The following is a 268,047-nucleotide window of genomic DNA, read 5'->3' as shown; positions in this document are numbered from 1 at the left end:
TCTCTCTGGTATACACCTGGGCTGAAGAAGGCCTGCACCACTGGAAGGACTCTGAGTCAGAATGATCGGCTAAAGACAACCCGGAAACTAATCCCTTCACCAGAAAACCCGAGACTGAAGGCCGTGTGATAGAGCTGTTCTCCTGGCTTCCCTTCCCCTACGGCTCTGCACCCGGGTGCCCTCTCCCAAGAAGATCTCCTGCTTTGTCGGCACGTGTGTCTCCTGGGGCGGTTCATTTCTGAGTGGTAGACAAGAGCCCAGTCTCGGACCTTGGAATGCGTCCTCCTGCCTGCACCTAGGGTACCGATCTGTGCACGGGGATGTGCCTGACGTGTGAGCCTTCTTTTCCCTCCAAATCAATTTCTTGTAAGCTTGATGAATTTTTAGTTTTCTTTGAAATGGGAAGCCTCGTGCCTCAAGAATGCTCCACATGATGGGCTGCAGATGGCTACATCGCCACGTTCTCCGTTTCACATTCTTATTTCTGATCCAACCCAAGAGACTCCTTCTCCTCACATCCCCAAACACCCTGTCCGTGCCCCACTGCCCCGACCCGTGATGACCTCCATCTACAACTCGAGGAAAAAAAAAATCAAAATCTGACACCAGAGTAAAATAAAGATATAAGTACATGCGGTGCAGTGGATGGTCTGTTTCTTTGGCGGGACCTGCCTGATGTCCAGCCCAGGGTCTCTACCGTGGACCCTAGCCTGGGAGCGGGTCTCCAGCAGGAGAAAGCGCAGGGGTAGGGGTGGGACTCGACATGAGCCCTCTGTCGGGGGTGGAGGCCAGGCGGCTGGAGTGCACATCTGGTTCAGAGAAACGGGAAGGGGAGTGGAGGTCCACAGCCTCACATTGTGGACTTGACACCATACAGGTTTGTAGAAAGTCGTCCTCAGTAGCCGAATATTCAGTGAGGCTGCGGTGGCACTGCATGGTTTGAGGAGGCAATTTCTGAGACCAAATCACATCCTACTCAGGAAGTATACCAGTGGAGCCCAGAGGAGAAATGGGCGCCTAGAGGATAAAGTGAGGGGGAATGAAAGGGGCAGGGAAACCTTCCACAGGCTTCCTGATGTGAACGTTTTAGGCCCAGGGCCACAGGAGGCCCAGATCTGGACTTTCTGAATAAATTGTTCTGGCTTTCCCCAGCGGTCCAGTGCTTAGGAGTCCACCTGCCAATTTCGGGGACAAGAGCTCAGTCCCTCTTTCAGGAACACCCCACATGAACAGTTGGGGCAAATGATGCACAAGATAGGAAAGCAGATCAAAACCCAATCACCACCTCACGGCTGGAGAACAAAGCGGGACACTGGCTGTGATGCCTGCACACACTCCACCAAGTGGGGTGGGGAGGGGGCAGACCTCGATCTCACCCCTCCAGCCCAACCCCTGTCCCAGCCTGCACTCGCCCCACTTAAGGGACCACATTCCCCTGCATGCCCTGACACGTCCCCGACGCCCCTGGGGTGCAAACCTGGGGAATCTGACACTTCTTTGTCTCCCTTCCTGCTGCACCCAGAGCCTCAATAAAGCCTTCCTGAACATTCTGTCTGGCCTCTCCTCAAGCAATCGAACCGACCCTGGACCTGAAGGTTCACTGTCCCGAAAACAATCAAGATGATGTTGGTCAGACCACTGATGAGCGATCTGAAGGTGACTCTCAACCAGCTGCCTGGGCTGTTTCTGCCTAGAGCGGCCCCCTCACACTGCTGCCTGGAAAAGCTCTGGCCCCACTGGTTACCACTGATGGTTTGGGTGGGGGAGCGGTCAGTCAGCCTCTGGACAGGTGTCCACCATCCTCCCCTTGACCTACCGGCGTCTGAAACCAAGCAAACGTTCCTTTCCACCAATCTGGTCGCTCTACTCGCTTGAGTGTGGAGTAGCCGGACCCACCACACTTCTCTCAGCAGCCGTGTGAGGCTACACGATGACATCCACCTTCAAGGAGATGCAGTGGAAGCACCTTTTCTGTGCTAAGGACACAGACATCTCACAACTTCTAGTCCTTTCCTGGGGTTCTGATGCAACCCAGTACTATTTACACGTTTTCCTTCCAAGGTAAGAGTCAACAGACAGGCCCGCCAGTGCCCTCAGAGACTTCTACGATAAAGCAGCTTTGGGAAATGGATCTCCCCCCATCTGGAGTCTCTGCACGGCGTCTGATGGCCACAATGTGCCCAGGGATTCGGGTGCAATCACAGTAGCCCTAGCAAGCATCTTCAGCTCTATGGAGACACAAGCACCTCCATATTTGATTCTCATACACCTAGCCAAAATTTCCCCCCCGTCCAGGTCCCCGGCTATCAGAGACCACCTCCAGAGCTCCAAACACACCCGGGGTATTCAAAAACCGATATTGAGCAGGGGCCTTGGCCCCACCCCACTCGCCACTTCCTGCCACCTCTTCTGAAAACAACCGGCTCTCAGCTCTAACTTGGACACACGCCCTTCAAGAGGCAACAAGCTCTTTAAAACCTGCTGCTTCCCCTTGGGTCTCTGCACCCTGTGCGGTGCGTCTCCTCACTAGGAGAGCCCTGAGTAACTTTCAACTTCTGTCTGTAATGACACTGGCCTCTCTGCAGAGCCGCTGAGGCACCTGTATGAATTAAGACGAAGGCACAGCCTGACCGAAAGCAACGAGATACTCGTTATGTGTTGCGACTTAGCGAGAACGACTTCCTTCATGCAAGACCTACTCCTGCGACTTCTAAGCCACATTGTGTGGGCTTACCTCGAGGGCAAGATGATGCCCTTTCTGCCAAATGAATTACCGTACCAAAACGTGATAAAGGAATTTATTAAACTGACTTGTCTGCATGCGATTCCACCTGTTTTGAGCTTTCTAACAGGAAAGATTGCTGGTGCTACGAGAACCTGGTTTCTCGTTTCCATTGCAGCCAAGATGTCGTATTGCTTTCAGAAAGAACCTGATGAAGCCATAGGTAGAAATCCGGTTTAAACGACCTTTGAAGCGACTTGGAAACGTTCTGTTGAATGATCCTTGACGTCCTTGTCGCATCTCCAGGAAACCGATCAACTGAATTCTGAACGAGAATTGACACTACTTGAAAACGGCACGACTTCTACACCTTTTTTTTTTTTTTTTTTTTCTTATTCTATTCTACCCCTTCGCAACGCAGTTTAGGTTGACGAATTTAGTTACATGTTAGGAGGGACAGTCCCTATACAAAAGTACTCAACAGCAAGTAGATATTTGTACCTTAATTTTCCCGTTAATTCTTCTCCTGTATTTTCTTAGAAAACACTCCATTTGTCATTTTGAATTTGTCTGGCCACTGTGAGTGTTTTGGCTCCACATTTTGAGCACTTGCATTTTCTTGTTTGTGGAGAGCCCTGGAGCCTCTCCTCTCTCCTGGTTTTGCCTCTCAAGTTGTTGTTTCTTCGCAGCGCAGCAGGCGCAGCTTGCTCATATGCTTCCTGTGCCTCTTGTTTGTCGTTCTCTTCTTCTTTGGAACGTCTCACAGAGTATATTCAACTGCTACAGTGTCCTTCTGGCAGAAGCCGTTCACGGCTACAATGTCCTTCAGACAAAGCCTGGTCAGTGGGACCTTGGCAGTCTTCTGGCAAAGACTGCTCAGCTTGTTTTAACCAGGACTGGTCAGCTTTTCTCAGCTGCTTGCTGAGTCTTTCCTCTGCAGTTGAGGAGAGATGGTGCAGGTGATCAGGGTGTTAGGGGAAGTGCACCCTGATTCCACCCTGGCCAGGGACCTAGTAACCATTGTCATGAGTTGTTTTACGACAGGAGGTTCTGGCAGGAAACACGGGACTCATGAGCCTCCACCAACAGGAAGAGTTTGGGAAAGGTCCAAAGGAGACACCACATGTCCGACCACCTCCCAGAATCCTTCTCTCTGGCATCCATCTGGGCTGAAGAAGGCCTGCACCACCGGAAGGACTCTGAGTCAGAATGATCGGCTAAAGACAACCCAGAAACAAATGCCATCACCAGAAAACCCGGGACTGAACGCCGTGTGATAGAGCTGTTCTCCTGGCTTCCCTTCCCCTACGGCTCTGCACCCGGGTGCCCTCTCCCAAGAAGATCTCCTGCTTTGTCGGCACGTGTGTCTCCTGGGGCGGTTCATTTCTGAGTGGTAGACAAGAGCCCAGTCTCGGACCTTGGAAGGTGTCCTCCTGCCTGCACCTGGGTTACAGATCTGTGCACGGGGATTTGCCTGACGTGTGAGCCTTCTTTTCCCTCCAAATCAATATCTTGTACGTTTGATGAATCTTTAGTTTTCTTTGAAATGGGAAGCCTCGTGCCTCAAGAATGCTCCACATGATGGGCTGCAGATGGCTACATCGCCACGTTCTCCACTTCACATGCTTATTTCTGAATGGAACCCATGAGACTCCTTCTCCTCGCATCCCCTAACACCCTGTCCTTGCCCCAATCCCCCCAGCCATGGTGACCTCCATCTACAACGCGAAGAAGAGAAAAAAAAATTGAAATTTGTTACCAGAGTAAAATAAAGGTAGAAGTACATGCGGTGCACTGGATGGTCTGTTTCTTTGGCGGGACCTGCCTGATGTCCAGCCCAGGTTCTCTACCGTGGACCCTAGCCTGCGAGCGGGTCTCCAGCAGGAGAAAGTGCAGGAGTCGGTGTGGGAGTGACATGAGCCCTCTGTCGGGGATGGAGGCCAGGCGGCTGGAGTGCACATCTGGTTCAGAGAAACAGGAAGGGGAGTGGAGGTCCGCAGGCTCACATTGTGGACTTGAGACCAAACAGGCTTGGAAAAAGTCCTGCTCAGTAGCCGAATATTCAGAGAGGCTACGGTGGCACTGCATGGTTTGAGGAGGCAATTTCTGAGACCAAATCACATCCTACTCAGGAAGTATACCAGTGGAGGCGAGAGGAGAAATGGGCGCCTAGAGGATAAAGTGGGGGGGGGGGGGATGAAAGGGGCAGAGAAACCTTCCACAGGCTTCCTGATGTGAACGTTTTAGGCCCAGGGCCACAGGAGGCCCAGATCTGGCCTTTCTGAATATACTGTTCCGGCTTTCCCCAGCGGTCCAGTGCTTAGGAGTCCACCTGCCAATTTCAGGGACAAGAGCTCAGTCCCTCTTTCAGGAACACCCCACATGAACAGTTGGGGCACATGATGCACAAGATAGGAAAGCAGATGAAAAACCCAATCACCACCTCCCAGCTAGAGAACAAAAGTGGGACACTGGCTGTGATGCCTGCACACACCCCACCAAGGGGGTTGGGGAGGGGGCAGACCTCGATCTCACCCCTCCAGCCCAACCCCTGACCCAGCCTGCACTCGCCCCACTTAAGGGACCACATTCCCCCGAATGCCCTAACACCCTCCCCCCACCCCCCTGGGGTTCAAAGCTGGGGAACCTGTGACTTCTTTGGCTCCCTTTCTGCTGCATCCAGAGCCCCAATAAAGCCTTGCCTGAACTTCCTGTCTGGCCTCTCCTCAACCAATCGAACCGACCCTGGACCTGAAGGTTCACTGTCCCAAAAACAATCAAGATGATGTTGGTCAGACCACTGATGAGCGATCTGAAGGTGACTCTCAACCAGCTGCCTGGGCTGTGTCTGCCTAGACCGGCCCCCTCACACTGCTGTCTGGAAAAGCTCTGGCCCCACTGGTTGCCACTGAGGGTTTGGGTATGGGAGCGGTCAGTCAGCCTCTGGACAGGTGTCCACCATCCTCCCCCTGACCTGCCGGCGTCTGAAACCAAGCAAACGTTCCTTTTCACCAATCTGGCCGCTCTACTGGCTTGAGTGGGGAGCAGCCGAACCCACCACACTTCTCACAGAAGCCGTGTGAGGCTACACGATGACATCCGCCTTCAAGGAGATGCAGTGGAAGCACCTTTTCTGTGCTAAGGACACAGACATCTCACACCTTCTAGTCCTTTCCTGGGGTTCTGACGCAACCCAGTGCTCATGTACACGTTTTCCTTCTAAGGTAAGAGTCAACAGACAGGCCCGCCAGTGCCCTGGGAGATTCCTGCGCTAAAGCAGCTTTGGGAAATGGATCTCCCGCCATCTGGAGTCTCTGCACGGCTTCTGATGGCCACAACGTGCCCAGGTATTCGAGTGCAACGACACTAGCCCTAGCAAGCTTTCTCAGCTCTATGGAGACACAAGCACCTCCATATTTGATTCTCATACACCTAGCCAAAATTCCCCCCCACCCCCGTTCAGGTCCCCGGCTATCAGAGACCACCTCCAGAGCTCCAAACACACCCGGGGTATTCAAAAACCGATATTGAGCAGGGGGCATGGCCCCACCCCACTCGCCACTTCCTGCCACCTCTTCTGAAAACAACCAGCTCTCAGCTCTAACTTGGACACACGCCCTTCAAGAGGCAACAAGCTCTTTAAAACCTGCTGGTTCCCCTTGGGTCTCTGCACCCTGCGCGGTGCCTCTCCTCACTAGGAGAGCCCTGAGTGACTTTCAACTTCTGTCTGTAATGACACTGGCCTCTCTGCAGAGCCGCTGAGGCACCTGTATGAATTAAGACGCAGGCACAGCCTGACCGAAACCAACGAGATACTCGTTATGCGTTGCGACTTAGCGAGAACGACTTCCTTCATGCAACACCTACTCCTGCGACTTCTAAGCCACATTGTGTGGGCTTATCTCAAGGGCAAGATGATGCCCTTTCTGCCAAATGAATTACCGTACCAAAACGTGATAAAGGAATTTATTAAACTGATTTGTCTGCATGCGATTCCACCTGTTTTGAGCTTTCTAACAGGAAAGATTGCTGGTGCTACGAGAACCTGGTTTCTCGTTTCCATTGCAGCCAAGATGTCGTATTGCTTTCAGAAAGAACCTAATGAAGCCATAGGTAGAAATCCGGTTTAAACGACCTCTGAAGCGACTTGGAAAGGTTTTGTTGAATGATACATGACGTCCTTGTCGCATCTCCAGGAAACCGATCAACTGAATTCTGAACGAGAATTGACACTACTTGAAAACGGCACGACTTCTACACCATCTTTTTTTTTTTTTTCCGATTCTACCCCTTCGCAACCCAGTTTATGTTGACAAGTTTAGTTACGTGTTAGGAGGGACAGTCCCTATACAAAAGTACTCAACAGCAAGTAGATATCTGTACCCTAAATGTTCCCCGTTAATTCTTCTCCTGTATTTTCTTACAAAATACTCCATTTGTGATTTCGAATTTGTCTGGCCACTGTGAGTGTTTTGGCTCCACATTTTGAGCACTTGCATTTTCTTGTTTTGGAGAGCCCTGGAGCCTCCCCTCTCTCCTGGTTTTGCCTCTCAAGTTGTTGTTTCTTCCCAGCGCAGCAGGCGCAGCTTGCTCATATGCTTCCTGTGCCTCTTGTTTGTCGTTCTCTTCTTCTTTGGAACGTCTCACAGAGTATATTCAACTGCTACAGTGTCCTTCTGGCAGAAGCCGTTCACGGCTACAATGTCCTTCAGACAAAGCCTGGTCAGTGGGACCTTGGCGGTCTTCTGGCAAAGACTGCTCACCTTGTTCTAACCAGGACTGGTCAGCATTTCTCAGCTGCTTGCTGAGTCTTTCCTCTGCAGCTGAGGAGAGATGGTGCAGGTGATCAGGGTGTTAGGCGAAGTGCACTGATTCCACCCTGGCCAGGCACCTAGTAACCATTGCCATGAGTTGTTTTACGACACGAGGTTCTGGCAAGGAACACGGGACTCATGAGCCTCCACCAACAGGAAGAGTTTGGGAAAGGTCCAAAGGAGACACCACATGTCCAATCAGCTCCCAGAATCCTTCTCTCTGGCATCCATCTGGGCTGAAGAAGGCCTGCACCACCGGAAGGACTCTGAGTCCGAATGATCGGCTAAAGACAACCCAGAAACAAAGGCCATCACCAGAAAACCCGAGACTGAAGGCCGTGTGACAGAGCTGTTCTCCTGGCTTCCCTTCCCCTACGGCTCTGCACCCGGGTGCCCTCTCCCAAGAAGATCTCCAGCTTTGTCGGCACGTGTGTCTCCTGGGGCGGTTCATTTCTGAGTGGTAGACAAGAGCCCAGTTTCGGGCCTTGGAAGGTGTCCTCCTTCCTGCACCTAGGGTACCGATCTGTGCACGGGGATTTGCCTGACATGTGAGCCTTCCTTTCCCTCCAAAGCAGTATCTTATAAGTTTGCTGAATCTTTAGTTTTCTTTGAAATGGGAAGCCTCGTGCCTCACGAATGCTCCACGTGATGGGCTGCATATGGCTACATCGCTGCCTTCTCCGCTTCACATTCATATTTCTCAATCCAACCCATGAGACTCCTTCTCCTTGCATCTACAAACACCGTTTCCGTGTCCCACAGCCCCTACCCATGGGGACCGCCATCTACAACTTGAAGAAAAACAAAGATCGAAATCTGATACCAGAGTAACATAAAGATATAAGAACATGCGATGCAGTGGATGGTCTGTTTCTTTGGCGGGACCTGCCTGATGTCCAGCCCAGGGTCTCTATCATGGACCTTAGCCTGGGAGCGGGTCTCCAGCAGGAGAAAACGCAGGGGTAGGGGTGGGAGTCTACAGGAGCCCTCTGTCGGGGGTGGAGGCCAGGCAGCTGGAGTGTAAATCTGGTTCAGAGAAACGGGAAGGGGAGTGGAGGTCCGCAGGCTCACATTGTGGACTTGTGACCAGAGAGGTTTGGAGAAAATCCTGATCAGTAGCCGAATATTCCGAGAGGCTGCGGTGGCACTGCATGGTTTGTGAAGGCAATTTCTGAGACCAAATCACATCCTACTCAGGAAGTATACCAGTGGAGCCCAGAGGAGAAATGGGCGCCTAGAGGATAAAGTGGGGGGGGGGGGATGAAAGGGGCAGAGAAAGCTTCCATAGCCCTCCTAATGTGAACATTTTAGTCCCAGGGCGACAGGAGGCCCAGATCTGGCCTTTCTGAATATATTGTTACCGCTTTCCCCAGCGGTCCAGTGCTTAGGAGTCCACATGTCAATTTCGGGAAAAGAGCTCAGTCCCTCTTTCAGGAAGACCCCACATGAACAGTTGGGGCAAATGATGCACAAGATAGGAAAGCAGATCAAAACCCCAATCACCACCTCCCGGCTGGAGAACAAAAGCGGGACCCTGGCTCCGATGCCTGCACACACCCCACCAAGGGGGCTCGGGAGGGGGCAGACCTCGATCTCACCCCTCCAGCCCAACCCCTGACCCAGCCTGCACTCGCCCCACTTCAGGGATCACATTTCCCCGCATGCCCTGACACCCTCCCCCCACACCCCTGGGGTGCAAACCTGGGGAACCTGTCACTTTTTTGGCTCCCTTCGTGCTGCACGCAGAGCCCCAATAAAGCCTTCCTGAACTTCCTGTCTGGCCTCTCCTCAAGCAATCGAACCGACCCTGGACCTGAAGGTTCACTGTCCCAAAAACAATCAAGATGATGTTGGTCAGAGCACTGATGAGCAATCTGAAGGTGACTCTCAACCAGCTGCCTGGGCTGTTTCTGCCTAGAGCGGCCCCCTCACACTGCTGTCTGTAAAAGCTCTGGCCCCACTGGTTGTCACTGAGGGTTTGGGTGGGGGAGCGGTCAGTCAGCCTCTGGACAGGTGTCCACCATCCTCCCCCCGACCTGCCGGCGTCTGAAACAAAGCAAACGTTCCTTTCCACTAATCTGGCCGCACTACTGGCTTGAGTGTGGAGCAGCCGGACCCACCACTTTTCTCTCGGGAGCCGTGTGAGGCTGCAGGATGATATCCGCCTTCAAGGAGATGCAGTGGAAGCACCTTTTCTGTGCTAAGGACACAGACATCTCACAGCTTCTAGTCCTTTCCTGGGGTTCTGATGCAACCCAGTGCTCATTAACACGTGTTCCTTCCAAGGTAAGAGTCAACAGACAGTGCCCTCAGAGGTTCCTGCACTAAAGCAGCTTTGGGAAATGGATCTCCCGCCATCTGGAGTCTCTGCACGGCTTCTGATGGCCACAACGTTCCCAGGGATTCAGGGGCAAAGACACTAGCCCTACAAAGCTTTCTCAGCTCTATGGAGACACAAGCACCTCCATATTTGATTCTCATACATCTAGCCAAAATTTCTCCCCGTCCAGGTTCCCGGATATCAGAGACCACCTCCAGAGCTCCAAACACACCCGGGGTATTCAAAAACCGATATTGAGCAGGGGGTTTGGCCCCAGCCCACTCGCCACTTCCTGCTGCCTCTTCTGAAAACAACCAGCTCTCAGCTCTGCCTTAGACACGCCCCCTTCAAGAGGCAACATGCTCTTTAAAACCTGGCGCTTCCCCTTGGGTATCTGCACCCTGCGCGGTGCCTCTCCTCACTAGGAGAGCGCTGAGTGACTTTCAACTTCTGTCTGTAATGACATTGGCCTCTTGGCAGAGCCGCTGAGGAACCTCTATGAATTAAGACGCAGGCACAGCCTGACCGAAACCAACGAGATACTCGTTATGTGTTGCGACTTAGCGAGAACGACTTCCTTCATGCAACACCTACTCCTGCGACTTCTAAGCCACATTGTGTGGGCTTATCTCAAGGGCAAGATGATGCCCTTTCTGCCAAATGAATTACCGTACCAAAACGTGATAAAGGAGTTTATTAAACTGACTTGTCTGCATGCGATTCCACCTGTTTGAGCTTTCTAACAGGAAAGATTGCTGGTGCTACGAGAACCTGGTTTCTCGTTTCCATTGCAGCCAAGATGTCGTATTGCTTTCAGAAAGAACCTGATGAAGCAATAGGTAGAAATCCGGTTTAAACGACCTCTGAAGCGACTTGGAAAGGTTTTGTTGAATGATACATGACGGCCTTGTCGCATCTCCAGGAAACCGATCAACTGAATTCTGAACGAGAATTGAAATTAGTTGAAAACGGCACGACTTCTACACATTTTTTTCCACCTATTCTACCCCTTCGCAGCCGAGTTTCTGTTGACAAATTTAGTTACATGTTAGCAGGGACAGTCCCTATACAAAAGTACTCAACAGCAAGTAGATATCTGTACTCTAAATATTTCCCATTAATTCTTCTCCTGTATTTTCTTAGAAAATACTCCATTTGTGATTTCGAATTTGTTTGGCCACTGTGAGATTTGGCTCCACATTTTGAGCACTTGCATTTTCTTGCATTTGGAGAGCCTTGGAACATCTCCTCTCTCCTGTTTTTGCCTCTCAAGTTGTTTCTTCGCAGGGCAGCAGGCGCAGCTTGCTCATGTGCTTTCTGTGCCTCTTGTTTGTTGTTGTCTTCTTCGTTGGAACATCTCAGAGAGTATATTCAACTGCTACAGTGTCCTTCTGGCAGAAGCCGTTCAGGGCTACAATGTCCTTCAGACAAAGCCTGGTCAGTGGGACCTTGGCGGTCTTCTGGCAAAGACTGCTCACCTTGTTCTAACCAGGACTTGTCAGCTTTTCTCAGCTGCCGGCTGAGTCTTTCCTCTGCTGCTGAGGAGAGATGGTGCAGGTGATCAGGGTGTTAGGGGAAGCGCACTGATTCCACCCTGGCCAGGCACCTAGTAACCATTGCCACGAGTTGTTTTAAGACAGGAGGTTCTGGCAAGGAACACGGGGCTCATGAGCCTCCACCAACAGGAAGAGTTTGGGAAAGGTCCAAAGGAGACATCACATGTTCGACCACCTCCCAGAATCCTTCTCTCTGGCATCCATCTGGGCTGAAAAAGGCCTGCACCACCGGAAGGACTCTGAGTCCGAATGATCGGCTAAAGGCAACCCAGAAACAAATGCCATCACCAGAAAAGCCGATCCTGCAGGCCGTGTGACTGAGCTGTTCTCCTGGCTTCCCTTCCCCTACGGCTCTGCACCCGGGTGCCCTCTCCCAAGAAGATCTCCTGCTTTGTCGGCATGTGTGTCTCCTGGGGCGGTTCATTTCTGAGTGGTAGACAAGAGCCCAGTTTCGGGCCTTGGAAGGTGTCCTCCTTCCTGCACCTAGGGTACTGATCTGTGCACTGGGATTTGCCTGACATGTGATCCTTCTTTTCCCTCCAAAGCAATATCTTGTAAGTTTGCTGAATCTTTAGTTTTCTGGGAAATGGGAAGCCTCGTGCCTCACAAATGCTCCACGTGAATGTCTGCAGATGGCTACATCGCCACCTTCTCCGCTTCACATTCGTATTTCTGATGCAACCCGTGAGACTCCTTCTCCTCGCATCCCCAAACACCGTGTCCATGCCCCACTGCCCCGACCCGATGTGACTTTCATATACAACTCGAAGAATAACAAAGATCGAAATCTGATACCAGGGTAAAATAAAGATAGAAGAACATGCGGTGCAGTGGATGGTCTGTTTCTTTGGCGTGATCTGCCTGATGTCCAGCCCAGGGTCTCTATGGTGGACCCTAGCCTGGGAGTGTGTCTCCAGCAGGAGAAAGCGCAGGGGTAGGGGTGGGAGTCGACAGGAGCCCTCTGTCGGGGTTGGAGGCCAGGCGGCTGGAGTGTAAATTTGGTTCAGAGAAACGGGAAGGGGACTGGAGGTCCGCAGGCTCACATTGTGGACTTGAGACCAGACAGGTTTGGAGAAAATCCTGCTCAGTAGCCGAATATTCAGAGAGGCTGCGGTGGCACTGATGGTTTGCGAAGGCAATTTCTGAGACCAAATCACATCCTACTCAGGAAGTATACCAGTAAACCCCAGAGGAGACATGGGCGCCTAGAGGATAAAGTGGGGGGAATGAAAGGGGCAGAGAAACCTTCCATAGGCTTCCTGATGTGAACGTTTTAGGCCCAGGGCCACAGGAGGCCCAGATCTGGCCTTTCTGAATATATTGTTCCGGCTTTCCCCAGCGGTCCAGTGCTTAGGAGTCCACCTGCCAATTTCGGGGACAAGAGTTCAGTCCCTCTTTCAGGAAGACCCCACATGAACAGTTGGGGCAAATGATGCACAAGATAGGAAAGCAGATCAAAACACCAATCATCACCTCCCGGCTGGAGAACAAAAGTGGGACCCTGGCTGTGAGGCCTGCACACACCCCACAAATGGGTCTGGGGATGGGGCAGACCTCGATCTCACCCCTCCAGTCCAATCCCTGACCCAGCCTGCACTCGCCCCACTTAAGGGACCACATTTCCCCGCATGCCCTGACACCCTCCCCCACACCCCTGGGGTGCAAACCTGGGGAATCTCTCACTTCTTTGGCTCCCTTCCTGCTGCACCCAGAGCCCCAATAAAGCCTTGCCTGAACTTCCTGTCTGGCCTCTTCTCAAGCAATCGAACCGACCCTGGACCTGAAGGTTCACTGTCCCGAAAACAATCAACATGATGTTGGTCAGACCACTGATGAGGGATCTGAAGGTGACTCTCAACCAGCTGCCTGGGCTGTTTCTGCCTAGAACGGCCCCCTCACTGTCTGGAAAAGCCCTGGCCCCACTGGTTGCCACTGAGCTTTTGGGTGGGGGAGCGGTCAGTCAGCCTCTGGTCGGTTTCTACCATCCTCCCCCCGACCTGCCGGCGTCTGACTCTAAGCAAACGTTCCTTTCCTCTAATCTGGCCGCTCTACTGGCATGAGTGTGGAGCAGCCGGACCCACCACACTTCTCTCGGGAGCCGTGTGAGACTACACGATAATATCCGCCTTCAAGGAGATGCATTGGAAGCACCTTTTCTGTGCTAAGGACACAGACATCTCACACCTTCTAGTCCCTTCCTGGGGTTCTGACGCAACACAGTGCTCATTTACATGTTTTCCTTCAAGGTAAGATTGAACAAACAGGACCGTCAGTGCCCTCAAGACTCCTGCACTAAAGCAGCTTTGGGAAATGGATCTCCCGCCATCCGGAGTCTCTGCACGACTTCTGATGGCCACAACATGCCGAGTGATTCGGGTGCAACGACACTAGCCCTACAAAGCTTTCTCAGCTCTATGGAGACACAAGCACCTCCATATTTGATTCTCATACACCTAGCCAAAATTTCCCCCCATCCAGGTTCCCGGCTATCAGAGACCACCTCCAGATCTCCAAACACACCCGGGGTATTCCAATACCGATATTGAGCAGGGGCGTTGGCCCCACCCCACTCGCCACTTCCTGCTGCCTCTTCTGAAAACAACCAGCTCTCAGCTCTGCCTTAGACACGCCCCCTTCAAAGGCAACATGCTCTTAAAACCTGGCGCTTCCCCTTGGGTCTCTGCACCCTGCGCGGTGCCTCTCCTCACTAGGAGAGCCCTGAGTGACTTTCAACTTCTGTCTGTAATGACACTGGCCTCTTGGCAGAGCCGCTGAGGAACCTCTATGAATTAAGACGCAGGCACAGCCTGACTGAATGCAACGAGATACTCGTTATGTCTTGCGACTTAGCGAGAACGACTTCCTTCATGCAACACCTACTCCTACGACTTCTAAGCCACATTGTGTGGGCTTATCTCGAGGGCAAGATGATGCCCTTTCTGTCAAATGAATTACCGTACCAAAACATGATAAAGGAATTTATTAAACTGACTTGTCTGCATGCGATTCCACCTGTTTGAGCTTTCTAACAGGAAAGATTGCTGGTGCTACGAGAACCTGGTTTCTCGTTTCCATTGCAGCCAAGATGTCGTATTGCTTTCAGAAAGAACCTGATGAAGCCATAGGTAGAAATCCTGTTTAAACGACATTTGAAGCGACTTGGAAACGTTTTGTTGAATGATCCTTGACGTCCTTGTCGCATCTCCAGGAAATCGATCAACTGAATTCTGAACGAGAATTGAAACTATTTGAAAACGGCACGACTTCTACACCTTTTTTTTTTTTTTTCTATTCTACCCCTTCGCAACCGAGTTTCTGTTGACAAATTTAGTTACATGTTAGCAGGGACAGTACCTATACAAAAGTACTCAAAAGCAAGTACACATTTTTACCCTAAATTTTTCCCATTAATTCTTCTCCTGTATTTTCTTAGAAAATACTCCATTTGTGATTTCGAATTTGCCTGGCCACTGTGAGTGTTTTGGCTCCACATTTTGAGCACTTGCATTTCTTGTTTTTGGAGAGGGTTGGAGCCTCTACTCTCCTGTTTTTGCCTCTCAAATTGTTGTTTCTTCGCAGCGCAGCAGGCGCAGCTTGCTCATATGCATCCTGGGCCTCTTGTTTGTCGTTTTCTTCTTCTTTGGAACGTCTCACAGAGTATATTCAATTGCTAGAGTGTCCTTTTGGCAGAAGCCGTTTAGGGCTACGATGTCCTTCAGACAAAGCCTGGTCAGTGGGACCTTGGCGGTCTTCTCACAAAGACAGCTCAGCTTGTTCTAACCAGGACTTGTCAGCTTTTCTCAGCTGCTTGCTGAGTCTTTCCTCTGCAGCTGAGGAGAGATGGTGCAGGTGATCAGGGTGTTAGGGGAAGCGCACTGAGTCCACCCTGGCCAGGCACCTAGTAATATTGCCATGAGTTGTTTTAAGACAGGAGGTTCTGGCAAGGAACATGGGACTCATGAGCCTCTACCAACAGGAAGACTTTGGGAAAGGTCCAAAGGACACACCACATGTCTGACCAGCTCCCAGAGTCCTTCTCTCTGGTATCCATCTGGGCTGAAGAAGGCCTGGACCACCAGAAGGACTCTGAGTCAGAATGATCAGCTAAAGACAACCCGGAAACTAATGCCAAAACCAGAAAACCCGAGACTGCAGGCCGTGTGACAGAGTTGTTCTCCTGGCTTCCCTTCCCCTATGGCTCGGCACCCGGGTGTCCTCTCCCAAGAAGATCTCCTGCTTTGTCGGCACGTGTGTCTCCTGGGGCAGTTCATTTGTGAGTGGTAGACGAGAGTACAGTTTTGGCCCCTGGAAGGTGTCCTCCTTCCTGCACCTACGGTACCGATCCGTGCACTGGAATTTGCCTGACGTGTGAGCTTTCTTTTCCCTCCAAAGTAATATCTTGTAAGTTTGCTGAATCTTTAGTTTTCTTTGAAATGGGAAGCCTCGTACCTCACGAATGCTTCACGTGAAGGGCTGCAGATGCCTACATCGCCACCTTCTCCGCTTCACATTCTTATTTCTGAATCCAACCCATGAGACTCCTAGCATCCCCAAACACCATAACGGTGCCCCAATGCCCCGACCCGTGGTGACCTCCATCTACAACTCGAAGAAAAAAAAAACCGAAATCTGATACCAGAGTAAAATAAAGATATAAGAACATTTGGTGCAGTGGATGGTCTGTTTCTTTGGCGGGATCTGCCTGATGTCCAGCCCAGGGTCTCTACTGTGGACCCTAGCCTGGGAGCGGGTCTCCAGCAGGAGATAGTGCAGTGATGAGGGTGGGAGTCGACAGGAGCCCTCTTTCTGGGGTGGAGGCCAGGCGGCTGGAGTGAATATCTGGTTCAGAGAAACGGGACGGGGAGTGGAGGTCCGCAGGCTCACATTGTGGACTTGAGACCAGACAGGTTTGGAGAAAATCCTGCTCAGTAGCCGAATATTCAGAGAGGCTGCGGGGGCACTGCATGGTTTGCGAAGGCAATTTCTGAGACCAAATCACATCCTACTCAGGAAGTATACCAGTGGAGCCCAGAGGAGAAATGGGCGCCTAGAGGATAAAGTGGGGGGAATCAAAGGGGTAGAGAAACATTCCACTGGCTTCCTGATATGAATGTTTTAGTCCCAGGGCCACAGGAGGCCCAGATCTGGCCTTTCTGAATATATTGTTCCGGCTTTCCCCAGCGGTCCAGTGCTTAGGAGTCCACCTGCCAATTTCTGGGACAAGAGTTCAGTCCCTCTTTCAGGAAGACCCCACATGAACAGTTGGGGCAAATGATGCGCAAGATAGGAAAGCAGATCCAAAACCCAATCACCACCTCCCGGCTGGAGAACAAAAGCGGGACCCTGGCTGTGATGCCTGCACACACCCCACCAAGGGTGTGGGAGTGAGGTCAGACCTCGATCTCACCCCTCCAGCCCAACCCCTGACCCAGCCTGCACTCGACCCACTTAAGGGACCACATTCCCCCAAATGCCCTGACACCCTCCCCCACCCCCGTCGGGAGCAAACCTGGGGAACCTGACACTTCTTTGGCTCCCTTCCTGCTACACCCAGAGCCCCAATAAAGCCTCCCTGAACTTCCTGTCTGGCCTCTCCTCAAGCAATCGAACCGACCCTGGACCTGAAGTTTCACTGTCCCGAAGACAATCAAGATGATGTTGGTCAGACCAGTGATGAGCGATCTGAAGGTGACTCTCAACCAGCTGCCTGGGCTGTTTGTGCCTAGAGCGGCCCCCTCACACTGTTGTCTGGAAAAGCCCTGGCCCCACTGGTTGCCACTGTGGGTTTGGGTGTGGGAGCGGTCAGTCAGCCTCTGGACAGGTGTCCACCATCCTCCCCCCGACCTGCCGGTGTCTGAAACCAAGCAAACGCTCCTTTCCACCAATCTGGCCGCTCTACTGGTTTGAGTGTGGAGCAGCCAGACCCACCACACTTCTCTCGGCAGCCGTGTGAGGATACACGATGACATCCGCCTTCAAGGAGATGCAGTGGAAGCACCTTTTCTGTGCTAAGGACACAGACATCTCATACCTTCTAGTCCTTTCCTGGGGTTCTGACGCAACCCAGTACTCATTTACACGTTTTCTTCCAAGCTAAGCGTCAACAGACAGGCCCGCCAGTGCCCTCAGAGATTCCTGCACTAAAGCAACTTTGGGAAATAGATTTCCCGCCATCTGGAGTCTCTACATGGCTTCTGATGGCCACAAAGTGCCAGGTATTCGGGTGCAAGGACACTAGACCTAGCAAGCTTTCTCAGCTCTATGGAGACACAGGCACCTCCATATTTGATTCTCATACACCTAGCCAAAATTTCCCCCCGTCCAGGTTCCCGGCTATCAGAGACCAGCTCCAGAGCTCCAAACACACCCGGGGTATTCCAAAACTGATATTGAGCAGGGACCTTGGCCCCACCCCACTCGCCACTTCCTGCCACCTCTTCTGAAAACAACCAGCTCTCAGCTCTGCCTTAGACACACGCCCTTCAAGAGGCAACAAGCTCTTTAAAACCTGGCGCTTCCCCTTGGGTCTCTGCACCCTGTGCGGTGCCTCTCCTCACTAGGAGAGCCCTGAGTGACTTTCAGTTTCTGTCTGTAATGACACTGGCCTCTTGGCAGAGCCGCTGAGGCACCTCTATGAATTAAGACGCAGGCACAGCCTGACCGAAAGCAATGAGATACTCGTTGCGACTTAGCGAGAATGACTTCCTTCATGCAAGACCTACTCCTGCGACTTCTAAGCCACATTGTGTGGGCCTATCTCGAGGGCAAGGTGATGCCCTTTATGCCAAATGAATTACCGTACCAAAACGTGATAAAGGAATTTATTAAACTGACTTGTCTGTATGCGATTCCACCTGTTTTGAGATTTCTAACAGGAAAGATTGCTGGTGCTACGAGAACCTGGTTTCTCGTTTCCATTGCACCCAAGATGTTGTATTGCTTTCAGAAAGAACCTGATGAATCCATAGGTAGAAATCTGGTTTAAACGACCATTGAAGCGACTTGGAAACGTTTTGTTGAAGATCCTTGACGTCCTTGTCGCATCTCCAGGAAACCGATCAACTGAATTCTGAACGAGAATTGAAACTACTTGAAAACGGCACGACTTCTACATCTTTTTTTTTTGTATTCCATTCTACCCCTTTGCAACCCAGTTTATGTTGACAAATTTAGTTACATGTTAGGAGGGACAGTCCCTATACAAAAGTTCTCAACAGCAAGTAGATATTTGTACCTTAATTTTCCCGTTAATTCTTCTCCTGTATTTTCTTAGAAAATACTCCATTTGTGATTTCGAATTTGTCTGGCCACTGTGTTTTGGCTCCACATTTTGAGCACTTGCATTTTCATGTTTTTGGAGAGCTTTGGAGCCTCTCCTCTCTCCTGTTTTTGCCTCTCAAGTTGTTGTTTCTTCGCAGCGCAGCAGGCGCAGCTTGCTCATATGCTTCCTGTGCCTCTTGTTTGTCGTTCTCTTCTTCTTTGGAGCGTCTCACAGAGTATATTCAACTGCTACGGTGTCCTTCTGGCAGAAACCGTTCAGGGCTACGATGTCCTTCAGACAAAGCCTGGTCAGTGGGACCTTGCCGGTCTTCTGGCAAAGACTGCTCACCTTGTTCTAACCAGGACTGGTCAGCTTTTCTCAGCTGCTTGCTGAGTCTTTCCTCTGTAGCTGAGGAGAGATGGTGCAGGTGATCAGGGTGTGAGGGGAAGCGCACTGATTCCACCCTGGCCAGGCACCTAGTAACCATTGCCACGAGTTGTTTTCTGACAGGAGGTTCTGGCAAGGAACTCGGGACTCATGAGCCTCCACTAACAGGAAGAGTTTGGGAAAGGTCCAAAGGAGACACCACATGTCTGATCAGATCCCAGAATCCTTCTCTCTGGCATCCATCTGGGCTGAAAAAGGCCTACACCACCGGAAGGACTCTGAGTCAGAATGATCGGCTAAAGACAACCAGGAAACAAACGCCATCACCATAAAACCCGAGACTGCAGGCCGTGTGACAGAGCTGTTCTCCTGGCTTCCCTTCCCCTGCGGCTCTGCACCCTGGTGCCCTCTCTGAAGAAAATCTCCTGCTTTGTCAGCACGTGTGTCTCCTGGGGCACTTCATTTCTGAGTGTAGATGAGAACCCAGGTTCGGGCCTTGGAAGGTGTCCTCCTTTCTCCACCTAGGGTACCGATCTGTGCACTGGGATTTGCCTGACGTGTGAGCCTTCTTTTCCCTCGAAAGCAATATCTTGTTGTGAGGCTGCCAGGGCTGACACTCTGACAGGCGGCCCGGACCTATGTTTAGATTTCCCCTGAAATGGTAAGATTCCCTATCCCCATCAGGCCGCCTGGAGCCAGTCAATCAATATGCACTCAGTAAGAAAAAGGGAACCTATCAGGGGAAAGCTGAGAAGCCCGCGAATGCCCAAGTTTGAAAAAAGCCCGTGAAGGTTTGAGCCAGTAAGATTACTTTGCAAACATGTAACCAATCCGCTGAAGCCAGCTACCAACTGCTTATGCTCACCCTATAATTTTGTGTAACAGCTTGGGCTCAGCGCTTTCTGACCCTACACCACTGCGTTGGTTGCGGCAGTAAGCCCTGACTCGAGTCAGCAAAAAACTTCCCTTTTTTTATGAGTTGCATTGTCTTGGAAGCCTTCTCTCTTCCCACTCGGGGATGCGGACATCGGGCGTAACATTTGGGGGCTCGTCTGGGATCCCTTGACGGGGGAAAGAGAACATTTCCAGGACAGAGGGGAAGGATAAATAATAGCACCAGTGCTCAGGCAGGACAGGAAAGTCCAGTATATATCCGAGGCCCTGCTGAGAAGCAGGAAGGTATCTGGTGCATGAGAAAGCTTTCTATAAGGAGGGAACGGATTGGACGTTCCAGCCGGCGCAAGACCGAGGCCAGCGAGCGAGCTGGAAGGCAGCCAGCTCTGCGGGAGGAGAGTTCCTCTCCTGATCCCAAGTCTGGTGAGCAGTGGACGCCATTCGGTAAGGTAAACCTTGTACCGGGGGACAAGAAAATTCAGGGGGCCCGAAAACCCAGCGCTGTGTTGTCGGCTGACGTTTGTCTGTCCGTGTGTTTGTCTTCAGCTCTCCGTGTTTGTGTGTGTGCCGGCATTGTCTCTGGTCTCCCTTTTCTGGAAGGCCAGGGAAAAGTCCTGTAATGCCTGGGTGTCTGTAGGTGGCAGGAGACGTCTGTAAGTCCACTCCTTTTGCCCCCCTTTCCCGCCTCCTCCTCCTCCTCCTCCTTCTTTCAACCTGGCTTCCTTTCCTCCTTTTGAAATCTTTGAAGACATCTGAAGTTTTGTGTCTCTATAGAAGGTTTTCTGAGAGACTGTATTCTTGTATTTAAGGGAGTGTCTGATGAGGACTGCCAGGTTTATATGTGTGTGTTTTAACTCTGTTCTGTGTTGTGATTTGTGACGGCCATTTTGCTTTGTCTGGCCACCATTTAGACCTGCTGCCATTTTGTTAGAACTAGATTTTCTTTTCCTGTGCTGTGAGACCATGGCTCTCAGGAACACTTATCTAGACCATCTCTAACTCCTGAGACTGAGAGAAGAAGGAAAAAAGCCTTTTAAAATGTTATTTATTTCAACTTTTTTTATAAACTAGTAAATTTTATATTGTACTATCTAATTCATGACCAAACTTAGAAAATGAAGCTTGATCTTGCTTGTGTCTGTCTAAATATGTTTTGGTATGTCTTTGTCTCTGGAAAATATTGTTTTAGTTTAATTTGTAAATGAGCTCTATTTAATTGGCTTTAAAAAGGGGTAAGTGCTTACAAATCAAATAATTCTAAATTAAACAATAAATTCCAGGTTTAGATGAACTGGGAAATATTCAGTATTAAATACCTGATATTAAGGTTTGTTGACCTATCTAATATAGACATGTCTTAGAGTAATTAACATCAAGTGAAATATTTTCATTGTACCTAGGTTTAATATAAGTTAAATATTATACCTGTTACAGGTTTGCCAACAAGGAAATTACCTCGAGTAAAAAAAAAACTTCTAAAAAATGTAGATGAGGTATGAGTTCGTATAGAAACTCTATTAAAGATGATTGTTCTTTAAAAATATCTGTTTAAAATAGTCTCCCCAGATTGGTGTAACTTGAATTTCTAAGGGTTGTGCTAAATTAAGTATTGGAAGTCTATTCAATAATTAGGTCATTTCCAAATGAAATAAGATTTTGAAACATTTACTACTAAACACTGATTTCCTTTTACAGAAAAATGAAAGAGATTTGGGACTATAAATGAATAATGTTTGATGCCATCCTAAAATGTTTTTAAAAAGACAAGGGTTTTAGAAATTATCACTGGTATTTATGCTCACCAAGCTATAAAATGCTAATACAAAACTTAGCTCTTGGTTGCTAAAGGATCAAGAAGTGTACTTTCAGTAAAAAAAAGCCCATTATACAGAGTGAGGTGAGCCAGAAAGATAAAGAACATTACAGTATACTAACACATATATACGGAATTTAGAAAGATGGTAACGATGGCCCTATATGCAGGGCAGAAGAAGAGACGCAGAAGTACAGAACAGACTTTTGAACTCTGTGGGAGAAGGGGAGGGTGGGATGTTTTGAAAGAACAGCATGTATATTATCTGTGGTGAAACAGACCACCAGCCCAGGTGGGAGGCATGAGTCAAGTGCTAGGGCCTGTTGGGCTGGGAAGATCCAGAGGAATCGGGTGGAGAGGGAGATGGGATGGGAGACCGGGATGGGGAATTCGTGTAACTCTATGGCTGATTCACATCAATGTATGACAAAACCCACTGAAAAATCAGAAAAATTAAATAAATAAATAAATGTTTTGAAAACTAAAAATAAAAAAAAAATACTAAAAAGAGTTATGCATGATCAAGATTTTCTAAAATTAGATTACAATTAGTTAGATAAGTGGATTTTGTTAAAAATGACATGGTCATAAGAAAACTGGTTAGAGCCAATTAGGTCCAAGATGGCAGAACTCACTTTCACTAGACCTTGAGCCTTGGTATTTGCGCCCATTGTGACATATCAACAAGCTAAATGATACACCCATCAACATTGACTAAATCTGACCAAATATTCTAAAGCTTTTAATTGATCTTTTTGATAAAACTTCCTAAATCGAATTCTTTTGAAGTTCCTTTGACATCTAGCTAACATTGGGGTGTTTCAGAGGGCCCCTGAAACATCCCAAAGAGAGATATTAAACTATTTGGTTGGTTAAATTACATAAAAAAGATTATCAAATGAGTAATAAATCCACTCATGTTATAATGTATGAAAAATTACTAATACAGATATCCTAGAAATTATATGGAGTTCTTAACATTTTGATATGTCTTGGTATTCTAATGAAAAACCTGATGACTTCACAAAAGTTAACAAAGGACTGAATGAACCAGCAAATATGCTTTTAATTATTTATGGTTTCTATCTGAGAAATTACAGGTTTAAATCATGTGTTTTCTGGGAGTAGGGAAAACCTTCCTCTCAAACTAATTATAAAAATAATTTGGTAAAATTACACGTTATAAACAAAACAATTATATTTTCTCTCTATCTGACTCCTCCAGAAATTTGAAACACTTAAGTTTCCAGTAAGCTTATCAAATGAGCTAAAAAGGTTATCTCACTAACAGGTAAAAAATCTCAAGGAATTTTTGAGACCTTAAAAAGAAAAGAGTTCACCTAGATTTGTTAGGCAAAATCTGTGATAAGCCTTTGGTGTGAGTTTCCCAGCCCTGTTTTATAGTAAAAGTTCAGTCTGAGATCCAATAAGTGTTTCAGCAAAATAAAAATCTATGATCAATTATGGTAATATAAATCATCAGGCCAAAATTAGTGAAAACAGACCTATTTTGCAAGCAAAATAGCCTTAATTTGGTTGTATTTGATAAAAATGAGGGTAACTTCAGGGAGAAAAAGATATTTCAAAAAAATGTTAAATCCCAGTTTGTTAATGGAGGTCTGCATGTAGTAAGACTCATTTCTCAGATAATTCTTTGCTGTTATGTGATATTAATGTGAAAGTTTGTTTCTGAAGCTTGTCTCAGTAATCTATCTTTGGATGAAGATCAGGTGCCTCATGACCTGCAACCAGGACTGGAAAAACACATAATTTAAGAGACTGTCTCCAACCTGGATGGAAGGACTTTTTATCAGGTACTCTTAACTAGCTCATGCACAATGAAACTGAAGAGAAATTAACTCTTAGATTAATTCCCACTTCCAAAGGCCCCTACACTGGATTGGTCTATAGAGTAGACAGCTGACCTGATCTCACCTTAAAATGATGCTCAAACAGGAGAAACTACAGTACACCAGGATGAGAAGACAACAACATCAGAGGTAGACAGCTTGCCCAAGATGCTGGATCTGCTTCGCATGATCATTTATAATGTTTTCTTGACTTCTTAGACCTTTGCATATAAATCAAATGCTTTTCTATCATAGGCCTGATTCTATGCCAGTTTTAGAAATCAATCCAACTGTTGGGTTTGTGGCCAATTACCTGTATCTAGTTCTGGGTTACCTTGGTAAACTTCTCCACTACAAGACTCTAACTGGTTGACCCTGAGGAAATTTACTTAAAAAAAAATTATAGTCATATTCAGGTCACTGTGATACTACCAGATGAGATCCCCTCACTGGGCCAATTACTAATGCCTACTCTGACTCTGGCCATAAATTTGAGCCTTTTTCTATTCCTCAAGCTCAATCAGAGCAACAAAAAAAATTTCAACAAAGGAAAAAGAAATCTCCCACAATTATAAGATGGATTTATATAGATAACACCAGGCTATGGCAATTTAGGTTTAAAGTCTCCTCTGTGTTGAAAACAATTATATCATGCTAAGGATAATCAGTCTAGTAACACTAGAAAACTGGGCTATGTGTCTTATAGATGGTGGTGCCAATGTATAATTTCCCTGAAAGATAAAGATTTGTACAGAGCAGACTAAGTCAGACGACCTGGGATATACTGGGCTACATGTAATGGAAGCTCTTACGTCTTACTTGTGACTTTACTAGTACTGCTGGCTATGTTCTTTGTATTTCACCTGTTTTACAAAATTGCTATTTCTTACAGTGCCAAATGTGTGACTGAGGCCTCTGATAAAATAATATTTAGTTCCCTATGAGATCAATGATGATGGCAGTGTAATTCTAGATATGAGAAAAAGCAACAAGAGGGAATGTTTTCCTGGACCAAGAGGCTAGTAAGACAGGTGGTCCAGAGAATTTTGGATACTGTTTTATGGCCTAGTCCAGTAACAGCACATTGAGTGGCCTGTCAACAAAATCTCTGCCAAACCTGAGAATAGACATTCTCAGCACCATGGGACAAAATGGTCATGAAATGCCCCCCTCAAAATCATGGTCAAGTTTATGAGCAAAAAGGGGCTCTGCCAACTGAAGATTGACACTTGCCATCTACATCTACAGAGATTATATCATGGCCACTGCAACTGCTGACTTTCAACGGCCCTGAAAGGAGTTCAGGGTGAAGATCAGGAATGAGGCGCTCCATGCTTTGGGAAAAACTGGCGGAACAGGCCTTCAGGTAGTTAGAACTTTTCAGGAGATTTTATGAGTCCCAATTCTTGCATCTTCTCATACCTAGAGAAACACTGACATCATTAATGGTGCCATCTGCTTTGGCTATTAAGGAAAATTTTTACAATTAAAAGTCAAAATAGAGTACTCAGCTATGGTTCAGACATCCTGCGAAATAACCAGGTGTTACTATGGGTGTAATTTCAGATTAGACATTGTATTGCTAAACACTTGAGTTTTCTGAGTCGTGTAAGGCTTAGATGCCACCATTCTCAAAACAATGTCTGCTAAAAGCTAGTAACTTATACCTTACTTTTTATAAAACTAGGTAACTGGCCACCTGGCTAAAAGTCTCCCCGAAGTGCCAGTTCCAGACTGGGTTTCAGGCCTATTCTTCTAAAAAGAAAGAGATTTATTTTGTCTATTAAAATTCCAGTTATCCCTTCTCCAGCTACTACTAACTGGGTATGTTACAACAAAATGGCAGACCAAGGGATTGAGATTTTAATCATACAAGGCTCAGATCTAGGACCTGGAACTCAGGGAAGGTCAAAGAGGCTGAATAAAGCCTATATTTTACAGTACAGCAGATCTGTACTCCAGAGTCGCCACCCCACAGAGTCCTGCTCAGTTTTAATTTAGAAAACAGGGCAACTATGACTGTGATAACTTTCTGTCAAAATGGGGCATAGGACTGCCTCAGCTTGGAGAAGAGACACTGAATTGGAAGTATTCCTGAGTTCCAAGGGGGTGGATTCAAACAATTGCTAATCAGAGAAGGGAAGAAATACAAAAAACAGAGGGGAAACAATCAAATGGTGGTACAACCTGGAGGTGGGTCCTGGTTCCTACTCAAAGAAATATGCATAACAATGTCTTTTGAGTTCTTCTACAGAACTGGAGCCCCCACCCAGGTGGAAGATGGTAACTTCAGACTAGACACAAGATTCCCAGAACACAGCTCTGTTGCTTGACCACCAGCCAATCACCCCAGATGTTGCCTCCTGTTTCTGGGGACCAGTGATGACCATCCTGTTAGGTCTCCTGTTTGGCCCCTGTCTATTTTATCTCTGAGAGACACCAACAGCTTCAAACTAAGTTGCTGTTAATACAAGAGTAAAAGCTGGTTTCAGATATAAAACACCCCATCTTAGGTCAGGTATAGAGAGACTTCTGCTCTGCTAAGCAGGCCTACGCCCAGGCACAGCAGGAAGAAGTTACAGAAGAAAGAGACCTCCGCCCCAATTCCCAAAAAGCCTCTTGAGTATGAAGTCTCTCAACGGGGAGTTGTTAGAGAAAACACACTGCCTATCTGTCCACCTAATGTTACTCAGATCTCAATATTCGACTGTCCCCACAGGTAATATAGAAGACCCATGATTGGGCCTTCCATAGAAACATAGGGGGGAATGTGAGGCTGCCAGGGCTAACACCATGACAGGCGGCCCGGACCTAAGTTTAGATTTCCCCTGAAAAGGTAAGATTCCCTACCCCCATCAGGCCACCTGGAGCCAGCCAATCCATATGTGCCCAGTAAGAAAAAGGGAACCTATCAGGGGAAAGCTGAAAAGCCCGAGAATACCCAAGTATGAAAAAAGCCTGCGAAGGTTTGAGCCAATAAGATTACTTTGCAAACATGTAACATATCCGCTTAAGCCAGCGACCAACTGCTTATGCTCACCGTATATATTTGTGTAACAGCTTGGGCTCAGAGCTTTCTGACCCTGTACCACTTCGTTGGTTGCGGCAGTAAGCCCTGACTTGAGTCAGCAAAAAACTTCCCTTTTTCTGCGAGTTGCATTGTCTTGGAAGCCTTCTCCCTTCCCGCTCGGGGATTCGGACATCGGCGAAACATTGTAAGCTTGCTGAATCTTTAGTTTTCTTTGAAATGAGAAGCCTCGTGCCTCACGAATGCTCCACGTGAAGGGCTGCAGATGGCTACATCGCCACCTTCTCCGCTTCATATTCTTATTTCTGAATCCAACCCATGAGACTCCATCTCCTCGAATCCCCAAACACCGTGTCCATGCCCCACTCCCCCGACCCGTGGTGACCTCCATCTACAACTCGAAGAAAAAAAAAACCGAAATCTGATACCAGAGTAAAATAAAGATATAAGAACATGCGGTGCAGTGGATGGTCTGTTTCTTTGGCGGGATCTGCCTGATGTCCAGTCCAGGGTCTCTACCTTGGACCCTAGCCTGGGAGCGGGTCTCCAGCAGGAGAAAGCGCAGGGGTAGGGGTGGGAGTCGACAGGCGGCCTCTGTCGGGGGTGGATGCCAGGGGACTGGAGTGCACATCTGGTTCAGAGAAACGGGACGGGGAGCCTCCACTCCCCACTCCGCAGGCTCACATTGAGGACTTGAGACCAGACAGGTTTGGAGAAAATCCTGCTCAGTAGCTGTAGATTCAGAGAGGCTGCAGTGGCACTGCATGGTTTGAGAAGGCAATTTCTGAGACCAAATCACATCCTACTCAGGAAGTATTCCAGTGGAGCTCAGAGAAGTGATTTTGGAGCCATAAAAAATAAAGTCTGACACTGCTTTCACTGTTTCGCATCTATTTCCCATGAAGTGATGGGACCAGATGCCATGATATTAGTTTTCTGAATGCTGAGCTTTAAGCCTACTTTTTCACCCTTCTCTTTCACTTTCATCAAGAGGCTTTTAAGTTCCTCTTCACTTTCTGCCATAAGGGTAGTGTCATCTGCATACCTGATGCTATTGATATTTCTCCTGGCAATCTTGATTCCAGCTTGTGCTTTTTCCAGCCCAGCGTTTCTCATGATGTACTCTGCATATAAGTTAAATAAGTAGGGTGATAATATACAGCCTTGAGGTACTCCTTTTCCTGTTTGGAACCAGTCTGTTGTTCCATGTCCACTTCTAACTCTTGCTTCCTGACCTGCATATAGGTTTCCCCAGAGGTGGGTCAGGTGGTCTGGTATTCCCATCTCTTTCAGAATTTTCCACAGTTTATTGTGACCCATACAGTCAAAGGCTTTGGCATAGTCAATAGAGCAGATATAGATGTTTTTCTGGAACTCTCTTGCTTTTTCAATGATCCAGCAGATGTTGGCAATTTGGTCTCTGCTTTCTCTGCCTTTTCTAAAACCAGCTTGAACATCTGGAAGTTCATGGTTCACATATTGCTGAAGCTTGGCTTGGAGAATTTTGAGCATTCCTTTACTAGCTCATGTGAAATGAGTGCAATTGTGCGGTAGTTTGAGCATTCTTTGGGATTGCCTTTCTTTGGAACTGCAATGGAAACTGACTTTTTCCAGTCCTGTGGCCACTGCTGAGTTTTCCAAATTTGCTGGCATATTGAGTAGAGCACTTTCACAGCATCATCTTTCAGGATTGGAAAGAGCTCAACTGGAATTCCATCACCTCCACTAGCTTTGTTGGTAGTGATGCTTTCTAAGGCCCACCTGACTTCACATTCCAGGATGTCTGGCTCTAGGTGAGTGATCACACCATCGTGATTATCTGGGTCATGAAGATCTTTTTTGTACAGTACTTCTGTGTATTCTTGCCACCTCTTCTTAATAACTTTTGCTTCTGTTAGGTCCATACAATTTCTGTCCTTTATCGAACCCATCTCTGCATGAAACGTTCCCTTGGTATCTCTAATTTTCTTGAAGGATCTCTAGTCTTTCCCATTCTGTTGTTTTCCTCTATTTATTTGCATTGCTGTCTGAGGAAAGCTTTCTTATCTCTCCTTGCTATTCTTTGGAACTCTGCACTCAAATGGAAATATCTTTCCGTTTCTCCTTTGCTTTTTGCTTCTCTTCTCTTCACAGCAATTTGTAAGGAGTCCTCAGACAACCATTTTGCCTTTTTGCATTTCTTTCCCTTGGGGATGGTCTTGATCCCCGCCTCCTGTTCAATGTCATGAACCTCTGTCCATAGACAGAGTGCCTGATGAACTATGTGAATTCTTAGAGAAATGCAAATCAAAATTACAATGAAGTATCACCTCACACAGGTTAGAATGGACTTCAGCAAAAGGTCTAAAACCAACAAATGCTGGGGAGGTTGTGGAGAGAAGGGAACCTTCCTACAGTGATGCTGGCAATGTCGATGGTTAACAGCCAGTACACAGAACAGTGGGGAAGTTTCTCAAGTAAAAAGTGAATGAATTTAGGACACTCCCAGAGAGAAAAAGAAACTCCACATTGATTAAAGAGCTAAATAGATGGCCAGTAATCTAAATCTCTTGAGGAAAATACAGGTATAATATGCTTTGACATAAATCAGAACACTTTTTGGTCTACCTCTTAGAGTGATGCAAAACAAAACAAAACAAATGAAAGACCTCATTGACTTTTTTTTCCTTTTTTTTTTTTTTTTCATTTATTTTCATTAGTTGGAGGCCAATCACTTCACAATATTGCAGTGGCCCCTGTCATACACTGACATGAATCAGCCATGGATTTACATGTATTCCCCATCCCGATCCCCCCTCCCACCTCCCTCTCTACCCGATCCTTCTGGGTTTTCCCAGTGCACCAGGCCCGAGCACTTGTCTCATGCATCCAACCTGGGCTCGTGATCTGTTTCACCCTAGATAATATACATGTTTCGATGCTGATCTCTCGAAACATCCCACCCTCGCCTTCTCCCACAGAGTCCAAAAGTCTGTTCTGTACATCTATGTCTCTTTTTCTGTTTTGCATATAGGGTTATCACTGACTTTAAAAGCATTTGCTCAGCAAAAGGAATCATGAACAGAAAGAAAAAGAAAACCCTCAGCATGGTAAAAATTAAGTGACTATTGATTGTGGAATATTAAGTGCCCATGAACACAGTTTTTCCAGTTGTTGTGAATGCACTTGAATCATCCAGAAATCATCCTGCTCTCCAGGAAAACAAACTGTCTTCCACAAAACCAGTCCCAAAAATTTTGGGGACTGCTGCTCTATAGCATAACAATAAGAATATACCTGACAGAACTCACCACTACAGTAACAACTGGCTACATATTAAACTTGTTTTTTTATTTTTCAACAACAACAAGATCTTTCTTTTATAGAATTTCAACATAAATACAAATTAGAATACAAAATGTTTTTCAAGGTGAACTAATTAGGTTTTGGGGAAAAAAATCCAGAAAGAAAACAGCATTTTACTGTTATTTATTTCTAGACAAATTCAGGTTCTCTGGGTATTATTTTAGCCCTGTATTACGTGCTTTATCTCTATTTACTGATAATGAGAAGTTTGGAGGTTTTTTCCCCTAAAATTTAAAATAAAGAACATTTCCTATGAAGGAAAGATCTCAATTAACAAGCTAACTTGTTAACAGGTTAACTTTATACTTAACAAGCTAATTTTATTCTTCAAGGAACGATAATAAGAGAAGAAACTGGGCCTAAAGTTAGCAGAAAGAAAGGAATATTAAAAATGAAATAAAGAACAGAAAAAATAAAATAAAATAGATCAGTGAAACCAAGAGCTTTCTTCCTCTTTCAAAAAAATGTGTAAAAAACAAAAACAAAACAAACAAACAAAAAAAAAAACGTGTTTCATCACTTACCACTGGTAGGGACATGGGGGAGGGCAAGCTTCCGTCAGGCACCTAAGACTTTCAGCAGCTCACTTCCATCCTGGCTTCCGTTCCTCTCTAGATCCGGCTGAATTAATTTCCCTTGAAAAAGCAAGAAACACGGTTTGGCTTCATCACAGCGATTCACATTCTCCCTCCTCCTGGAACGCCCCTCCCAGCACTGCACTCTCCTCCCTCCTTCCCCACCTCCAGCCCAGCGGGCTTCACCTGCCCGGACACAGCTGCTGGTCATCCTCAATCAGCACGACCAAGCCGCTCTGTTCCTCTCAAAACAAAATTCACACTTTGTTGTGTTTGTTACCCCTTTGTCTCCTGTCTTCCTAACACACTAAGCCCTGTGAGGACGAGCTCTGCTCTCCTTACCACTCACGGATGCTCCGCCCTCAGCGTCTGCACACAGGGCACCTCCCCGCCTTCTCCTCCCTAGCATCTCCCACAATAGACAGAGGAAATATAGACATTTATTCGTTCTGAGCTCTCCTCTGAATTATAATTACCTGCAAATTCCCAGAGACTCCAGGAAGCTAGGTTTTATATGGTACCTTCAATAAATCCCATAAAACCCATAAAATGTTATCCCATAAAATGTTATAATAATCCCATAAAATAAATCCCATAAAATGTTAGCCAAAAAACACCTCACTTGAATTTTCGCTCAGTACAGCCCCAGTGGAAACCCCACTCTCTGCTGCCCAGTCATCCCTCCATCCAGCCGGAGCCGGGGTGTGGTCAGCGGGGCAGGGTCAGCACGTGTCCTGAACAATGTCAGTGCACAAACACAGCTCCGGGGTTCTCTCCTCTTGGAGACCCCCTCTGCTTTTCGCTCAGAGATGGAGCATAAAGAAGCACTCCCCTGACTGCTCTTTGCTCCAGAGTTCTGTGCAGCTAAGAGTTACGCAGGATGGACCAGGAGTTCCTGAGTCTATAGTCACAGGGACAGGGTCCTGAGACCCGCTCTGCCCACAGAGACTCCATCACCACACCAGCTGCAGCATCAGAGACACCGTCTGTGTCTGCAGGGAGCATCTGCTGCATCTCCAATGAGAACTGAATGTTTTCCTGGGCACAATCCTCCCCCTACTCAGATCAGAAGAGAAAGACAGAGAGAGAGAGAGAGACAGGGAGACAGAGAGAGACAGTGAGACAGAGACAGAGAGAGACAGAGAGAGATATAGTGAGAGTCACACAGAGAGACAGACAGAGACAGAGATACAGTGAGAGACACACAGAGAAAGACAGAGAGAGACAGAGACAGGCAGAGTGTGTGTGCGTGTGTATCTGACACAAAGTAGCCTGCCAGGCTCCTCCGTCCATGTGACCCCATGGACTTGGCCCATCAGGCTCCTCTGTCCATGGGATTTCCCAGGCAAGAAAACTGGAGTGGGCGGTCATTTCCTCCTCTAGGGGAGCTTCTTGATCCAGGAATCGAAACCACATCTTGAGTTTCCTTCCAGTGGCAGGTGGATTCTTTACCACTGCCCCACCTGGGATATCCCTGACTAAGGACGACTGCTGGCAATTATCCAGATGATTCCAATGGGGAGTGGAACAGCAGGCAGAAAAGGTTCTCAGCCTTCTCGGTGGTAACACATGGTTCAGAATCAACATTGAGATTAGGCATTAATGGGACACTCCGAGGTGCATCAAGAACTTCCTTTGTGGGACTTCCTTGGTGTCCAGTGGTTGAGGATCAGTCTTGCAATGCAGGGGACGTGGGTTCCATCCCTGGTCGAGGAACTAAGATCCCACAGGCTGGAGCAACTAAGCTTGTGAGCTGCAACTACTGGGCCTGCGAGCTTTAGAGCCTGTGTGCCACAACTAACACCCACCACAGCCAAGTGCATAAATAAATATTTAAGAAGAGGAACTTGTTGAGTCCTGCCCCAGGCCACATGTGTGAGGTCTTGCACCAAGGCCGCAGAAGCAGAGCGCAGAACCAAGGTCACCACCAAAGCAGACTGAGCCCCTCTGTAGCCTGGTCAAAAGCCCCTGACTTCACCAACAACCCTCCTGACTCCCAATTAAGCAAAGGTGCCCACTCCAGTAAACACCCTAGAGCATCCCAAACAGTCACCTAACGCCAACCTTCCAGCAGGAATTTTTATGTCTTGAGGATATACAAGTTGGCTGTTAACTCATGAACACTGTCAACTCTCCTGACTGTCAGGAGTTGACAGCCAGCTACGTTCGCAGTGCCCGCTCTATCTCTGCTCTTTGTTCTTAAGAAACTCACTCCCTTCTGAAGTGCTCTGTGTCTGGAAATGCTTTTCCAACCCGCGCTCAGACTGCTTGAACAGCCTAGACTTGGGAGCTTGGGAGTCAGGTTCCCCATATGAGCAGAGGGACCAGAGGGGCCAGCGCGGCCTTGAGAGGCGTAGGGGGCGCACAGGGCCCGGGAGCCAGTCGTCAAGGGATAGAATAGGGTCAGAACAGAGGGAAGGAGAAGCTCTGCGCCACAGCAGAACCCTCCCAGTGGAAGGCCCGTCCCCAGGAGGGAAGCCAGTGGATGGTGCGGACTCCAGCAAGCTCTGAGCTTCCCAAGGGAGGCTGGCGGTTCCAAAGGCTGGATGCGCCTGAGGCCTCTTTTTGCCCGAAAAGCAGAAACTACACAAGTAATCCCATCTCTGCAGAGTCACTCCTCACCCCGATTTCCCCTCCCATCCCCCAGGACAGCAACTTCCTCTTCATCCCCTGCCCGCTAAACTCGTCCCTCGTCTAGATCATTCCGGGCTCTGCACACTCCTAGGCCTGCCCCATCCTCCATTTCCTCCCCTTCCCACTCCTTGGATTCTGGATTCTTCTGCCCACTATACCCTCCGCTCCCTGGGGCCTGGATCCTTTTCGGCCTCCGTGTGGCCTCAGTTAGATTCACCCACTCCCACATTTCACAGTCTTGCAGACTCCATGGAGAGCGTTTGGCGCCCCCCCGTGGACACTCATTTTCCTGCAGGCTTCCGCAGACGCTGGCGGCCCCAACCAGACGCCCTCTGAGAGCAACCCTGCCTGCTCAGCCTGGTCCCAGCTGGAACCTGGAAACCTCCTGCCTTCTAGGCCCTACCCCAAGCCCTTCCCTCACCTCCCCAGGGTTGGAGTCCAGGAACCCTATTCTGGCCCCCACCCCCACTCCTCATGTCCTTCCTGTTTTGAATCGCCGGTGTCCTCAGCTCGAGACTTCTGTCTCCTCCGGGGTTCTGACATCCCCCACTCCTGCTCAAACTCTGCCTTTCTAGCCCCAAAGGATTCCAGTCTCCTTCTGCAGCTGCTTCCTGGACCCTTTCTCCACCCGCTCCTCTTCCCAACGGGGACTCCTGTGTGCCAGGAGACTTGCGCTGCGTGTCGTTGACTCCCTCAACAAACAGATGCAAAACACATAGAAACACAGACACACATACAAGTAGATATAGTCACACAAATACACACACACCCACACCCGTGTACACACACGTATGTAGGCACATACTTACATACATACTCACAAATGGACATACATGGATACATAGTCATACACAAACACACCCTCAACCCACAGATCTCCCACACCAAGGCCTTGATTCTGAGACTCTTAAGAGGTACTACATGGAGCTCTTCTCTGAAAATCCCACCCCTGGGCTGAGTCTGGATCCTTTCTCTAAGTGACAGTTTAACCCTGATGGTGCTTTGGCATCTTATAGTCACTCACCTCACCCCGGGTCAGAACCCTAAACTTTCTTATCATTCCTCACCGCCACCTCTGTTTCCAAAGGGTCTGATATAGTTTCCCAGAGCATCTGATCATTTTTTTAAAGTATTTTTTAAAAAGAAATTTTACGATCCAACATTTTGGCCGTCAACAAGTGAAAGGGAAAGTAACCTCATACATCAAGTGATGCCCTGTTACGTATCACCTGCTCATTGGGCAAAACACTTTCTCTGTGGAACTGGCACCTCCCTCGACATCTCACCTCCGGGTGTGGTCTGACAGGAACACTCAAAACTCAAGCTTTCTCCTTGTCTTTTTTTTTTTTTTTTTTTTAGTAGGAGGCTAATTACAATATTGTAGTGGGTTTTGCCATACATTGACATGAATCAGCCATGGATTTACATGTGTTCCCCATCCTGACCCACCCTCCCACCTCCCTCCCCATGCCATCCCTCCAGGTCATCCCAGTGCACCAACCCCGAGCACTTGTCTAATGCATCCAAGCTGGACTGGCGATCTGTTTCACACTTGATAATATACATGTTTTGATGCTGTTCTCTCAGATCATCCCACCTTCGCCTTCTCCCACTCCATGTCGTCACTTGTTTTGCTGATCATGGACAAGGTCTTGGAAGTTCCAGAGCAGGTGCTGGCTAAACTTCTCATACAGGAGGTAACAAAATTTATGAAAGATATTTTAACAACATGTGGAATGGAGCAAGAACTGCAAGCCTTAAATTGGTTGATCCCATACCCTATCAAAGGGATACTGATATTTTTACTACGCAAGATAGCTTCGGTGGCATACAAGTGGGTGGACATGAAATTTTTTAAAAATAAGAGCATATATATATTTTAAAAGATGGGTAACCAACCAACAGAAGTGATTGTGACTTGATTTCTATATATATATCCATTAGGGATCTATACTATCTTTGTGAACTATGTTTGGGTTTTTTTTTTTTTTTTTTTTTGGTAGGGGGGCTTTTCATTTTGTTCCCTCTCCTTGAGAAACACAGGCTTTTTTTGGTTACTGCTAGGCTGCTGCTGCTAAGTCGCTTCAGTCAGTCTGACTCTGTGAGACCTCATAGATGGAAGCCCACCAGGCTCCGCCGTCCCTGGAGAAGTGTGTTTCCTCTGCCCTCCCCCTCAAGGCTGAATGCAGAAGGCCCCATATAGCCAACAGATCTCTCCCTTGAGGAATGGTTTTTCCGTCATGTCCTGGACTGGATGCTCTTTCGCGGCAGGGTCACCCAGTCTGCTGGGGAAGGCGCCTGGCTGGCCAGGAAGTTGCCCACTCTATCTGGGGGTCTGGTCAATGGTGGGGGGGGGCTGCCAAGTGAACCATTAATGGGCATGTGCCCCGTGGGTGCCGACCTGGGAGTTTGGGGCGGGCAGATCCCGACCTGAGGGGAGGGCGAGGAGCCGTGGGGCCTTGAGAGGAGTCAGGGATGCGTGGGCTCTGGGCAAGGGAGAGAATTGGGCAAGAACAGAGGGAAGGAGAAGCTCCATGCCACCGCGGAGCCCTCAAAGTGTAAGGAGCGTTCTGGGAGGGGAAGTGTGGACGGTGTGCATCCCAGGAAGCTCTGTGCTTCCCAAGGGGGACCTGGAGGCTGGCGGTTCCAACAGCGGAAGATGTGACTGAGGCCTCTTGTTGCCTCGAGAAATGAAACTGCGCAAGCGGCCCCGCCCTCACCCCGCTTTCCCTTCCCTTCACGGAAGGCAGGAACCTGCTCTTCATGCCCTGCCCCCTAGAGTCGCTTCCAGGCTTTTCTAGATCCTTCTGGGCTCTGCCTACCACAGTCTTCGTCATTCTCACTCATCCTGTGCCCTCCCCTCGTGTTCTGGATGCTTCTGCCCGCGCTCCCCTCTCCCCTTGGCTCTGGCTCCTCTTCAGCCGCCACTGTGGTCTCAGTTTCACTTCCTCACACATCTCAGCACTTTGGAAACTCAGCGGAGGACATCTGAAGCCCAGAGATGGACATTCCCTTTCCGCCAGGGCTTCCCCAGATGCTGGACGCCCTGCCAAGCTCAGAGCAGCGTTGCCTTTCCCAGCCGGGTCCAGCGGAGCCTGGAAACCCTGCCCTCCTGCCCCATGCTCTAGCCCCACCGCAAGACTTCCTCCTTTGGCCTCCCTCACTTCCCCCCTTTCCCGGCACCACCAGACTCAACTTCCTTTTAAAAAAATCTAATGTAACGTTTATTTCATTGTTTATAATGATTGAAGTTGATGCAGATGGACAGGGAAGCCTGGCCTGCCGCAGTCCATGGGGTCGCAAAGAATCGGACACGACTGAGCAACTGAAGTGCACTGAATGATTAAAGCTTACTTTCCATTTACAGTTATTACAAAATAGTGGCTATATTTCCCGTATTGTATAGTTCATCCTCCTGCCTGTCTTACTCCGGTGGTTTGTTCCTCCCACTCCTTCTCCACTATGTTTAGCCACCTCCCCTACTGGAAACCCCTATTTAGTTCAGTATATCCGTGGGTCTGCTTCTTTTTTGTTACATATACTAGTTTGTGGTATTTTGTTAGATTCCTCATGTAAGTGATATCATATAGTATTTGCCGCTGTTTTCTCCTACTTAATAGATTATGTTTAGTCTTTGATATTATCTAACCAAAAGTATCTAAAATCACCAACTGAGAAATGAAAAAAGGGTACAAATGAACTTATCTACAAAACAAATAAAATTATAGATGTAGACAGCAATCTTATGGTTACCTGGGGTAAGGTGGGGAGGGATGAATTGGAAGCCTGAAGTTGTGTATAAAATAGACGAGGAATAATGGCCTTCTGTAGCGCGGGGAGCTCTACTCAGTACTCTGTGATGACCTATATGGAAGAAGAATCTAGAGAAGAGTGAATATATGTATAACTGACTCACTTTGATGTATACCTGAAGCTAACACAACATTGTAAATCAACTATACCCCTAGGGAAAACAAATTTTAAGTAATGAAAAGAACAAAACTCTCAATGGAAAAGAAAATGAAAGTCAATGCAAACTACATGTAGCAGATACATACCATTATTTGATATATATTATAATAATATGTATAATAAGAAATCCATATATAATATGGGGTTTCCCAGGTGACACGGTAGTAAAGAATCCGTCTGCCAATGCAGGAGATGCAAGGATGCAGACTGAATCTCTGGGTCACGAAGATCCCCTGGAGTAGGAAATGACAACCCACTCCAGTATTCTTGCCTGGAAACTTCCATGGACAGAGGAACTTAACTGGCTACATAGTCTATGAGGTCACAGTCAGACGCGACTGAGCGCGCGCGCATGCATGCACGCGCGCACACACACACACACACACACACACACACACATATATAACATATACGATTTATATCATATTATATAATATATAATATAATATATAGTAGATATACATTATGTTTGTATGCATAATATATATTTTCCATGGGTCTCTTATAGATAAATTAATGATGTATGGAACGAAACAAGCCCTGAAACCCTTGAACTGTTGGGTTGCCTAGTCCAAGGGATGCTGATATTTGTACTACACAAGGTAGCAACCAGTTAAACGTGAATTGTTCAGAAAACAATATCATATGCATTTTTAAAAGGATGTTTGGTCGCCAACCAGCAAAAGTCATTTTGGTTTAATTTCTTCTTATTTATCTGTTCGGAATCTATGTTATCTTTGCGAAATCTTAGAAGACGACATCGTATATTATTGTTTAAGAAGCCGCATCATTGAGGGAAGTTAACAGTAGAGATTTGGATATCCTTATTAATTAAAAATACCGACTCCTCTGTCTAAGAGAGAGGACTGATTTAAAACTGGAGAGACATCACTAACATGATAACAAGGATTGGGAGACTCAGATTACCAGCTTGGCTTCCTGTGTTGGCCACTAAACTGTGATTCCCTCCAACACTGGCAAGCATTTAGAAATCGAACTTTTGCTGTTATAAGCAACACGCGCACTCTGCCTTCCTGGCAGTGAATAGACGTTACCCTGGGGAAGTAAAGGATTACGAAACGGTCATGTGGTCGTCTGTCTGGTTCTGTGCTGACTGAGAATCCAGCCGGGTACAGAGCAGGGGAGGGGCCAGATGGTGAGCGGGCAGAACCCTATGAGGCTTTCCCAGAAAAGAACCCCAGCCAAGCCTTCCACCTGCCTTTTGTCTGTAGAAAAACTTTCATCAAAGAATAAATTTGGGGACTTCTTTGGGGGTCCAGTGGGTGAAGACTCTGAACTTCCACTGCAGGGAAGGCAGGTTTGATCTTTGGTTGGGGAACAAGAATCCTACTTGCTGTGTGATGTGGCCAGAAAATAAAAAGTAAAAAAATTTTTTAAAGAATGAATTTAATCAGAGAAGTGAGAAAATGCAGAAAGAAAAGGAAAACAGTCAAACAAGCCAAACTAATAATACTTCAGCCAGTAGACAAAGTCAAGGACCTTTATTTAGTTCTTCCTCAAGGTCTATAGATATTGTTCTGTGCCTTATATGTGAACTGTTTAGCGGATACTGAAACCCCTGCCAGGTGGAGGAAGTTAACTGTATGTTGCCCACAAGCACGCCAACCCCAGACCACTTGGACCAGAAGGTTGATGATGCTGCCTCTTCGTTACCTCAGCACCGACCACGGCTCCATAAACACTGTGAGACGCCTCAGTACCACCACTAGGCTGGGACACAGGCTTAAGGCATTGCCTGCTGTGGCCCTCTTCGCCTGGCCGAACAGTAAAGCTAATATCTTTTTATTTCACCCAACTCTTCCTTAAAGGTTTCATCCTGCACCACTATACAGAGGCTGAATTTTGGCAACAAATTGGGTGTTCGGTATAGGGTTGACTTAGGGGCAGCCCCACGGGGGTCCCCTGGCTTGATCAGACTCTCCGAGGTCATTCCTCCATGCCAGCCTCTTTTGAGAAGGCAGAGGGTTGGAAGATTCCTTCAGCAACCAGGTTGCCTGGGACCCTCATCAAGAAGGCTGAGCTCATCATACCAGGTACTCATCCAGGCAGTGGGGGCTCTGAGTCAGAAGTGGAGGGTGAGGGAGGACCATCCTAGAAGCTGGGGAGGCCACCTCTGCCTTAAAGAAGTTTCTTTCTTTCTCCAGCCTCTGCCAACCTGAATTTTTCTGCTCCGAAGTATTATTTGGAGGACGGAGAAAGCATCGGGGACATGGAGACACCATGGCCAGCATCTGGGTCAGTCCCCAGGTGAATATTCTGAGGCTCCTTTGAAACAGGAGAAAGAGCAGGGCACAGCCTTTGACATAGCCCAAGGGCACAACATAAACTAACTAAAATCAAATGGATCCACGATGGTCAACAAGTCAACTTGACTAGACCTTGATCCTTGGTATAAACTCATTGTAACACATCGGCAAGCTAAATGGCACACCCAAAGGTACCATGACAGTTCCGAGGTCAAACATCAAAGACCAAAAAGAGGGCCGTGGTCCAACTCCTGGAAATCCCCTCCCCTTCCTCAAAACTGTTGGAATAATCCTACCACTTATTAGTCCATGAAATTACCCAGCCCATAAAAACTAACCACACCACATTTCGCCCTCTGTAATGCCTCACACTCTCTCTGTGGAGAGTGTTTCTGTATGAATAAATCCACTTCTTACCTATCACTTTGTCTCTCACTGGATTCTTTCTGTGATGAGACATCAAGAACCTGAGCTTCCCTATGTCTTGAAACCAGGTCTATGATCTCAGCTGGAAGACCATGGGTTTTGGCTGGGTTTGAGGTTCGAGTTCCAACACATGGGTTCAAGTCCCAGCCTGTGGTAAGTGGCTTCCCCTTCAACTTGTGCATCTGAGGAAATTTTGATTCTAAGAGAGTCAATTCCTCGGCAGGTTGATAAGAAGTCTTGGGGTCCCCAAGGAGAGAGGGGTCTGGAATTCTCAAGGAGGAAGAAAGGACAAACTTTTTGTCCCTCTACATTCCTTAAGATTATATAATAATAATGTATCCTGTTTGAGGACAGTCTCTAGAAAAACCTTCTGGCTAATCCTGTTATCTTAACGTGTAAATTATGGGAGTAGATGTAGTGAGGTCTTTACAACCTCCCGACATTCTTTTGATTCACTTTATCAACTAATTAGAGAGTACATAATTCCATTGCTGACACTAGCAAGGGGGTACTCTTTCTGCCCCCTTCTGATGCCTATGTCAGAAGCTTTCTCTATCTCCTTTATACTTTAATAAAACTTTATTACACAAAAAACTCTGAGTGATCAAGCTTCGTCTCTGACCCCAGATTGAATTCTTGTCCTCTGGAGACCAAGAATCCCGGCATCTTTGTATGGTTCAGCAACACTTTCAATTCCATCTGGGGAACATTCAGCTTCCATCTGGATATTTCATTTTGGAAATTCCACTTGTAAGGGACCAGTTGGACAAAAACCACAGGCTAAGAAGGAATTGGAAGCAGCCACTCTGAGCTTTATGCTTTCTGTTTTTCTTCCCCTGCTATAGGCTTTCATCAGCTGGTGAGGTCTGGTTTGTATTTGGTTCACTCATGTCTGGTCAAAATTGGAAAATGCTTCTTTGATTCCATCAGACAGCCTCCTAAGAAAAATTTTGGCTGACTGGGTCGACTTGTAGTTATAAACCTGTAGGTAAGGGAAAGATATTTTAACATCATGTGGTCACAATATTCTTTAGACACTGGAGAAAATTGATTGGGATGAAACTCTTGAAATTCCAAAACTGGCTCATTTTGCATGTGCAGTTAGAGAAAGCTGGCTTGATAAAATATCTTCCCCACCACCCCCCCCCCCCCAAGAACACTGACCCTGGGAGAACAGAAACATTCTAATATTCTTAGGAGAAACTTGAAGTTAAGCTTTGTCATGTCTTTGAAGTGTTAGGGAAAACAGAGACTGAAACTGCCTACCCTGGTCTGGCACCATAGTAACTATTTGCATATGTATTTCAAAACAGGAAGTCCTGTAAGAAATGTAAAATTAACAAGCTACTACCAACTGGAAGAATTCAGGAAAGGTCAGAAGGAGAGACACTGGTTCACATGTCCTACCAGCCTCCCAGAATCCTCCTCACTGGACTCCATCTTGGCTGAGTGATGGACCAGGAAGGACCAGGAAGGACCCTAAGTCAGAATGATTGGCCAGAGACAACCCAGAAACTAATCCTATTACCATAAAACTTGAGAACTCGAACCATGTGGCAGAACAGTTCTCCTGGGTTCCCTTTCCCCACTGCTCTCCCCCGGGTGCCCCTTCCCAAGAAAGACTCTTGCTTTGTGAGTGTGTGTGTCCCCTCATACAACTCATTTCTGAGGGTTAGACAAGAGCCCACTCTCGGGCCCTGGAAGGGGTCCCTTTCCTGCATCAAATGTCAGCTCTGATGGGACCTCTTCTTCATTACAACTGACATCCTAACCACTTGGGGGTACTCAGCGACCAGCTCGGTCACCAACGAACCAGATCCAGTGGCTGTAACTGGAACCTTTTGTCCCTGATCTCCTGACGCAGACAACTGGCCAGAGTGCCCTGACCGGGTAAGGGAAAAGGTGACTTCTTTCCCCTTCCCTGTTTCTTTCCTCTTTTCAACCTCTCCTATCCTACCCTTTTTTTTCTTCTGTCCTGGTCCTGGATACAGGAGTCGGTTTGAAGGGCTTCAGCTTGATCTGAGTGTGGGAGCCTGATCACCTCCAGTGGGCAGAGAACTTGAATTCTGGTTCTGGTCTGGTATCTGGTCTCTGGTAGGACCGAGTTCCCGTCCCCCCTTCCTAGAAGCTGAGGGAAAAGTCCTGTAACACCTGGGCATTTGCAGGTGTCAAGAAACATCTGTAAGTTCACCCCTTTTGTCTCTCCTTCCCTTCTTCCAACTTGACCTCCTTTCCTCCCTTTGAACTCTTTGAAGGCCTGAGATATTTCCATTTACTCTGAAGCGCTCAGATCTGAAGTTCTGTGTCTCAGTAGGAGGTTTTCTGAGAGACTTCAGTCTTGTATCTAAGGGAGGGTCTGATTAGGATGGCTGGGCCTGTCTGTATTTTATACTTTGTGTTCTGCATTGTGATTTGTGATGCCCGTTCTGCCTTGTGAAGTGGGATAACATTGTGTGGTCACTGTATTGTTTAGAGTCCAGAGAAAGTTGATTTAGGCAAAACTCTTAAAAAACTCATTTCAAAACTGGTTCTTTTTGCATATACAGTTAGTAAAAGCAAGCTTAATCAAGCATCTTTTGAGAATTCTGACTCTGAGGGCACAAGTCCTACTTAGAGAACTTGATTTTCCCTCCCTGTGCCTTGAGACTAGGGCTCTCAGAAACACTTAGACCATCTCTAATTCATGAGACAGAGAAAAATAGGAAGAAGCCTTTAAAATTTTTACCTATTTCAACTGGTATTTGTAAACTAGTGAATTTTATGATACCTGATTTTCATGACTAAGTTTAGAAAATGAAGTTAGATCTCTCACTCTGTCTGTCTGGATATATGTATGTCTCAGTATGTGTCTTTTTCTTTGGATAATATTGCAGAGGTTAATTCGTAATTGAGCTCAATTTAATTGACTTAAAGAAAAGTAAGTGCTTACTAATCAATTCTAAATACAAGAGAAATTGAAGTGAAAGTGAAAATCACTCAGATGTGTTCAACTCTTGGTGACCCCATGGACCATACAGTCCATGGGGTTCTCCAGGCCAGAATACTGGAGTGGGTAGCCGGTTCTTCTCCAGGGGATCTTCCCAACCCAGGGATCGAACCCAGGTCTCCCACATTGCAGGCAGATTCTTTACCAGCTGAGCCACTAGGAAATTAAGCTAAATGAATTTCAAATTCATGTGAACTAGGAAATATTCTGTATTAAATTAATACATGGTATTAATGCTTATTTGTTAATCTAATTAGTATAGACATGTCTTCAGAGTCATTAATGTGAAGTATAATATTTCTGTTCTACTTAGGTTTACTAGAGGTCAAATAAGATCTTATTCTATCTGTTACAAAATTTTCAACAAGAAAAGTAACTCAATGTGGAAAAAACTTTTTAAGGAAAGTAGGCTATGTGTTTTCAGTAAAAGAAGGTGTGAGAAATGAAAAAGTACTGAAAAGAGTTATGCATGGTCAGGATTTTCTAAGATTGGAATGAATTTAGTGGGTAAATGGATTTTGTTAGAAATGGGCTAGAACAAGACTGGATTTGTTTTATCCTTCCAATTCTTGAAATGCTGCTTTGACAACAGACTGTGTTTCTTTGCCTTTAAATGATTTGCATTTGCTTTTGAGATCTCTTGTTACTTTGGTTGAGGAATAAATATTGTCTCACAGTGACTGAAGATCTTATTTGACCAATTTTTTAAAAACATTTTGACAAGCTCTCCAAATATCAAGCTTTAACTAAAGTTCTTTTGATTTCCAGCTAACCTTGAGATACTTGAGAGCTTCCCCGAGGTATCTTAAAGAAAAATATTTAGGAGTCAACCCTGAATATTCATTGGAAGGATTGGTTGCTGAAGCTGAAGCTCCAGGACTTTGGCCACCTGATTCGAAGAGCCGACTCATTGGAAAAGATCTTGATGCTGGGAAAGATTGAAGGCAAAAGGAGAAAGGGGTAGCAGAGGATGACATGGTTGAATCAGACTGATTCAATGGACATGAATTTGAACAGACTCTGGGAGAAATTGGAAGACAGTTGAGCCTGGTGTGCTACAGTCCATGGGGTTGCAGAGTCAGACACAACTTAGCGACTGAAAAACAACAAATTTGGTATGTTAAGTTAAATGTAATCATTTGTAATTCTGGTTACTGTAACCAAGTTTCTTTATTGATTACACTGTAATCAGATGTTTAACCATTCCTCTTGTCTTTCCTCCTAAGTATCTATAGATACTTTTGTACTCTGATGCTATCCCAAGAAGTGCTTCATCATCAAGAAGATTCATAGAAAGGCTGTGGAAGCAGTTACAGTAGTTCCACACGCTGGATGGTGACTGGGCAGGGATTCTGGTCCATGCAGATAAAAACAAGGAGCCTGTCCTGCCCCTGGGGCCCCTAGATCAGGCATCCAGAGATTTTCACTCCCTGACAGGCAGGGTCAATGCCCCTACTCAGCCTTGAAGCAGTTACAGAAGATGGACCATCGCCCCTCTGCTTCACATAAGAATATGGGAATAAAATCTCTGAGGGAGGAGACCCGGAGCGGCGCGGGCGCGGCCCTGGGCGCCGACCTGCGGAGCATGCGCAGAGGCGGCCGAGGCGCATGCTCCGTGGAGGTCCCGGCCCGGCGGCCCCCGCGTCTGCGCCAGCCCGGGGGCCCCACAGAGTCCCGGCGGGGCCGCGGGCATGGCGGCCAGCCTGTGGATGGGCGACGTGAGTGAGGGCGGCCTCCCGGGTCTGTGGTGCAGGAATCTTAGCGTCGCGAGGAAGAAAGGGGCCGAGGGGGGAGGGTCCTCGAATCCCTAAAAGCGTAGACGTGGATGGGGAGGGGAGTTCTTCTAGGCGACGCCGGCGCGAGTCCCAGTATTTAGGTGCCGAGGGGGGGGGGGGGGGGGGCCGAGACTGAAGGGAAGGGTCCTGCTCGGATCCTCAAAAAGTGGAAGTGCTTGGAGAAGGGCAGTTCTCTTAGGTGACGCCCAGGTGCGTCCCAGCGTGTAGGTGAAGGGGGCTGACTCGGAGGGGGAGGGGTCTTAGGGGCCCCGCCTGGGTTCACGGAAGCGAAAAGGAGGGTTGTGGGGGGGCGGATAGAATGGGAGGAATCCTAACGGTGGAAGAGCGCCCCTGGTTCTGGACTGGAGGGATGGATTCCATCCCAGTGCGGGGGCGGCTTCTACAAAGGAGCACATTTAAAGGGAAAGAAGGCGAGGGACCGGGAACGCAGGGGTTCAGATCATTCTGCGCATGGAAACCTCTTCCCCCCGACCCCCAACCCCACTCCCGCCCGCCAGCAGCGTGCAGCCCACCCCCAGCTGAGGGGGAAGGGCTCCGGAAAAAAAAAAAATCTCTGAGGGAGGAATGAAGTAGGAGGAAAGGGGGCAGAACACAACCTTTAAAAGAATGACATATAAAAATAAATAAATAAAAGAATGACATAGCCATAGGATATGATGAAACGTGGTTAAAACCAACTAAGGCCAAGATGGCAGAGTCGACTTCCACTAGACCCTGAGCCTCAGTATATACTCATTGTAACATACCAGCAAGCTAATTGACCATCCACCACTGTTGGCAAAGTGAATAACCATTGTTTCACACTGATCTATGATTCTGTCTGATTTAGTGTTTTAATCCCTTTTGATATTTTCAACAAAACTTCCTAAATCAAATTTTAATGATGTCTTCTTGACCCCCAGCTAACTCTGGGATGCTTCAAACGGTCCCTGAAACAGGACAAAGAGAGATATTAAGCTAATTAGGTTCATTTGGTAGGTTAAATTACATGGGAAGTATTATCAAATGAGTAATAAATCTTCTTAGGTTAGATTGTGTGATAATTGTTACTAGTAATAATATAGATATTCTAGTGATTATATGGAGTTCCTAAAAAATCTAGTCTATCCTAGTAAAATGTTATCAGCCATAATTCTAGTTATTATCTGAAAGTGTTGTATGTCACAGCAGTAACCAAGCTACTTTGTCAATTGCACTGTAATCAGATTTTAAACATGCTTCTTCTTTTGTCATTATAGACACAGTTTCACTACAATGCCTTTGCAACAACACTTCCTCTTCAAGAAGATATATAGAAAGAACTTTTGGATAAATACAAGTTTCTGATTTGCAGACCATAATGCTGAACTGAGTAAGAAACTGAAAAATTCTAATGAAAAACATGATGGCTTCATAGAAGGTTAACAAAAGGACTGAGTGAACTGGTTATATTCAAAGGACTGAGTGAGTATGGTTATAATTTTTGTGGTTTCTATGTGAAAATTTACTGGTTTATCATTTATAATGTTTTCTTAACTTCTTGGACTTTTATATTTGGATCAAATGCTTTTCTATCATATGCATGATCTTATGCTACTTTTAGAAATCAATCCCAATTGTTGAGTTTCTGACCAATTATTTGCATCTAATACTTTTGGGTTACTGTGGTAAATTTCTCCACTCCAAGGCTCTAATTGTTTGGCCCTGAGGAAATTTATTTTAAAAGAAAGATTGTAGTCATGCTCAGGTCACTATTGAAACTAGTAGGTGAAATCCCCTCACCTGGCCTATTAATAATGCCTGTCCTGGAGGACCTGGTGATAGTGGGCATGGACCACCTCTATGGGAAGGCCTTGTCGCTCATCTTCTTGGGATTCCTGCCCTGGAGGGACACCATGCTGTTGTGTGCTATGCTGGATGCCCACCCCAAGATGCAGTGCTGCAAGGAGACCCACATCATCTCCCATGTGCTGGCCATGTCGCAGGCCTGGCCCAAGTCCAGCCAGGAGAAGCTGCAGTTGGACGAGGCGGGCATGACTGATGAGGTGCTGGATGTGGCCATGCAGGCCTTCAACCTGGAGGTGATCGCCAAGCACTGCAAGCCAGTTGGCATCCTCTGCAACAAAGTCCACTCCACAGTCAAGTTTTCCATCTACCTGTTGCACCTCCTCCCTGCTGGTGGTGCAGGACAGTTGCGCCTCCACGTACTCCAGGGTCACCTGCAACGTCACCATTGCCAGCTTCAACCTCGGCAGCTACCACGACTACCTCACCAAGTGCAGCCAGGCCACGGAGGTGATGTGTGCCCTGTGCATGGAGGTGGGCAAGGACAGGTGCCTGCCTCTGTACTAACAGCAGGTGGTGCTGCACCCTGTGCTCCCTCTAGCTCATCCTTGACCTCCTTGCCACCACCTGGAGCAGTACTGTCCTGTGCGACAAGGACCTCATCAGCAAGCCCAGCGGCATTTCCCTGTCCAAGATCGAGTGATCCACAGCCCAGGTCATCAAGCCTGTGGATCTGGAATCTCTCTCCAAGTGGACAGGCCACATCCCTGGAGATGTGTCCCAGGACATGGTCCAGATCGCCCCCATGCTGGCTCGGCTCAGCTATGATGCCTACACAAACCCAACCCCGTCATCATCAACAATGCACACCAGGTCTTGAAAGGAGACTGTAATCAACCAGCCAATCTGAAAGGCTATTTTCAGATGAATGAGAATAGCACCTTGTTAGGGAAATTAAAATGGAGGTAGTCTTGTTCAGGTTTCAGAAGTAGGGGAGCAAGCCTCTGACCAATTTCTGGCCTTTGCCTGAACCCTGCCTGAACTACATGCCTGAACTACAAGCATACCAGTTGTTACCAATAAGTTAAGCAGCATGTTAGATAAGAAAGGGAGTGAGTCTTGGGAATTTCTTAAGCCCCTGGAGACCTGGCCAGTCCCCCGGGGTCTAAGGAATCTTGTGACTTACAAGGTGAAACAAAGAGCATTATAAAAGTTAAAGAAAAACCAGAGCTGCACTTTTGCATATAAACTGATGATAATATCAGTTTGTGGCCTGGGAATATAAGTGGGAGCCCCCAAAGCTGCAATTTGAAGTCTCATCCATTCAGGTGGATGCACCGCCTGGGACCTTTTTCCCAACTGGGACTCCAAACTGCTGTTATTTGGGACTTCCCAGCGCTGTTCAAGTCTAGATGTAGGTTTGGCCCAATTTAGTGGTGTATATGTGGTTACATTTCTCTATTATTTCTGTTTTTTTGTTTGTTTAATGACTGTATATTGAAATTGTCACATAACCCACTATTAAATATTGAAATCGTTCAGTGTGTGTGTGTAATGAGTGATTTCTCCTGTTAACAAATCCTTCAAATATAAAACGAAAGCAAAACTTTTGGCAAAACACACCTTATCTCTCCTAGGAAGATCATTATTTCCAAATCTCTGCAAATGGTTTTGTTGCCAGAAGAGAAGAAACTGCATTCGAGTGGAAATAGGGCGTCTAATCCAAGCATATTGCTTGCTATTCATCTCCAAAACAGGACTGCTAAGGGGGAATGTATTTGGATATGTTTGCAAAAGATGAATCCTTGAAAACTTACCTTGAAATACTCTCTCAGGACAATCCAAGGTAAAGAACCAAGAGTTTGGAAATAGTCTGGCTCTTGAAACATTTGTTGTTCAGTTGTGTCCAACTCTTTGTGACCTCATGGACTGTAGTACGCTAGGCTTCCTTGTCCTTCACTTATCTCCTGCAGTTGGCTCAAATTCATGTCCATTGAGTCAGTGATGACATCCAACCATCTCATCGTCAGTCATCACCTTCTCCTCCCACCTTCAATCTTTCCCAACATCAGGGTCCTTTCCAATGAGTCAGTTCTTCGAATCAGGTGGCCAAAGTATTGGAGCTTCAGCTTCAACATCATTCCTATGAATATTCAGGGTTGATTTTCTTTAGAATTGACTGGTTTGATCTCCTTGCTGACCAAGAGATTCTCAAGAGTCTTCTCCAACACCACAATTCAAAAGCATCAATTCTTCAGCACTCAGCTTCTGTTTTGTACAACTCACATCCGTACATCAGTTCAGTTCAGTCGCTCAGTCGTGTCCGACTCTTTGCAACCCCATGAACTGCAGCACACCAGGCCTCCCTGTCCATCACCAACTCCCGGAGTTTACTCAAATTCATGTCCATCGAGTCGGTGATGCCATCCAGCCATGTCATCCTCTGTCATCCCCTTCTCCTCCTGCCCCCAATCCCTCCCAGCATCAGGGTCTTTTCCAATAAGTCAACTCTTCACATGAGGTGGCCAAAGAATTGGAGTTTCAGCTTCAGCATCAGTCCTTCCAATGAATATTTGGGATTGATTTCCTTTAGGATGGACTGGTTGAATCTCCTTGCAGTCCAAGGGACTCTCAAGAGTCTTCTCCAATACCACAGTTCAAAAGCATCAATTCTTTGGCACTCAGCTTTCTTTATAGTCCAACTCTTACATCCATACATGACTACTGTAAAAACCATACCTTTGACTAGATGGACCTTTGTTGACAAAGTAACGTCTCTGCTTTTTGATATGCTGTCTAGGTTGGTCATAGCTTTTCTTCCAAGGGGCACACTTCTTTTAATCTCATGGCTGCAGTCACCATGTGCAGTGATTTTGGAGTCCTCAAAAATAAAGTCAGTCACTGTTTCCACTGTTTCCCCATCTATTTGCCATGAAGTGATGGGACCGGATGCCATGATCTTAGTTTTCTAAATGTTGAGTTTTTTTTTTTTTTTTTTTTTTTTTACTAGTTGGAGGCTAATTACTTTACAATATTGTTGTGGTTTTTGCCATACATTGACATGAATCAGCCTGAATGTTGAGTTTTAAGCCAACTTTTTCACTCTCCTCTTTCACTTTCATCAAGAGGCTCTTTAGTTCTTTTTTGCTTTTTGCCATAAAGGTGGTGTCACCTGCATATCTGAGGTTATTGATATTTCTCCCAGCAATCTTGATTCCAACTTGTGCTTCATCTAACCCAGTATTTCTCATGATGTATTCTGCATATAATTTAAATAAGCAGGATAAAAATATTCAGCCTTGACAGACTCCTTTCACTATTGGAACCAGTCTGTTGTTCCATGTCCAGTTCTAACTGTTGCTTCCTAACCTGCATATAGATTTTTCAAGAGGCAGATCAGGTGGTCTGTTATTCCCATCTCTTTAAGAATTTTCCACAGTTTGTTGTGATCCACAGTCAAAGGCTTTGGCATAGTCAATAAAACAGAAGTAGATGCTTTTCTGGAACTCTCTAGTTTTTTCGATGATCCAACAGATGTTGGCAATTTGATCTCTGGTTCCTCTGCCTTTTTTTAAATACAGCTTGAACATCTGGAAGTTCACGGTTCATGTACTGTTGAAGCCTGGCTTGGAGAATTTTGAACATTATTTTGCTAGTGTGAGATGAGTGCAATTGTGCAGTGTGTGAGGGTTGCACCCTTATTGCAGTTTGAATTACTTTCATGGGGCATTTCTTCTGAGTTTCCTTTGGCCAAGCATTTTGACTTTCCTGGTTCACAGTCTGTATTTGGTATATCTCAGGATCCTCCCATATGTGCACATGCGTCTCTTAGCCATGATGGATTCTACTGAAGGGACCTGTGGGTAACCTGGCCTTAGTTAACAATACTCCTGTTTGACCTCCAAGGAGCCTTTTAGTACATGTGAGGTCAGGGAGGTCTCCTAACTTTGAGAATGAGAAATATGTGGTCTGGGAAGGGCCCAGCCTCCTCCATTAATTGTCCTGCTATTCTCATCTTGGAGCTTTGGTTCATAGGGAGTGAATCTCCAGTCACTTTACCCTGGGGTGGGGGGGAGTGGAGAGGAGGCATCTACCTTCTGCCTCAGTTCTACTCAGTTTCAGGAATTTCTATGGTTCCAGTGGTCAGGACACAGCCTTACACTGCTGAGTGTGAGGCAAGAGTAGGCCTTCCTACTTGGTAAGATTATCAGGCCACCTGGATACAACCAATTAGCTTTTGCTTAACACTGACCGCTGTTTGCCAATTAGGACCAATTAGCTTTCACTTAATACTGACCGCTGTTTGCCAATTAGGAAATTAGGAATGGGGCGGAAACCCCCAGGAAAGTCCCGCAAGGGTGAAAGTATTGACCAATGAAATTGCTTTGCAAACGTGTAACCAATCTGCTTCTCACCCTATAAATTTGTGTAACAGCTTGGGCTCAGGGCTCTCTGACCCGCACCACTGCGTTGGTTGCAGCAGATAGTCCTGGCTCGAGTCAGTAATAAACTTCCCTTTCTGCGAGTTGCATTGTCTTGGAGGCCTTCTCTATTCCCGCTCGGGGATTCGGACATCAGGCATAACATTTGGGGGCTCATCCGGGATCCCTTGACCGGGGGAGGAGAACACTTCCAGGACAGAGGGGAAGGATAGATAATAGCACTGGTGCTCAGGAAAACTCAGGGGGCCCAAAAACCCAGCGCTGTGTTGTCAGCTGTCCACGTGTTTGTCTTTGGTTCTCCGTGTTTGTGTGTGTGCCGGCATTGTCTCAGGCAGGACAGGAAAAGTCCAGTGTAAATCTGGGGCCCTGCTGTGAAGCAGGAAGGTATCTGGTGCAGGAAGTCCAGTGTAAATCCAGGGCCATGCTGTGAAGCAGGAAGTTGTCTGGCGCAGGAAGTCCAGTGTAAATCCGGGGCCCTGCTGTGAAGCAGGAAGGTGTCTGGCGCAGGAAGTCCAGTGTAAATCTGGGGCCCTGCTGTGAAGCAGGAAGGTGTCTGGCGCAGGAAGTCCAGTGTAAATCCGGGGCCCTGCTGTGAAGCAGGAAGGTGTCTGGCGCAGGAAGTCCAGTGTAAATCCGGGGCCCTGCTGTGAAGCAGGAAGGTGTCTGGCGCAGGAAGTCCAGTGTAAATCCGGGGCCCTGCTGTGAAGCAGGAAGGTGTCTGGCGCAGGAAGTCCAGTGTAAATCCGGGGCCCTGCTGTGAAGCAGGAAGGTGTCTGGCGCAGGAAGTTTAGTGTAAATCCAGGGCCCTGCTGTGAAGCAGGAAGGTATCTGGCACAGGAGAAAGCTTTCTATCTGGTGAGAAAACTCAGAGGGCCCAAAAACTCAGCGCTGTGTTGTCGGCTGACGTTTGTCTGTCCGTGTGTTTGTCTTCGGCTCTCCGTGTTTGTCCGTGTTTGTGTGTGTGCCGGCATTGTCTCTGGTCTCGTTCTGCCTTCAACTCCTACTCTTTTCAGGAGTTTCAGTGAACAGGTGAACGGTTGTGGGGGCAATTGATGAGTCCTGGCCAGGGCTACACTCTGGCGGACTCTGAAGGCCCTACCCGACCAGGTGAAACTCTCCTTTCACTACGATTGTCAGCAGCTGTTGCAGGTGCTCTTCACCACAGAAGAACGGGAGCAAATTCTGGCAGAAGTGCGGAAACGGGTCCCAGGGGTCGATGGGAGGCCAACCGCCCAGCCTCATCTCGTGGACGAGGGGTTTCCTCTGTTGCAGCCTAACTGGGATTTTGAGCAAGCGGAAGGTAGGGAGCATCTCCGAGTGTACCGCCAGACTCTGATGGCTGGCCTGCGGGCCACAGCAAGAAAGCTGGCAAATTTGACAAAGGTAAATTTAGTAAAGCAAGAGCCCACTGAGAGCCCGGCAGCCTTCCTAGAGAGGCTGATGGAAGCTTTCAGGCAATACGAATTCGATGGGAGGAAAGGGAGTTAGCTGAGAAGATCAGGAAGAACGAGGGAAAACCGGAAGAACCAGAGGGAGCTAGCCCAGATTCTTTTTGTGGGGATAAAAGCCAGAACAGAATTGAGGGAACCTTGAGACCCCTGGATAGGAGAAAAACAGAAACCAAAAAGGCAGGACCTAAAGAAAGATCAGTGCACCTACTGCAGAGAACAGGGGCACTGGAAAAACGAGTGCCCTAAGAGGGACCTGAGGAGAGGTACGACCCAGAGAGAGAAACTCTCCCCTGGAACTCGAGTTCTATATGCGGGGGAAGACAGTGACTAGGGGAGTCAAGACTCGGCACCCCTCCCCAAGTCCTGGGTACTGGACTTGGACTGAAGTTTCCAGACACTCAGACGGGCCCTACTAGAAGCCCCAGCCCTTGCCCTGCCTAACCCAAATAAGCCATTCCAGCTGTTTGTAGCTCCATGATTGCAGAGAGATACTGACTGAGTGAGCTAGTATGGTTCACCAATGGGAGCAGCTATGTAAAAGATGGGCAAAGGAAAGCTGGAGCCGCCACGGTAGAAGAGTACAGTTGTGAATATGGCTCCGTGAAGTTTTATGCACTGTGTGGCTTTGGTGCGGTCTTAAGTTGTGGTCCGTATGCAGGTGGACCCACAGAAGTACACTCAAAGAGGATGGATTCCATGGTTTGGCCAAAGGATGGGCCCCGATCCTCATTGGCTACTCCCTGCAGGGGCTCTGCAAGTTTGGCTTTTATGCAGTACACCATGATGAAGTTTGCGTGCTTTGAACGTACTGTTGCCGATTCCGTGGTGTCTGTGTTGAATAAAGAGAAGGGTAGCAGTGCCTCCCAGGTCCTCAAGAGACTTGGATTTAGTGGTGTATGGAAGGGGCTCTTTGCCCGTATCATCATGATTCTGTGAAGGTCTACTTCAGGCTCCCTCACCCTCCTCCCCCTGAGATGCCAGAGTCTCTGAAGAAGAAGCTTGGGTACACTCAGTAGATAAATGAAAGCAAATATGGACTGAATCTGCGTGTTGATCAGTGTTTGAGGAAAATGTAACTGGACGAGAGATAATCCAGGCTTGCAAAGCGTGCCAGCTGATGAGGACAGGGAACAAGCAGCACATGGGAATGAGGTACCGAGGGGAAGAGCCAGGGCAACACTGGGAGATAGATTTCACTGAGGTAAGGCCAGGCAAGTACGGGTATCGCTATATGTTGGTTCTGGTAGATACCTTCTCGGGGTGAGTGGAAGCCTTCCCTGCTAAGAGAGAGCTTAGAGGGCTAAGTTGGCAATAGAGACTGGCGGGGACTGGGTGACCCTCCTTCCCTTCGCACTCTTTCAGGCACGTAACACCCCTTATAAGAGATTCTGTATGGAAGACCCCTTCCTGTGTGTATTAGAACCTAGATGGAAAGGCCCTTATGTTGTTCTCCTTACCACTCCTACTGCTGTCAAGGTCGACGGGATTGGACCCTGGGTTCACTGCAATCACGTGCAGCAAGCCACACCGGAAGAACAAGAGCAGAATGGAAGGCGAGTCCTCACCCGTCAAATCCTTTGACTCGTCCGCTGGGAGGTTTCCTAATTCTCCTGCTGATTATTGCAGGAACTGAAGCTGTGTAACCTCTTGTGATGGGCCCCGGGAACGGGATGTAGGAAACAGAGATTTGGTAGCCCTGAGTGTGGCACAATCCACAGGGCCAAGTACCTCAGATATGGGGGCAATTTAACCAAGCTTCACTATCTCTGCAAGGCCAAGGGCTTTCCTCCCTAGGAGCCACTGTAGATGCAATCAGTCACTTAGAGGAGTCTTTGACTTCCTTGTCTGAGGTGGTAGAATCTATGGCAAAAGTGAGAGAGGGACTGGCACAACGAAAGAGAGAACGGGAAGCCCAGCAGAGATGGTTTGAGTCTTGGTTTCAACACTCCCCCTGGCTGACTACCTTAATTTCCACCCTCCTGGGTCCACTTATAGTGTCAGTGGCCCAAGATAGAAAAGAGGAAGATTCCTCTACTTGAACAACAGACAGGGGGGAATGTGAGGCGAGAGTAGGCCTTCCTACTTGGTAAGATTATCAGGCCACCTGGATACAACCAATTAGCTTTCACTTAACACTGACTGCTGTTTGCCAATTAGGACCAATTAGCTTTCACTTAATACTGACCGTGTTTCCCAATTAGGAAATTAGGAATGGGGCGGAAACCCCCAGGAAAGTCCCACACGGGCGAAAGTATTGACCAATGAAATTGCTTTGCAAACGTGTAACCAATCTGCTTCTCACCCTATAAATTTGTGTAACAGCTTGGGCTCAGGGCTCTCTGACTGCACCACTGCGTTGGTTGCAGCAGAGAGTCCTGGCTCGAGTCAGTAATAAACTTCCCTTTCTGCGAGTTGCATTGTCTTGGAGGCCTTCTCTATTCCCGCTCGGGGATTCGGACATCGGGCATAACACTGAGGACCAGGTTCAATCCCTGGTTACAGAACTAAGATCCTGCAAGCTGCACAGCTCATCCAAAATAGACAGAAAAATAAATGTATTTTTTGAAAAAAGACAACAGCTTCCTCACAAGACTGTTCCTAGCCTCCTTTGGCCACCAAATCTCAAAATCCCCAAATAGAAATTATTAGTGTGGCAAAAGGGAGAAAAGGGAATAAACCTCTAAGGACCCATAGAATGTGGCTAATATGTATAGTGAAGTGAATTTGCTCAGTCGTGTCCGACTCTCTGCAACCCCATGAACTGGGGCCTATCAGGCTTTGCCGTCAATGGGATTTTTCAGGCAAGAGTACTGGAGTGGGTTGCCATTTCCTTCTCCAGGGGATCTTCCTGACCCAGGGATCGAACCCAGGTCTTCCGCATTATAGGCATGCTTTACCCTCTGAGCCACCAGGGAAGCCCAATAACCAGGACCAAAAGCAGTGTACTTCTGAATCAGGATCTAAGGAGTCATGTGATAATGGACCACAAATCTGAATACGGAGATTGTGTCAGCATGGCAGCGGACTTCCCAAGTGGTTCAGTGGTAAAGAATTTGCGTGCCAATGCAGGAGATGCAGGAGACATGGGTTCGATTCCTACATCAAGAAGATCATCTGGAGGAGGAAATGACAACCCACTTCAGTATTCTTGCCTGGGAAATTCCATGGACAGAGGAGCCTGGTGGACTACAGTCCATGGGGTCTCAAAGAGTTGAACACAACTGAGTGACTGAGCATGCATGAAGGTCAACATGGGGACTACAAATAACAGTGCAGTATAAAAAAAAAAAAAACTTGTCAAGTCATTGCCCCTGGTCCTGTAATTTCCCAAGTTATAGGACTATCTTTGGTATTCAGGAGTTCCTGGACCCCTTCAGAGTTCATGCCAACACTATGGCTCAGCATGGGGGCCCAGTCATCCCAGTGACCAATCTTGCAATTAGGAGATGAAGCTTTGGGCCAGCCTATCATCTAGGGATGGAAGTAGGGGTAGACATTGAGTTCAATATCATGGCCCGTGATTCAGTCACACCTGCTGATGTGATAAAACCCGAATGAACAGTCTGAACACCAATGACCCAGTGAGCTTGCTTCAGCATGCCTGAGGGTGATATGTCCTGACTCCATGGGGAGAGGACATGGGGGAGCTTGCATGTGGAACCTACCCTGTCTTTGACCTAGAGCTCTCCCTTTTGCTGCTTCCAAATTGTGGCTCTTGCTATAATAACACTAATCATAAGCAGAATATTTTCCTGAGTTCATGAGTTATTCTAGCAAAATACCCAATCTGAGGAAGTCATGAGATTCTGAATTTGCAGCACCTGGGTCAGAAATGTGAGTGGAGGACTTCCCTGGTGGTCCAGTTGTTATAGCCACGCTTTCCGGGAAACAAACTCACTCAGAAGGATAATGCAGATAGTGGAGTGCAGTTAATTACACCGGCGGGCCCAAGGCAGAGTCTCCTCTTAGCCAAGGACCCCGACCAGCATTTGTGAAAATCTTTTATACCCCATGTGTATGAGGTGTACGTGTCCAAACCCACTACCCCAATTCCCTTGAGACTTACATAAACAAAGGAAGGGTAAATACATCTACAATAACCCCATCATTCACGTGTTATGTGTTCAAACAGTCAATAATCAATAAGCCCACAGTTACATTCCAAATAGTTAATAACCGATAAGCCTGTGCTTACATTCTGATAGATAGTGTCCGGAGGCAGGGGTGATTAGTGCCTGTTTTCTCTTAGGTGATGAGTAACCTGGATGTGATCTTCAAGGTTGCCCTGTCCGGAGGGGGTCTTATCCTTCCATTGTCGTTCTCACAGGCACTAAGCAGAGAGTTCAGAGTCCACTGGAGAGGTGGCCGAGCACGATCAGCACAGACAGGCCTGAGATGGAGTCCAGGCCCTATGAATTCCTTCTTCACAGTGATTAGGAATCTTTAAACGCATGGAACACTGGTTTGATCCCTGGTCTGAGAAGATCCCACATTCTTAGGAACAACTAAGCCCATGAGCCACAACTACTGAAACTCATCATCTAGAGCTCTTGCTCTGCAACAATGAGAAGCCAGAGCACTGCAATGAAGAGTAGCCCCCACTTTCTGCAATTAGAATGCCCACACACAGCAACAAAGACCCAGCATAGCCAAAAATAAATTTTAAAATAAAAAAATTTTTTAAAACAAACTAACAGGGACTTCCCTGGTGGGCCAGTGGTTAACAGTCAGAGCTCCCAATGCAGGTGGCCCAGGTTCAATCCTGCGTCAGGGAACTAGATCCCAAATCCCACAACTAAGACCCAAGGCAGCCAAATAAATGAAATTTTAAAACAAACAAATAAGAAGACAATGAAGCATGAGAGTTTCATGGCCTCAGGCACTATCCGTATCTCTGATCTCTCAGGTCTCCAGTACTACAGGCATGCTGGACCACCCTCCGGAAGGAGGGTACATTATTGTATCTTCTACCTCTTTGAAAGATGCTTTATGGAGCCTCTGGCAGGACCTAATTAAGAAAGCAGAAGTGCAGAGTCCTAGGAGCAAGGTCATGCCTCTAGAGCAATAGAAAAACAGCTCCTGGTTTTTCTATTTTTAAACAGGGGAGCCTGGCATGCTGCAGTTCATGGGGTAGCAGAGTTGGACACCACTGAGCGACCGAACAATTTTTCCATGGGCCAGAGTTTGGGGGGATGGTTTCTGAATGATTCAAACACATTACATTTATTGTGCACTTTATTTCTAATCTAATGCTGCTACTGATCTGTAGGAGATATCAGTCTACTCGACCCAGAGTTTGGGGACCCCTGGGTTAGAGGATGATGCAAACCAGGGACATCTGTGACTTGCTTTCAGAATATCTCAAACACTCGGGTTTTCATTGATTATTTTTTGGCACAGTCAAGCTTGCCATTGGAGGATTCTCTGAATTTCCAAACAAAGCCCAATGCTGCATAAACCCTGCAGCATCTCAAAATAAAGCAATATTATAACCCAAAGAAAACAGGGATTTCAGGGGCAACTGAGCTAGCGTGCATTCAGCCACATCCTTCATAGCCCCCAGGAGATGCACATATGTGACCTCCTGCTGGCCTGGCCTGTTCTGTGACCCCTCAGCTCCCTCTGAACACAAGTTCAGGCTCTCAGATGCCACTCACTGACCACAGCCAGACAGCCTTCACAGGAGTCAAATTATCAGAAGGAAATTGCTCTGGATAAGAGCCAAAGGAGAAGGAAAACAATGTTATGTCCCAAGCTGGTGGGTTTAATGCCTTCCGTGCTTTAGTTGCCCGAGACATGTGGAATCTTCTCTAACCAGGGGTAAAACCTGTGTCCCCTGCATCAGCAGGCAGATTGTTATCCACTGTACCACCAGGGAAGTTCAATACAACCTTCATTATGTTGAAAAATTTTATCAAAAGCTTTTTCTGCATCTCTTGAGATGATCATATGGCTTTTATTCTTATTGACTGATTTGCAGATATTAAAAAATCATTGCATCTCTGGGATAAATCTCACTTGACCATGATGTAAGATACTTTGAATGTATCATTGGATTCTGTTCGCTACTATTTTGTTGCGGAAGTTTGCATCTGTGTGCATCAGTGGTATTGACCTGTAATTATCTTTTTTGTGTGTGATGTCTCTTTCTGGTTGTGGTATCAGTATGATGCTGGCTTCATGGAAGTTGTTCAGAAGCATGCCTCCCACTGCAATTTTTGGGAATAGTTTTAGAAGGGTAGGTGTTAGCTCTTCTTTAAATGTAGACTTTTGTTTGTTGGAAGTTTTTAAGATACTGATTTGGGGAATTCCCTGACAGTCCAGTGGTTAGGACTCTGCACTTGCCCTGCCAAGAGCCCAGGTTCAATCCCTGCTGAGGAAATTAAGATCCTGCAAGTCATGCAGTGCAGCAAAAAATAATAATAAATAAATAACTGATTCAATTTCAGTACAGTAAGTTCCCTACATGCAAACAAGTCCCATTCCAAGAGCATATTCATATGTCTAATTTGTTCATAAGTCCAACAAATTTAGCCCAGGTACCCAACTAACACAATTGGCTAGATAGCACTGGGCTGTAATAGGTCTATAATACTTTCCACACAACTAACAAATAGAAAACAAACACAAAAAATGAAGAAAACATTTCTAATCTTACAGTATAGAGCCTTGAAAAGTGCAGTAGTACAGTGTAACAGTGGGCATACAGGGTCTGGCATCAAGTGAAAAAGCAAGGAGAGTTACTATCTTTCTAGTTGGGAGTGAGGATATTCCCAGAGAAGTGAGATGTTGGCAGATGTGAGAGTCTGGGCTCCCCCATTCTGGCCCTGACCCCTCTGTCTGTGCCTTCCCCCATTCCAGCCCTGCTCGTCTTGGCTATTTCTTTTTTCTTTTTTTTTTTTATTTTTTGGCTATTTCTATGTGTTAAGGGGTGCCCCCCTTGCTGGGCTTGGAAGGGTAAATTTGGCGCTTACTTGGTCATTGCTGGATGTAGCTCAGTAAGTGTGGCATTGAGGACCATACCGGAGGAGGGGGTGCTGCCCACACCCACCCAAACTCCCTGAGTGTTTGATGAAGGTGACTCCCCCATAGATGTCACCTCTATGGCCCAGGACATGGCCCAGAGCAACTCCCACCCAGACATCAACTCCCACCCAGACATCAGGGGCTACCGGACATGCTGTTCTTTTTTTTTTTTTAAATATTGATTTTTTAATTTGGTTGTGTTGGGTCTTCATTGCATCACTCAGGATCTTTCATTGCTGCGTGCAGACTCTTTAGTTGTGGCACGCAGGCCCCGTAGTTGCAGCGCCTGGGTTTAGGTGCTCCTTGGCATATGGGATCTTACTTCCCCGACCAAGGATCGAACTTGAGTCCCCTGCATTGCAAGGCGGATTCTTAACCACTGGACCACCAGGGAAGTCCCCTTGCTGTTCTTGAATAGTAAACTTTCCTTCCCAAATCGCCCCCATCGGAGAACTGTCTCCCTGGGCATCTCTTCTAAGAATGTAGACAGGCAGGAGTTAACAGAAGCAGCCCTGCTTCTCTTGGGCTGCTATCTGCAGATACCTGCTCATCTCCTGCAGGTGGCGCTGTGACGCATTTGCATCGCGTCAGGGAACACGGATGACCCCTCGCGGCTCATCTGATCACACCCACATTCCATTTTCAAATATCTGAAATAGTGCGGCGCAAGAGAAATAGAGTGGGAGTCACTTATGTAATTTTAAGTTTTCTAGCAGCCATATTTTTAAATGTAAATAAGAAATGAGTGAATTAGCACAAGAAAAGATGCTCAACATCACTAATCATTAGGGACTGCAGCACGTCAGCCTCCTCTGTCCATGGGGATCCTGCAGGCAAGAATCCTGGAGTGGGTTGCCATGCCCTACCTCCAGGGGCTCTTCCTGGGATCGAACCTAGGTCTCCGGCATTGCTGGCAGATTCTTAACTGACTGAGCCACCAGGAGAGCCGCCCAATCACTAGGGAAATGCAAAGTAAAACCACAACGAGGTACCACCTCATACCCATTAGGATGGCTATCATGAAAAAAAGAAAAGAAAAAAAGAAAATAACAGGTGTTGGCAAAGGACTTCTCTGATGGTCCAGTGGTTAAGACTCCGAACTTCCAACGCAGGGGGCATAGGTTTTGATCCCTGGTTGGAAAGTAAGGTACCACAAGCCTCGGGGCACTGCCAAAAAATAAAAATAATAAAATAACAATAAGAATAATAAAATATTTTTTTAAAAAACCTTTCTACGGAGGTGGAGAGTTGGAGCCACTGTGCACTGGTCATGGGGATGGGGATCGTGGTTGTGGTCGTGGGGATGGCAAATGGTAGAGCCAATAGCACAGCACTTCTCAAACAATTAAACAGAATCACCCACAGTCCAGCAACCTCACTTCTGAGTATACACCCAAATTTTTTAAAAAAAGACTTCCCTCATGGTCCAGTGACTAAGGTTCTGTGCTCCCAATGCAGTGGGCCCAGGTTTGATCCCTGGTCAGGGAACTAAACCTCACAGGCCACAACTAAGACTTGGAACAGCCAAAAATATATATATATTTTAAAAAAGAAAGAAAGCAGAGACTTGGACACTTATTTGTACACCCTTGTTCACAGCAATGCTGTTCACCATAGCCAAAAGCTAGAAATGACTCAAGTCCCCATTGACAAATAAACAAAATGTGGTTGTTCATAAAATGAAATATTATTCAGCCTCAAAGAGAAAGGAAATTCTGATACATGTTGCAACATGGATGAACAAACCAGTCAGGAAAAGACAAATACTGTGTGATCCCATTTACATGAGGTTCATAGAGTAAGCAAATTCATAATGACAAGGCAGAAGGGTGGTTGCCAGGGGCTGGGAGCGGGCAGATGAGGAGTTGTTGTTTAACAGGTACCTTTTCAGTTTTGCAAGATGAAAACACATTCACACCACAACATGAATGTATTTCACACTACTGAACTGTAAATTTTAAAATATGGTTACAAGGAGGGCTTCCCTGGTGGCTCAGGGGTTAAGAATCCACCTGCCAATGCTGGAGACACAGGTTCGGATCCCTGGTCTGGGAAGATCCCACCTGCCTTGGAGCAGCAAAGCCCGTGCACCACAGCTATTCAGCCTGTGCTCTAGAGCCTAGGAGCCGCAACTACTGAAGCCCGTGTACCCTAGAGCCGGTGCTCTGCATCAAGAAAAGCCACCGCCATAAGTCTATACACCGCAACTAGAGAGTAGCCCTGCTCTCTGCAACTAGAGAAAAGCCCGTGCAGCAACAAAGACCCAGCACAGCCAAAAATAATAAACAAATTAAATTTAATTTAAAAATACACACACAGGGCTTCCCTGGTGGCTCAGTGGTAAAGAATCTGCTGACAAGGCAGGAGACACGGGTTTGATCCCTGATCTGGGAGGATCCCACACGCTTGCAGATCACTCAGCCTGTTCACCACAACTATTCAGCCTGTGCTCTAGAGCCCAGAACTGCCAACTCCTGAGCCCACATGCTGAAACTACTGAAGCATGCTTGAGAGTCCGTGCTCCAAAAGAAGAGAAACTTGTACACGGCAGCTAGACAGTAGCCCCTGCTCGCTGCAACTAGAGAAAAGCCCACGCAGTAAGGAAGACCCAGCACAGCCAAAAATAAATAAATAAATAAATATTATTTAAAGAAATACAAACACAAAAACAACAGATAGGAGAAAGGCACTCTGACCTCCCCTTTGGTGGTGGTTTAGTCACTAAGTTGTGTCCGACCCTTTAAAAATGGTTAAGAGGGTAACTTTTATGTTCTGTGTTTTACCACAGTAAAAGAAATTTACAAATAAACAGGTGAAATTAGCTTTAGTCATATTTTTATTTATCCCAGCATACCTCAAATATTATCATTTCAAAATATAATCAATTTTTACTATTATTGAAATACTGAATATTCTTTTTATCAAACCCAGCTTGGAAATTCAGCACTTACAGCAGACCTCAGAGCTAGCCACTTTCCAAGTGCTTAACAGCCATCTGTACATCATATTTGCAAAGACACCAACAGTTTCTCTGCAAACCTCCAACAGCATCTAGAAACACACCCACCATTCAGGGACCCACCCCTCAATCTCCTCTCAGACACTTTCAGAGAAAGCACTTGCTCAAGGAGCAAATGACAGTACCAAATTGGATATCTGCAGGTCAGTTTGACCTGCAAATCCCTCCCTTCCCCTGCCTTCTTACATAAATTTGCGTATCATTCATGTGTCCACTGGAAGCACACTGGCAGGACCTCAGATAGTCATCTCAAAGTCAGGGGGGCGGTGGTGGCCGGGGACTGGACTGGAGGCCCCCTCCAGTTTCCCTTTCAGCTCTCTGTCCTCCTCCTCCTCTTCCTCGGTGTTCTCCTCTGCCTCCTCTTCCAGGAAGGCCACCAGTTCCTCCCGCAGTGCCCCCATCTCCAGTCCCAGGCTGCACAGCTGGCCCAGCAGCTGGACATCCACTCGGCGGAGGTTCCCCTGGGGTGGGAAGCGGCAGTCATGGGCGTGCCACTCCAGACGGCAAAGAGTTAGTGTGCCTCTGCCTAGAAACCTGAGTGGGAGCAGCTCCCAGTTCAAGTACCAACACAGATTCTTGGCCTTACCAAACTTTAGTCAGGATCCTGAACATTTTCCGGGGTCCATCAGTACTTCCTTGTATCAGTAAAATCCAGTTTTAGCAAGAATCCCCCTCTTTGTATGTTTTGGGCTTCCCTGGTGGCTCAGATGGTAAAGAATCTGCTTGCAATGCAGGAGACCCTGGTTCAATTTCTGGGTCGGGAAGATTCCCTGGAGAAGGGAAAGGCAACCCACTCCAGTACTCTTGCCTGGAGAATTCCATAGACAGAGGAGCCTGGCGGGCTACAGTTCATGGGGTCGTAAAGAGTTGGACTCGACTAAGAGACTAACAACACCCTCTTCCATATCTGATCAGATTCCTCGTCCTCCCTCCTCCCCCATCCCCCAGGTGATGGCTGATCACCCTGGCCTGCCTTCAGCAAGAATCCTGCTAGATCAGTTTAGCCAGACTCCCCCCTCACCCCTGAGGTTGCCTCTTGGGAATTTTCCTTTTTTCCCCTCTTTTGGCTCTGCCACTTGGCATGTGGGACCTTAGTTATCCCAGCAGGGATCGAACTCAAATCCCCTGCATTGGAACCTCTCTGAGGCTTCACTACTAGACCTCCAGGGACACCCCAGCCTCTTAGGAATGTTCTATCCCCTGACTCTGCTCCTTGGCTGTCAATTCCCAATTGCCCATGCTATATTCAAGGTTCAGCCCAATCTCTCTCCTCTACTACAAAATCCCATCACAGCGGGTCTTTATACCTACAGCCTTGCCATCTTTAACAGGTGTCATCTTTTTCTTTAACAGTCCTGGCCCACAGCATACGGGTGGGACCCTCACTGTGTCCCTGGACTCTGTCAGCCTGCTTCTGTCCTGTCTCCCACGGTCATGGTCTCTGCATTTCACTGTCCCTCGCTTTCTCCGCCTCTCTTGTTCTCTCTCTGTGTCCTGATCTTAGTCTCCATCTCTCTTATTAGGTCTCCCTCTCTTGTTATCTGTCTCTACTTGGCTGTCTCCCTCTGTCTTTCTAGATCCTGTCTTTCTGTCTGTCTCTATTTCTCTGCCCCTGCCTTTGACTTTCTCCATCTCTGCCTTTCAGATTTAACATGAGCCTGTCTTTGGCTCTCAGTCTCTGCTTTCCATCTCTTGTTTCTCTGTCTCTGGATCTCTCTGTCTCTATTACTGTCTGTCACTCTTAGTGTCTTTCTGTGTCTCTATCCGTCTCCGTCTCACTCTGTGTGTATCTGTGTCTGCCTCTATTTCTCTATTCCTGTCTCTCACTTTCTGTCTTTCAGTCTCTGGCACCTTTTACTTTCATTCATCCCCATTCATTTCTCCACTCCCCACTCCCCCATCTCTGATTCCTCTGAACCCCTCACTCACCAGCTCCTCCCAGATCCACAGCAGACTCTCCCTGGCACCTCCAGCGCCAGCCCCTGGCGACGCGAGGGTCTGACCCACCTTCTCCGCTGGGGGGACTCCCCTCAGGGCCCGCGGGGGTGGGCCCAGCCCTGGGGGCACCAGTCCAGCCTGCCTCAGCTTCTTCCAGAGCTCCATAGCCTCTGAACTGCGGCAGCCAGGAACAGGAAGTAGCAAGGTCCAGAGTGACCTAGCCCCTGGGGAGTTGGGGGCGGAGGGAGGGGAGTAAAGGGCAGTGGAGGGTGGGGGAGCACCCCCTGGCATCACAAAGTCCCTTCTCCACGGAGGATCAGCAGCTTCGTGTGTGTGGGAGGATGTGTGTGTGTGTGCGCGCGCGATATGTATGTGTTTAAATTGAAGTGTAACATCAGGTCAGTTCACAGGGATCCAACCTCAGCCCCTCTGGCCGGAGGTCAAACTCCACCCCTCCCTGCCGCTTCTCAGATTGACCCCTCACGGGTGAGTGGCTGCCCCGCCTCTTCTTGCCCCGCCCCTTCTGGGTCCCTCCCACTGCTCCTCCCCAACTCCCCCTGCAGCCCTTTCCTCCACTTACTCCTATCTTCGCCTGGTTTGATCCTTGCCCGTCTTCTCCACTCTGGCCCTTGCAGGGCTTCCCAGCGCCTGTGCCTGAGGAACCAGAAGTGACTTCCAGGAGAACGATCCCTCAGCCAGAGTGCCTTGGTGCCCAGGCTGCTGGCCCAGGCTGAGCAGCAGTTCTGTCAACCCTGGACTTGTCCACAGACATTATCACTAGCAATTCAGGCCCCGCCATGAACTGCAGCACACCAGGCTCCTCTGTCCTCTGTCCACACCAAACTACCTCCGGGAGTTTGCTGAAATTCATGTCCATTGAGTTGGTGATCGATCCCTGGGGTGGGGAGATACCCCGGAGAAGGGAATGGCAACCCTACTCTTGGCACTCCACTATTCTTGCCTGGAGAATTCCATGGACAGAGAAGCCTGGTGGGCTAAAGTCCATGGGAGGTCACAAGGAGTTGGACATGACTGAGTAACTAACATTTACTAATGCCAGTTACAGAACCTAGGCAGTGACTTACTGTACAAAATCATTCAACTTTTCTGTATATTTTCAAATTGTCCTATTAAAATGTTAGGAAGCTATGATGTTATTGGTCTCTGTCTCTTAGTGGAGACAGTTGATTCCTTTGGGAAAGTTCATTGGTTGAGATTTTCAACCAATGGAAGTTGAGTCAGTGCTCATGACTGATGGGAGATGGTAACAGAGCTAGATGAAGACTTTCCCTCAAAAGATGTAGTTCTACTGCTGTAAGCAATGGAAATCTAACTCAAATTCATTTAGGCAGAAATGGGAATCTATTTTTAGGAGCTCTGGGGCAGGCCAAGAGCAGACAGACATGCTGGATTCAGGCTTTAAATGATGTCTTTGTTGTTGTTCAGCTGCTCCGTCATGTCCAACTCTTTGTGATCCCATGGATTGCAGCACGCCAGGCTTCCCTCTCCTTCACCATCTCCCAGAGTTTGCTCAACTCATGTCCATTGAGTCAGTGATGCCATCCAACCATGTCATCCTCTGTCATCCCCTTCTCCTCCTGCCTTCAATCTTTCCCAGCATCAGGGTCTTTTCCAATGAGTCGGCTCTTCGCATCAGGTGACCAAAGTATTGGAGCTTCAGCTTCAGCATCAGTCCTTCCAATGAATATTCAGGTTTGATTTCCTTTAGGATTGACTGGTTTGATCTCCTTGCTGTTCAAAGGACTCTCAAGTCTTCTCCAGCATCGCAGTTTGAAGGTATCAGTTCTTCAGCTCTCAGCCTTTTTTGTTGTGATGATGTCTTTAGCAGCAGCAGTAGTTTAGTCACTAGGTCGTGTCTGACTCTTGCAACCCCATGGACAGTAGCCTGCCAGGTTCCTCTGTCCTTGGGATTCTCCAGGCAAGAATACTGGAGTGGGACTCTGGTTTTCTCAATCTCTCTGCTCTCTTTGTCTCTTCTGTTGTCTGGTATCATCCATATGGTGGTAGGAGAGTTGCTGGAAGTCTCGTCTGTGGTAGATTGTATTATTTTCAAAATATTTTCTTCCCTCCCACTGGTCCTTTCCTTAGGAGAGGATTTTACTTCCCTCTTCCCCACTGATGAGCTTGGTTGTGCAACTTGTTTTGGCCATGACTCCTGTTGGCCTTCTTTTGTACCCATAGGTTTTACCGAGTTCCAGGGACTGCTCTCTCCCTTTGACCCTTCAAGGATAAGAGTGTAACAGAGCCTCTCTGTGGCTAGTTTACAGGTGCTTCACCATCCCTCATTGGATACCCCTCACTTTGTAAAGAGTGCTATTATTAAATGCTCAATTATCTTACTTGTGTGTGAATTACTTTTCTGCTGGGATCCTGACTGACACAGAATTCTATTGGATAGATCTACCACAGTTTTTTTTTGTTGTTGTTGTTGTTGTTGTTTTGAGGGGCTTCCCTGGTAGCTCAGCAGTAAAGAATCTGCCTGGCAATGCAGGAGATGTAGGTTCAATCTCTGGGTGGGGAGGATCCCTTGGAGCAGGAAATGGCAACCAGATTCGGTATTCTTGCCTGGAAAATCCCTTGGACAGAGGAGCCTGGTGGGCTACATACAGTCCATGGAGTTGCAAAAGAACTGGACATGACTTATCGACTAAACAGCGAAACAACAACCACCACAATTTATCAGTTGTATCTCATCCTCTACCACCTCCTCATTCTTTTGCCTTCCATCTTTCCCAGCACCAGGGTCTTTTCCAATGAGTTGGCTCTTCATATCAGGTGGCCAAAGTATTGGAACTTTAGCATCAGTCCTTTCAATGAATATTCAGGGTTGATTTCCTTTAGGATTGACTGGTTTGATCTCCTTGCTGCCGAAGGGACTCTCAAGAGCCTTCTCCAGCACCACAATTCAAAAGCATCAGTTCTTAGGTGCTCAGCTTTCTTTATGGTCCAACTCTCATATTCATACATGACTACCGGAAAAACAATAGCTTTGACTAGACAGACTTTTGTTGGCAAAGTGATGTCTCTACTTTTTAATATGCTGTCTAAGTTTGTCATGGCTTTTCTACCCAAGAGCTAGCATCTTTTAATTTCATGGCTGCAATCACCGTCCATAGTTAGCATCTAATATCTGTTAGGACTTCCCTGGCAGTCCAGTGGTTAAGAATCCGCCTGCCAATGTAGGGGACACAAGTTTGATCCCTGGTCTCGGATGATCCCACATGCCTTGGAGCAACTAACTTCCTGTGCCACAACTACTGAGCGTGCACACTCTAGAGCCTGTGCTCCACAACACGAGAATACACCCTAACAGGCCCGCGCACCACAACAGAGTAGCTCCTCACTTGTCACAACTAGAAAAAGCAAAGCCTGTGTGCAGCAACAAAGACCCACCACAGCTATAAATAAATGAATAAATATAATCTTAAAAAAGAAAATATAAATCAGACCAAGGCATGCCTGTACAAATGGAATAAAGCACAGTTTCTTGCCCTCTTCTCTGACCCAGTCTCCCACACCTCTGTGCAAGCTGGTCCCAGCTCTGAGCCTTTGGACTGACTGTTACCTCTGCCTGAAACACTTTCCCCCCAGGCCCTTGAATGGCTGTTTCCTTCTCATCCCTCACCTCCACTTAAAAGTCACCACTTCACAGAGGTCTTTACTGATGGCCCTGTGCCTCAGTCACTCCCTATTATATGGCTTGTTTTTATTTGCCTCTTATCAAACACTGTCTGAAATTATCTTGCTTATTCATTTGTTTCTTAACCATCCTCTCACTGACTGGAATGTTGGCTCCATTCCAGTAAGAGCCTTGGTTCCATGGTAATCTCACAACTCAGAACAGTGCCTGCCACATGGTAGGGACTCAGTAAATATTTGTAGAATGAATGAATGAGTAATTCTATCCACAAGACTTCATAATGAATTTTCCCTTGAGATGTAGCCTTGAACTCTAAACTGAAATTGCCAACACATCACACTACTAGTCTTGAAATTCTGACTCTGTCCCTTACCTTGAAATCTAAGATCACCATCTATTCGACCTTTCCCTTCCCTGACCCTGCTTTAAAGAAAGATGCGGGCTTCCCTTGTGGCCAAGTGGATAAGAATCCACCTTGCAATGCAGGACACACCGGTTCAATCCCTGATCCAGGGCGACCCCACGTGCCTAGGAGCAACTAAGCCCATGCACTGCAACTACTGAAGCCTGCTTGCCCTAGAGCCCATGATCACAACAAGAAGCCAAAGTGGGACCCAGAATGAGAAATGAGAAGCCCAAGGATGGAAAGCAGATCAGCCCATGCTCTCCACAACTAGAGAAAGCCCACTCTCAGCAACGAAGACCCGGTACAGTCAAAAATAAATAAATATTTTTAAAAATAATAATTAAAAAATAAAGATATGGAGTTTTTCAGTGCATCTTTTTCTGTTCTAAGGAAGCATTAACAGTTAGTTAGATCTAGAGAAACGGGAAAGCTCACAGGGACTATGAGTGCAGTCAGAAAGAAGGAAGGTACTCCAACAGCCCTCTCTTAAGGGAAAGACTGTCAGGTCCCATTTTAAGGCCCATTGGAAAGAGAGGTCCAACAGACTGCTGAAGCCAAGAAGAGTAATAAGTGTGTGCTCCTTTAAGTGTTATTTTAAAAAGTGGGGAAAAGACCTAATGTCTCCAAAGAAGACATACAGATGGCTAACAAACACATGAAAAGATGCTAAACATCACTCATTATTAGAGAAATGCAAATCAAAACCACAACGAGATATCACCTCACACGAGTCAGAATGGCCATTATCAAAAAGTCTATAAACAATAAATGCTGGAGAGGGTGTGGAGAAAAGGGAATGCTCTTGCACTGCTGGTGGGAATGTAAGTTGATACAGCCACTGTGGAAGACAGTATGGTGATTCCTTTAAAAACTAGAAATAAAACCACCATGTGACCCAGCAATCTCACTCCGAGGCAAATACCCTGAGGAAACCAGTGTTGAAAAAAAAACATGTATCCCATTGTTCATTGCAGCTCTATTTACAATAGCTAGAACATGGAAGCAACCTAGATGCCCATCGACAGATGAATGGATAAAGAAGTTGTGGTACATATACACAATGGAATATTACTCGGCCATAAAAAGAACAAATTTGAGTCAGTTCTGATGAGGTGGATGAACCTAGAACCTATTATACTGAGTGAAGTGAGTCAGAAAGTGAAAGATAAATATCATAATCTAATGCACATATATGGAATCTAGAAGAACGGTTCTGAAGAACTTATTTACAGGGCAAAAATGGAGAAACAGACATAGAAAATAGACTTATGGAAATGGGGAGAGGGGAGGAGAGGGTGAGATGTATGTAAAGAGTAACATGTAGATTTATATTACCATGTGTAAAATAGACAGCCAACGGAGAATTTGCTATATGACGCAGGAAACTCAAACAGGGTCTCTGTATCAACCCAGAGGGATGGGATGGGGAGGGAGATTTGAGGGAGGTTCAAAAGGGAGGGGATACATATATTCCTATGGCTGATTCATGTTAAGGTTTGACAGAAAACAACAAAATTCTGTAAAGCAACTAACCTTCAATAAAAAAGTAAATTTAAAAAAATGTTATTTGCTCAGTCATGTTCAACTCTTAGGGACTCCGTGGACGGTAGAAGACAATAGCCCTCTAGGCTCCTCTGTTATGGAATTCTCCAGGCAAGAATACTGGAATGGGTTGTCATCCCCTTCTTCAGGGGATCTCCCTGACCCAGGAATCAACCCCGAGTTTCCTGCATTGCAGGCGGATTCTTAATCGTCTGAGCCACCACGGAAGCCCTTTAAGAGGAGGGCTGGAAAGCGGAGGGGGCGTGGTCACAAGAGACCTGGTGGGTTGGATAAGACGAGCCCCTTCCGGTTACATAGTCCTAGCAAGATGGCGGCGCCCAGGGCGGTAGGTGACCGAAGCTTTTAGAGCCTTCTAAGTTAGTGTCCGCTCTGCTGTCTCTGCCTTCAGGACCTCTCTCGGCGCCCAGCGGACAAGGAGCGGGAAGGAGCAGGGGGCCTCTCCCGCTAAGCCTCGCTCTGGGCGCCGAGACGTGTGGTCGTCGGGGGCCGGAGGATCGGTGCGGGTCACCGGCAGCGAAGGAGAGAAACCAATGGGGAAGCAGGGCGTGCCGACTGAGAAAGTGCGCCAGACCAATCAGAGGGAGGGATCCGACGGGCTCTGGGAGTCTAGGGGCAGACGACAGTGGGACTTGCAAAGGATGAGGGTTTGGAAGAAATTGGCAGAAAAACTGAGGTTTGAGGTCCAAGAGTAGGAGACCAAAGGTGAGGGAAACTCATGGAATAGTTAGGAATTTTGATGGAAAACCCAAGAGGTGAATTTGGGAATTCCAAGGGAAAAGATCTAGGGGAAATTAAGGGGAGAATTTGCAATATTGTGGAATGAATTTAGGAAGAATTCGGCAAAGTCAAGGAATGGACCTAGGAAAATTAAAGTAAGGTTGGGAGCTTAAAAGGAATTTTAAGGGAAAATAAGGATGTGGGCAAAACTATTGGGAGAATTTGGTTAAAGCAAAAAGAGAAACTGAGGCACTTTAAGAGAAAACTTTGGTGGGGTGGAACTTGAAGACATTTGGGAGCTTCAAGAGGTAAATTAAGGATGGTTTGGAGAGAAATTAAGATTATATTTGGGAGCTGGTAGCTCAGTGGTAAAGCACCCTAGACCCCATTTCTCAGCAACAGGAGAAGCCACAGCATCAGAAGCCTGCACACTGGAATGGAAGAGTAGCCCCCCATCACTGCAAATAGAGAAAGTCTGCGCAGCAATAAAGACTCAGTGTAGCCCCCCAAAAAAGTTACATTTGGGGGAAAGGAATGCCTTATTTAGGAAAACTGCTGGGAAGTGGATAAAATTCAGGGGAGAATTTGTAGTACATTAAGAGTTCAGATAATAGAGGTTTGGTGAGAGACTAAGAGCTTGGAGGAAGTTAGGGGGAGAATTTAGGAAAACAAGAAGACCCTTAGGCCAAATCAAAGATAAGTTTTTTTTGGCAGCGCTAGGTCTTGGTCGCTGTGTGCAAGCTTTCTCCAGCTGTGACAGGCAGGGGCTACTTTAGCGGTGGTGCCCGGGCTTCTCACTGAGGTGGCTTATCTTTCTGTGGAGAACAGGCTCTAGGTCAAGTGGGCTCAGTAGTTGTGGCACGTGGGCTTAGTTGCTCCACAGCATGTGGGAATCTTCCCAGACCAGGGATCGAACTCACATCCCCTGCATTGGCAGGGAGATTCTTAATCATTGGACCACTAGGGGAGTCCCAAAGAGAATTTAAGATTGATTAAAGGAAAGAACTTGGGGAAAGCCTGGGGAAATTTTGCAGATTCCAAAGAACTGGAAGTTCTTAGAAGAGAAATGAGCAGGGAAATGTTGAAGAGGGAAGATTTGGGAGCAAAACCAAGGGAATCTGGCTGTGGGTCTCGAAGGAGGCTCTGTGCTCAAGCTCCTCCTCCCCTCTTCTCCCCAGTCCCTGAGCCTAGTGACCCCGGTATGGAACAGAGGTACCAGCGGCATCCGTGGCCTGAGCAAGGCAGTGGACCCGGAGGGCAGTCAGAGGAAGGGGAGGACACTGCTCCAGTTCCTGACTGACCGCTTCTATGATGTGGAGGCTGTGAGGGAGTACCTTCTCCGGAAACAGGTGTTGAAGGTGCAAAAGAAAAATCGGTGAGAACCCCTGGCCTGCCCAGCCCTGCTATCCAGGCCTCCCTGGTCTGCCCACCCTGCCCTTGCCACTCCAGGAAGCCCTAGGGCTTCCAATGTGAGCCTTGCCCAGGTGCCTCTTCATTTCCAGCCCACATGCTTATGAAACCCTCCAACTCATAGAGGCAATCCATTGCCTACTATATCCTCTTGGAAGTCTAGCTGGCACGTCAGACCTCACATGGATAACAGCAAACTTTGGTTTCCCCCTAAAACAGCCTCCTCATCCCCAGGCCTTCCCCATCCCGGTCAGTGGCACCATTGCCCATCCATTGTTCAGACCACATTCTGAGGAGTTATCCCTGATTCCTGTCTTTGCTTCCCTTCCCTCCACATCCAGTCCATCAATGTCACCTTCTGCCTGTAGCCTGGTCGGAGCCCTTTTATTTTATGCTTGGATGACTGCAGTTGTCTCCTATCTGGTCACCTTTTGCCCCGTTATAGCCTACACAGCAGCCAGAGGACTCTTAAGAAAGGAAGATGGATAACATTACCATTTTGCTTAAAACCCTCTTATGGTTTCCGACTGCAACTAGAATAAAAGCCAAGTTCCAAGGCCGAAAATCTGGCCCCTTACTGAGCTTTGAGACCTCTACTTGGGACACCCACTCACCTCTGCCAGCCTGGCATCCTTATTGCCGTTTGTTCATCTTAATTCGAGCCTCTGAGCCTTTGCAACTGGCTTTTCCCTTGGCCTGGCAGACTCTGACCCTGACCTCTGCAATCCCTCTCTCATTCAACTCTCAAGTTTCACCTCCTCCAACACGAAAACCAAATCACTCACCTCCATCCCCCATCCCGACCCGAGCCGCTCCTAGTCTGTTCCCTCAGTATTAACTTCATCACGGAATTGATACTCGGCGATTTGTTCTTAACTTGCTGGTTATCTGTTTCCCCTGTGAAATAACTCTGCAGGAGCAGGACAATGATCCGCCTTGATCACCACTGTCCCCCAGTGCCCAGCACTTCAGAGGCCCTCAGTAAATATCTGCCATCTGGTTCAGTCTGCCTGCCCATCTCAATCCCGTGCTGTGGACTGAGACCCTCTCAGCAGCACCGGGGCCTGGCAAGGGGTGTGGTGCTTCAAGGCTCACCCTCGGCTACTCTTCTCCCGGCAGGTCTGTCACCTACATCAAGGAGCGATACGGCCCCTACGTCGCAGGGGCCTATTTCGTCTTGAAGCTGGGAGGCTCAGTCAAGTATGATGGCAAAGGTGTCAGAATGGGGGTGGGGTGGAGTGGGGAGGCGGGAGAGCTACTTTCTAAACCTGGGGCTCCTCCGTCGGACAGACTCATGTCAGTCTGACTGGCTTCCGTGCACATCCTGGTCTCTGGCCCCTCCTGGCCGTGTGGCTGGGGACTTGTTCCTGAGCTTCAGTTTTGTCATCAGTAACACGGATGGTGGTCATGTCTAACCTACAAGGTGTGCTGTAAAGATTCAGGGACACTTTGCAGTCTGGACACTTGTCATGGGTCACAGGCCAACAGCATGCGTGCTCGGTCAGCACTAGTGTGTCTTTTCTTTCTTCCTTCCCCCTCCTCCTCCTCTTGTTTTTCCCCTTTATTTTCCTTCTGTTTTTAAAACACAGTTCACATAGGCTTCATCTAGCCTTCCTCTTGGTTCCAATTAAGATTTCACTTGTTTTGAGCACTTCATCCAGCACCCTCCTTAGAAATAGTGTACCTGTCTGTAAATATCTCAACATTCACCCATCTCTAAGGATTCTTGTCTCATAGCTCTTTTTTCTCATGTTAATATCCATAATCTCTTCGACCCTCAGCTTCCAGGTATGTAAAATTGGCCAAACACTCCATCCTTGATGAGGTTGTCAGGGGGCCCAATGAGACCAGACATGTAAAGCCCTTAGCGCGGGGCCTGGTGTATAGTGAGCGCACCAGTTTCTCTGATATGGTGCTAGGAGTGTTATGAGGAGGTTGGAAGGTTGCGGGACCCTGCTGACACGCCCTCTCTTCAGGTTTCGGGACAGGGAGTGGATGCGGGCGGATGAGCGTGGCCTCTCCTCCCTTGAGTTCCGGAAGCTCCAGGAGGTGCCCCTGGAGGCGGTGGATGCCAGTGGCTGTGCCATCAACTACCAAGGCCTGGACAACCTCTGTGAGTGGGGTGGGGCGGGAGGAGGTGGAGACAGGCCAGGCGCTGCCCGTTTGTGGTGGGCTCCAGACGGGCCCTGAGTGCCATCCGCCCTCTGCTCCCTGCAGTGGCCCTGAAGGAGCTCCAGTCCCTGTCACTGCGACACTGTCCCCACCTGGATGACTGGTGTCTCAGCCGCCTCTACCAGCTGGCCGACTCGCTGCAGGAGCTCTCGCTGGCCGGCTGCCCCCGCATCTCTGAACGGGGCCTCGCCTGCCTCCACCACCTCCAGTGAGAGGCTGGGCCCCAGACCAGGGGAGGGCAGTCCCCCCATCCCTGCCTCCTGGACAGATCTAGAGCTGGTGGTGGGTCAGCATAGATGAGCTGCACAGTGAACATCTGGGAGGGTGGGAGGACTTAGTCTTCCTGTCTTTTTGTATTAAGGAAATTACAAGATATTTACACTGATGTGGGACAGCAGGAGCCAGAGGTGTGCAGATCCACACAGTGGATCTCATGTATTTGAGCAAAGATTTTATTAAAAAGTTTGGGGTCAGTGTGGGGGCAGGTACACCCCCCACACTCACACACACAGACGCCATCCTTATATGTGACCCCCCTGCATCTTGCCTCCTCTCAGGAACCTCTGCAGGCTGGATATCTCCGACCTTCCTGCCGTGTCCAACCCGGGCCTCACTCAGATCCTGGTGGAGGAGATGCTGCCCCACTGTGAGGTTCTGGGGGCTGACTGGGCACAGGGCCTCAAGGTGGGGCCAGAGGAGCAGTCCCAGGATGCAGCCGGCAGCCCCATCCCCGCCTAGCCTTCGGCCCCTCCCCATCGAGCTGGGTCTTGGCCAGGCTCTGCTGAGAGCCCAACAGCTCATCCTTCTGGCTTTGTTGGGCTCATTCAACCCCGGGGGTCGGGCTGGGGTGAGGGGAGGAGAGCCTGAGGTTGGGAGATTTGTTCTCCGCCAGGGTGCTCTGGCTGGCTGCAGCCAGCCTGAAGCTCACAGCTCCTGTCAGCTTGTCAGGTAGCCCTCTCCACATGCTTCTCTCCTTCCCAGTTTCAGGAGCCCCCTTCTCCAGCCTGGGGGAGGTAAGGGCCTCTGGCTGCAAGTAGCCCCAGGGAGCTGCACTCTTCCTTGTGGTTGCCCCACACCGTGCCCACTTCTCTGGCACTTCTCTTGACTTGTCAGAAGAGTCTCATCGGATTATCCCACTTGCATATGCTCCTGTTTCCTGTCAGGGGGGCACTGCTGGCATTCTGCAGGGCTGGTTCTTCCCTATGTGGGATGACTCGGCTCACCGCGGGCTGCAGCATCCCTCGTCCATACCCACTGCATGCGGGGAGTTCCACAGTGTTCCGCTTACTGAGTTATTGACGCTCAGCTCCAAATTCAACTTTGTTTGCTCTGTGAAAATTGATCTGGGCCTTAGAAGTATTCTCCAGTATAACTGGCCTGATAAGGTTTGCCAGTAGAGGGCGTCCGAGAGATGTGCCTCTAGGGAGGGAAGGCTTTTGCTTTCTGGCTTTGCTCAGGGGTGCTTGCTCAGCTGCCCTGCAGCGCATGGTGGTGCAGGGCTCCCCGCATCTGCTGAGGTGAATCAGGTGGTCAGCAGCTTCCCCTGGCGCCCTCCACCCCCCACTCTGCCGAGGACAGCCTCCACTGAGGTGTCTGAATGTCTCTCCACCACACCCCTGAAGGTGGATTTCCAGTAACTACCAGGGCCCCTTACCAGTGAATCCCCTCCTTACTTCACTTTGCTGTTAAAGTTATTGATTCTCTATATTAAACTTTCCCTGTTCAAATTACTGTGTGGCTTTTCTCTCTAGACTGGATCCAGACTGATAAGAGCCTTGGCATCTGGAGTGTTCCCAGAGATAAATTCACAAAGACAGGATTTGGGGGGTTGGTTGGTTCCGGCCTTTGGCTTAATTGCACTACTGAGCTCCTTGGCAGTGGGAAATGAGACATTAGAAATCCATGGCCTAAATGTCATCAACAGAATGAATGGATAATGATGCCTTTGGTTGAGTCCACTGCTGAGCTCCTTGGCAGTAGGAAATGAAACATTAGAAACCCTCGGCCTAGATGCCATCAACAAGATGAATGGATAACAAAGATGTAGGGGGTATATGTGATACATGGTGGAATACTACTCAGCCATGAAAAAGAAGTAGTGCCATTTTGCAACAGCATGGATGGACTGGGAGATTATCATATTAAGTGAAGTAAGTCTGAGAGAGAAAAATATGATATCACTTATATGTAGAATTTTTTAAAAATGATACAAATGAACTTACAAACCAAAAACTCATAGACTTAAGAGAAAAACCAATGGCTACTGAGGGGAAGGAGAGGAGATAGCCTGGGAGTTTGGGATTGACATGCACATGCTGCTATATTTAAAATAGGGAGTTCCCTGGTGGTCCAGTGCTTAGGACTGTGCTTCCACTGCTGACGGCATGAAAGTTTGCTGCTGTAAGCTGTGTGTTTCACTGGGCTTCGTGACCTCTGGAGGAGAGGATTTCAATCTGGGGTCAGAGATGAGGCTTGACTACTTGGGGAACTTTTTGTGTAACAAAGTTTTATTAGAGTATAGAGATAGAGAAAGCTTCTGACATGGACATCATAAGGGGACAGAAAGAGTGCCCCCTTGCTAGTTTTTAGCAAGGTGTTTTACATCTGTTAGAAAGCTATTAATCAGATATGAGAGACAGCTCAAGGCCGAGGGAGTTTCACCAGACTCCCACAATAGACAGGATGGCATCCCCCAGCCATAAAACAATTGATAGGAATACTGGCTTGTTGAGCCATTATCAGCCCAAGGTTTGAGAAAAGAAAAAAAGTCTTGGGTGGAACCATTTTGAAGAAAGGCAAATTCTAAAGCAAGTACGTAGTTTAAAAAACATTTCCACAAGAAAGACATTGGTTAGCTCAAGGCAGGACGTCTGCCACTTGCAGTTTATTTCCTCCTGCTGCTTGGGAACCTCTGGCCTTCTTGCCTGTTACCCTCTCAGGCATAGGTTCAATCCCTGGCTGGGGAACTAAGAGGGGCCAAACAAAAAATAGGCTAAATAACCAACAAAGACCTTATGTATAACAGCAAACTCTGCTCATGGTCTGTAATTATCTAAATGGGAAAAGAATTTGAAAAATAAGATAACATGTACATGAATCACTTTACTATACACCTGAAGCTAATACTGTTAATCAACTATTGTTTAGTCACTTAGTCATATCCAACTCTGTGAACCCAAGGACTGTCACTCACCAGGCTCCTCTGTCCATGGGATTCTCCAGGCAAGAATACTGGAGTGGGTTGCCATTTCCTCCTCCAGGGAATCTTCCCAACCCAGGGATCCAATGTACCATCTCCTGCCCTGGCAGGCAGGTTTTTTTTTGTTTTTTTTTTTTTAACCACTGAGCTACCTGGGAATACTCCAGTATAAAATAAAAAGTAAAAAAATAAAAATCCAAGGCATGTAGCAGCATCACAAAAATGTTATCGCCTGGGGTTGTGATGAGGTGCCAGTGAGGTGCCATGTGCCCTGGGGGGCCCTGTGGCTGCTGGGCATGACACTGGCAGTAATGACAGCTCTAAAGATAGGGTTGGGCAGATTCCCTCAAGTGCCCAGCTCAGTCACCCCCTCGGAATTGGCAAGCTCCCATGACAGCATTTCCCCCCCACCAAAGTTATTGCTTATAGATACTGCTGAAAATACAACACAGTGTTTAGGTCTGTGGGTTGCAGAGTTAGGACACTTGAACCCCCCAGTCTGGACAAGTTTCTTATCTGGTGGAAGTGAGGGCACTGACTGGTACACAGTGGGATCCAGAAAACTGGATTCAGATCATCTGGTTGGACCCAGAGGAAACAGACGACCTTGAACCCCCGAGTTCCTGGAAGCCTTCCCTAACAATGTGGGGAGACCACCTGCGATCCTACACTTGAAAACCCAGCCATGACCTCCCCTGGGGCAAATGCCTTGAAAGGGAGATCAGCTTTTCTTGACACTTACGAGCGCCCCCTGCTGTCACTAGACCTGCAAGTGCCACAGGTCAAGCCTCAGCACGCTCCAGGGGAGCAGGTGCTCACTGCGCCCCAGAAGGGAACAGCTCTTACACGGAAGGGCAAGACCTGCAGACAGATGTACAGTCAACACTCAAGAAGCCGCACGGGAGTGGATTCTCGGATGTTAGGCCAGGGAAAGCGGACCTCACACCGCACGGAGCGAAGCTCACTGATAGAACGGCACTTACTGGAGACTCTGGATATAATGAGTTAGCTAGTGCAGCTGGTGTTGGCCTGACAGTTTTCTTGGTTGGCTGACTGGAACTTGGGACTCAACAGTGACCTACGGTGACTAAGGTGAGAAACCTGAACTGCTCAGGCATAAACTGGAGAGGGAGATCCAAAGACCTGGGGAGGCAGAAGTGCAGGCCGAGGTCCACATTCTACCAGAAGGCACCTACCTCTTTAGTCACTCGACATCTGATCTCACCTGTTCCAGTCACTGGATGGTTTCTCTCCTCACTGGAATGTCTGCAGATTAAGGCATACAGCAACCCAAACTCTCTGCCCTGCCCCTGGTCTGTGCTATGGGAGTAGCTAGATGAGCCAAGAGTCAGGGGGTTAGACAGCCCCCCTGCCCAGCCTGGGGGTAAAAAGGCTTGCAGACCCCTTCCAGGGGCTCTCAGAGCCCTGCCCCAGCCCACTCTGGCTTTTACTCCATCAATAGTCCCCACCTTCTCCACACTCTCTTCCTCCATCTGGTCTCACGGGCTCCATTACTCAAACTGCTGTTGCTGACAGATAGGGCTCCTGCAGCGATTTGGACAGTTCCCAAGTGGGGGGTCAGGCCAAGCTCACCTGCGGGGGAGGGGGTTTCCCTCACTCTCACCCCAGGCTCCAGGAGGTCTTAGATGAGCCAGCCCCACCAGCCTGCCTCCCCAGACAGCTGTAGCAGCCCCAACAGCAGAGGCCCCTGGAGGGTAGGGCCATAAACACAGGCAGACACCCTCTGGTCCCGAGGGGGCCGGATGTGAGTGTTCCTGGAGTCACCGTGCAGCTGTAGGCAGGGCCGGCCCAGGGCTGGAGAGAGGGACCAGGAGGGACGGACTGCAGCCCTGTCGGGCATCCAAGGGAATGGAGGGGGTGCGGGGGTCAGCCCAGCTCCAGGGCTCCCTGTGCCCCCACCCGTCACCCTTCACTGCCCCTGGCTTGGCTCCCCCTCCGCCCACTCCCTCCCCAGCTCCCCCCCCAGCTCCCTCTCGGCCTCTCCCTGGCTCTGGCTGTTCGCCCACTCCTGGCTCTCTGCTTCCACCCCGAGTCCCTCCACCTGCCCCTCCACATTCTCTCCCACCCCTTCCCCCCAGGGCTCCCCTTATCTTCTGCGGTTCCACCTCTAGCCTCTCCTCTTGGCCTCCCTGAGCCTCTCTCTCCTCCCGCCCTGCCCCTGTGGTCTCTCCGGCTCTCTGCTTCCTGGCTAATGTCTTCTCCTCACTAGTCCCCTTCCCCCCTCCACCCTGACTCCTGGCAACACCCTCCGCTCTGGCAAGGCCCCCTGCCCTCTCAGCACATTCACCACCCGCCTCCACCCCTGGCCAGGCCCAACCCCTGGCCTCAGGCTTGGCCACTTTAGGGCTCTGCCTCTCCCTGGGTCACTCTGACACTTCCCAGTCCCGGCTCAGTGGCCCTCAGCCTCACCTTCCCTGGGACTCTCTCTGAGGCCCCTGTCCTCCCCTCCCGGGCCTGCCGGCTCCCCTGCACCTTTCCCGCGGTCTCACCAGAAAACCAGCCCTGACACGCCCCAGCCCCATCCCTCAGGCCTGCCTCTCGCCCTCCCCCGCCCCCCTTCTCCCTCAGCCCCGCCCCAGCCCCTCCCGGCCCCTGGGGCCCTCCCCGCCCGAGGACCGGCTGGGCTGGGCTGGGCTGGAGAACAACACCGGCACCTCCGGACCGAGGGCAGAGGGAGGCGGCGGAGAGAGCCGGACCCAGGCCCAGGGCACTGGAGTTGACCGGAGCTGGCCCCAGAGGTGAGGAGGGAGCAGTGCCTGGGGTGGGGGCTGTGGGGCGAGGACGTGATCCCTGTGATCCGACTCCTGGTGAGGAGGGGAAGGGTGGGGCAGGAACGCGGAGCCCCTGGTCTCTAGGAGGGTGGGGATGGGGACGGGGAAGACAGAAGGGGTCTGAGTGGCTGAGTGGAAAGAGCCAGGAGCTGGAATGGCAGTGGGGCAGGGGTTCGCCGGTCCAGGAAGACGGGCTTCGGGTGGTCGGTGGAGGGCCGGGTCAGGTTCTGGACCGCAGAAGCCTCACCGGAGCGGCCCGGCCCCAAAGGCCCCTGTGTCTCTTCAGCCACTCCCACAGCCGCCCCTCCCCGGGCCAGGTCATGCGCTGCCACAAGTGCCTTCTCTGCCTGTCAGCCCTGCTCACACTCCTGGGCCTCAAAGTGTACATCGAGTGGATGTCCGAGCCCCAGCTGGGCAAGGCCTACCCAGGACCCCGCAGCAGCCCGCCAGGCTCCACACCAGCCAGCACCGAACCCACCCTGCCAGCCAACCTCTCAGCCCGTCTGGGCCAGACTGGCCCGCTGCCCTCGGCTTACTGGAACCAGCAGCAGTGGCGTCTGGGGACCCTGCCTGGAGTGAACAGCACAGAGGCTGGGGACTGTGGCGCTTGGGGGGCTGCCGCTGCGGCCGAGATCCCTGACTTTGCTTCCTACCCCGAGGACCTCCGCCGCTTCCTGCTGTGGGCCGCCTGCCGGAGCTTCCCACAGTGGCTGCCCGCAGGCGGCGGAGGCCAGGTGACCGGCTGCGGGGATCCCAGTGACGTCCCCTTCCTGCTGTTGGCTGTCAAGTCAGAACCAGGGCGCTTTGCGGAACGACAGGCCGTGAGGCAGACGTGGGGCGGGTCGGCCCCCGGGGTCCGGCTGCTCTTCCTCCTGGGGTCCCCAGTGGGCCAGGCGGGGCCGGACCTCAGCACCCTGGTGTCCTGGGAAAGCTGCCGCTACAGTGACCTGCTGCTCTGGGACTTCCTCGACGTCCCCTTCAACCAGACGCTCAAGGACTTGATGCTGCTGGCCTGGCTTGGCCGCCACTGCCCCGGCGTGAGTTTTGTCCTGCAGGCCCAGGACGACGCCTTCGTGCACACCCCTGCTCTGCTGGACCACCTGCGGGGCCTGTCGCCTGCCCGGGCCCGGGGCCTCTACCTGGGTGAGGTCTTTACCCAGGCCAAGCCCCTCCGGAAGCCCGGAGGACCCTTCTACGTGCCCGGGTCCTTCTTCGAGGGCAGCTACCCGGCCTATGCCAGTGGGGGCGGCTACGTGATCTCGGGGCGCTTGGCACCCTGGCTGCTGCAGGCGGCGGCCCGCGTGGCCCCCTTCCCCTTTGGCGACGTCTACACTGGCCTGTGCTTCCAAGCCCTGGGCCTGGCCCCCAGGACTCACAAAGGCTTCCTCACGTCCTGGCCGGCAGACCGCACTGCTGACCCCTGTGCCTTCCGAGACCTGCTGCTTGTGCGACCCCTCAGCCCTCAGGACAGCATCCGGCTCTGGAAACAGCTGCAGGACCCTGGGCTCCGTTGCTGAGCCCCGGAGGTGAAGGAGCGGGCAGGGCAGCCCCTGAGGGGTGAGGAAGGCGGTCCTGGAATGGAGGCTGCCCCTCCTGGGCCTCGTCTTTGTTTTTGAAACAAAATACGCGCGCTCCGCATTCTAAGACCTAGAGTCATCTCTCTTGTCTATCGGAACCTGGGGTAGTGTACAGAGCAAGGCTCGGCTGCCCCCACCCTGGGCGAGGTCCGCTCTAATGGCCGAGCCGTCATGCTGGACGCCAGCTCTGACCCGTTCTTCGGGAGACCTGAGGTCATCTCTGGAGGACCCCACACCCATGCCATTCACTGAAGCTGACCCTCCAGCTTATGAAAGTCTCTGGAGGAAGACAACAGCTCAACAGCCGTGGCTTTACTCATCTCCAGTGGAGGAGCTAGGGGAGTCCCAAGCCAGCCATGCTGGCCTCGCTCCACTGTCCCCACTCCAGGAAACAGAAACCAGAGGTGGCAGGGAGCCAAACACAGAGACAGTTTATTCACTACATGCTGACCTCTCATCCTGAGTCAAGCTCCACAGGCTAACCGGCCACGTCCAGCCCCAGAGGTGCCCTCGCCCAGCCCCTGGGAGAAGCCCATGTAACTCAGGGCGGAGAGGGGGCTGACCAAGGACACCCCCAGTGTAACAGCCTAGCGGAGCAGGAGACACCTCAAATACTGCCTGGCTCCTGAGTGTGCTAGAGGCAGCTGCTGAGGAAGCTGGCACCCTGCCAGTCCCGTCTGCCCCTCAAACTGGGGCTGGCTCTTGTGGTATTTGAGGCACTACCCTAAGGTCTGTGGGGCCTCATTTGGCGCGAGTGGCCTCACTTCTCAAAGTGGTCCAGCGGGTAGTGTTCGCCATAGGTCTGGAGATGACGTGCCAGAGACTCCTGCTGTTTGCGGAGCTGGGCAGGCATCTCCTGATACACATCCGAGAAGATCAAGTTGGGGTTGGGCTTCAGCTTCCGCTCAGCCTGCTCAAAGGCCTCCATTACCTGGGAGACAAGGGACGGTGGGCAGGCAGTCGATCCCTCACCCAGGAACCTACCTCTTCCTGTTGGACACCCCTGAGCCTCAAGTTCCCACGCAGATGATGGAAATAATCATCGTAACAGTGGTGACAGCTAACATCACCAACCCCAGCTGCTCCATCCTTAGTGTAACCCGGCGCTGTACTAAGAGTACAGAATCATTTCAGCCTCTTAGCGGCCTTAAGAAGCAGGTAACTTGGGTGAGGAAAGCAAGGCAAAGAAAAAAACGTGTCCATGATGACATGGTCGGGGCAGAGTCAGGAAGCACGTGCTGGCCAACACCAGGGTATGCCCTGCCCACTGGGCTGCAATGTCCCTGGCATTTGATGACCAGGGCTGAGGAGGGCAGTGCACGGACTCTGGTGGACACCTAAACTGCATGTGGAGTAAGTGCAAGGCCTCAGACAAGCTTCTGAGGCAGGTACCCAGTATCCCTCTTCAGAGGTGAAAGAGCTGGGGACAGACATCTGCTGGAACATAGCCAAGGTGCCCGTGCCTGGGCATCGTGACATCAGGGCGATCCCCAAGACTCCGTTCAATGGCACCCCCCCCTCCACCCCCACAGCTGGGCTTCCCAGGTGGTTCAATAGAAAAGAATCCTCCTGCCAGTACAGGAGATGTGGGTTCGATCCCTGGGTTGGGAAGATCCCCTGGAGAAGGAAATCGCAATATCCCCTGGAGAGGGAATACCCCAGTATTCCTGCAAGGGAAATCCCATGGACGGAGGAGCCTGGTGGGCTACAGTCCATAGGGTCACAAAAGAGTTGGCTGCGAATGAGCAACTAAATGACAACGAACAACCCCCCCAGCCTCTCCGTTCGTGCAGCGTTCCTTATGAAGCATCAGACAGAAGCATGGCCCCTGGGGTGGTTTCCAACTGGGGAAGGGAAGCCCTGCCTTACCTTCTTGCGGGACTGCTTCCTCCAGGCCTTCTCCTGCTCGTCGTCCCACCAGCCGCGGCTCTGCAGGTAATGCCGCAGCCGGGAGATGGGGTGGTCCTGCTTGTCCCAGTAGTTGACCTCGTCCACCGAGCGGTACGCCGAGCTGTCATCACTGGTGCTGTGGTGCCCAATCCTACAGGGGGAGGGGAGGCCCAGGTCAGGCTGCGGCCCACAGGCGAGGGTCAGGAGGGCAGGGCTAAACTAGGAACAAAGGAGTGGGAATGGAATAAAGGCCAGAAGATGCCAGACAGTTCGGGCAATGGGGTCGTGCAGTGGGGACAGTGACCAATGTGGGGGAGGAGCCGGGGACAGGCTGTCACAATTGGGGGATGATGGGGGCAGTCAGCCGATACCTGTAGGTCATGGCCTCAATGAGGAAGGGCTGGTTCTCCGCCACGGCCCGCCGCCGGGCCTCCTTGGTGGCATTGTACACGGCAAACACATCATTGCCATCCACGCGGATAGACAGGATGCCATACCCGGGGCCTCGAGCCGCTGTGGGTACAGAGAGGCCAGCCTGGCCCCAGGGCTCTGTCGAGACCTGAGCCGGGAGGGGAGGGGCAGGCACCCAGCAGGGCCCTCACCAATGCCGTCCCCGCGGTACTGCTCCGAGGTGGGCGTGGAGATGGCGTAGCCGTTGTTCCGGCAGAAGAAGATGATGGGGCACTCGAGGGTGGCGGCGAAGTTGAAGCCGGCGTGGGCATCCCCCTCACTGGCCGCCCCCTCTCCGAAGTAACAGATGACCACTCTGTTGGCATTGGCCCGCTTCGCCGCGTAGGCCGCTCCAACCGCTGCAAAAGCAGAGACATGCGCATCTCACCAGCACTCACACCTGTTCCCGACCCGGGCCTCTGGGGGTCAGGCTGGCGGTCGCCAGGCTCTAAGGGGAAGAAAACACCTGAGCCCCTGAGAAGCTGCCCTGCCTGGTCCTCTCCCCTCATCTGATGGCAGCTCTGTCCTTCCAACCACTCAGGCCAAAACCTTCACCGTCTTTCAGTCCTGTCATTCCCGCACCTGCTCTACCTCCAAATGGGAGTTAAAAGTTTGATCTCTTCCTCAGCTTGCCCTGGTGGTCCCAGCCCCGCCTCCCCCCTGCGCGCCTGAGCAGCCTCCCCATCCCTGCTCCGCCCACACACCCTGTTACCCCCCAGCCAGGCTGACGGGACTCGCTCCTCCTCCCCCACCCAGTGTGCTCAAAAGTCAAGAGCCCATATCACACCTGGGCTGTTTTCCCGGTAGGCCTTATGACCCCTGACATACTCCACGTGTTATCTGCTCTGGATGCCGTCCATCTCCCCCACCAGGGTCAGCACCAGGAGGCCTCAGGGTTTTGCTGCCTCTGTTCACTGCTCTCAGAACGGTGCCCAGCACACCGCATGGACTCCAGACATATCCAACTGACTGACTAAACCACTCACCCAAACAGAAGGTGAGGGCCTGACCCCACTTATGGAAATTCTACGGAATGGAGATCAGTGAAAATGCTACCTCCACCGAGAAGGCTGCCCTGTCCACCTCCCACCTCAGACATAAACCGCCCTTGTTCTCAGATATCTAAAACTCACTAGGGGCGAACGTGCCTGGGACTCTGCTAAACCGTGCACACATCAGCTCAAGTGTCTGCCCTGGAGCAGACTGACCTTGTCTTTGCACTCTGTGACTGCAGGCCCCAAGCGGGTCTGCTTCACAAGCGGTCATCTTTAATAGAAGTCACACCGGCTGCGCTAAGCATCATGCGCTTCCAGAATCAGTTTTGGGTGAGTCAGACTCCGAGGACAGAGGAAGACCAGGGTGGGGGTAGAGAACCTGGGCTCTGGAGCCACCTGGTCCACAACATGAGAGCCAGCTCTTCTCGCAACCTGCCAGTGACCTTTAGCAAGGAACCTGGCACACAGTTCCACACGGCTGGCTGTGCCGGTGAACAGACAAGAGGCAAGCACCAGCATGGGAAACAGAGTGTGGCTGTGCCTGCCGAACGCCACCAGAGCCCTCGCACGAGGGTCCCAGAAAGAGATCTTGTAAGTCTAGCGCCCAGACCAGCGCTCGGTCCTGGCGCCCACCAGGAGGCCCCGGTGGAGGAGGTGAGGGCCCGAGCGGGGAACGTTGGCAGTCCATGTGTGCCGGGCCTGGGCGTGCGTTCTCACCCTGGGGGATCTGCGTGGCCAGTGGAGAGGAGATGGTGACGAAGTGGCGCTCCCTGCAGCCGTAGTGGACGGGCATCTGGCGCCCCTTGCCCAGGTCGCTCACGTTGCCGTAGCACTGGGCCATGAACAGCTCCAGGGGGTAGTCCCGGTATATGAGCACACCTGGAGCGGGAGGAGGCAGGGTTACTCTGGCGGCTGGTATCGGGGGCAGGCCAACCCCTGAAGGCCACCCCCTCACCCACCGCCAGGCCCCGTCCCCCTGCCGGTACAGCAAGGGAGCCACACTAGAGTGGCGAAGGCGCATTCAGATGCTCACAGGGACGGTGCGCAGAGCCGAAAGGCCTGGCTCAACAGGGAGGCTGCTGTTCGGACCCACTGACCTCTGCTCACAAAGGCCATATGGTTTCGTTTCTCAAAAGGAGAAATTCAGCTTGCCTGTTTTTTTTCTTTTGAGAAGCCACTTGATTTTTAAGTGTTCCTCTAATTCATTTACTTAAAAAAAAAAAAAAAAAATCATACGTACCAAACAAACGTATGGGTCATGTTCATGACTCCTGGACTAAGGGAGGAAACATTCAAATCTATCCTCAGCAGTGAAACCCGTGGTGGACACCTACCTCATCATCAAAAGCCACAAGCGCACACCTCTCTGACCCGGGCTTCACACTACCCGGCTGGCAGGGCTGGCGGGGGCCCCGTGCAGCCCCTCCAGTGCGAGGCTGGCAGGGGCCTCCGCCCCACTGTGACGGGAACGGAGACAGGCTCCAGGAGAGCCGCCATCCTGAGTGCCCTTGTTCTCCCCACTTCAGAGACGGGAGACACCGAGTCAGCCCAGTCAGGACGGGCAAGCGGGGTCGGCCTTTCCTCCTGCCCTGCACAGGCGCCCCCCGCAGCTGCTGGGACGCAGGGCATTCCAGGACCCAGGCAGGACGGCTCACTCCTGCAGAGGTGGCCCGGGCCCTAACGGCCCCCGTGTGCAGCGCCCAGCTGGCGCCCGCGATGCCAGGCCCTGCCTGGAGCCCTCCCCAGAGAGATCCCCTCGGCAGAAACAGTGGGAAGCACTCGGCAAACCTGGCAGGGCCTGGCTTGTGGCCCAGCGCCCGGGGAAATCTAATGATGCTGAACCAGAGTCATTATCACGGGGCGTCTGTCCTCCCGGAGTGTGTGGGGGTGGGGGGTCTGGCGCAGCTGAGAGGAGACAGTCTGAGGGGACGGCCATGCCAGCTGGTCCAGGCTCTGGACAGCCAGCCTGGCCAGGCCACACCTCCTGGAAGTGCTGCGCAGGGTGCGAGGCTCCAGCCACAGCATCCTCTCCAACTCTGAGGGGTTATTCTGCACCGTATGCCCTGTGCTGAGGGCTTCGTGTCATCTGCCCGGTGAAGCTGTCTTGGGAGGGGTCCCCGTCCTGCACAGTAAGGACGTGAGATGAGGAAACTGAGGCATGGCGCAATTAAGCAACCTGCCCAGGATTGTGCAGCACTTAAGAGGAAGGGACAGACAGGGCTCCCCCCCGGGCCCCACACCAACAACTGCTCTGGAACCCCCAACTTCAGCTCCCCTCTCCCCCGTCTCTCCTAAACGCTCGTCCGTCTTCTTCATTCCTAGTCTGTGATTCTTCCATCCTCTCCCTCACTTACTTAGAAGTGGTTAAAACACACCGCCCATGTGCTTCTGCTGGGTGAGTGACCTGGCACCTGGAGAGGCCGGCAGAGCCCTGCACGTGTGGATGGGGGTCCCGCAGCCCAGCCTGCCCTCACTGCAGGCTCCCAGCAGCCCCACCACGCAGAGGGTCGCCGCCCCATCATAATCTCCAAGATGAGAAAAATGAGGGTCAGAGAATGGAAGTGACTTGTCCCAAATCTAACATCCGATCACCAGCAGGGCATTGAAAGCTTAGGGGCACAGGCGCTTAACCAAAGTATCGCCAGGCCTCTCGGAGGGGAAGTACCCCGAGGCTTCCCTGGCATCATGCCGCTCGGAGAAGGGCACACTGGTAACTAATGTAGGCCTTGCCTTCAGAGCAGGCGGGACTGAGGCTGATCCAGGCCCCAGGCCCACTCTCCCTAGGGCCCGGCCAAGGTCAGACGTACCTGCCTCCCGGTACTGGCCAAACACCAGGTCTGTGTCATCCAGGGCTGCCGCGCTCCCCACGTGCGTCCCCTCCTCGCCGTAGTTGGTCATGTAGAAGGATATGCGGCCCTGGGGGTAGAGGGGGGGCCCAGGGCCCAGGTTCAGTGAGGCTGGGCAACGACAGACAAGTATCCAAATGCTAACTGTCTGCTGACTCTGTGATTCAGCAGATGCTTCCTGAAGGCCGGCTCTGGGCCAGGCCACGCTGGCAGGCCTGCCTCCATGGAATAACTGCCAGGTTGTTCAGAGCCAGGGTGATGGAAGCTGAAGGTGTACCCACTCCACCATGGAGAGGCATCACAGAGCAAGGCCTAAGGTGAGCAAACGTCGGGATGGTGGAGGTTTCCAGGGAGCTGACAACAAAGGCCGAGAGGCCAAAAGGGCTGGGATGTAAAGTGTGGCAGGGGGCATGGGGAGGCAAGGTTGGAGAGGCATCTGCTAACTGGATGCACCAGTGCCCAAGGTGACTCCCCCTTCCTGAACCCCTCAATCCCAGAGCCTGGAAAAGCAGGTTCCCAGCCTCCCTTATAGTCAGAAGTGGCCACAGGACACAGTTCTAGCCAGACAAGTGGAAGTCTGCTTTTGCTTTTTTGATAAAAGAGATGACTGCATCGTTGCCATCCATTTCCCGTACTTCGCACAGAGACATGAAGCCTCAACCTGTGGCAGCCATCTTGTGAACATGAGGCAACAACTACAGGAAGAAAGTCAAGCTGCCCATGATGATGAAGCAGAAATGTAGACGTCTGGATTCCTGACTGTGGTACTGAGCAGAATGGATTTCTAAGGACAGAGAGAATGAGAGGGGAAGTGATAGCAAGCGGACAGGAGGGGACAGGGGTGCACTTCGGGACTCCAGCTTGGGTAAATGGGTGGATGGTGGCACCCATCACTGAGAAATGGCCTAAGGAAGGGAGAGGAACAAGTCTGGGAGGAAGGTGCTGAGGTCAAGTTCGAACAGGCTGAAATCGGTGAGGGACACCCAGGGTGAGAAGTCAAGCAGAACTGGGGCTAAGAGGTGAAGTCTAGCTGGAGACCTGGGAGCCCCAGCAAAGAGGATGCGCAGTAAGCAGGACCGCATGGAAGGTAAAACGGACAGTCAGGTCAGCCTCTGCAGGATGCCCTGTTCCCAGGCCTCATGTCCCACAGGCCTAGCCTCCCGTCACAATCCGGGAACCGATGAATAATACTTGCTTCCAAGTGGGGAGTCAATTAAAAGTTAATTGACCGCCGGTGCCAAGCAAGTGGGTGGATGCTGAGTACTTGGCTGGGCTGCAAGGTTGGCGTGGGGAGGAGCCTGAGAAGGAGGAATCCCGAGGAAACGGGACATAGGCTAGTAGCAGAGGTCACGGGCTGCCTATCTAGCATCCGATCCCTCTTCTCTTTACTAACAGGTCTCATTGCACCACCGGCAGCAAATGCCCAGACGGACAGACTTTCTCAGTGTCCCTGGCAGTGGGGAGTGACCAGTGACACGTGTGGTGTTATTTGGTGGGACTACCTAGAAAGTTCTATAAATATGGGTGTGGGGAGATAGCTAGGCAGTGCCATGTCCGACCTTCCACCTTCCTTCTACTTCCTGCCTGGAATAAGACGTGATGGAGGGCTCCAGCAGCCATTTGGTTCCTGAGGGGCCCTAGAGGCTAGAAGCCAGTGCTGGGTGTCCAGTGACATTGTGGTGTATCAGTCCCGACCACCTGTTTCCACGTTTCTTTTATGCAAGAAAAGGAAACTACTAATCTGTTTAAACTATTGCTTTTATTTTTGTTATGATTTGGGGAGTGTTGAGGGAGGGCTGTCTGCTACCTATAGCTGAGCGTCATCCCAGCTAATAAAGGCTGGAAACTGATGGCCAAGCTGATCTTACTGAGGGTTCCCATTGTTGGCCAATGGTGAAGGGACCTGATGTGCGCATCTCACGGAACTCCCACCCCACCTTGTGGGATGTGTTCTCTTGTTATTTCTACTTTTTTTCTTCAATACACTAAGGGAACTGAGGCAAAGACAAGAAAAACCAACTGCCTAAAGTCACAGTCATGACTCGGGCCCACATCATCAGGTTCCAAAGGTCCCGTGTGCACAGTCAACCCAGGGGCAGGAAGGAGCCCATGAACATGAGTGGATGGGAGGCGTGGCCTGGCCCTGAGGCTGTGCAGAGGGGAACAGATGGCTGAGTGCCACAACGGGAGACAGGGCAGACAGGAAGGGCCGGTCTTGATCTTGTGGATGACAGGAGCCAAGGGCAGGGTGGAGAACCCACATGCAGCACTGTTGTGAGCTGGCTGCCCACATGCTCTACTTGGAACTGTCCGCGGTGGGCCTCGGGCTTCAGTCCACAGTGGGGTCACCTGGGAGCTTGATACAGGTACAGATTCCCAAGCCCATTCCCACGTCTGACCCAGCAGGGGTGGTGGACGCTGAGGGCCAGCCTGCCCTGCATTCTCCCACTTTTCTAACAGGAACCCCGTGCCCCTGTTCTTAAGTCTCTGCAGCCCAGGAAGGACAGATTCCAGGCATCTGCTCCCACGGTTCCCAGGCAATGGCACACGGTCCCCTGGCCTGACCACTCAATCTCATGGGTTGGTTCAAAGAGGGATCTGTCTGTGACCAAAGCCTGGCCAATGAGCATCAGCCCCAGGCCTTCTGCTGGAACGTTAGGGACCAGACACTCCTTCCACTGCTAAGTAGAGAAGACAGTAACTGCAAGGCTGGTATCCATGACAAATGCCAGTTTCACTGTTTCTCAGGCTATTATGCACACCACCATCAACCTCCGCAAAGTAGCTATAACCCCATAAGGTACCTAGAGACCAGCAAACTGAAGCACTGGGAGGTTAAGCAACTTTCTCAGGATCACAAAGCTAGAGGGTGACAGAATGAGGACTCCGATTGCAGTCCTGCTCCAGAGCTCGCACCCTGAAGCCTTTCACTGCCCCCACTGTGAGCCTGGAGCATCCAGAGACCACCGCAGTTTGAGCATGAGGGAAGCCAAGGCAAGGGAGAATGGAAAAGACACTAGGAGAGAGAAACAGGTGTGGTAACATTTTTTGGATCCCTGGGTCCAGCCGTGCCTGAAACAGGGCCTTGCAGACTTGCAGGTATTCGAGTCCACAAGCTCCTTCTCTGCTGACACTGCTGTGCCTTGGTCTCTGTCTGCTGAAGCTAACACTGCTGAGTGTCCCTCCACAGCGCACTACGCACAGGCGCTCCAGCAAGCGCCGAGGGTCACCCTGTTCTCAGGACTGTGAGTGTCTGAGGAAGGGCCACCCAGTCTTCTCCCGTCTTCCCGTCCCCAGCACAGCTAAGCCCCAGCCCACCAGACAACAGGCTTCCTGTGATCCAGTTCAACCTTCTGCCCTGGGGCAGGACCACAAGACAGGGATCTCCATTCCACTCCCGCTTCTTTGGGTGCTGTCTTTTGGCCCAGACACAGGTAGGGTGGGCAGGACCTCAGGTAATCCCAGGCCCCCTCCTCAGCCCATCCCCACACACCTGCCTCTGGGACTCATAGAGGATGCGGTCCATGGTGTTGAGCAGGGTCATGCTCTTGTAGAATTTGAGCACCTTCTCCTGGGGCAGCTGCAGACAAAGGCACAGACAGATGTGGGCCAGCTGGGGCCAGAGAGGAGATGGGCAAGGGGCTTGGGTGTGGGAGGCACGGGGTCAGGGGGAGGCGGCCTCTTACGTGAGGATCCTCGCTGGGGTTGATGATCTGGCCCTGCCGGTCCATGACGCGGTAGATGGGGATCCCAGAGATGACATTGGGCTGGATGAATTCGAGCGTATCTATGAACTCCGCTGAGGCCCCTGGGAACTGCGGCTTGTCATCCAGGGACGAGAAGTGCTGCTGTCGCTGCCACCTGTGGGGGTGCTGGGGAGAGAGGATGGAGGGGAACACCCAAGTCAGGAGCAGCAGAGGTTCCCTGTGGTGGCAGGCAGTATTGCTGGTGATGTAGCCGCCAGGCCGTGGTGGACTCTGGAGCCTGACACACAAGGTCTGACTTCCCGCTCCATCACCTTCCCAGTGTGTGACCTCGGGCAGGTTCCTATAACTGCCTTGTGTCTCAACTCCTCGGCTGTAAAACTGGGGTGAAAATCATAGTATCTATCACACAAGGTTGTTGTAAAGCTTAAATGATCCAATAAAGTGGCAGGTGGCTCAGGAACTGGTAGCTATAATTATCAGAGGCCCAAATTCCTCTCCTGGCATTCAAGGACTCTCAAGGCTGACCACAACTACCCCCTCCTCTCATCTCTCATGGTGACCACACACACACACACACACACACCCAAGTGTGCTCTTCACCAACCCCTCTACCCACAAGGAGACCACTCTAAGCCAGTCTCTCAGCTTAGAGTTTACATCTGGGAGCCCTTAAAAGTCAGCCTGCCTCTGTGTGACCATGGGAATGAGGGTCTTCCTCCTCAAGTCTCCCCTTTCCCACCTGTAACATGGAGAACACCTCATGGAAACGCTGGGAGGCTTAGACAAAAGCACACGTATAAAACGGTGAGAAGAGTATCTGTACCTATCGTGAAGCTGCAAAGTAATGCTGATCCTTATTTCCACCACCACATCTCTGCTCTCATCTACACTAGAAGGCCTCCTCCCCCAGCACCTGGCAAAGAGCTCCACACGCTTCACCGCACTCTCCAGCCCTAACCCCCTCCAGAAGCCCAGACTGACTCATTCAACAAATATTTGAGCACCTGCTTTGTTCCACAGCCTGTGCTGGGCTCTGGGGACCTAAGAGAGGCAAGACACCTGCCCCTGCCACACAGCAGAGAAGACAGATCCCCAACAAGTAACACCGAGGGTGGTGTGTGTTCTTCCAGGAGAGGCTGTGGGGTGACAGCAGAGTGGAGAGGGGACAGTTCCCCTGAGGAAGTGATGTGAGAGCTGGGACCCGAAGGATATCTAGGAGTCAGGGAAGGCGCATTTGAGGCCGGGGTAACAGAACATACGGGCTTCCCAAGTGGCTCTAGTGATAAAGAACCCGCCTGACGATATGGGAGATGTAAGAGACGTGGGTTCGATCCCTGGGTTGGGAAGATCCCGTGGAGAAGGGCATGGCAATCCACTCCAGTATTCTTGCCTGTATTCTGCTTCAGATATGCAGATGACACTACCCTTACGGCAGAAAGCAAAGAGGAACTGAGCAACCTCTTGATGAAAGTTAAAGAGGAGACTGAAAAAGCTGGCTTAAAACTCAACGTTCAAAAAATGAAGATCATGACATCCAGTCCCATCACTTCATGGCAAATAAATGGGGAAACAATGAAACAGTTAAGAGACTTTATTTTCTAGGGCTCCAAAATCACTGCAGATGATGATTGCAGCCATGAAATTAAAAGACACTTGCTCCTTGGAAGAAAAGCTATGACCAACCTAAACAGCATATTAAAAAGCAGAGACATTACTTTGCTGACAAAGGTCTGTCTAGTCAAAGCTATGGTTTTTCCAGTAGTCATATGTGGATGTGAAAGTTGGACCATAAAAAAAGCTGAGCACTGAAGAACTGATGCTTTTGAACTGTGGTGTTGGAGAAGACTCTTGAGAGTCCCTTGGACTGCAAGATCCAACCAGTCCATCCTAAAGGAAATCAGTCCTGAATATTCACTGGAAGGACTGATGCTGAAACTGAAACTCCAATACTTTGGCCGCCTGATGTGAAGAACTGACTCACTGGGAAAGACCCTGATGCTGGGAAAGACTGAAGGCGGAAGGGAATCACAGAGGATAAGATGGTTGGAAGGCATCACCGACTCGATGGACATGAGTTTGAGTAAACTCCAGGAGTTGGTGATGGACAGGGAAGCCTGGTGTGCTGCAGTCCATGGGGTCGCAAAGAGTCGGACATGACTGAAGTGACTTAGCATGCAGGCAAGGCAGAACCGGCAAAAAGCAGAACGTGAGGAGCGGCGTGTATCTGTGGAACTGGGGAGGAGTTCGGTGGGAAACATCGCAACCCCTGGCTCAGACAAGGCCTGGCAGGGAGAGCCCAGGAGAAGCCCACATGAGCAACAGGAGAATTGATCCCGTTTCTCAGCCCTCCAGTTAGACAGCCCTGAACCATCTCAGTGGCGCAACAGAGCCCCTTCATTAAGCCCAAGCAGGGTACCAGGCTGAAGTCCCCAGACACAACCCTCACTGAGCCCTCAGAGCACGTCCGGGAGGCAGAGCGTCCTTACTACTGCCCTTCAGACGAGGAAGCTGAGGCTCAGGGCAGCAGTACCACCTCCTATACCAGGCCCCAGAGCTAAACCAGACAAGTCGGGACTGGGCTGCAAACCTGGGCAGGGCTGACAGCCAGACCCCCAAGCCCACTCTCCCCCCCCCCGCAGCTGCCCACTTTCCACACGTCTGCATCTTAACTTCCCACAGGTCCCCAGGGTCCTCTCTCGGCTGGCTAACTGTGGCTTCACTTCCCAGAGGAACTGAAGAACGACACCTGGGTTCGTCCTGAGCTGGGTCTCACACGTGGGTGCACAAATGGGTTCCCCACCGTCCCTCCTTTAATTGAGGCAAAGGGGCCAGTGGGGGAATGTGAATGAGTGTGCGTTTCTCTGCATTTGTGGTGGTGAGGAAAGAAAGGAAATTATGCTCCAACGGCAGGGCAGGCCCAGGCCTGACAACAGCAGGGCAGCAGCTCAGCTCTTGCAGACCACCCTCTTTCTTTCAGGGTGCTCACGTGGGCTGGACCCTCCCGACCACCTGGAAGTGTCGTCTCCCCCCACACACACACCATGAGCTCCAGAGGCAGGGAGCATGTCCACGTGGCTTTACAGGGCACACACTTCAACAGGGAATTACTGACCCAACGCATGAATGAGCGGTTAAGTTCACTGGTTTGGAGTCAGACCAACCTGGGTTCCAATTTCTTAGCTCACTGCACAACCCTCTGCAAAACACGGTGTCTCTGAATTTCTTCATCTGCAAAAAGGCTGCGCAAGGTTATAAGTAGTACCTCAGATAAGGTATGCAGAGGGTTCAGCACAGGTGTGGGACCCATTATATGCTCAAAAACTGGTAGAAGGGGGGAAAAAACCAAAATCTAGGAGGAGAAATGATAAAAGAGAAATTGACTGGCATTTGGGAAGATTGGGGAAAAGGGAAGTTGGGAAGGACTGCCTGCGTCTCAGAGCAGATGCTAACTCCAGACAGGGCCCCAGTGGACACTCCAGACTGAGGCGCAGGGGAGACTCCATCTGGGGAGGGGCTCTAGGACACGAGGCCAGAGGCCAGCAGGACCCAGGAGGACAGAGTCACAGGGCTCAGAGCAAACCCCAGCGTCAGGGCACGGCTATCTGCCCCCAGAGGCTGCAGGGCTACCGGCAGGGTGCTATCCCTGGAGCTGGGCCTTGGCAGCGCCCCCACATCCGGGGCCTGTAGAGATGAAGGTGGTACCTACACCAAGGATACTGTGCTGATTCCATGAGCTTTCAAAGGGCTCCGCATAGTGCCTGGCCCTCAGGAAAGGCTCCATCGTGGTGGGGGTGGGGGGCACGGTGAATCACGTGCAGAGGATATATGCCTCTCCAACATGTTCCCTTCTTTTTGGTCCAAGTGGGTTTGTCCTGGTGGAATCCTGCAGAAACTGCATGGATTTACAGGAAGCCTTGAAGCGATGCCTTCTCCCAGCACAGGACCAAGACATGCTCTGGAAGGCCAGGTCTGCCCCACAAGTACTGAGGGGCAGTACTTATTGGAGCCATAGAGCCACAGTTAAGGACAAGGACTCCAAGTCCACCACTGCTTCCGGGATGTGGAACTACAGCTCCCTCAGTTTCCTCATGTGTAAAGGGAGGCTGGTGTGCAGATTAAGAACTCCTGTGTGTAGAGGACCTCGTGCCTGGCGTATAAGCAATGCTGGACAAATGTGAGTACCTAACAAGTGTGCGTGATGGCTACTGTGGTCAAACAAGGCATCAGTGAATATCTGCTCTAAGTCAGGCCCTGAACTGAGGGCTGGAGACGATGGGGAGAGATGGATGATGGACACTGAACACAGGAGTTACCATCAGGAGGGGCGATCTCAGAGGAGGCAGGATTGTGAAGGGTCGACACGTCAGGTAGGGTGAGGGCTGGAGGGCTGAGCGGCCCGTGCTTGAATCCTGGCTCTCCAGTCACGTCACAGGGGGCAGGAGACAGCCTCCCTGAACCCACAAAGAATTTCTACTTCACCAGCTGGTGGTGGGTGGATAAAAAGCACCTGCTATACCTGGAGAAGGAAGCCTTTCACTACCTGTATCACGTGTAAGAGGAAAGAACCTCGGGGAAAAGGAAGAGGGAAGCTGAGGCCTGCGGAACGAGCAGGGGTGAGCCAGGCAAAAACTGGGATGGGCAAACATGTCAGTTCTCTGAAAGGACAAAGGCTGAGGCAAGAGGAGAGACCCTGGCACCGTGGAGACCGTCTGGCTGCGGCACGTTAATGACAGCAGTTAAGGAGGTGCGTCCGGGCCACACCAGGCCCGCGCTGGGTGATGTCCATGTCCCACTGAACCCGAGGAGGGCACCATGACCACACCGCCGTGAGAGGTGGCCCCAAGGCTCAGAGAACTTAGGCAACTTGTCCGCGATCCAAGGAGATCGGGAGCGGTGATGTCAGCATAGGAAGCCAGGCAGGCTGACCACTACAGGGAAGCTGGAGAAGACGGCAGGGTCCAGCCTGGGACAGCTCTGTGGATGGGGCCAGGGAACCGGGTCCTCTGAAACTAGGATGGCTAAGGTCACCTCAGCCAGCGCTCTTTGGGATCTGAGGCACACTGCCCTCAAAGAGAGCTAAACCCTGGCTCTACTTCCAGCTGAGAATGTCAACATCCACATTAGTGGCTTCCCTCTCCTGGAACCAGAGATGGGTGAGGGCCTGGCTGGGGAGGCCAGGGAAGGGTGGAGACAGGTCAGGCTTTTTCTGGCCTCAGGAACCCGGGGGGTTTAGTAGCACTAAGCTCCCCAAGTCACTGAAGGTGTAAAGTATCCTTGCTCTGCATCAGTCAGAGCCACACCAGTGTCCCTGTCCCTGGAGAAAAACAACAGCTCCCGTTTCTTGAGCCTTCACGGAGTGCATGGTGTGGGTGGTGGTTGTGGTCTAGTCACTAAGTCGGGTTTGACTCTTTGCGGCCCCATGGACGGTAGCCCACCAGGCTCCTCTGTCCATAGGATTTTCCAGGCAAGAATATTGACATTTTCTTCTCCAGGGGATCTTCTCCAACCGAGGACTGAACCCGAGTCTCCTGCCTGGCAGGAGGGTTCTTTTCTACAGATTGAGACTGATGGTGGGGGTGGGAAAGCTTCTCTGAAGAAATGCCCTGTCTGCCCACACTGGAAAGACCATATCCCTACCCAGGTGGTGGGAGCTCACCCAAGGGAAGGGAAAATGCCAGTGAGCTGAAGTGCAGGGAGGGGAGGGCACCCCACCTTGCCACCAGCCCCAGGCAGAGGCTGATGATGCACACCCAGTCTGGACTAAGCAGGATGTGGTAAGACCTGAACCGAAGTCCTGCCCCTGCTTCTCCGGGCAGTTCTGGAGTTCAGAGCTCCAAGTTCAGACCTCACCTCTCTGAGTCTCAGTTTCCTCCCCTGTAACAGAAGAAAACTACCAGTACGTACCTTGCAGTGTTAAATATAACAATGGTACGAGTTGGCCCTGTCAATGATAAAGTGCTTCATTAAGACACCAGCCAATGACAAAACCCACTGAAAAAAAAAAAAAAGACACCAGCCAAGAGGGAGATGAACTTCTATGGTTTCATGCTGCGATATACTCTGGGCACCAACCACATGGAGATGCTGCACAGGGCCCTGGAGTGCTAGAGCCCCCGACACACTGCCTGAACAGCAGGGTCCGAGAGATAACATTACTGATAACTCACACAGACCTAGCTTTGAGGTGCTCCCTGATTCCCAGCTGGGCAGGAGGCGCTCCAGTCACCCCACCTGCTAAAGCTCAGAGAAGCGAAGTGACTTGATCGAGATCACACTTGCTTCTTGGGGTGGTGGCTAAGAAAACAACTCAGGACTCCGGGACAACCAAGTTCCCTTCTTCCTCTTCTCCCTGAACAATAAAATGTCTGCTAGAAACAGGATTGACGGCAGAACCAGCCAAATGCCTCCAGGGCAACAGAGCACAGAGTGAGTAAAGGGGAGTGAAAGGAGAGGCAAGCAGGCGGGGGTTGGGCGGTGGGTGTAGAATGAGGAGCCTTCCTCCGTACACTGTCTGTCCCAACAACCCAACCAGTCCACTACAAACACAACCTCCCAACCTGCCTCCAAGATACAATCTCCTGACTCCACCTTGACTGGCTAAAATTGCATCATCCAATATGGCAGCCCCCAACCTCTTCTAGCTATTTAAAGTCATTAAAGTTAAATGAGAACTTCAAGTGCTCTGTCACACTAGCCACATTTCAAGGGCTCAGTAGCCATGGGTGGTTAGTGGCTACCGTACTGAACAACGTGGATATCATCACAAAAAGTCAGCCCACCAGGCTCCTCTGTCCATGGGATTCTCCAGGCAAGAATACTGGAGTGGGTTGCCATTCTCTTCTCCAGGGGATCTGCCTGAATCAGGGATTGAACCTGTACCTCCTGCATTGACAGGTGGGTTCTTTACCATCTGAGTCATGAGGGAAGGTGCTACTGGACACACCAGGCCCCAGATCTTTGAGTAAATGCTACTCTCCTCCTTCTTCCCTCCAAAAAAAAAAAAAAAAAAAAAAAAAAAACTTTTTTTAAGCTTAAGAAAAACAAGTGAGATAATTTAAACTGGAGAAGAAACAGGGACTCTCAAAATACACAGAGACTTCCCTGGTGGTCCAGTGACTGATTCCCAATCTTAGCCACATTCCCAAAGCAGGGGGCCCAGGTTCCACCCCCAGTCAAGGAACTAGCTCCCTCGTGCTGCTAGGAAGACCCAGTATAGCCAAACAAATAATGTTTCCCTGCTTCCCTCCCCGCCAACAAATGACCTCACTAAAAAAAAAAAAAAAAAAAAAAGGAGGGAAGGCAAGAGGGAAGACTAGCAAGGAGATTGAGAAAGAAAGGAGGCAGATTTAACCAGCAATGAGTCATCTTCCCTCCTCCCACCCAGTCAGGCTCACCCTCACTCCACAGGCTCAACCAATGGGCTCCAGGGATGGAGCTGTGGAGGATCTGACTGCTCAAATCAAAACCAAACCCCCACAGAAATCAGCCCAAAGACAGGGACTCTCCCACCTCCCTCTTGCTCCAGTAACCTTTCTGAAATTACCTGCTTCAAGTGACTTCCCTTCTCAGGTCTTCCCACACATTATTCACAGCCCATCCTCCTCCCATTTCTCCCTCTAGCAAGAGCTTCTTCCCAGATTCCATCTTCCCTTCCTAATGGCTTGGTGATCAGACGGTCAGACCCAGCCCCACAAGATCTGGATAGAATTACCGCCAAGGCCTTCACCAATCCAGGCCTTTCCCAGGTCACCTCCCTTCTTCCTCCCCATCCCCCATCTTCAAGGTCAGTTTTTGTCCCTTCCCTCCAACCTCACTTTCAACAGTGGCTAACACTTCCAATTGCCCTCATCATATGCCAGATCCAGTTCTTAGCACTTTACATATCTAATTCTCACAACAACTCTACAAGGTGACCATTGTTAGCATTTTAGAGAGAAGAAAATCAGGTCCAGAGAAGAGTAGTCCCTTGACCAAAGCTACAGAACTAGAAAGTGGTAGATTACAGAACACAGCCTCACATGATTTAACATGAGCCAATCTTCTTAACCACTACACTCTTATATGCAAAATCTCAGTTCACAGCTTTTCTCAGCCCCCTTCCTCTCTCCCTCTACATACTGGTTCCCATCTACATTTCTGCTGTGCGAGTCTGCCATTAGCAGCATTAGTCTAAAGGGAGTCTGCTCCTTTTGACAAGAAACAAGGCATTTCTCCACTGTTTCTAAGAAATATGGACTAAGTGCTCTGCCAGAACCTCTCCCTTCATTAGTTCAGTAAATATTCACTGATCACCTCCTCCTTAGAGTGACCAAAACCGACAAGGTCCTTGGCTATCGTTCTATATCGGAAGCACAGGATCCACGGCTTTTTATAAGTATTTTATCTTTATTTATTTGGCTGCACTGGGTCTTAGTTGTGGCATGCAGGATTTTTAGTTGCGGAATGCAAACTCTTTTAACTGCCAGCATGTGGGACCTAGTTCCCTGATAGGGATGAAACCCAGGCCCCCTGCGTTGGAAGCGCGGAGTCTCAGTCACTGAACCACCAGGGATGTCCCAGAACGACTATTTTTTTTTACGCAGTTTATTTAAAAATCAGAATTGGAGCAAAGAAACACGAGGCACCATAAAAGCCCCTGAAGGGGCAACTGATGTCTCTCTCCTCCTCCTTGAAAGTGGACTCTTTATTGAGAAGAAAGCCCTTCCCTTACAAACACAATTTTCTCCAGCTCCTGAGGGGAGAGATCACACCCTTCTCCCGTGTTCTCCAAGTGGCCTCCCCTGAGGATGGGCGGCAATTAAGATAAACTCCCTCGCTCTCTCCAAGTTTTCTCCCTCCCTTAGGGTCACAAAGGAGCTGCCTGGCTTTTCTTCTCCTAAGGAAGCGTAAGTTATTCCCTTGCATGTCCTGTCCAAGTGGTTCTCCCAGCCCTCGTCCTTTCTCTAACAGCCCTTTCTTCACTTCCTAAAGGGACATAAGGGACCCCCCCCCCCACTCTGAAGAAGGCATATACATTCCGATACCTCCTTGGAGAAAACTCTCAGGTGCCCCAGGTACTCACAGATCTAGCCAGCCCACGAGCCCAAAGCAGCCGCAGGAGCGGGAGGCCGGCCCGTCCCAAGCCTCGACTTCGTCCCCAAAACTTCACCGCCGCAGCCGCCATCGCCATCTTGACTGACCATCTCTCGGAGATCCGCCCCTCTCCTCGGCGAGACCGAGCCTGCCCCTTCATAAGCCTGACTCAAATGCCAACAACACCCTGCCACGAAACCATACGCTACTAGTTCTGAAGCCTCTAGGACACACATGTAGGTGCATAAGGCCACCTAACTTCCTCAAAATTACTCTGACTTCCTCACGTTAGTTCTTCCTGTAACAGGCAAAGAAGAGGACAACCCGTCCAGAGCCTCAGGGTTTCAAAGCCGGGGGCCTCGGGTAGGACGAGCCCATGCCAAGGCCCGCCCACTCTTCTCTTCTGTCCAATGGCTTTCCCGGACTTCCGAGGCGGGAGTGGGCGGGCCCAGATTGTTAGTAAACGCCGAGCCACGTGCGGGCGCCCCTCCTGGAGCCCGCGGGTCGGCGCGTGCGTACTGAGTACGCACTTCGTACGCAAGCCCGCACTTTTGGGCGGAAGCAACAAGCCCCGGCTGCACGTGGGCTCCGGAGCGATGGAGGGGGCAATGCAGACTGAATCGAAGATCCGGGCTGATTCTGGGACAGAGCACGGCCCTCGGGGCCCCGGCTGTAGCCTCCGGCACTTTGCCTGCGAACAGAACTTGTTGTCCCGGCCTGATGGCTCTGCCTCTTTTCTGCAAGGTAGGAACTACGTAAGTTGTATTCGTTTTGGGGGGCGGTTACAGTGTACTCCGCTAGCTGGTAAAAATCTCTCCTGAACTGGTGCAGTTCTTGCCGGGGTGGATACTCCTGCATACGCAGCTAGATATATATCTCTTCCTCCAGACTAGCAAGGAGAAGATTGTTAAGTACGCAGAATGGGAGAGGGCAGACCGCCTCTAAAGGATGAATACTCCAGAATAGGGGAAATCTTCTTACCCGGGTGTCTCCCTTGACTAGGGTCCTCTCCGGTTTCCCACAAACGCACCCTGGGTCCATACATACCAGGCTGAGGCAAACCTGTTTGTTTGCATAAATACCCTGTGGACTGTCAGATCAGCACTTCCGGTTTACTCCCTAGACCGGTGGAGGATCTTTTATCCAAATAGTTACTTCTCATATTGATGGTGATGTCCCCAGCCCCACCTCCTGGGTAAATGTCCCTTTGACTGGGATACACAAATCTCCCAATATCCCTAAGATTGGGGCAGTTCTTACCTACTACGGAAACATCCCCTTTTCCTAGCTAAACAACTCTGAAACTAGACTCAAATCCCTGACCCCTCTGAGGGAAATATTCCTCTGGAGATAGGCCTAAGGGTCACTCCCATAAGTGCTTCAGACCCTGCTCTAGGGCATTACCTGAAACCCAGATACAAAACCTGCTTTCATTCATTCTTTCAGTGAACATGTACCTTTGCTTAGTATTGTTCTGGGCACTGAGAATAAGTAAATAAAAATTTTTTTAAGTCCCTGCCATAACGGATTTGACATTCTTAACATTCTAGTCAGAGAGACAGGCAAAAGATAAGTAAAAAATGTAGTAAAAAACTGGAGAAAAATACAGTAAGGATGTAGAATGGGGTGTGCCAGCGAGGGTTGCAGTCTTAGTTAGGATGGTCAGGAAAGGCATCAACTGAGATGGTACCGTTTGAATAAACACTTAAAGATGGGACTTGCTAAGACTCTGAGCTCCCAATGCAGGGGGCCTGGGTTCAATCCTTGGTCAGGGAACTAGATCCCACATGGTACAACTAGGAGTTCGCATGCCCTAACTAAAGATCCCACGTGTTGCAATGAAGACCTAGTGCAGTCAAATAAAAATTTTTTAAGGCAGTTTTTTTTCCCCTAAAATTGGCTTTTTGCTGGGGTGGAGGGGGGGAGCAAACCCCAAAGAGATCAAGAGGAAAGCTTATGAAGCATTAGGAACCACAGATTTTAGACTTTCTGGCTGCAGTGTTGACGGCAAAGGGCATGGGGAAAGGAGGAGAGGAGGGTGGCTCAGCCTAGAGTGGAAGCAGTACAGGCCGTGAGAGTCTGAAGGTAAAACTGACAAATTGCAGGTGGTTTGGTTTGGGGGTATGACAGAGTCAGGGATAACACTCAAGTTTTCTACCCAGACCAGCTGTGCTGGGAGAAAATGAGTTCAATTGGGAGCATTACATTTGCAGTGCCTAATAGACTTTCCCATGGCAGTGTGGATTCGGCAATAGGACATACAAGACTGGAATTTGGGGGTCCTTTGGCTCTAGATGGCAGTTCAAGCTACTGATTGGATGAAATCACCAAGAAAATTAATATAGATGGAGAAGAGAAGAACTTAGAACTTAACCCTGTGCCTTCTAGCCTGGGTGGAGCTAGGAAAAGACATTGAGAAGGAGCAACTAGTAAGGTAGGAGAAAAACCAAGAGAGGGTAGTGACCTGGAGCCCAGAGAACGTGTTTGAAATGTAAGGACCAACCAACTGTTTTGGTCCCGCTGAGAGACTGAATCATGTGAGGATGGACTAGACCTGTGGGTTGACAACTTGGTTGTCTGTTGTAGGTGGTGCAGCCAAGAGTCACTCTGGGACTTCCCTGGTTAAGATTCTGAGCTCCCAGTGCAGGGGACACGGGGTCGACCCCTGGTCCAGCAAGATTCCACATGCTTTGCACTACAACTACTTGAGCCCACACACCCTAGAGCCTGTGCTGCACAAGACGAGAAGCCACTGCAGTAAGAAACCTACGCATCACAACAAAGACCCAATGCACAGCCAAAAATAATAAGTAAAATTCAAAAAAGAAAAAGCTGTTCCAGTGGAGGGGTGGAGTCAAGGAGGAAAAGAAAGAGTCAGTGAGCGGAGACAGCTCTTCAGGAGCTTTGCTATAACAGGATAAGATAGATGGGCCAGGAGTTAGATGGATGTGGGGCCCAGAGGGAGGGAATTGCTAGAGCCATGGCCTTGGGAAGATGAGAAGGGAGGCACTCTTGTGCCCAGGTGAAGCACAGACAGCGCCATTGGAGTAACAGGAAGGAAGACCCCAGTGCGGATCTAGTTCTGCTTGGATAATTTCCCCCTCCAGAGCCCCTTCTCCTGGAGCCAAGAGAGTCCCTCAGTTGTATGGCAGCTCTTCCTCCCCAGCCCCAGAACAAAAAAGCTTCTACCTGGGACCTCCCCAGTCTTAGCTGTCTTGCTCAGGGCAGCTACCTAGAGGTTCTTAGAATTTAAGAAATACTGAGCCCCTTGTGTGTTCTAAAAAAGAAAGAAATACTGAGCCCGTTGTATGTTCTAAAAGCCCAGAACCCTGGAGCAGGGTCCTCTGCAAACCCTCACTAGACTCTCCAGTGAGGTTAAAAATGCCAAGCCCCAGAACCCACCTACGCCAGCTAAGGCCAGCCCTCTTTGTCCTTATTATTTAGTCGCTCAGTCGTGTCAGCCAGGCTTCTCTGCCCATGGGATTATCCCAGCAAGAATACTAGAGCAGGTTGCCATTTCCTCCTCCAGGGGATCTTCCCGACCCAAGGATGCCAGTCCTCTGTATTTTTAAATGATCTCCCATAGTGATTCTGGTTGTAGGCCTGTGTTTTGAAGCCGTGCTGGAGCTCCATGTCTTCCCACTGCGAGTTGCAGGCCCAGCTGCACGTTAGAATGGTCTATTAGAGCTCTGAGGCTCCCAGTACCTGAGCCCCAGCCCCCAGCAATGGAATTAAGGCTCTCTAGAAGAGTGGCCTGGGCATCTAGATCTTTTTAAAGTTCTGCAGTAAGCCCAGTGTGCATACAAGGTTGAGAACTACTGTGTTCACTAGTGGGTTTTTGTTTTTGTTTCCGTTTTATTTCTGTTCTTTGGTCAGGTCAGGTTTTAATTGTGGCGCATGGGCTTAGTTGCTCCACGGCATGTGCGATCTTAGTTCCCTGACCAGGGATCGAACCGGTATCCCCTGCGTTGGAAGGCGGATTCTTAACCACTGGACCACCAGGGAAGTCCCCTTTAGTGGTTCTTTGTAACTGAAATAGAGTAGAAAATATCCGAGTACATCAAAGCAGTAACAGTAAGAGTTGTTTTGGGAGGCGTCCGTTCCATTTACATCCACACAGATTTGTGTGAGTTTGGGGTCCTGTTATGTATTTGAGTCTAAAATGTATTTCTTACAGGGAGTTAGGATCAGGAATGTTTGGAAGCTGCTCTTGTAGTCCAGTCTACCCATTTTGCTGATGGGAAAACTGAGGCTCAGAGAAGTAAGCAAAATCAGCTGAGATTACAGAGCCAGGAGGAAATAAGCAGGTGTCAGGACCCAGCCCTAGATATTTATCCCTTCCTCAGGTGTCCTGACTGCTGCAGAGTTTGGGCACGTGAGTCAGAGGGAAGAGAACTTGGCCTGTGGGAAGCTTTGGAAGGAGAAGTTGGGATTAGTAGCAGTAAGAAAGAGGAAGGTTAGCACTCAGGAAGAACTTCCTGTTAAAGTTTATAATAGTAGCTAAAGTCCTTTGAGCCCTCAGCACATTTGCAGGCAGCATCCTAAGTGTTTCTGTTTTTATCTCATTTAATCCTCATAGCTGTGAAGGATGTCCTGTAGGTGTTTGTGGGTTTTTTTTTTTTACTGCACCGGGTCTTAGTTCCAGCATGCAAACTCTTAGCTGTAGCATGCGGGATCTAGTTCCCTGACCAGGGGTCAAACCCAGGTCCTCTGCATTGGGAGCGCGGTCTTAGCCAGTGGACCACCAGGGAAGTCCCAGGGACATGCTGTAGTTATCCTCATTTTACAGATGAGGAAGTGGAGGCAGAGACGTGAAGCAAATGCTCAAGGAATCACTGCCAACAAGTGGTGGACCAGAGTGAGGGTGACGTGGGAACCCCTGGCCACCCAGCTTAGGGCCCACTATGTTAAGTGCCTCGTGTCAGACCCCAGAGGCAGGGAAGATGCGGGTGAGCTCTCCCACTCTGTCTCCCCAGGGGATACCTCTGTCCTGGCCGGCGTGTACGGGCCAGCTGAGGTGAAGGTCAGCAAAGAGATCTTCAACAAGGCCACGCTGGAAGTGATCCTGAGGCCAAAGACTGGTCTGCCTGGTAACTGATCCTCTCGCCCAGTATCACTGTCACTGCCCTTTCTGGTCTCCACTCCTCCTCTCATCTCCCCTCAGCTATTTCTGTCTTTTTCGCCAGCTGTCTGCCTGTACGTCTCTATCACTTTTCTCCCTGTCTCTCTCCATCTTCACTTCCCCCCCACTTCTTTCCTGGCTCTATCTCTCCTCCTCTCCATTAATCTGTTTTTCCACCCTTTTACTCTCTGCCCCCCTCACTCCCCAGGGCCGGGTGCACTGGGATGGGAATGGACAGCAGCATGACATGGGAGAGCTCTGAGATTCTCCCCTGCCACCGAGAGACTCCCTTGGTGGGCGCTGGAGGTGGTGGGCATCAAGTGGGTGGCAGTCAGGCCCCACCTCCCTCCCCCTGGGACTCCTCTGTCATCCCTGCAAGATCTTCCCGGGCTGAGACTGCAGGCCCTTTTCTGGAGGCTTGGGTGGGGCATATGGAGACAGGTGATCCAGCTGGACAGGAAGAGCCTGACAGCCCAACCCCACCCCTGATTTCTGCAGGCGTAGCGGAGAAGAGCCGGGAGCGGCTGATCAGAAACACATGTGAAGCGGTGGTACTGGGAGCGCTGCACCCCCGAACCTCCATAACTGTGGTGCTGCAGGTCGTTAGCGATGCTGGCTCTGTATCCTTTCCTCCAGGAAGTCCTCCAGAATCTCATTGATTGCCCTTCTTGCCGATGGCCATGTACACACCCTCTCTTGGTCTGCTTGACAGATGTCAACTTGTAGGAACAGCAAACACGGCTTGAGTGTTTACTGTGTGTCAGGCAATTTATACAGCACAGACAACTCACACTTCTAGTAACTGGCAGTGCCAGGATATGAGCCCAAGCCATGTGGTTCTAGAGCTCAAGGCCCTAGCAGTTGGGTCCTCGTCTCATGTTTCAGGTGAGGAAACCAAGGCCAAGAGAGGGGAGTTTGCTTACCCAAGGTCACACAGCTGGAAGGCTGCAGAGGCTGAATTCACACGCAGAATTCACATCTCTGACTCCAGAGCCTATGCCATTGACCTCATCTCTGATCCTGAGCTTGAATTTGAGGCTCAACACTGCAGGAGCCCTGAGCAGGCAGAGCCTTTGGTTCAGCAGCTTATCCTTGGAATGTGGCTGCAGTTTGGATGCGAGAGGCAGAGGCCCAGAAATGGGCATTTCTAGACAGCTTTGTGGGTGTGTGTGTGTGGCTCTGCGTTGGGCAGATACTTCACAGATGGGGGAAGCGGATCACTGTGAACCCACTTCACAGATGGGAGATAATGGAGGGTCAGTGGCAGAGGTGGGGCTGACTGATTGTAAAGCTGGGCCCTGGGGAGAAAAGACTTGAGGAAACTAAGCTGGGGCTAGCTGTCTGACTCAGACCTGTGCTCACTTTGCACAGGGCCAGGGCCACACCTCTCCCCTGGACTGCGGGCTCCCTGAGGACACGGACTCCTCCCTCCGTCATCCTGCCAGTCTGTCACCTGGTAGCACTGCTTGCTCGATTCCCCAGCCCTGGGCCTGGCTCTGCCACTGCCTCCTTGTTTTATCTTGAAAGGCTTCTGACCTTTGTTTCCCTGAAGGTGCATACCTGCTGAGTATCATTGTGATCCCTGACTGAGGCTCAGAGAGAGTAAGTAGCTTGTTGTCACACAGCTTAGAGGTAGCAGTTCAGGTTTGGAACCCAGGGATACTAGATCCCAGGATTACTCTGCCTTTCTGTGATCAATTAGATGTCTGGTGTTCACAGGCACTATCCTGGTGAACCGGAGTCATGGATGTGTTCTGCTGACCAAGCTTCAGTAGAAACTCTTAACATGGGAATTCCCTGGCAAGCCAGTGGTTAGGACTCTGCGTCGTAACTGCTGAGGGCCCGGGTTCAATTGCTGGTGGGGGAACTAAGATGCCACAAGCCACATAGAGTGGTCCAAAAAAAAAAGATTAAAAAACTCTTAACCACTGCCTGTGGCACTCAGCTCCTGGCCTGTTGCTTGAATGCCGCCTGCATGGCCCTGGTGGACGCCGGTGTGCCCATGCGGGCCCTCTTCTGTGGGGTCACTTGTGCTCTGGACTCTGATGGGACCCTCATGCTAGACCCTACTGCTAAACAGGAAAAGGTAAGGATGAAGGTCAGGGTGATGAAAGGCCCTGGGCAGGCACCCTCCCTCTCCTCCTCCTCTGGGCCTCGCTTCTCCGAAACAGTTGGCTGGTACCACCTCAGGCTCAGCTGGCAAGCTCCGCTCTGTTCCTCTGGGCAATTGTTAGAAACCCAGCTCTAACCTGCTGAAGTGACAAAGGAGTTGATTTTAAGAGGTTCAAAAACAAAAGCAAAAAGTCAGAGTTTCTTCAGTGGCTCAAGTTCACAATGTGCTGGGGCTCTGGTTATTCCCAGTTATCTGCTCAGGACTGTGACAGTCACATCCAGTTGGGAAAGCAGAAAGAAACCCCTTGGGAGCTTCAGACAGTAGCAGGGGGATTGAATGCAGGGGACTGGTCAGTCACAACAGCCATGTTGGAAGAGCCGAAGAAGCAAAAGGGAAGAAGGGAGGACCCTTCCACCCCGAGATGAGAAGCCTGAAGCCAGCTCCTGCTGGGTGCTGTTGGGGACACGCGAGCAGTCAGATCTAATGGAAACAGTCTGGCTCTGGCCTGGCTGCCGAGGTCCACAGCCGCCCCGTCTCCATAATGACTGTGGCAGGTGATATGCCCCATACTCCTGTGAGGACTTGGATGCTGCTTTCTCCTTCCTTGTCTCCCACCAGATTCCAACTAGAACCAAACTGGCAGGGGAACCTGGGAAATAGAGCTTGCTGGCTTCCAGCCCCAGAGAACAGAGCACTGCTGGGAGGCACTGGGGATGACCATTACTGTGGCTGCTTCTCTGGTGCAGGATACTGTGCTTTGGAAACCCCTGTTGGAACCATGTGATGGGATCACGTGGGGAGCAATTCCCCAGGGAAGGGGTGATGTGTAGACTCCCCTCAAATAATATACTTGCTACGTGAGGGCCTGGCTGCAGAAAAAGCAACCCCCCCCCACACACACACACACAAACACACCCGCTTTGGGGCCAGCTGTGATTGTATCTGAGAGGAGGGTCCCAGGCCTTCCACCTTGTACCGCTCATTCCTAGGAGGCCCGGGCAGTCCTGACCTTTGCTCTTGACAGCGTGGAACGGAAGCTGCTCATGTCCACCACCAAGGGGCTCTACTCCGATGCCGAGGTACCACTGCACGATTGGGGGTGAACGCCAGAGCCTTCCCACCCACGTGACATGAGGTCCGGTCACTTCTAAGAGGCTTAAGGGGAACCCCTTCCTTGCACCCCTTCTGTAAATAGGAGTTTTTAAACTTTGTGGCCATAGAAACCTTTGTGGGAATTTGAAAGGGAAGACCAGTTTATGAGAAGAGGGGCTCAGGTGGAAATCAGGACACAGGGCACTTGAAGGCCTCCCAGCTTCCAGCTCAGAGCTGTGCACCCCGGAGTTTGGGGTGTCTGAACAGAGTTTGGCACCTGTTGGGCCAAATGGTCACCAAGAACATTTACCACCTGGCCCTCCTGTGAATCCAGGTATACACGGCAGTAAAGATTTGGGGTCTCAAGTTCCATGGCTTTTAAGAGTATTTGGAGTCACAGGGCCTCTGGGTCTAAAATTCCAATCTCTCTGGGTCTGGAGCTCAATGAGCCTGGGAATGCTTCCAGGGGGCAGGATGCCTGATGCTGTTGGTCTGAGGTCCTGGAGCTATTTTAATCAGCCCTGAAGCCTTCCCTAAGGAGGCCATGAAGTGGGGAAGATGGGAATGCACATGGAGTAACCCCCTCACCACCACCCTCCCCTGGGGAGAGGGGCTTCTAGTGGAAGGGGAGGTGTTAGGTTTGGGGGGCTCTGGGAGTCAGGTGGGGCCCCCGGTACTGACCCCCCTCTCCCCTCCCAGCTCCAGCAGTGCCTGGCTGCGGCCCAGACTGCCTCCACACACGTCTTCCGCTTCTACCGGGAATCGCTGCAGAGGCGTTACTCCAAGAGCTGAGGCAAGCCAGGGCAGGCCACCCCTCCCGCCACCTCCAGCGTCAAAGAAGCCAGCAGGCCGGCCCTGGCGAGAAAAGAGTGGCTATAGCCAGCCCCCTGGGCATGGGGGACGGGCACAGACCCCACCCCACTCCAGGAAGACACTGGTAGGGTAGTGCATTCACTGAATGAAGCTACTCATTCTAACAGCCCCATGAAGCCGAGACTGCAGTTAGAGTGTGCAAAGCCTGCTGGGTGCTAAGGCTTCAGCAGTGAATGAGGCCCAGGTTCGAGGAGCGGTGAGGTGATAGACAAATAACAGTAGTGTGTGTTGGATGGTGGATGCTATTTAAAAAATAAAACAATACAAAAATTTTTTTAAAAGGGGGTTTAGGTGAGTTCATGGTGGGGGAAGGGGACAGATTCAGTACATCAGTTGGGGACACCTTCGTGGAGAGGGGGCATCCGAGGGAAGTCCAGAAGGAGGCCAGGGATGAGCTTAGGTACTCATGGACACGTGGGGGGAGGACCCCTTGGCAGAGAGAGGCAGAGGTTCAAGGACCAGCAGGATGGCTGGTGTGGCTGGAGCAGAGGAAAGGAGGGCGGTAGGGAGGGAAGATACGGTCAGGGAGACAACAGGCTTCGTGTGCCTTGGAAGGCAATCTGCCTCTGAGCACTGCCTTTATCCAGCAACCCCCTGAGGTGGGGCTGTTACGATCCCTATTTTAAGGTAAGGAAACAAACTTAGGAGCCAGTTAACTACCGGAGGTCACTAGCTAGTTAGTGGTGGAACATGGGTCCCTGCTCAGAGTCCAGACCCAGAGCCCCCACTCTTCAGACCCCAAGAGATTCAGCACACTCTGGACCTCAGGTCCCTGATGGTGAATGGAAGTGGCCAAAGCCTGTTGGTTCTCAGGTGGTAGCACCCCATAAGGGGCTTCTAGAAACAGGTATGTTTTCAGTTCTGATTTGACTGATACCCACCCTCAGATTTAGGGGGCAGGAGCCAAGAAGATGCAGCATCCTGCAAGGAATAACATTCCCACAGGTGGGCCACATGCCTGCCAGATCCTGTCTGCCACTGGTGTTTGGGGGTTATGGTGAAAATGACGAGTTGGGGGAGGGGGTCCTTCACTGCAGCTTCACATGGGTGTGCTGACTCACAGTTGCCCCTTTGGGCAGGTGTCATTTTCATCCCCAGTAACCAAGGAAATGCATAAATAGCTTGAAATTACACTCCGTGAAAATGCTCAGGAGAGCGCAGACAGTGAATAATGTTTTCTTCTAGCAGGATTAAATGGCAATGTACCTGTGCATGCTTTGGTGGTGCGCCACTCTGCAACTATGGACTGTAGCCCACCAGGCTCCTCTGTCCATGGGGTTCTCCAGGCAAGAATACTGGAGTGGGTTGCCATGCCCTCCTCCAGGGGATCTTCCTGACCCAGGGATCAAACCCACATCTTTTCCATCTCCTGCATTGGCAGGCATGTTCTTTACCACTAGTGCCACCTGGGAAACCCCAAAATGGCGATAAGTGGAGTGAAGAAAACTAAACAGCTCTCACTTCATTACTTGATAACATCCAGCCCGGGGTGGGGGGGTGGCCATGGCATGTGGGATTTTAGTTCCCCAACTAGGGATGGCACCGCCGTCCCCTACATCGGAAGTGTGGAGTCTTAACCATTGGACCACCAGAGAAGTCCCTCAGGCCCCATTTAATGTATCTGACAAGCATGTTAGGCACAGGGCTATTTTGCCTGCTTGCGCTTTGAGGCTCCAGCCATCCCAATCTCAGGCCGTGGGATGCAGCTGCCTTGGACCCCAGGTGGGCCAATGAGAGGGTGCCTGGCACAGACAACCTTGGTGGCACCAGAGTTTTCCACTCCCATTTTCCTCCCCCAGGAGGGGGAACCTGCACAATGGAAGCCAAGAGATGGGGAGACCAGACCATTTCACTCGACACCCTGAATCCAGTTCTCTCTGTTTTCCTCCCCTTTGTGTGTAAGAGAGTTGGATTTCTGCCACTGCTGTTAAAGGGACTCAGGAGGAGACTGTTATGTAGACCGTACGACTCATTTGGTGTCTATAACTGTTCCAGCTGTGGGGGAAATCAGTCCCATTTTGCAGATGAGGAAAAGTGAGGCTCAGACCACACGTTACACTGAACTCAGAGGAGGAAGTACTTGGAAGCTCGCTTTCCCTAATTCCCTGCCCACCACCCGTGTTCTGAAAGAGTATTCTGCCATCTGGGAGCCCTCCCTGGATTCTCCCTTCTCCGGCTCTGAGGTGTCCAGGAACACCCCGGGGGACAGCCTGTCACTCTGGCCCCGCCTGTCCACCTGCCCACACACTCAGACAGACACAGGTTTGGCGGCAAGAGTGTCTGGTGTTTAATCGCTCTTTGCGGCCTCCAGGAAGGCGGGAGGGAGGGGGCGGCCCAGCCCACTCCCGTTTCTGGATGCTGCCGCTGCCGCCCGTCCACCGGGACTCTCCACTCCAACCGCAGACGCGCTGGGCGACCAGCCTCTGGGTTCACTGCGGGCGCCGCAGGGGCAGCTAGGGCGGGTCCCGGGAGGCGAGGTAGGCGGCCAGGGTCACCAGGGCGGCCGCGTATGTGCACACGCCCAGCGCGACGGCCAGGACCCCCAGCAGGAAGGCTCGGCGGGAGGCGGCCCCTGCCCCCTGGACGTCCCCCTGGGCCCAAGCCTTGTTGGTCTGTAGAGGCGTTGGGCAGCGGTGACTCAGGCGTCCCCTCATCCCACCCTGCTTCCCGCAGCCCAATCCCTCCTCCATCCCCCACGCCCTTGTATTCATATGTTCCAAAAACATAGCGAGCAGCTACCGTGGGTCAGGCACAGCTGGGCACTGGGTTTACTGGGTGACTAATAAAAATAGACATATATTACTATATGCCACAGTTCCAACTCATTGAGCCTCACAATGACCCTGAGGTACAAATTAGTCATCCCCATTTTACAGATAAGGAAAATGAGGCACAGGGAGGTTAAGTGTCTTGACCACCACCTTACCAGAGGCCGGGGGGTAGGCCTAGGAGTGGAGCTCACTCTGCACTCCCCTCTGTGACAAACACGCCTCGTTTCACTCCTGAATATTTCTATGTGAATCCTCTTCACTTCCCAACCCGCCCCCCCAACCCACCTAAGCAGGGCTCCTCTCATTTGTTTTCTTTCAAATGCCATTTTCTCTTTTATATCCAGTCCCCTCTCAACCCCACCCAGAGACTGACCTTCTGGGCCAGACAGAAGGCGGCGATGCCCAAGGGCCAGAAACAGCACAACATGGAGAAGACAGCCAAGCCGAGGTGGTCGTGGGGTAGCAGCGGGGAGAGGAGGCCGCCCCCATCCCAGTCCGAGTCACTGTCACTGGATGAGACATCCTATGGGCAGGAGACAGCCTGAGTGGCCATCTCCATCCCCCTTCCCTGCCCCACTGCTCTGCTCCCCATGCCCCCAAAGACACCAAGAGAGAAAAATGTTCCCAGAGTTAGACTTGTGACCCCTCTATATCCTGGATGTCTCCGAGAGGAAGCTTTGGACCCTGCCTCCTGAGAAAAACCTCACCCATGCTCAAAAGCTTTGAGTTCAATTTCAAGAAGTTCACAGGTCCAGCCACGGGTGGGTACTACACCTGCTCATAAGCCCTGAGTTAAAAATCCCTGAAGTAGACACAGAAACCAATGGGGACGGGAACCTGAAAAAGATGGAGATCAGAGGAGAGCACTCTGGTGGCCTGAATTACTAGGACAAACCTGCCTACTGAAACCACAGGTTCTAGGTTAACATATATATATATATATATATATATATATATATATATATATATATATATATTAGTTCAGTTCAGTCGCTTAGTCGTGTCTGTCTCTTTGTGACCCCATGGACTGCAACACGCCAGGCTTCCCTGTCCATCACCAACTCCCAGAGCTTGCTCAAACTCATGTCCGTCAAGTCAGTGATGCCCTCCAACCATCTCATCCTCTGTCGTCCCCTTCTCCTCCTGCCTTCAATCTTTCCCAGCATCTGGGTCTTTTCCAATGAGTCAGCTGAAATGTATATATATATATATTTAATCTTGCATCAAATAGCTCAGAAGACTTTAAGGAGTCACTGTAAGGCCAAAACTGAAGTGAAAATCAAAATTAATTTAACAACGACAACAAAAAAAATTAACAGAGAAGGTCCCTTCTGCCCAGCAGGCATTTCCCAATCCCAGAAAAATTAATCTTTCACTCAGACCCTGAACTAGATTAAAAATGATCTCTGAATGGCAGTGCCCCTGGACAGTTGACAGAAGCAGACCAAATCCTTTCTGGACAAGGTACTTTCATTCTAACCCTCAAAACCATTTTTCAAATACAATAACCAACATGCCATCAAAGATAACTAGGTATGCAGGAACCATGGAGGAGAACTAGCAGGCCCTGAAAGTCTTCAAATACTGGAATCATCAGATACATAACCATGTCAAAGTGAAGCTTACTGCCACAGTGTGGCGGACTGTTACTAAAAATGGCCATAACCACCTCTCCCCTCCCACAGGCTCTTCTTCCAGTGTGACTGATAATCTTCCCATCAAGGGGTGAGGTCTGTGTCCACTTTCCTTGAGTCTGGGCAGGCTATGATTCATCTGTAATTGATAGAATGTGGTGGAAATAATACCACACGACTCACAAGCCTAAGTCAGAAAAGGTGAGGCAGGTTCAGCTTTGTTGAAACACTCCTGCTGGAGGGCTGGAGGCACATTTGGAGTGCTGTCCTGAAGCTTACGTGCCATGAGCCCAAACCAGCCCACATGGGGTGACTCCTGCGGAAGCCCTGAGACCACATTAAGAGAGAGATACCCAACCAGACCCCCCTGCTGCTTCAGACCCTGACTGTTCCACTTCTGGCCACTGGCTGGCCTCGACCTCATGAAAGACCCTGAGGCAGAACCACCCAAGTCCTCCCCAAATTCCCAACCCATGGAAACCATGAGCCATGATAGTGATTGTCGTTTTAAGCTACCAAGTTCTGGGTGATTTCTTATATAGCAGTAGCAACAGGAAAACCATGCTTTGCAAATAAAAGACAAGCTTGAGAATATGGACACAGAATAAGAAATGATAAAAAATGACATTAACTGGAGGGGGGAGGAAAAAGAGGTGCAGAGATGCATCGCCTTTAGAGAGACAGACAGACAGAAAATAAGGGGGTCAAAAATGATTGGGAAGAAAGAGCCAAAAAGAACAAAGATGAGAGACGAATCTGGGGAGAAAAAGGTAAAGAAAGCGGGGGAGAGGAGGAACAGGAAAAACCACAACTGGAAACCCAGGAACATGTACGCAGTTGGGAAGTGAGACTCCAGGCCAAAGATGGGCACTCCACCTGCCAGCCTGCTGGATGTTGGCCACAGCTGGGTTTCCCTCCAGCCCCTTCCCCCACTTCCCACTAGGGAGCCTTCCTTAGTGGTGCTGCTCCTACCTCAAAGTCGGGGGTCCCTGGCTCCCCTAGTCCTGCACTCACAGAAGGAAGAGATGGTGGCAGGAACTGCCAACCCTTCAGCGACTCCGCAAAGGCTGTCTCTTGAAAGGGAGGCCCCAGCTCAGGCTCACTGGACTTCTGGATGGGAAGCTCACCACCCACCAGTAGGGGCTGTTGGAGCTCTCGAAGACTGGGGCTCTCCATGGCTGGTGAGAGCCTCCTTCCTAGGGGAAGGGGAAAAGACAAGACAATGTTAACAGTTTCACCTTCATCCCTCCCCTGACTCCTGGCTTTGGAGAGGCTCCAGGCAGAAACTAGGTAGCTGAACCATTCTAAGACCCATTTTACAGATAGCAAAACTGAGGTCTAAAGAGTTAAAGAGGGGCTTCCCTGGTGGTCCAGTGGCTAAGGCTCTGCACTCCCAATGCAGGGGGCCCAGGCTCAATCCCTGATCAGGGAACTAGATCTCACATGCCTCAATGAAGACTGAAGATCTCGTGTGCTGCAACTAAGACCCAGCATGGCCAAATTAAAAAAAAAAAAAAAAAAGAGTTAAAGAGGATGGTCCAAGTTGTGAAAAAAGAAAAAACACTCAGGAATCTGGACATTCAGTTCTGGGCTTCTCTCTCCTCAGGGCAAAACCACATACCTGTCCCACAGTTATTCCAAACCATGCTTTACACACTTACTTGGCCCAGGAACTACACACCCATCCTGGGTTCACCCTCCCATCCCTCTCCAGCACAGCCATCCCCAGTGATGTTTAGTCCACACACCCCCTGTGCCCCCCAAGCCTGCATACTCAATACCCAGGTCCCCTGCCACACATACCCATCCAGGCAAGCCCAACCCCCACCTGGGCACACTCCTGTCCCAAGGGAGTTTGCCCCAAACAACATGAGCTCCCAGGAAACACCCCTCTGAGGCCTGCAACCTTCTTACACACTCACCCCAAACAACTTATACGTTCATCCTAATCCCCTCAACATCAGAATTTCCCCAGATGTACCTATATGCACTGGCTTCCCACACATGCAGACGGAACACTCTCCCGTTTCCATCACTTCCCCTGCACACCTGCCCCAAACACCAGGGTCCACACACCCCTCTCTTACTCCAGCCACATTCATGACCCACACCCATCTGCTCCCCAGACACCTCCTGTTTGACCAGAATCCACCGCTGCACTCCTCCCCCAGAACACCACCAACCCACCACACACTCCACTCAACCACAGACAATATTCTTCTTGCCCTCACGATCGCCCGGGGGGAGAGGGGGGTCCCCAAGTCTTCCGCCCTCAGTCCAAACCTGGCTTGAGCCGATTTCCTTGCCAAGGTTTTGCCTCCCTGTCCCCAAACCCAAGACCTGGGGTAAAAGTGGTGCCTCCGGCCCGCAGCTGCGCCCCTCACTCACCGCCCACAGCCATAGGCCGGGACCTCCTGGGTTCCCTGCACCGACACCCGACCCGACCCTGCCGCCAAGGGTGGGGGCACTCAGTGAACCCCGCTCTCCCCGGGGTCCAGGCCTGGCTGCGGGCTCGAGGTTTCCACGCTCAGCCCGGTGCCCCTCTCAGCGCCCCGGGCCCGCAGCGCGCGGGGGCGGGGATGGGGGCGGGGCGACGGGCTCCCGGGCTCCGCCCTCCGTGGAGGCCCGGGAATGGGGCCTTGAAGGCCGACGTCAGCGCCGGGTGCGGACCCCTACCTCCCCCGGTGTGGAGGAGCGGGCGGGAGTCTCTGAGAACAGCGGGCCCTGACTCCCCGAACCCAGACCCTAAAGCTGCAGGACGGAGGAGGGGGCGCCCCGATTCTCCAGGGCCTTCCTGGCTTGGCCCCGCCTCCAGCCCACCGCCCTCCCCGCTCTCCAGCAGTCAAAGCAGCAACCCCAGCTAACTGTGGGCTCGGTTCTTAGTGCTTTACACACACACGTTCTGTATATACACGGACACGTTTGTTTCTGAGAACGACCTGAGAGGCACTATCACTGGTGGTCCTGTCGTGCCCAGGAGGAAACAGGAGTCGAGAGTTAGAGCTTGCCTAAGAGCGCGCAGCAGGGTCACTGAGTGCAGTGACCCAGGCCCTGCCCCTGCGTTAGGTGGGCTGCATTCATCATCTCACGGATTCCTCTCGATTTCTCTCCCTATTCTGCACATCAAGCAACTGAGGCTGAGATGTGTGTGAGTTCACTGGTCCAAGGTCAACAACTAGTGCCAGGAGCCACAGGCAGATTCTAACCCAAGGCTGTATTTCTTGCTGGCCCACGTAGAGCGGTGAAAACAGGCAGAAGGTGAGGTGGGGGCTTCCAGGGAAAGGGCCGGCGGTGGGAGTGGACCAGGGATGGTGTGCTGATTATCAGGTGGTACAGGCGGTGGTTATGAGTTATCGTTTGGAACCACACAGACCTGAGTTCCTTTCCAGGCTCTTCAAAGCACTTGCTATGTGACCTCTGCATAATAGCATCACCTTTTTGAACCCCAGTTTCTCCATTTGTAAAATGGGTAAGTACTCCCTGACTCTTAGATTGTGATCACATATATAAAGCACTTCGATTAGGTGCAATAACACATGTCCAGCATTTGCCCCAAATTAGGCACTCTGAACGTGTTTAATAGTGCTTAGGAATAGAATTATTTATTAATATAGCCATCATCTTCAGTCTGATGAAGGGACTCTTCTCACGCTACAGGCTTCGACCTCCTTCAAGGAGGCCACCCAGCTTGCACTGGCTTCCCTGTTCTCTCGGAAGCCCTCCACCTCACCAGTCGCAGACAGCCAAACTGGAGGATTCCCTTCCTGATGTGGGGCCGGCCAGAGTTCTCTCGCTCCAGGGCTCTGGGGCTCCGTGCCAAGAGTCCAGACGCTGGAGTTGGCACAGGCCCCACTTCCAGGGAGAGCAGATGGTGTCTGGAAGTGCACTTGGCTCAGCCAGAGATTCTGGCTGACAACAGGCGGGGAGACCCACGGGAGGATACAAGAGGAGAGGGAGCAGAACTGTTCTATCAGGAGAGATAACCTGTTACTATTTATCTCCTTAACCTTGCTCTTATCACTGTGAAACATACTACATACTTTGGCTGTTTGTAGTTTGAATTCCCCCACTTCAGTGCCAGCTGCAGCTGAGCTGGGATTTGCTCTCTTTTGTTCACTGCTGTGCCTCGGGGCCTAGAACAGTGCCTGGGTGCAAAGCGAGCCTTCAATACCTATTTGTGGCGTGGGCACATGAATTCTTACCAGCTTCCCTTTGTTACTGAGGCTGAATCAGTACATTTTACTGAGGCTGAATTTACTGATTTTTACTGAATCCCTGAACAATATGGGGCCCCCCCAACCCTGTAGGCCGCCCTAGAAATTGTGGGGGTTTTTTTTGGTCACGCTGCATGCAAGATTTTATTCCATGGATGGAATCCATACCCCCTGCAGTGGAAGCGCAAAGTCCTGACCAGTGGACCACCAGGGAAGTCCCACACCCTAGAGATTTATTCACTTCTCTACATTCTCTGGCCACCATCAGCCTTGTACAGTCTCCCTGCCCCTTCCTGGGTTCTTGGGCTTTGTGATGGTCCTGAAATACTGAACGTGAAACCCCAGCCAGGATTATCAACAGAAGCCTAAGCCACTGAGTGAAAGTTTGGTGAGGAACAGGACATGTATTTAGTCTCAAAGGATCCCCCCACAGATAACTTATTACAAAGGGGAAAAAAACAGTATTAATGAACAATGTCAGCAGACACCACTTAAATCAGGTGGTAGAAGTGTACATAACCAGTATTGGAACAGATCAACACCGTGTACCTACTGACGTGCACTTGAAAAGGAAGAACATGACATCATTTCTACGATGCTTCTGCCAAAAATGCATCATCTGAATCTAATCATGAGAACACATGGGAGAGAGCCAAATAGAGGGACACTTTATAAAGTAGCTGATCTGAACTCTTCAAAAATGTCAGTATTGGTGTAAAGTAATTAGCCTCCAACTAATAAAAATAAATGGGGAAAAAAAGTCAGTATTGGGATTTCCTTGGTGGTCCAGTGGTTAAGAATCCACCTTGCAATGCAGGGGACAATGCCAAGGAATAACTAAGTTCGTGAGTTGCAACTATGAAGCCTGCACGCTCTGGAGCCCATGTGCCACAACTAGAGAGCCTGCGTGCCACAACTGAGACCTAATGCAGCCAGATTAAATATATCTATTTAAAATGTCAGTGTCATGAAAGTGAAAACATAAAAATCTAAAAGTTGGCAACCTGTTCTAGGTTAAAGGTGACCAAAGAAACATGACTGGCTTCCTAGGTGACGCTAGTGGTAAAGAACCCACCTACAAATGAAGGAGACATAAGAGACTCGGGTTCAATCCCTGAATCGGGAACATCCCTTGGAGTAGGGCATGGCAACCCCACTCTGGTATTCTTGCCTGGAAAATTCCATAGAGAGAGGAGCCTGACGGGCTACAGTCCATGGGGTTGCGAAGAGTCGAACATGACTGAAGCGACTTAGCCCGCACGCAAAGAAACATGAATCTGCCTGCAGTGTAGGAGACCTGGGTTCGATCCCTGGGTTGGGAAGATCCCCTGGAGAAGGAAATGGCAACCTACTCCAGTATCCTTGCCTGGAAAATCTCATGAGAGAGGAGCCTTGTGGGCTGCAGTTCATGGGGTCGCAAAGAATTGGACATAACTGAGCGACTAACACTTACTTAAAGAAACATGACAAATAAACACAAAGTGTGATCCCAGATGGAGAGCAGATGGTGACAAGGTATGTTATTGGGACAATGGGAGAAATTTGAATATAAACTATGAATAGATGATAGTTTCCTATCAATATTAAATTGATACTTGGGGAAATGTTAAACTGGTATTATGATTATATAGGAGAACCCTCTAGTTCTTGGGAGAATTTTACTGTTAAAATAATATTATGAATATAATATATGTATATGTGTATACATATGTGTATATGTGTGTGTATATACATACATATATATATGGAAAGAAAATCAAGTGAAAAAATTGAACAAAACTTCACAAAAAGAGGAAATCCAAGGTAGCAATAAGCATTTAAAAAATTACCCAACTAATCATCAGGCAAATGCAAATTAAAATCACAGTGTATTACCAATACACCCCCATGAGAATAGTTAAATGATAGAAGAAGCCACTAAGAAGTACTGGTAAGGATGTGGAGCAGGGGAACTCTCATACATCTAAAACTGGTTCAATCACTAGGTTGAATGAGCATCCAAATTGGTTCAACCACTAGGAAAACTCCTGGGCAGTTTCTACTATAGCTGAACATATCTTGTGTGTGCGTGTGCGTACTTAGTCATGTCTGACTCTTTGTGACCCCCACGGACTGTAGCCCACCCAGCTTCCCTGTCCATGGTATTTTCCAGGCAGGAATACTGGAGTGGGTTGCCATTTCCTTCTCCAGGGGATCTTCCCAACCCAGGGATCAAACTCATGTCTCTTGGGTCTCCTGAATTGGCAGGTGGATTCTTTACTAGTGAGCCACCTAATGACCCAGCAATTCCAGTCCAATAAGATATGAACATATGTCCACCAGAAAACAGGTTCCCATCAACAGATGGATAAAGTATAGCATCTTCACACAGAGGAAACTATATAGCAGTGAGAATGAAAGAACTACAGCCACGTGCAATGGCATGGAATAAATTTCACAAGGCACTGAGCAAGAGACAACAGACACAAAGCAATACATACTGCGAAATTTCATTTATATAAAGTACAAAACCAGGCAAAATTAATGCATATTGTTAGGAGTCCAGTTAGTGGTTTCCCTTGGGGGCATCCTGGATGAGGCATGAAGGGCATCCTTGGAGGCTAGTCATGTTCTTTTCATGAGTTGAGTTCTGATTACCAGGTGTGTTCAGTTAATGAAATTTAATTCAGCTGTTCACTTATGATTTGTGCACTTTTCTGTACACATACTGCCAAACATTTATTTTTGAAAATGTGAGTTCGATCTAAAGATATGGATAACCTTTCAAGATGTATCACTGAGTGAAAAATGCAAGATGTGGCAATTCCCTGTGGTTCAGTGGTTAGGACTAGGCTCTTTCACTGCCGAAGATGGGTTCAATCCCTCGTCAGGGAACTAAAATCCCACAAGCCACTCTGCTTGACCAAAAAAAAAAAAAAAAGCCAAGATATAAAAGAGGATGAACAGTCACTCTAATAATGAGTACAGCATTTCCTCCAAAAATTAAAAATAGACTTACCATATGACCCAGCAATTTTGCTTCTGGATGTATACCCAAAAGAACTGAAAGCAAGGTATTAAAGAGATGTGTGTGTACACCCATGTTCATAGTAGCTTTATTCACAATAGCCCAAAGGTGGAAGCAACCCAACTAGATGAATGGATAAAGAAAACAGAGTGTATATCTAAAAATATTATTCAACTTTAGAAAGGAAGGAAATTCTGTGATGTCCACTTTGTAATGTATAGATATCCAAACCATTATGTTGTGCACCTGGAACTAACATGGTGTTGGAGATCAACTATGCTTCAAAATAAATAAATAATTGCCATATAGTTTTGAAACACAAGGAAATTCTGACATGCACTACAGCATGGCTGATCCTTGAGGACATTATGCTAAATTATGCTAAATGAAAAAACCCAGTCATAAAAGGACAAATATTGATTCCACTCATATGGGGTACCTACAGTAGTCAAATTCATAGAAATAGTAAATAGGGGGTTTCCAGGGGCTAGAGGAAGGGAGGGAGGGATGGGAGTTTTTGTTTAATTGGTATAGTTTCAGTTTTGCAAAATGAAAAGAGTTATAGAGACATTGCACAATTATGTGAATGTACTTAAGGCCACTGAACTGTTCACTTAAAGATGGTCAAAATGGTAAATTTTATGATATGTTATCACAATTTGAAAGACTTTAAGAATAAAAACTACATAAAGAGATATTCAGTGTGCTTCTTGTAAAAAATATGTAAAATATGCCATCTCAGTAACAACAACATGAACAGTAAAAACCATCAATAATAACAAACATTTATAGTGCTTCTTATGTGCCAGGCACTACCCTAAACTCATTAGGCATTTGTATTATTATTATTAGGCATTTACATTGTTATTATTGCTGCATAACAAATTATCCTCCAAAACTTTAGTGGCTTAAAACAAGAAATCCTACCATCAGACATAGTTTCTTTTTTTTTTTTTTTTTGATTTTTTATTTCTTCTGGGATGAGATAAGCTCCCGAGTTAGCGCTCCTGATTAACGACAGGAAACCTCCAACATGTTCGGATGCTAGTCAGAAATTATTTGGTGTGTCTTTCCTTTGACTCATGGTTCATATTCCAATTACATCGGAGTTTAGCATTTTATCCTGGTTCTTTCAGGCATGTGCACTGTCCTTCACTTACTGATAGCTAACATCTCTACCCTGTTTGAAGTTGCCTGCCAGCCTCCCACCCTGAGCTGTCAGCTCCACGTGTAGGCCCCAGAGGACAGCAGAGTCTCCCTGGGGAGGGATGCGTGCTTGTTCATGTACCCTACAGCAATGCCAGGAGCCTTACAGCAAAAGCCCCTGGAGTAAGGCCGAGGGAGCAGACATAGTTTCTGTTGGTCAGGAATCTGTTGATGGCTTTGTTGGCTGACTCTGGGTCAGGGTGTCATGAAGTTACAGTTGGCATGGTGGCCAGCTGCAAGTCACCTGAAAGTTTGCTGCAGCTGACGATCTTCCAAGATAGGTCTCACATGGTGCTGATTTGTTTGGTTTTGGTTCTTCCCCATTTGGGTCTCTCTGCTGGCTGCTTCCCTGCTTTCGCATCGTGGTGGCTGGGCTCTCTCAAGGTGAGTCATGCAAGAGAGAAATGGAGGCGGAATCCTCAATGCCTTTTATGGCTTAGTCTCAGAAGTCAGACAGCAACAACTGTACCACGAGCTACTGGTTAGGAGCAAGTTACAAAGTGCAGCCTATACTCAAGAGGGGCAGGCTCCACTACCTAGTGAAAGGAGTGTCAAGAATCTGTGGACATGTTTTAAATGTCCAGTTTCATGCATTCATTAAATTCTGACCACAATCTAACACGGTGGACGAGGGAACTGAGGGCTAAAGGTCAAATGGAAGGGCCAGAACTAAGACTTAAATCCAGGTAGTTGAACTGGGAAGCATTTTCTTAATCACTAATATTACCAGTGGGAAAGAAACCAGCTGAAGAAAAAATATTTAAGAAGGAGCATTTTATGAGACTTTGTTTTGGGGTCATGCTGTGTGGCATGTGGGATCTTAGTTCTGAGACCAGAGAATGAACCCTGTACCCAGTGAAATGGAATCAGACCACCAGATGGACAACCAGATGAGTCACATGTATAGGACTTTGATGACTGGCTGGATGTGGGACGTGATGGAGTTGAGGATGACACCTATGACCTCCATATTCCTTTGATACTGGGAGATGAGATGTGTATCCAAGAGAAGTAAGACAGCAGGAGGTGAAGAACATAAAGTTTTGGGACACAGCGTGAGAGAACTATGGGTTTCCCAGGTGGCACAGAGGTAAAGAATCTACCTACCAATGCAGGAGACATGGGTTCGAACCCTGGGTCAAGAAGATCCCCTGGAGTAGGAACTGGCAACCCACTCCAGTATTCTTGCCTGGAAAATTCCATGGACAGAGGAGCCTGGCAGCCTACAGTCCATGCAGTCACAAAAGAGTCAGATGCAACTGAGCACGTAGCACAGGACAGAACTATAGTCGATTTGGTTTAAGGTTATGATTTTGCCCTAATTTCTTCATCTTAAATAAAACTGATAATTACCCACCCTGTGGAATATCTGTGGGCTTCCCTGGTGGTGCAGTGGTAAAGAATCCACCTGCCAATGTAAGAGACATGAATTCGATCCCTGGGTCAGGAAGATCCCCTGGAGAAGGAAATGGCAACCCACTCCAGTATTCTTGCCTGAAAAATCCCTATGGACAGAGGAGCCTGGCGGGCTACAGTCCAAAGGGTTGCAAAGAGTCGGACACGACTGAGCACACACATGGGATATCTAAGGATTAAAGGAGATCATGTTTGCAAAACAATCAGTTTACAGTGGCTGGCACAGAGAAATCACTTGATAAATGGTAGCTTTCAAATATACCTATTAGTGAAGTATTATTGAATTATATACCTATTGCATTATTTTTTCTATATAAGTACTATCTGTGGAGTCCTACACTAAGGTCACAGGTGTAAAGCCTTGTACCAAGTCCACAGATGTGAAGGCCCGTACTAAGGTCATCTCAGGAACTGACGAGAGCCCCCATAGCAACCATTGCCATGAGCACCCCCCAGATCTAAACCACTCAGTTCCCTGACCCCATATTAGGTAAAAACACCCACTCCATTATTCACCCTACAGCATCCTAACCAATCACCTAATGCCACCCTTCCAGCAGAAGTTTTGCCTTGAGGCTACAGAAATTGGCTACTAGCCGATGAAAGGCGTTGGCTCTCTCTTGGGCCGGCCTGCTGTTCTAACAGTCAGCTCTCCCTGCTCTGTCAGGAGGTAGGCCTGCAGTTCCTAGGGCATCTCCCTCTCTAATAAACTCTATCTTTCTCTCACTCTGCTTCATGTCTGGAAATTCCTTTCTAACCTGCACACAAACCACGACACTATCCTGTTGAAATGTTTCCCCCCCTCCGTATAACTTTGAGCTGGTGACTCTAACTTTTACTGTCCCTGTTTTACAATAAGTAGGGGAATAAGTTCCCTTTGGACTCCTGGTCTTGGTTCAACTGGACTTGGAGGGTGGAGAAGGTACTGTTCAGGAATCAGAACGTCTGAGTGCCTGACTCAGTCACTCCACTTGGGCTCGTGACATGGATGAGATAACTGAGACCTAGAGCTGCTCAAGGTCCTAAGTTACTGACAGAGTCCAGCCTTCAAAAAACAGGATTTTCTGCAGATAAAGTGGCCTCAGTTCCTCATTTCTCTTACCCCTTCCCCCACCCCACCCACTCACTGCTCAGAATCAGCATTAACAATGAAGAAATGGGCGGTATTTCTGAGGCGGAAGTTGAATTAATCATTCTTTGAGGAGCTTGGGGGAACTCTAAAAAGGAACCCCGCCAACCAGATGAAGTTTATTTCCAGTTAGGAGGCAGAGGGTTGCACCCAAACTCGTGAGATTCCCCCTTAGCTCTGGCTCAAGTCTGTCTTGTGGTCCCTGTTGAGAGACAGTTTGAGGGGTAATGGGGCATGGATGGATTTGCTTATTCTGTTATGAGAATATCTGAGACAGGCACTGTTCAAACTTCTTCGCCGCGCTCAACATGGCCACAATGGGGCCACGCCGCAAATGGCTGAACCGTGGATCGTGGCTGGACAGACTTCTTACCCAAAAATGGAGATGGGTGGGGGAGAGAAAGTGTCAATCACAGCATAGTCCCGCCCCCCAAGTGCCGCTCGGGCCAATTAGCAACCCGCAGGGCGGGTGAAAGGCCAAGGGAGGAGGCTGCCGTTGCCCCAGCAACAACCTGGGAGGCAGGAGGCGGGCGCGGTCTCGGAGAGATCTGCGCCTCAGCTCTCTCGCTGCCAGGAAGGTCCTAGGAGAGGCGTGAGCCAGACCTGGGAAGTCAGCGCCTGCGGAGAGAGAGACAGCTCAGGCCCATGAACTCCAATCCCCTCCAGCGCTCTCGCCTCTCCTAACCGTTAAGTACTCTGAGGTAGGAATAACGCATGTGCGAACTCACAGGCGGAGCTAAGGCGCCCAGAACTTAAAACGCATGCGCTTCATGGACTTGGGGGGCGGATATCTGACGTGGGAGGCGGAGCTTTTGTGTTGTGGGCGGAGCCATTGGGGCCCCTGGGGCGGGACTTTCCGCGGCGTTGAGCCTAGGAAGAAGTTATTTTAGAGGCAGGCCGCGTTACGCGCCAGCTCCTTGGAGCGTCCGTTTCTCGCCCCTCATTTTTCTGAGACTCTTCTGGAGAGGCAGTTAGTATCATGGCTGAAACCGCAACCTCAGTGGTTTGACGAAACTAGCTTGGAATCCCATGTATTGCTCCTTACTTGATGGGCCTCAGTCTTCCCATCTATTAGGTGGAGATAATTGTACACTTTTCTCATAAGGCTGTGATTATATTTTCCCCTTTCAGGGCAATGGCTGAGGTGCACGTGATCGGACAGATCATGGGGGCCACCGGTTTCTCGGAAAGTAGCCTGTTCTGCAAGTGGGGCGTCCACACAGGTATTCCCCGACATGGTTCATTTCCCCACCGAAACCTCTCAGTCTAGCTGCTCCACCTTCTTTCCTTGACCTCTTGGTTCAGTCCCTGATCCTCAGCTTCCATCAGTTCTCAGGACTCCTACCCCTGACCACATTCTGTTCGTGCGAGCCTCAGGCTCCCTTCTTATCCCTTCCCATCCCACCTCTGGGTACTCTGAGTTCTAGTCTCTCCATACATATTCCCTGAGGGCTTCCCATGGTGGTACTAGTGGTAAAGAACCTGCCTGCCAATGCAAGAGATATAAGAGACATGGGTTTAATCCCTGGGTCTGGAAGATCCCCTGAAGGAGGGCATGGCAACCCACTCCAGTATTCTTGCCTGCAGAATCCCATGGACAGAGGAGCCTGATAGGCTACAGTTCATAGGGTCACAAAGAGTCGGATTCGACTGAAGTGACCTAGGACACACAGCAAGGATAGGGGACTATAGGCTTAACACACCCACCTACCCCCAGCACACACTCCCAACCCTCAAAACACTTAATGGATACTTACCTGGCAGGGGAGATACCATGATCACGAAGGTGGTTTTCCCAGGGCGAGGCTTATCCATTGCACTCCGGATGTGCTGACCCCTGCGATTTCCCCAAATGTGGGAAACTCGACTGCATAACTTGTGGTAGTGGGGGACTGTGTTCGCGCTTTCCCCTGTTAAAAAAAAAAAAAAAAAAAACACTTAATGGCCCTAACAACACTATTTGGGTTCCATTCACTGTCTTAGAGGTGCCTTGTGTGACGCCCCCATCTTAATTCTTTGCTTTACTGTCTCTGTTGGAAGTTTCCATCTTGCAATTAAGAGGAGAGACCACCCTCCTGTATTCACATTTCTCTGTGAAAACGTAGGAGCCCAGTTTTGGTCGTCATCCAGGTTCATCCACACAAGCCCAAGAGGGACCTTGGAGGTCCCAGTTTTCATGCCTTTTCATCAGAGGCAGTAGAGTGTGGTGGTTAGTGTGATAGGGCCACGGGGTACCAAGTCTGGGCTCAAGTACAAACTCCCTTACCTATTAATTAGGAGCCTTTGGACTTGACCTTTTTGAGCCTGTTTCCTTGTCTGAAAATGAAGCTAATAGCACCTAAGAGGCAGCAGAGGACTGAGAGGTTAAGAGAAGAGATTGCCTGGGTTCAAAACCAGCTCCTGTTTATTAATTATGTGACCTTGGGCACTTGTCTTTGCCTTGATTTCCCTGTCTATACAATGGGAATAATAACACTATTTACCTCCTGGGGTTGTTGTGAGGACTACATGAATATCAACAGCCCTCAGAAGAGGACCTGGATTTGTAAGTCCTCGTAAGTGTTTGCCTGGCTTGTGTGACAGCTGGATGGGTTCTTGTTTCTAAGCCTGGGATATGTTGTCTAGCAGAGATACATACGCGTGAAATGAGTGTGGCCTTCGTCGTCATCATCTTTTTAGGTCCAGAGTCCTTTGTGATTTCACTGATGGATAGACTAGTGGCTGAGATTCCCTGGGAAATTGGGATCCTCCAGCTGAGTGACTAAGAAGACAAACCCGGAACTGACTAGGTTTCCAGCGCCCTACCACTTATCTGTTCTGTGACCTGGGGCAAGCGCTGTTCCCTCTCAGAGCCTCAGTTTCCTCGTCTGTAAAATGGGACTATTTATCCTTCATAGCAGTGTCAGGAAGTCTTGTATGTGAGAATCCTGACTCAAGGCCTGTTGCTTTCCTCACCTGGCCCAGAAGGGAGCAGTAACCAACATGATTTTTATTATTTCAGGGGGCTCTTTGCCAGGGAGAGGGGCGTTAGTTATGCAAGAGAGAGCCAAAGGGCAGTCAGATAAGGGGCTTGGTCTCTGTTATCAGTCAGAGCTCTATTTGAGGAACTTCCCTGGTGGTCCAGTGGTTAAGACTCCACACTTCTGCTGCAGGGGACATGGGTTTGATCCCTGGTTAAGGAACTAAGATCCCCACATGCTTCAAGGCACGGTCAAAAACAAAAAGACAAACCAGAAACAAAACAGGGCTCCATTTGAATCAGCTCCACTGTGGGACTTGGTCTGCTGCGGTCCTGCTGTAGGCCCAGCGTGGAGAACAGTGCTTAGCACAGAGAAGTTGTTCAGTAAAGGTTTGTGGAATGAATGGCCAAATGCCATTCCTTCTCAGCCTCTGTTTCTTTACCTGTAAGATGAGGATTGTATTAGCCCCCACCTCCTAGGATCAATTCTTTGTCCAACAAACATGTATTGGGCACCTTCTTTTTACCAAGATCTGGGTTTGCAGTCCTAGGGATCCAGTACTTTACAAGATCCCTGCTTTTTTGGGGCTCACAGGAGGGGAGACAGAGAATAAATAAACAGATAAAGACATGAGTCCAATGATTACAGATAGTACACTAGATCCTAGGAAGAGATGAGCTGAGAGATGATGTGAGAGGGACTGGTTAGTTTGGGGATAGGAGGGTGAGGGAGAACACCTCTGTGAAAGTAGCACTTGAGCTGATCCTTGAAGTATGGGGAAAAAAAAGTCTGGGGATATCCAGGAGCAGGGTTTTCTAGGCAAAAGGAACAACAGCCAGTGCAAAGGCCCTGAAGAGTGGAACAAAAATAGAACCAGTGAGGCCAGAGAGTGGTGAGGAATGAGGAAAGTGATGAAAGATGAGCTCAGGAAGGTGGTAGGTGGGGGCAGGGAGGGGGGGGGCACACAGGCCAGGCCTTGCAGGGCCTATGGGCTATGGAGGAGAATCTGTAAGCAGGGGGTGGGGTGGGGATTAAGAGTCCCAGAAGGCGGATTAAATGAATTCATTACTAAAGCGCTTAGCACAGCGTCTGGCATTTGGTAAGCACTCGGTGCATTTTTGCTATTACTGTCACCCTCGGTAGGATTGCTGTTACGATGCACCTTTCACAATATGCTCTGTGCTTCTGTTCATGAAGGACACCCTTGGCCCCATCTTAGTCCTCAGACTAGGGCCTCTAAATGTGGAATGAGAATAGTAATATAATAAAGTGGTACCCAACACTTATTCAGCAGGCACTATGCCGTGGACACTATTCTTAGTGCTTCGTGTGTATTAATTCATTTAATCACCTCACAAACCTGTGAGGGATGCATTATTATTATACCCACCTTACTGATGGGAAGACCGAGGCACAGAAAAGTAACAAGCCCAAGGTTGCATAGGCAGGAAGAAATAGTGCTAGGATTTAAATCTAAACATTTGACTCCAGGATCTATGCTTTGCAACCCTTGGCCACCACCCACCCCCGGTTCTAGAGAGAAAGGGGGTCCTGCAAGCCACAGTGGGATCCCCTTCTTGAGGACTGTCTCCTGCCTCTTCCCCCCACTTCATCCATATCCTGGCTTTCACTTGCAGGGGCAGCATGGAAGCTCCTGTCAGGCGTGCGGGAGGGCCAAACACAGGTGGACACTCCCCAGATAGGGGACATGGCCTACTGGTCCCATCCCATCGACCTGCACTTCGCCACCAAAGGCCTTCAAGGTGGGTTCCCAGCCTGGGCCTCTGGCTAGACTAACAGGAGGTGGGTTAGCGGCACCCCCATGCTACCAGAACGGAACACCAAGTGCTGGCCCTGCTTCCTGTGGCTTTGGGTCCCTTTCCTGACCAGACTTGGCCCTGGAGAGGCTGAGCAGAAACCTCCCCAGGCCAGCTCTAGAGTTCCTTAGAACCAGGGCAGAGGCCAGGGTTAACGGGGCAAGGTCAAGGGGCGGGCCAGGGGAGAGGGACGTGGCTTTCACAGAGACAAAGCAAGAGAGTCTTCCATCAGAAGGAAGCTGGGAGGCACTTCCTGGAGGTCCAGGGGTTAAGATGCAGCGCTTCCAATGCAGGGGGCGTGGGTTTGATCCCTGGTAGGGGAACTAAGATCCCACACACTACTTGACTCAGCCACAAAAAAGAAAAAAAAGGAGGAAGCTGGGAGAGGATTATGAGCGAGAAAGAGGTGAAGGCTAGAGGCTGTTCTGCAAGCAGGGCTTTTCTGCTGCTCAGAGGGTAAATGAATATGTGAGAGAGGAGGAGTATCAGAAAACCTTTTCTGGAGGAATATTTGTGTCATTAGAAAGGAGTAGATTCCAGGAAATAGTCTAGATAAATATGCCATATATTTCTATCATATAAGTGATAGTTACTGAGGGCCTGCCCTGTGTCGGGGTGGCCAAGGAGATGTCAATGATGAGACAGCCCCTGCTAGCCCAGCTCTGTTTCCACACAGATCATCTCTGGGGAGAGAAAGAGCTACCCTGAGTGGCAACCCAGAGTGGGCAGGCCTGGGATGAGGGATCCAGAAGGGCTCTGGGAGCCCAGAGGAGGTACCTTACTCGGCTGGGGAGTTCAGGGAGAGCTTCCCGGAGGAGGGTGAATGTTTGGCTTTGCTGTGAAGAGTCAGTAGGAGCTATTAAAACAGAAAGATGGCAGAGGGTTCTAGGCCGAAAGCCATGTGTGGAAGGATCAAGGGGGAAGGTGAGTCAGGGGTATTTATTTGGAGGATGGAGGGCAAGCAGGGGGACTACACGGGGTGATGTGGCAGGGGACAGGGGACAGGGAACAGTCCCTGCAGGATCTTCAGTGCTAGGCCGCAGAGTGGAGGCCATATCTGGGGAGCCAGAGCAGGTGATTGACAACTCAGATTTTGCTTTTAAAAGATCCCTCTGGGGACTTCCTTGGTGGCCCAGAGGTTGAGAATCTACCTTTCAATGCAGGGGACATAGGTTCAATCCCTGGTCAGGGAACTAAGATCTCACATGCTGTGGGGCAGCTGGGTCCATGTGACTACTGAGCCTGTGGGCTCTGGAGCCCTCATGCAGCAACAGAGATCCCACGTGCCACAACTGAGACCTGATGCAGCCAAACAAATAAATAAACATTAAAAAAAATATTGCAATTAAAAAAAAAGATCCCTCTGGCTGCCTCATGGGTGATGGGTTGGAAGGTGAGTCAGGCCACAGTCCTTTCAGCTCTTAAGGATCCCAAATATCCTTGCTGTTTCTTTTCTCATTCTATTAGGAAATCCCATTAGCTCCACCTTTGAAATGCATCCTGAATGTCATCACTCCCCCCACCCCCTTCAAAGCACCCCTGATCTGTCCACCATCACCTCTCACTGGGCTGTTACCATAGTGTCTTTACTTTACTGAGGTGTCCCTGTTGTGAACACCTAAATCAGGTCACATTCCTCCTCTGCTTAGGACCTTCTGTGGTCCCCACATCACTCAAGGTAAAAGGCAAAGCCTTACCATGGAAGGACAGGGCCCTGCTTGATCTGGTTCTGTTTCCCCTTCCCTGTCTGCTCCAGCCACATCAGTCCCACCAGGCAGCTCCTACCTCAGGGCCTTTACACTAGCTATCCTCTCTGCTGGGAGCACTCTTTCCTAGATAGCCATATAGCCCCCAGTCTCTTCCCTCCGATGTCACCTTCTCAGTAAATTTTTTCTTGATCACCGCCTTCTAAAACTGCATGCCTACTCCCACCCTACCCAGCTTATTTTTCTCCAGAGCAGTTATCACCATCTGACATACCCTATAATTTGCGTATTTACTGTGTTGGTTGTCTAAGATGTCAGCTGCACAAGGGCAGGAATTTTTGTCTGCCCTGTTCACTGCTGTATCCCCAGCTTCCAGAACAGGGCCAAGCTCAGAGAGCCTCAGAAAGGAAGGTGAAATGGGGCTGAATCTCCCAAGCACTTCGCCTATAGGGTGAGGAACTGAACTGTATCTTGAGTGAGGAACTGGGAAATCTATGGAAAGGGGAGAAAGATGCTTCCAGCTGCCAGGTGAACGATGATGAAGGCAAGAAAGAAGGCCCCAAGGCCAGGAAAGAGGACAGGGTGTGGCCATGGGGAGGGAAGGAGGGAGGCATCCAGAACAAGGCCCAACACCCTCACCTGGGGACTGGGATCCCCGGAGATGACACAGAGGAGGAGGCCGACAGAAAATTCAACAGAGGCCAGATCTCAAGGACCTAGAATGTTGAGGTTGGACTTTATACTGAGTGCATTAGGGAATCATGGAAGGGTTTTGAGCAGAGGAAGAACCTGGATTCAGAAAGATCCTTTGGCTGCTCTGTGGCGGTAGGAGTTCAGAGGAGGAGGGTGGGGCAGAAACCTGGCAGGGAAGCAGTGGGCCTGGGGTCTTCAGGAGCAAGAGGCTGGGCTGAACCCCTTCACCTTTCCTCCCTCCCTCCCATCCTGCAGGCTGGCCCCGGCTCCATCTCCAGGTGTGGTCCCAGGACAGCTTTGGCCGCTGCCAGCTTGCAGGCTATGGCTTTTGCCATGTGCCCAGCAGTCCAGGCACCCACCAGCTGGACTGCCCCACGTGGCGGCCCCTGGGCAGCTGGCGAGAGCAGCTGGCGAGGGCCTTCGTGGGTGGCGGCCCTCAGCTGCTACACGGAGATGCCATCTACAGTGGGGCTGACCGCTACCGCCTGCACACCACCTCCGGTGGTACCGTGCACCTTGAGCTGAGCCTGCTGCTGCGCCACTTCGATCGCTATGGGGTTGAATGCTGAAGGAGCCTGTGCGGATGACTGGCCCCCAGCCATGTCTTTGGACACCTCCTAAGGGGCAGGATGGTGCCGTAGTCAGAAGTGTGGGCTTTGGAGACTGTCAGACCTGACCCCAGCCAAAGCTGGTGTGGCTTCTATCCTGACTAACACCTCAAGCCCAGTGGCTGCCCCTCCCAGGTCGTTTCCCCATCTGTAAAATGGGGGCAGTAGGCGTGTGGGCTCACGGGGGTTGGGTGCAGAGAAGCTGTGGACACATGGAGGGGCTCAATAAAGGTGTGTTTTTCAAGTGTGGGTGCCTTTTTGACCTTCATCTGTCAGACGTGGGAGGGGGGATTCCTCCTACTGTTACCCTCCTCCTCAAGCCCCCTCCCCTTGCCCTCTGCCTCAGCATCTGACCCCCTTCCCCACTCTGGGTGATGCTCTTAAGGGCCCCCACTCCTTGGGGGTTCCCCCCACCCCGTGCCCCGTTCCCCAGTGGCTCCTTAGCTTCTGGCTGACCCTCTTCCCCTCTGCGCTGGTTTCCCACTCTCCACTTGGGGCGGTCCACCGCGGAGTCCCTGTACCCTGCGTCCCCATCCTCTGAGCCTTCCGCACTAGGTAGGTCTTTATTCTCTCGCTGACCCCCTGCCCAGTCCTCAAAGCCACACGCATCACTGCCGCCCGCTTCGCTGGCGCTCGACCGCCAGGAGGCAGCACCCTGTTGGTGGGGCGGAGCCGGGTCCCCGCCCCCTCCCCCGGGGCTTAAGGGACCCCCCTTGGAGCCCGCCCACGCGAGATGCGGACCGTGGCCCGGCCCCCCCCCCCCGTGCCCTCCCCCTGAGGGCCGCCCCCGCCCCGCGCGCTTCCTGGGTGGGGCCGGGGCGGCTTCAAAAACCCCCGCCGCCCCTGCCGGTCCCCGCTGCCGCCGCCCTTCGCGCCCCAGGCCGTCCCACCTCCCTCCTCCCGCCGCGGATCCGCCAGACAGCGAGGCCCCCGGCCGGGGGCAGGGGGGACGCCCCCTCCGGGGCACCCCCCGGGCTCGGAGCCGCCCGCCGGGCCGGCCTCAGCCGGGAGCGGAGGAAGGAGCCGCCGAGGAGCAGCCCGAGGCCCCAGAGTCTGAGACTAGCCGCCGCCGCCCCCGCCGCCGCCGCCGCCACTGCGGGGAGGAGGGGGAGGAGGAGCGGGAGGAGGGACGAGCTGGTTGGGAGAAGAGGAAAAAAAGTTTTGAGACTTTTCCGCTGCCGCTGGGAGCCGAAGGCGCGGGGACCGCATCGCGCAGCGCTGCTCCTCGAGGCAGGACTTGAGGACCCCAGACAGCAGCAGACCCCGCCACCGCCTCGGACGCTTGCTCCCTCCCTGCCGCCTACACGGCATTCCCCAGGCGCCCCCATTCCGGACCAGCCATCAGGAGCCGCAAACCCGACTCCCGCGAAGACTTGACCCCAGACTTCGGGTGCAACCCCCTGCACGGCCCTCCAACTCCCCAGCCTCTCTCCTGAGCCCCCGCGCATCCGAGGACCCCTCTCCGGGATCCGGGAGACGGGATCTCTCTCAGACTTGCCTCAGCTTCCCTATTCAAGATCACCCATCTCTAGTACCAGAGCTCACCCTTTTCGGGTTTTTTTCCGTGGGATACCGAGAACCCACCCATCAGAGCTTCTCCTCCAGCTCTGCTCCGTTCTCCCTGAAGGCCTCAACTCTCCCCACAAACAGACCATCCTACCTTTTCCTCGGGAGACCCCCAGCCACCCCAGCCCCTGTAGGGGCGGGGCCTCCCTCTTCCCACCCCAGCCCAGCTCGCGCTCTCGGCTGTGCCGGGGGGCGCCGCCTCCCCCATGCCGCCCTCGGGGCTGCGGCTCCTGCCGCTGCTGCTGCCGCTGCTGTGGCTACTAATGCTGACGCCTGGCCGGCCGGTCGCCGGACTGTCCACCTGCAAGACCATCGACATGGAGCTGGTGAAGCGGAAGCGCATCGAGGCCATCCGCGGCCAGATTCTGTCCAAGCTTCGGCTCGCCAGCCCCCCGAGCCAGGGGGACGTGCCACCCGGCCCGCTGCCCGAGGCCATACTGGCCCTTTACAACAGTACCCGCGACCGGGTGGCCGGGGAAAGTGCCGAAACGGAGCCTGAGCCAGAGGCGGACTACTACGCCAAGGAGGTCACCCGCGTGCTAATGGTGGAATACGGCAACAGTGAGCTCGCAGGGGCAGGGGACCCTGGAGGGGAGCCCCCAGGGGGCGCCGGAGTGCAGGGGTCACAGGGAGGAAATTGCTGGTAGAGGAAACTGGCTGGAGGAAGAGAACCCCCGGGGGCGCCGGGAACGTGTAGGGGGGAGGGGTCCCAAAGAGGATAGAGCTGAGCTCCCTAACCCCAAGGTCTTGAAGAAGAGATAGTGAGCGAAATGGACCGCTTTTAGAGGGCGACGGGATCATGCGAGACCGTGCGGGGAGTCCCTTAGAGAGAAGAGAAGCAATTCGAAAAAGACTTCCCCTTGCAGGGTGCTCGAGAATGCGGGGGTCGTGGGAGCGGGGCTGCAGAGAGGGAGCTCACTTCGGGAGAAACCAGCACCCCGGCATTTGGAAAGGGAGAGAGGGGTAGTGGGGAAAGCTGACCCAGTGTTCAGGGGCTGTGAGGCAGGAAGATTCAAGGACAGAAAAACAGAAGCGAACCCCAGAGGTGTGCCAGGAAAGTAGAGAGAGTGGACCCGCATGCACAGGACGCGAAGAACACGCGAGATTGGGGGAGGGCTTAGAGGGAGAGGCGGGGAGGGGGTGATAAATGTGAGGTCGGAAGGGGACGCGAGGTTGTAGGGTGCGGGAAAGTAGCGGGAGAGAAGCGGAGACCCTAGGATGTGCCCAGGCGGTGGGGGCGGGGGTGCCCAGGATGCGCCAGGAGGTGCTCTGAATATTTCCCAGACGGACTGTAAGAGGAGGAAACCCAGAGGAGGAAGCGCGCGCCCCCAGGAAACCTACAATACTGGGTCGTGGGAAGGGGTTTTACAGAACGGGAGGATAAGCGTGAGAAAAGTGGACCTGGAATGAGGTAGAGGAGCTACGGACCGTGTCATGCTGGGAGCAGCAGGGCCCCCCACCCTCCCGCCGCTGGCTGGAAGGGAGAGGGCTGAGTGAGGAATCGTAGTAGGGAGAGGTAGGTGGGTGGATGCGACTCTGCGAGACCCGGGGGAAAGACCGAGCTTGTAGGCGTTGGAGAAGCCCCACGTGGGTGCCACGCGCGGGCGTGGGGGAGGAGCCTGCGCTTCCGGAAGGGGCAGAAGGACCCCGCAGAGCTCAGTGCGGAGAGCCTAGACCCCAAGCTCCTAGTTCCTCTCTGCGAGGCTGGGGAAACCCCAGCGTCCGGCTGCCTAGCCCTCCCTTCCCTTTCCTTCTCGTGCCTCGGGGTTGGGGGGGGGGGGTTGCGGGGCGGGGATCGCGCGCGGAGCCTGGGGCGAGACGAGGCAGGTCCGGTCCCCGCCCTCGCGACGGCGGCGGCTCCCGCCCTCTTCACCCCCAGCTCAGGGCGGGGCTACCCTGGGCCCGCCCTGTCGGCGCCCGCGCCGGTACCCAGGCGTCCCGCTGGGCCCCGAGGCTCGGGGACGAACCCCGCCCCCCCGCTTTCAGTTTCCCTCGTGAGAAGTAGACGTGTGGGTCTCTGGCCCATTTGGGCGCCCAGCTGCGGCTTCAGTCAAATGACATCCCTACAGCCTACCCACCCACGTCTCCGTCTCACCTTTTCCGTCGACGCTTCACCTTCGTTGGAGAGGTTTTTCCAACGCTGACACCTTCAGTTTCTCTTCAGCCCTCTTCTGCCTCCATCTCGCTCCCAAACCCTCCGTCTGTCTTCCCGTTTGTCTTCTGCCTTTTCGTCTTTCCCGCATCCGTGTTACTCTTTTCCTCTCTGGGTCTCCTACTTTCTCTCTCCATCTCTTCCCTTTTTCTCTTCCATAGCCTACTCTCCATCTCTCCCTCAGACCCTTCCTGCTCCCTCTATCGCTTTTCCTCCCTTTCTGTCTCCTGGGCCTGGGCTCTGCCCTTCCTTTTGGGTCGGCTGAGTAACACTTGAGCCAAGATAGGGCTTATTTGTGAGGGAGAGGGGCCAGCCCGGCAAGAGATGGGAGGAGCAGAGGGAAGAAGGCGCTCAAGAGGGTCTTCCTGTGTGCTTTCTCAACATGTCTCCACCATTTCCACGCCCCCACTGCAGAGGCCTAAAGAAACTGCTCCAGTTGATCATGGCCTGTCCCCCTCATTCCCAGTCCCCAATTTTTCCTGGACTAGGAAAAGAAAGTGAAGTTGCTCAGTCGTGTCCGACTCTTTGCAACCCCATGGACTGTAGCCCACCAGGCTCCTCCATCCATGGAATTTTCTAGGGAAGAGTACTGGAGTGGATTGCCATTTCCTTCTCCAGAAATATTTCTTTGAGCCCCCCCTTTTTTTTTCGGGGGGGGGGGGCCCAAGAATACTAGAGTGGGTTGCCATTCCCTTCCCCAGGAGACCTTCCCGACCCAGGGATTGAACCCAGGTCTCCCACACTGTAGGCAGATTCTTTACCGTCTGAGCCACCAGGGAAGTCTCCTGGACTAGGAGTCTTCTTAATTTTCTGTTTCCCTTCCCCCACCCCTGAAGCAATCCTTGTCTAGAATGAACTTTACTTTCTCTAACCAGTTAAGGGAGGAAATACTAATAATAATAACAAAAATAATGTCACACTATCAGGGAGGGAGCATAACCTAGGGATTATAGGGAGCATAGGCTCTGATCAGACTGGCCGAGTTTGAATCCTCACCCCATACTGTAGTTTCCTGGCTGTGTGGCCTAGGGGCAAATTGTTTCATCTCTTTGCCTCAGTTTGTCCATCTATAAAATGGGTATACTAATGGACTCTTTCTCATGGGGTTGTTGAACACACATTAGAGTAACCACTGTATGTAGACTCTGCGCGACATACTTCATCTGCATCATCTCATTTATTTCACCCTGTCATCAGTCCTTGGCTTATAGGTGAGAATCTGGCACAGAGAGAGGAATTCACCTGCCCAAAGTTCCACTGCGCTTCAGTTAGGAGAGCCTGGGTTGGGAGGCAGAGAGCTTGATGTCAAGTAGATTTTACAGCTCCAAGAGGGAATGTGACTTGCCCAAGGTCACAGAAGGCAGCAGAGGCATAGTCTGATCCAAGTGCCTTTATCTCTCTGCTTCAACATAACTTGCATTTGAAGCTCCAGGTGCTGGGGAGGTCTGAGCAAGCAGAGCAGCCCCACCCCCAAGCTGACTGTGTACTGAGGGGCCATTTTCTAGCTGATGAGAGGGAAGGATGACCGTTTAAAGAGCTAGAGGAATTTCCCTGGTGGTCCAGTGGCTAAGACTCCAAGCTCCCAACGCAGGGGACCTAGGTTCAATCTCTGGTCAAGGAACTAGATCCCACATGCTGCAACTAAGTGTTCGCATGCTACAACTAAAGACCCCACATTCCACGAAGCCCAAAGATCCCATGCCAGAACTAAGACCCTGCACAGCCAAATAAATAAATATTTAAAATAATAATAATAATAATGAGGTGGAAACAAACCCAGAGGGGAGAACCTAGTCGCCTAAGTTCACACAGCTAAAAAGTGTCAGGGTCAGACTCCAACCTAGAGCTCTTCAATTTGGGTGCAATGGCTCCCCTACCCCTTGCCAAACACTGATATCCCTCCTCTTGACTCTTTCTGCCTAGAAATCTATGAGAAAATGAAGTCTAACTCACACAGCATATATATGTTCTTCAACACGTCTGAGCTCCGGGAAGCGGTGCCCGAACCTGTGTTGCTCTCTCGGGCAGAGCTGCGCCTGCTGAGGCTCAAGTTAAAAGTGGAGCAGCACGTGGAGCTCTACCAGGTGGGGGCAAGGGTCCTGCGAGGTGGCCTGGGCTGGGGTAGTCCCGGGACGGCCACAAGGCTGGTGGTTGCAGGGTCCAGGCAGACCAACCCTGAAGGATGAGAGAGCACAGACTGTGGAGTCTCCTAGAGCCCTAGAATGTTAAGTGCTTAGCAGCTGGAATCTTCGGAGCTGGACTCTGAAAACTCAGGACAAGGAAAGTTGGAATCTTTGAAAAGTTGGAGACTTTCAAAATGCCTTGTGCCCACCCAGTAGCTACTAGCCACATATGGCCGTTTAAATGGATTAAATTAAATAGAAGAAAGAATTCAGTTTCTCAGTCTCACTGGCCATAGTTCAAGTGGTTCGTAGTCACATGGGGTGAGTGGCTGCTATTTTGGACACCACCGATAAAGCCCATTTGCATCGTCACAGAAAGTTCTCTTGGATAGCTCTGTTCTAGAAGAGTCTCCAGGAAGAGTCCAGAAAATCTGGATTTTCTCAAAGGTTATGTGACCTAGAAGCCATGCCAGATGGAATGTTAGATTCAGTGGTAGATGTTAGACTCTTACGACGAGGCAGCTTTGATACTAACTGCACGGAGTCTAGAGAACTTGGCTTTCTGCTGCCAGCTCCCAGGGCATCATTCTTCGGGGATGTCAGGTGTCTGCAACTGTCTAGGTTTCTGGCACGTTGGACTCCTGGGTTTGTTGAACTTGAGTCTCATAAAACTTCTCGGGTTCATAGAATGTGTAATTCTTGGGGTGCCACCAAGTGCTGGAGTTACGGAATGACTTTGAACATAATTTGTAGAAAGCGATAGACTCTCAGAATTCAGAGACGTCAATGACCTCTATGGTATCAGTAGGAGAATCATGGCCTCATGAGCTGTCCAAGCTGAAAGGAACCGGGCAAACTGAGGCCAAAAAAGAGAAAGGAATTTTCCACAGCCATCCCGGGATAAAGGGTGGAGGCTGAAATGCCTAGGTGTCTTGACTGCCAGCCTGGAGTTTTCTGTCCCCTGTCGTGGGGTTGGGTGGTTTCTGTGAAGCCCCTCAGTGTGGATGTCTGGGAGGGGGACTGTCTGATGGACTGTGTGGAGACCTGTTTTTGGGGAGCAGATGGATTGACGGGTGCAGGGTACATGGGTGTGTGTGGCAGCCTCTACCCACTGTCTCACCCCTCAATTCTTCATCCCCCAGAAATATAGCAACAATTCCTGGCGCTACCTCAGCAACCGGCTGCTCACCCCCAGCGACTCACCGGAGTGGCTGTCCTTTGACGTCACTGGAGTTGTGCGGCAGTGGCTGACCCACAGAGGTGAGGACCACTTATCTGCCCCACCTCTGTTTTGTAACCCATTATTTGTCCTGGGACCATCCTGCCTAGCACCCCCCTGCCCTATGTTGGTGCTGAAGAGCCTAGACTTGGCCCTCCTCCCAGACACTCACACCTGAGTGATTAATGGTTAATCCATTTCTTGAGCACCTGCCCTGTGCTGGGTGATGCTGGAGACACAGAAGTGACAAAAACAGCTTTATCCTGACCTTCAGGAAGCTCATGCTCCATGACTTGGGTTGGGGGACTTGGGGAAAAGACCTGAAAACCAGGTAGTGATGTCCCAGCGTGGGCGGGGTTGGGATGGGGAGCCCAGAGGAGGTGCCTGATGCAGCCTGGGAGGTCAGGGAGGGCTTCCTGGAGGAGGAGATATTGGAGCGGGTGTCTGAGGGATGCATGGGGCCAGCCCGGGAAAGGAGGGAGGGGCAAGAGTGTTCAAGGCAGAGGGATAGGCTGCGCAGAGGCCTTGAGTCCGGGGAAGGCCTGACACACCTGTTCTGTCTGGAAGAGGACTATCTGTCCTGTCATGTCGAAGGTCCCAGTGCTCACATCTCCCTCCCTAGTCTCCCTCTCATTCATTCCTTCATCCATAAATGCTAGTAGGTTCCTGCTCTGTGGCTGGCCCTGTGCTGGTGGGATGGGGGAACACAGTGGTAACCATGACAACCTCTAGGCCTGCCCTCAGAGGACCTGCACTCACTTCTAGACACCCAGGAAATCTTGCCCAAAGCCTTAGCAGGCCATGATGGCCAGGATGATCAGGGCTGGGATGAGGGAGGCCCTAAGTGCTATAGGAGCCCAGAGTGGGCACCCTAACACCTCTGAGGGGGGTCCAAGAGGGCTTTCTGGGTGAGAATGATTGTGTTGGGACTCATGGAAGAGGTGATGGTTTGGCCAGAGGAAATGACGGGGGTTAGGGAGCAGATGCATACTGGGACAAGTGTCCTGGGCTGACTGCTGAGTCCAGAGCACCCAACACAGGGTCCACACAATAGTGGGTGCTTAGGAAAGCATTCATTCAGTCATTCATTCAAGAAACCTTTCTTCCGGGATATATGTATACATTCAGCTGATTCACTTTGCTGTACAGACACGACTGAGCGACTTCACTTTTCACTTTCATGCACTGGAGAAGGAAATGGCAACCCACTCCAGTGTTCTTGCCTGGAGAATCCCAGGGACGGCGGAGCCTGGTGGGCTGCCGTCTGTGGGGTCACACAGAGTCGGACACGACTGAAGCGACTTAGCAGCAGCAGCAGCGGCAGAAACTAACACAACATTGTACAGCAACTACACTCCGCTAAAAGTTAATTTAAAAAATAAGAACAACTGATAAACACTGCTATGATTATTAGATATACATGTTCTTTCAAAAGGGCTCCCCGGTGACTCAGATGGTAAAGAATCTGCCTGCAGTGCAGGAGACTAGGTTCAATCCCTGGGTTGGGAAGATGCCCTGGAAAAGAGAATGGCTCCCTACTCCAGTATTCTTGCCTGGAGAATCCCATGGACAGAGGAGCCTGGTGGGCTGCAGTTCATAGGGTCGCAGAGTTGGACACAACTGAGTGACTAATGCACTCTTCTTTCAAAAAATGTTAATAAAAACCGTTACTTTTTGTTTTGTATATTTAAAAAAATAAAAGGAAGAAGGAAAATCTTTCTTCTGCACCTGCCTTGGGACAGGATCCTCGGTCCTTGCATCCCATCCCAGCCCTGCCTGTGGGCCTTGGCTTCCTCATCTGTAAAATGGGGAACTTTGGTGAGGATTAAAGGAAATAACTCACAAAGAGTGTTTAGAACAGGGTCTGGCGCCCAGCGCACTCAGGAGATGTTTGTTTGTAAGACCGTGGGCCAGGCGCAGCAGGGAACAAGAAAACAAGGTTCCCTGCCCCCGTTGTATCCTGCTCGTCACTGAGAACAATGAGGAAATAAATAGCCAAAGACAAATGTCAGAGCTGCAGAGGTCAGTGCTTTGGAGAAAAGAAAGTGCTGTCAGGGTGGGGGGAGGGGCTGTGTCCCGGAGGGCCTCCAGGAGGAGGTGGCCTTGCAGCTGAGACCTGGAGGAGGAGGAGGAGGCCGCAAGGCCAAGAACTGCAGCGAGAGGGTGCAGTGAGGGGGCAGGCAGGGTAAGGCGCAAGAAAGAGATCCCCCCACACCCCAGGGGTCTGCGCCTTCCTTCCTCTCCTGCCCACCCGCAGGGGTGGGTGAGCCGCCCCCCTCACACTGGCTTCCCTCTCCCCACTCCCACAGAGGAAATAGAGGGCTTTCGCCTCAGTGCCCACTGTTCCTGTGACAGTAAAGATAACACGCTTCAAGTGGACATTAACGGTGAGGCCCCCTGCCTGCACCCCCCCAGCAGTGATGTGTGTGTGTCCTCCCCCGCCCATCCCCGCCATTCATCCATCTGAGTGTGTGTGTGTGTGTCCCCAATCTTCCTCACCCCGCTGACTCCCAAAACCAAAGCAGGGTTCAGTTCCGGCCGCCGGGGTGACCTCGCCACCATTCACGGCATGAACCGGCCCTTCCTGCTCCTCATGGCCACCCCTCTGGAGAGAGCCCAGCACCTGCACAGCTCCCGCCACCGCCGAGCCCTGGACACCAACTACTGCTTCAGGTGAACCTTGCAGCCTTCTGGGCTGGGGGCATCCTCGCCATTCACTGAGCGGCCACCGCAGGTTGGGCACCTGGCTGGTGCTCTGCTTGGGCTAGCATCTCCTTCAGCCTGGAGGGCTCAGGGGACGAGGTCCGAGCCTCGGATGCTAGAGTGTGTGTGAACTGGGAGTTCTCGGATGTTGAGATCAGGCGGGTCTCTTGCTGGTTGGTTGTAATCGGAGACTTATTAGTATGTGGAACACTGAACATGTGGGATTTCAGCATTGGAAGTTCACCATGTTAGATTCCTGTACTGTGGGCAGGTTGGGATTTGAAAATGTTGGGATTCTAGGATGTTAGAATTCGGTATTAATTATTAAAGTCTGAGAATGTTGGATTCAAGGAATGTTGGGTTCTTAGAAGTTGGGAATTCAGAACTGGGAGATTGCCCATGATGGGTACCATTGACAGACTGGAATCTCCCATGTTGGCAGGTTGGAGTCCTTGAATATTAGGTCCATGATGGTGGAATCCTGTGTTGAACTTTTAGCATCCATAAATGTTGCAGTTGGTGAAAGCCAGAATGCTGGTACCTTAGAATGTTGGGGCTCAGTCTTATTTATTCTTGATTGCACTGAATCTTCATTGCTGTTTGGGCATGCTTTAGTTGAGGGGGCATCTCTTGTTGAGAAGCATGGGCTTTAGGTGCTCGGTCTTCAGTAGTTGCGGCTTGTGGGCTTAAATTGCTCCTGGGCATTTGGGATCTTCCCTGACCTGGGATGAAACCCGTGTCCCCTGCACTGGCAGGTGGATTCTTAACCACTGGACCACCAGGGAAGTCCCAGTGCTGGAGTCTTGTTAGAATCTTGGAAGCCTGTGATCTTAGAAAGTGGCAGCTTGGACCTCTTGGGAGATGGGCTCAGAACTGTGGAATGCTGGAATGCTGTTTTGAAATACTGGAATTCAAGAATGCCAAGATCAAAAAAAGAAAAAAAAAGAATGCCAAGATCCTCGAGAGTGGGGATGTGGGAATTCTAGAAAGTTGGAAAGCTGTTGCTGTGTTAGAATCTTGAGATGCCAGTGTAATGCAGTCTAAGAAAACTGAGAAGTTGTAGTCTTGGAATTTTGAAATGCAGAGTTAGAATGTCGCAAATTTAAAATGATAATCTGACCTTGGCCTGCCTCTGCTAAGTACTTTGATGATGCCTTTGGGCTTTGTTGCATGCACTTCTCCTGCTGGAAAGTCAGCTCCGTTTCCAAGGTCCTTCATCACCCGATCCTACCCTCTGCCCAACAACTCTATGAATGAATGGATGGATTAAAGTCTGAGTGCCAGTCTGCTATAACATTAAAAGAGAGGCAGCCAGCCATGTGAGCGACACAGTGCCACTTAGGAAGTCTTGCCAAAAAACCAAACCTGAAGCCCATCAATAATGGTAGGTCCAACTCCCAATTTTCCAGAAATATAAGGACAGAGAAACAGCACCATGGGCATGCAGTCTGCAGCATCTAGATTGTGGGAAACCTGACCCAGTTTCTTCAACAAATACGATACAAAGGGATGAAATAGAGAGATGAGTTTATAGATTTTTAAAAGAATCTTAAAAGATGTTTCAACCAACAGCCATGTATAAACTTTACTTGAGTATGTATGCAGACTGTTTTTAAAATTTTATTTACTTATTTGCTTTTTGGCCTCGCTTCACGGTTTCCAGGATCTTAACCTGACCAGGTATCAAACCCATGTCTCCTGCGTTGGAAGCACGGAGTCCTAACCACTGGACCACCAGGGAATTCCCCAAACTTTTTCTTTTCTTTTTTTTTTTTTTTAAGGTATTGGGACTTCCCTGGTAGTCCAGTGTTTAAGACTCTGTGCTTCCAATGCAGGGGATGTGGGTTTGATCCCTTGTCAGGGAACTAAGATCCCACATGCTGCACGGCATGGCTAAAAAATAGAAAAATAAAATAATTTAAAAGATAATTATGAGACAATTGGGGAAGTATGAACTCTGACTAGATATTTGATGATATCAAGGAATTACTGTTAATTTTTTTGTGTGATGCTCTAAAGTAGTCTAGATTTCCTTGGAGATAGAAATATTTATGGATGAAATAATACGGTGGATGACATGGGTTTCAAAATCATTCGGTGAAGGAGAGAAAGTGAATAGGGGTAGAAATACAGTGAAACTGACCATGACTTGATGTTTGCTGGAGCTGAATGATAGACACAGCAGTTAAATGTAAGATTCTCTGCTTTTGTGTATGTCCCATGCCTCTGCTGTGCTCAGTCATGTCTGACTCTTTGCGACCCCATGGACTGTAGCCCGCCAGACTCTTCTGTCCATGGAATTTTCCAGGCAAGACTACTGGAGTGGGTTGGTGTATGTCCGAGACTTTCCGCAATAAAAAGTTATTCTTAGCTTAACCACTATCTCCACTGGGAAGCCTCGGTGACCCTTTCCTCAACATCCAGGGCTAGAGAGTAGCTCAGGGTCACCTGGAGGGCTTGTTAAATGTGGCCTGCTGTCTCCCAGCCATCCCCACCCCCCAGTTCCTGATTCAGTGCATCTGGGGTGGGGCCTGAGAACTTGCATCTCCCACAAGTTCCCAGGCGATGCTGCTTCAGCTGCTCCAGGAACCCCTCATGGAGAGCAGTTGAGTTGGATAACGGAATCACATACTTCAAATCAGAGGATCTCAGCACCCCAGCAGAGCTGGACCAGAAATGATAAATTTTTCTGAACAGTGCTTCTTTCCCTTTTGTGAATCTAAGACCTTTTTGAGAAGCTGAAAGCCAGGAAACTTTTCCTCCCAGAATATGGCTATACACACACACATATGTGGGCTTCCCTGGTAGCTCATCGATAAAGAATCCGCCTGCAATGCAGGAGCTACAGGAAACATAGGTTTGATCTTTGAGTCGGGAAGATCCCTGAGAGGGGGAAATGGCAACCCATTCCAGTATTCTTGCCTGGAGAATCTCATGGACAGAGGAGCCTGGCAGACTGCAGTCCAGGGGGTCGCAGAAGAGTCAGACATGACTTAGCGACTAAACACCACCACCTCACATATGTGTGCCTGGTTTAGAGAGCTCAGACCCCTCCCTGAGCCTGTCCATGGACTTCCTGATGTCTCCTCGGCCCTTAACAATATCTTATTTGATCTAACGTCCCCTGCATCTTTGTACAGATGAAGGAACTGAGGCCTAACCAGACTGAGCTCACAGGAATCTGTTTCCTGACTTCCTTCTTGAGGTCCTGTGGCTCTTGGAAAGGCCTTGCTTTGCCCTGGGAGAGCCTCTGGCATCGCCTCCTCCCGCTTTGTTTGAGCTGACGTGGTTGGGCTGGGCAAATGAAGTCAGAGACCTCTGGCCCTGAACTCTACCACCCACAGCCTACATTTGGACAGACAACATCCCCCTTTCTCTAAGGCTCAGTTTATCCCTCCTTCAAATGGGAATAATAATATAATACCTGCCTTGGAACTTCCCTGGTGCTCCAGTGGCTAAGACTCAACACTCCCAACGCAGGCGGCCTGGGTTCAATCTCTGGTTAGGGAAGTAAGATCCTCATATAGCAACCAAAGAATTCGCCTGTTGCTGCAAAGACCTGGCACAGCCAAATACATATTGAAAAAAAAAAAAACAAAAGCCCTGCCTTGTAGGAAATTCTGTATTAATTTTTAAATAGGAAAATACATGCACATGGACCAAACCTAGAAAGGATATTCAAAGACTCTCCAGTTCTGACCCCTCAGTCCCCCTCTGAACAGACTTCTATTATATTTGTGCAGGCTTTCTCTAGTTGCAGTGTGTGGGTTTCTCACTGCAGTGGCTTCTCTTGTTGCAGAGCACGGGCTCTAGAGTGCATGGACTACAGTAGTTGCAGCACACAGGCTCAGTAGTTGTGGATCCCGGGCTCTAGAACATAGCTCAATATTTGTGGCACAAAGGTTTAGTCACTCCACAGCATGTGGGTTCTTCCCGGACAAGAGATCAAACCCATGTCTCCTTCATTGCAAGGCAGATTCTTTACCACTGAGCCACCAGGGAAGCCCGAGGACTGACTTTTGCATCTAAGCCTGGGACAGAGATCATGAGTATATGGCAGTAGTCTTACACACCACCACTCTCTGAAGTGCTTCTAAAAAATATAACATATTGATCAATTAATTTATACAGCCAACACTTGCTAAGCACCTGCTGTGTGCTAGGGACTATTATAGGCAGTGGGGACACATTTAGGGACAAAATAGACAAAAAGTCCTGTCCTCAGAGGAAGACAGGAAATGAACAGATAAACAAATCAATCTCTAATGAAAGAGCAGGTGGCAGTAAGTTCTAAGAAGGAATATAAATCCAAGGAAGAAGAAAGAAAGAAATTGTGATGATTTGTTTTTCCTATTCTGATTTAAACTTTTTATTATGGAAACATTTAAATGTATAAGCAACAAGATGATAAAATGAACCCCCATAAACTCTCATTTAGATCAGCAGCCACTAAGATTTGCCCCATTTCATTTGCAGACATTTTTATATTTTATTGCAGAACTGAAATGTTGTTATTACACTAAATGGAATTAACAATCTTCTTTTTTTGCTGCGCCTCATGGCTTGTGAGATCTTTCCTGACCAGGGATGGAACCCATGCCCCCTACATTGGAAGCACAGGGTCTTTACCAGTGAACTGCCCAGAAAGTCCCTAGGAATTAATTATTTAGATTGGTATTTTGGGTAGAATCATCCAGGCCGGTCTCTGAGGCAATGACATCATTTGTTTAACTGATATTTATTGAGCACCTACTGTATGCCAGGCAGTGTTGTAGGAGTGAAGACTCCCCAAAGTGAAGGATGTTTGAGCATATGTATAAATGGAGTGAAGACACAGCCAGAGAGAAGTGAATGGAGTGAAGAAACAGCCCACTTGCTGTGGGAACATATGTATAAATGGAGTAAAGAAACAGCCCACTTGCTGTGGGAACAGCATGTCAGGCAGAAGGAACAGCACGTGCAAAGGTCCTGGACTGGGACTGAGGAACAGTGAGGATGCTAAAGTGGCCAGAGGACAGTGAGAGGGGGAGTGGGGAGGGAGTTGAGATCAGTTCCGTCTGGTGGCTCCTTGAGCTGTAGCGAGAACTTGGGCATTGGGCTTGTTCAGAGCAGAGGAGCGACATGACAGTCAGAGTTTGTCTGTTTCATTTGTACTGAGTCCCCAGTAGACCCCAGCCCAACACGCAGTAGTAGTTCAGTAAACATTTGTTGCACACTTAGAACATATCAGGGCACATGGCCTTGCACTGTGTTGTTTATGTTGCAGTGTGTAGATGTGGTGTGATCTGTGTAGCTGTCCCCTGTGGACAGTCATTTGGCTTCTGTAGGCTTGGGTTTTTTTGTGTGTGTGGCTGCACTGTGCGGCATGCAACGTGGAACTTCCTTGACCAGGGATCGAATCCACACACCCTACAGTGGAAGCTTGGAGTCTTTTTTTGTTTGTTTGTTTTTTGTTTGTTTCTTTCTTTTGTTGTATTGAACCTCGGAGTCTTAACCACTGGATGTCTCCCTGGGAACTCCCCTCATTTGGCGCCTTACGGGCTTGTTTTGAGTGCTGTCTGAGATAATGCTTATAAGGATGCCCTTAGTGCAGTGCTGGACTAGAGGAAATGCTTTATCAGTATTAGCGATGATCACTACTATTATTACTATTGCTGTTATTATCACAGAGGGTGCAAGGGAGACCAAGTTGGATAAGGTGCTGGAGGGCAACCAGGGTGAAACGCACACACTCCAGGGGAGGAGAGGCAGCCTTCTGCTCTCTTGACAGTGTTTTCCCCTCCCGCCTGCAGCTCCACAGAAAAGAACTGCTGTGTTCGTCAGCTCTACATTGACTTCCGCAAGGACCTGGGCTGGAAGTGGATTCACGAACCCAAGGGGTACCACGCCAATTTCTGCCTGGGCCCCTGCCCTTACATCTGGAGCCTGGACACGCAGTACAGCAAGGTGCATCTGGAGCCCGACACCCCCCCCACTCCCCAGCTGGTGGTGGGATGTGGGTAGCAGTAACCAAGGGAGGAGAGGGAGAAAGGAAGTCAAATCAGATGAATTGGCGAGATGGTAGTCAGAAATACAGGGGAGAGGGAGGTTGGAGGGGAGGTGATAAGGGGATGGGAGAAAAGCTTGAGGCAGCATCTGCAAAGTTAGACTCAAGGGAGTGGGAGACAGAGATATGGGGAGACCTACTGGTAAAGAACCCACCTGCCAATGCAGGAGACATAAGAGACAGACGTGGGTTCAATCCCTGGGTTAGGAAGATCCCCTGGAGAAGGAAATGGCGACCCACTCCATTATTATTGCCTGGGAAACCGCATGGACAGAGGAGCCTGGCAGGCTACAGTTCATGGGGTCACAGAGTCGGACACGACTAAAGTGACTTAGCCCGTGGAGACGGATAACGGGCGTGGGAAGACGTGGGGTCATGGAAGGAGAAAGAAAAAGACAGACAGAATGAGAGAGAAAAAGGCAGGAGGGTAGAGAATTCGGAAGATGGAAGAAGGACAGTGAGATACAAGCCAAGAGTGGAACATGGGGAGAGGCAGAGAACCAGAAAGACCTGGAGTGAGATAAGACAGAGGGAGATGGGGAGAGGCTGGCAGGGTGGCGGCATCCTCCGCGCGACCCCCGACCCTGACCTTGCGCACCCGCCCCGCAGGTCCTGGCCCTGTACAACCAGCACAACCCGGGTGCGTCGGCGGCGCCGTGCTGCGTGCCTCAGGCGCTGGAGCCCCTGCCCATCGTGTACTACGTGGGTCGCAAGCCCAAGGTGGAGCAGCTGTCCAACATGATCGTGCGCTCCTGCAAGTGCAGCTGAGGCCCCGCCCCACCCCATCAGCCCCCGCCCCATAGGCCCCGCCCACCCGGCAGGCCCGGCCCCGCCCCCGCCCCCGCCCGCCTCACCAGGACTGTATTTAAGGACACAGCACCCAGCCCCCCCAATCAAGCCCACCTGGGGTCCATTAAAGGTGGCGAGAGGATTGGGTCTCTGTCGTTGGGCGCCCGACGGCGTTCTCCCTTCCGACGTTCTCTCACCCCTCTCCGTCTCCTCCATCTGCCTCCTCCTGTCTTTGTCCACTATTCATTTGCCCCTCTTCACACAAAAACTTCCTTTGCGCTTGTTATGTTCCTTACTCCTAGTGAACATTTAGATTTATTTATTGTTAGGTTTCTTGATTGAGCACCTTGGACCCTATTTTAAGTGCCTTATATTAATTAACTTTTTAAACCACCATAACAAAGCTCTGAGATAAAGAGATTGTTAACACCCACTTTAAGAAAACCAAAGCCCAGAGAGGTTAAGGAATTGTTCCTGCCCACTAAGAACCTCCTTTCTGGGGAGGAGACAAGACATAGTAGCGTTGTGCAAAAATAGGAAAGCAGGATGGGCTAGAGATGGCTTTGGGGAGGAGGGAGAGCTTCTTGGAGGAGGTGGCATTTGGGACTTGAAGGAAGCCAAAATGGCAGCTTGGGGGAGGATCGGGGAGGGTGTTCTTGGTAGGAGGACAAAAGCAAAGGCCTGGAAGTGAACATGAACTTGGGGTAAGCTACACAGGAAAGAGGCCAGTGCGGTTAGAAGGGAGGGGCATAGGGAAGGGTGTTAAGATCTGAGTCAGAAAGTAACACTCACAGCCCAGAGAGTAATAACAACAATTCTCCACGCCAGGTATGGAGCTTCTAGCTCACAGCATTCTCCCCACAGCTCAAGAAAGCAAGGGTTGGCAAACTATCTCCCAAGGCAAATTCTGACGGGCTGCCTGTTTCTGTAAATAAAGTTTTAGTGGATCACAGCCATGGTCATTCTCTACTGTACTGTCTGTGGCTGTTTTAGCGCTACAAGGACAGAGCTGAGTAGAAACTGTGCAAAGTCAAAAACCTTTACTATCTGACCCTTGATAGGAAAAGCCTGACAACTCCTGCTACAGGGACCATTTGCTCCCCACTCCACAGATGGGAAAACTGAGGCACAGAGAGGGTAAGTGACTTGTTAAGGTCACACAGCTAGCAAATGGCAGAGCTGGGATTCAAATCCAGGCAGCTGGAGTTGAGGGTTTATGCACGCGACTTATGCACTGGTCCCACCTTCCAGACCCCCATCAAGGAACCCGTTCTCTAAGGGAGGCAGGCACCATGACAGGGTTTTGAACAGAAGAGGGATGTGATCTGACCTGCTCAGAGGTTCCCTCTGGCTGATGGTTGACAGCAGACTGAAGGGGGGTGAGGGTGACCCCAGGGAGACCAACTGTCCAGGAGAGAAATGACAGCACCCTGAGCTGGGGTGGGTTTCCCTTTGCTCTATTTGTTCCTGTCTGCTGGGGTCTTGCTGGTGAACTGTCCCACTTCCTCTTTCTCTGGCCTCTGTTTCCCCTCTTTCTCCCTGGTTTCAGTTCCTGTCTCTCCCTTGCCCTTCTCCTTAACCTGTTTTGGTCAGTGACTGCCCTGATGGTGTGAGTGCTGAGCTTCCTTTGTTGGGGGGTGCGGCGGCTCTAGGGCTGGATGTGTGAGTCCCAGCATGTGCCCCCTCCAGCCCAGACCTGCGGTAGACATGTGGTTGGTCACTCCTCTTGCCCCAGGTCTGGGAGCCATAAAGGGGCAGGGCGTGAGATGGGGGACCAGAGGAGGTCTCTATTCAAGGACGTGTCACCATTGTTACCAGCCTCTGGTGTGGAGATGCCGGCAAGGACACAAGGATATGAATAGTAGTCACTGTGGCCCCAAGAGGATGTGGCATATGTATTTGCACAGAGGTTCAGATATGGGTAAGGGTCCCACAATGTCTCAGGCGCCTGAGTGCCACGGTGGACACACAAACACCTGTGGGACCCACGAGTCATTGACTGGGAGGCCTGGTGCCAACGTGACACAGCGCCCCATTCCGTGCCCACAGCCCAGCCTTGGAGTTCCGCGGGGACACACCATAAGCAGAGACCTAACAGGCACACAGCAAGATGCAGTGACACAAGTTCTTTCTGTGGGGTCCTGGTCACAACCACCGCACAGCAGAGAGAGAGGAAGAGCAGTGTCCGGCACACACTCCTCGCGGCATCCGAGCCGCTCAGGAAATGAAACAGTCTCGGGTTGCGACCCACCAGCAGTTACACAAACATCCTCCGAGGGGTCACCGTCACCCACAGGCACAGCGTACACGCACACAGCCTGACACGTCACGGCCCCACCCGGGCGACGCGTCCCACACACGGAGACCTGACACGTCAGGGCCGCGCAGACCGCCGGGCGGGCGGCCGTGCCCACTCGGCCTGACAGCGGCCGCTCCACACGCGCAGCCCGGGGAGTCCCCCCGCGGCCCTCCGGACGGCGGCCGCCCCGTCATACCCAGACGCGCTGTCACACCCCGGGGCCCAGACGGAGAGTCCCCCACACCCAGACACACCCCCGGGGCCGCGGCCCTCACACGCCCAGCTCGCGCCTGGGCCCGGGACAAGTCCCGGCCGCGCACGGGGCCGCGCGCTCCCGCGGCCGCCGAGCCCGGCCCCGCCCTCGGGCCACACCCCGCCCACCTGCCCGGGCGCCGGGGGCATGGAAAGCCGCGGGCTCAGCACCTTCCGGGCGGCTCCCGGCACCGGGCCCCCTCGGGGAGGCCGGGCCTGGTACGGACCTGGCGGGACCGGCCGCCAGCCAGTCGCAGGCGAACCCGGGGGCTCGGGGGGAGGCCCGCCGCTCCCCTCCCCCGCCTCCGTGGGCAGCCCGGGCGGGGAGGGAAGTCATGGGGGGAGCCTGGGTTCCGGCTGGAGCCCCAGCTTCCCGTCCGGCCCCCACGGGGCAGGAAGCGGGGCCGAGGGAGGCCAGCCCAGGCCTTCCTGCCCCCTCCCCCAGACGTGCCTGGGACCTGGGACGGGGTCAGCGAGAGAGGGAGAAAAGGGAGGGGGGCGGTGAGGGGGAGGGAAAGAAAATCCCCTTCTCCCTCCATCTCTGGACATCCGGTGTGTTGGTGTCTTTCGTGTTTCTGATGTGAATGTGTGTGTGTGACTGTACTGCATTCGTGGCGCTTGCACCTGCTTTGTGTTTCTGTTGTACAGCTGGTGTGCACACTTGGGTTCTGTGTTCTGACACTATGTGATTCGGCTAGTCCGTGTAAGTTGGTTGTGACCCTGGGGTGTGTTATGTGTCTAGATCTTGTTTCTCAGCACCCTTGCTTGTCTCGGTGTAAATTTGCACATTCTTGGCTTAAGTTTGAGTAGACGTGGGTTTATGGGTCTGTGAGAAAAGTGTTTCCAGGAGGTACAGTGTGTGTGTGTGGTGTTTCCTGCTCAGGCTGTTTTCAGCATGTGTGTATAACAGTTCCCAGTGTCTCTGTGGGCGAGCAGCTTCTGGGTTACATTGTTTCGTGATCAGTGTGTGTTGCTGGTATTCTGAGCATGTTTGTGTCTGTGGGGTGTGTCTGCCACATGCTTGCTGTCCTCGCGGTGTGTGTGCGTGTCCATCTCCGGGACTGGTGTTCTCAGCTCCTGTGGGGTCTGTGAGCAGGTGGTGTCTGCATTCTGTGTCCCCACATGTGCGCTGATGACTTCAGTGTGTGAGCAGCTGCGTGGGTCTCTATTTTGCGCTGTCAATTTGGAGTTTTCGGTGGAGTGTGTGCTCATGTTCACAGGCAGCTGCCCGTGCAGGGCTGCATTTGTGCTGGTGTCTCCAGGGTAGGGGGGCATCCCGTGTCCCCAGTGAAGCCGCTGGTGTCCCGAGTGACGCGCCTGGCAGCCTCCGTGCCGAGTGGAGGCTGGCTGTGCCTGCGGCCGAGTCCCCTTGCTGGCTGGTGCCACGTTGGCTCGGGGCTGGCTGTGGCGGGCAGGGCAGGGCAGGGGCTGTGGTGGGCACTGGACCCACGCCCGGACCGCGGTATAAATATCTTGAGCTGCCTGCGGCTGTGTTTACTCGGCCCCAGCCCGGGGGCGGTAGCAGCCCGGCAGGTCCTTGGGCGCGGGGGTGACCAGGCCACAGCACAGTCACTTCCTTCTGGCCAGACAGGCCACAGCCTCGCTGCCCCTTCCCGCCCCCTTTCTGAGTGGGGGCGAGGTGGTGACCCCTCATCCTGGGCTCCCAGGGGCCACCAGTGAAGTCCTGACCCGCACATTCCCGCTGGACTTCCCAGGATCTGGGAGAGAGACCAACAGAGGGGGGACGAGGAGGGTGGGCCAGGAGACAGCAGAGAGGGGTAGGAAAAAATGAGGGTGAAGCCAAGAGGAGCAGCTGGGGTGGGGGGGCGGCGGGGAGCTGCTACCGAAAGGTATGGGGAAGCAGAGACTGAGAGGGAGGGAAAGACAAGGAGAAAGATGTAGGGGGCAAAGCGGCGGTTAGGGAAGGGCCTGAGAGAGGGAGATGAAAAGTGACAGGGGAGATGCTGACAGAGCTGCAGAGACAGCCCCCCCCCCCCCAAAGAGAAGACGGAGCCAGGGGAGGGGCAGAGGAAGGAGGGGACAGTGAGGACGGAGGCTGGGACAGGTTTAGCTCTGGCGGGACGCACAGAGGTGTCAGATTGGGGGGGGGGGTGTTGGCTGCCAGCAGAGCCCGACCAGGACAGACCGGAGACACGGGGGTGGGGGCCGGATGCCCTCGGAGGGGCTCTCCCCTCCCTGACTCAGCCTCTCCGCCCACCCCAACCCCAGGAGCGGGAGTGGAGGGGTAGGCGCCTCTCTGGGCACCTCCGTGTCTCAGCGGCTCTGACGGGGGTGTGTCCGGGCTCCACCTCTGTCTCTCCGAGAGAGGCTCCTGCTCCGCCATCTGACTAACCCTAATTCTGACTCAAAATGCTGTCTCTCATCACTTAAAAAATTATGTAACAAATTTATCTATGGTACAGAATATCACAAATTTAATCATCCAATGGAAAATGTACAGATCATCCAGGGCTGATACTTGTGGTATGAAAGACCCCTCACAACTTGAGGGCATGAACACAAGCACCTGAGACAAACACCCCACCCTCTTCTCCTTTCCAAACCATGGGTCTGGCTGATGGGATAGCCTTGGGCCTCCTCCTGAGATGCACTGTCAGTGCTGACAGTATGTACCGCACGGGATCTCTGTGACGGTTCAGTGATTCAGGTACCGACTAAACACTAGAAGATTCCATGCGTCTGTGGAGAGGAAGGACACTGCCTAGCATACCAGGAGGGCCCCAAAGGCGTTATCCTCTGTTAGCGGCCTCAGCAGCTAACTCTCCTTCAGGCGGTACCCCCGAGAAATAGGTGCGTCTGTCCACTCCACGTGGCCCTGAGAGTGGACAAGCAGGCCAGGAGAGGGTCTCAAAGACTTGGCCTTGAGTATGTGACATCTCCTTTCCGGACCGCCCATGGCCCACACGGGATGGAACGGAGCCCTTGGTTCCTGGGGCAGTCTGGAGGGTTCAGTGCAGCATCAGGCACCTGGCCAGGGCCTGGCACAGGATCGAACTGCTCAGGAACTGGAGGCTTCCTTATTCAATCATCTCTCTGAACCACACTGACCACCCCCAGCCCCAGCCTCCCAGTTTTCACTTAGTGTGTCTGGCTCTTACTTCCAGGTGACCCAGAGGGCAGAGCCAAGCCCTGGGGGTCAAGTGCTGTGGCCCCAGGAGTCCTTGGGGTCTCCCTTCACTCTGGGCTGCATGCTGGAGGTGGCAGTTTTGAGAGGGCTTTCAGGCCAGGCCATGGCCTGGCTCACAGGAGTGAAGGGTCCCCACACCCCTCTTCTCCAACCCATGGTCTGTGTCCTCCCCCCGCTAGTAGCCAGCCCCTTCTGTGTATGTCTGCTGGGGGAGCATGAGCTGAGTGCGGGGCCATGGGAAGGCGGGACGCCTGGGTTCCCACAGCCCAGCTGCTGAGTCACCAGGCGGCCATCTGGCTCCCATTAGCCCAGGGCGGCAGGGGGCTCCATGGGGCCGGCTCTGTGGCTGACTGGGGGCAGGGAGGCTGGGGCCGGCTGTGTGTATATGTGGGATGACTCAGGACCCATGATAACAGCCTGTGCGTATTCAGGGAGTGTAAACAGGAGAGGGAGAGGGAGGTGGAGGAAGTGAAGGAAGGAAGGGAAAATTGTGGCTGGGAGAGGGACACTGGGAGGGGAGAGTCCCCCCACCCAACCTGGCAGGCCCGTAGTCCCACGTTGCTCCTGCCCACCTTTCCCAAACCTGAGTCCTGAGGGAGCGGTGAGAGCAGGTGGTCACTCCCATGGTCTCCCTGCTGTCCACAGCGAGGCTGAGTTACCCAGCAGCCAGGATGGGGGATGCTCACGGCCTGGGGAGGGGGTGGGGATCCTGAAACCCAGAGATAAAGGCGGAGAGGGACAGAACCAGCACAGAGGCTGAGAGATGGGAATGTGTGGCCATGGGTCCCAAGAGCTGAGTCCACAGGAGACAGAAGGTAACAGGCAAGGAGGGGCACCTGCGAGCCGGAGACCCCAGTGCAGAGTGCAGGAGAGTCAGGGCAGGGTTTGGGGGTGGGGCATAGTGGTGCAGCACTGCTCTGGGGTCTACTTGGCCAGCTCCAGCCAGAGGGCCCCCTGGCCTAGGTCCAGGGGAGGATGTTCATCCTGGGCCCTGTTATGGGGACAGGGGCCAAGGCACAGAGGGAAGGGAAGAAAGAGAAAGGCAGAAAGGAGAAGCAGGGAGGTGGGGAGAGACAGAGACAGCAGGAGCTAGAAAGGCAGAGAGAGAGAGGTGAGGGGGGGACGGGGGAGGGGGGATGCCCAGGCACAGTTGGGGAGAGGGTGTGGAGACCACCACCAGCCATGGTGGTACCGGCAACCGCCCTGCTTTTGCTTAGAGAAAGTCCCTGAGCTGGCCTGTCATCAGCAGCCTCATGCGGGCGGGAGGCGGCGGGCGGCCGCAGCCATCAGTCCCCATCCAGCTCTGGGCTGGGCGCGTCCTCGGGCTCCTCCTCGTCGAAGTACCTCTCCTCCTCGTCCCGGGCCACGATGTCCAGGTTGTCGAAGTCGGGGTTGTCATCCACGGTGCTGCAGGGGGTAGGGCTGTCAGCGATGGGCTCTGCCTGCACCCCGGCCTCCCCACTTATCACCCAGTGGAGGAGCTGGGGCCCAGTGTCCCCCCGAAATGAAAGGCCATATGCTGGCAGCTGTAAGTCGGAGCTAACTTACAGTTGGGTTAGGCTGGGTCTCTCAGGGCTTCACACAAAAAAGTAACATTTGCCAAAGCAAGATCTTACAAGACAACTTCTGGTTTCTCTTAAAAAGCTGGAAGATGCGGTGACACATGGGCCCACGTTCCCTGGAGGCAGCGCTTCCCAACCAGAAGATTCTGCCCCCCTCACCCCAGGGAACATTCGTGATAACTGGGGACATTTTTGTTGTTACAACTGGGGGGGGGGGGGCTGCTGCTGGTGTTCAGGAGGTACAGGCCAGGCAGGCTGTTCAATGCCCGCCACATGCAGGACAGTCCACACAAAGGATTATCTGGCCCAAAAGGTCCACAGTGCTGACAGGGAGAAACCTTGTCCTCAGGTGGCCAGGGGTCCTGTTGTGAGGACCACCCTCCCAGGCCTGCTCACGCTCTCCGGTGCAGGAAGCCTTGTCCAGTCCAGCCCCCTCCCCTCTGATGAGACCCCTGTCTCCTCACCCTTCACCCACCCTGTGGCTCTCTGTGCCCCCCAAGGCTCCTGCTCCTGCCCCCTGCCCAGATGCTCTTCCCCGAGATGTTCGCATTGCCTACCCCTCCCCTGCTGCAGATCTCTGCTCAGAGAGCCTTTCCTGGTCACCTCATCACCCAGCCCCCTGCTTTTTCTTCCTGGCTCCCTTACCACTAGATCCTTTTTTGCCTTTCTTACTGGAGTGGGATGCCTTTGGACAGAGAACCCTTCCACTGGTTTTGTTCCCTGCTTGATCCCCAGAGTCTGGACATGGCAGCGCGGAGAACCTGGTAGTGAATGCAGGCCAGCAGCTCCCCCCACCACCCCCAACAGATGGGACAGGCTTTGGTCCACACCACTCCCCATGCTGGGTATGACTTCCTCGTGGGCATCTGGCTTTATGATGGCAGTGGTGCCCTTACTGGGTGCCCAGGGCCCAGGCACTCTACTCACTGCTTTGTGTGGAACCCTGAGAGTGATAAATGTCAAAGTGGATCAGCCAAAATTGCCTCTGGAGCTGGGGATCCTAGACTGGACCAGAGATGCTCTGGTACCAGGGGCTGGTATGGCCGAGGCAGTGAGGACCCCATGCTGCTGATGAGACCCAAGGGGCTGTTTGTTCACGTGTTGTGGAGGGTGGGCCTTCTGCTGCCACCCCTGATGTTTCGGACCACAAGGTGAGGCTGCTGCGGGTGACAAAACCATCTATCTTTTTACTCTTGATACTTCACTCGCCTGTGTCCTTTTCCTTGATGGCAAAATCTCTTTTCACCCAGGAGGCCTGGGGATCTTATCCCTGGGGTTGTACTGGAGAAATGAACAACCAGCACGGTGGGAACACCCACCACAGGCCCCTCCACGCCAGGCGTTACCCTGCCAGTGACTACTTCCTGAAGCATGAGGAGGTCTGCGGTCCTGGGGACACTTCATATCAGGCCACCACATCATCTACCTGGACGGGAATGTTTCGGTAGTCTGTCAACGTGGAGTCGAATGTCAGCCCCGTTCAAAGCCCTCCTTCGGGGGAAGGGACAGAGGCTCAGAGATGGACAAAGCTACTCCAGGATCACCCACTGACCTCTGACCTGAAACCCCTAGGCTGGGTGAACCCATAGCCCCTGCCCTGTGGGGTGCCGGGGAGAGGGGGTGCAGGGGCGAGGGCAAGGGAGCACCTGTAGTCAAAGTCCCCGTCCTTGCCATCCAGGAAGCGCTGGTGCATGCGGCTGGTGAACTCTTCCCGCAGGATCAGCCTCTCCTCCGAGTCAGGGACCCAGGCCTCTGAGTCTTTGCCAGGTCTCTGGTCTGTAGGGGAGACGCCCAGGGTGGGGGTATATGAGGGGTGCACAGAGAGCTGTGTCCCTCATGCTGGGCGGCCCCGGGACCAGGGCAGTGACCAAGACGGCCCCGTCCCTACCTTCCCAGGGCATACATCAAACCCATGACAACACAGTGTTCTGGAGGCCACAGAACAGGGTGGAGACCTGACACCCGAAGGAGGGCGGTCAAGGGAGGGCCCTCCAGGCGGAGGGAACAGCATGAGCGAAGGCCTGGAGGTGAAGGATGTCCTTCGAGGAGGGGGACAGGGATGCTGGGGAGGATGGAAGGGCTGGGGAGCTCAGGGCAGGCAGGGGAGGACGTGCTGTCTACTCCTGCAGGTGGTGCCGCCAAGGAGCTGAGGCACACAGGCCGGGGCTGGGTGTGTGGACACTGGGGCCCCCTGGCTGCCGGCCCTCACCTTCCTCATCCTCATCCTCCTCCTCGTCATCCTCCTCCAGGCAGGCCTCCTCCTCCTCCTGCTGCTGGAGCAGCCGCTGCTGCAGCTCCCGCTCCTGGTAGGACTGGAGCAGCAGGTCGGAGAGCGGGCAGGTGGGCGTGCCAGGGGGGCCAGGCGTGGGTGGCCGGTGGGCTGGGGTGCGGGCGCTGAGCTCCTCCTGGGTCAGGTACTGCCCGATGTACTGCTCGTACAGCAGTGGGGCCCGGAAGCGCATCTGCTCGTCGCTGAAGTATTCGCCCCCTGAATGGAGGACACAGGGTGGGCTCGGGGTCAGGTGGCGGCGGGTGAGGCGAGGGGCTGGGTGGGGGTGAGCATCTGGGCAGACCTGTGTCCACCCAGGTGTGGAACCACACTGACTGGAAGCTGTAGACACACAAGTGTGTGATTGTCCAATTCAGGAATGCAGTGAAACATGCACAGATGTCTGAGGTCGTGACCACGAGGACTCACAAATGTGTGTGAGCACATGAACGTGACCAGGCCTGTGTCTACGTGTGGACTCACGTGTCCCAAGTTTGTCAGGTGCAGTCAGGTTGCTGGACATTCTGGCCCCCAAGGCCCTGGTGGCCTAGGGCCCGTGTCCAGCTGTGCTGGCAAGGATTTGCACCCCGTGTGTGCGTGCACATGCGTGCGTGTATGCGTGCACACATCAGCACACTGCTTGGGCCCCTGCATCTCAGAGCTGGTGAGCAGGGCACTGTGGGCAGGTACACTGCACACGGGAGCCAGTGTGTAGACGGTGCATGCCTGTCTGCTGAGCCTCCTTCTGGCTGTTGCCTGGACACGCCTGCACTGCTGGGCACGTAAGAGTACATCTGCATGGAGCAGGCATGCGTGTGCATTGGATCAGGTCTCACAGGGCACCTGCCCCGGTGTGGGCATCCCTGTTGGTCCCTGTTGGTCTGGCACCTCCCCTGGCTGTCTGGCCCTGTAGAGGCGGCTCTGTCCCTTAGATAATGGTTCAGCCTGCCCAGCCCCGCCCTCAAGAGCCCTGTCTTGGGCTCCGTCTTGTCCTCCCTCTTACCCCCATGGCTGTTTCTGGTGTTTCCCACCACATTCAGTTTCTCTCTCTCCTTATCTCTCACCGGTACACACTCTCTCTCTGGGTCTCAAGTTTCTCCCTCCCCTCCTCTGTCCCTCTGTCTCCCCCCACCTCTGTCTCTCCCGCTTCCTCAGTTTCTACCATCTCACCCCACTTCCTTCATTCACTCACTGTCCCTCAGCTCTTCATCCCTGCCCCTCATCTGTCACTGTGTCCCTCTCCAGTTCCCTTTCTCTATAGCCTGTGCCTTCTTTCTGACTAGAATCTTAACCCACCCTCTCCTTCATTTGCTCTCATCTTTTAACATCTTTTAGTTCTGGTGTCTTCAGTCACAAAGCTGCTTGTAATCACATCATGGTCAAAAAGGGACCAATGTTACACAAAAATTTTTAAAATTTAAAAATTAAAGAAAAGAGAAAAAGGTACTGACATTTTCTTTCCTGGTTTTTCTTTTTCCTGTTTTGTTTTTTTAAAGAGTTTTTGAGGTGGACCATTTTTAAAGTCTTAATTGAATCTTGTTACAACACTGCTTCTGTTTTGTATTTCGGGTTTTTGGTCCTGAGGCATGCGGGGTCTTAGCTGCCTGACCAGGAGATGAACCTGTACCTCCTGGACTGGGAGGCGAAGTCTTAACCACTGGACACCAGGGAAGTCCCACTGATGTTTTTCTCCATGTTTTTCACATGTGTGTGTGTTTCAAGAGGCCTTTCCTGAACATATTCCTCTAGGTTTCTGGCAATGCCTCTTTATACAGTATGAGTAGGGACCTAGTTTTCCTGAGGGATGACCAGTTATCACAGTGCTGGACACTGTGTCCTTGACCCGCTGGTCTGAAATGGCACTAATGTCATCTGCAAAGTTCCAGCCCTTCTCACTGCCTGTCCCATTCTCTTCCCCTGAGTCCCTGTTTGTCTCTCCCTATCATGCCCTGTCACCTCACATTTCTGTCTCTGTCTCTCCAGGATCTCTGTTTCTGCTCTTGCCCCCTTGTGTCTACTTCCTATGCCCCAGTCTCCCCTCCCACGCAGTCCGTGTGCCCCAGTCTCCCCTCCCACTCAGCCCGTGTGCCTCAGTCTCCCCTCCCACGCAGCCCGTGTGCCCCAGTCTCCCCTCCCACTCAGGCCGTGTGCCCCAGTCTCCCCTCCCATTCAGCCCGTGTGCCCCCAGTCTCCCCTCCCACTCAGGCCGTGTGCCCCAGTCTCCCCTCCCACGCAGGCCGTGTGCCCCAGTCTCCCCTCCCACTCAGGCTGTGCCCCCAGTCTCCCCTCCCACTCAGGCCATGTGCCCCAGTCTCCCCTCCCACTCAGGCCGTGTGCCCCCAGTCTCCCCTCCCACTCAGGCCGTGTGCCCCCAGTCTCCCCTCCCACGCAGGCCGTGTGCCCCAGTCTCCCCTCCCACGCAGGCCGTGTGCCCGCACACCTTGGATGAGCTCACGCAGGGCTGCGTAGCGGCGGTTACGCAGGCGGGTGCGCAGCGTGCGGGGGCGGGTGGTGCCTTGCTGGGCCACCTCGGCACAGTAGAAGTCTGCGCGGTGGTCACCGCGCAAGTGTCCAAAGCAGCCCAGATGCTCCTCCCGGAGGCCTGTGCGGAAGCGCTCCAGGAACACCAGCGGCTTCTCGTGGTACAGCTGGCCCAGGATGGCCACCTTCTCCCGCTCCGTCAGGTCGGGCTCGCCCTGCTGCTGGCTGCACACGGGCAGGCGGCTGGCAGCCACTGCGCGAAGCATGGCACTCACCGCCGGGTCCTCCACCTCGGGGGCGTCGGCGTCTAGGGCCCTGGGCGTTCCCTCTGCTGCTTCCGCCTTGTCCTGGGGTCTGGATAGGACCGGCGTCCAGCTCAGCTCCCCCCAGTGCCCAGGACTGGGCTCAGTGCAGCCTGTGGGGAGAGGGGACAGCAGTCACTCCAGGGGTGGGAGAGGGGATAGGCGAGTGGGTGAAAGGGACTGAGTACTCACTCACTCACTCACTCACTCACTCACTCACTCATTTCACATTTAGTGAGCAAATGCTATATTCTGGGCACTGTTCTAGAGCCTAGAGAGACCACCTTAAACAAGATATTGACAGTTTAGTGGGGAAGGCAGACAAATGGAAACATAATTAGTGAAAACAATAGTGTGTTAGGTGGTTCCAAGAGCTGTGCAGGAAAATTAAGAGGGAAGGAGGAGGGTATGGGGGTCAGGCTGCAGTTTTAAGTGGACATCAGTGAAGGTCTTGCCAAAAAAGTGACATTCCAGTAGAGACCTGAGTTCCTCAGGGACTAAGCCATGAGATTTCTGTGGGAAGTGGCAGAGGAAAGAGCCAGTGAAAAGGCCCCAGGAGAGAAGTGTGCCTGGTGTTTCCTTAGTCCTTGACCACTTCATTCACTGATTTACTCAATTTTGCCTTTTCCCTTGTTCATGAAATCATCAATACATTCACTGACTCGTTCACTCATTCATTCATCCTTCTCTCCTACTTATATACATCCATCCAACCACTCTTCAGCAACTCTAAATTTATGCTGGGCCCTGAGCTGGGCAATGCTGAGGATCCACCGAGGGATCCAAATCAGCTCCCAGGGAGCACCTGCTTTGATGGGGGAAGACAGACAAGGTCAAAGACGATACAGGCACTGGTAACAGAAAAGCTGAGGGCTGGGCAAACCTTGGTGAGAGCTGTTTCTCAAAAGTGGTGGGAATTGGAGCAAGGCTACAGCAAGCAGGAAATAAGTGAAGAGGGGAAGTATAGACAACTCCTTTAGGTAGCTTGACTGTGATGGGGAAGAGAAAGAGGGTGGTGGTTATAGGTGCAATGGGCTTCAGGGAACGTTTTAATCACTGAGGCAAGAGAAGACTGGGCTGGACCATGTAAGGGGCTGTGGAAGAGAGGATAGGTTAAAAAGATGCTTGAGAGGCTGACTAGGACAAATCATGGGCTTGAAGGGCTGGGAGGTAAGGAAGGCATTCGGTTAAGGTCCAGGCCTCTGGCCAGTAAACTGGTCAAACTGTCCCTGACGCAGAGGCATGGATGAGGAGCAAGTGTGGGGGAAGATATTGAGACCAATTTGGGACATGGATGGTATGACAGGCCTAGGAGACACCTGAGGGGAGGCATTTATGAGACTGCTGGTACCTGGGACTGGAGACTTCTCAGGAGAGAAGTGTTACACTGGGGACAGAGTTACAGAAGTCGTCAGAGCCAAGGAAAGCAGTGGAGCTGAAGGAAATAAGTCACGGAGAGGGTACAGGAGAGTGTGTGAGGGGTGAAAAGAGAGGAGGGACTAAGAAAGAGCCATGACTGGATGGGAAGGAGGCTGTGAGAGGCTAAAAATGGCCCCCCAATATAGCCACATCTTAATTCCTGGAACCCGTGAATGTTAAGCTTACAGGGATTCTCTTGGATTATCCTGGTGGGCCCTAAATGCCATTACAAGTGTCCTATCAAAGGGAGATTTGATGCACCCTGAGAAAGCAAGGTCTTACAGCAGCAGAGACTGGAGTGATATGGCAACAAACCAAGGAATGCCAGGAGCTGCTAGAAGCCAGGAGAGGTGAGGAATGGGTTCTCCCTTAGAGCCTCCTTGGCCCTGCTGACACCTTGATGTCAACTCAATGATACTGATTTCAGACTCCTGGCCTCCAGAACTGTGAGAGAAGAAATTTCTGTTGTTTTAAGTCACCCAGTTTGTGGTCGTTTGCTACAGCAGCCATGGGAAACTCAGCTGGCTGAGCAGGAGGAGCCCGAGAGATAGGAAGGAAATCAGAAAGAATGGTGTCATAGAAACCAAAGAAAAACTTTCAGTAAAGACAGAGGGGTCAATGGCATCAAATTCTGCAAGTAGTTTAATTAGGAAAAAAAAAACCCTGAACCGGGCCATGAGGTTTAACTACAGAGTGGGGCTTCCTTGATGGTACAATGGTTTAGAGTCCACCTTGCAATGCAAGGGACACCGGTTCGATCCCTGGTCCAGGAAGATCCCACATGCCTTGGAGCAAATAAACCCGTAGGTCACGACTACTGAGCCTGTGCTCTGCAACAAGAGAAGCCACCACAGTGAGAAGCCCATACACTGCAACAAAGAGTAGCCCCCGGCTCTCCACAATGAGAGAAAGCCCGTGTGCAGAAACCAAGAGCCATAAATAAATAAATATGTAAATATTTTTTAAAACGACAAAAAAAAAAAAAAAAAAAAACTACACAGGGAGGTCACTGGGGACCCTAATCTGTGCAGTTTCTGAAGGTAAAAGCCAGACAGCAGTGGATGGGAAGAGGAGACAAATGTAAACGACTCTTTGGAGAAGATTAAATGGTATCTGGAAGGCAGCATGGAATCAAGGGGTAGCTTTTTAGGTTAAACCTTTTTTATTATTATGGAATATTTCAAACATGCACAAAAGTAGTACAATGACCTCCCCCCACCCCCCACCCCAAGATACTCATTATCCAGTTTCAACAATGGCCAGTTCTTGGCCTGTGATGTTTCAACCAACCTCCTAACCGCATCTCACCCCAGATACCCTGAAGCACCAGGATAGAATTTGGATGATAAAAACAAAAGCATTTTAGGTACTGATGGGGGAGGCATCAGGAGAAATAAAAGAGATTGAAAACGCAAAAGAGAGCACAGAAATGGATTAACGACCCTGAGTAAGCAGATGGGACTATGGACTTTCGGGAAAGGGAATTAGAATGAAATGCGGGGAGGCGTTAGCAAATAAGAGTTTGCGTGTGAGGGGAGGAGTCAGGGGAAGGCGGTAACATGAGAAAGCAAGGTTGGCTAAGATACTGGGAGAGTTAGGCCAGGACGGGGAGAGGTTCGCTAGCCTGAATTAGCCTGGTAAGGAAACGGGTTAGCCCGGGACATGAAAAGAGCTGGAAGAGGTTAATTTCGGGGGAGGCGATGGGATAAAAGAGGTCAGCCCGCAAAAACAGGGGTTAATCTGGACAAAGAGGTGAAGAGAACAGGTAAGGCCGAGGACAGGTGCCCTCTTTATAGAGTCCTCCTTCACCTTCAAGGGGAAACATTTCCCAGTGACACTGCAGCCCCACCTTTCTGCCACCTCCGCGCGGCCAGGATCTCACCTTCACCAGGTTCCCTCGCCGCAGTCGCGGTCGTTACGGCCTCCATCTCGATTCTCTACTTGCTACCCGCCGTGGCGAGGTCCTAACACCAATTCCGGACGCAGGTCCTTAGAGGCCACTTCCGGCTGAGTACTTTCCTGCGACCGGGTGCTCCACGGCACCAGGAACCAAAGTTCCGGGACGAAGGCAGCCCTTCCTATGCGCACGCGTGCTGCTGTCCGGCCCCGCCCACCCCAGCAGGGCAGGAAAAGGGCGCCAGGGTCAGATAGGCTCTTCCGTGCCACCCCCGCCAACCTGAACCGCTACGAAATTGTGGGGTATCAGGAGGGAAGCACTGTTCAACCCGTGCGCTACTGACCCCAGAGCCGAGCATGCTTCATTTGGGAATGGATGAATCACCACCCTTCATGACCTCTGAGTGCTTGGGCTCTGGTTGACCTCAGTCTATCCTCTTCACCACCTCCAAGAATATTTGCTAAGTCTTGTAGCATGCCTGTCATCACACCCAGTCCCTGGTTAGCATGATTGGTGGTGAGATCAGAGACTGAACGTCCCACTTTGTGTTTCCAGGACCTGAAGAATCCGCAGGTGTGAAAAGGCGACCTTGGTCTTGATTTGCCCTAGGTGATGGGTAAGGACTGGTAAAGACTGGCATTCAAGTGCCCAGTGACCGAATGGGCAGGGCTGATGGACCCACACGTTCAGCTAAGGGAGCTGTCCATCCCAGCCTGGAGGGCCCAGGGAAAGTTTCTTTCTGGGAGTAAAGGATACCCTGAGACCTGAAAGATGAGCAGGAATTAGGGTAAGAGGGAGGTAGAGAAAGATCTCATGTAGGAAGTGGGCAAGGCAAAGCCCTGGAAGGGAAGATGGGTATCCATAGTTCTGTTTGCTGCAAGGACTTCAGTATGGTCAAGGAATAGGAAAGTTCTAAATTGGCCCTGAGCAAACTGCAAGGATCAGAGAATCTCATGAATCTACGCAAAGTTTCAAGTACACATGGGTTTCCAAGGCAGAAGTTCATGGTATTTAGAGCCTAAAAGGGATTTGTGACTCTCCCTGAACAGCCTAGTGATCTGAAGTTTGAAAGGAGTGGCAAAAGATAGAGCCAGTGAGGTCACCAGACCCAGGCATGTGGGCCATGTAAGCCGAATTAAGTAGCTTCAGCTCCTTTATCCTGTGGAGAGCTAGAAGAGGGTGAGGGCATCAGGGTAAGGGACTGGAGGACAGTGAGATCTGTGAGGAGGCTGATGCAATAACCCTGATATTATGGCTGAAAGCAGAGGAGTAACTTCCTATTTGCACTCCCAGGATAAGGAATCTGGAGCAAAGTGGCTCAGTTGCTGCTTGGAATAGATGGGGACTGACCACACTTAGATGTTGCCAAGAGAGGCCAGCAGAGGGCACTCTTGCCCAACACATGGACCTGCAGCTGGGGGAACTTCCCAGCCTAGAGGGCCTAAGGCCCTCTCAGCAGGGAGGCCACTTTAGGGTCACTTGTAGCCCAGATAGGCATCAACCTTGGCTCCACCTCATGTCAGATGCCTCACATTTGACCCCAAAAGTAGTCAACCTTCCTCCTCCCTTTTTTATAGCCCGGGTCCCCTTCAGAAGGCTCTGATATAGTTCTGTGAAGGAAGAGGTGGGGCTGAATTGGCCCCTCCTGCATCCCAGTCTAGTCCCTCAAAAGGGGCCAGGAGCACAGCATGCCAGAGGGAATGAAGAAATGACTCAAGTTGCCAGGGAAGGACAGGCTGTGGGGATGCAATCTTTTATCCCAGATCATTCCCACTTAAAAATTTCCTTCTTCAGGAAGCCCTTACCACACCCCTCACCCACCCCAAGCTCTGAGCTGACCTTGATGCTGTCACCATTCCACCAGAGGTCTGTCACCTCTGGACTGGGAGCCCCTTGAGGGCAGGGTCCAAGAACACCTTGGTCATGCTGTGTTCTTAACACTGTCCAGAGTGGGTGGATAAGGAACAGCGCAAGAACTGACACTTACTAGCTGAATACATTAGTTCCTGGAACCCCACTAGCCTGATCCAGGAGCAGTCAGGAACCATATTAAGTCCAGCACCCAGGCCAGACCTAATATAGATGGGCAGTCACACCCGGGGGTGACCCCAACAATCCAGCCCTAGTTCCCAAACACCGGCCCTACCTTGCTGTCTCCTGAGGGACCTGTCACATCCTTTCTATTCACAAATAGAAAGGGAGGGACTGGGGGCTACGGATGGACTGAAAGGGGCAGAAACCAGAGAACCACTTTAAAAGTGAACTAGTGGATTTCAAACTGAGGGCCCCAGATTTAACGGGGCACACCCAGCACCGAAAATGGGGAAAGGCACACAAATCCCACCAGTCCATCCTAAAGATCAGTCCTGAGTGTTCACTGGAAGGACTGATGTTGAAGTTGAAACTCCAATACTTTGGCCACCTGATGCAAAGAGCTGACTCATTTGAAAAGACCCTGATGCTGGGAAAGATTGAGGGCAGGAGAAGGGGACGACAGAGGATGAGATGGTTGGATGGCATATGGGTTTGGGTGGACTCCGGGAGTTGGTGACGGACAGGGAGAACTGGCGTGCTGCGGTTCATGGGGTCGCAAAGAGTCGGATACGACTGAGCGACTGAACTGAACACAAATCCCACAGTAAGTATTTAATGAATGAGTAAATAATGTCCCCTTGTAAAGGCCCCCACCCCAAGTAAAGGCCAACTGCAGTAACATTTCAGGGTTGAAACCCTGCTTCCTTCCTGCTAGGAGGTGCCATGTCATTTATTGAAAACAAAACAAAAACAAAACAAAACAGGGCAAACACATATCTTAATAAGTGCAGTTTGTTAAAAGTTCTGTTAAAACATATGGGTCAAGGGGAAGTAAAAATAATCAGAGGATCACTGTAGGAAAAACCTTTAGGTCTGGCACTGGGAGACCTCTGGGGAGGAGCAGTGGGAGAAACTTCATGTTCTGAAGGGTAGGAGCCCCCCAATTCCCTTCTTCCCTCTCACCCGCTTAATCCCACCAGAAACTACCAAGAGCCCGGAATAAAAGGTTTCAAGTTCAATAGTCACACTCTCTCCAAATACAAAAAGCAGGTACAATTCAACTCAACACAGAAGCTTGTGTGCAAAGTTACGGGAAACTGAGACATTGTATAAAAAGTTAGGTTAAAGATGACTCTGTGGTTTTGTGTGTTTTGAGGGTGTGGCTCTTCCTCTGTCACCTGAACTCAGCAAAGAAATGGTTATTCTGATGAAATATCAACAGCCGACCCACAGTAAAAACGGACAAGTTCTAAAAATTAAAAAAAAAAAAAAAAAAGCATAATTACAAAAAAAAAATGTCACTGCTTCCTCCCTCTGCATTTTGCTTTTGAAAACTTGTGTTTTTTTAAGTTTTTGATTTTTTTTTTTTTAAATCCTGAAAAGTAGACAGTAAAACAGCTCCTGGAAGAATTTACAACCAACTGCATGAGAGTCTGGGAAGCTGAGGGGCTAGAGCAGGGCTGGGAGGAGAGGACAGGAAGGGGTCCTCCCCACAGCCCTGTAGCCTTACTGTACGACCAAGGCAAGGGACGGGGGTCTTTAGTCAAAAAGTAGGAAGGGAGGAAGAGGAGGGTAGGGGGAGGAACAGAAAGTAAAAGGTCATTGTTGCCTGTTTGAATCCAGAGGAAATGCCTGGCCCTGTGTGGGGGAAGAGCCCCTCAGAGGGGAGGCTGCCCTGGGAGGACCCATCCCCAGCACCACGGGACCCGGTGGGGGTGGACGAGGAGGGTCGAGGTGGGCGCTGGTGGAGGAAGCCGGCACGGGCCTCCAGGACACACTGGCTACTGTGTGCTTGTGCCCCCCTGTGTGTTCCCGGAGTAGCTCCCGTAGTCATAGCTCCCGTAGTACGGCGGCCACTGGCCCTGGTTCTGGTAGTACTGGTTCCACTGCTGGGCGTACTGAGGAGAGAAACCAAGAACACCACGTGTGCATCCAGACCCGCATCCAGCTCCTCCCTGGCCCCCCCACAGTACAGTGACGACAGTCACACAGGTCTCCTGACAGAGAAACCAAGGTAGCTTGGGAGGACAAGTGAATGACCTGATGGAGCACGGGTGGGCAGTTAGACTGAAGCTCAGGTCTCCTGGCTTGCCAACCTACTGCCCTTTCAGGTATAGCTATACCATGTGTTATACCACGATCAAAACACTCAAAGATAGGTATGGTAGCCTAGCATCAACCTATCAGAATGGACACTGGCCATGGTGCTGAAGCAGGGTTTGCGGCCCCCTTTGCTTGCTGCACTGGGTGAGGAACTAGAATGGCAGTTCCTACACATAGCAGCCAGTGTGGCAATGGTCACCAAATGGAATAGCTATACTAGATGGACACCAAAAGACTGCCCATCGTTTTAGGGATAAGCAAGGACATGAGTCTAGGAATACACATCCGTGTGGGGCCCCATTCTACCTTCCCTGCTTCTGGCACTTACCTGTTGATACTGGTTATAGCCGGGCTGAGGGTAGGTCTGTGCCGCGGGGGGCGGTGGTGGGGTATAAGGGGCTGGATTGTAGCCGCCGTAGCTCCCATAGTTGTAGGCAGGTGGTGGAGGTGGTGGAGGTGGTGGGGCTGTGTAGCCCTGGCTGTACCCTCCCTGGTTGTAGGGAGGTGGCTGGCTGTAACTCGGCTGGAAAGCAGGAGGGGAAAAAAAACAGGTCTCTGTGAAATAGCTAGCTCAGCTGGGATGGAGGAAGGGCCTGTGTAAGCAGTGAGCCCACAAAGGAATGTCCCCCTGGGGAGGTTGTTCGAGGGCTAAGAAGGGGGTGGGTCAGCTCTGTGACCTGGCAGGACAGGGGAGGATGCAGAGCTCTATCCTGGACTCTTATCCCAGGCCTGAGACCCTCGGGAGCAAGGCACACAGTATCTCTTGAAAACCTAGGTGTTTCCCTACACCCTGCCCCTGTAAAATGAGAATTACAACAGGACTACCCCTTTGGACTGTGTTGCATATTCAGTATGCTTATGTGCACACTCCACTGAAGAAAATCAACAGTGGTATTTGTTACAGGAAGATCAGCTAAGGAAAAGAGTAGTGGCAATTCCCTAAGTGCTCCCCATGTCCAGGCTGTATCCTTAACTCATCTGACCCCTGATCAACTCTCTGAGGTGGGTTCCATTGGCTTTGTTTTATAGAGAAGGAAAATGAGGCCAGGGAGGTGAAATCAACAGGGCCCAAGTCACACGGGCAAAAAGTCGTGACTTGCCTCCAGGTCCACCTATTTCTACAGCCTTACCTGCAGAGCTATATCGTTATCTTTCCCTCACAGCAAACCTTGGAAGTGAGTTCTACTAACAACTCTAGGCCTTTATGAGGAAAACAAGGTTCTGAGAGGTAAAGCTGTTTGTCCAAGGTCACAAAACCAGAAGGTTGTGAGGCTGGAGTTTGAATTTGTATCTGCCCAACTCCTGTTCTAGCAAATATTCTGGTTAGACTGGGGCTAGACCATGCACCTGTTATCTCCTGGCAGGTGCCTCCAGGCCTGGTGAGTGGAATGCGCACAGTAAATGGGGACTGCCCATGCACATCAGAGCCAAGAACCGACTCTGAGAACTTGAACTGAGCCTGGAGGTGCTTAGCAGTGAAGCTCTCAGGGCAGAGGTCAAGTTCTCATCAACCTCAGGGTCTGTCTCCACATCCTGAAGACAAAGCCTGGGCAAGGGGTAACTCCAATGCAGTGCTCTCTTGGGAATTCAGTGAGGCCAATGACAATACAGCCAAGAGAAATGCATTTGCTCGTGGGACAACACAGTTGGCCCCAGGAGGGTGACAGAACAGGTAGGTTCCCGATTTACTCTGAGTCTGGAAGGATCTGGGAATATCTAGAGTCTGTCCTAGCTGAAAGCACTGGCAACAAAGGGAGAAAGGGCAGGGCTGTAGGTAATAGTGAGGACCTGTGGCCCCACCTCCTCTCACCTCTCACATACACACACACGCATGCTCATCCTCTCCCCTGTACCACACACACGCTCATCCTCTCACCTGTACCACACACACACGCTCATCCTCTCACCTGTGGAGGGCTGTAGCTGCTGACAGGAGGGGTGCTGGTACTGGCGCTTGAGCCGGGGATGTTGCTGTTCTTGTTGTAGCCGCTGGCCCCTGGGGGGTTCCTGGCAGGGCTGTAGGTGGGTGGTGGTGGAGGCTGCTGTGGTGGCGGCTGTGGTGGTGGAGGCTGCTGTGGGGGGGGCTGTTGCTGGGGAGCCCGGTTGTAGCTGCCTCGGTTGTTGGAGTTGTTGTTGTCCCGGTTGTTGTTACCCCAGCGGTTCTGGTTGTAGCCACCACCTCCACTGCGGTTGAAACCTGCATTGGAGAAGCAGGTAAGAGGCCCCACTGTTCTCTGATTGGTTGAGACCCTCAGGAGTCAGGCCGTCTTGGGGACTGCTGTGGCTCCAGTGACCATGCACAGAGCAGGTCCAGTAAACAAGTTAAGCACCCGCTCTGGCCTTCCCCAGAGCCCTGGGAGTGCCCAGTCATCAAGGCCTGCTGACAGGTTTATCCTGCCCATTGGACTGTGGGCCTGGAACCAGAGCTGTCTTGGTTTCCACTGTGTCTCCAACATCTAAGTGCTTAGCCAAATGAGCCAGCCTCTCCCAAGCCTTTGGCCCAGAACCCTTTCCCCAACCCATTCCTGCTGGCTTCAGGGCCTTAGCTTAGGCATTAGCACTTCTGGGGGCCTTTCCTGAGCCCTGCTCCCTTGCAGGCTGAATCACTGGAGCTCACTGTACCCCTGGGGTTTCCCATGCAGCCCAGCATCCTTCTGGACTGTCACTAAAGGGTGACAGTGTGTGGGTCATGGCTCTGTCCCCTAAACCATCCAACACAAGATTGAAACAGAGAAGGGCATGCTTACTAAAGTCATGACCATACACTTCAGATGCAGTATAACTTAGTGACTAAGAACTTGGGCTTTGGATCCATCACTTGATACCAACCACAGATTCACCTGGGTCAATCAAGCAAATTAATCTCTCCAAGCCTGTTTCTCCATTTGTTTTAGAAGCAAAAACAGTCCTAATATTTGCCTTGTGCCAGGTCCTGGGACACAGGACTGGCCCCTCTTCTGAAGGAGCTCATGGTCAGATGAGGGGTGGAAAAGACTCACAAAAGTAATAGTAATGATACACACAAATGGGCAAGGCCTTCAGGGGTAATACTGGTGGGGGGGACGGCAGGGAAGAGATGACACTGGGAATTTCCCTGAGGCCCCACACTTTGATTTATCTCAGTTCCCTACCAGGGCTCAGCCCACAGCTGGTGCCAAGGAAATGTCATCTGCTGACTGAGGAAGCAGTCAACCCTGACCCTGGAACCACAAGTAGGAGAGTTCATTGTGAGATGTCTCACCTCCTCGGTAGTTGCCTCCTCCACTGCTGCCGCCTCCTCGATTTTGGAAGCCTCCTCGGTTGCCCCCTGGGGGCCCTCGGTTGTCATAGCGCTGGAAACCGCCGCCACCCCCGCGGCCCCGGAAGCCGCCCCCGCCCCGGCTGTCAAAGCGCTTCTCAGGCGGCGGGCCGGCCCTGCGGCCCTCCTCGTTGTACTGCCTCACCAGCTTGTCGGCCTCCTCTCGCTGCAGCTCGATGAACAGCACCTCGTCCAGGAAGTCCCCAACATCGGGCAACGTGAAGTTGGCTAGGAGGAAGGGAGGGTGCCAGAGGGACAGGAAAGGCAGTCAGTACCTTCCGAGGGTCAGTCTCCTTCACCCCCAGGACACTGGTCTGCCAGAAGGGAGGAGTAGGGGACCACAGTGTGAGCAACAGAGGAGAGAGGGTCCCAAGCTCTGCCTCCCTGACAACAATCAGGGGCTAACAATGACCCTCTTTTCTCCTTTTTCTGAAGAGGTGACTAAGCTCCACCTAACCAGTATTTGATACCCCAGGGAACAAGCCAGTCAAGGGGACTCACCATCCTTGTTTTTTATAGAGAAGCTTCACTGAGGGTTGCTCAGCCAGCCCACCCAGTGGGTGCCAGAGGCAGAAGACCATGCGGGTCTCTAGCATCTGTTTCCACACACCCTCTCCTGCATCCTGCCCGAGCCCCATCTAATCTGAAAAGCCCGCCCCTACAGGGATATGGGCAGCTCTTCCAGTTACAGCTGTACTACACAGGCAAGGGACAAAGCAAAAGCAAAGAAGTAACAAAATCAAAAAAAGAATACTCAAGGAGTTGGGTGGGAAAAACGGGATAAGGCACTTTTCCCCTTAAGGGCCTTGCCACAATGTCCCTCTGGGCCGCTCATCTCCTACCTTTCATTTCTAAGACCGCGTGATCTGGGACATCCTTCCCTTCTTCATCAGTTCGCTTTATTGTTCGGTCTTTCAGGTCCTCGTCAGTGGGACAAATTACAATAGCTTTGCGCTGGAAGCCTTCAAATGGTCTCATTTTTCGTCTCTGGGCTGACCCATAAACATTTGTCTAGGGGTAGGTATCAGAAGAGGCAAGAGGCGGCACATTACAAGTTGGTTTTTCCTCTGTGGGGTATTATGTGGGCCAGGGAGTGAGAAAAGGATACCAGTTCTCCTAAGCAGAGAAACTCAGGAAACTGCTCCTTCTTCGCTTCTAGGATTCTGGAATCTACCCTCAGAAAATGAAGTGACTTGAGAAAGTGGCTGCTGACAGTCATAGGACAGGAGATTGCTAATGTTTGGGTTCTGCTTTTTAATCCCATTTGTTCTTGGTATTGTACATTACAGCTCTCTTGGCTCCTATTCTAAAAGTAGCATATGCTTACCATAAAAAAAATTCAGAGTACAAGGTGTAAAGTGTAGAGTAAGAAGCCTTTTATCTACCTACTGCTGCTATTCCTACTTCCCAGATATGACCTGTATTGAATTTCTTATGTATTTTTAGAAATATCTGTGTGATTCTTAAAACCAATGGACTCAAACAACACACACTCTCCGGAAGTCTTTTTTTCACTCAACATTTATCATTTTTCTGTGCTGGTGCTCTCCCTTTTTTTGGCCATGCTGTGCAGCTTGCATGATCTTAAGTTCGCCGACCAGGGATTGAACCCCGGCCCTAGGAAGCAAAAGCACCAAGTCCTAACCACTGAACTGCCAGGGAACTCCCTGGTTTCTCCTTTATTCTTTGTACAACAGATGCTGTAATTAGCCAGCCCCTTTGACAGTTGTGTAGGTCGTTTTCATCAATACTGTGGTTCTTTTATCCCCTTGGTCCTGCTCTGAAACACCAGCTGCACCCACAAGCTTCTAAACTAGGGTGCTTGACAAGCCAATAGCTTGTGCTGTTTGCAAGTGCAGTTTTGCTAGTAACTTTCTCTTTGCTTCTTCTAGGTGATGGTTAGGTGCGTCCTGGGCTGGTGCTGGCAGACAGCAGTGCTCTAGGACACACCTGATTGAGAGCACAACGGCTTCCATTCACTGCGTACCTCCCACATGCTGGGCCCTTTGGGACCGGGGCCCAGATCTATCAAACCCCAGTGGTCCAAGGACTCAGCCTATGGACTTGAATCACTTGGACACACTGTGAAAGACAGCAGCTGGAACCCCCCTATAGGGGTCCTCCTCAACCCCAGTCTCTGAAGTGGGGCCCAGACACACATACGGGTGTCCTTTTCACACAACAGAGCTGGAGTGATAAGGAATACTGCATTTAAACAACTTTCAGTGGCCCTGAAAGGTAATCAGGGGAGAAGCCACAGAGGGGAACAAACCCGTAAAGAGGCCTGCATCCACAAACAGACAAACAAATGTTATGTTTTGAAGATGCAGCCTAGTGGGGTGGAAAAAGCCCAGCATCAAGTATCCAGTGTGGCTGCTCGCTCACCACGGCCAGTCTGTGTTGTTGCTTCATCCATGAAATGCGGGAGAAAAGCCTCTCTCTTAGACTTGGTGAAGACTGAGCGGAAAAAGGACCACAAAGCATCTAACCATGTGTGAGGGATCCCTGGAGTAGGGGCTCTGTTGTGGCCTCCAGGATGGAAGCTGCCCAGACAGAGGTCAGTGGTGCAGAGCAGAAGCTTGGCACACCCTGGATCTAATGTGACCTTGTCAAGTCACACCACAGGGCCCTGAGGCTGTGACTTCCTCTCAGAGCCTCAGTCTGCCTATCTACTAAGTCTCAAACCCTGAAAGGGGAAAGTAAGAGGAAAATCATATGGTCACTACTAAGACTGAAGGAGTTCAGGCAAGTAAAGCCCTTGCTTAGTCCAGGATCTGGCTCACAGCTGACACTCAACAAACAGAGGTCATGGTTGGTGTGAGGTGGCTATCACTGGGCGGGCTGCACTGGCTCTTCTCGCTGGATGGTTGAGTTCAAGCAACCCGGACCAGGCGAAGGTCAAGCTACGGTGATTTCCCATCAGAAGGGTAGGAACGGCGAGTCAGGGTGGAAATCTAGGCTCTGGGGAAGAGGCTCGAGGTTGAAATCGCAGCTGTGCCCTCTTATCCGTGAGGATGTAGACAAGCCACCTAATTAGTCTTGAGTCTCAAATTTCTGCATCTGAAAGACGGAGATCCTATCACCCTCCCTCTGGCTCTGGTGGGAATTTGCAGATGTGGAAATGTCTGGCAGAGAAAGAAGTCTGAAATTGGGGCCAGCAGGACTGATGCTGTCCTGGGGAGGCTTCCCAATAGGGAGCATCAAGGAAAGTTAAGTTTGAGGAGAAGATGAAACACGAAGAGAGCCTATTCCAAAAACACGAGGAACAGAAGCTGGATGTGGGTCAGCCAGAGGCCAGGGACCGCAGTGCACACCTGTTGGGAGATCTGGTTGTGGGTATAACTATTCTCTAAACCAACCTGACCCCAAGGTTCTGACACACACAGCATTTAGAGGGTCTTCCTTGTTCTCTAGGGAAAATGTCTCAACCTTCACTAGGGGTGGAGTGAAGGCATACACGTGTATGCCATACATCTGTGCCTTGAGCCAAACAAATGGTGAAAAAGCACAATGGTTACAAAGGAAAAGTCAAGTCCTTCTCGCTGCTCTTCATAGGCTCCATTTCTAAATGCGAATCAGGTGGCGCCTGGTCACTGGAAGACAGAATTTGACTTCCAGCTAAATAATGAAGCTTCCGCCTGGCACATAACCCAGATGGGTGGGTGTCAGGGGTGAGTGTGGCCCCAGACATTCTGTCGACAACTGATTCCACTGTTTGCTTGCCCATAAGAAATGATCAGCAATCCTATTCTGATTCCTCTGAACCTCAAGGACGTGGATAAATGCCTCTCGGAGGTTTTCTATGAAGCAGACCCGCCCTGTCCATGTCTGGATGAAGAGACAGAGAAGAGAAGCACTGCAGTCCAGAGGGGCCAGTCCCCACAGCTTCTTGATGGGAGGGAGGGGGAAGAGCAGAAGGGACTCCTCAACAGCTGGCCTCTGTCCTGGGAAGAGGCTAGAGACTGAGGGATGGCTCCTCAGACACTTCAGAGCTGAGATGCTGAGAACCCTCATGGTGACAGTTTTGAAGACTGCACCTCCCTCCCCTTACTCCTTGGCTTGGGGAAAGGAAGAAGAGCATCTAAGCCACACCAGCAAAAATGCAAATACTTGGCTTTCCTAGAGGGAAGGGAGTTAGCTGTTGGTGGCTGTTGCCACAGCAAACACAGTGAGGTCAGAGCCCCTGGGCTGGCCCGGCACTGCTGTGGTCACTGGGGGCTGCTGGTGGCTGTTGCTAGGAGACCAACACAACAGCTAGGTCAGCTTTTCCAGCTGTGTGGGCTCCTGCTGCCTCGTTTCTGCTTCTCTCAGTCCCACCCTGCTTGAAGATGCTGACTTGAAGGAGGTCTGGGGCTGTCTGTGTTCCCTGGCCTCCTGGCTACTCCCATTCCTCTGTGAAGTGGGCCAAAGGACAGGGGTTGGGTTTCTCAGAGCAGCTGCCTGGGTAGTTTTGGTGTGTGACAGTCTGGGACAGGCGGGAGGGAACAAAACAGGCTGCTCACAGCCTGAAATCTCTAAGAGACACTGTCTCCTGTCAACTGTCCCCCTTCTACAACTCAACAAGATCAGGCTGGCAGCAGGAGAAACTTGTGTGAATCCCACAGAAGCAAGCTTAAAGCTGTTGACCGAAGAGTTCACTCTGAGCTCAGCATGAGGTAAACCCAGTAGAATGAACCACATGTGCAGACACAGAACTGGCTAGAGTGTCAACAATGGAATGGGCTGAGGTTCTGGGGTTGGGGAGGATAGAAGAAACGCCCTCTTCTTCAATGCCTGTCCACAAGAGGCAGTTTACTTTGGGTCCCCACAGTAGCCCTGGGTCTGTTTCAGGCAAAGGCATGGCACCTGCCCACAGGGATGGTAAGCAGGAGCACAACCACCTTGAGTTGAGGCAAGGTTAATGACACTGTCATATCGTAGCCTCTGATCATTTGCCTGGCCTGGCTCTGGGTTGCTGGATTCCTAAGAGAACTCCTAGCCTCAGACCTCAACTCTGGGAGTGGCCTAGGCTCTTCTCAGAAGCCTCTAGGAGGGCAGGTCTGCTGTCTCACTGAGGCCAGCTCTTGCTCTGCATCTGGTAGGCCAGGGATAGGCCAGGCAGTCTCCCATTCCAGAGGATTCCCACTGGCAACAGAGGACCCAAAAGAGCCACTTAAGCAATGTGGCCTACCGCTACTTTTTCTCCTCAGCTGTTCCACAGCTGTGACACCCACAGGATCTGAAGAGGACACTCAGGTCACCACGGAACGAAAGCAAAAGACACACCCCCCACCTCGAAACCTGGCCTTTCCTGGCTTCTGCAGGCACATTCCCCTCTCAAGAAGGGGCATTTCTGGGGTCAAACTAGGTAACAGGAAACCCAGAAAACCCAGACGTGTGGAGGTCAGACCACTCAGGAAAAACCAGAAAAAGACAGTGCTGGGCTGAGATCCAGAGACTGCAGGGACTCTGCCTGCAGTCCCAATCCTGGCTCTGGGAACCCCATCTAAGTTAGGAGTCAGCTGCACATCGACCTACCCCTCATTGCCAAGGTTGGTGGGGGAGGAAATGCTAGGATCTGGCCTGGAGCCTCCTATAAATCTTCTACACACACATTTACCCACACAGGCTTTTCTGGAATACCCTTTTTGATGTTTAAGCCAAAACAGGTCAAACCACTGGCTTCAGACCTCTTTCCAGGCCTCAGTAACCTCTGGTTTGGGGCCCCAAGTCAATCCTCCAATCTGTGGTGAGCCAGAGAACCCTCCTCCCCACCCCACCTCACCTTCAGAGTTTGTGTTCTGTTGCCTTGCTGTTGGCCTGGAGCACTTGGCCTGACCTACATGTTCCTTCACCAGGAGGCCAGCAGCCCTGGAGACCACAGGGGCACCTGGAGAAGCCCTGGACCCTGTCCTGAGTGAGCCGGCAGCTCAAGCCGAAAGGGCCAACAGTGAGTCTTTCCAGTGCCCCGCAGTTCTATGCCTGGCTGAGGGATTGGGGGCCTGACCTTCAGAGAAAGCACATTTTGCAATGTTGGACGGAGATGTTAGGACAGTTTACCCCTAGGATTATAAACATTTTAGACCACATTCTTTCCTCTATATGTGAAATGGGTTTCACAGCTGATTTAACTAGCAAACTGAGAAAAAGGGAGGCAGAGAATACTTGTGGTATCCAAAAAAATCATTCTCAAGGTATGGACTACAATTCCAAAATGCCCTGACAAGCAATGGGGCAAGGTGATGCCAGGGTTAATTTAAACAAACAAAGTCTTCAAAGGGGAAGAAGGCTGGCTGTGCCCATTACCGACGGGGCCGGGCTGGGGCGGCCCTGAGTGGCTCCTGGACTACCCTGTGCCCCTCCCCCAGAACTGCAGTCTAAACATCGGCCCAATTAGTTGTTTTATCAACATTTAGTATTATGGGATCGTGTCTGTCTTCACAAATGTGAGTCTTTAGGGCTTAATCCCAGGGTTGCAGCATTGGTCACGAGGTAAAAGTATACCTTTCCAGGGAACTCCTTGGTGATCCAGTGGATAAGACTCCACATTTCCATTTCCACTGTGTGTGCGGGGGTGGGGAGAGAGCGTGTTTGATCCTTGGGGAACTAAGACCCCCCCCATGCTGCACAGTGCGGCCAAAGAAAAAAAAAACACTTATAAAATAATTTAAAAGTGCACCTTTTTCATGTTCACCTTCCAGAAAAGCAGAACCCAGTGTAAATCTTGTATCTCCACCATGACAGAAGAGTATCAACAGTATTGCAGTCTTGGCCAACTTTCAGTTTTCTAGTATGATTGTTTCATCAGCAAACTAGATTTCCACTCTCAGTATCTAACTGGCGAGACTGTGTAATTTACCTGTCATGGAGAACCATCACCAACTAGTAGTCTTTTTTTGGTCTTAAGTTCTGTGTGTTCTTTTCAAAGGTTGGATATTAAGGAATCAATTTATCAACTCTGAACACTAGATTACCAGTGTATTATAAAAGCATATAATGCAGGAACAACCTGATGGAACAGACGCAAAGGGCAAGCTATGTGGAATGTGCCACCCTCCCCAAATCTCCACTATTCTCCAACCCAGAAGCTCTGGCTTGTTTTCTGTAAGATGTTCTCTCCTATACAAAAGCACCTTCATCTCTTGGGAGTTTCCAATCACCTTTCTTTTCTTTCTAAAAGGTTGTAAGTTAGTTGGATGAATAATGGATCTATCTATCTATCGCTATTCCACATGGCTTGTGGGATCTTAGTTCCTCCACCAGGAATTGAAAACAGGGGCCTCCTGCAGTGGAGTGCAGAGTCCTAATCATTGGACCACCAGGAATTCTTTTCAACCACCTTTCTGATCAGTCAATCACTAAAGTCAGCTCTAACCTCACCAGGAGCCCTTTAAACTCATGGTAACCAAGTACCCAGGGCCACACTCATAGAAGGCACTCCAGTTAAGGCTGCCAGGTCAGCAGTGCTACTTAGTTTATATATTTGCACACTTAGACAAAACCTGCTACTTGAGAAAGACTTCAGGACAAATACCAAGGATGATGTCTCACACGTGGTACTAACGAGGAACTTTAACTGTTTGGATCGCTCATACTTTTAATGTGAAGAACCCTGCTCTTCATTGAAAGGCACGTAGAAAATACATGACATATACATGTACCTGATAGTCATAAGAACATGCCGAGAGAGGCTGGGACAGACCCATTCTATAGATTAACAACAATCTCCAGTTACTACATGCCAGTCTCCATGTTAGGTGTGTGAGCACCATTCTGAGCTCTGTTTTCCAGATCAGGAGACTTAACAGTCAAAGGATAAAGTCTGCTGCCCAAAGGCATGCAGCTAGCAAGTGGCAGAGCTGGGATTCAAGCCCAGGTCTGCTTGGCTCAGAAATATAAGCTTTTCCATCTCACACAATTGCTCTCACCTGACGATATTCTTTTGGGCTGCTGGGGGCTTGAGCCAGGTCTAGATCGCTGCCCCCTGACCCCCGGCAGACTGGACTCAGAAAGCTGTGTCAAGACTCTGGGACTTTGCCACCAGGTATAGCTGACCTCTGACCAATACTGTAGTCCAAGAGCATTACGGGGAAAAAAAAGGAGGAAAGAGGACTTCCCAGGTACCCAAAAGGCCCCTTCCCTCTCCTGGGGGACGATGGTCACCAGTTAGTACCTGGTCTAGGATATAGTTGCGCTTCTTGCGGGCAGCAATCTGGATGAGACGGTTGAGGCACTGAGTGGCCTGCTGGATCAGGACATCCCAGCGGCCGGCGTAGTTTCGCTGACGGCGTAGGCCCATTACCTGTGGGCAGGGAGTGGTGAGGGGTGAGTGGGGGTCCTGTTTGCTAGGCAGCAGGCAGGGAGCAGGGGGGGCGGGTAAAGAGAGAGAGGGGCTGTGCTTACCCGCATCTTATCCATGATGGCATTGGTACCCAGGATGTTGTACTTCTTGGAGGGATTGGAGGCTGCATGTTTGATGGCCCATGTGGTTTTCCCAGCAGCGGGCAGGCCCACCATCATTAGAATCTACGAGAACAGGACCAAGAGGGGCGCGGTGAACAGTGTGTACCACGGCAGCCTGGCATCACCACTCGCTGGGGACCGTGAGGGTGACTCTAAACCTCACAGCCATCTCTGGGAAATGGAAGCAGTTAACAGTGTCTACCTCACAGTATTGCTGTTGGGAGTGAAACAGGATGAGGGTTGTGAGACTTTCAGCAGAGGGCCTGCTGTTACCATGAATATTAACATTTCTGTTTAGGCAGCATTCAGGGGTGTCTGACAGGGAAAGGCCCACAGAATAGGCACAAGGAGTGGTACAACATTCCTGGAGTCTCAGATGGCAACAAATGTATGTGCAAGGACAAGTGCCATTTCTAATTAGTACGTTTAAAATTTGGCAAACACTGGATGCAAGTGAAATGTCCAAGAGGAAAATAGTTTGTGAGGTTACTAACAACAAATTTCAAAGAGGTGTTCACGTAGTTAAGATAAAAGCACACCAAAAAATGTAAAGTGAAAGGGCAGGGTATCAAAATGCTTACTTATACTGTAAGATCTCAATAATAAAATGTGTGTAAAACCAGTACCTAATACAGAAAAAAGCATAGGATAAACTTCAAAACACTTAAAAGGAAACATTTGTAGATGGTGGAATTACGGGAAACTCTCCTTTATATTTCCTTTATATTTATATTAATTTTCTAGAATAAACGCAAAATCACTTATACACCAGAAAAAAACAAAAAAAATTATTTGAGAACCAAGACCACGAGTACAGCTTCTGCAGCCGAATCAGCTCCAAGCCCAGGTGCCATTTTGGTTCTCAGACAGGCTTGGGCAGGAGTGTGGAGCCACACAACCTCCTCCAAGAACCTGCTCACCAGAAAGTGCCTTCGCATCCTTTTTCTGCTGGACGGCCTCCTTTCTCAAGATTCTGACCTCACATGAGGAGCACTGTGGCAACTTCTGGGATCTTTCTGGTATTTAGTTACGATAGCCCTGCCCTCTTTGGCCTAAGCCACGCCCACACCCCCTCACTCTCCCCGAAACTAGGCAGCTCCGCCACACTCAGCTGCGGGCAGGTCTCCTGTCTAGGCGGCAGCATGGCTCTGCAGAGGTGGCCACCCAGGCAGGCTTCCAGGCCCCTCACCTCACACTCTGCCTTGCTCTTTGGTCCGACGGTGCCCCGGATGCGCTCACTCAGGGGAAGGTGCTGGATGAAGGTGAAGCCTGGGAGGACCGAACAGTAGGGCTCTGCCCGCTGCCCGAAATTGAACTCCACCGCACAGTTCTTCACCAGGACATGAGGGTAGAGCGCCTGACCCCCTAAGGCTTCCTTCTGGATTCGGAAGGCAATGCCCATCCACTTCCCATTTTTGGTGAAGGAAAGTTCCACATCATTTCCACATTCAAAGTCCTAGGGAAAAAAATCCAAAGAAAGGTAAGTTCCAATGCTCTGCGTAAGGTACCAGGAACCATGAGTCAGGGAGCAGATGTAGGGGGTGGAAAACAACTTCGCCCCAAATTCAAGTGCAGCCCTCCTCAACATATAGATGCATCCGCCAGCCCCAAGGAATGGCTCAGACCATATACAGCCCAAGGCCCTCTTTGGCCATAACCCAGAAGTGGATGTGAAGTGTGTAATTTTAGGAAGTTCCAAGTATTTGAGTCTTGTGCCTAGCCTGAGATGGAGAGGAAGCTGTCCTGTCCATTCTCAACTCGCACAAGATAATGGATGGAAAGAAATTTACAGCAGGGCCTGTTAAGCCAAGCCTGGCTCCACAAGTGCATCCATTTAAATGTTCAACACATGCTCCCTGAGTTCTTGCTCTTCTTGATGCATATTCTAGTCATCTGAGCCTGACAAGAGCTCAGAGCCTAGTGGGGAACCAAACAAGGACATTATCCTAAATCAGTGAGAACACACACGCATGATCAAGATTCTCTGAGGAGGAACCTGTAAGCCAAGTCCTGAACAATAAATGGGAACGAGCCAAGTTTGGGGTGAGAGAAGACAGTCCTAAAGAAGAAGTGATTATGTACAAATCTGGCAGTGAGAGGACACAGGGTCAGACTGGCTGAAGCATAAAGAACTGGGAGGTGGTAATTTCAGGTACAGCTGGACAGCTGGAAGGGACCATATTCATTAATTCAACAATTCATTGAGTCCTTACTGATCAGCTGAGGTTTAGTGTCAAGATCCTGTTTAGGAAGGTAGATGGCTTTAGTTCTACCATTTACTACATCTTCAGTTTCCTTATCAAAAAAGATTCCACAATATAGCAGAGTTGTGCTAAGGACTAAACAGGTTAATGTATTTCCTACAGAATGAGAGCACGAGTTGGGGGGTCTCACTCCCAGATGCCAGACACTGCTCTGGACTGAAGCGTGGGGGTGGGGAAGGAGTTTGGATTTCTGCTAATGGCAGCAGAGCAGAGCCCCTGACTTGTTCCTAACAGCAGAATTGCCTGGTCAAAATTGTGTTTCACAAAGATCACTTCAGCTGGAGGGCAAAGGTTAATAATTAACGAAGACTCAAAATTTGGGGTCATACAGCAGACAGGAACATAGGCTGAGTTGTATTCCTTTCCCTCCTGCATGCAGAGACCATCTTGGGACTTGCCTTTGAGCAACTGTGAAAGCCCCCTTCCCCCAAGGAGACTCCTCACCACCTTCCTCAGTAGCATAGTTCTACATGGTCCTTTGTGTCTGTAAGCACCCATACAGGTAGAGATCACGCAGGGCAGACACACAAACATCTGCTGGACTAAATCCTGCCTCAATCCCTGCAGTATGGTCCCTCCCGTGTCTTCTCACCTGAGCAAGAATGGCCCAGGTCACTTTTGCTCTGTTATGGAAATGAACATGACAGGGGTTAACCTTTTTTATGTCCACCAGCTTCACTATAGGAACTTACCTCATTCTATGGAAACCAGCACCCTCAACTGACAAACCCAGCACAACAGGGCCAACAGTCAAGGACGCAAGTCTAATTGTGTCACTTCTGCTAAAATGTTTGTGGATGCCACTCTAGGCCTAAGGACCCAAAGTCCTTAAGCCTGGCACTGTTCAAAGTGTGTGTTTTCACAGCCTCACCTCTCACACCTCTTTGTGCTGTTCCCGAGGCTCCAAATATTTTATTCCTTATGATTTGTCGAAGTGAGTTATACTGTTCTCTCCACCTGGAAGGTCATTTGGTCCTGTTTTGTGAATGCTGAGAACTCAAGTTCTGACACAAATGTCCTCCCTACTAGTTCCCCTTCAGGTCACTGATTTTTCACACCCTTTCTTAACTCTTCGCTCTGAATCTTTTAAAGTGATGCCATTACTTCATGGCAAACAGATGGGTAAACAGTGGAAACAGTGACAGACTTTATTTTTTTGGGCTTCAAAATCACTGCAGATGGTGATTGCAGCCATGAAATTAGAAGACACTTGCTCCTTGGAAGCAAAGTTATGATCAACCTAGAGAGCATATTAAAAAGCAGAGACATTACTTGGCCAGCAAAGGTCCGTCGAGTCAAGGCTATGGTTTTTCCAGTAGTCATGTATAGATGTGAGAGTTGGACTATAAAGAAAGCTAAGGGCTGAAGAACGGATGCTTTTGAACTGTGGTGTTGGAAAAGATTCTTGAGAGTCCCTTGGACTGCAAAGAGATCCAACCAGTCCATCCTAAAGGAAATCAGTCCTGAATACTCATTCGAAGCACTGATGCTGAAGCTGAAACTCCAATACTTTGGCCACCTGATGTGAAGAACTGACTCATTTGAAAAGACCCTGATGCTGGGAAAGATTGAAGGTGGGAGAAGAAGGGGACAAAAGAGGATGAGATAGTTGGATGGCATCACCGATTCAATGGACATGAGTTTGAGTAAACTCTGGGAGTTGGTGATGGACAGGGAGGCCTGGCATGCTGCAATCCACGGGGTTGCAAAGAGTCAGACATGAATGAGCAACTGAACTGAACTGATCCTTTAAACATAGGAAACTGAACACAGAGTCTTAAAAAACAGAAGTAAAGATGAACTGGTTGAAGTAAGACTCAAGGCGCAAAGTTCCCAACTGCCACACACTCAGAATGTCACGCCCAACTGAGAAAGCTTGGGGAACACAAGTCACGTGCTGATGACACATTAAACTGCTATAACCTCTCTGGAGTTGGGAGTACAGTCTTCACAGTAGCTATCAAAAATTAAAACTATACCTCTGACTCAGAATTTATGCTTTCAGTAGCATATATCCTACAACTGTATGCCCATAAAAATACAAGAATGTGCAAACTGTTCACTCCAGCACCGCTAAATGTGCTCCAATGGGGAAGTGGGAGACTAAATCACACAGGACATCCAAGAATGGGAACATGAAAAGCTCTCCAAGATACTCTGGTAAGTGGGAAATGATAAATTATCACTGCAGCATCAACTGTTCCAAGAAATAACTTTCAGGTCCACCAGGGGAAACTGACACGTACATCAGAATACTAGGAAGCCACTAAGTAAAACGATGAGAAATTAACCAAAAATCTATTAAGAGAGGACTGATTATATAAATATGGTAGATCAACACAATAACTACAGACTATATAAAAGAACAAAGAAGTCCTCTAGGTAATGATATTAAAAAAAACCCTCTAAGATATATAGTTAAACAAAGACAGATACAGAATAACATGTGTAATATGCTACCTTTTGTGTAGAAGAAAAACAACCACCACCTTTGATAAAGAAATGCTGAGTACCAGTGGGTTCATGTGTAGGGGAGGGCATATGTGAACCACAGGTGGAGGAGAAGGGTCTGAAGAAGACTTTATACTGTATACCTTTCTGTATTTCTGAATATTTTTGAAAACCATAAGAATTTATTAACTATCCAACAGTGTTTTAAATTGAGCTAGATTTATACTTTCTGTGTAGACAGGGGAAAGATAGCTGAGATTTACTGTTAAATCAAAAAAAAAAAATGCAAGGTTTGGAACAGTGTGCAGAATATAAACATGGTTAATTTTTATTCAAGAAAACATGCTTTTTATTAAAAAGATAATGAGGTCATGACTGACAAAGGAAGACTGAGAAATTGTTTTAGACTAAAAAGACATGACAAGAAAATGCAATCAGTGATCCTGGACTGGATCCTGAACTACAAACCAAATTGTGCTAAAGGATACTGCTGGGACAGCTGACAAAATTTAACCGTGGACCGTGGAGTAGATAATAGCATTAAATCAACATTAAATTTGATTACTGTGGTTAAGAGAATAGCTTTATTATTAAGAAATGCATGCTAAATATTAAGGAATAAAGACAGAAAGTAGGCATCTTACTCTCAAACAGGTCAGATAAAAATCATATACATACACATACATGTATTTGTGAAAAATGGTAAAGCAAACATTAGAATTTGGACAAGGTTCTATGGAAATTCTTTCAAAGAGGGGAGGAAAAAAGACAGAAAGAAAAACAGTACCGTGTACATAACTATGAGGGAGAGAGGGAGAAGGGAGAGGGAACGGGGCCAAGAGGAAGCACCCGCCTGGCCAACCACTCTCCTGGGGCTGCATCGCATATCCTGAAGACATTTAACTCCCAACGGTCACAGTGTTAAAGAGTATTTCCTGAGCATTCATTCTCTGCCAGACACTGTTTTAAGTGCTTCTAACGGTTTACCTTAATGACACTACATGAAATTCTGAGGTAGGTGTGAGAATTCTCACTGAGAGGAAACTGAAACACATAGGGAGGGCAGGCTGTCCAGGGCTGTGAGCTGAAAAGCAGGGACTGGGTCTGGGCCTAGGGATTCCGACCCCAGAACCATCAGTCACACTCTACACCTCTGTGAGTGCTGGTCACTGCTCTTGGAGACTGAAGCTCAGCAGCAGGTCAGGTCTCTTCTATCTTGTTCTGTTTTTTGCATCCATCCCATCCTCCTAAAAGGCAATGCACTATTGGAAGCCTGGCTAAACCAATGAGGTGAAGGAAGGGAGAAGATTTGGAATGAGATGATGCTAAAGTGGGGGCAAGAGCCAACACCACTGCCCTTGAGAACAGATTGGCTATTCCATGGGCTTCCCAGGTGGTACTGATGCTGAAGAATTTGACTGTCAACACAGGAGACATGAGACAAGGGTTTGATCCCTGGATCAGGAAGATCCCCTGGAGAAGGAAATGGCAACCCGCTCCAGTATTCTTGGAGAAAATTCCATGAATAGAGGAGCCTGGCAGGCTACAGTCCATGGGCTTGAAAAGATTCGGACACAATTGAGCACCTATGCATGCAGACTATTCCATAGCAAAGGGAAGTAATTCCTTAGTTTGCTTAGGAAATGTCACTCTGGTATCTAGGAGTTGTACACGTCTGACACCCCCAAACATCTTCAGGATGCCACCTGAGGACTTTGCACAAAAGGCCAGAGGGGGAAGAATGGCAGAATTTTGCACAAAATGACCACAAACATTTCAGTGTGTCAAAGGGAAACAGAGGTACGGTGAGAGTGGCAGGACAAAGCGCAGACAACAAACAGAGGTATTCTGAAAAAAACGCTGCAGGCTGAACTCACAGGACCAACATTTGGTTCTGTCAACTCCCACGGGCTGCCAGCACTCACCGCAAAGCAGCCAATTACATCATTCTCTGCAAACTTGTCTCCATAGTTTTCAAAGCGGCTATTGGTGGACTTCTTCCCAGTGCCTCCGTAGCCATAGGAGAAAGGCTCTTCACCTGAGGGAAGAAACAGGCCAAGTCCAGTTAAACCTGTGATGGTCACAATGGCCTTTATGGCTGTTACATAGTTTTAAATTAAACAAATAAAAGAAACATTTTCTTTGCCAGTTTTACTAATCAGGTGCTTTTGGGGGAGGAGGTAACAAAGTTTCCATTGAAAGGAAGCCCTTCACCATGTAGAGTTTCTGAGGGTTTGATGGCTTTAGGTGTTAAGTCTGAGAGTTTGAGCTGACCTAAACTGCCTTGAACAGAAAGGGAGAACTGGGGAAAAAAGGGAGGAGGGAAGAGAAGCCAGGATGGAGGAAGGCTATACACTAAGGCACATTTCTTCCCTGTGACATTCAACATTCAGTTAAGTCTCCTAACAGTCTCTGTTTTTGGTGTCAGTGAGTTTTGGTCAGAAATCGGTAAAGGGGTTTTGCTTCTGCAGATCACGAGGTCTAACCTGTAAGGAAGGTACTGATTGCCTCAGGCTACACAACTGGGTTCTGAAGCAAGATGACTGAGACCCCAAGGGCCCTGGCTGGCATCTGAGTTACAGAGATATCAGGCCAGAAACCTAAGTTCTGCCAGTAAAGCAGGCGCCAACAAGCATGAATTCCAGGCCCAGCTCTAGCCTGAATCAGCTGTGTAGCCTGGACATCTGCTTGATTGTTCTGGGCTTTACATGTTTATCTGTATCAACTATTCTCCATTTACCTCTCAAAACTGAAACAAAGATAAAAGGAGATGACATGAATCTTAAATAAAACTACTAATACATATTAAAATGAAAACTGTACACTGCTTTTAACCTACCATTTCTACTTTTACGGCTCAGACTAATTACATACAAGGAGAGCTCAAGTGTTTTACTATAAAAATTTGTAATCAACATAAATGACCTAGAAAACATTTATAAATAGGTAATACAATTATAAAATGAAAAGTTATGCAGTGGTCAAAAAAACCTATACTTATTTACAAAAATATAACCATCAATATTAAGTGGGAAAAAGCAGTCAGGCTACAAAAAAGTTCTATAACATATCCCATTTGAGATACACAAAGGACAAAAGAACTGCCTGGAAGAATGCAGATGAAAATGTTAACACTGGTCATTATCTCACAGGTTTAGAGGAATTTTCATTTCCCCATCTCTGTAGTGGCCTGAATTTTCACAAGGAGCAGACGTTATTTTCAATCAGAATCTTTATATGATCAAGAAGGTCTCACCATGGGTCACTGAAATCAGTCACCTGGGGCCAGAAAGTCATTAGGACCTGGGGAATCTGAAAATTCAAAACCTCTCAAGACAGCCCCTCCCTGCCCCTCTCCGCCAGCCAGCCCTGGCCCCACTGGTCTTTGCTTTCTCTTTTACTCTGGGTTAGGCTCTGGACAGAAGATTCCAGACAGAACTCAATGAAAGCTGAGGACCTTATTGCTTTCACAATGGTTTGAGAACAGGAGACAACTGGTCTCTCTCTTTTTTTTTTAAAGGGAACAGTTTTCTGAAGAGAACTTTGGACCCTGTTTTTAAAGATGAAGGATAGAGGGAGGTGGGAGGGGGGATCGGGATGGGGAATACGTGTAACTATATGGCTGATTCATGTCAATGTATGACAAAATCCACTGAAATGTTGTGAAGTGATTGGCCTCCAACTAATAAAATAATATTTAAAAAAAAATAAATAAAATATAAAAATCAATAAATACTACTTTTGCTGGGAAAAAAAAAAAAAAAAGATGAAGGATACACATTTTTGGTAGAAAAATTGTTGTATAACTGTGGTCCTTCCAGTTGAACCCTGTAAGTCTGAAGCTAGGCAGCACCACAAACCTAATCCCTGTTGTCTATTCCACCCCAGGGTAGTTCTGTTCTGGGTCCAGTGCAGGAGACGAAGCTGAGGAAGCTTGAGAATCCAGCGATCAAGGCACCTGCTCTACTCTGGACTGCTTGGCTGGCCTCCCTCACCTAGCTGAGTGCTGCAGGAGTCCAGGGACCAACCGATGCGGACCACGTGTGGGTCGGGCTCTGTAGATGGAAGGTGCTTCACAGAGATTTCTTCGTTGATCTGGGGACAGAGAAAAAGAAGGCTCAGAATTGATTCTCTGGAGGCTGACAGTTTAGGAGGCAAAACAGGTGAGAAGTGCACAGATGCTAAAAAAACAGGAATGGCTTCTGTGGCTGGGGAAATGTATCTGAGCTGTGTGAAGGGCCAGCTATATTGAAACCAGGGCCTCCAGAGGGCTCAGGAGAGTTCAGGGCCACAGAGATGGGAATTCTAAAACTAGTTATTTTTTAGCTTTAATACTGGCTACAAGGCAAACAAGGACTCAGAATATTTGGTGTGGAAACATAAATTGGTGTAATGTCTTTGGGGGGCAACTTAGCAGTCTTATTATTAACAGCAAATGCACAAGCTCTAAACCAAGCAATTCAACTTCCAGGCTATCCTAGAGATACATACACACAAAAATATGCAGTGTGGTGGTCTTTATGTTGAAAAGGAAGGAAGGAAGAGAGGGGAATAGGAAGAAAGAAAAAAACCATCTGTAAAGTACCAGTCACATGAAGGCACATCCATGCCACAGAATGATGCAGCAGTTAAAAAGAATGAAGCAGGGCTAATACACTGGTATGAAAAAACATTCAAGATACAATATTAAGTAAAAGGAGCAGAAAAAATAAAAGGCACCTTCTGACTTAACTTTTAATTAGCAGTTAGATTATCTAATAACCAATACTTATCTTGTTAATTTGAGACTTTTGGAAAGTTACTCTAATAACTGACTTTTGGACACACGTTTTTCACATTTTAACATCTTGAGTCAGTATGTATCTTACAACTGATGTCTAAAAGTACTATGTTAGTATAACTGGCAGTTTCTCTATGCACACAAAACAATGTGCAACTTAGAATCAAGTGTCTTAGTCAGTCAAAAACGAAAACCTTTGGTCTTAGTTTCCACCTCTTGAAAAGGGGGGACAAGAGTACATATTTTGTGATAAGACTGTGAGGATTAATGGAGATATCCATGGAAAGAACTTCACACTGTACCTAGCACATGCAAAGTATTCTATAGCTATTAGCTATCATAAATACGTTTGGATATACAAAGGATACACAAGAAACTGCTAACACATAAGGTATCTCTAGAGGGTAGGATAGGGGCTAGGAGGATGTGAAGAAGGTTTTTACTCTTCTGTGCTATCTGACCTTTTACTGAACATGATCAGGTATTATTTTCATAAATACACTTTGACGTGGATCTGTGGAGAGAGAATGGTAGAGGGCATCCGGATAGCAGAACCTTTCTTTGCCCCACTCTCGCCTGGCCTCCCTTTAACTGGCCAGGGCCAATTCTTTCCAGCTCACCATTTTTCCAAACAACTCCTTTCCCCAGCTCTACAAACATGTCACCCTCAAATGGCTGGTTATACAGCACCTAGGTCAAACCCCATCAAGGAAAAAAATCCACTTAATGAAGCAACGTACGCCTTGCTTTCCCCACGTAATATTTAGCAATGACACAGTTCTCCCGAGTTCATCTTACTTTTTCTTTGGCCTGAACATAAAATTCATGTTTAATCACGTCTCTTTTGCAATCATGGCTCTGACCAGGGATGGACCTGCTTTCTGTCCCCATCCCTCTATTGTTCCCACTCACCTTCATCTCAAAGCACACACGGCCCCTTCTGACCCCATAGCTGGCACGGGCTCCTGACCACAGGTATGCAAAACCTTCAATCGTGAGTGGGTAGCCACTACTCCGGTCTCGGGCCACCTTGAAATGGAGGTCGCAGTTATCTGTGGAGGAAAAAGCCTGTAGTTGGCTGATGTTTTAATGGTCCCCAGAGGGACAGGCAGAGGTAAGTTTCCAAAGAGTGTTAACGAAAAGTACACAAGCTGACATGCTGTGGGGACACGTTCCCGAGAAACCAGCCACACCACCTAGCCATTATCTCTTTTAGGACAAACGCCCTGCAATACTGCAAACTGGACTGCACAGGATGAAAGTTGCCACTCCACATAGGAACTAGGGTTCTTCACCTGGCTGGGGTCCAAGGATGGCTGCCAAGGGGGATCCAGCAAATAATACACACATGCCTCTAATTGGGCCAGTAGTAAAGAACCCGCGTGCCAGTGCAGGAGACATAAGAGAGGTGGGTTCAATCTTTGGGTCTGGAAGATCCCCTGGAGGAGGGCATGGCAATCCACTCCAGTATTTCAGTTTGGAGAATCCATGGACAGAGGAGCCTACAGTCCATAGGGTCATGAAGAGTCGGACACAACTGAAGTGACTTAGCATGCACACTTGCTAGGGAGAGGGTCAGTATCCTTTCAAGTAATTCTAGAATTTAAGGTTACGCTCAAGTGATTTTAGAATTTAGCAAAGATTAACTCCCAACACCATAAACATCAACCATCTCCCATGCTAACTCTATCAGTGTGAGATTATCAGTGGGACTCCTGCTGCCAGGAGCTGCACAAACAGCTGACCCTGATCCACACCCACCACCCAGGACCACTGTCAGCAGCACCACAGGCTCCCAGCTCCTCACTCGGGCCTAGGATTCTGTGGCTCAGACTCTCCCCACTCTTCCAGGAGCCACTTATGTCTCCGGGAAAGTCTTTCCTGTCTGTCTCATCCAGTAGGCTCTCTCCTTTCTCTAAAGGCTGAGTACCATGGTCTGTATATTTGGCATTTAATCAGATGCTGTTTCATGAACCACTGCCACCCAATACTTAAAATTTTAATGCTCACTTTTACTCTGAATCCTTAGAATCCTGTGGTAAAAGGGACTGTATACGAGATGTCTTTACCTCTTAAGCATGTAGCCATTGGTTTATCAACGTGAGCTATGTAAATAAGTACACGAATGAACAGTTGTTAACTTTCTGCTCAGTTGAAAAGTGCAGTCCTCAGACCTGACTGGGCTTCTGGGTGTGTTCAGAAATTCAGATTCACAGGCTCTACCACTTAAAAGAGTTTACCTGAGGAGGGACAGGTACATTTGTTCCCCTAAGTATTTAGATGCACAGTCAAGGGGGAAGTCACTTATCTAGAGAAAACAAAACTGAACTGGGGGACAGAGAGAGCAGGGCAGGCCAGGTTAACGTCAGAGGAGACGAGGCAGCATTGGTTTCACCAGGAACGTGAGCAGTTGATGGAAACTGGGGAAATGGCTGTCAAAGAGTTAAGTTTCTCCAGCAGCACTCAGGTTCCTTTCTTGATTAGAGGACAACTTTACAGGGTGTTCAGGGTTTTCCAATTTGCTCTCTGACGAATGTCACTGAAAGTCCCTTGAGGTATAAGAGCAGGATTCTTCCTCTCTGAAGAGAAGCTTAGAGAAGTAGAATGACTTGACCAGAATCTCACAGATAGAGCTGAAGTAAATCTTCTGTCTCCAAACCAACATCCTGACTCCAGGGCTCTGCTATTTCTCACATCTGAACTAACACTGCTCTGGACAGTGCCAGGTGGGGATTTTGTGAAGGCAAAGGCAGTTTCCTTACACTGACTGAAGACACTACTGAACAGGCACTCCAAGGACTCACACGTGTCAATGGCCACAAGGGTGTCGTCAAAGTCATCTTCATCCTCTTCAGCCGGAGGCTGAGGAGATCGCCCCCTGCGTCATAAACAGGTATCAGTCACAGGAGAACAGATGGACAAGGAAAGAAGGGACCTCAAGGTTCTGCTGGAATTTACAAGTGGCCTCCAAGCTGCTTCCTGGATTTCAAGTTCTTCCCATAGAGGTTAGCAAAAGAACTGTGGAACCCTACATCCTTGCAATGAGAGCAATGACTATAACTACCAGGTCAGGGACTGGAGAGTGTGTGCTCTGCTAAAGAGGGCCATGAGAATCATTTAAAGAACTTCTTGAAAAAATACGACTCTCTCTCACCCTCAGATTCTGATCCACCCCTCTACATGCTGAGCACTGCCTTCACACTGAACTTTGCTACTGATGGGAGGTTACAGTAGCCCAAAGGGTACTGGGCCAGGAAGGGCAATCTGTAAAAATTTGGATAAACCTGTAATTATAATCTGTCCATATTCCAGGCTTCCTAAAACTCCACATCTGAAAGGATTTGAAATGACCCATTTTTTGTCTTCTTCTCTTTTAAAAGTGTCCTAAATCATGAACGAAATTTATTCCGACCAAAATACTAAAAGGGACTATGTGAAAATACTGGCTGTTTCCAACATATGGGAATAAGAGAAAGGGGTAGAAGTGTGGAGTCTAATGCATAGGGTCCTCCCTGGGACAGTCTGGATGACCTCAGTCTACCATACGCTCAGGTCAAGTCATATGCAGGGTAGTCGGACAAAGGACTAAAAAGGCAGGTTGGCATCTCACATGTGAATGGCAAGGTGTTTGAACTTCATCCTTCAAGTAATGGGAAGGGAGAAGCTGAGGGAAGGATCTGAACTTTAGCGAACCTGAATCTGCAGTGGGTGCAGGAAGAACTGGGGGAGAGAGAGGGCAGCAAGACCTCAGCTCTGCCCTCTCGGCTAGTAAACAGATCCAGTGGGCACTGAGCTACAGACACTGAGACCTACTGGAAAAAGGAGGACCACTGCCTCACAGACCCACCTCCTATCCTCTCGGTGCTCAAAGTACCCTCGTCCCCGGTTTTCTTCGTAAGGCCTCTTGCGACTCTGGAACTGCTGTCTGTCTGGTTTGTGTTGAGATGCTTCGGGTGGGAGGAAGCTGGTGGGTGCTTCTTGCTTCATCTCTGTCTTCACTTCTATAGTCAGGACAAATCCAGATGGTTAAGACACTCAGAAACTCTTCAGTTATCACTTTTCTGGTCCCCTCTACTTCAGGAGATACTGGCAGGATCCTGACTATGGTGATGAAGGTCTGGGCCCAGGCTCTTGCTAGGTTCAGTGGAAGCCTGATGAGGGAGCCTAAAAGGCTGTACTGGAGGAAAGGGCTAGAATAAAAAGAGGCTGGGGATGGCCATCCAGGCCCAGCAGCACCAGCAGTTGATAGGGTGAGAAATGTCAGTCAGATAATTCTCAGGCTTCATGGGGAGGAGAGGGGACTTCAGCACTAAACAAGGAGAAGCTCTCTAAGGGCCTAATCAAAGGCGAATGACTGCCTGGGCTACCTTGCCAAAGGCAAGGTAAAGGTGGGAAAGTTGGGAGCTACCATCGCGACTACCAAGCAGGAGGGAGACCTAAAAGACTTCTACCGTTTCACAATTGTGCATTCTATAATTTCTTCTCCCAAAGAATCTCTTCACTTCAATTCTTACAGAGCTTCTTCAGTCGAGCAATGGAGGAGAAAGTCAGTTCAGCAGTGCTGTGGTCCCCCATCCAACTCCATAGGCTTTAATCACTATTACAAAGCCCAAAAGCGCTCCAGAAGGGAGGGTCTGTGTGTAAGCCAGCTCACAGGTGGGATGGCCTCATTAAATCACATCACAAATAGGAAGTCAGGATGGGATAACACGCTGTGGACCACAGGCATGTCCCACGCTCAGGCAGATTCCAAGAATCCGTGCCTACCAAGAGCAAACTGTGGATTCAGACTCACCTCATCTATGGATGCTGTGGATCACTCACATCACATCTACACACTTCAGCATTCAACTCAACACCACCTTGGAGCACTCCCTGGCTCTGGCACACAGACAAAATCTCTCAGAGAAGGCTCCTCATTCGCTAGGGCAGAGATGGTGCTCACCCACACGGACAGAGCTTCCTTGGTTCCCATCACAGCACTGGGCTCATGGGAGGCCCTGATAAATGTCTGCACAGAAAACAGTCTCCTTGGGCCAAATGATACCACAAGTTTCACAGAGCCTGACACAAATCTACAGTTTAGAATGCAGTGTAACCTACATTCGTTAAAATCCTGAGCCACTCACAAGAAATGTCTGGGGATTTTACTTTGTGGGTGAACCAGAATGGAATCAGACAGAACCAACAGGACTGACTACAACAAGGCACTGGGACCACAGCACAGAGAAAGGAGCACAAGACTGGGAGTCAGTCCTGGCTCTGCCGTTACTCAATAGTAGGACCCCACTTCCCAAATACTAGGTAAGGAGTGCTGCTTATCAACCAAGAGCAGTGGCCCAGAAGCCAATTCAATTTCCTGGATCCAACCCTAGCCCACCTCCTCCTCCATCTGTAAAATGGGGAGAGATCTACATTATAATTGTGCTTTCCAAGCTTGTACCATAGAAAACTTTGTTCTACAAAGACACATTTACATATCTGGGAAACACTGGGTTTAAACAATGTGACACAGAGTTTTTCCCAATGCAAAACTTCTTAGCATCTTTAATGAGAACAGTGACTCTCACAGAGGTAGCAAGGTATATGCCGCATTTTTCAGATGCATTTGGCCAAGGAACTCTTCTCTGAGAAGTCCTTAGCAATATCTCCTGGAACAATACTAGACTATGTTTCGAAGGTCCTTTCTAGCTTCAACACTCTAAGATTCTAAGTAGGACTCAGATATTGGCCTCCAGGTCTAACCTCTCCAAGATGTTGGTACTAACATCTGATAACAGATACCCTGAAGACTCCCCTATCATACTTAGGAGTGAGAGAGACTAACTTCTTCCCTTCAAAAAGATCTTGCCAGAGTGACCAACCCCAAAGTATTGCCTAAAAGGAAGACACAAAGTTTCTGGGAAGAAAGGCAGTAGGCAGAAGGTAAAGGCCACCCACACATAGATTACATTTCCTTCAAAAGAGATGCACTTTCCTACCTGGGCGATAGGCCTGCTGCTGCTGGTCCATTTCCAGTGGTCTCCTCTCGTAGCCTGACTCGTTCTCTTGCTTGATGACCTGCGTCTCATAGAATTGGTTCTGCATGGTAATATTGTCCATGACATCTTAAAACAAAAAATGGCCAGTTAGAAGGGTATTTCTTGGAACTAGAGGTAGCTTTTTTTAAAACAAAATGATGCCATCCCCACTGTGGACAATCAGTCTTCCAGAGGCTAACAGATGTGAAAACACCTTCCAATGGAAACCCAACTGGGCAGTCAGGGGCCCCAGCTGCCTGAGGACAGGCCCTCCTGCCCCTCAAAAGTAAGAGATCTATCTGTGACTAGGTTCTAGAGAATCCTGATATATAAAACCAAATGAAGCAGAAATGCTCTGGTTGGAGCAAGGAGATGGGAAAGTCGGAGAAGGGGTCCAGCTTGACCTCCCCTCTAAGTCCCCACCAGGGTGGAGGGCAACTCCATGAACACAGCTTATAAATTACCAGCCCAGCTCTTCTCTGACATGGTATAAAGCTTAGGGAGTTGCCTTTAACGTACAACCTTAAAAATTGTTCAGAGCACAAACCAGTCCTCTATCCAACCCAATTCACTATTCCCACCTGCAGAGCCAAGTCTCTTTATGAATCTCTTCTACCCTGCAATAGCTGTAAAGATAAGGGGTAACCATCTCAGTTGAAGGGGAAATGGGGGAGGAAGGAAAGGAACTGTGAAGAAAACAGGAGTCATGATAATAGTGGCCTTCAGACTCATCAAGGATAAGCCCTAAAATATTTGGAGTTAGGCAGGAAGTGTTTCAGGAAGCTGTTTTTGTGGGTCCAGGAGGAACTCAACTGAAGGGTGGCAAGAATAACAACATCAAGGAATTTCCTGTGGTTAGGATTTAGTGCTTTCACTGCTGGGGCCAGGGTTTAATCCTTGGTTGGGGAACTAAGATTCCGCAAGTTGTGCAGTGAGGCCAAAAAAGAAAAAAAAAACAATATCAACTATTCATGGAATAGAGTACATACTACACACCACATGCTAGGATACAACTAAAAACAAGTTTCGGCTTAGTGAGACAGACACACATTAAACAAAACTGAAAGCACAAAAATTGTATTGTATTAAGGGCTATGAAGAAGTACCAGGGGCTGAGATCAGGGACCCAGAAAGTAACAGATAAGCTTGGACTCAAAGGATACATAAGTGAGGATAATGAGAATGGAGAAAACATTCCTGGGGGTGGGGTGACACATGTGAAAGCTCACAGATGGGACTAAAATCTGAAAGTCCTTCAAGGAGAACCCTGTAGCCAAACCCAGAGAGAACTTTGGAAACCTAGGCTGAGTAGCAAGCAGGTTCTCCACCCCAGGGGCAGGCTCTGCAAGGTGCCTCCAGGGCCCTACTAGTGACTGTGCCAGGACCAGTGAGGCGGAACCATGGGGAAGGAGAGACTATTCTGCTGCTTGCCAACTGATTGGATCCTTTCTCAGAGGACAAATGTATCTGGGCACAAACCAGGTGTGGCCCAAAGGGAGGAAAGTCACACAGATCACGTGGTTCTCTACAGGTCTGTTTACCAGGGCTGAAGGAAGGGTTGGAGGGGGGCATAAAAGGGGCTCAAAGGATTTTGCTGTAATGGATAGGAGAGAAAGGAAGAATAACTCCTTAATTAGAACACAGGGGGCCCTTTCATACCATTGCGTTTCTTCCAGGCCCTAAGCACAGTGTTGTTTTTGCCACAAAAGCCTCATATCTTTCTTTCCGAGAATCTCTCCTGCGCTCACAGAGGAAGCCTCGCCCAGAGAAGCTTATGATTCTGGGGCCCTTCTCTGTTCTCTAAAACATTTACCTCCTAATAACAGGCAGGCCCAGTGCTAAGCCCCTTACACAGGTAATCTCATTCATCCCCAAGCAGGGAGGGGGGCACTATTATTATATCCCAATTTTACACACAAGGAAGCCAGAGCTCAGAGGTGAAGTGACTTGCCCAAGACAAAAATCTGAGTCTAGAGTCTCTGCCGTAAAGCACATCACTTTTCTTTGGAGATATTTCCAGCCATCGGCATTCCTGCCAGGGTCCTGCCTGCCCTAGGCAGGTACACTGGGCTACTCCTCCTTCCTTGACAGGTCTCTGCAATGGGAAGTACTCCTTCCAGCATCTGAGTCCTAGACAACCGCCCTCCACCCCCAATCTACCTTCAGATTGCCCTGCTCTACGAGAACACAGAAATACCCTGTGCCAACCCCAAATCTACTCTCTTCCCTGATCCTCTTGCTCTCCTCATTTCTTTAGTCCCACAGCGCAGGGTACCCTCTTTTTCAGGTAAATGAAACAAACTCTGGATGCCAGAGTCCTTTCTACTTACTCTTCATCTTTTCCAATCACCATGTCCTGTCCTGCTAGAAAGCCACCTGTTTTTAACTTGATTTACTTCCTCCCATACCAGGGTCTCTTCCCTTCAGAAAGTCACAGATCTACTTCATCTCCTCTCCTTCAGAGTGTCTGATGCAGAGGTTCTCAACTACCCCTTGAGGCCTCTCCAATCCCTAAGCACACACACAAAAAACCCTGCTTCTGGGGACCCAGGAGCCCTCTCACAGAGATGCTCAGCCCCAGAAACACTCCCCCACTTCACCCTGAGGCCCCCTGCCAAGTCAACAAGTTTTCTTTCACCCTCCACATCATACACACTCTTCCCTTCCCTATATGTCACACCAGCTACACACTCTTCTTGTGCAAGGATCCTCTACCCCCCCCCCCCCCAGATAATCCCTTAACTTCAAACTCCACAGACTTGTTATCTACCCCACCCACCCCCAGCTTCTCTTGTTCTCCAAACACCCTATACTGTTAATCTAAGACCATTCAGCAGGAGCCACTGCGTTATCTGTCCCCAGTGCCTTCCTAGCTCCAGACCTCCAGGTACTTCACCCAGTGAAGTATCCTCTCCCCCACCAGCTTCTGAACATCGATGATCCCGTATACCTTCTCTAGAAGTCAGCCAAAAGGGTCCCATGTGGCCAGCATCAAATGCCCAGGTTGCCCGTGCCTCAAGGCTGGCCTTTCAGCCCTGGATCTGAGACCCCCCGCCCCTGGCCGTCCTCAGACTGATAGGTGTACCCCATAGTACACACAGTAGTCTCTCGCATCCCCTAAAAGCTCCCCAGTCAACCACTAGAACGCACAGTCTGTCAGACCCTCCCTGGCCAGACACCGGAACTCCATCTTACCAACCCATCCCAATAACAAACATGAGAATTCCCCGGTACCCCATCCAGCAGCAAACTCCAGGATCCTCCATCCTCAAAACGCTCCCAGCCCTGAAAACACGGCTCCCAAGCCTACCCAGCTCCAAATCTTAAGATCACCATCTTTAAGATCTCAGTCTCCTAAAAGAGATCCCCTTGTTCTTCCGACTGTCTTCGGTTCCAAAAACCACGGCTTCCGGTTTCTGAGCCGTAGGCTCGGGAATCCTCTACACCCCCACCCCGGACCTTCCCCATCTCCGAAACCGAAAGCCCCCACTCCAGTATCTTCCCTGCGCCGAATGCCAGGATCCACCCTCCGGTCGTCCCGCGGGCCTCGTCCCCCGATCCTTTTCAGCGGCGCGGAGCGGTATCCCCCGATCCTCCGACCGTCTCCCCGACCTCGGGCGCCGGACTCCCGCGTCCCACAGCCCTTCCTCGGCCCGGAGCCCGGGCTCCCCGGCCCCCGCCCCGCGCACTCTCACAATGTCCGTCCGGCCCCGAGTAGCCGCCGGGCTCCGGGTGCGGCTGCAGCCCGGGCGGCGGTGGCTGCGCGGTCCCCTCCAGCTCGGAGCCCCCCTCGGTCTCGACCTCCTCGTTGTTGTGCCCGGGTCGCCCCGGTTCGTCGTCGGCCTCGAGCTCCCGCTCGTCGTCGGGCTCCTCGGCCTCCAGCGCCGCCTGCAGCCGCTCAGCAAGCTCGGCCTTGAGGCCGCGAGTGTCCAGGCCGCGGCGCTGCAGCTCCTCGCGAAGTTCGTTCACCTTCAGACGGCGCACATCCATGGCCCGGGCCCCCGGGGCGGCCCCCGAGCCCGGCCCGGCCTCCCAGGGCTCTGTCCCCCTTAAACCTTTCCTGTCAGCAGGCGAAGGGGGAAAGGGGGGGGCCCCCCACTCCAATGGCGGCGGCGGCTCAAAATGGCCGCCGCCGCCACCTCCCCCCTCCTCCGTGGCCAGGCGCGATGCAACACGGTTGCCAATTGGCCACCTCATAGGGGCAACGGGCGCGGGCCCAAGGGCTCAACCAATCAGAGCGCGTCTTTCAAAAGAACAGCAATGAAAGGGCTTAGGAGCTGCCGGGGAGGAAGCGTTGGCCTACGTCGATGCCGGGGCCGAAACGGGAGGGCGGGAAAAGGAGGGAGGAGGAGCGCGCGGTGATTGGGTAGTGCCCGCGCGCCCGCTCCCGTAGGGTCAAATGAGGGAAAGAGAGTAAAGATTTGGACCAATCAGTGATGGGGTCTCAGAATGAGCGCCGCACGGCCTTCCCTGTGCGGTCCTTTCATCAAACTAGTGTCTCTGTAACACATATCTTGATTGGTCTAAATCTCCCGCCCCAAAGGCGTCCAAGCGGGTAAAACCACCAGAACCAATCAAATGGAGAGTCGGCAGACCTCCCCCACCTCTCCTTTCACGATTGCCTTTAAGAAACCGGAAAGAGATAATTCACTAAAGACCTGCCCCTTTCCGTTAGGGCGGTTTCAAAACAATCTGTCCACCAATCTCAGTTACTGACTTATCTCACTAAAGCTAGTATAGTTGCATGGTTTTAGGAAAACCTAAACAGATTGGCCATTCTGGTTACGGACGGCCTTACAAATTTCGCTGTAGAGGAAGTATATGAAATTGAGATTAAGTAGATAAATTATTCTTAATCTGGAAGAAACTCAGTTGTCTGTAAGAAAAGCAACCCTTTGACTTCAGAGTCCTGAAGGTTTGAAAATAAAGGCTAGGCTAACAGCGGGAGAAAAGTTATAACGGGGAATCGCACCCTCTCCCCTTTGATAGTACATTTCATCGAGCGCCTCCTTCCACGATCGTAGCTGAGCTTCCGTCTTTATGGTTGGTATCTTAAGTGAATGGGCGCTCTGCACGCGATCATAGAGCCTTTCCCTCCGGAAAGACCTCAAGTTCAGACGTCTCTACCACAAATCCTTAATTACTGTTCAATAGATCCGCCTGTTTGGCGTCAATATGATAAGCTCAAACATACAGATCCGTAGTTAAAGCTCTGTTAAACGCCACAGTTTCACAATGTCTAACCCTGTCGCCTCTAACTCAAAAGACACAAAACTTCTGGAAGGTACACTATCGAGATACGCGATGCAAATGCCCGCTGCCCACGGAGCCATACCTAAACCCCACAAAAGCCATACACAACCTCTACTTAGACAAAGGCGCACACACAACATAGATAAACAAATGGCGTGTGTAGGATCAGATGCATCCATTCAGGGGATAGTATACCAAACTGCGATGTAGATGTGCCCATTAAGGCTGACACAAGCAGGCAGCATCAAAGGATACAGACCCAGGACAGTTACAGTACAAGCTTACACCACGGCAACCTACACACACAGCACCCACTCAGAAGCGGGACAGACACTCACGTGGGCCAGTAGGTTCCAGTCCAGACACCCCGCCCCTCGCCCACGTCCGACTTCCTCTCTCCTCCCAGCTTCCCACAATGATTTGTTCTAAAAAAGTTTGTGGCCCGGATTGAACTGTTTTTCATTCTCAGGACCCACCACTGGGGGGCGTCCGGGCGCTGCCAAGGGTTCCTCCGACTGCTGCTGGACACACCCAGGAACTTTTGCCTACGATTCGAGCAAAACAGTGGGCTTGTCTTGGCAGGAGTCCCTTTGTGGGCCCGTGGTTATCGGAGGTAGTCTGTGCCTGTGTTTCTCTGTGACTCTGAACGTTTGGCTCTGTGAGTCCCCATTAAGTACTGTGTGTGTCTGTGTGTGCTCAGTCATGTCCCGACTCTTTGCCACCCCGTGGACTGTAGCCTCCCATGCTCCCTCTGTCCATGGAATTCTTCAGGCAAGAATACTAGACTGGGTTGCATTTCCTTATCCAAGAGATCTTTCCGACCCAGGGATCGAACTCGCATCTCTCGCTCCTCCTGCATTGGCAGGCGATTCTTTACCACTGTGCCACCTGGGAAGCCCCCTAGGTACTCTATATGTCTTGAGTATTTATGTCTGTGGTGAACCTGTGTTACTCTAGTTACTCAAGTTTCTCTTTATTCTTGGTTGACCGCCTGCCAGTGCATATTTGTAAGCATGTTTATGTAATTTTGTGCTTCTCTGTCTGAATTTGTGTCTATTTGTGACCAAGAGTACTTGAGTTTGTCCATTAATTAATGAGTCTGTTACTTTGGGAAATAGGATCTCTGTGTGACCCTGTGAGTATCTATGTGCTTATTCCTCACTAGGGGTTTCCTCGAGTCTGGGAAGTCCACTTTTCTTTGTTTGCCTGTCCTTTTGTCTTTGTATCTGTTCACATCTACCCTCTTTAGTGAGGGGAGAACTCCAAGACCCCACCAAACCCTCCTTTTTACAGAAGCTGAGTTGCCTGGGAAAGGGCCTTAAGTGGAGACAAGAGGAGACAGAAGCATGGTTACAAAGTTTTATGTGATCTGAGCCCCGCTGAAGGTGCCAGAGTATACACTCTGTTCAGGGGGCATAAAGGACTGGCTCAGGGGGGCAATATGGCCCCCAAAGGAGGGATATCGTCCTCTGGGGAAAGGAGGCATCCTTAATGCATTGCACAGGTTTGAGGGGGCACACCCCCACATGATAGGAAGAGGAAGCAGAGGTGGCTAAGAAGGGAAGGGTCACACAGGATAAAACTATAAGGTTAGAACCTTAGAATTTTACTTGGGAATTCTAGATGTTTAGAATCTTATAACATGTGAATCTTGAAACCCAGAATCGTAAGACTTAGAACCATGAATTCCTAGACCCTTAACTAAAATCCTAGAAAGAGAAGATGCAGCATAGAACTTAAAGGTGTCCAAAATTAAAAATGATTAGAACTTTGGCATCCAGTTCATCACCACTAACTGTGGAGTATCTACACCATAGATGCTGAGGATCCAGAATCTTGGACCAATAGGATCTAGAGTGCCTTGGAACACAGAACAGAACAACATTAGAATCTTAGAGTTTAATAATCTAGAATCTTGAAGCATGTGATCTGGAATCTTAGACACAGAGAATCTAGGTTCTTAGACTAAGCCTTAGAACATCACATCTTAGAACATTAGACCTTAGAACCTCCATCTTTAGACTATTGGAACTTTTGAATTGCAGATGCTAGCATTTTAGATCTTTAGGATCCACAGTCTTATAACAAGGGTTTCGAGGATCATAAAGCCTTAGACTCTGCCATTGACCATCATTAGTATCTTAGAACTTGAGAAGATCACATCTTGAAGCCTTATGATCTGGAGTCTTAAAACCAGAACAGTTATACTCTAAGAGGCTCAGAACTTCAAATTTTAGAACATAAGACCTTAGAACCTCCATGTCTAGAACTGTAGGATTTTTAGAATTGTAGGATCTAGTATCTTACACCCTCAGGACTCAGAACCCTAGAAAAATAAAATCTAAAATCACAGAGTCTTAGATTCTAGAAATAGAATCTTAGAGCTTTGTAACCTAAAATTTCATGGGCTTTATGAGCAATCTTAGAACCAGAAAAGTCTAGAGCCACAGCATCTCAGAGCCTTAGAATGAAGGTCTTAGAACTTCTGTGTCTAGAACCTTAGCATTTTAGAATTAGAGACTGGAATCCCAAGTCTTTAGAACGAAAGGCTCAGCTCTGAAACTTAGAGCCTCTGAATCTAGACTCTTTAAACCTTAGAATCTAGAATCTTGGAATGTTAGACCTGGGAGGGCCCTCAGGGATTTCAGTCCAATCCCTTTCTTTTACACATGGGAACACCAAGGTGTGGAAAAGGGAGAGAATCTGTCTGGAATGGAAGTGGAACAGGTAGGAAGAGAGGGCTATGGTTGGGGGTAAGGCCTGGAGTGGGAAAGTAGGGGACGGGTCCCCCAGTGGCAGTGCCTAGCTTGGGTCCTGAGAGGAAGTCCCAGGTGGAGGGTGGTCTCAGGCGCCATCCTCTTGCCCCGGGGGTGCTGGGGAGCTCCTTTCAGCAGGCAGGGTGGGGCCGGGGGCTGTAGAAGGGCAGAGGACATAGCGGCCGGCAGGATGGACTTCGGCGGCGGTGAGGCAGCTGCAGGAATCCTTAGGGTCAGACTGAGTTGGGGGGTCCGCTCCTCCAGCAGCTCCAAGTGGTTCAGAATGACCCCCACCCTCATCCATGTTGACGTAGAGGATTTCGTCTGGCTCCTGGGCAGGGGGCAGGGCCTTCAGCGTATTCTCCAGGTCTTCCCGCAGCTCTGCAAAACTTGGCCGGTCCCGGGGGTTTAGCTCCCAGCACCGGGACATCAGGGCATACCTAGGGCAGCAGAATGAGGAGTGGGACACTGAGCAGGGGCTCAGAAAGGGAGCCTCCTAGGAGCTTTGGGGGCATTTTAGGGCACTCGGGACTGAGGGCATTTCATGGGAGTGGAGGGAACTGTAGTGGTTTTGAGGGGGCCACCTATGGGGATGTGGGAATTCACAAGAGTTTCTAAGGGGAGTCCTGGAACAGACACTCAGGAGCTGGAAGATGTCTTGGGAAGTCTTTCTAGGTGTGGGGTGATGTTCTAGTGAGGTTTTGCTAAAGCAAAGCTTCCCAATATGGCTTCTCAGGACAGACTCTAGCATCAAAGTTTTGCAAGCTGTGTTGGTTTAAAATATGAACTCAGGACTTCCCTGGTGATCCAGTGGTTAAGAATCAGCCTGCCAATGGAGGAGACACAAGTTTTATCTCTAGCCCAGGAAGATCCCACATGCCGCAGAGCCCACATGCTACAACCACTGAAGCCCCCATGACCTGGAGCCTGTGCTATGCAGCTGCAACTAGAGAAAGCCCTCACACAGCAGTGGAGACCCAGTGCAGCCAAATATATAAATAATAAATACATATGTGTATTCAAATTCTTTGACATTCTTCCCTTCAAAAGATAGAGCACTGCATTCTGACTTGGTACCAATGATAGTGTGTGGAGACTTTTTTTTTTTTTTTTTGCCATACCACATGACATAGGAAACTTCCCTGATCAGGAATTGAACACCTCCTGGAAGAGCAGAGTCTTAACCCCTGGGCTGTTAGGGAAGTTCCACGGTGTGTGTGACTTCTGAGACTAGGTTGAAAAGGTATTGTGGATTCCTCCTTGTTCTTTTTCTTGGGACGCTCATCTGGGGGAAGCCAGCCACCATGTCATGAGGAAACTCAAGCAGCACTGTGGAAGGTTTCACGGGGCAAGGAACTGAGGCCTCCTGCCACAGCTATGTGAGTGAACCAGCTTCCAGTCCCAACCTTCAGATGCCTGTAGCCCCCCTGATATCTTGACTGTAACCTCACTGAAACCCTGATTCAGAATCAGCCTGCCACACTGTTCCCAGACCCCTAACATTCAGAAACCATGTGAAGTAATAAAAGGCTTGTTGTTTTAAGCTACTGGATTTTGGTGATATAGATAACTAAAACATCAGCTATGCAGCCTTTGGCAAATGACCTTCCCTTGATGTGGGTCTCTGTTACATCATTTACACAGGGGAATACTAATAGTGCCTTGAGCGCCTGCATGTTCAGTTGCTCAGCCGTGTCTGACTCTTCAACTTGATGCACTGTGGCTGGCCAGGCTCCTCTGTCCATGGAATTTTCCAGGCAAGAATACTGGAGTGGGTTGCTATTTCCTTCTCCAGGGGATCTTCCCGACTCAAGGATAGAACTTGTGTCTCCTGCATTGGCAGGTGTATTCTTTACCACTGTGCTAATTGGGAAGCCCTACTAATGGTGGCTGCTGCTGCTAAGTCGCTTCAGTCGTGTCCGACTCTGTGCGACCCCATAGACGGCAGCCCACCAGGCTCCCGTCTCTGGGATTCTCCAGGCAAGAATACTGGAGTGGCTTGTCATTTCCTTCTCCAGTGCATGAAAGTGAAAAGCGAAAGTGAAGTTGCTCAGTCGTGTCCGACTCTTCTCGACCCCATGGACTGTAGCCTACCAGGCTCCTCCATCCATGGGATTTCCCAGGCAAGAGTACTGGAGTGGGTTGTCATTGCCTTCTTCACTAATGGTGGCAACCCACCTCAAATGGTGGCAACCCACCTCAAATGGCTGTAGTAACGACCAAATGACTTAATTTCATGCAAAGCACCTGACACCATGCCTTCTAGTAAGTTCTATGGAAATTTTCACCCTTTTTACTCTCCTCAGCTCTTGGAACACCCAAGGAGGACCTGAAGAGTCTGAAGCCCCAGGCTGTCCCCTCCTGACCCAAACAACATCTTTTTAATCCCCCAAGTTCTCTTCTCTATGTATTTCATGGGATGGCAAAGTGTGATAACCACCACTCTAAAGGATTCTGAGAACATCTCAGGGGAGCCCGGGAGCCCTGAGAGTTTGCCGAAGTTCATTATAAGGGTTTGGCAGAGGGTTCTGGGTGTTGAAGAGCACGGGGGGGAAGCATGGGTGCTCAGGAGTCTGGAAGCAATTAGAATTTTGGGAATGGGCACTACAGCCCACAGATCCGTGGCGGGAGACTGGTCCAGCCTGAATTTGGCACAGAGAAAAGGAAGAAAGGGCACCTTTTGTTGATTCACACCTCTCGGGCTTCTCATGTGGCATGAGTGGTAAAGACCCTGCCTGCCAATGCAGGATATAGTAAGAGATGCGGGTTTGACCCTTGGGTGGGTTGGAAAGATCCCCTGGAGGAGGACATGGCAACCCACTCATGCCTGGAGAATCCCATGGACAGAGGAGCCTGGCGGGCTATAGTCCATGGGGTTGCCAAGAATCGGACAGGACTGACCCTTAGCACACGTGACTTAGTACACCTCTCAAGCTAATAGTGGTTCTGAGGAGCATGGATGAGGGGCAGATAGATTCCCCAACAGTCTGAGGGATTCTGTGCAGGTTTTTCTTTTTTGGGTCCTGTCATGTGGCACGTGGGATCCTAGTTCCCAGACCATGGATCGAACCTGCGCCCCCCTGCAGTGGGAGTTTGGAGTCCCAACCACTGGACCACCAGGGAAATCCCTGTGCAGGTTTTAGAAGGTCTTGGATATGTCAGGGCCATGTGGGGTGCTCAGAGTTTGGGGATGGAATCCCATGAGGTAGGGGAGTGGAGTCCTGAGGGTCCTCACAGTCCATCCAGACAGTCCACGGGCTGCTTCAGGCGGTTTCCCTGGCGCAGGTAGTCATAAATCTCGCTGTTCTCCACTCCCGGATATGGGGTTTGGCCTCGAGTGGCAATCTCCCACATCGTCACCCCAAAGGACCACTGTCGGGGAACAGAAGGGAGAAAATTAGAGGGTCTCTCCTGCACAAAAACGCCCTCACCCAACACACAGATACACCCACACTTACATGTACACAGATGTCTTTGTGGGTGCATCAGAGCTAGTCACAGAAACACTCTGGTATAGGTACACACTTATGGAAGCAATCTGTGTGCACACCTAGACCTGCTCACCCATGCACACACTTACACACTCCATGGACATGTGGTCTAGGGTCACCCTCCACACCCTAGCTATACACATGTATACACTTACCAGTGCCTCTCCCAACCTAGGCTGTCTGCACAATCCGTGTGGCAACCTGTCACCACGCACACATAGCCCCGTGCCCACCCCTCAGCATGTCCACACCACCGTTCACAGACGCCCACCACACACGTCTATGTGGACAGGCCCCTGCTCAGGGAAGCCCTCATGTCCCCTGGAGCCTGGGATGATCAGGCCATGCTCTACCCCACTCCTGCCGGGGCACACGTACCACATCGCTCTTGCTGGTATAGACGCGGTCTGCCAGGCTCTCGATGGCAATCCACTTGACCGGCATCTTGGCGATGCGTCCCTGACGGTAGTAGTCCCCGTTGTAGATCTTCTTGGAGAGCCCAAAGTCAGCCACACACACCGACATGTTCTCGTTCAGCCTGCCCAGATCGGGGAAGAGGAATGGGGTCACAGCATTGCCCCCTCCACCAGGAAGCCTGTACTCACTCTCAGACATGTCTCTGTCTCCTGTCCTGGCTGTCCTGCCTGGGGGTGGGGATCGGTCAGCCCCCAAACCTGGGAGGGAACTATGTTACTTCTTGTACCCTCTGTGAAAGGTGGGTCTGAAAAGGGCTGCTAGGGGGCCTTCCCAGCTCTGGCTTTTTGCCAGATTCTAAGGTCCTTCACAGGCTCCTTGGGTTGGATTCTCTGATATTAAAAAAAAAAAAATTTTAATAGTTATTTGACTGCACTGGGCCTTAGTTGCCGCACTCAAGATCTTCACTGTGGCATGTGGGATCTAGTTCCCCGACCAGGGATCAAACCCAGCGCCCCTGAGTTGGGAGAATGGAGTCTTAGCTACTGCACCACCAAGGGAGTCTGTTTTAAAAAAAATTTTTTTTGAAGTATACTATATAAATACAAAGACATGCACAAATCTTAAGTGAAGAGCTCACTGGATTTCCACAAACACACCTATGTAACTAGAACCCAGATTAAGAAAGAGAATGTCGTGGGGCAGCTGTGCAATGGAATACCATACAGCAAAGAACAAGAACTACAGATACATACAAGAACATGGACTGATCTCAAAAACTTCATGCTAAGCAAGAGATGCCAGACACAGAGGAGTCAGAATTGCAATTCCACTTACATGACTTTAAGAACAAGTGACAGAAGTACAGAATAGTTGTTACTCCTTGAGGGCAGTGGCTGGGAAGGGAAGGAGAGAGCCTGCGAAGGGCCAAGAAATGTTCTTTATCTTGATTTAGTGGTGGATGTTTCCATGGGTCCGTGTGCATGCTCACTCAGTTGTGTCCAACTCTTTGCAACCCCATGAGCTGTAGCTCACCAGGCTCCTCTGTCCATGGGATTTCCCAGGCAAGAATCCTGGGTTGCTATTTCCTCCTCCAGGGGATCTTCCCAACCTGGGGATCGAACCTGAGTCTCCTGAATTGGCAGGTAGCTTCTTTACCACTGGGTCACCTGGGAAGCCCTTCCACGTGTCTATAAATAAACATTCATTGAACTGCACGCATAAAATGTGTATATTTTAGTGTATGTAGAATAAACATCCATTTTTTTTTTAACGAGAAAGAAAGCTTACCAGACCTTCCTTCCTAGGGTATAATTACCCCTCATAGGGTGACTGAGATCTTCACATCTAACAGCGTGAATTACTTGTGTTTGTTTGTGCGCTTTATATAAATAAAATTTGAATATGGATTTGATAGGAGACTGTGTTACAGAATTATTGTTAATCTTCTTAGGTCTGAAAACAGAATTGTGATTGTTTGGGCTTAAGTCCTTACTCCAGGAGACACCTCTTGAAGATTTAGGGGTGGAATGTCACCATCTTGGCAACTTACTTTCAAGTGGTTGAGGGGAGAGAGAGACGGACAAGAGAGGAGAAACGTGGCAAAATCCCAACAAGGAGGAGATATGGGTGTTCATGGCAAATGTTTTCAACTTTTCAGTAGATTTGGAATTTTTTCAAAATAAAAATTGGGAGTGGGGTGTTCCCTGGTCCAGTCGTTAAGACTCTGCACTTCCGCTTCAGGGGGCACTGGTGCGACCCCTGGTTGGGGAACCAATATCCTGCATGCTGTGTAGTGGGGCGGGGAAAAAAAAAGAAAATGATACCATTTTGCTGAAAGAAGCTGGATAATACCTAAATAAATTGGAAAGCTATGCTATAATCATGGATGAGAAGACCCCAAAATGTATATAAAAGGCAATTCTCCTCCAATTGACATGTGCATTCCATGGAAGGTAATCAAAATCATTTGGGCACGTTTGCACGTCTTATTGAAGATTCTCTGATTCTCCAACTTCTTTTTTAATTTTTTAAAACATACTTATTCTTTCGCAGTGCTGGGTCTCAGTTGTGGCACGCAGGATCTTTTAGTTGGGGCATGTGAACTCTTAGTGGGTCAAGCCCAGGCCCCTTGCTTTGGGAGTGTGAAGCCACTGGACCACCAGAGAAATCCTCTCTAGCTCCAATTTCTGAGTCCAACATTGTAATGACATTGTAATGAGACTAATATTCTAAGCTTATGTGTCACACACACACACACACACACACACACACACACACACACACACAGCCCTTAGACAGGTTCTGGGCTATTTTTTGCTTGTCCCTTGGAAAGGAAATCAACCCTGAATATTCATTGGGAGGACTGATGCTAAAGCTGAAACTCCAATACTTTGGTCACTTGATGCGAAGAGCTGACTCATTGGAAAAGACTCTGATGCTGAGAAAGATTGAAAGCAAGAGGAGAAGGAGGTGACAGAGGATGAGATGGTTGGATGGTATCACCGACTCAAAGGATATGAGTTCGAACAAACTCTGGGAGATAGTGAAGGACAGGGAAGCCTGGTGTGCTGCAGTCCACAGGGTTTCAAAGAGTGGGACATGACTGAGTGAACGACTGAGCAGCAACAACTTAGCAGGGGGTGTGGTCTCTTTATCCAGTGTGGCCACTGCCCAAATGTAGCCCCAGGCAAGACACTCAGCTTGGAGGGGGATAACGATGAAGCTTAAATGACACCACCCTCTTGGGTTTCCTCTGCTCTTTTGCTCACATCCTGCTACCCACTGAGCCTGCCCCCTCTCCTTTCCTCTGCACATTCCAGCACTCGTGTGGGATCTCAGTTCAGGGTCCACGTCCTCCAGAAAGCTGGCCCCAACCTCCCTGCTCAGCTCTCTCTTCCACTCCTGAGCTCTGACTTAGCTGAAGGGTGTGTGTGTGTGTGTGTGTGTGTGTGTGTGTGTGTGTGTGTTGTGTGTGTGTGTGTGTGTGTGTGTGTGGAACACCTTCTTCCATCCTGGGAAGGCGGGTGGGGGTGGGGGTGGGTTCCTGAAGAAGGGGGATTCCTGGAAGGCTGGGCACTCACATGCAATTCCTGGCAGCCAGGTCCCGGTGTATGAACCTCTTGGTACTCAGATACTCCATGCCACTGGCAATATCTGCCATGAACTTCACCAGCATCTGGGTGGGCAGGAACTGGGGGCGGGCAGGACACAACAGGGTAGGGGTCAGCGGAGTCCCAGAAATCCATCCCTCCTCCCTTCTGGCTCTGCCCTGTGATGCTTTCCCATACCTTTGAGACTTAAACCCCACCCCTTTCCCAATCAGCCCTTGGTCATCCCCTCCTACTTTCCCCTCCTGTCTTGATCTCCCATTGTTCTTGCCCTTGACATACGCTCTGGCAGGGAACCCCCTTTGTGGCTTGTTCCCACATCTGAGCCTTTGTACATTCTGTGCCCTCTGCCGGGACCACTTCCTTCCAGATCACCCACTTCCCACCAGTTAGCTCCTCCTTCGATCTCCTCCGTAAGACCTTCCCTGTTCACTCAAACAAACTGCCTGGCCTCCCTGTCACTCATCCTGCACTATTTCCTTCCTGGCACTTAAAAATTATCGTGCTTATTCATTTGTTAACTTGTTTATTGCCTGGTCCCCCCACCTCTGGTGGACAGTTCCTCCATGAAAACAACCTCTTGGTCTCCATCACCTTCCTAGTGTCTGAGCAGCGCTAGGTACCTAATGCGTGCGTGTGTACTTAGTCACTCAGTCATGTCTGACTCTTTGCAACCCCACAGACTATAGCCCATCAGGCTCCTCTGTCCATAGATTTCACAGGCAAGAATACTGGAGTGGTTTGCCATTTTCTTCTCCAGAGGATCTTCCCAACCCAGGGATGGAACCCACATCTCCTGCACTAGCAGGCAGACTCTTTACCACTGAACCACCTGGGAAGCCCTTACAAGGGTCTATACACAAGAAAACATTCACTGAACTGCATGCAAAAAATGTGCATGTTTTAGTGTACGTAGAATAGACATCAATTTTTTTCAAATAAGAAAGAAAAATTACCGGTACCTAGTAGGTGCTCAGTTAACACTGTGGTCCAGATAATAAAATGCCCTCACCACTGGCTGGTCCCCGAGCCGGGAATAGAGAAGGAAACTGTGTAGGTCTCCGTGTTTCATGAAAGGTAAGATGACCACGGGCGCTGGGAAGCCCTCTCGTTCAGAACCCTGGAAACAGACGCCTGAGTCCCGCCCCCCCCAGGCAGCCTTGTCACTGGAGGTGGGCAGAAGGGGATGCCACCCCCACTCCCACCTCTTTCTCCCACTCCCTCTCAGATCTGGCCTCCAAACTGTTGGGGAGCAGGGGTGGTGGTGGCAGGGACCAAGCGTCAGAGAAGCCATGTCTAGCACTGGTTCCCAGGGATGTTTCTCCAGCCCTCCTGGGGACCTCAGCTATTTCTGGGAAAGGTCAGAGGTCACATTCCGAGCTGAGGGAGAGAGGAAGGGGGGAGCCTGCTCACTCTGGCGGGGGGGGGGGGGGGGGGCGAAGGAAGCCTGGAGGTTTGATCTTCCCAGTGCCTGAGGGAGGGTTCTTCCCTCTGGTGCAGCCTCCATGGGGCCTGTCGGCCCCCTAAATCTGCCCCTCCCTCACCAATGAGCCTCATGACGTTGGGGTGGTCGAATTCCTTCATGCAGACGGCTTCACTCAGGAAATCCTCCAGCTCTGATCTTGTGCAGATGGCAACTGGGAGGAGAGAGGAAGGTGGAGGAGGCAGAGGGAGGGGAGGGAGGACTCTTTCCCTCCTCCTCCTTATTACCATCATCATCTTCTCCTTCATCAAGCATGACCAAGTAAGTACCAGGGGCTGTACTCAGCGCTTGACATATATTAACCCATTTAACCCTCTGAGGAGCTTTTATTTCCCCATTTTAAGAATGGAGAAGGGGGCTACAGAGGATGAGATGGTTGGATGGCATCACTGACTCAATGGATAGGAGTTTGAGCAAACTCAGAGAGATAATGAAGGACAGGGAAGCCTGGTATGCTGCAGTTGACGAGGTCACAAAGAGTCTGACATGATTTAGCGACTGAACAACAAGGATGGAGACACAAGGCACAGAATGTTTAAGAAATGTGCCACAGCCTGCAAGAGGAACAGGCAGAGTTCAAGCCCAGGCAGTCTGGCTCAGGGGTCCATGTGTGGGCTCCGTGCTAGGCTGCTTCCCAGCGCACTCCCAGCAGCCCTAGGATGCAAACGATTGATTGTCCCTGTTTCACAACTCAGGACACTGGCTCAGAGAGGCAAAGTGACTCGCCCAGCGTCACACAGCTGGGATTCAAACCCAGATCAGGAGCATAACCCAGTATTCAGAAGGCAGTCAATAATGAATGAATGAATGAATGAGTGATGACTCCATAATGCAAGTTTTTTAGCTCTTGTGATTCTGAAATGATCATTCCTCCCTTATGTCCAGCATGACCCTCTAAGCTTCATCCCTGTGTGGAAAAGACTTGAGCCTGGCCTTTCTGAGCTGTGTGAACCTGGACTGGACTGGCTCTCACCCTCTCTGTTTATGTAGATAACATGGTTTTAGTCCACATTAACTGTGTGTACTATGTGCCAAGCCCTGCATAAGTGCTTTGACATATAATAACCTAGGAGGTAGGAACACTATGATACTTTGTTCCGAGTGAGGAATGGTAGGCTCAGAGAGGGTTAGTCACTTACTTACCTGAGGTCATAGTGAAAGTGTTAGTCGCTCAGTCGTGTCCAACTCTTTGCGACCCCGTGGACTGTAGTCCACCAGGCTCGTCTGTCCATGGGATTCTTCAGGCAAGCATACTGGAGTGGGTTGCCATTCCCTGCTCCAGGGAATCTTCCCAACCCAAAGATTGAACCCAGATCTCCTGCACTGCAGGCAGATTCTTTATCATCTGAGCCACCAGGAAAGCATACAGCTAGTAAATGATGAAGCCAGGTGTGCCTCATGCTGGACCATCTCATGCTCTGCTGTGTGTCACATGGGGCTGGCCCCTGGAAACTACATTTTCCAGGCTCCCTTTCCTGCTGTTTCCTGTTGGAATCGGCTAATGGGAAGCACTGATGGGAGACTGGAAGGTGGGCGAGAGGAGGAGAGAAATCAGGGCATTTCACCCTCTGTCAGCTTCCAGTATTGCCTTGGTGGTGGTTGTGTCTCCTTTGTGTTTCAAGCTCCCACAAGATAGCCCCTAACTCTGTGATGCCTAAATCCCATCAGGGGGCCCTGGCTGTGGGCTCTGGTAACTCCACGTCCTCTCTCCGCCCCTTCAGGCCTGGGGGTGGAAGTGACACGCTTGCTGCTGCTAATCTCTAGGTTGTCTTAACTGCACCCTGCTGTTCGTTCAGTTTTCCCTGCATCTTTGTAGTAATCTCCCCATACTGAGTTCCTACTGTTGAAGGACCTGGCAGAGACTTAACTTCTTGTCTGGAAACACTGAAGTTCTAGGGTTGGGCTAAATTGCTGTCACCGTTCCTGTTCTTCTGCCTCCTTAGGGGCACAGGGGAGGGGCCAGAGGTTAAGGGATGGGGATCCCACATGTGTGCACATGTATGTACATACTCACTCTTCATTGTCTTCACAGCCACCTTGAGGACGGAGTCATCCTGGTTGAGCTGGCCTTCCATCACAGCTCCGAACTCTCCTGTGGGGGACCAGAGACTTTGACATGCATGGGGGGAGTACTCCCCATTGACTTCAGCGGGGACCCTGTAGGAACTGCATTTCCTGTGGTTGGGTAGGGGGTGGGGAGATGAAGGACTGCATGGTTCAGGGAGATATGTGTGTGTGTGTGTGAGATGGGGGGGCACTCACCCTCTCCCAGGGTCTTCCCCAGAGCCACCTTATGGCGGTCCACCATCACATCCCGCAGTTTCTCCTTCAGCTCTTCGCTGATGCCCAGGCTGTTCACTGCATGGGGGGCGGGGGTGGGGGTAGACAGAGCCAGGGCCCAGAGCTGACATCCAGGCAGTACCTCCCATAAGGATACAGGTGTGCCTCATTTTACCATACTTCACAGATACTGTGTTTTTTACATATCGAAGGTCTGTGGCAATCTTGTGTCAAACAAATCTATTGTTACCATTTTTCAAAGCAAGACACAAACTTGCTTTGTGTCTCTTGTGTTATATTTTGGTAATTGTTGTGATAGTTCAAACCTTTTCATTATTATTGTACTTGTTATGATGATCTGTGATCTTTGATGTTAGTGCTATAACTCACTGAAGGCTCAGATGGTGGTTGGCATTTTTTTTAGCAACAAAGCAATTTAAGATTAAGGTATGTAGGGACTTTCCCCAGTGGTTCAGTGGTTAAGCCTCTGAACTCCCACTGCAAGCGGCAAGGGTTTGATCCCTGGCTGAGAAACTAAGATCCCACGTGCCATGATGTGGCCAAATTTAAAAAATAAATAGATAAAATTAAGGTATCTAAATTGTTTTTAAAGATATAATGCTGTTGCATACTTAGTACACTACAGTGCAGTGTAAACACAACTTTTTCATTTTTGTTTGTTTTTATGTTTCTGTTTATTTCGGCCCCACTGCATGGCATGTGGGTTCTTAGATGGAACCTGGGCCCCTGCAGAGGAAGCATGGAGTCTTAACCATTGGACTGTCAGGGAAGTCCTAAACATAACTTTTATATGCACTGTGAAACCCCAAAATGCATGTGACTCACTTTGTTGCATTATACACTTTATCGTGTTGGTCTGGAATCAAGTGTGCAGTGTCTCCCAGGTATGCCTGTGTGTTGTTGTTGTTTATCACTGTTGAGCCACTAAAATTGTGTCCAACTCTTTGCAATCCCAAGGACTGTAGCCAGTCAGATTCCTCTGTCCATGGAATTCTCCAGGCAAGAATACTGGAGTGGGTTGTCATTTCCTTCTCCAGGGTATCTTCCCGACCCAGGGATCCAACCCCCATCTCCCGCATTGGCAGGCGGGTTCTTTACCATGAGCCGCCAGGGAAGCCCCATGCCTGTAAACCCATTGTTAAAATACTGAAATAATTCTGCATTCATTCAGGATTAGCTACTGCCCTGAGCACTCCCAACTCCCACTTCTTTAGACCCCCCAAATCTTCCCCCAGAGCAGTAACTAGAGGGTTAGAGCCAGGCACGTGATCTTGCAGTAGTGGCACCTTGACTGGTTAACATCCTGCCGTACCAGTTGTTCAAAATTTTTCTTAACTTTTTATTAAAGTATAGCCTGCAAAAATCACAAGCGAGCAGCTCAATGGATTTTCGTGAACCAAACACAACAGTATGTGTCCCTAACCCACGTCAAGAACAGACTGACCTGTCCTTTCAGGGGTGGCCACTTTCCTGACTTTTCTTACCCCAGATTAGTCTTTTCTGTTTGGGGATGTTATAAATATGGAATCACATACTATGTTCTCTTTAGTGTCCGGCTTCTTTCACTTCACACAGTATCTATGAAATAACTGTAATGCAGTTGTTGTATGTTGTTGCTATTCTTGTTTAGTTGCTAAGTCATGTCCAACTCTTTGCGACCCCTGGACTGTAAGCTGCCAGGCTCCTCTGTCCATGGGATTTCCCAGGCAAGAATACTAGAGTGGGTTGCCATTTCCTTCTCCAGGGGGTCTTCCTGACCCAGGGATGGAACTCACGTCTCCTCCACTGGCAGGTGGGTGCTTTACCACTGAGCCACCAGGGAAGCCCAGCAGCTGTGTGTAGTTGGGTTTATGCATTTTCACGTGTAGCAATTGTTCTCCAACTTATTAGCCCCAGGACCTTTTTACATTCTTAAAATGATTGAGACTTGAAAAAAGTTTTCTTTTATGTGGGTTGTCTACACAGCAATATTTACTGTGTTCAGGATGAAAACTGATACGATTTCCTTTTTTCATTTTTGGCCGCACCACAAAGGATCTTAGTAACAATTCCCCAACCAGAAACTGAACCCGAGCGCCCTGCAGTGGAATTTCAGGGTCTTCACCACTGGATAGCCAGGGAAGTCCCCCAGATAAATTTTCAAAACACAAGAATACACAAGCACATCAGTCAACAGAAGGATGACATCATCACATATTTGGAAGCCTTTGGAAAATTCTGCGGAGCACTTGCAAGAGAAGGAGGGTGTGAAAGGGCAAATGACATCTTGGTATTATTATGAAAATAGTTTTGACCTCATGGACCCCCTGCCAAGGTCTCGGGGACCTCTGGGGACTTGGATCACACTTGGAGAACTACTGCTGCATGTTATTCCCATTAGATTGCTGTGACCTCCTCACTTCCTCTTCCTTCTCCTTTGCAACAAATGTCTTTCCCAGCCCCTTCCGGTATCTCCCTGGGGCCCCCGGCAGTCTTCTCCCTGGGTGCTAACTCTAGAAGAGGCCTATTCTGTCCCCCCCCCCCCTTTTTTTTTTCCTGGATCTGTTTTCCCAACTGGAGAGAAGAAGAAATTTGACTAGGTGGCTCCTGAAGTCCCTTCTTAACTGGAACCCTCTATAAATGCTACAATCCTCTAACACAGAGTCTATTATAGTGCTAAGATTCTATGATTTTTAAGATCCTAAAAGTCTATCAAGTGTTAGTTGCTCAACTATGTCTGACTCTTTGCGACCCTATAGCCTGTAACCCTCCAGGCTCCTCTGCCCGTGGGATTCTCCCGGCAAGAATACTGGAGTGGGTTGCCATTCCTTCTCCAGGGGATCTTCCTGACCCAGGGATTGAATCTGGTTCTCCTGCATTGCAGGCAGCTTCTTTACCATCTGAGCCACCAGGGAGCCTTAAGAGTCTGTAGCACTGGATTATAATTTTTTAGGCCAATTATAAATTGCACATCCTCTCGCACATCCTCTACTTCCAAGAGGCAGTTCAGAGGAGGAACTTGAGAGTGGAACTGCCTGGGTGTGAACCCCAGCTCTCCAGCTTACAAACTGTGTGGCTTCCAATAAGTTACTTAGCCACTCTGTGCCACAGCCTCCTCACCGGTGGTGGGGAGGATAATGTGCCTACCTCACTGGGTTGTCATGGGGATTAAATTAAGTGACATGTGTTGAAGCTTAGAGCAGCACCTGTGGGACTTCCCTGGTGGCCCAGTGGTTAAGAATCCACCTTCCACTGCAGGGGACGTGGGTTCGATCCCTGCTTCAGGAAGATCCCACAAGCCTCAGGGCAGCTAAGGCCACATGCCGCTACTACTGAAGCCCGTGCACCCTAAAGCCTGTGTTCTGCCACAAGAGAAGCCACTGCAATGAGAAGCCCTCAGACCACAACTAGAGAGTAGCCTGCACTCACTGCAACTAGAGAAAGCCCTTGAGCAGCAATGAAGACCCAGTATAGCCAATAAATAAATAAACACTTAATTTTTAGAAAAGAACAGTAGTAGTCACAGAGGAAGTGTTAGGGTTGGTTATTATCATCAGCATTGTAATCATCTCATCGTGGGCATTTTTTCATTTCCATCATCATCATGTTTATCGTCTTCATCATCATCATTACATGGTTCTAAGAGCCTATGACTCAGAGTTTGGCCTTTCTAAAATTTATTGTGTCTAAGATTCAATTATTCTAAAGTCGTGTGTGGTCCCACAGTCCTGTTGTCCTTCGGGTCTGTGGTGCTAATATTCCAAGGCCTTCAGAAATTGTTGGTTCACGCATCTGCAGAACCCCAGCAGGCCCAATATTCAATACCTCTTACCCCAAACCCAGGCAGGGAGGCATGGGGCTCACTTACAGGTAGCTTCAGTGGTCCTCCGACTGTAGGACTTGCGAACACGGTACCTGACCACCAGCTCACCCCTCTCCACGGTTGGCTGAAACACCTCTCTAGGGGGGTACAGAGAGGAGGTGAGGGCAGGGCAGTGACGTGGAACCTCCTGCACTGCCACGAGCAGTGGAAGCAGGCGCCATCCCAACCCCCAGACCTGCCAGCCCTCCCCTCCAATGTCTGCTGAGCGCCTCTGCTGCCTTCTGCCTTCCATTCACTCCCCAGACGCTTGTCCGCATTCTGATTCTTGGTACTCTCTCCTCCTGTGCCAGCCTCCTCACGGTCTCCCCACCTCCAGCCTCTCTACTCCAGTCCAGGTCAGCCTCCCACCCCACGTGGTCCCAACTTACCCGTAGCGGGTCTCCTTCTTCCGCCGGTGGAAGAGGAACAGGGCCAGGATGAGGACACAGGCAGCGGCCACCACTGCTCCCAGCAGTACATACCACCAGGGCCACGAGAAGGCGGGGACTGGGGGTTCACTCACTGTCAGGGGGTACGCGGGACAGGTCATGGTGGAGGTCTTGGTTCCTTGGGTCCCCAGGGGGGTGGTGTTGAAGGGAGGCAGGTGTAGGTATATTGGGTGATGGACAGGGCTGGAAGGGGCATGCAATGGATATGAAAGGAGTGGACGTTGGAGGAGGAGTGTGAGGGGATGTCCCTGGTGGTCCAGTGGTTAAGAATCCACCTTGCAATGCAGGGGATTCATGTTTGATCCCTGATCAGGGAATTGAGGGGCTTTTCTGGTGGCTCAGTGGTAAAAAGAGTCTGCCTGCAATGCAGGAGGTGCAGGAGACTGGGTCTGATCTCTGGGGTCAGGAAGATTCCCTGGAGGAGGGCATGGCAACCCACTCCAGTATTCTTGCCGGAAGAATCCCATGGACAGAGGAATCTGGTGGGCTATGGTCCATAGAGTCGCAAAGAGTTGGACATGCATGACTGACATGATTGAGCACACACGCAGGCATAGGAAACTAAGATCCCACATGCCTAGGAGCAACTAAGCCCGTGCGCCATATCTACTGAGCCTAGGTGCTCTGGAGCCCACGTATTGCAACTAGAGAGTCCGCGAGTCACAAGAAAAGATCCGCATAATGTAACTAAGACCTGACGCAGCCAAATAAATAATTTTTTTTTGAAGGAGGAGTATGAAACTCCTAGGATGAGTGTGGTGAGTGCCAAGTGGGATGGATACCTGGGGAGTGTGCAATGAGTGTGGAAGGCGTGTGGGATGGGAGTGAGAGATTGTGTGGGATGGGCTGTGAGAATGCAAGGAGGGCTGGAGGAGCGTGGGAGGGCCGGAAGTAAATCTCAAGTGGGGTACCCGTGTGTGACAACTATGCAAGGAGGGGGGACTTGGGTGTGGAAAACAGTTGAGCAGGGGGAGAATGCGTGCAGTGTTATGACAGCTGCACAAGGCATGTGCAATGCATATACAAGGAGTTGGAGGCTCCAGGGACCAACAGCCAAGGGACATTTTTGAGGAGTACGTGATGACTATGAAAGCATGGTGTTTTTTTTTTTTTTTTTTTTTGGCAACTCCTTGCAGCTTGTGGGATTTTAGTTCCCTGACTAGGGGTCGAACCCACGCCCTCAGCAGTGAAAGCACTGACTCCTTACCACTGGACTGCCAGGGAATTCCTTGGAAGGGCTTTCATAAAGCAAGGGATGAGGGTGAAATACATGTGCATAGGGACATGGTGTGCAAAGGTGTGTAAACAGTGCCAGATGAGTATTTGAGGAATTGGGAGTATGTGAGGATTCAAGGAGTATTCAAGAAGTTTCAGATACAAGGTAGGGGCAGTGATTTGTAAGGATGTAACTTTGGTGTGAGGAGAGTGTGCAATGAGTGTGCAAAGGATGTGGGAGGGGAAGATGAGCATGAGATGGATGAAAAGGATATGCAAAAAGGTGGGAGTGAGTGTGTAAGGAGTGGAGGATGAGTGTGTGTTGAGTGTACCAAGAGTTTGGTGTGGTATGTGCAGAAAGTGGGCATGGGTTAGGATTAACTCGAGGTGAGGGAATACTGTGTAAGGAGTGTCGAGTGAGTGTGCAAGGAGAGCTGCAGAATGTGGGATTGTGTAGATTGAAAGTCTTTCAGTGCCTGCAATGTGGGATGCATGGTGAGTGTGCAAAAAGTATCAGTTTGTGAATGAGAAGTGTGAGTGTGCATTGGGTTTGGGAAGCCCGTGAGAAGAATGAGGGGTTATAATGGGATGAATGTGAAAGGAGGGAGGGGTTAGTGTAGAAAGGGTATGCAAACAAATGCAAGGAAACATGTAAGGAATATTTAAGGATAGTGGTTACAAGTAGGAGGAATATTTGGAGAAATATTTGAGGAAGATGAATATGAGGGGGATAACTCATCTCTCTGTCCCTCTACCTATCTATTCATCTACCCACCCACCTATTTATTCATTCATCCACTCATCTACCCATTCATTCATCCATCCATCACCTACCCATTCATTCATCCATCCACCATCCACCCATTCATTAATCCGTTCACCACCCACTCATTCATTCATCTGTCCACCACTCAGCCACGCATTCATTCATTCGTCCATCTACACATTCATTTATTCGTCAGTCCGCCCATCCACCTATCCATCCACCATTCACCAAGCACCCACAATGCTCTGGGCCACTCCAGGCACTTCCATCAAGGACCACACAAAACCAAGAAGCAGAGGATTAGAGTGATGAGTTTGAGGAACATGAACGGGATGTGCAAAGAGAACGTGCGGTGATGGGGCCCTCACTGGGCCTTGGGGGAAGGGAGAGCAGGAGAAGGGGTATGAAAGCCCTTACCCAGCTGGTGGACTGGCTGTCCTTGTCCTGCGAGGAGAAAGGACGGAGGGAGGACATGCTCAGAGAGACTGGTAAGACACGGGAGAGAGGGAGTGAGGCTCTCAGGAGGCTTCCAGGTGGAAATGGAGCCTAGACTGGGGTAACGCCAAAAGGTACAAGGAGCAAGTCACGGGCATCTGGGATAGATGTGGTCCCCATGGGTAGGCTGAGGGAGGCTGAGCACGGCTTTGCAGTTACCTGGGCGCCAGGGCTCCAGGGGCACAGGGAGGCTCCAGGGTCCATCCCCAGCGGCGGTGTAGGCTGCCACACACACCGTCAGGTTGGGCACAGGCCCCTCCCCTCGCAGCTCCAGGGTCACCTCTCGCTTTAGCCCTACGTCCATCAGCACCTAGGATGTGCAAATAAAGCATCGGAGTAGAGCTCCAGCCCCAGCGCTTAAGCCCTCACCCTCAGCCTCAACTCCCCATCTTTCTCAAAGCCCGCTCCTCATCGCCAGCCCCTCATCCCCTACCTCTTCCTACCCTTTGTCTCCCATCCCCATCCTGTCCTCTCCTTTCCGTTCTCTATCCCTCCACTCATTAAAATATCAGCTTCACCGGGTCTAAGACTTTGTCTTCTTCACTACCATGTACATCCTCAGGTCCTAGCACAAGGAGGCGTGGAACACAGAACTGTTGTTGAAAGAACCGAATTCTCATCTTTGTCCTCTCATCCCTCCATCCCCTTCTAATTGCACTCTTTCTCCCATCCATCTCTCCATCCCAGGATGGAGAGTGCTGCTTGCTCAGATAGTACCTTCATGCTAATTAGAAAGAGACACCCCTTCCTCAACGTGCTATGCAACTATCTGCTGTAAAACTGTCCTAGCAAATATGTCTACTGAAACATTTTGTACATGATTCACAAATTGTTGTTCAGTTGCTCAGTTGTGTCCAACTCTGCGAGCCCATGGACTGCGGCACGCCAGGCTTCCATATCCTTCACCATCTCCCATAGCTTGCTCAAACTCATGTCCACTGAGTCGGTGATGCCATCCAACCATCTCATCCTCTGTCATCCCCTTCTCCTCCTGCCTTTCATCTTTCCCAGCATCAGGGTCTTTTCTAATGAGTCAGCTCTTTGCATCAGGTGGCCAAAGTATTAGAGCTTCAACTCCAGCATCATTCCTTCCAATGAATATTCAGTGTTGATTTCCTTTAGGATTGACTGGTTTCATCTCCTTGCATTCCAAGGGACGCTCAAGAGTCTTCTCCAACACCACAGTTCACAGATTTATAAATAGCCATCCCCTAACTCTCTCCTGGGGGCTTCCCAGGTAGCTCAATGGTAAAGAATAGCCTGCCAATGCAGGAGACGCAGGTTTGATCCCTAGGTTGGGAAGATCCCCTGGAGAAGGAAACGACAACCCACCCCAGTATTCTTGTCTGGAAAATCCCATGGACAGGGAGCCAGCGGGCTACCATCCATGGGGTCGCAAAGAGTCAGACATGACTGAGCGACTGAGCATGCACACATGCTACCCTCTCATGGTCCCCTTTAACTGCCCCAGAATGTGCTCTGCTAGCACAGGGTGATCGCATCCTACACAACCTGCTCAACTGTCTATGTCTGCCTTGTCATCTTCTACTCCCCAGTCCCCTCCTCTACAGCTACTCCACCCCAGCCCAGCCAGCAGCACCCACCTCGGGCGTATCCTGACCTCGATAGGCCAGTCGGTACCCTAACAGGGTGCCCTGCAGCGGCGCCCTTGGCTCCTGCCAGCGCACAAGGGCTTGGCTCCCATTCCGCATGGCGCTAACATTCTCAGGAGGGCCCAGGGGCACTGGAGGACAGGGAAAAGGGGAAGCTGGCACCCCCACCTCTTCCTGACCCCCTCCCATCTTCCCAAGGAGTAGGGGCAGGGTGCAAACGACAAGTATGCGGGCAACTGGTGCAGGTCTCCCATGAGCAGGAGCACAGGGATGAGGTCCGGAGAGATGCCAGTGGGGATGGGACAGGAGGGAGATTGAAGCCACGTGGGGTATACAGGTGAGAGGAGATGCTGGGGGTCATGCTGATGTACGCAAGGGTCAGCGGGGCAGTGGACGATGTCTCCCCGCCACCAGCCCCTTCTTACCTCCTTCTGGGGTCTCCACAGGAAGCCAGTGGGTCCAGGGTGAGGGGCCCTGGCTACTGACACAGGCCACCCGGAGGTGGTAAGGGGTGTGAGGATGGAGGCTGCCAAGCCGCAGTCGATGAGGGGGAACAGACGCTTGTAAGGTGAGGGGCTCCTCTGGGGGGTCTGGCTCTCCCAGCCAGGCGCCCACCCCGTCGTCTGACAGCACAGCCTGGGGAGAGGGAGGGGGTGTGAGGACAGGGTGGCCACGTCAACACTCAAAGCGGTCAACTCTCAATGGTAGTGATCCTGGTGTGATGACACAACTTTCAAGGATGTGTGTGTGTGTGACGACTCCACGTTCCCGCAACATGGACACCTGGGTTTGCAAAGCGAAGAGGCCACCTAGCTCCACAATGTGGCTTTGCCATCAGTTGAAAAAGCCACTTCCAACAAGACTTTCTCTCTCTGAGCCTCAGTTTCCTCATCTGGAAAATGTGGGCTTAGAGGAGCAAATGCCTTCCAGGGCTGCTTAAAGTCTCAATGTAAGGGACTTCCTGGCGGTCCAGTGGTTAGGACTCTATGCTTCCACTGCAGGCACAGGTTCAATCACCAGGGAGCTAAGATCCCGAATGCCGTGTGGCATGGCCATACAAAAAAATTAAGTTAGGACAGCTGGACATTGCATGGCAGGTGGTCAGCATCAATAATAATGACATTCGACCACAGCAAATCAATGTCCCACAACAGAAGTCAGAGGAGGGAATTCCCTGGTGGTCCAGTGGTTAGGACTCTGTGCTTTCACTGCCGAGGGCCCAGGTTCAATCCCTGGTTGGGGAACTAAGATCCCGCAAGCCTCCCATAGCTAAAAAACAAGTCAGAAGAGTGGGCATCTCTGGGGGGTGAGGGAACCTTCAACAGCTGGGAAGTGTCTGTATCTTGATTCAGATGGTGGTCACATTGGTTAAACAACCTAGGTGTACACCAAAGATTATCAACATCATATATCTTAATTGAAAAAAATAGAAAAGGACTTCCAAGGTGCTCCAGTGGCTAAGACTCTGTGCTCCCAATGCAGGGGCCAAGGTTTGATCCCTGGTCAGGGAACTAGATCCCATATGCTGCAACTAAGACCCAATGCAGCTACAGAAATAATTTTTTTTTAAAGCAAAGTCTTTTACAAACCTAAACTCATTTGACCCTCACTTTAGCTGTGCATTGTAAGTATGTGCTGTGTTTATGCCCATTATACAGATGAAAGCACTGAGGATTGGAGAATTGGAATCACTGATCCGAGGACACTAGCTTGTCATTGATGAAACTGGGACCTGAACCCATCCTATCTTCAAAACCTTTGGCCTCCTGATAATAAGAACGTCCTTTTAAGAACATCAGTAATGGTAATAATACTCTTCTGTCCGGAGATGCAATGCATCTTAGAGCTGAAGAGCACAGATACTGGATCTGGGATTCAAATCCAGCCTCTCCTGCTCCCTAGTCCTGTGCCTCAGTTTCTTCATCTGAAAAATGGGATAACAACAGTGTTTCCCTTCTTCACAGGCTTAACTGAAGTGATACCCTGTAAACATGTAGAAAAGTGTCTGTGCAGGGCTTCTCTAGTGGTCCAGTGGTTAAGAATCCACCTTGCGATGAAGGGGACATGGACTCGATCCTGGGTCTGGGAATATCCCACATGCCATGGGGATGTGCGCCACAACTATTGTGCCTGCACCGTGGAGCCTCCGAGTTGTGACTGCTGAAACTCACGTGCCCTACCGCCCGTGCTCCACAGCAAGAGAAGCCACCGCAATGAGAAGCCCACACACTGCAACTCGAGTGTAGCCCCCGAGTAAGCCCATGCACAGCAACAAGGACCCAGCACAGCCAAAAATAAATAAATATTTAAAGAAGCAAAAAGAAACAAAAAAAAAGAGTGTCTGTGCAGATTGAGTGTTTGTCACTGTTATTCTGTGTGTGTGAGATTGTCTGGCCACCAGTGTCAAACCCGGCACATTCTGCACAGCGGCAAAGGCTTCTCCACCCACCTGGTCCCCAGGACTGACGCGATCAGGATGGGAGGGACCACAGCTGGGGAGGATGTCCGTACAGCCCTTCCCCACAGAACCACAAACTCGTCACAGCCCCACAACCCACAGCCACACAGCTCAGGGGTGCTACCTTTATCCTGGGGAGCACCCAGGTGATATAACCACAACACACGCCATGCTGGGAAAGAGTTACTGCTCACAACCAGATTCCATCGGGTCCAGACTTGGCTTGGATATTATTTCCTGTCTGATTTTTTTTTTTTTATCTTGGCCATGCCACTATCCTGTCAACAGCTAACTTATTTTGAGTGCCAGGTGTTCCCCAAACATCCTGCCAAGCACATTAGTCTGGAATGAGTACCTATGGGGGTCAATTTCATTTTTCATTCCCATTTTACAGATGTGGAAACAGAGGCCCAGAGAGATTCAGCAGCTTGCCCAAGGTCATACAGTCCCTGAGTGGGGAGACCACAGCAAGGCCTGGGGAAGAGACGACAGGAGTGGGGGAGGTGGTCTCCTTGCCTGCTCTCTGACCGACACTGACTGAGCAGAAGGGGAACCTCGGCTGGGACAAAGGGGACATGGACGCAGACTGTCAGCCTCCCCCTGCCCACCCCCACTTCTCTTTTCCCTCGCACGGCTGTGACCCTCCAACTTGAACCCTGAGCTCATGCACAGCAGGAAGTGAGACCTGGAGAAGGAAGAGGGCACACTTCTGCTTTTCTTGGGGGACACTGGATGGATGTGGGTTGGGGGTACAGCTGGCGTCTGACCTGGCATTTGAGGTCTTCCCAAATCAGCCCAGCTTCTGGGATTGAATCAGTTTTAGCCTTTTTAGCCACTGGGGAAGGCAGGTCACTTCCCCTCTCTGGGTCTCAATTTCTTATCTTGAAAATGGGAAGATGAACAGTCATTACTTTCTGGGGTTAAAATATCAAGTGAATGTGAGGTTGTCCCCAGGGCCAGGGTCTTATAAGAAAGGTAGCTCCTGTTTAATCAAGCACTGGCTCTAAATGGCCTTTCAGAAGTGCCCTTTGGGTTTGGCAAGACAAGGGTTTGGATTCCACTTCCTGGCTCTGTCCTTGGGCAAGTTGCTTAACTACCCTGAAACTTAGTTTCTTTTTGAATTTTTTGGCCGCACCATATGGCATGAGGGATCTTAGTTCCCTGACCAGGGATCAAATCCATGCCCCATATGGTGGAAGAGCGAGTCTTAACCACTGAACCACCAAGGAAGTCCTTGAGCCTTAGTTTCTTCATCTGGAAAATGAGTGTATTCATAGACTCTACTTCACAAAACACTCAAACAAGTATGTGTTAAGCTGTAACACAAGGCCCAGCACACAGTGGTTGTTGTTATTGTTTCTGTTCTTTAGTTGCGTCTGACTCTTTGTGGCCCCATGGACGGTAGCCCACCAGGCTCCTCTGTCCATGGGATTTCCCAGGCAAGAATACCAGAGTGGGTTGCCATTTCCTTTTCCAGGGGGTCTTCCTGGCCCAGGGATTGAACCTGTGTCTCCTGCATTGGCAGGCTGATTCTTTATCACTGAGCCACCAGGGAAACCTAAGCACAAAGAGGACACGCAATAAAAATTGGTCATTGGGAGTTTCCTGGTGGCCTAATAGTTAGGATCCTGGGCTTTCATTGCCATGGCCCAGGTTCAGTCCCTGGTCAGGGAACTGAGATCCCGAAAGCCATGTGGTATGATTGAAAAAAAAAAAAGCTGGTCATTATTTATTATTGTCATTTCCCACCATGGGCATTGTCTCATCCTCACTTAAACTCTCAAATCTCAGAGAACCTCAGGCCAGAACCGGATCTCGTATTTGGAGATGTGTGTTGGTTTGTTTTTCTTATTCCAGAACAGGAGCAACTTCAGTGCAGAAGGTTGGGTCCAGGTCACCTCAATTATCAGGTATTCTTCCAGTAAACATTTCCTACCCAGTGTCTGGCCCTGCACTGGTCAGTAATGGGAACCCAGAGATTTCCCTGGTGGTCCAGTAGTTAAGATGCCATGCTTCCACTGCAGGAAGGGGAACTAAGGTTCGATCCCTGGTCAGGGAATTAAGCTCCCACATGCTACGTGGCAGCCAAAAAGTAAAAATAATAATAATTTTTAAATATAAAGAAATAAATAACGGGGTTGAGCCAGCTCGGCCCTGCTCCTCCAAGAGCTCACAGTCCAGTGGAGAGACAGACTCATCCCCAGACAGTGACAAGCCAGAGTGGTCAGGGATAGGACGGGAGAAGCCCAGGGGCTGTGAGCACCCAGTGGTGGAAGATGGCTCTGGTCCCTGCTGTTTTAGGCTTTCTATTCTGGCTAGAATCAATATCACCAACACTAAAAAAACGAAAACAGCCAATAGCTTTTTCTTTGTCTTTTGCCATGCTGCTCGACTTGCAGGATCTCAGTTCCCCAATCAGGGATTGAACTCATGCCTCCGGCAGCAAAAACATGGAGTCCTAACCACTGGATGGCGAAGGAATTTCCAAAAGCACCCAACAATTTATTGCATGCTTTCCAAGTTCCAGATACTATTTTAAGTTTGTTAAATGCAGCCACTCACTGAATTCCTACAGCCAGTCTACCAGGTAGGAACCACCGTTATGTCCATTTTACAGATGAGAGAACTGAGACCCAGGGACATTGAGTCACCCAGCCAAGTTCATGCAGCCAGCAGCTTGTTGGAGCTAGGATTTAAACCCAGGGCATCTGGCCTATCCCAAGGTTCTACTGCCTCTCATCACAAGAATGGCTGGGAAAGGCTGGCTTCCCAGGGAGAGGATGAGGGATTGCGGCTCTGGGTGGAAGGACAGCTGAGATGGAGGCGAGAAAAGGCTGTGGTCTCACCTACCTGCAGAACGCAGTGGGTGAGGGGGTAGATGCCGCTCAGGCCTGGGGTCCAAGCCACCTCCAGTTCCGTCGGCTGGGTGGAAACCAAGCGGAGGTCGTGGGGCCGCTGGGGGAGCACTGTGGACAGATGAGGGGAGGGACTGATCCTGTGCCCGAAGCTCCTCGCCCGGTCTTCTACCCCAGTTCTGACCTCTGACCCCAAGCCCATAGCCTCTGACACCCAGCTCCCCAGCTCCCTGTCACCTGTGATGGTGGCCGTGCGGGATGTGGTGATTCCCTTGGCGTTGTGGGCTTCACAGGAGAAAGAAGTACTCTTGTTCAGGCCTGGGGAGTCATGTGAAGGGGGGCCCGGTCAGAGAGGGGAAGGAGGGGGTTGGGGCCAGGCTGAGCATTGCCCCACTATGCCCCATCCCCAGGATCATTCCAGCCCCCAGTGGTGCCTGCTTGAAGGGAGTGTCAAAAAAGGAGGTAATGTATGGGGAATGCAGACCTCCACCCCCAAAGACAGGCCAGCTAACACCACCTCCACACAGATCCAACCCCACCCAGCTAGACACATGTACACGTACACACACATAGATACACACTCACACACAGACACCACAAACATACGCACCAACATACAGTTACACACACGCACTTACATATAGAAACACACATACTCATACCTAGACACAGGCAAACGCACAGACATATACGCACAAGCACAGACACAATCACACTGAGCCACACAGACACCCGTAGGGGCGTACACACCTATTAGACACACACTTAAGAAGCAGGCCTTCATGGGGGTGTATAAACATAGCAGTGTTTGTTCATTTACAAGCTCAGTTGTGACCAAACCCTCTCCCCCAAACTCAGTTGCTCTAGCCCCACTGTCCTCCTGGAGTTTCTCGAAGTTACCAAGCATATTCCCACCTTGGGAACTTTGCACTCCCATTCCCTCCGCTTGGAAAAGCATTCCCACAGACATCCGCCCTCCTTCACACTCCTTACTCAGATCCCAGCTTCCGACCACTCTGTCCCTCCCCAAGCACCTTGTTGAAAATTGACATTCCCTGGTGGCTCAGCTGGTAAGAAATCTGCCTGCTATGCGGGAGACCTGGGTTCGATCCCTGGGTTTGGAAGATCCCCTGAAGAAGGGAAAGACTACTCACTCCAATATTCTCGCCTGGAGAATCCCATGGACTGTACAGTCCATGGGGTCGCAGAGTAGGACATGACTGAGCGACTTCCACCTCCACAGCCAGCCTCCTCCCTGCTTTACTTTCTCTGTTTCTCCTCGTCACAGTATCCTTCACATGCTCCTGTGTCTCCTGTTTGCTGACTGTTGACCCAGGGGGTCAGGGGGTTTCAGCCCTGCTGTATTCCCACCCCGTCCCCCTCCCTGGGGCCCAAGATGGCCTGGTACACAGTAGGTGCTCCATAAGTGTTTGTTGAATGAGTGGCTGGATTGGTGTGGATACATTTGTGTACTTATGAGCATTTCAGGGTGTGTAGGTAGCAATGTGAGCATGTGTAAACCCATGGGTGAGTTCCGGAGGAGTCTTGAGTAACGTTTTGAGTGTCTGAAAGCGGGATTGCCTTCCCTTCCCCAGTGTGGTGGTCGTGGGAACACAGGCAGACACACATATACACACATACGCACACACACAAAGGCACATACAAGTACACAGGCAAACACAAGAGACACAGACACACAAATACGGAGACATACAACACAGAGCTATACAATGTGCACATACACACACACACAACGTCTGGGTGACAGGATGTAAGGAGGACCAAGTCTGAAATCTGCGTGTGACTGCAGGTCTGTATCCAGCTGTGTGTGTGTGTGTCTGCTGGCCTCGCGGTGTCTCCCGCCTTCGCTCTGCGCGCTCTGCGCTGTGTTCGTTCCCACCACCATCAGCAGCTACCCGCAGACACAAAGTTTCCTTTTCTCAGGCGGCGGAGGGAGTGGACGCAGGCAAAGGCGGCGAGGCCGGATGGGGGTGGGCAGGGAAGCTCCAGGGCTCCGCTGCCCAGGCCGCGGTTCCCAGCCAAGGTCAGGTGCCCGCAGCCCCCGCGGGCCCCGCCGAGGGACAGGACGGCCCCGGGCGGGCTGCCCGGGGAGGTGGGGGGGGGGGGGGCGCGGCGGGAAGCCTGGGTCCCCTCCAGGCAGCTGGCACGTGGGGGCCCCCGCCAGGGTCACCGCGCGGGAGCCCGCGCTGCCCGCCGCCGTGAAGGAGCCCGCGGGCGGGAGGGGGTCTGGACCGGGGTCCCGGTTCTGACCGCAGCATTCCTGCCCCCGCGTGAGTCACCCCAGCGGGCCCCCCCGCACTTCCGGCCGGCCGAGATCCCCCCCCTAGCCGGGCCCCGGCGGCCCGCACCTTGAGGGAGGGAGGGAGCCGGGGCCAAGGGGCCTGGGACCCCCTCCCTCCAGGCGGGCTCTCCGGCCAGATGTGCTTTCCAGATGTACCGGCCCTCCCCCACCCCGGAGCGCAGTTCGCTTTTTCCGAGGGAACGGGAGGGATGGAAGCGGAGAGAGAGGGGGCACGCCCTGAGTCAGATCCAGGGACAGACACACACAAACGGACGGAATTCCTAACATGGTACCACCGCGAGTTCCTGCATACACGCGCAGTGAATCACACTTAACATACAGGGGCCGTTCCTGGTCCTAAAACAGAAAACAGCAACACTGGCCAACGGCCGCCGAGGGTGCTGTCACAAACATGCAGTGACACCAAAACATGCTTGTTGACCTACATGTAGACTCAGGGGGATGACGTTGACACAGCTACACAGACACACACATGCCCACATGCAAGCACAAACACACAATCAAACAAGCCCACACTGACTGCAAACACCTGTGTGTGTCCAACTCGACCCCATGAGCTGTATGTAGCTCTCCAGGCTCCTCTGTCCATGGGATTCTCCAGGCAAGAATAAAGGAGTGGGTTGCCATGCCCTTCTCCAGGGGATCTTCCCAACCCAGGGATCGAACCCAGGTCTCCTGCATTGCAGGCAGATTATTTACCATCTGAGCCACCAAAGAAGCCTACAAACACCCAGTAACACAATATACACCTAGGCTGAAGCTGACAAACACACCAGCCTCCCTGCAGATTGAGATACACCCACCAACCAACAAGTACACAATAGGATGCAGATCAGGTTGATGTGGATGCACCCACACACAAACACAGCCAAGCCTTCCAAACACAGCTGGACACACTCAGCTCGCTTTGGACACATTCATCGAGATGCCGAACGATACAGAAACACACACTTGCATCGACACACAGGGCTGCTGCAGACACACAAGCATGGAGATGCTGCCAAGTGCACGTAGGTGACGCAGACACATATGTACACAGGCCGGTGAGGACCTCAAGTTCATCCACCAAGAGGTAGTCAGGGCTGGGACTGACGCACCAGAACAAACAAGCTGAAGGGTATTGTTATTACCTGCTGTGAATCACACATAGACACATACATACATACACTTCTATCCATGGGACAAAGTTATACACCAACATTCTCACCCTGCGACATACATACAGCTATCACAGAGCTATCCATACACTTCAGCTGCAGTGGCAATGAGGAAACACACCAAGCTGTCCAATGACCCATTCTGACTCCACAAAGAAACAAGATCCCCACCAAGACACACTCGTACCTAGAGACACACACCTGTAGGCTGACACAGTCACCTCTATACAGTGAGGTGTGCAGAACAGCCTTCAGACACACTGTGGCTGTGGTCCATCACTCTGCCATCTCTCCTCACACACACATACACTATTCCACCCTCACACAGTGAGTCACAGCTATGAACACACAAAGAGGGCTGGATACCAGACCAACACCAAGATTCTTAGTCACACACACAGACACACATTTACATTGACAGCCCCTGAGAAACTTAGAGAAATATGCCATAAAGACCCAAACACGGGCTTCTCTGGTGGGGCAGTGGATGGGAATTCCCCTGCCAATAAAGGGGACATGGGTTCGATCCCTGGGCCAGGAAGGTTGCAGACGCCATGGGGAAACTAAGCCTGTGGACCACAATTACTGAGCCCTCGAACTCTAGAGTCCTGTGCTTCACAAGAGAAGCCACCGCAATGAGAAGCTTGTGCACCGCAGTAAAGAGTAGCCCCTGCTCGCTGCAACTAGAGAAATTCTTCCAAAGCAATGAAGACCCAACACAGGCAAAAAAAAAAAAAAAAAAGAAAAAAGAATAGAGACCCATACAGTGGGACAGACAGTTAAACTGACAAAACATACCTGGTAGCGCGCGAGCGCACACACACACACACCCGAGACATTCTCTGCAGCTGGCCCTCACTAAGGCACACCCTCATCCAGATGCTGACAGAAGCACTGAGACACAGATCCAGAGGGCCAGGGACACACCCAGACCCTCCCTCCACGCCCTCCACTCTGGGACACACACAGAGACCCCGCCTGGCAGCTCCCATGCAGATAAGCACACATATCCTCAAACACCTTTGACCTCCCCTTTCTCCCTCTTCCTGGGATGGGTTTGGGGATTCATTCCCCCCCCTCCACCCCGTCCGGGGTCCTGCCAGGCTGACTCAGGCCTGGAGTGAGCCCTGGGCCTGAGTCACTCCTCTGGAGGCCAGCATGCTCACCGCTGCTTCCTTGCACACTCAGGGCCCCCGGAATGCTGGAATGTGAGCACCTCCTTCCACCCTAAGAGACCCTCCACCCGGAGTACCCTCCCGGTGCCAGCAGATGAAGGCAGCAGGTTGGGGCTGCTGGAAGCGAATGCCTTCCAAGGTCCAGCCACCTCCCTCTGGCTGACTCAGCCTCCCCCATCTGTGTTCCTCTGTCTGTCTTTCCTCATTGAGGGGGAACTCCCTGTGTCCAGGGTCCCCCAACTCTGCCTGACCACTGCGTGACCCCCCAAGCTAGGTCCTGCCCCATCTGTGAGGTGTGGAAAGAGATGGTCACCCTGAGACGGGGAGGGTGTCATCTGTCACTCAGCCCTGTCCCATCTCTCTCCTTCTTGGGTTACGTCTGTAGGGAGGAGGAGGAGAGGAAGGCACAGTTGATTCCGGTGCCCTGCTTGGGGTCAGGGGCTGACAAAGGGGCATCGGGCCCACACACACTTGGCCATGGAACAGCTCAGAGGAAACCCAGGACAAAGGACGCTATTCAGAGAGGCTGGCGTGAATGGAGGGAGAAAGAGCAGAGAGACGACAGAGAGACAGGGAGACAGACACAGAGAGAGATGGAGAACAGAGAGACAGAAAGAAAGCGCACAGAGAGAAATGAGATGGACGGGGACAGAAATGCAGAGACAGAGATGCTCAGAGACAAAGAGGAGAAACTAGAGAGAGACAAAGACAGAGAGAGACAGAGAAGGATAGAAGGATGAGGAGAGCCTCAGATGGAGACATGAAGGGCCCCCCACTTCCATCCCGCCTGGCCCTCTGTCCTGAGCTGATCACATCCCTGGACTCACCTGGAACGCGGAGTGTGTGCTGGTGGCTGTGGTCCATGGCTGAAGCCAGGGAGACAGCATCCTGGAGCCAGAGGAGGTCCACGGGCTCTGGGGGCCCCTGCGCCCGGCAGCTCAGGTTGAAGGGAGTGTTGGCAACCACAGTCCTGTCCTCAGGCTCCTCCAGGAAGTAAGGCAGGCCTGGGGGAGCAGTGGTAAAGGCTGGGGTCCCTCTGATCCCCCTAGGGGTCTGACTCGCTGCTAGGGTGGTATAGGCTGCTGGGTCTTTGATGCCTATGTCTGAGCCCTCAGAATACCTCTACTCCCAGGACACAAGGTCCCAAATATCCGACTCCTCTCATCAATGTCTGACCCCCTTTCATGTTTCTTTTCCAGAATGTCACTAAGTCGTATCTGGCTCTTTTGCAATCTCATGGACTGTAGCCTGCCAGGCTCCTCTCTTCACCAGATTTCCCAGGCAAGAATACTGGAATGGGATGCCATTCCCTTCTCCAGGAGATCTTCCCGACCCAGGGAGTGAACCGGCATCTCCTGCACTGCAGGCAGACTCTTTGACCACTGAGCCACCTCATTCTACTTTATCTATGAGGAACGTGAGCCACTCTCCCAAACCCCAGCAGTGGGGGAGAGGGTTAAGTCTCCCGGGGTGGGGGAGAGTGGTAAGTTGCCTCTGATCTCTTATCTGACAACCCCCAAGATAGCTTTTCCTCCCAGACACATAATCTGCCCCTCAGGCTTGCCCCCAATAATTTATAGACCCCTTGCCTGACCATCCCGAGGTCTCTGACGTTCCTAGGCCCTATGTCCCCAGGGGACACCCTGAATCCACCAGCACCCTCTGACCCCTCCCTCAGGACTCTTGCCCTCCCAGGACCTCAGAGCCCAGGGCTCACCCTCCAGCCCCACGTAGCCAGGCTGGGATATGAAGGTCTTTTCTCCCAGGACCACGGCGCACTGGTACCATCCCGCATCTGAGAGCTGCAGAGACGAGATTCTGACAGGGCGAGAAGAAAGCCAGAGAGGTTCAGGGTCAGAGCTGGACCCGGTGGGGGGGGGGGGGTCCTCAGAACTGAAAGCGGGGAAGGGGGTCTGGCCCGGAAACTTGTAAGAGCTAGGAAGTGGGTACTATTATTAACTCATTTTACAGAAGAGGAAAGCGAAAGCCGGGGTGAGTTATGTCACATGATCAGGCCCACGCAGCTTGTGTGTGGCCACGCTGCCACCCAGCGCAGGTGGGGCTCCTGCGAGTGACTGGCCACTTGGCCTCACGTGATGGAGGTGTGGGGACAGGAGGGACACGGGTCACGGCTGGTCGGAGGGGGAGGCTGGGCACCTGAGTTGGCTGACCACTTTCCAGTCATCCTGCCCGTCTTCGCCCAGGGGCACCTGGGTCTGTGTGCTGTCTGCCAGCTCTAGGACCTGTCCATCCCGAAGCCAGGTCACCTCGGGGGGCTCCCCCTGAACCTGGAGCTCACAGCGCAGAGTGCCCATGAGTCCTCGGGCACCGGTGATGTTCCCTGGACTCCCCACGAAGGGGGTCACTTCAGACTGTGGGCCTGCAGGGAGATGGAGGGACGTTAGCTCGGGAACCCCTGCTTCCCTGAACTTCTTGGTTCCACCCCTGCCGGCCTGCCTACGGCTGCCAGGACCCCGCCAGGCCCTTAGGCCCACATAGTTGTCGAGTGACCTCAGCTGGGGGGGTGGAGGGTGGAGGCTTCGTAGGGAGGATGGGAGCCTTCCCAGGGGACTGGGGTCCGGCCTCCATCCCGTGGGGAAGTAGGCCCAGCATCTGGCAGCCTCCCACGCCCTGACTGCCCGGCTGGCCTCCCCTGCTTAGGGTCTCTAGAGACTTGACAGACTGGGCTGGTGGATGGTGGGGAAGAAGAGGGGAGGGGAGGGAGCCGGGAGAGAGAGAGAGAAATGGGGAAGGAGAGGCAGAGAGGGGAACCGGAGAAAGTCAGGCAGACAGACAGGAACAGAGACTCAAGAGAGACCGAGGATGAGAAATGCAGAGACATCCCTAGAGGGGAAAAAGTTGGGGGAGAGACACACAGAGGGAGAGAGAAAGACACAGACAGAGACGTTGATAAGAGACGCTTAGAGAACAGGGAGAGAGAGACTGAGACACGGAGACCCACAGAGATGGCGGGCCGAAGGCAGAGCCCCCGGCCCCGGACAAAGAGCCGAAGGGTGAGGAGAAGTGGGGGTGACAGAGAGTCTTCCCCTAGGGCTCTGGAGCCTCCGCACCCTGCTGCCTGACTTAGGGGTCCCTTCTGGAAGGCTCCTTTCCAGGCAGCCCTCCGCTCAGCCCCTCTCTGCAAGGCCCCCAGTTCAAGTCCAGCCCCTAGCCCTCAGCGTCTCCCGTCTGTCTGTGTCCATCTCTTCCCCATCTCTGGGGCTCCTAGTTTCTGTTTCTTATCCTTCTGTTCCTCTCTCAAGGGTCCCCTGTTTTTCTTTCCTGGCCTCTCTCGGTTTGTCTCTGTGTCCCCCTTGTCTCCCTCTCTTGTCCCAAGGAAACTCCCCGAGCCGGCTCAGGACTCAGCGCCGCCCCCCTCAAACACCTGCCATCCGTCCCCCTCCTCTCCCTCCTCCCCGCCCAGCCCCTCCACGAGAGGGCCCTCCCCACAGGCCCCCCATCATCACTCACCCTGGGGAGCCACGCGCCCCCAGCAGCACAGCGCCCAGCACCAGGCCAGCAGGACCTTGCCCATCCTCGGGGCACCAGGCAGTGAGTGCCAAACTTTCCTCAGAAGTTGCTGGGCACCCCGCGAGGGAGGGGGCAGGGCCGGGCTGTCCCCGACCCTCCCCCCGGCTCCCGGCTCCCCCCGCCCTGATTTGGCAATGCCCGCCTGGCCCAGCGTGGTGGTTGGGGGGTGTCCCTCGCGGGCTCGGCTCAGCGGGCCGCCGTCCCAGCTCCTTTGCCTCCTCCTCTCCCTCCCAGACTTCGGGCAACACTTTCTCCGCCCCTGGCTCCCCGTCGCTTCTGCCTCCGCCCACCACCGGCTCGGAGCCCAAGGGGCCACCTGGACTTCGAGGGGTTAACACGGAGAGAAGAGGACCAGCTCGGTCTTAAAGGGGCCCTGGAAGGAGGCTGAGGAGGGGGCAGGGGCCCCTGGCGGCTGCGTCCCTGCTCTGGGGCCAGCGGGGCAGGGAAGCTGAGCGGCTCCGTACCCCGGCTCAGGGCGCTGTCCCTCTGGGCTCTCACTCCGAGCTGCTCTGGTAAACATTCCTCCAGAACTCCACTCCCCTCTGCGACGCCCCCCTCCCCTGCCTCCACCCCCAGAGCTCAGCCAGGCACTCCCCCTTTGCACTCACAGCTCACACACACACACTCAGACGTCACACACACACACACACACACACACACACACACGAGGCTGGGACAGGAGGAGACACGCAGGGACACGCCGCCGGCCCACACTCAGACAAGCCGGGTCAGGAGCAGGAGCGCCTCCATTCCTGGAAAAATCTCAGAAACCAGAAAAGGGAGGACACTGTTGTGTGGGCATCCCCAGGGTGCACTGATGCGGTGGGGGTGGCAGGAACGTTGCCCCTCGTACCAAATAAAGACCAAAGTGGTCACGGAAACAGGATGCCAGTGGATGGGCACTCGCGGGGGTAGGGTGGGGGTAGCCTGAAGACCTGGATGGGAATCCTGCCTCTGCCACTAAGCCCAGGACCTTAGTGGGACCTTAAGGGACTGGCCTCCCTAAGCCTCAGTTTTTCCATCTGTAAGTTGGGAATAAGAACAGAACCCACTTAGCAGGTTACAGGGACAGGGCACGCGTAGTTCCGTCGCACGTGGTAACGACAGCTGACTAGGTGTCCTTGATTTTTCTGCATCTCGTTGATCTGTCTCTGGGCACTTACTTTGCTGACTCCCTCTGGTGGTTTGCATGTCCTGATCCTGCTGATCCGGTGCAGGTGTGCTGTTTTCTCCTTCTTGTCCATTTCCCTCCCCCATGTGTTTTGCACATGGGGTGTGTGTGTGTGTGTGTGTGTGTGTGTGTGTGGTGGTCTCTCTGAGCCTGCGTGTTTGTGCAGGACAGGCTGAACTCCCAACTCTCTGCTCTTGGCTGCTCTGCTTCTGTACTGGTATGCCCACAGCTCCTCACAAATGCCTTTCAGCCTCTCGAGGTCTCGCCCACCCACCCCTTTTCCTCAGTCCTTTCCCATCAGGACCTTGCCTTGGCCTCCTCCCAGGCCTCCTTGCCTCCACTGTTACTCCCTCCATCCCATCTCCCATTCGTAACCAGAGGGATGGTTCTGAAACTCAAATCTGACCCTGTTCCCTCCCTGCTTAACCTTCGCTCCTCACTGCCCTCGGGATGAGCCCTGGGCTCCTCAACTTGGCACCCAGGGCTGAGGCTTGGCACCCTCCTTGAGCTGTGTTCCATTTCAATGGAGACCTTAGGATCTATCCTGCCTCCCAAGCCTGACCCTCAGGGTCTTCTCAAATACCTCGTACCCTCAGTAAGTTTCCAGCTGCCATGGAGGATTAGATTCAGCTAACAAACCTCTCTCCTGCCTGGCCCTGCTCTCTTCTCCATGACCTCACCCTGGTCCAGCCCCGTCTTCTCTGACCTGGACTCCTGCTCTGGCCTCCTCCCTGGTCTCCTGGCCTCCACTCACCCTCGCTCTAACCAGTCAAGAGCGAGAAGAATGTCTTTTGGGACTTCCCTGGCAGTTCAGTGGCTAAGATTCTGAGCTCCCACTACAGAGGGCCTGGATTCCATCCCTGCCCAGGGAACTAGATCCCACATGCCACAACTGAAGATCCTGCACGCCACAACTAAGACTCGGCACAGCCAAATAAATAGATTTTTTTAAAAAAGAGAAAAAGATTGTATCTCAATCCCAAATCAAACCTATTTCCTCCTTTGTCCCAAATCTTCCATGATAAACCCCCAAACTGCTTGCCTTGTGCCCCCTGATGTCTACCACCTGGCTCCTTTCTCTTGCTCACAGGTCGCTGGGCCTCCTCCTGTAGCCCTTTGTCCCCAACTCCTACACACCCCTCAGCCCCATCTCAATTGCCCCCTTTCCATGGCATCGCTGCCTGGTACTTCCCAGTCAACTCCCCGTGTTATTCACTCCCAACACTTTGTCCTTTTCTTTATATATATATATATATATATATATATATATATTTAATAATTTTCATTTTTTAAAATGTCTTTATTTGCTCGTTTATTTGGCTGCACCAAGGCTTTATGTGGTATCTTTAAGAGTGGCATGAGAACTCTCAGCTGTGGCATGTGGGATCTAGTTCCCTGAGCAGGGATCGAACCTGGGCCCCCTGCACTGGGAGAGCAGAGTCTTAGCCACTGGACCACCAGGGAAGTCCCTGTCCTTTTCTTTGGCGGCGCTGCTGCCTGAGTTTTCATGATATGCTTATTGGTGTAACTGTGTGCCTTGTGTCTTCCTTCTCCTGCTGCTCTGTGGGCTCTAGGAGAGCAGGCATTGGGTATATCTTGGTCATCTCTTTGTCCCCACCACCTTCTAAAAAACCTTTCATAAAGGGGTCAATTAATTATTGTGGCACTGTTGGGGGGGGGTGCAAATATTTGCAACGATCTGCCCACTTGTTTGAATATGTTGGGGGACCATACGCACCTAATGGACCTGCTGTACATTAGACAGCATGGCCAAGTCGAATCTGTGTTCGTTCTCTCAAGAACTGTTTGCTCAGGACTTCCCTCATGGTCCCGAGTGGTTAAGAACCTGCCTTTCAATGCGGGGTATATGGGTTTGATCCCTGGTAGGGGAACCAAGGTTCCCACGTGCTGTGGGGCAACTAAGCCTGAGTGCTACAGCTCCTGAGCCTACCAAAGAAACATGTATCAGGATGCTTCATGGGCAGAGGAGAAAAATACATCAAGGAGAGGGATATCAAGTGGGTGGAGAGTGCTGTTTTAGGGAAGGTAGTCAGGGAAGGCCTCTCAGAGGTTATGATCAAGGTCTGAAGTAAATTAGCAAGTGAGTGAGTCGTAAGAAAGGGCCTTCTAGGCAGAGGGAACAGCCAGTGCAAAGGCCTAGAGGCCAGCTTGTAGAGAACTTCAAGGAGGAGACACGTGTGACCAGAATGGATGGGGAGGTGAGGTCAGAGAGGGTGTCAGTCTGGCAAGGAAGACTTTGGGCTTTTATTCTAAATATGATAGAATGCACTAGGGGAGTTATTTTCCCTACCCAGCTTTATCAATGTATAATGAACAAATGTATAAAGGACTTCCCTGTAGCTCAAGTGGTAAAGAATCTGCCTGTGATGCAGGAGACCAGGGTTCAATCCCTGGGTTGGGAAGATCCTCTGGAGAAGGAAATGGCAATCCACTCCAGTATTCTTGCCTGGAGAATTCCATGGACAGAGAAGCCTGGTAGGCTACAGTTCGTGGGGTCGGAAAGAGTTGGACTAAGTGACTAACACACACAATGGACAAAAGTGTATAAATTTAAGGGGTACGACATGATTCACTACATGTATATATTGTGGAGGGGTTACCACAATAAATTTAGTTAACCCATTCGTTGCCTCACATAATTACCTTTTTTTGGTGTGGATGGTGAAGATATTTACGATCTACTTTCTTCATAAATTTCAAGTATACAGTAGAGGGGCTTCCTTGGTGGTCCAGTGGTTAGGAATCTGCCTTGCAATGCAAGGGACATGGGTTCGATCCCTGGTCCTGGAAGAGTCCACATGCCTCAGAGCTAGCTGCCTTTGCAGAACAACTACTGAGCCCATGTGCCCTAGAGCCCGTGCTCTGCAACAAAAGAAGCCACAACAACGAGAAGCCAGAGCGCCTCAACTAGAGAGGAGCTCCCGCTATATGCAGCTTGAGAAAGCCCATGTGCAGCAACAAAAATCCAGCACACGAATCAATCAATAAATATGCAAGACAATATTAGCTATGTTCCCCAGGTTGTACATTAGATCCCAGGGTTTATTCATTTTGTAAATGGAACTCTGTACCCTTTGACCAAAATCTCCCCCCCCCCATTTCTTATCCAGTCCCTGGCAACCACCATTCTTTTACTTTTTAATTTAATTAATTAATTATAGGTGGTGGTTTAGTCGCTAAATTGTTTCGACTCTTGTGACCCTGTGGACTGTAGCTCACCAGGCTCCTCTGTTCATAGGATTTTCCAGGCAAGAATCCTGGAGCAGGTTGCTATTTCCTTCTCCAGGGGATGTTCCTGACCCAGGGATCGAACCTGGGTCTTCAGCACTGCAGGCAGATTCTTTACCAGTTGAGCAACCAGGGAAGCCCCCATTAATTATTAATTGAGAGATAACTGACACACAACATTACATTAGTTTCTGATATATACAGATATTCAGTATTTGTATATATTGTGAAATGATCACCATTGTAAGTCTAATTTAACCTCCATCACTACACAGTGACAGGTTTTTGGTTTTTTCTTGTTAAGACAATGTTCAGGATCTACTTTCAGGGGTCTTTCCTGGTGGTTCAGTGGTTAAGATTCTGCTTCCACCACAGGGGGACCAGGTTCAATTCCTGGTCAGGGAACTAAGATCCCGCATGCTGAGTTGCACAGCAGAAAAAATAAATAAATAAATAAATCTCCTCTCGGGACTTCCCTGGTGGTTCAGTGGCTAGGACTCCATGCTGCCAATTGTGTGTGTGGAGGGGTTTTCAATCCCTGGTCGCATGCTGTATCTAAAGATCCCATATGCCCCAATTTAAATAAATAAATAATTTTAAAATAATCTATTCTCTTAGCAACCATCATATGTATAATACAGTATTATTAACCATGATTACCAGGCACCTAGTATATTATATCCCTCTCTGTTTTGTGATTTTTCAGTTTTTTTAAGATTCCCCATATAAGTGATCATACTACAGTTTGTCTGACTTGATTTCACTCAGATAATGTCTACAAGGTCCACCCACGTTTGTCAGAAATGGCAGGATTTCCTTCTTTCTTATGGCTGAACAATATTCTGCTACATATCTATGTCACTTTCCCTTTCCTTTTCTTTTTTTTTGGCTGCATCACAGTGTGTGAAACTTCCTTGACTAGGGATTGAACACTTGCCCCCTACAGTGAAAGTGCAGAGTCTTAACCACTGGACCACAAGGGATGTTCCTATGTCACATTTTCTTTATCCACTCATCTGCTGACACAGATTTGTTTCTGTGTCTTGGCTATGCTGAATAATGCTACCATGGACACAAGGGTGCAGATATCTCTTGAGACACTGATTTTGTTTCCTTTGGATATATACCAAGAAGTGGGATGGCTGGATCCTATATAACAATTTTATTTTTAAGTTTCTGAGGAGCCTCCAAGCTGTTTTCCATAGTGGCTGCACCAGTTTACATTCCTACCAACAGTGTACAAACGTTCGATTAGGGGAGTGACCTGATTTGATTTGGTTTTCAAAGATCTCGGGCTTCCCTGGCGGCTCAGGTGGTAAAGAATCCGCCTACAAATGCAGGGGACACAGGTGCGATCCCTGGTCTGGGAAAATCCCACATGCTGCAGAGCAGCTCAGCCTGTGGACGCCACAACTATTGAGCCTGTGTTCTAGAAGCCACTTCGATGACAGGCCCATGCACAGCAAATGGAAGGCAGCCCTTGCAGGAATGAAGACCCAGCACAGCTGTAAATAAATAAATATCCCTTTACCGAGACCAGTAAGTGAAAGGTTGATGGGAAACTTTCTAACAGGGCATCAGGACCTGGACACACTACATGGGACAATTTATTATTGATGGTGGCAAGGGACCCAGCACTCCCTAGAGGTGAGCTCTTGCCAGAATAAGCCCACATCTGATCTAACTCCCAGTTTACAGGGAATTCCTGGCAATGAAAAGACATCTTCTTGAGTAGCACCCCCAAGAAGCCATCAGCCAAATGCAGGATGTGACCCAGTTTCTTCAAGAAATTAGTGGCATTACCAGAAGGGAAAAGGTGAAGGGATAAATTAGCAATCTGGGATTAAAATATACACCCAGCTATATATAAAATAGATAACAAGCAAGCATCTATTATATAGCACAGGGAACTATACTCAATACATTATAATAACCTTAAATAGAAGGGAATATAAAAAAGAATTATATAATTATGTAGATGTTTAATTGAATCACTGAGCTGTACATCTGAAACTAATACAACATTGTAAGTCAACTATATTTCAATAAAAATTAAAAAAGAAAAGTAGCATTTAAAAGATTGGGGAATGATTACAGCTTGGAAGATTTCCCTGGTGGAGCAGTGGTAAAGAATCCAGCTGCCAAAAAAAAAAAAGAAAAAAAAGAATCCACCTGCCAGTGCAGGAGACGTGGGTTCGATCCCTGGGTTGGGAAGATCCCCTGGAGAAGGAGATGGCAACCCACTCCAGTATTCCTGCCTGGGAAATCCCATGGATAGAGGAGCCTGGTGGAATACTGTCCATGGGGTTGCAGAGTTGGACCTGACTGAGCGACTGAATACAGCATCCAAATGAAGGCACTGCGTGGTGAGCCTTTGAGTGCTGGTTTGAGTCAATACGACCACAAGGTACATTTCTGGAACCTTTGGGGAAAGAGGAACACTAACACTGCAAAAGAGCTAACTGTGATAGGCGTGAAAATGTGGATCATGGTTGTGACATTGTTTAAATACTTTTATTTTTGGCTGTGCTGGGTCTTTGTGCTGTGCTGTCTCTAGTTTTTGTGAGCAGGGGCTGGGCTCTCTAGTTTTGGGGCTCAGACTTCTCGTTGCAGTGGCCTCCCTAGCTGTGGAGCACAGTCTGGGGAACTCGGGCTTCAGGAGCTGTGACTCCCGAGCTCTAGAGCTCAGGCTCAGAGGTGTGGGGCACGGGCTCAGCTGCTCTGCGGCGTGTGGGATCCTCCTGGATCGGGGATCGAACCCGTGCTTCCTGCATTGGCAGGTGGATTCTTTACCACTGAGCCACCAGGGAAACCCCATAGCTGTGACTTTGAAAAAGTGGATTTTAGGGAATTCCCTGGCGGTCGAGTTGTTAGGCCTCCAAGCTTTCAGTGCTGAGGGCATGGGTTCAGCTGGGGAACTAAGATCCTGAGAGCCACGTGACTTAAAAAAAAAACAACAAAGAATAGATTTTAACGGGGTAGTTGTTTTAATAAGTTAGGAGCCTTTCTTGGGGATAATGAAAGTTTTGTGTATAGAGAGTATGATGGTTATAGACTGTAAAGCTGTTTAATACACTTACAAGTGGTGAAAATGATAAATGGATATATTTTACCCACTCACCCCAAACAAACTGAAGACCACACTAACTGCAAATACTTTTACTTTGGGGTCGATAATTATTGTTAAGTCATTCTGAGTTTATGTTATTCTTTGCTTGCTACTGCAATCATCCTATTCTGTCCACTTTCATATTAATGCAGTTCAAGGTTCATCCTTCCTTAAACAAATGAGTTTGCTGGTATTTCTGGTTCCAAATTTCCCTGAATGTGAATTTTGAGTGCAAAGGAAAGCTAGTTGTTGCCTTAATTAATTAATTAGGCGCACCTTAGGGCATGTGGGAACTTAGCCCCCTGTGCCCCTTGAATTGGGAGCACGGAGTCTTAGTCACTAGACCATCAGGGACATCCCCACTGCCTTAATTTAAATAAAAAAGCAAACCTCAAACCTCATTCATTCCTTTTCATATCCTACTGACATAAAAAGTGGGTGGGTGTTCAGTCGATAAGTCGTGTCCAACTCTTTGTGACTCCATGGACTGTGGTCCACCAGGCTCTTCTGCCCAGGACATAAAAAGTAGCAATAATAATAAAGCCAAGAACATCACATATATTGGTGCCTGTGAAGTTCCAGAATTTTTCATATCCCTTCTTTTAAATTAGGTAAGTCTTTTATTGTTTTCTTTTTAAATTGTTTCTTTGGCCATGCCACATGGAATGTGAGATCTTAGCTCCCTGGCCAGGGATCAAACTTGTGCCCCCTACGCTGGAAGCATGTTAAATTGCTTGTCTTTTAGATGCTCAACCCTCAGTGAAGGTGTCATCAACTAGAAAGTGGCAAAGTTAAGATGTGATCCCAGTCTCATCTTTCTATTTTCTATCATATCACTGTTCTGTGCTACCTCTGTAGAACTTAAGCCAAAAAATAAAGTGATGACATCATGGAAAATTAAAAAAAGAAAAAAACTTTAGCCAATGATCTATGCATTGCTGAAGCTTTCAGAGGCCTATATCTGCAATCTTTTGTCTGTTTTTGGCTGTGCCGAATGGCATGTAGAATCTTAGTATCCTGACCAGGAACTGAACCTGTTCTCCCAATCTCACCCCCCCAGCAGTGGAAGGGTGGAGTCCTAACCATTGGACTGCCAGGGAAGTCTCTGCAATTTGTTTTAAAATGCCTTAAAAAAAAAAAAAAAAAAAAAAAAGAGTTGGATGGGCAGGTGGATAGAAATGTACTGATGAAGCAGGGCAACTAAGGCGGGAAAATGTAGGTGGTGTCCCATGGATGTTCCCGAACAATCCCTTCAACTTTGCTGCATGTTTGAAAATCGTCATAATAAAATGTTGCAGGAGACGGGGGACTTTCCTGGTGGCCCAGTGGTTAAGAATCTGACTTGCAATACAGGGCACTTGGGTTCGATCCCTAGTCAGGGAAATAAGATCCTACATGCCACAGGGCAACTAAGCCCGCAATGGGGCAAGTAGGCTCAACTACTGAGCCTGTGAACCACGGCTAGAGAGAAGCCCGCGTACTGCAATGAAGATCTGGTGTGCCAAAACTAAGACCCAACACAGCCATAAATATATAAATAAATGAATATTTTAAAAGGAAAAAAAAATCATCAGGTTCAGCATATTGACTTTATAAAAGAAAATAAGAAATGGAAAAAAAAATGTTGGCAGGGGGAATGTCTTTTCCTATTAGGAATGTGTATTCAATTATTTTCTGAGATTGGCTTTAAAATCATCTTAAGAGAACAGCTGATGAAATAAAACTAGCAGGAAGTTGATGGCTTATCGAATGAGGCCGGGTCATGGGCCCACTGTCCTATTCTCTCTACTACTGTACATTTTAAACTTCCTTACTAGATAATTGACAAATAAAAAGATGCTTCTGGCTCCCTTGTGAAGGGAGGGAAAGAGTGGCAGGAGAGGCCAGAGTGAAGGGTAGGGTTTGTGTTTCAGCATCTGCTTTCAGTTTGGGAGGGTGCCCAGGATGGTGGGCGGTCACCTTCGGGCTGTCCCAAACTGAGGTCCCCCCATCGCCCCAAGCCCCCTCCAGGCCTGCAGCCCTGCGCCTCCCCCCACCAGCCTCACCGGAAGTGAGGCCTGGGACAGCTCCCCTCCCCCACCACCTCCACATCTGCCACTGATGTCAACAGCCAGGGTAGGCGGGGGCCATGTTTTTCAGCTCCCGCCTAGCCTCGAGGGAGGGGCGGGCCCCCATCCTCACCCCTTACTCACAATGATGGACACTGTCACACTTAGACTAGGCCCTGCCCCGGGGCCAGAAACAAACTTTTATTGCAAAACGGGGACCTTCCAAGTGGCAAGGATGTCAGACCTGGCCTCTTCCCTGACACGGGGAACTGGAATCTGGCTCTTTCCACAGGGTCTAGCTGGGACTGTGACGCAGAGTCGGGGCGGTGGGTCAGTGTGTGTGCTGAGGGGGCTGGGGGAGCAGGGGAGGCTAGGGCTGCCCTGGAGCCTCAGCGGCAAAGAGCCTGCCTGTCCATGCAGGAGACATAAGAGGCAAGGGTTCGATCCCTGATATAAGCTGGCGCGTGCGCGCGCATGCTCATGTGTGTGTGTGCACGTGTGCTACCCTGGCCTGGGGGTCCACGTGTGTCCGAGTTTACCTGGTCCCCAGGCTTGTGTGCACAATTGCACACTGGGGTGTGTCTGTATTTGGGAGCATTTGAGGATCAGGGTACCTGCAAAGGGGATGCCCTTGAGGGCTGAAGCTGCAGAGGAGGCCGCAACTGGGGCCCCGAGGCTGTGTTGTGTCTTAGCGGGGAGATATTCAGCGGTTCGGCTGGTGTCACACACAGGTGGGCTGACTGTGTGGTTCGATGGTTGGGGGCCTGTGGATGGTGACAGTCTTGTGCCTGGATAGCGGTAGGGTCACCGAGGGACATACCTCACTGAGGACATGTGTGTGGTGACATGGCCCAGCCTGGGGTCTCTGCTCCAGGCTCCCAGAGACGGTGGCACTGGTAAATCTGATGCATTCAGAGGGCACATGGGCCACACACACTGTGGCCGTTGTCATGAGTTGTGAAGGCAGCAGCTGAACGCCCACATGTGGGCTGTGAGTCCAGGGTGGCTGTGCTGTGTGTTAACTTGGTGGGTTATCTGGGTACGTGGTCGTGATTTCAGATGGACTGAATTTCTGTCTATAGAAAGCAGTGTGGCTCAGTTGTCTTGTGGTTCTCGTGGGTGTGTCTGGGTGCGTAGTTGTGTGGGCTGATGACCCTGCGGATGTGGAGGCTGAATACACGTGTGTGAATATACACCTCCTCGGGTGTGAATGAGGCTGCCTGTGGTGTAAATGCGTGGCTCTGGAGACACAGCCGGGTCCATGCTCACCGTTGAGGCTGCCACCCTCCCAAGGCTCCCTCTGTCATCCGGTCCACACAGCGGTGGGGGTGGGGCGCAGGTCAGCGGGGCCGGAATTGCAGCTGGAAGGTTTGGGGGATGTTGAAAAGGCCACTGATGGCCGGCTGGAGGCTCAGGGTGCCCGGTGGGCATGGGCCCTCCAGCGAGAAGGCCTGCAGGATGGCGGTGAACAGGAGGAAGAGTTCGGTCCGAGCCAGGCCCTCCCCGAGGCAGACGCGCTTACCTGGAGGGAAGAGAGAAGTGGCGCTGGGCCAGCTGTCCTCCCCGCCAGGCATAGGGGGACCGGTGAGTGGGCAGGGGCGGCCCCAGAAGATACCTAAGGAGAAGGGCAGGAATGCCTCGTGCTTCTTGAACTTCCCGTCCGCATCCAGGAATCGGCCTGGGTTGAACTCCTCGGGTTTTTCGAAGACCGCTGGGTCATGCAGGATGGAGCCGAGAAGGGGGAAGACCTCTGTGCCCTGTGGTGGTGGTGGTGATAGTCGCTCAGTCGTGTCCCACTCTTTGGGATTCCACAGACTGGAGCCCGCCAGGCTCCTCCGCCCATGGAATTCTCCAGGCAAGAATACTGGAGTGGCATTATCAGAGAAATGCAAATCAAAACCATAATGAGGTACCACTACACACCAGTCAGGATGGCTGCTATCCAAAAGTCTACAAGCAATAAATGCTGGAGAGGGTGTGGAGAAAAGGGAACCCTCTTACACTGTTGGTGGGAATGCAAATTAGTACAGCCGCTATGGAGAACAGTGTGGAGATTTCTTAAAAAACTGGAAATAAAATTGCCATATGACCCAGCAATCCCATTTCTGGGCATACACACCGAGGAAACCAGATCTGAAAGAGACACGTGCACTCCAATGTTCATCGCAGCACTGTTTAGAATAGCCAGGACATGGAAGCAACCTAGATGCCCATCAGCAGATGAATGGATAAGGAAGCTGTGGTACATATACACCATGGAATATTACTCAGCCATTAAAAAGAATTCATTTGAATCAGTTCTAATGAGATGGATGAAACTGGAGCCCATTATACAGAGTGAAGTAAGCCAGAAAGATAAAGACCAATACAGTATACTAACGCATATATATGGAATTTAGAAAGATGGTAATGATAACCCTATGTGCAAAATAGAAAAAGAGACACAGATGTACAGAACAGACTTTTAGACTCTGTGGGAGAAGGCGAGGGTGGGATGTTTTGACAGAACAACATCGAAACATGTATATTATCAAGGGTGAAACAGATCATCAGCCCAGGTTGGATGCATGAGACAAGTGCTCAGGGCTGGTGCACTGGGAAGACCCAGAGGGTTGGGATGGGGAGGGAGGTGGGAGGGGGGATTGGGATGGGGAATACATGTAAATCCATGGCTGATTCATGTCAATGTATGGCAAAAACCACTACAATATTGTAAAGTAATTAGCCTCCAACAAATAAAAATAAAAGGAAAAAAAAAAAAAAGAATACTGGAGTGGGTTGCCATTTCCTACTCCAAGGGAATCTTCCTGACCCAGGGATCTCCCACACTGCAGGCAGATTCTTTACCATCTGAGCCACCAGGAGAGATCATAACAAAGCTACAAATATCCAGACTCCCCTGGTGGCCCAGTGGCTAAGAATCTGCCTTCCAACACAGGGGACACTTGTTGGGGAACGAATATCCCGCATGCCGAGGGGCAACTAAGCCTGTGCACAGCTGGAGAAGCCTATGTGCGGGAACAAAGACCCAGTACAGCGCCCCCTAACCCCGCCCTCCCTTCAAAATTCTGGCCCCTAAGCTCTTGGAAAACAGTGGGGACATAAAAAAATATAAAAAACACCCCAAACTACAAATACACCTCACCCCTCAGGTTTTCAGTTCCTGAGGGCAGAGCGCAGCAGTCTGGAGAGCTGGGAAAACTGACCCACAAAACATAGCGGCATCATGTTTACTGAGTACTTTCACGGATCAGGCATCTTATTTAGTATTACATATATTACCTCATATATACTATATACACATATCATACTTACTCACAAACTCACTAAATCTTTTTAACAAGTCTGCAGGTGTGTGTGAGTGCTCGTATCTGACTCTTTGCGACCCCATGGACTATAGCCCACCAGGCTCCTCTGTCCATGGGATTTTCCCGGCAAGAGTACTGGAGAGGGTTGTCATTTCCTTCTTCATTTAACAAGTCCAGGGAACAGTTATTAATATGATCTCCATTTTAAAGATGGGGGACTTCCCTGGCAGTTCAATGGTTAGGACTCTGTGCTTCAACTGCAGGGGGTGTGGGTTCGATCCTTAGTTAGGGAACTAGTAATAGTTGCAAGTTGCGCAGCCAAAAAAAAAAAAAGATGGGAAAACAAAGGCTCAGAGATCTTAAGCAACTTGCTCGAGGCAACATCTGGACATGGCAATAGCAGAGCTTATTATTTTCACATTTGTTATTATACCTTGAAGGTACGCTGTGATTAAGCCGTGGCTGTCCTAAGCCACTTAGCTCAGAGTCCAGCTTTCTGCCTCTGTGGTCTTCTGGAGGTGAAGGGTGGGTGGGTGAGGGCTGTTCATGAAGGCTTCCCCCACTCGGGTTTGGGGAGAGGGGCAGCCCCTTCAACTGAGATCAGAGTCCCCATGTTCCCAAGACTATGGTGGAGGGTGAATGAAGGTCGGGAATTTGAGGAGGGGGTGAGGGACCTCCTTTATTAGGGACACTCGCTAATGGGGTTCTGAATTGGGAAGGTTGAGTGAGCACTGAGGAGAAGGTCATACTATCGCTGTTCAAAAAAGAGATAAAAAAAAAAAAAAGAGAAAGACAGATAGCAATGGTTAAAGCATAGGTTTTGGGTTTAAATCCTACCCCTATTGCTCATAGGCTGGGTGAGCTTGGCAAATCTAACCTCTCAAGGCTGTTTCCTCATGCTGTAAAGTGAGCATGATAAAGCTATAGTGTTGCTCTGAAGGTTAAATAATGTAATATGTGCAAATATCATATGTGCAAATATAATAAGGTAATATGTGCAAAGCATTTAGAATAATGTCTGGCACAGAGCAGGTCCTTGATCACCGATGCCTGTAAATGCTGTTGCCAATATCGTAGTTGTTGTAGTTGCAATGGTCATTGCTTTAGCAACAGTTGCTGCTGTGGGGTACGTAGGAGCCCCACTTCTTGCACAGCTCATTTGGTGTTCCAGTGTTTTTCTTTTTGGCCATGCCACGTGGCATGTGGGACCTTACTTCCCCTACCAGGGACTGAACCTGTGCCCCCTGCACTGGAAGTTTAGGGGCCTTAACCACTGGACCACTGGGAAAGTCCCTCATTTGGTGTTTCACAAGCCTCATTTTACAGATTCCTTACAATTTCAAATTGATAATATTATTGTTTCCTATTTAGTAGAGAAGTAGACGCAGGTTCAGAGGGCGAAGTGATTTGCTCCAGGTCTCAGCTAGAAAACAGCAGGGCTGGATTCTAACTGCTTTGAGTTGGATTCTACAACCAACTCAAGGAGCAGGTTGCCAGAAAGGCACTTGCGGTTTCCAGGGAGATGTCGCCCCCTGGTGGTGCTAGCTGTGAGTTGCTCTCGAATGAAGGGGTAGGAACTGAGTGTAGGTATGGAGGGAAGGAGAGCCTGATTGCGTTTGCAGGGAGGAGGCGAATGGGTGGGTGGAAGGGAGAGGCCTCCGTTGGCTCTCAATTGTCAAGTTGCTTCCCTGCCTGTCACCTTATCTTATGGTCTCAGCCACAACTGGAAGGAGGCAGAATAGCGGGGCACAGAGGAGCCTGGTGGGCTGCAGCTTGTGGGGTCGCAAAGTCAGACTCGACTTAGCGACTGAACAGCAACAAAGAATTAGGATCTATTGGACACATGGGAAAGCAGGCTCAGAGACAGCATCAAAATGCAAGAGAAATGGACACAGAAGGAAACAGAGGGGCAGAGACAAGGACAGAAAAAGAGAGGAAGATGTCACCCAGAGAGGAGAGAGAGACGAGGAAGATGAAGACACAGAAAAACAGACCAAGATCCAGAGACAAAGACAGCAAGGGACTCGGACCCAAGGCTCAGGGGAGAGACAGCCGCTGGGTCTGGCTGACTGGAAAACCTACCTGCGGCAGGGTGTACCCCCGGAAGCGGGTGGTCTTGGTGAGGGCTCGGGGTATTCCCATGGGTACCAGTGCCAGCAGCCGCTGCGCCTCATGCAGAACTGCATCCGTGTAGGGGAGGCGGGCTCGGTCCCCCAGGCTTGGCCCCTGGCTGGCCCCCAGCTCTCGCATCAGCTCCTCCTGCACGCGCTCTGCACGCAAGAAGAGGAGAGTTGGAGGTCAAAGGCTGGGCGGGGTCCTGTGATCTCCCCTTGGACGTCTCACCTTCTTCTTCTTTTTAAAACATTTATTTATTTATTTATTTAGCTGTGCTGCCCGAATCTCAGTTTCCTGACCAGGGATTGAAGCCGAGCCTTTGGCAGTGAAAGCATGGCATCCTAACCACTGGACCGCCAGGGAACTCCCATCTGTTTGATCAGCTATGGTTAGGGGTGAGGCTGGCGGGCAGGGAGGGAGAGTCCTCTGTCCTGTGTGCTGGGCATCAGGTCTCTCTTCTTCCAGTTCCTGCAGCAATCCTGTGGTGGTGGCGGATCCATTACGTAGTCCCATTTCCCAGATAAGGACACTGAGGCCTGGTGAGCTGAAATCGCAGCTGACTCCATTCCACCAAAGCCACCAGGTTCCAGCTTCCCTGTCATCCCATCCCACTGGCTCGCTGGCATTTGATGGAGTGGCCTGACCCTGAAATGACCCTGCAGTGACTTGGGGCACATTCCCAGCCTTCCCTCACCAACACAGCTTCAGGTCTTGCCTGTGCTCTGATAACCCCGGTTTGTTTTTTATCTCCAGTTCTGACTCGGGTTGGATGCCTCCCTGTGGTGGTCCCAGGCTCCTCACTCTCAAACTGTCTCCAAATGGGGCTTCCCCAGTGGCTCGGCGGTAAAGAACCCGCCTGCCAATGTAGGAGACTCAAGTTCGGCCCCTGTGTTGGGAAGATCCCCTGGAAAAAGAAATGGCAACCTGCTCTGGTATTCTTGCCTGGGAAATTCCATGGACAGAGGAGCCTGGCGGGCTAGTCTGCAAAGAGTTGGGCACGACTGAGCAATTGAGCATGCATGCACGGCCTCAGCATCTCCCCTGAAATAGCTCCTCATCCTTCTGCCCCCATCTCAGGGTGGCCTCACAGCTTCCCCATCCCCTGGCCAGAGCCGGGGGCCTGTCCCCAGATGCCTCCCATCCCTTGTCATCCTCTACCACCTGCCTACCAGGCCCGCTCTTCCCTCCTCACAGCCTGGCCCAGCTCTGTTCTCTCCCACCCAGGTCCCTGCCCCGGCTCCACCCTGACCTCCTGGCATCCTCTTTCACACTCTACAACCTACTTCTTCATGACAGACCAAAACATTTTTCTAAAATGCTAATTTAACCTTGCCTTCCCCTGCTCAACAGCCCTCCATGGCTCCCCATTGCTCAGGGTTAGGCATACAATGTACCACCAAGGGAGCAAGGCCGGAGACATCTCCTGCCTCCTTTCTCATTTCACTGTGCCTCAAGCTGCAGCCAGCGGTCCCCAAACTTCCCGCTCTTCAGACACCCTGGATGTCTGGGCTCCTTCTCATCTCCATGCCCTGGCTCAGACTGCCCACTCTCTTGAACATTCTTCTTCTCGAGCCCTCCCTCCTGTTCCCAGGGCACGGCTGGTGGAGAAGGCTCCTACCTTGGACCTGAGGGTATTTCAGCAAGAGCAGCAGGGTGTATCGGATCGTGGTGCTGACGGTCACTGTCCCGGCAAACAGCAGATACACGACCGTCATCAGCAGGTTCTCGTCGGTGAATTCTGTGTTTGGGTCTTGCTTCTCCTGGAAGAAACCAAGCAGAACTCAGACAACACAGGCTGCAGGCAGTAGAGACCCAGCACAGCCATGTTCAGGGTATAGTGCAGCAAGTTAAAAGCTTTGTCAGGGAGTTTATAAATAAAATGTATGGGCAAATCGGGTCTTGACATTAGTTCTGTTGGCTTGGAATGGTTTAAAAATGAAAGAGTGGCTACGATAAAAAAAAAAAACCCAAACAGAAAATGACAAGTGTTGATGAGGATGTGGAGAAACTGGAACCCCTATCACCAAGGGAACATATGAAAGGGTGCAGTTGGAACTTCCCTGGTGGCCCAGTGGTTAAGAATCTGACTGTCAACGCAGCAGACATGGGTTTGATCCCTGGTCTGGGAAGATCCCACATGCTGCAGAGCAACTCAGTCTGTTTGCAACAACTACTGAGCCCACACTCCTAAAGCCCATGCTCTGCAACAAGAGAAGCCACTGCAGTGAGAAGCCCGTGTTCCACAAAGAAAAGTAGCCCCTGCACACCGCAACTAGAGAAAGCTCAAGTGCAGTAATGAAGACCGGGTGTAGCCGGAAAAAAAAAAGCAGGGTGCAGCTATTATGGTAAATGGTATAGACTGCTGTACCTCAAAAGCTACAAACAGAATTACCATGTGATCTAGCAATTCCACTTCTGGGGATTTATTGAAAAGAGTAGAAAGCAAGAAAAAAAATAGAGAGCAGGATCTCGAAGGACATTTGTACACCCATGTTCATCGCAGCATTATTCACACTAGCCAAAAGGTGGAAGTAATCCAAATGTCCACTGATGGATGAATGGATAAAGAAAATGTGCTATATTCATACAATTCAGCCTTAATAAGGAGGGAAATCTTGTCATGAGCTACAGCGACAATGAATCCTGAGGACATTATGCTAAGTGAGATAAGCCACAAAAGGACAAATACTGGTGGCTCAGATGGTAAAGCATCCGCCTGCAATGGGAGACCTGGGTTCAATCCCTGGGTCAGGAAGACCCCCTGGAGAAGGGAATGGCTACCCACTCCAGTATTTTTGCCTGGAGAACTGCATGGACAGAGGAGCCCTGCAGGCTATAGTCCATGGGGTCAGGAGTTGGAGACAACTTAGCTACTAACACACACACATGAGGTGCCTAGAGTAGCCAAATTCATAGAGACAAAATGTAGAAGGGGGTGGTTGGGGGCTGGGGGAGGGAAGAAGGGGGAGCTGTCTTTTAATGAGTACGGAATTTCAGTTCTACTGGTTGAAAAGAGTTTTGGCGATGGGTGATGATGACATAATATCGAACACTACTAAACTGTACACTTCATTTTTTTTTTGACCATGCCACATGGTTTGTGGGCTCCTAGTTCCCTGACCAGGAAGTGAACCCAGGCCCTTGGCAGCAAAAGCATGGCGTCCCAACAGCTGGACCACCAGAGAATTTCCAAATTTTTTACATTTTAACTTTTTACAGAAGTCTAGTTGATGTATGTTTCCAGTATACCTCAGAGTTATACAGATTGTATACAGAATGTATAGAGATTCAGTTATACATAACTGAATCATACTATATATATTCTTTTCCAAACTCTTCCATTATAGGTTATTACAAGACATTAAATATACTTCCCTGTACTATACAGTAGGTCCTTGCTTATCCATTTTATATACAGCAGTATCTGTTCATCTCAAATATAATTAAATCTTTTTAAATAAAAAAATGAAAGGAAATGGGAATTCCCTGGCAGTTCAGTGGTTAGGGCTCCATACTTTCACTGCTGAGGGCTTGGGTTCAATTCCTGGTCAAGAACTAAGATCCCACAGACCATGTGGCATGGCCAAAAAAAAAAAAAGTAGGGCCACAGAATTAAGAAAAAAATTCCTCTCAGTCCATAAGCAGGGTGGTTGCATGTATTCAAAGACTGTAGCTCTGAGTATCTCCCCTACTTGCAAAGTGTGTACAGTTAAAAAGTAGTTCTTTCCACAGGAGTCATCCTAATGCAAATTTTCCCATATGCTAGTTGTTCTCACATAATTAACAAAGAGGACTTTATTAGTGTAATTTGCTATTGCAAGGTTTCGTAAGTAAAGCATCGTAATTGATAGGAACTGTCCCGTGTGGGTGGGGGGAAGTGACGGTGAGGGTTGACAGCAGCGGGTCAGGGGGCTTGAGGCCTGGGCAGGGGGCTGAGGCTGGAGGGAGGAGAAGATGCAAGGGACTCAGACCCGCATTCACAGAGGGACGTGCAGAGAGAAAGAGGGAGGGTGACAGAGCATCCCAGCTGCACCACCCAGGTGGGGGTTGGCCAGGAGGCCCCCCCAACCCTAACGTTCCCCACCTTTGCCATCTTCAGCAGGAAGGCGTCCACGAGATCGCGCGCGGGGCCTGAGGCGCCCAGGCTCCCCTCATGCTGCCGCACCTGCTGGGTGGCGAAGGCGGCCACGGTGCCCAAGTGGCCGAGGAGCTGTGTGTGGGGGCCCGGGAGGCACTGTAGGAACCGGGAGAACATCTCGTAGGTCTGCGGGGAGAACGACAGCCGTTTTCACGGGGGCCCTGCACCAGGGCGCTCTGGGGTTACCTGGAAGAGGCGGGCAGGAGCCTTTGGGGAAGGTGGCCGGAGAAGGGTCCCAGTCACTTACCTGGCCCCACGGGGAGCTGACTCCCACGGCGATGCCGCCAGCTGCCCGGACCACGGCCTGAAACTCCTCATTGTCGTAGGGGAGGCGGAGGTTGAAGACGAGGGAGCAGACGATGTTGCAGCTGGCCTGGGCCAGCAGCAAGGAGGGGTCAAACGGCCGTCCTGGGAAGGGGGGACAGCGGGGAGGCTGTGATGGAGACAGGCAGAGCGGAGCTGACTTGGGCAGAGCTGGTCCACAGCGATGGAAGAGGGGCCTGCCACCACTGGGAAGAGACAGGCCCAGAGTGAGACAGAGACAGCAGAATGAGATAGAGACAGACAGGGAGACAGAGTCAGTGAAAGAGAGATGCTGAGAGAGACAGACTGGGAAAGGGAGTTAGACTTGGGGTCTTCCCTGGGGGTCCAGTGGCTGAGATTCTGCACTCTCACTGCAGGGGGTGAGGGTTCGATCCCTGATCAGAGAACTAGATCCCACGTGACACTCGGCTTGGCTTGGCCAGGGGGAAAAGAGAGAGAGAGAGAGAGAGAGAGAGAGAGACTTACAGGAGAGAATAACAAAGACAGAGAAAGGTGGCTCAGTGGTAAAGAATCCACCTGCCAGGGCGGGAGATGAATGAGATGCGGGTTTGATCCCTGGGTTGGGAAGATCTATTACAGGAGGACATGGCAAACTGCTCCAGTATTCTTGCCTGGAGAACCCATGGATGGAGGAGTCTGCCGGGCTATAGTCCATGGGGTCACAAAGAGTCTGACATGATTGAGTGATTGAGCACACACAGAGAAAAAGAGGCAGAAAGAGGATGTGACAGTACCAGGGACACAGGCCCTCAGGGAGACAGCAGGACGGATGAGAGGTGGAGTAGACAGAGTCCCCAGCCTGGCCCCCGAGGGAAGAAGTTTCTGCTGTAGGCAGGCCACCCTGCTGACCTTTTGTCCCCTGGAGTGCCTCCACCAGACATCGGGCCTCCGCCTGGATCAGCTCCTCGCCTTCTCGCTTCCCCACGCCCAGGTCCCGCAGGGCCAGTGTGGTGAACTTCCTCAGCTGCCTCCATCGCTCCCCGTTGGAGAAGAACACGCCTGCACAGACGGCTAGGCTCAAGGAGGGACCAGCCCTTCCTCTGATCCCCAGGAATCCTCCCTTCCTCCCAGGGAGGTGCCCTGTCCTGAGTCCATATGAGTCTAGTCCAGGCAGGAGGACTCAGGAGGTGCTCCATCAGTGCCTAACCTTGGGTCAGAGGCTGACCTCCTGGGGAATCATTAATGAGGATTATCCAGACTCCTTGTGTCTGGATAATTCACCAAGGTGAATGAAGATGTCTTCCTTTCTTCTGTCTATCCATCTTTTTATTCCTCTATTCACCCACTCTCCCATTTATCCTTCCTTCCTCTTCCTCTTTCTCCCTCCCTCCCACCCTTCTATCCATCCATCTTAACATTTATGTAGGTCTTCTCAGCTGGCCCTAGCGGTAAAGAACCTGTCTGCTAATCCAGGACATATAAGAGAGGCGGGTTCGATCCCTGGGTTGGAAGATCCCCTGGAGAAGAAAATGGCAATTCACTCCAGTATTCTTTCCTGGAGAATCCCATGGACAGAGGACAGAGGAGCCTGGCGGGCTACAGTCTATAGGGTTCCAAAGAGTGGGACATGACTGAAGCGACTTAGCATGCATGCATGCATTGAGTCCCAGACCTCAATGCCCCAAACAGGGAAGGAGGAGGAAGGAATTGCACTGTTTTCCTCTTTATCCAAGAGATTTGCTTTGGACAGACCCTTCCCTGTTCTGAGCTGTTTCCACTTGTAGAATGCGAGCCCAGGTGGCCTCCTGGATGCCTCCTTCTGGGTGTCCCCTGCCCACCCATCCCTCCACTAGGGCCCCACACTGGCCTCAGCATCTCTCCTTGGCTCAGCCACCGAGCATCCCATTCCCTGCCCAGAGTCCTGCATTCCCCTCCTGACCACCTCCCCTCCCCACTCCACGGCCCCAGCCCTGGTCCAGCCCAAGCCCCTCTCTGGACTCCCACACAGGAACCAGAGGACCTTTCTAATTCTGACTCTACCCTTTTCCAGGAAAACCCAAAGTCTGGCTTGACTCAGGCTCTGCATGATCAGGCTCCGCAGACTTCTCCAGCTTTGTTCCTCATGCCTTTTCTCACTTCCTCAAAGGTGTCAGCATGTCCCCTCTGCCTCTGGCCCTGCTGTTCCCTCTGCCTGGATCACTCACCTCTTCCTCCTCACTGAACTAACTCCACTCAGCCTTGAGGTCTCAGCTTAAATGTCACCTGCTCTAGGAAGCCTTCCCTGGTTGCTTCCACTCTCCCCTCAACTCCCTCTGCTCCTGTGGCCAGTAAAGGCCCCCTCTGTCCTGCTTTCAGGAGTGTGCATGCATGCTCAGTCATGTTTGACTCTTTGCAACTCCATGGACTGTAGCCCTACAGGCTCCTCTGTCCATGAAATTTTCCCGGCAAGAATACTGGGTTGCCATTTCCTCCGCCAGGGCATCTTCCCAACCCAGGAATCAAACCCGAGTCTCTGATGTCTCCTGTATTGGCAGCGGGGTTCTTTACCACTAGTGCCACCTGCCTTTAGAAATCTAGTCTCTCCCTCCATTGTCTTCTCACACCGCTCATCACTCCCACAATAAAACATGTCATTACATTTGTTACTGCTGTGTTCCCAGTACCCAGCCAGGTGTAATTAAAAGTTGTCAGTTGATGAATGCTTGCTTATCTCACCCCTGTGCTTTTGTAGGTGCTGGTCGCTCTGCCTGGAAAACTGTTCCCCTAATCCTATGAGTCTCAGCTCAGACTCCCCATCTTTCAGGAAGACCTCCTGGACAGGCTGGGCCAGGCACCTCCTCCAATTCCACGAGTCCCAGGGCTTCCCGCAGGCCAGCCCTGACCTGTCTGGACTGTCACTCTCTGGTGACAGGTCTGTCTCCTGACCTGTGCGCTCTGGGAGAGCGGGGCTGAGGCTGTTTATTTACTGCCGTGTTCCCTGGAGCACCCAGCACTGGCCTCCTGCTTTCAACCTTAACACAGAGACTCGTTTGTACATTTTGAGTGTTTGCCCACTAACTCCCAGTGTCTCAAACACTCTCCCTTTTCCTCCCAACCCTGCGGCTTCCCCTGGAGCAGTAATAACTCTATTACAACCTGATAACTAATGAGTGTTGATTTTGAGCAACCTTTAGTATCTTTAGGTAATAGGCACTGTTATCATCCCATTTTACAAATGAGGAAACAGAGGCCCAGAGACCCTGAACCAAGCACAGAAGGTCACAGGCCAATAATGGTGGCAGGCTCTGAGTGAAGGGACCCAGCAGCCTCCAGCCCCCCTTGTGACTCACCGTGGCTATCGAAGGTCCCGTCCAGCGTTGCCACCATCCCGCGCCCGCTGAACTCCTCGGCCTGGCCTCCCAGGGCCTCCTGCACAGCCTCGTGCCCGACCAGGACCACCACGCGCCGCCAGGGTCCCAGGTACACGGTGAACACCGGTCCGTACTTCTTACTCAGCTGGGAGCAGGGAGCGAGACGCGTGAGTGATGGGGGGCAGGCTGCTGCCTCTCAAAGTCTATGTGTCTCCATCGTGGTCCCTTTGTCTCTGGATGAACCACCTAGGAGGACCCCTTCTGCTTCTGCCTCACCGCAAATGGAAATAGTCCCTTTGGGAGATTCAGTTCTTGTTTTGTACCAGGCCCCCAGCCCCCTGCCCCCAAAAGCTCTCCTTCTCCAACTCTGTCACCCAACACACGCTCTGGTCCCCATTCCCTTACCCTGCAGAGCCCTAACTTCTGACGCCAGGACGACCCAAGACCCACCATCACTCCCACAATTCAGACATATAGCGGCAAAAATGGGCACGGGATGATAACGGTGGGTTTCCTTAATCCCTGCCCCCCCAAAAAAAACTAACCACCCCTTTGAGGCACTGCTAAATCCTCAAATTCTGGGAGCAGATATCACCAAGCACCAGCACCATCTCTCTCCGAACAAGACCGCTACCCGCCTTGCCTTGTATGGAGGACCCCAGAATGGGGAACCTCTGGCCTTTCTTCACTTCCCCCCGACCCTGAAAAGGTTGGGGCCACTTCAGCCTTCTTTCTCTCCCTCCTTTCTCCTTCCCAGGAGCTTCCGGCTCCCTCCTAGCTGAGTTCCACGTACCCCACCCCCAGGCTCGTATCCCCATCAGTCTGGGCAGACAGATTCCTGGAATCCTCCAGCCTCTGCCTCCACCTCCAACTCCCCCGCGTGAGGGGCGGGGAGGGTGGGGTGGGGTGGGGTGGGACACCTTCTTTTTACTCTCTGCTCCCTCCTCAGGAGACTCACCTGTATCTCCCCGATACCTCTCGCAGTGGGACAAGCCACCACTGTCTCTTCTGCTTGAGGACTCTTGTCTCAGCTCCGCTTCCCTGCACCCCGCTCCAACCTACCTAGGATCATCCCAGTCTCTCTAACCCGGGACCCTGCCACTCTGGATCCTGCTTCCGACCCCTCACACCCTCTCCAGGATTCTCTGCCTCTCCTAGCGCCATCCCCACCCTAGCCTCCCTTCTCACCATCACTCCCTCAACTCTCTCAGCCCGGGACCCCTACGCCCACCCCATCCCCGGGCATCCGTAGCCCCTTTGCCTGCATCCTCTAGGATATCCAAGGGCCTCTCTGCGTGGTCTCCGGTCTTGGGGTCCCCTCCCACCCCGTCTTCTCTAGCCGGGACGTCCGCGCGGCCGCTCACCCGCAGGAGCCCCAGGTAGAGCGCCCCCGGCCGGAGCTGCAGGAGGTTGCCCAGCAGCGGCAGGGGCGTGGGCCCCGGGGGCAGGTGGCCTCGGGCCCGGGTCTCAGGCAGCACCAGCGTCACCACCAGGAGCAGCAGCAGCAGCAGCAGCAGCAGCGCCCAGGTGCCCGCCGCCTCCATCTCTGCAGATCGGCGACTTCTCCGCTTCTCAGACGCCCCACGCGGCCTGGCCCGTCGGGGGCGGGTGCGGGGCGGCTCCCTCCTTCCCCGTCGGAATCCGGCCGAGAGAGGCGGGGCCGGAGTCTCTCCCGTTGAGTGCGGAGGGATTCTCTCCCCGCCGCTGGATTTCTTTCTCCCAGACCACCGCCGCCGCCTGGTGTCGGGGACACACACTCCCCAACGGTAGTCTCCCAGGTCCCCCAGGTTCGAGGTGGCGGAGACCGCTCCCCGCGCCCCAGGTAGGGCGTGGACCCACGGGAGGAACCTGCATGCCGGAGACTTTGGCCGCCTCCTGGAGGCCACACCCCAGTGCCTGGCGGCGACCCCGCGCCGCCCTTCCCAGCTCCTGCCTCCTTCCTCACTGTTAGCTGGGTGTGTGTGGTGGGTCTGAGCCGGTTTCCTCCAGCATCTTACATCTTCACCATGAACTAGGAGGGGGGACGGGACCTTTAACAATGTATAAATACATAACCAACAAGGACCTACTGTATAGCACAGGCAACTACGCTCAGTATCTTTTAATAACCTGTAATGGAAAGGAATCTGAAAAAGAAAAAAAAATACACGTGTACATATGTATTTGGGCTTCCCTGGTGGCTCAGCCAGTAAATATTCCGCCTGCAAGGAGAGCTCAGGGAGACCTGGGTTCGATCCCTGTGTCGGGAAGATCCCCTGGAGGAGGGCATGGCAACCCACTCTAGTAGTCTTGCCTGGGAAATCCCATGGACAGAGGAGCCTGATGGGCTACAGTCCAAAGGGTTGCAAAGAGTCGGACACAACTGAGGGACTAAGGCAGCACAGCACCCACCCATCCCCCCCAACACAATATATATATACTTATATATACGTTGTTGTTGTTCAATCCATAAGTCGGGTCCAACTCTTTGTGACCTCAGGGACTGCAGCATGCCTGGAGTTTGCTCAAACCCATGTCCACTGAGTCGCTGATGCCATCTAACCATCTCATCCCCTGCTCCAGCTTCTCCTCCTGCCTTCAGTCTTTCCCAGCATCAAGGTCTTTTCTAATGAGTTGGCTCTGCATCAGATGGCCAAAGTTTTGAAGCTTTAGCTTCAGCATCAGTCCTTCCAGTGAATATTTAGGGTTGGTTTCCTTTAGGATTGACTGGTTTGATCTCGTTGCTGTTCAAGGGACTCGAAGGAGTCTTCTCCAACACTATAGTTTGAAGGCATCAATTCTTCGACTCTCTGCCTTCTTTCCAGTCCAGCTCTCACAACCATATGTGACCACTGGGAAGATCATAGCCTTGACTACGTGGACCTTTGTTGGCAGAGTAAAGTCTCTGTTTTTCAACACACTGTCTAGGTTTGTCATAGCTTTCCTGCCAAGAAGCAAGTCACATATACACATATATGTGTATATATGTATATATTTATACACATATATATAAAATAGGTAACCAACAGGGACCTACTGTGTATCACTGGGAGCTATACTCAATATCTTGTAATAAGCTGTAATGGAAAAGAATCTGAAAAAGAAAATATATATACATGTATACCTATATATATATTATGTACTTATATATACATATGTAATGTATATATAAATATATATGTGTATATATAGACATGCATATCTACATATATTAATTATACACATATACATGTATGTAAATGGGCATGTGTAACTGAATCACTGCTGTACCTGAAATTAACACGACATTGTAAATCAACCATACTTCAATAAAAATTAATTAGTTAACAAAACAAAACAAAACAAAAAAATAAAGAATCTAGGTTCAGAGAGCCTTAGGCCACACAGCTAACAAAGGGGCTCAACTAGAATTTGAACTCAGGCCAGTCTGAATGATTGACTAAACCATTTATTCACTTTGCAGTATAGCACAGTGGTTAGAACCATGATGTCTAAAGCCAGACTACTTGAGTTCACAGCCTAACTTCTCTGTGACTCTGTTAACTCATCTGTAAAATGGGGATCTGTTTTAGAATTAAATAGGTAAGTGTGGGAATTCCCTGGTGGTCCAGTGGTGGGGACTCTGGGCTCTCACTGCCAAGGGGCTCTGTTCAATCCCTGTTTAGGGAAATAAGATCTCACACATAAGAGGCCAAACATAAAAAGAATATAAATAGATAGGTATGTGTGTGAAAAAGTGAAAGTGAAGTCGCTCAGTTGTGTCCAACTCTTTGTGACCCTACGGACTGTAGCCTGCAAGGCTTCTCTGTCCATGGGATTTTCCAGGCAAGAATACTGGAATGGGTTGCCATTTACTTCTCCAGGGGATGGATGCTCCTGACCCAGGGATCGAACCCGGGTGTCCCACACTCTTTACCATCTGAGCCACCAGGTATGTGTGTACATAGCTTAAAACAGGGCCAGGTGCATATATAACAAATATTAAATGCAAAGCTAATATTCCTCTGACTAATCGTTACTGCAATCTAATTGTAAATATGACTTTGCCAGTGCGGCTATGAGTAAAACAGAGAGAAACTTGCCCTCTCAGAGCACCTACCCCTGTGTAAATAAACTTGCAAATCAAGACAATTTAAGGAATCTCAGAGGCCGGCCAAGGGAATGGGCTCTTCCAGGAAGAAGACAGTTACAGTGTCAGATCCATGATGTACCCCAGCATCTGGGGCAGTGCCTGGCGTACAGTAGATGCTCAATAAATGTCTGTTGCATCACAGATTGAATGTAGGGGATGAGGATGTTGAGGTCGACAGGGACATCTCGGAAAAGATTTTGGGTTTTATTTCTAATGAAAGGGGAAGCAGTGGAAGTGTTTCTAGCAGGAAGTTATTCTGTTTGCTTTGCATTTTCATTTAGTGTTTTATTAAGAAAACTTTAAAACATACATTAGACACCAGTATATTCACCACCTAGCTTCCACTGATAACATTTTAACTATCCTTGCTTTGTTATGTATCTATTCATCTTGTCTCATCAAGTCATCTTTTTTTTTGATGCATTTCAAAGACAGTTGCAGACACCAGTATCCTTCACTCCTAAACACATCTGCATGCATATCATAACTAGCATGCATCTACCATGCTAGAGTTAACATTGGTTTACAGGTCATTCCTTGCCACTTCCCAGGTAAATCTATGCACAATGAAATGCACAAATGTCCACACATGAGTAATCCTCCATGTGACCCCCAAATCCTATGGGGATATAGAGAGTTACCATCATCCCAGAAACCACCAGGCCTTTTCCCATCAGCCCCTCAAACATTCATTTTCTCTTTGCATTTTTTTCTTATTTCTTAAAAAAGATTTATGTATTTATTTTACTTTTTGGCTGTGGAGGGTCTTTGGTGCTGTTCGTGAGCTTTCCCTAGTTGCAGAGACCCAGGGCTACTCTCTAGTTGTGGTGTGTGGGCTTCTTATGTCAGGGCTTTTTTTATTACAGAGCAAGGGCTGCAGGGTGCATGGGACTCAGTAGTTGTAGCACAAGGGTTCGGTATTTGAGGCTCGTGGGCTCTAGGGTTCTGGCTCTGTGGTTTGGCACACGGGTTTAGTTGCTCTGCGGCACGTGGGCTCTTCCCTGATCAGGGATCAAATCGGTGTCCCTTGCATAGCAAGGTCACTCGCAGTGAAAAGTGCAGAGTCATAACCACCAGGGAATTCCCCTCTTTTTGCATTTCCAAAGGTCTTTCTGTCTGCCTGTAGAAGAAGGATCTGTTGGGTGGTGGGGAGCAGGGGAAGAAAAAGCTGGGAGCCCAATGCAATCAAGGTCCAGGCAAGTGATGCTCATGACAGGGAGCAGAGTGGGTACCAATGAGAAGAGAAAGAAGTGGATTTATTTTGAATGTATTAATACGTGGAGGTAGAGTCAGCAGGGTTTCCTGACAAATTTGGTTTGAAGGCGAAGGAATACAGGTTGTTTCTGTCATGTACTAGCAATTCTGGAGAGTAAGGAGAGACTTTTTATCCCAAAAAACTGTTGCAGTAGAGGGGACAGAGTCTATTGCAAAGATAGTGAGCAACCCCAGAATGTGATAACCCAGAAAAATGTATTTTCTACTGAAACCAATGCTTTCCCTAATCTCGGTTTGTTTGTTTTCATCCTCAGCAAGTGCAAACATGACGCTTTCCTTTTACAGAGGTGAGGAAGGAGATGGGGACAAATAGAGGTGGAAAACTGGTGAAGCAAGTTTTACTGGAGGGAGGGGAAATCAGGAATTAAGATAGCTGTTAGCTATCCCAGGAGAAGAGCCAAGTGGACAGGCAGGTTAGACGTTGGACTTGGGACCTCCCAGGACCCTCTGGAACAGAGCAAATGAGAAGCTTAAGGACTCACACCCCCTTCATGGTAACGAAGTATAGGCCAGCCTCTTCACATCTCTCTCTGGTTTCAGGAGACACCTTTGGGTGTCAGAGGCTAGAATCAAGACTGTAGAGAACATTTTGGCCTTTCTTTTTTTTTTTTTTTTGCTGCACCTTGGCATGTGGAACTTTCCCAGAACCAGGGATCTAACCCACAGTGGAAGTATGGGTTCTTAGCAATTGGACCACCAGGGAAATCCTAGCCATGTTTTGAGAGAAAGGGCTCTGGCCTAGAATAGAAATTTCAAGATTGCAGAGGTCTAAGAATCTAATCATGTTTTAAGATGAACTTGACTGCAAAATCCTATAGATAAGTTCACACGATTCTAAAGATTTCAAGACAAGACTTTCCACCACCGTGGTAATTAAATTCAAGTCCCTCGTGGTGGCCACCCGGGCCTTTTGGGGGATCTGTCCTCTGGCTGCTGTTTGATGTCATCTAGGCCCACTCTGTTCTGTGCTCAGAATGGTCCACTCATCCTGAGCACTGGTCTTCTTTCAGTGTTTTAAACAGCAAGCTGGCCTCAGGGTCTTTGCACTAGCTCTCTGCCTGAAATACTTGGCCTAGAGATTGAGACTGGCTCGTTTTCTGTTCTCAGCTGAAATGCCAGTCCCTCTGTAAGAGACTGTCATCGATGACACAAGCAGAATTCCCTTCGTCCCCAATCCCAGACCTTGCTGTAATTTATAAAATAAGGTACTTATTAAATATGAAATGAATTAATATTTTCTAAGCCTCTACCATGGGCTTTCCTGGTGGCTCAGCCGGTAAAGCAGCCGCCAGGAGTAGGAGAGACCTGGGCTCAATCTCTGGGTCAGAAGATCCCCTGGAGGAGGGCATGGCAACCCATTCCAGTATTCTTGCCTGAAGAATCCGCATGGACAGAGAAGCATGGCAGGCTACAGTCCATGGGGTCACAAAGAGTCAGACACGACTGAGTGATTAAGTACCTATAATAATAATGCCTGGCATAGAGGCAGTTTTGAATGTGTTTATTAAATATATACAAAATTGTCTTCATAGCCTTCTATCACTACCTGGAAGCACCTTTTGTTTAAAAAAAAGTATTTATTTATTTGTCTGTACCAGGTCTCCAGACCACCTGACCTGCCTCTTGAGAAATCTGTATGCAGGTCAAGAAGCAAAAGTTAGAACTGGACATGGAACAACCGACTGGTTCCAAATAGGGAAAGGAGTACCTCAAGGCTGTATATTGTCACCCTGCTTATTTAACTTATATGCAGAATACATCATAAGAAATGCTGGGCTGGATGAAGCACAAACTGGGATCAAGATTGCCGGGAGAAATATCAATAACCTCAGATATGCAGATGACACCACCCTTATGGCAGAAAGCGAAGAACTAAAGAGCTTCTTGATGAAAGTGAAAGAGGAGAGTGAAAAAGTTGGCTTAAAACTCAACATTCAGAAAACAAAGATCATGGCATCCGGTCTCATCACTTCATGGCAAACAGATGGGGAAACAGTGGAAACAGTGAGAGACTTTATTTTGGGGGGCTCTAAAATCACTGCAGATGGTGATTGAAGCCATGAAATTAAAAGATGCTTACTCCTTGGAAGGAAAGTTATGACCAACTTAGACAGCATATTAAAAAGCAGAGACATTACTTTGCCAACAAAGGTCCATCCAGTCAAAGCTATGGTTTTTCCAGTAGTCATGTATGGATGTGAGAGTTGGACTATAAAGAAAGCTGAGCTTCGAAGAATTGATGCTTTTGAACTGTGGTGTTGGAGAAGACTCCTGAGAGTCCCTTGGACTGCAAGGAGATCCAACCAGTCCATCCTAAAGAAAGTCAGTCCTGAATATTCATTGGAAGGACTGATGCTGAAACTGAAACTCCAATGCTTTGGCCACCTGATGTGAAGAGCTGACTCATTTGAAAAGACCCTGATGCTGGGAAAGATTGAAGGCAGGAGGAGAAGCTGATGACAGGATGAGATGGTTGGATGGTATCACCAATTCAATGGAC

At 50.4% G+C, this 268,047-nt stretch overlaps 12 protein-coding genes, 3 non-coding genes and 1 pseudogene across 27 annotated transcripts; 8 read left to right on the top strand and 8 right to left on the bottom strand.

Moving 5' to 3' along the window:
* Positions 1-44,478: 44,478 nt before the first annotated feature.
* On the top strand, positions 44,479-47,843 carry LOC136158794 (protein-tyrosine sulfotransferase 2 pseudogene; annotated as a pseudogene).
* A 14,312-nt stretch (positions 47,844-62,155) lies between these two features.
* On the bottom strand, positions 62,156-64,644 carry ERICH4 (glutamate rich 4). The gene is made up of 2 exons (XM_065920606.1): positions 64,278-64,644; positions 62,156-62,809 (listed from the first exon to the last, which is right to left on the bottom strand). The coding sequence occupies exons 1-2, from the start codon at positions 64,575-64,577 to the stop codon at positions 62,585-62,587; spliced, it is 525 nt and encodes a 174-aa protein (XP_065776678.1). The 5' UTR covers positions 64,578-64,644; the 3' UTR covers positions 62,156-62,584.
* Positions 64,645-70,249: 5,605 nt separating this feature from the next.
* On the top strand, positions 70,250-75,105 carry DMAC2 (distal membrane arm assembly component 2). Its single transcript, XM_065926177.1, has 6 exons — positions 70,250-70,476; positions 71,812-72,008; positions 73,163-73,243; positions 74,020-74,156; positions 74,261-74,423; positions 74,773-75,105. The coding sequence occupies exons 1-6, from the start codon at positions 70,447-70,449 to the stop codon at positions 74,951-74,953; spliced, it is 789 nt and encodes a 262-aa protein (XP_065782249.1). The 5' UTR covers positions 70,250-70,446; the 3' UTR covers positions 74,954-75,105.
* Positions 75,106-79,512: 4,407 nt separating this feature from the next.
* Positions 79,513-89,877, top strand: B3GNT8 (UDP-GlcNAc:betaGal beta-1,3-N-acetylglucosaminyltransferase 8). Of its 7 annotated transcripts, XR_010661713.1 has the most exons (4): positions 79,513-80,173; positions 88,133-88,281; positions 88,609-88,728; positions 89,360-89,877. XR_010661713.1 is itself a non-coding variant. In XM_065926175.1 (2 exons), the coding sequence occupies exon 2, from the start codon at positions 80,527-80,529 to the stop codon at positions 81,721-81,723; it is 1,197 nt and encodes a 398-aa protein (XP_065782247.1). In that variant the 5' UTR covers positions 79,513-80,173; positions 80,493-80,526; the 3' UTR covers positions 81,724-82,057. The 7 variants fall into 7 exon arrangements, 2 of the variants coding, with proteins under 2 accessions (XP_065782247.1, XP_065782246.1); XR_010661710.1 differs by having other exon boundaries at positions 88,136-88,281; positions 88,609-89,877; XR_010661709.1 differs by having other exon boundaries at positions 88,609-89,877.
* Positions 82,196-100,932, bottom strand: BCKDHA (branched chain keto acid dehydrogenase E1 subunit alpha). Its single transcript, XM_065926173.1, has 9 exons — positions 100,733-100,932; positions 91,651-91,836; positions 91,458-91,544; positions 87,926-88,034; positions 85,836-85,997; positions 84,276-84,482; positions 84,045-84,186; positions 83,653-83,824; positions 82,196-82,714 (listed from the first exon to the last, which is right to left on the bottom strand). Exons 1-9 carry the CDS (start codon positions 100,901-100,903, stop codon positions 82,544-82,546), a joined length of 1,407 nt encoding a protein of 468 aa, XP_065782245.1. The 5' UTR covers positions 100,904-100,932; the 3' UTR covers positions 82,196-82,543.
* A 291-nt stretch (positions 100,933-101,223) lies between these two features.
* On the top strand, positions 101,224-110,224 carry EXOSC5 (exosome component 5). Its single transcript, XM_065920605.1, has 6 exons — positions 101,224-101,487; positions 105,720-105,833; positions 106,364-106,485; positions 107,811-107,951; positions 108,968-109,057; positions 109,770-110,224. The coding sequence occupies exons 1-6, from the start codon at positions 101,340-101,342 to the stop codon at positions 109,860-109,862; spliced, it is 708 nt and encodes a 235-aa protein (XP_065776677.1). The 5' UTR covers positions 101,224-101,339; the 3' UTR covers positions 109,863-110,224.
* A 1,993-nt stretch (positions 110,225-112,217) lies between these two features.
* On the bottom strand, positions 112,218-117,098 carry TMEM91 (transmembrane protein 91). Of its 3 annotated transcripts, none has more exons than XM_065920602.1 (4): positions 116,737-117,098; positions 115,321-115,544; positions 113,088-113,237; positions 112,218-112,555 (listed from the first exon to the last, which is right to left on the bottom strand). In XM_065920602.1, exons 1-4 carry the CDS (start codon positions 116,747-116,749, stop codon positions 112,397-112,399), a joined length of 546 nt encoding a protein of 181 aa, XP_065776674.1. In that variant the 5' UTR covers positions 116,750-117,098; the 3' UTR covers positions 112,218-112,396. The 3 variants fall into 3 exon arrangements, with proteins under 3 accessions (XP_065776674.1, XP_065776675.1, XP_065776676.1); XM_065920603.1 differs by having other exon boundaries at positions 115,363-115,544; XM_065920604.1 differs by having other exon boundaries at positions 112,416-112,722.
* Positions 117,099-122,783: 5,685 nt separating this feature from the next.
* On the bottom strand, positions 122,784-122,913 carry LOC136162303 (small nucleolar RNA SNORA49). Its single transcript, XR_010662106.1, has one exon. It is a non-coding gene; the product is annotated as a small nucleolar RNA SNORA49 (small nucleolar RNA).
* A 2,876-nt stretch (positions 122,914-125,789) lies between these two features.
* B9D2 (B9 domain containing 2) lies at positions 125,790-133,335 on the top strand. The gene is made up of 4 exons (XM_065926172.1): positions 125,790-126,021; positions 126,452-126,543; positions 129,918-130,043; positions 132,752-133,335. Exons 2-4 carry the CDS (start codon positions 126,456-126,458, stop codon positions 133,063-133,065), a joined length of 528 nt encoding a protein of 175 aa, XP_065782244.1. The 5' UTR covers positions 125,790-126,021; positions 126,452-126,455; the 3' UTR covers positions 133,066-133,335.
* On the top strand, positions 127,070-127,233 carry LOC136161927 (U1 spliceosomal RNA). The gene has a single exon (XR_010661814.1). It is a non-coding gene; the product is annotated as a U1 spliceosomal RNA (small nuclear RNA).
* Positions 133,336-133,941: 606 nt separating the features above from the next.
* TGFB1 (transforming growth factor beta 1) lies at positions 133,942-150,654 on the top strand. Of its 2 annotated transcripts, none has more exons than XM_065926170.1 (7): positions 133,942-135,231; positions 138,746-138,906; positions 140,088-140,205; positions 142,474-142,551; positions 142,687-142,837; positions 148,660-148,813; positions 149,523-150,654. In XM_065926170.1, exons 1-7 carry the CDS (start codon positions 134,877-134,879, stop codon positions 149,679-149,681), a joined length of 1,176 nt encoding a protein of 391 aa, XP_065782242.1. In that variant the 5' UTR covers positions 133,942-134,876; the 3' UTR covers positions 149,682-150,654. The 2 variants fall into 2 exon arrangements, with proteins under 2 accessions (XP_065782242.1, XP_065782243.1); XM_065926171.1 differs by having other exon boundaries at positions 133,943-135,231; positions 142,690-142,837.
* A 3,982-nt stretch (positions 150,655-154,636) lies between these two features.
* CCDC97 (coiled-coil domain containing 97) lies at positions 154,637-165,495 on the bottom strand. Its single transcript, XM_065926168.1, has 5 exons — positions 165,317-165,495; positions 161,673-162,128; positions 159,173-159,451; positions 158,610-158,739; positions 154,637-156,808 (listed from the first exon to the last, which is right to left on the bottom strand). The coding sequence occupies exons 1-5, from the start codon at positions 165,360-165,362 to the stop codon at positions 156,688-156,690; spliced, it is 1,032 nt and encodes a 343-aa protein (XP_065782240.1). The 5' UTR covers positions 165,363-165,495; the 3' UTR covers positions 154,637-156,687.
* A 2,575-nt stretch (positions 165,496-168,070) lies between these two features.
* Positions 168,071-200,857, bottom strand: HNRNPUL1 (heterogeneous nuclear ribonucleoprotein U like 1). Of its 3 annotated transcripts, none has more exons than XM_065926165.1 (15): positions 200,419-200,857; positions 196,685-196,810; positions 194,551-194,704; positions 193,508-193,581; positions 191,616-191,755; positions 189,919-190,018; positions 187,849-187,961; positions 182,398-182,664; positions 181,149-181,271; positions 180,919-181,047; positions 173,609-173,777; positions 172,710-172,994; positions 171,376-171,665; positions 169,797-169,991; positions 168,071-169,263 (listed from the first exon to the last, which is right to left on the bottom strand). In XM_065926165.1, exons 1-15 carry the CDS (start codon positions 200,711-200,713, stop codon positions 169,147-169,149), a joined length of 2,577 nt encoding a protein of 858 aa, XP_065782237.1. In that variant the 5' UTR covers positions 200,714-200,857; the 3' UTR covers positions 168,071-169,146. The 3 variants fall into 3 exon arrangements, with proteins under 3 accessions (XP_065782237.1, XP_065782238.1, XP_065782239.1); XM_065926166.1 differs by having other exon boundaries at positions 200,525-200,664; XM_065926167.1 differs by lacking the exon at positions 200,419-200,857 and adding an exon at positions 200,034-200,152.
* Positions 200,858-203,860: 3,003 nt separating this feature from the next.
* Positions 203,861-237,731, bottom strand: AXL (AXL receptor tyrosine kinase). Of its 2 annotated transcripts, XM_065926163.1 has the most exons (20): positions 237,350-237,731; positions 236,036-236,258; positions 235,596-235,696; positions 234,706-234,882; positions 229,461-229,541; positions 229,219-229,334; positions 224,336-224,546; positions 223,902-224,041; positions 222,457-222,607; positions 222,220-222,246; positions 219,762-219,894; positions 219,379-219,470; positions 215,493-215,588; positions 215,245-215,322; positions 213,292-213,384; positions 212,760-212,881; positions 211,721-211,830; positions 208,602-208,761; positions 207,968-208,104; positions 203,861-205,172 (listed from the first exon to the last, which is right to left on the bottom strand). In XM_065926163.1, the coding sequence occupies exons 1-20, from the start codon at positions 237,411-237,413 to the stop codon at positions 204,821-204,823; spliced, it is 2,664 nt and encodes an 887-aa protein (XP_065782235.1). In that variant the 5' UTR covers positions 237,414-237,731; the 3' UTR covers positions 203,861-204,820. The 2 variants fall into 2 exon arrangements, with proteins under 2 accessions (XP_065782235.1, XP_065782236.1); XM_065926164.1 differs by lacking the exon at positions 222,220-222,246.
* On the top strand, positions 225,082-225,154 carry TRNAE-UUC (transfer RNA glutamic acid (anticodon UUC)). Its single transcript has one exon. It is a non-coding gene; the product is annotated as a tRNA-Glu (tRNA).
* A 10,595-nt stretch (positions 237,732-248,326) lies between the features above and the next one.
* CYP2S1 (cytochrome P450 family 2 subfamily S member 1) lies at positions 248,327-261,705 on the bottom strand. Its single transcript, XM_065920601.1, has 9 exons — positions 261,526-261,705; positions 260,141-260,306; positions 257,721-257,870; positions 256,795-256,955; positions 256,494-256,673; positions 254,028-254,169; positions 252,377-252,564; positions 248,602-248,743; positions 248,327-248,508 (listed from the first exon to the last, which is right to left on the bottom strand). Exons 1-9 carry the CDS (start codon positions 261,703-261,705, stop codon positions 248,327-248,329), a joined length of 1,491 nt encoding a protein of 496 aa, XP_065776673.1.
* Positions 261,706-268,047: the final 6,342 nt, after the last annotated feature.

This window comes from Muntiacus reevesi, chromosome 2, assembly GCF_963930625.1.
Source record: "Muntiacus reevesi chromosome 2, mMunRee1.1, whole genome shotgun sequence".
Taxonomy (NCBI): Eukaryota; Metazoa; Chordata; class Mammalia; order Artiodactyla; family Cervidae; genus Muntiacus; species Muntiacus reevesi.
This window is presented reverse-complemented; position numbering and strand designations above follow the sequence as displayed.

Bases quoted from the DNA above. Each gene is read 5' to 3' on its own strand.
- BCKDHA (XM_065926173.1), bottom strand. From the start codon at position 100,903: ATGAAGGGGCAGGCTCGGTCTCGCCGAGGAGAGGGGCGGATCTCCGAG. The intron at 85,998-87,925 runs GTACGTCTGACC...CTCCCGCTCCAG, and splicing joins TGGCCAGTACCGGGAGGCAG to GTGTGCTCATATACCGGGAC. The intron at 84,483-85,835 runs GTGAGAACGCAC...CTGCTTTTGCAG, and splicing joins GGCCACGCAGATCCCCCAGG to CGGTTGGAGCGGCCTACGCG.
- B9D2 (XM_065926172.1), top strand. From the start codon at position 126,456: ATGGCTGAGGTGCACGTGATCGGACAGATCATGGGGGCCACCGGTTTC. The intron at 126,544-129,917 runs GTATTCCCCGAC...TTTCACTTGCAG, and splicing joins CAAGTGGGGCGTCCACACAG to GGGCAGCATGGAAGCTCCTG. The intron at 130,044-132,751 runs GTGGGTTCCCAG...CCCATCCTGCAG, and splicing joins CGCCACCAAAGGCCTTCAAG to GCTGGCCCCGGCTCCATCTC.
- CYP2S1 (XM_065920601.1), bottom strand. From the start codon at position 261,705: ATGGAGGCGGCGGGCACCTGGGCGCTGCTGCTGCTGCTGCTGCTGCTG. The intron at 260,307-261,525 runs GTGAGCGGCCGC...CCCTGCTCCCAG, and splicing joins TCTACCTGGGGCTCCTGCGG to CTGAGTAAGAAGTACGGACC. The intron at 256,674-256,794 runs GTAAGTGACTGG...TTCTCCCCGCAG, and splicing joins TCAGCTCCCCGTGGGGCCAG to ACCTACGAGATGTTCTCCCG.
- EXOSC5 (XM_065920605.1), top strand. From the start codon at position 101,340: ATGGAGGGGGCAATGCAGACTGAATCGAAGATCCGGGCTGATTCTGGG. The intron at 105,834-106,363 runs GTAACTGATCCT...TGATTTCTGCAG, and splicing joins GCCAAAGACTGGTCTGCCTG to GCGTAGCGGAGAAGAGCCGG. The intron at 106,486-107,810 runs GTATCCTTTCCT...TGTGGCACTCAG, and splicing joins TCGTTAGCGATGCTGGCTCT to CTCCTGGCCTGTTGCTTGAA.
- AXL (XM_065926163.1), bottom strand. From the start codon at position 237,413: ATGGGCAAGGTCCTGCTGGCCTGGTGCTGGGCGCTGTGCTGCTGGGGG. The intron at 236,259-237,349 runs GTGAGTGATGAT...ATCTCCCTGCAG, and splicing joins GGGGCGCGTGGCTCCCCAGG to GCCCACAGTCTGAAGTGACC. The intron at 222,247-222,456 runs GTAACTGCAAAG...TTCTCCTCGCAG, and splicing joins CCTGGAGCCCTGGCGCCCAG to GACAAGGACAGCCAGTCCAC.
- TMEM91 (XM_065920602.1), bottom strand. The intron at 113,238-115,320 runs GTAGGAGCAGCA...TCCTGCCCATAG, and splicing joins CAGGGACCCCCGACTTTGAG to GATGTCTCATCCAGTGACAG. The intron at 112,556-113,087 runs GTCAGTCTCTGG...ACGCCTCTACAG, and splicing joins CCTTCTGTCTGGCCCAGAAG to ACCAACAAGGCTTGGGCCCA.
- DMAC2 (XM_065926177.1), top strand. From the start codon at position 70,447: ATGGGGAAGCAGGGCGTGCCGACTGAGAAA. The intron at 70,477-71,811 runs GTGCGCCAGACC...TCTTCTCCCCAG, and splicing joins AGGGCGTGCCGACTGAGAAA to TCCCTGAGCCTAGTGACCCC. The intron at 73,244-74,019 runs GTATGATGGCAA...CCCTCTCTTCAG, and splicing joins AAGCTGGGAGGCTCAGTCAA to GTTTCGGGACAGGGAGTGGA.
- CCDC97 (XM_065926168.1), bottom strand. From the start codon at position 165,362: ATGGAGGCCGTAACGACCGCGACTGCGGCGAGGGAACCTGGTGAAG. The intron at 159,452-161,672 runs GTGTGCGGGCAC...TCCTCCATTCAG, and splicing joins CCTGCGTGAGCTCATCCAAG to GGGGCGAATACTTCAGCGAC. The intron at 158,740-159,172 runs GTGAGGGCCGGC...TCTCCCCTACAG, and splicing joins GGAGGATGAGGATGAGGAAG to ACCAGAGACCTGGCAAAGAC.
- HNRNPUL1 (XM_065926165.1), bottom strand. From the start codon at position 200,713: ATGGATGTGCGCCGTCTGAAGGTGAACGAACTTCGCGAGGAGCTGCAG. The intron at 182,665-187,848 runs GTGAGTGCTGGC...TTTTTTCCCTAG, and splicing joins ATGTAATTGGCTGCTTTGCG to GACTTTGAATGTGGAAATGA. The intron at 171,666-172,709 runs GTGAGACATCTC...TCTCCAATGCAG, and splicing joins AGGAGGCAACTACCGAGGAG to GTTTCAACCGCAGTGGAGGT.
- TGFB1 (XM_065926170.1), top strand. From the start codon at position 134,877: ATGCCGCCCTCGGGGCTGCGGCTCCTGCCGCTGCTGCTGCCGCTGCTG. The intron at 140,206-142,473 runs GTGAGGACCACT...CCACTCCCACAG, and splicing joins GCAGTGGCTGACCCACAGAG to AGGAAATAGAGGGCTTTCGC. The intron at 148,814-149,522 runs GTGCATCTGGAG...CCCGCCCCGCAG, and splicing joins TGGACACGCAGTACAGCAAG to GTCCTGGCCCTGTACAACCA.
- ERICH4 (XM_065920606.1), bottom strand. From the start codon at position 64,577: ATGCCAGGGGGTGCTCCCCCACCCTCCACTGCCCTTTACTCCCCTCCC. The intron at 62,810-64,277 runs GTGAGTGAGGGG...TTCCCACCCCAG, and splicing joins TGTGGATCTGGGAGGAGCTG to GGGAACCTCCGCCGAGTGGA.
- B3GNT8 (XM_065926175.1), top strand. From the start codon at position 80,527: ATGCGCTGCCACAAGTGCCTTCTCTGCCTGTCAGCCCTGCTCACACTC.